At 34.0% G+C, this 239,840-nt stretch overlaps 1 protein-coding gene across 2 annotated transcripts; it reads right to left on the reverse strand.

Annotated features, from left to right (window-relative positions):
• Positions 1–5,147: 5,147 nt before the first annotated feature.
• SOS1 (SOS Ras/Rac guanine nucleotide exchange factor 1) lies at positions 5,148–162,981 on the reverse strand. Of its 2 annotated transcripts, XM_003758337.4 has the most exons (23): positions 162,629–162,981; positions 96,166–96,291; positions 88,526–88,657; positions 86,580–86,744; positions 85,184–85,393; positions 77,337–77,480; positions 74,694–74,804; positions 74,509–74,607; positions 55,725–55,852; positions 54,352–55,007; positions 45,368–45,449; positions 44,598–44,720; positions 44,039–44,142; positions 42,941–43,163; positions 40,967–41,086; positions 30,220–30,382; positions 27,194–27,311; positions 22,596–22,768; positions 21,611–21,727; positions 17,737–18,001; positions 11,552–11,596; positions 8,956–9,074; positions 5,148–7,705 (listed from the first exon to the last, which is right to left on the reverse strand). In XM_003758337.4, exons 1-23 carry the CDS (start codon positions 162,713–162,715, stop codon positions 7,220–7,222), a joined length of 3,996 nt encoding a protein of 1,331 aa, XP_003758385.1. In that variant the 5' UTR covers positions 162,716–162,981; the 3' UTR covers positions 5,148–7,219. The 2 variants fall into 2 exon arrangements, with proteins under 2 accessions (XP_003758385.1, XP_003758384.1); XM_003758336.4 differs by lacking the exon at positions 11,552–11,596.
• Between the last annotated feature and the right edge of the window lie 76,859 nt (positions 162,982–239,840).

Raw genomic sequence — 239,840 nt, forward strand, 5'->3', positions numbered from 1 at the left:
TTTCTCTTACCTGTTTGTTTAAGCTCTCGCTTAGGAAAGAATCTCTTCTCCTTCCTTCTCCCCAGTAAACAAAGCACCTCTGGTCTGCATTAATGCATTTAAAACCTTACAGTAAAAATATTTGGTTTTTGGATGTTTGGATGTTGGGCATCCAATTAATGTAGTAAGTGGATGACTGGACCCTGATACCTCCCCCTCCCCCAAATCCCCTTTGCCCAAGTATCACAAATTCTCTGAGTAGATACACATGTAAAAATAAAGTATGGCATAGCCCTGTGAGAGTAGTTAGGATAGAACTGGAAATGTTTAGTTTGCAGAAGGGAAGTCTTGGGTGAGATAAGATCCTTTCTCTAAAAAGCAAGAGACTTGGCCTGCTTGGCTTGAGGGCAGTATATCAGACAGCTTGCTGCAAGGAAAAAATGTGAAATAATTGAGCTGGTGTGAGTTTTTGGAGGAAGATTAATACATTTATTTCTTCCACTCTATGTCTTCAAATAAAGACTGGGTAAAATCTAGGAGAAGATGTCATAGAGGGGAATTCTTGGAGACATAGGGATTAACTAGAGAAAATGAGGTTCTATCCCTGAGCCTCTGTGACACTTTTACTTGGAGTAGTTTGTGTGGAACCCTAGCTTACTTGGGGAGACTTGGGTACATGGAAATAATATAATTTTGTTGATGTAGGTATTCCTTCTATAGATGAATTCACACAGTAGCTCCAAATCAATTATCATTTATCAAGTCTTTCCTCCATGCTAGGCATTGGGGATACAAAAACAAACATGAGTCCCTGTCCCTGAGGAACTTACAATTTAGTGAAGGGAAACACTGTACACAAGGATACAGCAAAGCCTATACAAAATAATTTTGGAGGAAGACATTGTTATCTCAGGGGGGAGGTGGCCACCAAGAAAGGTTTCACATAGAAGGTGGTATTTGAGCTGAGCCTTGAAGGAAGCTGGGGATTTGGGGAATGGAAGAGCTAGAGAACTCTATGTGAAAGGGATAGGGCCTGCAAAGGAACAGAAATGCAAGATGGAAGACAGTGTGTAGAGAATAGTAAAAATTTGACAGGAGTAAAAGGGATTGTGTAATAAGGTTAAAAAGGTAAAGAGATGGCCTTCATAAGTTCTTGGGCCCCCCAAACTCATCAACCATGGCTGACCTTCTAGTGGATATGCCTTTCTGAATTTGGCTTGGTAATAGAACATGAGGGGAGCCAGGGAGGGAACACATAAACCATTGCTGGTCCCATATCTGAAGTTCAGAGCTTGGTAGGAAGGATCTACTTGAACTTGTGCCCTAGGTTTCAAGAATCTAAGGTTAATTCACTCCATGATGAAGCATTTGGGTAAGACTCCAGTGGAAGCATTTAAGAATAAGATCTATTATTTTCATGATATTCTTAGTTACAAGAATATTTAAAAGATAGTGATTTAATACAAGATAAAAATTGCTTGCTTTCCCCTTCAATACCTTCATGTAAGGTATTAATGTTGAGTAGGACCATGAAAAATTAACTTTAGTGCTACATCTTGATGACAAATAGAAACAGAATGACAACCACTAAAACAATGATTTTTAAGACTACTCACTGAAATTATATAGTACATCCAAATAATACACCTGTGGGCTACACAAGGCTTTTTTTAAAATTTTATTTTTAGAACATATCTTAATAATGCCAGAAAAATAACAGCCATTATTCCACCACTTTAAATGCAAACCCAATACAGCTGCAGACACAGAATACAAATATTACCTATAGGCATGATTAGGTACATAGGCCATATTAAGACATGCCAGCTGGAGATCATCACATTGTTCTTATATTAGATTAAGTCCGACAGCTTTTTTTTTTTTTGTCTTCTTTTCACTAGCATTGCTAATAACCATGCCATTAAAAAAAAAGGGAAAACACACATATCTACACAAATGCTTCTTAACTTTAATTTGCACAAGTCCCTTGAACAAAAAAAAAAAAGGCTTGTTTTCTGGTAGGCTTAACCAGATATTATTTGCACCCCAGGTATTCCCTGCCCCCAAATGCTGACTTGCTTTGAAAAAAAAAATTACAGATGTTCTTAATAAAAGGCACATTTGGCAGCTACGGAAAGTGGCATGCATCTTGCACAGGCTCTGTCTCCATGTAGTCATTCAAGCCTATGACATCCTGTCCGTCATTGTCCTGGTTTACTGAGGGACAGGCCAGGGGGCTGCCCTTAAAATTAAGTTCACCTTTGCAATTTCCCAGCAGTTGGCTACTTAATGCACTATTTTCATTAAAGGCAAAAGGGGAGTTTGCTCACAGTTGACAGAAAATGCACTTTAAGGTGTCAAAAATGGAAAATAAGGCATGAAACTTACAAAACAAGTTACAAGTGCTTTTGGAGATTACATTTTCTTTTGTATGAGCCACATAATTCTTTTTTAAAGACCTAAAATTACTTCTTCACAGCCCATGTTTCAAGCATTTTGAAATGATTCTAACAGTTCGAAATGTAATACTTAAAAAGCGAGAAATATTAAAGAAATACATTGACTTACACAAATCACCCCTCCCCTCGTTTTCTTTCTTTAAAAAAAAAAAAAAGACATAGCATAACTCTCCCTTTCTCCTGAAACCAATATTAAGAGAGAGATGAGAAAGGACATGAAGACTAAAAAGTTTAAGTGAACCATTCACAGCAGCAGAATATCTTAGAACAAATGTTTACTTTTGTTCCTGTGTGATTATTAAAGTACATGATTTCCCAAATAAGTACAGTTGGAATAAACCCAATACTTATTATAGAGCCACTGGTATGAATTATAATTGCATCGATGAGAAATACATATTTATGTAGGATCAGCTTCCCAAGTGCAGCAAGATGCCAGTGATCATACATCCTAATTGTTTTTTTTTGGTGGCATAAGACCATTTTCCATTTATGAAAACAACAACAACAACAACAACAACAAACCACAACTGGAAGTTATAAATATGGGACCATTCTGGGAGAGCATATTTTTCCAAGAAATTCAGTAAAACACTCAGGTTACTAAATGCACACTAAGTTACCCACAAAAATAATGTATTGTTGACAACCCCAAATTATGTATATTTTTGTTTCTTTATGTTTCCTAGAAGTGTAATCTTGAGAAAAAAATGTGGAATTTATCTCAAATCTGTCACTATATCCAGAAACCTATGATTTTCATATATTTGTATTTTCAAAAGCATATAGTTTTAAAAATAAATGTGATCTTATTATGTTAAATGAATATCAGCCTATCAAAGATAAAATGAAATTTAAAGATTTGGCATCACTGTTTCACCATTTATTTTTTTTTCCCTCGATGGAAAAAAGTGTATTCCTTATTTTGAAATAAGGTTGGAAGATTGATGATGCTCTCCCAGAAGGCATATGATGGAGTTGTAATTCTGGATTTGCAATCTATAGTCTGTGGTGCTATGTAAATCTATTCAAAGATAGTTTTTTACCCACCTAAAACTTTTCTAGGTCACTCATTATTTATAAGTTATTAAAAGTAATTCCATTAGCTGAGTTTTCCTCACCTAAGGAGATCCAATTTGAATTTTCATATAAAATGGAAAAAGCACTAAACCACTATTAGGGTATTGCCCTTTTGACATCTGGTTTAACCTTCCAATCACACTTTTGTTTTTCAAAAGGTGGGTGTTGGGGGGTGTAAGGGATTATATATCTTTTCAAAATGAATCCCCACTATTCATCATTGATGTGTATGGGGCCCCTAAATAGTTCTTAATATCCAATGGGAAAAAGGGTACTTGGGGGAAGAGTTAACCTAGAAGGAAGGAAAAAAGATGAAGTCAGGAGAAAGAGAGCTAGAGGAAGGGGGAGAGAGAGAGAAAAAAAAAAGGGGGGAGAGGAAAAAGAAAGAGAGAGAGAGAGAGAAGAGACAGAGGACAAACAGAGAGACAAAGACAGAGAACAATGAGGGCATGGTTTAAAATGATCAGAACTTCTGGATGTGTACTCCTTACCTGAATTGGTTTGAATATAGGTATCCTAACCTCTTTTCCCCCAACGAAAGAGAGATCTTTCTGAAAGGGAAAAAAAATATATATTGTAAAAAATTAATACTGATTGTTTTAAAAACCAGATTTTTTTGGGGGGGAAGTACAGTCTATATTCAAACCAATGAATTACACATTTATTAATAAATAATGATTGAAGCCACAATAATCACTTTGTTGTGGGCTAGTGGATGATCTATAGCCAAGATGAATTTGTGACTCAATTTTTAAGGGGAATTTTTAAAAAGGAAAAGCAATTTCATTTAAAAAAGTGGAAAAAAAAAACAACTAGCCAAACAGGAATATTACATATATTAAACAAAAGGGATTCAACTCTAACAACTGGAGATGATCTACTGATGATAAGATGTGCTGCTTAATGATGACAGAATCAATTTTCTGGAATTTAAAGACAAAATTTTATGATCATGGTGTAATGAACACCACAGAAAATGATTAAAAGAGCATATTTCCACCATGATGTATATCACTGCTAAAAATGCCCCCAATAGCATAGTCAACAGTGTTGTTGAAATGTTGCTTCTTTTAGGTACAGATGAAACATGCAGATACTAATGAATTCATGACTCACTAAATAAGGATGAAATAATGCACATTTCATAGACATATTGGAGATTAATTAAGCTGCTTCTTTTTAAAAAATCAATATCTGACATGCATTACTGTCACAGTATTTGTTAGAATCAGAAAAGCAGTCCACAGGTTTAATGGATAAGCCATAGTATGATAACTAATGATGAGGGTAGATGTTGTCTTATATAGTCTTGATATATCAAAAGACCTTAAGAAAGGTAGAATATTTAAGACAAACTTTAACAAACTGCATACATGGTGCCTGGAAAATGTTAAAACTTACAAAGTTCCCCTTAAAAGTTACAATCATCTTATTTCAACCAAACTTTTTCACATGCCAAACTAGCTTCTCTTTCAACAGCTTTTTTTTTAACCATTAAGAACAAAGACATCCTGAATTAGAAGCAAAGGTGTACCACATGTGCTTTTAGCTGCTTTTAGTGTTTTGCTTTTCAACAGAGAGAAATAAGAAGTAATTGTCAATATAATAATTTAATGTATGACAGCCAAATGAAATATCTGCATCTTTATTTCAATTAAATTAAAATGAACCTGCCAAGTATATTTATGCAACATTCATTATATACACATGATTGAAGCAACTGCAAGGTAATCTCGAGATGCCGATTACTCAGCTGTTAATCAAACATGACACTTGTCATTGATGCCCAGCAAGTATTCCTTTTCACATTGAGTGCCTGCATTTCCATGGCTTCATTAAAAGCAGTACAGCTATGAGCCATGAAATGGATTATCAGTAAACCTTGAGGGGGTTGGAGGGAGGTGACAAACTAGCGTAGGCTTAACAGTCTCCTAAAAGTGAGTAGCATATTTAATTGACAATAGCATTATTTTTTTCATTTCCACTGTCATTTAATGACATAAGACTTTCATTGTTCCTTGCGTGAAGAAGGCAATTAATACCCGATTATGCTTTCTGGCAAAATAAAACAACAAACAAAAAGCCCAACAAAAACAACACAACAAAAACCAAAACCAAAATAAAATAACAAAAAAGAAATCCTTTGTGGACTGGCACTATAATTATTCTTTAAAACAGAGAAAAAAAAGTACCTCTTTGGTGAAGCCCAGGTACCCACACTAATCACTGTATGAGGGAGAGTCAATAAATATGGTGATTTAGGTTTAGCATCCCAACAGTTGATTCTAGAAACACAAATACACCTTTTTGCAATGTAAATTATCCCCTATATATTCCAAAGACTGCCAAATTTCTTATTCTACCAGAAAAAGGTTATTGGTAAGGAGTCCGGCCAATGAGGAACTTCTGACCATCTGTAGCATCACTGAACATGTGTCCTCCCCAATTATTGCACTTACAAGTGGCCCTAAAGTGAAAAAGAACAATCAGAAGGTACAAAGTCAGGACTGCACATCAAATATAGCTCCTAATTCATGGTGAACTGTTGCATTCTAATATTGCTTTGGCAAGGTGGGGATTAGTTATCATCTTGTTGGAGAAAAATTCTTGTTGAAACACCAGGCTTTTGAGCCCAAACTGCTGACTTCATAGCACCATGAAGTTCACAGTAGGAAGTGCCTGCCCTGATATTCTATCTCTGTCCCCTCAGAAAATGTGTAGGCTTGAAACTTTTGTCAGTGGAGATTTGGTCGCTTCTGTAACTTCTTTTTTGCTCTTCTGTTCTTGGGGAGACAATCATATATTTACAGTTTGGAAAAGTTCTCGTTAATTGTACGGCTTTTTAAAAAGGGAAAAACTGCCCATGTGGTCTACAGTATATTTTACTTGGTTTCAAGTCTGTTGACAGGAAAAAAAAAAAAAATAGCAAAACTTTGATACTCAGCTGCAGTGCAATCGGACCTGGTTTTAAGTGCATATTGGGGTGGTGGTGGTGGTGTTGCTATTCTGAAGATGGTCAGCAAGAATACTGCCAGTACTAAGGAAAATCATGAGTACTCTTATGTTCAGATAAGCACCAATGAGTGCATAAAGGACACATGGGTGGAAAACATAAATCCACCGTCGTTACTGACTCTCCCTTAGAATCTGTAAACAGGACTGCAACACAGTGCTCTTGCCTTGTTCTACACAAGGTTAGGTACCACAGATCTTCCTCACAGTCCTCTTAATGGTTTTCAAGAACATATTCTAAAATAGGGAGAACAAAGCAAAGGAAAATGAAGAAGGATAAAAAGATCCCTGTTTAAGATTAAAAAAAAAAAGTGCATAATGTTTGAGTTACAAAAACTGTTACCATATGGGCCTGCTGGACACCAGACTACACTTTCTGTCCCTTTGTTGATAAAAACCAATACACAAACACAACTCCTGCCTGTTGGCTAGAAAAGTCCCTTTATCCCATCGCTAGGTGCAATCAATTGTCCAATTACTCAACATCTGTTTTTCTGCATTCCAAACAGGAATATCCAATTCTTTTTATACTACATATCAGGCTTACAATTCACTGGATACTGCATTTTAAAGTAGAGTATTTAGTGTTTGGAGTATATGTTTAACTCCTCAGTGCTGGCAGGTTCAGTGCATCCATTGCCAGCAATGGACTTTGAGCCAGGAAAACGTTTATCCCAGCACAAGAGTACTCAGGAGGAATGGGCATTCTCCAACAAAGGTGGTCCATCTCTATGCATGGAAGGGTGTGTGTGTTCCCTTTTATAAGTTTTTGGAGGAAGTTTTGGGATGTGTTGAGAAGTGCTTTGCCGTGGAGGAACAGGAGGCGCAGGGATGGAATGAAGGTCCACATCTTGTGTTAATGGTGGTGATGGTAGGTGCCTCCTTGTGCCGTGAGGAGAAGGTGTTTGAGGAGGTGGTGGGGTAAAGGGGGAGGGGCTGTTTGGGAAAAAAGTATTGCCATGTTCACTTTTTTTGCCCAAAGGGGGTGGCTGGAGATGTAGTGGTGAGCTGGAGAAAACATCAGGTGTCCTCACAGGTTCTCGTGGTGGTAAAAGGGGAGGGCTTTCTGGAGGATCAGAGATCGAGGTCCGGTCGGAGTAACGTGGTGAATAGACTTTTGATGTGGGTTGCCGAGGAGGAATTGCTGGAGGACTATCCAAATGTTTGGGCATAATCTAACATGCAAGAAATAAAACAGAAATTTATTAATAATGTATTTATATAATCACCAAAAATGCAATGCTATATACACTATGAATGTTACATGAAGAAAATATGATGATGCAACAAAACACTGAAAGAACATAAAAATATAGTCTAAAGTCAATTAAAAACATTGTTAATTCAAAGTCCATTTTATATTTACTACTTAGAGGTTCAGAGAAGTAACAGTATAATAAGATCTCACTATTATAATGATATTTTCTTTCCATCAGATATCAGTTTTTTGTTTTGTTTTTACAACTTAATAGGGCAAAAAGCTTTCTATTTAATGTAGTTAAGCTATGATATTCTCTTTAGTGGGTGGCCTAGAGTATAGGACTTATTGGAGGAATGAGTTAATATCAAAGAGCCATTGTCAAAAGAAAATGAATCACTCATCATTGTTTCTTGTTTTCATTAACTTATTTAAGCATTTATTCAGCTCCTATTGTGCACAATAGTAGCCAATGGTCCTTTCAGTGACCTGATATCATACTGGTTGGAAACAAATGAATGAACAAAGGAACAAACACGACAGGGTTGTATGGGGCGCAGGAGAGGGTCTGTCTCACAAGGAGCGTTAGGAAAGGTGTCGTGGCACATAAGCCAAATCTGAAAGGGAGAATAGCATTCACGTGGAGAGAGAATGTTGTGTTCAGGAAATAGCAAGTACAATAGTTTGGCTCTGGAACAGAGCTCATGTGAGAGCCAGGAAAGTGAAATCAGCCTGGAAAGACTGAAACTTGATTGGGAAGGAATTTAAATGCTAGATGATTTTATATTTTATCCTACAGAAAACAGGGAGCCATTAAAGCTTCTTGAGGTATTACAGTCAGATCTGAATTTTAGGAATATCAGCTTGGCAGCTGTGTGGAGGATGGACTGGAGAGGGGAGAGATCTAAGGTTACTGCATCCATCAATTAGGGTTATCAATGTGATTAAGCTTTAGCAAGTACACAGCAAGTGATACACTGCTAGTCTTGGAGTTAGAAAGACCTGGAGTCAAGACATGTTTCTGACGTGTGCCAGTTGTAGGCCATGGGTAAGGGACTTGGCCACTCCATGAGAACCAGCTCCACAGGTTTCAGTGAGCTACATCAGTGGAGGGAATTTTTGTCACACTAATGAAATCAGACCCTAAAACCTCCCTCCCCACAACCAAAGCACTTATTGCGATGGAAGCCACCCATTTCCCCCAGTAGCATGTGGCTGCATGTTTACCTTTGAGGGAGAAGATTCTGCTGGAGCGGATTCTGGTCGTCTTCTTGGGGGCACTGGTGGGGGGATGGGCATTTCATCAATGCTCTTAGTTAAATTTATTGAGGATACTGAAGCAGATCCTGTTGGGCATTTAAACACAATTGCTTTTAAAAGAAATTATTTATGCTCATGTTTATGAATGTAAATTCACAGAAGTCCCAAGATATGGATCTTTAGAAAGCAGCACAAAAAATCCATCACCCAATTTCACTTACTTTTTAGGCAAATTGCTATTAAACATGCAAAAATTTCTCAGCACAGCTTTAAGAAAAGCGCTTCCTAACAGATATCCTGTTCTATATCTGCCTCATGAACAAAGAGCATTTCCACAACCAGGCTCTTGATCATGATGTGAGACCCATTTGATTGAGTCTGGTTTCCAGCCTTTGGATCAGACAGGCTGGGAAAGCCTGCTAAAGCCCCAGCCAGGTAATGCTGATGGCCCTTGGGTTTCCTTTCCGTGCTCTAAGGCTGTGCTCTTATTGTGCTTATATGTGCTCTAATTGCTGTGCTCCTGGACCCTTTATGCTGACCTCAGGACATGATCCTGAATCCTTTCTACCAGTGTTTTCAAATAAATGTTATGGAATTTAAGAGCTAGTTTTAAAAGTGTTATAATTTTGGATATAAAGAAGACATCTTTTTTCTATATTCTGAAAAATGGTTCTTTCTCTCCAGATTAGGGGAAGAATTATACTCTAATCCTAATATTAAGATTAAGATTGCTGTGGAAATGACAGATGAATAAGGTCATGGCAAGTATGGATTTTGAAATAAAAAAGACCTGGGTTCAAATTCAGCTGTCATATTATTATCTATGACCACAGCAAATCATTTGACATCTCTTGGTTCCTGATGGTGAGATGTTTAGTTTTATCTTTGTACTGACAGATCTAGAGTTTAACAAATGCTTGCTGACTGACTGTATGCAAGATGGGGTAATGAATATCTGTTGGACCTATATCATAAAGTAGTTCTAGGCTTAAAAGGAGATGTATAAAGCATTTTACAAATATTCAAGTGCAATCTATCACTTTGTATGATTACTTTTAGTTTTAGAATAATCTCTGGGTCATTCTCAAACAACAAAAACATCAACTACACCAAAAAGTAGTTAATTTGGTAAAAAAAAAAAATTTTTTTTTGGTAAATTGAGATAAAAAACATAAAACTTTTAATAAGAACCAAATTGACTAAAATTATGAGTCAAGTAAATAGAGACTTGAGAAAAGCAGGGTGATAAAGGGAGAGGAACACTGGATTGTGTTCACTGGTTTCTTATTTGGGCACTTCCACAGGTTGTATGACCCAAAATAAACTGAGAGTCTTAGTTTATTTTCAGACTAAGAGGTTGGATTAGATAATTTTCATGGTCCTTTCTAACCATAAAAATTTCATGATTTTCCATAAGCAATCATATTTGTTAGTATTCTAGTATTCAAAGTTAAACATTTAATATTGACAGCTACATTTCATCACTTATGTTTTCTTAGAAACCATCAAATTTAATAATTTATTTAAAACTAAGACTTGACTCATTAAGCCATACGGCTTAATATAGGTGTCTGTGTTTATAATTTTGTCCACGTCACAATCTTTCTTGGGTATCAATTTTCCTAGCTGCAAAATTAAGATATGAGACTAGATGATCTTTAAACTCCTTTTCAGAGTCTGGAGAAAGTCTACATACATTTGATTATGTTAGTTGATTTATTGATGTGTCAGTTGTCTTAACATAAAAATTATAAGTGGCATAGAATTTTTGTAGTGATTATAATTTAGGATTTGCATTTTAAATGTTATTTAACTAAAACATGAAAAAAAAATTACAAATAAATACAGATTTAAGTTTTTCTTAAAATAAATTGGTTTTTTTTTAAAGCTAGATAGAATATTGGATTCTATAGAGAGTCTAGAAGTATACTGTGCTATATATTTTCTAAGGGACCTTTAAAAAGGTCTCAGGGACCTTAATTTCATCCCCTGTAAAATATGTCTTTTTAAAAGGCATTTTCATATTATCTTCTTTATCCTCATTATAATTTGGGGATGAAGTAAGGGTTGTTGTCAGTTTCACATTTTAATGAAGGGAAAATGAAAACATGCAAACATTAAAACCCAGGTATTTAAATGGTAGATTTGGAATTATAACCCAGTTCTAGGGCAGTGATCATATGACTAAACTTTGTTACCTTATCTTAGCACAATTTGGTTTAATTAGTGATGAATGACTTTTAGTCATTTTTTTTCCCTTTCAAAATAGAGTATACAAATTCATTGAAAAGTCTGTACTTTACAAATAAAAGTAATTACATATAATATGTCCCTTTAAGATTTTTCTTTTAAATGAAATTTTCATAGAAATGATAGTAATACTGAAGAAAATTATCTATGATCAAGGGTAAAAGAATAGGGGAAGGCCTCACTTAAAAGATGTTCTAAGTCAGGTACCACTGCTGCAGACTCAAGGAAAGTTTGAGCAGGAAAAGTTATATTTGGTTTGAGTTCTAAAGCCATAGCAAGTATTATAGGTGAGACTTAAACCAGATATACTAACTTGGGCCATGGGGCAGTGTAACTTGGATAAAGATGGTATCGCTGCCTGTAAAAGGAAACAAGAAAAACGAGATTTTTTTTTTTTTGCTGAAATTTGTCAAAAATTCTATTATTGCTCATCTTAAATAATGTAATATTAGACCAAAGTACAAACATATGTATCCAAAATATTAAACCTTGTTTTCTTGGATTAAAAAAAGGAGGGGCAGCTAGGTGGCACAGTGGATAGAGCACCAGCCCTGAAGTCAGGAGGACATGAGTTCAAATCTGGCCTCAGATACGTAATACTGCCCAGCTGTGTGACCCTGGGCAAGTCACTTAACCCCCAATTGCCTCAGCAAAAAAAAAAAAAAGAATTAAAAAAGGAACAAAACTGAACCAATATATTAACATTTTGGTATCATTGCCACTTTTATGAAATGTATCCAGGATTAAGGCAAAAAATCCTTTATCCTGCCAATGGACTAAAGGGAAATAAAACACTTAGTGTAATCTATTCACAGCTATTATAGGGATATAGTCATGAGGTCATGCTTCAGTCTTTGGAGGGAAAAAAAAAACAAATCTCCAAAGATACTCTCTATATTCTTATTTTTGTTCATAACCATTATCATGCAATTTGCAAAAATTGAATGTTTAGATTTACCCTTTAAATCATATGTGATTGTGATCCTACTGAACAATCTTTAAATTTGGCTTTAAAAGACACATGAACATGGGCTTTTGTTAATTTCTATAAAATTAGATAAAGACTTAATAGTTAAAACAGAGTTAATGATGTGTTAGTGACTTTTCCCTGACAATATGAAAAATCCATTGAAAATTCTATACTTTACAAATAAAAGTAATATATTTAATTTATTCCTTTAATATATTGCTTCTAAAATGAAATTTTCATATAAACGATAGTAATATTGAAGTAAATCATTTATGATCAAGGGTAAACAAACAGGGGAAGGCTTCACTTAAAGGCTTCACTTCTCTAAACCAGATACCACAGCTACCAAACTAAAGGAAAATTTGAGTAAGAAAATGAGAAATTCATTAGTACAAATCTCATGGCATCTTGATAGCACCATAATTAGAACCCTGAAAATTCTCAAGTCAATTTTTAAAGCTTTAACTGAATGGATCTTTAAAAGATGGTGAGATTTTTTTTTTTTGGTTTAAAACAATGAAGCAATTGACAATATATAGGATGATTTGAATTAATTGTTAAAAATTACTGAAACAATTGGACTGTTTTGTATTATTTTGATTTTAGTCATTTCATTATTTGAACCCCTGTATTGTATTAATTCCAATTTTTAAAAAAGTAATAACCTGAGTTTATAAAGATGAGTGTTTCCATAGGCTTTCTTTTTAAAATTCTTTTCAGCTCAACTGGATACTCTTAAATATATGCTGATGCATTTCTTCTCATTTCAATGATTTTTCCCTTCAAGATGCTCAAGAACTACAAATTTTAATTTTAAAAACTATTCTTCTTTTGAAGTAGGTACAAAGCTGATGCTGTTTTCTTAATCTAAGAACTCTGCCAGCACATGGAGCACTTTACTAGGCAGGAGGCACTGAAATGAAACCAAAATATTGCCCATGCCTACAAGGGACCTGCTGTTGTTCATAAAAAATACTATACAAACAAAATAAAATTTTAAATATAGCAAACTTATTCTGGAAAAATCTGGAGAAATAGCTGATTTTTTATTTAATTTTATTACCTGATAGCTGCTGTTAAAGTGGCCTTAGAATTATAAATGCTTTTAGGGAAGAGGTGTTAGAACTGTTATTATCATGCAATCATTAAATGAAATTGTTGGTAATGATTTGGGAGTTAAATCCACTTAAAATGATCACTATCTCTCTAAATTTATCAGAGACAACTTACATTGACCAGGAGTACCTGAAAAAAGCTTCTCCAGAAGTGTTCTACCTATAAATACCTGAAGTATGACTGCTTAGCAAGAAAGCTCTGATGAGTTTAGAACTCTTCTAATATCTTCTAATAGAATAAAAACCTTACTGACCCAGACTAAGCAGAGAAAAAAAAAACAGTTTAAATTAACTAAAGTTTCAAATTATAGAAGATTTAAAAAAAGAAATAACTCATTACTTTCATTTCTATTTACTTAAATTAGTAAATATCATGATTAATGAACAAATAAAATCTGTATATTACACAAATTATTCATCATGTAAACTAGAAGTTATTAAGCTGCTTGATGATGCTTAAAAAGTTAGTTCTCATATATTGAACTACTTGCCATTTAGGGGACGGGATGAGGGAAGGAGGGGGAAATTGGAATATAAGATTTTGCAAGGGGCTGATGTTGAAGAATTGTTCATGCATATGTTTTGAAAAATAAAAAGTTTTAATAAAGGAAAAAAAAGTTTGTTCTCAAGTATTTGAAAAAACCTGATTATCAAGTATTTAAACAAGATTGCAATGGAAATGTTTAAAAGTATTTGGACTTTCTTTGAAATGCTTTGCTAAACACAAGAATACAAGCTTACCTTATGTTCAGATAACAAATTAGGATGATTGTACCACAGAAAAATATTTTAAATGAACGCACACATATAATTGAGTCAACTATCAACTGATTTAAGTTCTTGACTATATTTGCTGTCCTGCGAATCAACCTGTCCAAAAATGGGAAGGGCTAGTTGTATCAGAAGGTTGGCCTACAGGAAATGATTCATATTAAACTGTTAGCATTGTAAATGTACGCTTTTTTTTTTCTTACTTTTATTATTATTTTTTTATTATAGCTTTTTATTTACAAGATATATGCATGGGTATTTTTTCAGCATTGACAATTGTAAAACCTTTTGTTCCAATTTTTCCCCTCCTTCCCCCTCTCCCCCAGATGGCAAGTTGACCAATACATGTTAAATATGTTAAAGAATAAGTTAAATACAATACATGTATACATGTCCATACAGTTATTTTCCTGTACAAAAAGAATCGGACTTTGAAACAGTGTACAATTAACCTGTGAAGGAAATAAAAAATGCAGGCCGACAAAAATAGAGGGATTGGGAATTCTATGTAATGTAAATGTACTCTTTATTTAACATCTATTAAGGAGAAAAACTACTGGGGAAGCTAAACTAGATTCATCCTTTTATGTTCACTATAAAAGAAACCAGAAGACATAAGAATGGTACAGCTAAATTGAATGATGGCTTGAAGACAAATGAAATAGTCAATTTAGAAAATAAGTAATACTAGATATCTTTTCTTGGGACATGTACTCATCTATTAACAATGAGCATGAAAATTACAGTACCAATGTTCATTGTAGAGAATTTAGAGAAATTCTAAAAAGGACAATAAAAATTTCCAAAATAAGTGAACTTATACCTTGATTCCTCATAATTTTCAATGTGAAAATAGGGAAAGAAGCCACATACTATGTTGAAATTATGAAAAATATCTTTAAGAAGGCATGGATATACTGAGCAACAAATGAAGTTATTTAAAAAAGAAACATGAAACTCAAGTCATCTTAATAGATAGAAATTGAGTGGTTAGTGATTCCAGAATCCTTTACTTGTAGCCAGGTCACTTATCTGATTTGGGCAAAGGTCAAGACAAAAACTAGATAAGAAATTATCAAGGGAGAAGGTTGTGGAATCACAAGAGTTTAACCTGACCTGTTTAATAAGATTCTACTGGGGGAAAACAAAGGCATTAATGTTATAGAGAGAATTTTTAATTGATGAAAACCGTAATCATAAAAAAGGAGCTGAAATTAGTCATAAACTGTCTCAGACTTACTGAAGTAGTGAGAGACAGGAACCAAAGTACCTTGGACTGACTACAGGCATTTTGTAGAGTGATGGAAGACTGTGTAAATGTAATTACATATAACAATAAAAACAAACTTCCTCATGACCCTTTGAAAGAATCAGGAAAATGTTTTATGATAATAGATTATACATGTAAGTAGGGTTTCCTCAAAGAAAATATAATAATGTAAGAGACAAGCTTATGTAGACAATTTTCAATATAGACCTCATCTTTATGATACCAAAATGGACATAAGAGGTATAGAAAATACAAGATCCTTTGTGTATGTATATATGTGTGTGTGTGTGTGTGTTTTATTTAAGGAAATATCTGATTCTTTGGGAAAAAATATATATCCTTGAATACTCTTCCTGGAGGGTGTCTTCTGAAAAATCCAAACAAAAGAATGAAAATGAGATTCTTTAAATAGGCTTTTCCCAGCCCAAGATGGCACTGTGCATGGCATTGTAATGTATACAGATTCTTGAAACACTAAAATCACAAAGAATCTGAGGGGGAATGAAAATGCATGATAGCTCTAGAAAATAAGAGAAAAAACCACCATGATGAGGAAGTACATGACCAACAATGGAGACAGGTTAAACATGCAGCCAAAAGAGCCATAAGAAAGACTCTGTGATAGAATGGCACTCACTCCCTCCTATGTTACAGGAACAAAAGCAAGACCTTTAGAACTTTGAGCTTCTTTGGAGGACTTAAGGGAAAATGGAGAAAAATCACATGAGAAAAAGGTTGTTCTTTGCATCAGTAAAGGAAACAGTCATACCAATGAAACTATTGATTGAACAAAATTCAAAATAAGTCTGTGTTATTTCCCTCCTCCTTTCTTCCTCCCCCTTCCCCCCAGGGTGAGGGAATTAAAAACATTCAAACCCTAGAGATAAAGGCAGAATGATGGTAGTTAGGCCAATATTTGTTTTCTCTATAAGAACAGATTTCTAAAATGATAATGAAGCAAGTGAAAAAATAATATTCATTATGCTATATTAGTTCATGTAAGTCTCTCCAGGCGTCTCTGAAATCATCCTGTTTATGATTTTATATATATATTTTGTAATATAAAGGCTTTATAATTATTGCAATAAAAATAAAGAGAGCTCACTTTTCTGAGTTTATTTAAACTACACTGAATGTTAAAAAAACAAAAGGAATCTTATGTTTTCCTTCTGGCTGTAAAGCAGTAGTTTTTCCAAAGGAACATTAAAAACAACCAAATTATGTAATGTAATTTAAAACTGCCAGGTTGCTGCACAATTTATCAGAAGAGGCCAAATCTCATTACAGTGATAATTTTTACAAAGCTCTTAGATGATTCTTTTGTTTTTATTAAACTGCAATTTCACTGTACTTAAGTTTGCTGGAGTTTGAAATGTCAGTCACATAGATCTTCACTATAACATCTATGCTACTATAATCTACTGATGGGAAAGTGACATTACTGGCGTATTCCATCTAATGTCATTAAGTGGTTCAGTGACATGAAGTGAAGTATGACTGAATCACTTTGGAATTGTAGGATGGATAAAAAAAATTAAATTTTGTTAATAGTTAAAAGGGGGAAGGATTAAATAAGAAATGAGTCACTATTCAGTTTCAACATATCTTAAGCTAGTCCAGTATAAAACTGGGATCTCATTTTCCTACAGAAACATAGATACATGGTCATTGAAGAATTTTAGAGAGAGGTTTGAAAACCTCTAGGAAATTACCATAGGAAATACTATATTCTAGGTAGGTAAAATGGTGTCTCCAAATATCTTCAGTTAGCAAACAGACATACATGGATGGATATTTTGTAAGTTTAAGTAATTAAGCTGAAGACCAGAAAGACAAGTTATATTTAACAAATACTGTAAGGGACTTGGTATTGGATTGACAAAAGGACTTTTTGTTCCAAAGGAATACTACTTAGGAACTATGCTTATTATAAAAATATTTTTATATATTATGTATATTTTCATATTATGTATACACACATTATATATAGCATTTAATATATTACATATTTATGTATATTTATATTAATAAATAACGTAGCAATGGTTTACATTATTTATGTAATGTAGGGGGTCCTATTGGGAACACTGGTATGATCATAGAATGTAGGCTACCACCTGAACTATATTATGGATGATATACAGACTATTACTGTAGGGTTTATTTAAGATTCATTAAGGATGTTGAATAAACTGTGAGACATGCTTATTTGACCATATTAAAAATAATAATTTATAAAACACTTTGAACATCTTAAAGGATTATATAAAAAACAGCTAGAGTTTCTCAAGCTTTTTTCATTACAAAAGAAAGTTTATCACTAATGAGTAATTTTTTAAGGACTTTAAAGAAATTGTCATTTTAGCACCTACTTGAGTGAAAAGGGCTTGAATGCTCAGAATCAAACACGCTGCCCACATCAGTGGTACTGGAAGCACCAGAAGCTGGAGGAGGTGTTAACGGGGTCCGTGGAGAATTAGGTGCTGATGCTGCACTTTCTGTTTCACTTTCAGGGATGCGGCTGTAACTGATCTTCCTTGGTTCCTGCTGCAGTGGTGTGGGGTGTCTCATGGTACCTGGTCTTGGGTTTGATGGACGAACACCAGGAGACTTGAGGGGATAACTATATTTTTTTGGCTGTAGACCCATCAAAAACAAACATGTTACTTTAATAAAGCACTACAAATATCTAAATAAACAACATGTAAAAACATCTTAATTCAATTGCAAAGCAGAATGAGAACTGGTCTGAAAGTCTCTGAAAGATTAATTACATATTTTGGATTGGTAATGAGAGACCAGGGATCTTCGAAGGATAGAAAGGTTAAGCCACAGAAATAATACCCTGGAGAAAATGGGACCACTTTATGCCAGTTTTGTTACAAGTGATGTCAGAAAATTAAAACAAAACAAAACAAAACAGGAGTTTTAAGTGTGTATGGACAAATTAAGGTCTACTTATATAGACAAATTCCAATATAGTAGAGTGAAAATACAGAACAAATTAGCAAAATCATATAAATTTGCTTAGGCAAATCTGAAAAATACTTTATTCCATTAGAATGAAGTCTTATACAACCTATGGGGAAAGGGATATTCTGGATAATCAAGTTTTTCAGATACCTTAAATAATAATTCCTTAATTATATGTATGTATGTGTGTTTGTGTGTGTGTATATATATAAAAAGCAACAAAATCTTTTGAATGTAATTTAACCTTTTTATTATGACTGAGGATTATCTAGATAGATATTATATACACATAGTACAAAACAAAATGATGCCCTAGATATTATGAAATGAATGGAAACTCTCTGTTGTTGTCTCTGTCTTCCGATCTCTCAAGTCAGGGCTGAGTGATCAATCATAAAGCACACCCACCCACATTTGTGAAGATGGAAACCAGGAATTGGGACAGGCGTTAAGGGTGTTCATTAAAGATTCTCTATTTCTTTCACTTTCCCTCTGATATGATTACAACTTTATCTTTCTTGATTTCAAGCTGTTAGTTGTCACTTCTGGCTTCTGTCAATATATTTGCCAGTTGTATCTCCTTCCTAACTTGATGTTTTTTAATCTATTTTAACTTTAAAAACCAGATAAGCCAGGCTGCCAGAACAGAATGGGGAATGAGAATAAATAAGTTTGAGTTTGAGACCTAATGGGTTTTTCTATGAGTAAAATAACATTCAGGGCAGTATTTTTTAAAGAGTTGTTGTTTCCAGTCATACAAAGCATGCTACAAATTGTATGGAACTTACACTTGTAATCTCAGGTGTGTGCAAGAGTGTGGTTCAATTGAATATAGTGTTCTATAATCTCACAAGCAAAGAAATTTTGAGAGCCATTAAATTAGTGATGACTTCATATCTCACTCAGAAGTCTTATATGCTTGCTTCCTTGTTGTTAACTGTATTTTGAAAATGTGAGGATGTTGAACATGAAATATGATTGTGTACAGACTTGAGTAGAGAATGGCAAGAAGTTTGAAAACAATGTGAACTATCTTCACAAAGAAAGTAAAATTTTTAGTCAAACATTTTCTGGGTTATTGTTTCATACTTTTATTCATTCTTTAATATAAAAATTTGATTCTTATACCTATTTTTTACTCTTTTTTTTTGTTGTAACTTAAGCAAAATAGTTTGTATTTGTTATTCTTTAAAAGATATAATCCAAATTCTGATTAAAGTTTTTGAACAAACAAAATCAATGGAGCCAAGATTAGAAGGGAAACAGAAAACTGGGGAAAAATTTTTTATATCCAAGATTTCTGATAAAGGCCCCATTTCTAAAATATATAGAGAATTGATTCAAATTTATAAGAATACAAGCCATTCCCCCAACTGATAAATGGCCAAAGGATATGAACAAATAATTTTCAGATGAAGAAATTAAAGTCATTTCTAATCATATAAAAATACTCTAAATAACTGTTGATTAGAAAAATGCAAATTAAGACAACTCTGAGATATCATTATATACCTTTCAGATTGGCTAGGATGACAGGAAAAGATGATGATAAATGTTGGAGAGGATGTGGGAAAAATTTGGACACTGATACATTGTTGATGGAGTTATGGACTGATTCAACCATTCTGGAGAGCAATTTGGAACTGTGCTCAAAGGCTGTGCATACTTTTTGATCCAGCAGTAATCTCTACTGGTCTGTATCCCAAAGATTTCATAAAAAAGGAAAAGGACCTATATGTACAAAAATGTTTGTAGAAGCCCTTTTTGTAGTGGCAAGGAAATGAAAACTGAGTGGATGCCAATCACTGGCTGAATAAGTTATGATATATGAATGTAAAGGAATTGTTCTATATTATAGAACATTATGTAGGATATTATATATTATAGAATTTATAAGAAATGATGGAGAGACTTCCATGAACTGATGCTAAGTGAAGTGAGTAGAACCCAGAGAACATTGTATAGAGCAACAATAAGATTATGTGATGATCAACTATGATGGACTTAGCTCTTTTCAACAATGAGGCGATTCAGGGCAATTCCAATAATGTTGTGATAGAGCCATCTGTATCCAGAGAGGACTCTGGAGACTGAATGTGGATCATAGCATAGTATTTTCACCTATGTTGTTGTTTGTTTGTGTTTTTTCCTTTCTAATTTTTTTTCCCTTTTGATCTTATTTTTCTTGAGTGGAATGATAAATGTGGAACTTTGTTCACAAAAATTGTACATGTTTAATCTATATTGGATTACTTGCTGTCTAGTGAAAATACTATGTTGTGATCCATATTCAGTCTCCATAGTCCTCTCTGAATGCAGCTGACTCTCTCCATCATAAGATTATTGAAACTGCCCTGAATCACCTCACAACTGAAAAGAGCTAAGTCCATCAGAATTAATCATCATATAATCTTGCTGTTGCTGTGTACAATATTCTCTTGATTCTACTCATTTCACTTAGCATCAATTCATGGAAGTCTCTCCAGGCCTTTCTGAAATCAGCCTGCTCAACATTTCTTATGGAACACTAATTTTCCATTACACTCACATATCAAAACTTCTTCAACCATTCTCCATCTGATGAGCATCCATTCAGTTTCCAGTTCCTTCCTCCTACAAAAAGGGCTTCTATAAACTTTTTTTTGCACATGTGGGTCCTTTTACCTTTTTAATGATCTCTTTGGGATAAAAATCAGTAGAGACACTGCTGGATCAAAGGGTGTGTATGTATGTGAAGAGTTTGATAGCTCTTTGGGCATATTTCCAAATTCTGCATGTATTTTGAAAAATAAAAGGCTATTACTTTTAAAAAAGATACAATTCAGTGAATCTGTTACTTTGATGATTTGTCTATCAAATTAATCTTTGTCCAGAACAATGGGAATAGTGCCACAAATGTGTGAAAAGACCTGCCTGTCACATTTTCAATAATAAAACCTGTTATTTCTGCCAACTTGATCTTTCTTACTATCTAATCTTCAGCTTCTTAAAATGTGGCTTGTGTTTCCATATGGGGTCTCGTAATTAAATGTAGGGGATTACAAAATTATGATTTATTATTAGTAAATGTTTGATTTGTACACCGATTTTATATAGTTATATACCTGGGGTCATGTAACAATTTTTGGGACGAAAAAAGGTTGTGAATGGAAAAAAAATTTAAGAAGCCCTGATCTAATCTATCTGTTTGAAAACACAGCCATTATATATGATACAGAGAAATATTATTTAAAATGTTTCGAATTCTGAGTAGATTTTTATCTGCATGCTTACAAATCTCGGTAGAGGCTTAGGGTTTCTTGGTTCAATTTCCAGTGACTTGTTGAAAAGATAATCTGTGAATTCTTTTTCCATGCTATTTCCCATTGGATTCAAATTTTCAAAGAATCTCTGGAATATAAAAAGATGAAAAAAGGGTACTACTAGGTTTTTCATGAACTAATGAAATTTGTGAAAATAATTTAAGAAAGTATTTTAAACTTAAGACTGAATATTGAATAATTGGAAGAAAAATTTTATTTTTCTAACATCCTCCATTCTCCTCTCCCCCAAAGAAAATACTCCCATAAAAAGCTGACAAATCAATTTTCATCATGGAATTACAAAATTTCAGAATTGCAAAGGATTTCAGTGGCAGTCTGATATAATGTGTACTTGAAAAAGAATTCTCATATCCAACAAATAATCAGTCAGGTTTTTCTTTAAGACCTCAAATGAGGGGGAAACCATTCCCTCTCTAGGGAGCCCATTATACTTTCAAATAACTCTGTTAGAAAGTTTTTCTTTACAAACCTAAATTCATATCCTTGAAGCTTCAACCCACTGTCTCTACCTTTGGCCTCCATGGCCAAGCAGAAAAAAAATCTAGTTCATCTTTCACATGGTAGCCCTTCAAATATTATTTGTAACAGACAATTATTAGTTCCTTCAATTGATCCTCAGAAAGCTGATGAACTCAAAGGCCTTCACTAATCTGTTGCCTTCCTCTGGATCTCTTTTACATTATCATCATGTCCTTTCTAAAGATATTATACTTAAAACTGAACATAACACTCCATATGTTACTCTGGAGTTGTGGCTATAAAAATAAATGTGATTTAGCTTCTTCCAATACAGTTAAGTAAAGCAACAACAAAGTAAAAAGCTTTGCTACACTGTCTGATATTTAAAACAATGCTTAAACATTATTCAGCAGTCATTCTCCTCCTCCCCCCCCCAACTTAACCAAAAATATTCATCTCCAAATAAATTAACTTACTTTGATATCAGATTCTACTCGCAAACAATATGGTTGATTTTGGTACTGCTGTATCTCTCCTGTTATTTCTGCAACTTTTCTTCTTTTGCTAAAGTTTATGAGTTCTTTTCCATGTCTTTTCAAAACCTCAGGATTGCCTTCTTCCGTTTTCAAGATATTTGTCAAATAAATCCCTAAAAGATATAATGAAATATTTCAGGAAAAAAATCAGATAAAATTATACTTTTTCTGGTACCATTCCACCATTACTAAACATATCATAAATAACAATGATATTAGTTACTAATAACAAAACACTGTACTAGATTGGGGGAAGACATAAAGCAATTCAGTAATAGTCCTTGCTTACACAAGGCTTATAATCTAGCAGGTCTACGCATGTGTAGGAACATATTTCATACATACTATAAAATATTTAGAGTATGGAATAGAATATAAAAGAAAATATGCCAGCTAAAAAGTGATGTGTACAGGTAAGAATACTGGAAAAGAACTCTGGAAGAGATAGCATTTGAACTGAGAACTAGTAGTACAACAAAAAGAGGAAAAAACATTCTAGGCCAAGGGAAAAATCACATGTTGAATTACCAAAAATTTCTTGCTAATCCAATTTGTGAAATCATGTCCTGAAAACATCTTAAACTCAACATATCCAAAACAGAACTCGGGCTGTTTACTCCTTTCCAAACTTCTCAATTTTCAATGCTTGTCATTTCATCTTTACACCATCTCTCGAATGGCCTCTTTTCCCCTCTGATACTGCCAGATCTCTAATGTGGGCCCTCGTCACCTCAAGTCAGGACCATTATAAGAGCCTGCTAATTAGGTATACCTGCCTGCAGTCTCTCTTCATTCCAACCTACCTTCCTTGAGCCACTAAAGCACAGGCCGATGCCATCTTCCTACTAAAAAAACTTCAATAGCTTCCTTTTAATTCTAGGATCCATCTGACCTTCAGAGTCCTTCATAATTGAATTCCCCCTCTCTGCCAATCTTCTTATACCTTAAGCATCCCTACACCATCCTCCATACTCTACAGTCGGTCATTCAGTGTCTTTAGCAAAACACTCCATTTGTTGACTACAGGCATTTTCATTAACCTTGACCTCCCTGCTCTACCCATTCCTGGAGTGTTCTCCTTCCTCATCTATCTCCCAGTTTCCTTAAAATTTGCTAAAATTCCACCTTCTATAGGAGAACATTCCAGATCCCTCTTTATTTTATCACCTTTGTTCTCTTGCATATCTCCTATTTATCCTGAACATATTTGCTTGTATATAGTTGTTTGCATGTTGTTTTCCCTATTCCCCACTGACTTCCTTTAAAAAAAAAACGGTCTATATTTTGACCTTCTTTATATCCCTAGCTTAGCATACTGCCTTGTACATAGCACACATTTAACAAATGCTTTTTGACTGGAGATTTTTTGGATAATCACTCCCCAAAAAAAGATTTAAAAAAGCTTCTTTGCAGACAGATCTAAATCTCATAAAATGAAGTAGAATAGCAAGTTCACATTTGTCAATATATCATCAGTTATGATAGAAAAGCCAAACAATTTTTTCACATCAAAAACTATTACTTTTTTAACCATAATAGTGATTTTGTCAAAAGAAACAAGAGTAATCCAAAGTCTAAGGCCTATTTTAAAAGGGAAGACAGATATATAGAAGCTTCCAAGAGGGTCGACTAGGATTGTGGCTTATTATATAGATCCTGAAGGGAAGGGGGACTTGATCTGTGCATGTAGAGCAGTCTCTTCCCCCATAACTGTTAGTCAAAGATATATAAGCACAGTCAAATGCTCAAATAAATCCAGATAGTCTATCCTATATGCTATCATCCTAGGTAAGAATATCTGAGAAGGGAACATTGATATCACTACCACAGTTTAATTATATGGTGATCAAAGTCTAGACCAACAGTAGGATTAAAAAAAAAAGGGGAATGAACTTGGAAGAATTATGAAAAAATAATGAAGAGGATTGGGGACTGTTGGATTGAGGGGGGGGGAATGGTAGTATCTTTCATAGATATTAAAGTCTAGATGGAGAATTGGTTTTTGAGATGTAATAAATTCAGTTTAAGACAAATGAGTTTGAGATATGGGAGGACATCCAGGTAGAGAATATGGGTGCTAGGCTGAAATGAAGGAGAAAGGAAAAGAACATCCAGAAATATAGGAAAAAAAAAACCCAGGACATCTTGGTGTCAGGGAAGTTAAGTGGGGAAAGACTTGAAGAAGGAGGAGGTATTCAAAACTGTCAAATACTAAGAAGGAGTCAAGAAGTACTAGAAAAGACTATTGTTACTTGATTATCAAATAGTCATTGATATAGCCATTAATAAAAAAAAAATCATTTGATACGAACAAATAATTAAAAAAAAATAATTGCAAAGTACTTATAATCAAGTTGAAAGAATGCTCTAAATCACTAATAAGAGAAATGGAAATCAAAACAACCCTGAGGTTTAACCTCATCATACCCTAGAAATTGGTTAGGATGACAAAAATGGCAGTCCTTAATATAGTAGAATAATAGGAAGACAAACATATTGTTGGAGGAGCTGTGAAATGGCAAAAGCATTTTAGAAAGAAATTTGGAATTATGCAAATAAAATAACTAAGATGTTCATATCTGTTGATCACAGTCCATTAATGGACTTATACTCCAAAGAAGCCATTGATAAGAATAGACTCTTACATATAACAAGTTATTTATAGCAGCACTTCTAAGGCAAACAATTAGAAATAAAGGAGATGGCTCATCAATTTAATAGCTAAACAAAATGTGGTAAATGAATCAAATGGATTATCACTTTGGTATAAGAAATAATGTGTGTGATAAATACAAAGAAGCATGGGAAAAGTGTATATCAGTGTAAATAAAAAGAACTATGCACCAAAAAATAAATAAATAAATAAATAAAAGTGAATGTGACAAAACACTCAAGATCAAGCATGATTTGAATGAAATAATATGAGAAATCACCCCTAACTTAATCCTTGGTAGAGGTTCACAAGCATTACACATATTTTTGGACTTTTTCAATGTATCAACCAATCAATTACTGACTTTTTTTTCCTCTGTGAAATAAAAGGATCCTGACATAACTATGATGATTTAAGGAAAAAGAAGACATCAATAGAAGCAGAGCTAAAAAGGCAGAGTAAATGTAGGGACTTGTTTGAGTTTTCCTCCAAATCCCTCCAAATTCTTTTAAATAGTGACTAAACAAATTCTGGAGCATCAGAACTCATAAAAAGTGGGAAGTGAAGCTATTTTCCAGCCCAAGAAAACTTAAGATAGTCAGCAGAAAAGATGTGTTGTACCAAGTGAGAATGGAGCACAGACCAGCACAGGCCATGCTATCACACCAGGAATAGGCTTTGGAAGCTAATGAATCAACAGTAGCTGCTTCCAGAGGTCTCACCCCATAGATGGTAAGGGTCAAACAACAGGAAGGAGCTTATGGGGTTCTCTTTGCTAGCATCGAGGCAGGACTCTGTTGCTTTGCTCATACTCTGAATCTGAATCGCAATCCCAGGGCAAGGAGGAGTACTAGCACACTGGAACTTGCAGACTCAGTGGGACAGGACAGAAAAGAATGCTTGTAGTCATTCACAGACCAGTGAACATATCTCTCATATTATAACACTTTGGAAGAACTAAAAACTTACAGGTCTCTAGAAGTATCTCTGAAAACAGCTGCACAAAATCCCTGAAGCTTGAGACAATACACCCTTCACCTGGAAACAGAGTCCAACTTTGACAGAGTTAAAAGTTAAGTAATAGGCTGAGAAAATGAGCAAACAGGAAAAAGGTTTTGACCATAGAAAGTTACTATAGTGACAAAGAAAATCAAAATACACACTCAGAAGATTAACAAAGTCAAAGCTCCTACATCCAAAACCTCCAAGAAAAAAAAAATTGTCCTGAGGCCATGGAAGAGATCAAAAAGGAATTTGAAAATGATGTAAGAGAGGTACAGAAGATATCAATAAAGGCCTTTAAAAAAAAAAAAAAAGGTAGTCGCTAGTGCTTGAGATAGGAGTTTTGAAAGTAAGAGTGATGTTTACTGTGGTAAAGTCAGATGATAGATTTTCAGTGCAAGGGGATCTTAGGAGGTCATCTGGTTTAAAACCCCTCATAATTCAGATGAAATAGGGACTCAGTGAGATTAACTGATTTACTCAAAGTCACAGAATTTATAATTGACAGAGCTGAGAGTTGAACTCAGGTTCTCTTAAACTAAATTCAAGTCAACTTCCATTGTACCAGATGGCCAGAACAAATTAGAGAAGTTGAGGTGAGAAAAAATAAGTAGTCAGCATAATTACTATTTTGGAAAGTTAGGAAGCAGGAGTATCATGGTTTTTAGATAGATCTACACATATTAATAAAAAGAGACCAGAAGAAGACTGTATAAGATAAAATAGAGAATAAATTTGTTTATACACACACACACAAACACTTTAACAAAATAAGGTCTTAAATACATTCTGCTATTTTCTACATGTCTATCACTTGTTTCAAAATAACTACTTTGTCCAAAAACATATTGACAATTCAATTAAAAATATAAATAGTACTTACCAAAGAAAGGCACACATGGTGGATTAATAGACCTGAGTTTTGCCAAATATTTTTTATAGTGATCTTCACTCAGTTCATGAGCTTCCTCTAGAATTTTCTTTTGGCGACTTGGAATTTGCTAAAAGAAAATAAATATTTATGAAGCTCATGTTCACACATGAATTTACAAATTTTGCAAAAAATACATAAAAGTAAATACATATTGTTATTGTAACCAAAGAGTGTGCAAAATGAAAACCAACACATTTAACTTCTCATGAAATTAGTGTTGTACTAATGTTACCCTGGGAATGTATATATACAACAATTTGATCCAAGGCATATAAGGCTAGTTTCATAGCCTTAGGTACCACTCTCTTCCCTGCCATACTAAATTGTAAACTGAATAAATTAATGGATGAAAAAGCATTTATTAGGCACCTAGCATATGCCAAAGACTTCTAAGAGCCATGACTACAAATAGAAAAACACAACATGCCTTCAAAGACCACACATAATAGAAGATAATAGAAGAAGATAATACATAAGTATTAAAGTTTAGCTGCAAGGTAAAGGTAACTACATGGTATTGACAATCCAAACTACTTGTATTCTAGTCCCTTTTCCATTGCTTACTGCATTGGAATTTCCCCATCAATAATCTTGAGATAATGCTTGCATAGTGCTTGGCATAGTATTGAGCATATAATAAATAGTTGTTCCTTTCCCTTCCCTTTTAAAAAAGAAAAATCAGGCAATCTCCTAAGTTTGTGATAAGTTTGTTTGGGATATTATTGAAATGGAAGATATTAAACACAACAATAAATCCATTATATTAAGTTTCAGTTCTCGTATACTCCAAAATACTAGGATAAATAATTTCATGTATATGATAGATTATATACATCATATATGTATATATACACATATATGTATATGCTTTTTCTTCAATTTTTGTTTAACTTTTCTATGTACTTCCTTTCCTTTTCAACATATAAGAAAAGGAAACATTAATATTTTTTTAAATAGATACTAAAATAGTGTTCTAAGAAAAGATGATAGTTTTAAAGATCCTCTCAGTAGGATGGAGAAAATGAAGTTCCATAGGATAGGGAACTAGGAAAGCATACAGGGAGCACTTCCAGCAGACTATAGTTGGAGTTGGAAGGCACTTGAGAGAGGTCAACTAATTCAATTAATCCCAGAATAACAATTTCCCCTAATAGTAACATAACCAACAAATGGTCATGTCATCTGGCTTTTGTCTAAAGATTTATCGCAAGAAGACATTACTGACTTTCATGGCAACATATTTTACTTTTGGATAACACTTTTTAGGAAGTTTTTCCTTTTATCAAACCACATAATGTCTTTTTGCCATTTCCACTAATAGATTTCCTTGTGGGTACTGTAGAGAGCAAGTTTCCTTTCTTTTCCATGTGACAGTGCTTGAAATTCTTAAAGGCAGTTATCATATCGTATGTTGAGTTTTTTTTTTTTCCTAAGCTAAACAACCCTAATTCCTTTATCTGATTCTTATATAACATGGACTTGAGATCCTTCACTATCCTGGTTACCCACCAGATATATCCTTTCTGAAATGTGGAGTTCACTACTGAATATTATTCTCCAGATGTGTTCTGACAAAATAAAGACTCTCACCACTAGATTCTGGGCAATATCCTTCCCTATTCTTTAATATGTCATTATTTTATAATCATTCAACTATATAGGAAAAGTGGGAGAAAATATATAAATGTGTGTGCACAAAAAAATGTATATATATTAAATAAAAATATATAAACATCAACTTTCTTTCCTCCTGCTACTATTAAATAATATATTCCAAATATGTTCTGTGTTCTCTCTTTAAAAAATAGTGATACCTTTTGTTCTTATCTAACAGTCATTTCCAAACATTTATCTCCTTACGTAGTTTACGTTCTTAGATATATAAAACTCTAGGCTATTGAGAGTTCAGTTATATCTGATTTTTGCTTCTATCTTTTGTTAGTCTAATTTATTTTTTCCTAGTACAAAATAAGTTTGATGTTTATTCCTTTGTAACCTAGGTCTAGAATTGGTATTTGTGGGATTGCTTTATATTCTGCTGGTTTTGAAAAATATTAATTATATTAAATAATTTTGTTATTGGTTTTGTCTGGTTTTGTAAGTAAATCATTCATGTCATTTGCAAATAGGAATAATTTTGACTTTTTTTTTTGGGGGGGGGGCTACTGTTTATCCTTTAATGTCATTTCTGCTGTCTTAGTGCTATGGTTAGCATTTCTTTTTTTTTTTCTTTTAAATAATGGTTTTAATTTTTCCTAATTACATGTTAAAGCTATTTTAAACATTTTTTTCCCCTAATTTTTGAGTTCCAAATGCTGTCCTTCCTTCCTCTCCAATCTCCTTGAGGAGGCAAACATTTTGATATAGATTGTACATATGCAGTTATACAAAATTAGCCATGTTGCAAAAGAGAACACAGACCCCCATCCCCGCCACCTCCCTCCCAAAAAATGAGAAAGAAAAAAAACAGGAAAAAAAAATAACATAGGTTTTAGAGGCAGTATACAAGGACATTCTAGATCTTTCTGAAGAACAGTGACATCAATTGTGTAACACAGGAGACACTGGAAAAGGACTACCCAGCATGGTGTGCCTGCATCAAAGATGGTGGTGTACTCTTTAAGTGAAGTAGAAGTGAAGTAGTAGTTTAAAGTAGTAAAGAAATGTGAGATGCACAAATATAGACACATTTCTAATCCAGATGTTCAAGTGGACTATTTGTGCCTGATTTATGGTAGAGTCCTTCCAGATTGTTATTGGTCTGATCAGCCTGTTAGGCACACTGTACATTGACTCCAACACAGTGATATTACTTTGGTCCTCTCTGAGAATGAAGGACAACCAACCAAACAACTAACCAGATTAAGATATTTAAGATTATATATTGAATCCACCAGTGAAAGTTAGATAAGTGCATTTTAAAAATAAAAATATAGGTAAAATATATCAATCAAAAATATTTTCTAAAAATGTACCTCAAACGTGTGGTCCAGTCTATAAACAGGTGATGAATTCATGGCACTGACAACCTCAAGTACACCATTAAAGTTGTTCAGTTCTTGAAAGACTTGAAGAATCTCAATTATTCGGCTCACCACAGCTACTCTTTCCTCTAGGTTTTCTGCTTCTACAATACACCTGAGTATGGAAAGAAGAATTAAAAAAAAAATTTTTTTTACCTCATAAATTTGAGTTTTTAGTAGTAGAAAATTAAGTTACAGCCTTAAGAATTATAGCTTAATTGTGGAAGTATAGATTCTTAAGTGACAGAATAATAATAATTAGATGTTATATTAATACTAATTACTATACAATATAATAAATGGAATTATTAAATTTAATACTTCAAATATTTCAGTGGATCTAGGACTTCATTAATAAGACTACTCTCTCCAATCATCCATAACAAAATTCACTCCATACATTCCTTTGCAGGTTTTACCACTTCAAAAAGAGGTATTTAACACTTTATTGGTATCAATAGATGCCTTGCTTATGCCTTGCTCTGGGTACAATTCCCTTTTTGCTCACACAATTCTTTTTTTTTTTTTTTTTTTTGCTGTTGTTGAGGCAATTGGGATTAAGTGACTTGCCCAAGGTCACACAGCTAGGAAGTGTTAAGTGTCTGAGGCCACATTTGAACTCAGGCCCTCCTGACTTCAGGGCTGGTGCTCTATCTAATACACCAACTAGCTACCCTTGTTCACACAATTGTTAAAAGATGCTGTTTGTTACTTCTTACATGCACAGTTCATCTCTAGTACCATTCTGTAGCTCAGTTAAGTCCACTAGACACCTCCTCATGGTCCTTTGGTTATAATTTTGATTCTTGGAAGATCATGGTGTTCTATAATTTGTTATCAAATAGCATTACCAGAAGAAGACAGTTAAAACATGGATTAAGGAAGCGGCTAGATAGCACAGTGGATAAAAGCTCTGACCCTGCAGTCAGGAGGACCTGAGTTCAAATTCAGTCATAGATACTTAATACTTGATAGCTGTGTGACCCTGGACAAGCCACTTAATCCCAATTGCCTTAACAACCTCTCCCCACCCCCAAACAAACAAACAAAGGCCTGAAAACAGATGATGTGGGGAATGGGTGGATCAGGAATAGCTTAACCTCACTGAAAATGGTACACAATTTAAAAAAACACAATCTAGACTATTTTCTTCATTTTGCTCAGTCTACTTGTAGTGCTTCATCAAGATAAATACACTAATAAACAAGCTCAATTGACTTCTCCAACCATTTACATGTCATAATTTGAGTAATTGACCTTTTTCATCTACGTTCTCCCCTAAATAGACATATAAAGCAATTTCTTTTGAGTACTCATGAATTTTCTCAAGAAGATTCTATAGTAATCTGAGGCTTGATACATTCTGGACAATATAATTCATCTCATCATTTACAGGCAATCTTTTCTTTTGGATTCTGCACTGGACAGCCTCCATGTCAGAGCTGAACATTTTTGGTAAACATTAGTTTGCTTGATTACTTTGGATATAAGACTAATGAAAAAAGTTCTTTTTTGACATAGTGGCTAAGGAATATCATACAATTTTTACATATGTATAAGACATAATTTAATGGAAGGTCAATGAAGACCAATTTTTTTAAATATCAAAAAAATTAAGAATGACTAGGATCTTGTATTTTCTATACCATTCCACTTAATTTGGAAACTACAAAGATATAGCTTACTATAGAAAATAGTGCATTAAAGCATTGCCTCTTTTTCTCATACAACTCCTGTTCTTTGTCCACAATATAACCTCTAATTCTTCAGTTTCTCAGTTCTCTCCCAGGCAATCACTCCTGGACTAGCTATATTCTTTTTCTTTCTAACCTGATCCTTTGATGAACCAGTTCAACGCTATAGCATCTTCTTGAGTTCCTTAACCCCTTATCATATTGCTAATCTTTCCTTGCAAAGTTAGCTCAGCTTTGAATCTCTCAGTATCAATCGTCTTTGCTCTCATACATGTGCTGCTGAAGATGAAAAAAAAATCATTAAATTGAACTGATAAAAATTGGTAATAATAATAATACATATTATATTATCCAGAATTGTAACCTGCAAATTGATGTCTTTTACATTTCCCCAACTAATTAACTAACACAACTGTCCTCTTCCTTTACTCTTCTGTCACTTAGATGCTTTCTGCCACTATCTCGTCCTTGACCCTCACCTCACAAGAAAAGGTAAACCTTTTTCCTTACTACTAAGCCTTCAAAGTGAACACATTCAATCCCATCTTTTTTAGCAGATTGCCCACTCTATTAACATTACTCTCATATATCTTGTCTATTGGTTGCTTCTCTACTGCCTCTAAACATGCTTATGTTGCCCCTTTACTTAAAAAGCACTCACTTGAATCTATTCCTGTTAAATATTATCCCATTGCTCTTCTGCCTTTTGTGGCTAAAAATCTTGAAAAGGACAATTAGAAAAGGTACTTCCATGTCTTCTCCTCTTACTCTTTTCTTAACTCTCTACAGTCTGACTTCCAAATTCATTATTCAATAGAAACTGCTTTCTCCAAAGTTATCAATGATTTTTTAATTGACAAATCTAGTAGCCATTCCTCAAACCTCATCCTTGACAGTGTTGATAATTCTGTTCTTATTACTCTTTCTCTGTTTTTTTTTTTTTAATTATAACTTTTTATTGACAGAACCCATGCCTGGGTAATTTTTTACAACATTATCCCTTGCACTCACTTCTGTTCCAACTTTTCCCCTCCTTCTCTCCCTCCCCTCCCCCAGAAGGCAAGCAGTCCTATACATGTTAAATATGTCACAGCATATCCTAGATACAATATATGTGTGCAGAACTGAATAGTTCCCTTGTTGTACAGGACGAAATGGATTCAGAAGGTAAAAATAACCCGGGGAGAAAAACAAAAATGCAAACAGTTTACATTCATTTCCCAGTGTTCTTTCTTTGGGTGTAGCTGCTTCTGTTCATCATTGATTAATTGAAACTGTCTTTCTCTAAGTTTTAAGGACACTACTCTCGATTTTCCTCTTCCTATTTCTTCTCAGTTTCTACCTGTTTCTTTTCAGTCTCCTTTGTTGGATATGAACTATGAATGGACTTTCTTTTCTATACTATTACAGTTAAGAATCTTATCAGCTTGATTTGAATTATCTTGATGTTGATGACTCTCAAATCTATTTGCCTAGCCCAAATTTTGCTGGTGAACTCCCATCTCTAATTGCTTTTCTGACATCTTAAACTATATTTCATCAACGTCTTAAACTAAATTTGTTCAAAATCGAATTCATTATCTTTCCTTTCAGATTCTTCCCTTTTCCATGCTTTCTTATCACAAACTGTGGGGCAGCACTATTTTCCAAGTTCTTTAGGCCTGAAATTAAGGTGTCATTCTTGACTCCTTACTCTTACCCCCTTCCGTCTTTCATCCAATCTGTTGCCTTCATAGCATCACCTGTATGGACCCCCTTCTCTCCTATGATATTGTCACCACTCTGGTGCAGATTGGTATTACCTCATGTTTGGACCATTTTAATAGCCTACCTGTTGGTCTCTCTGCTACAGGTCTCTCCCTATTCTAATTTATCCTTCTCTTAGCTGTCAAAGTGACCTCCCTAAATGCAGGTCTGACCACATCATTTCCCCTCTTGCCCCCTGAATCAATAAACTCCAGCAGCTCTTTATTATCTCCAGGCCAAATATAAAATCTTTTGTCTGGTATTCATGGCTTTTCTTCCCACTTTTCAGTTACTTGCCTCCTCAAAGTATTTTTTAATCCAAGGGCACACAATAGGTGCTTAAAAAGTATATGGTAAACTGAGTTGAATTAAGATTATACATATTATCTATTTTAATTGTTCTTATGTTGCTTGGCTTATATTCCATTTTCATGGAATATACCTTGGTGCTTTGTTTAGGTTTGTCTACTCTGTTAAAACAAAATTTATCAATGAAAGGATTGCCCAATGGGGCACCTTCAATGTGCTATAAGGATTCACATGGGAGCAGTGGAATGGTTCACCTCTTTTTCCTTCAACCTCACCACATGAAGACTTTTGGAATACTTTGGCAACTGTGTAAAGAAGAATCAGGGGAGACACTGAAAGCAGAGAAACCAGCTTGGAAGGCATTGCAAGTCGTCCACAAGAGACAGCAAGGTGCTAAAGTAGGGTGGTAGCCATGTGAGCAGAACAAAGCAAAATATTTTAGACAAAACACCAAGACTGGGCAAATGATACCCATAAGATATCTCTGTGGGGATAGGGTAAAGAAAAGGAATGAATTGAGGATACTTTCAAGATTTCAAACCTGAGTGATAGAAGGATAATGAGAGTCCTTCACATGAACAGGAAACAGTGAGGTTAGGTTATTGGTGACTTCAAAATGTGGTCTTATTGTTCTAGAGATCTTAAATATGTTTCACCTGACCTGTCTCTGCATTTTAATTCTTAGCCCTCTTGTGCAGATGGAATTTGCTAAATGCGCTTTTTCTAGACTGTGGATTCAAGTGGAGTTCACAAAGGAGAGCTGTTGCCAACATTCTAGGTGACCAGCCCTCATCCTTTCCAGCCACTTAAGTTTTTCTGAAGATCATAGCATCACACAGATAAGGCTGGAAGGAAAACGTGATGTTGGCTGGTTGAAAAGCTCATTTTTCAAGTGAGAACACCAAAGCATAGATGTTAGGGAACAACAGAAGCCCAAAGCTTAAGCTAAGACTTAAACACAGGCAACTGACACTAACCCTAGGGTTATTGCACTACAACAGGATGATATTTTTGTGGCTTCTCCAGTATAATTCTTCATTTGCACTAAGCTATTCCTTCTCTCTCTTCCCATACTCTGTATTTCTTCTAAAATTCTGGCATTTCATGAGCTGCAGCTGTACAGAATGACCAGAGGAATACTGATACTAAAAAGATTGTTTTAGGGAAAATCTAGGGGTATTAGTTTGTGTAATTTCTCAAATGAAATCCAGTCCACTCTCTTCCTACTGTTGAAATCTTGGGCTCAGTTCTGTGTCTATCTGTATTGTTTGCAGATGTACAGATAGGCTGACTCTACAAAGTGTTTAGCCAAATGAATATCATGGTCCAGACAATAACCACTCTGCATCTATTTGGTTTTCCCGTGTTAGGTAAAACTCTTGCATCATCCTATACTTTTAATTAGGAGGTTCTGTTATAATCCAGAATTTAATGCAATCAAGAACAATACTATTAAAAAATAGGTGATTCTGGAACTGTCACTGCGTATAGGGACTTTCTCTTCAATTTGTATTCAATGTTGCTGGGCATCTTTCACAACAAAATCAAACATCTTTAGTGTTTCACTTTCTTTTATGTCTCATTTCAAATCCTCAGTTACCTCTATTATTACATTTTTAAAGAAAATTTACATGCTTAGGCATAGGAGAGTGTAATGTCTGGGTTAGCTTTCTGGAGGTCTTCAGAACCAGCTTTAATCTTAGTGCAGGAGGCAGGAGAGCTACCAGGAAGCTGGTCAAGGATAGAATGTCTCATTTCTAGTCCTTCTTATTCCTTATATACATTAGTACAATAACATCATTACAGCATACTGAACATGTGTGAAATAGAGAACCATTACATCACCATACTAAGTACTAAGTATATATGTGAACTAGAGAATCATCATCTCATCAATTCCACTGAGTTAACACCTTGTTTCAAGTATATTTCTCCAGAGTTCTGGCCCTCTACAGGAGTGATATTGTTGGAGAAGAGTTTTTAAAATTAAGATGGCTTTTCTGAATTGAAAGCCTTTTTTTAAAAAAATGGGATCTTAAATTCCCCAAAAGCTTTCAATCAAGGATGTGATTGTATAGATATGTTCTATTGTAGAATGTGATTTGTGAAAACCTGGCTGTTATTTTCTGATACCTTCATCTAGATGTCCTCAATAAATGTATAATTATTTTTCAAATAGTTGATTTTTTCAATAGTTGATCAATCAATCAAATCAACTTTTAAAAACAAATGTAGTTGTGGAATGGATATCAGACCCCAGAGCATTTAAGGGAGAGAGAAATCTTACAATTTCATTTCAGAAACTCATTGTGACATGCAGGTAACCTAGGGTTCTCAAAAGCTATGCCTGTGCGGACCAGGAGATCATTATATACTTCAACAACAATACTATATGATGATCAATTCTGATGGACGTGGCCATCCTCAGCAATGAGATCAACCAAATCAGCTCCAATAGAGCAGTAATGAACTGAACCAGCCACACCCAGGGAAAGAACTCTGGGAGATGACTATGAACCATTACATAGAATTCCCAATCCCTCTATTTTTGTCCACCTGCATTTTTGATTTCCTTCGCAAGTTAATAGTACACTATTTCAAAGTCCGATTCTTTTTGTACAGCAAAGTAACTGTCTGAACATGTATACATATATTGTATTTAATTTATACTTTAACATATTTAACATGTATTGGTCAACCTGCCATCTGGGGGAGGGGATGGGGGGAAGGAGGGGAAAAATTGGAACAAAAGGTTTGGCAATTGTCAATGCTGTAAAATTACCCATGCATATAACCTGTAAATAAAAAGCTAATTTTTTTTTTTTTTTTAAAAAGCTATGCCCGTGGGATGTAAACTCTGTAAAGTTGGATTTTGCTGGAAAGGTGTAGACTATGGCTCTAACAGCAAGCAGTTTTCTAAGGACCAATCTTCTAATAGTTCCCCATCTACTTGGGAGTGACTTGTATGGCAATGGAAACACACAAAGCAGACATATAAGTCTATGTACACATACACAATACACAGAACTTTATATATAAAGTCTTTAACGCCACGGGGCTTCTTCTCAGTTTTGTAGTGATAATACCCAAGTGGCAGAAGGGACCAAGAACCAGTTTTAAGATAGCTTGTAAATATTAATATAGTTGATGTTTCTTTAAACATGATCTTATATAGTGATAATGTATCTGCAGCATATGGGAAAAATCCATATGGTTCTTTAAATTTCCCAAATTTTGTCTATATTATCTCACTTGACCCTAATAGCAATCTCAAGAGGAAATTAATTCTATCAATCATATCTTGAAATTTATTCATTAATTCAATATTTATTAAGTATGTACTATATGAAAGGTGGGCAGCTGGATGTTGCAGTGGATAGCATGTTGGGCCTGGAGTCAGGAAAACTTGTCTTCCTAAATTCAAATCTGGCCTCAGACACTATGGGATCCTGGGCAAGTCACTTAACCCTGTTTGCCTCAGTTTCCTCATCTGTAAAATGAGCTGGAAAAGAAAATGGCAAACCACTTCATCATTTCTACCAAGAAAACTCCATATAGGATCACAAAGAGTCAGACATGACTGAAATGTGAAAGACATATCCTAGATACTGGGAGGAAAATGAAACAATACAAAGATACTCAAATAGTACTTGCTGCCTGGGAGCATATATATTTGCTACCAAAAAATCCATGAGAAAGAAGGAAATGGCTATGAATAAGAAACAAAAGAAAAAGATTTAGAGGAAATGGGGAAGCTTCACACATAAAAGTCTATAGGTTTTGAATTGGAAAAAATCTTAGAAATCAGAGTATCACATCTGTATAACCATCTAGAAGTGATATTGCTGTTTGCTTTCCTCACTGTGAGAACCACGCTGTGGGGGGAAAATAACAGCAAAAAATAAAAACTGGGGAATTGTTAAGGGACAGGTCAATTCTCCGAGAGCCCCCACAGCTGTGGAAATATAAGGCAGCCTTTGCTGATACAGGTGTTGCAAACTGGGAATGAGATAAATTGAAGAGAGAAGAGGAGAGAGGTCAGACATTGCAACAGCCTCTCACAGTCAGAGAGTAGCAACTGACTCTCAGTCTCCTTGTATCATCCTCTCACAAGAGGAGATCCATTCTGCAGGTCTGAGTTGGATCTCCAGCAGCCACTGTTAGGTGGCTTCCATATATTCCAACACATCTGTACTCTTTAAAAAACTTATTTCCAATTATATGTAAAAAACTCTTTAATATTAGTTTTTTTAAATTATGAGGTCCAAATTCTTTATCTTTCTCATCATTGAGAAGGCAAATAATTTAATATAGGCTATACATCTGTGCAGTCATGTAAAACATATATCCATATTAGTTATCACATCTATTTTCTTTGGCGGTTTGAAAAGGAAGAGGGAAGAGGAAGCTGCAAGACATGGAAAGGTCCATATGATATCAACAAAAAAAATTAAATAGATTATATTATAATGGACAGAAAATGACCATTTACTAAAGAGGGAGTCATTTCCAAATCATATATATGATATCTATCAGTTTGTTAAAGCAAAGATAAAAATCAGTACCCAATTAGAAGGATAAAAATGGGATGATGCAATTTGCACAAGGTGCAACTTTTTATCTGATCTATTTAAATAAGTAGTTGTCAAAAAAAAAAAAAAAAAAAAAAAGGGAAATAGATACTGTCGCCATTTCCTGCTGAAATTTAAACAATTTTAGTCAATTGCCACAGTGAAGAGATTAACAAAAGCCACTCCATCCAGCAAACACTTAATCTGTTTTACTATTGGAGGGCAACAGAAAGAAGGCAACATCAATTTAGAATATAAACTTGTTAGTGAAATATTATAGAAGATTCAGCAATTCAACCAGTGTTCATTAAGTGCCTATTACATGAAAAGCATTGTATCCAAAGCGTTGAGGGGGTATAAAGATACAAATAAAAAGTTCCTGCCTTCAATAGGCAATAATCCCTACTAGGGATAACAAAGAGTAATATTATTACATAAAAAATGCAAGAAGCTCCAGAGGGGAAAAATGTGTAAAGAAATTTGGTGAGCAACCCATCTAATTCAGATCATGTCACATTTAATAATTGGTAATAGAACAAAGAAAAGATGAAAAATGGAACAAGATTACCAAGATTTCAGCAACAAAATTTTTCCTCTCCAGAGGTATCACATTTGGATTCTAACATCATGTTATGGATAATTTTACAAAAACAAAAAGAAAATGAAAATTGGAAAAACAGCTAGACTACATTAAGTACATTCAGAGGAGATCCATGCTGGAAGCCAAAGGCATAACTAGGACACTGAGAACTTATACTACTTCATTAACTGCATATTATTAGCAAGAATGATTAGTTAAAATAGGAAGCCATCATAGAGCACACTTTATCAGAGGTCTTCCTTCTAATCCCAACTGCCTATCTCTTTCTCTGAGTTCTGAATGGACAAATGCCAAGACTGATATGATTTCATATCTACATGTTGTATTCCTGGACAAATGTGTCTAAGAGCAATAGCAACTAAGTTAATGTTCGTGAACTGTCTAAAAATTCTGTGATCCTTAGTAGAAGAAGGATGTATAGGACTGAATGTCATCTATATATCTATGGATGTGACTGGGGCCATTTCCCTGGCAAATGAGTCATAAACTCTGTGAAGTCATAGAGCATTTTTTAAAAAGAAAAAAAAAAGGCCTCTGGCTTAAGTTTAATGAGTCAGTTCTAATATTTTTTTTTTCTACATTTATTTTACTCAAGCTCTGTTGCCATTGAAATTCAGCTTCACATACATAGCTTCAGTAGAACTCTTTTGGTCTTATGTCTCTTCCTTCTTTGTTATTTCATATCAAGTATTCCCAAGATTTTCAAGATTACTGTTTTTTAGAGTGAGATGACATTCATATAAAATTGTTTATTTTTCTCCAACTGTTGGACAGTTTTTTTCCCTACTTTTTGTTATTTAAATATAGTGCTATATTTAAAGTAGTGTAATAAATTGGAAAAAAAAAATCACTTGAAATGTTATCTGCAACATTAAAGAATGATAAAGCATCTCAGAAACTATTAAAGTAAATCCCTTTGAATTTGAAGCAACCCAAATATATCTGCTTTAGATGATCAAACTAAAGATACAAGAAATTTAACCACTAAATTCAACTACATAATACTCTGAATAGAAATACAGTAAAGTGGAAAAAGCAATGAACCTGGAGTCAGAAGTTCTGAGTTATTTTAACACTTTCTAGTTATGGTAATGGTCAAAGCACAAAGTGCATGGATATCTATTTCATGTTCTGTAAAATAATGATAATACTATTTATTCTTACAAGGTTGTAATGAGGAAAATGTTTTGTAAACATTTGGAGTGCTATATACATCTAAGCTAATATTCAGTGGTCTGGCAATCATAGGTGAATAATAATTATCACATATTTATATCCTATACCTACTTCTACTTGATGATGGCCCCTCAAACCTAAATTACAACTGAACCAATCTCTTCCCATCCAATAAGTTAAATCCTTTTGAGAGCAAAGAAGTTTTTACAATTAACTAGTAAGCCTTTATCGTAAAAATGTTCTCTATAAGCCATCTGAACTTTGTTATTATTTTGCTTTATAGACAAGAAACCAGGAGCAAGCACTTAAAAAATTAGTAAATTATATTATGCTAGGAATTAAAAAGGATTAATGCACAAGTAAGAGGAAACCCAATTACTCCTTAAGTTATAGAAGCCTGTTCACCATGTATCTTATTACTTTGGTTATTACAGAATACCCAAAGTTCCAGTCTCTGAAAATAAAATTATTTTGATGGACAATTAAAATAAAGAAAGCTTCAAATAACTTACTGGCTATTACAGAATACCCAAAGTTCCAGTCTCTGAAAATAAAATTATTTTGATGGACAATTAAAATAAAGAAAGCTTCAAATAACTTACTTTTCAAACCACAAAGTAAGATTAGTTGTGTGGCGAATCATTTTCAGAAGGTTAGGAGAATTAATTTCTTTGTCTTCTTTTGTCCACACACTTCCAACTAATTCTGATGGCTGTACAGCTCTGAAAACAAAAGCGATGTGTTCTAATTATATAAATATCCTTTTAAAAACGTAGTTAAGACACACTTATTAAGTACCTGGCAACTGCCTAGAAAGGCATCTTTACAAGTTAGTCAGGCATTTATTAAGTGCCTATTACATACCAAACACTACCAAGGCATTGGTGATAACAACCATCTAATGTAGTACAAACAACTATGCATTAGGAAGATAAAGACAGAATAAATTGGAAATCACCTCAAAGTGGAATCCCTAATATCTGGAACAAATGGTATATTTGCCCTTTTATTGTAACATGTAGAAAAGCTTTCCAACAGAATAAAGATTATGAATTTATTTCTATAGATTTTGTGACTTTTTAATACAGGCATGTCTCAGAATTCCAACTCTGAATTGGGGCTTGAATTAGCGAATGAAGCCTCTTCAATGTACTATAAAATGTTATTTAATCCTTTAAGATAACAGACCAATTTGAAGATATCTATTTTATAATGAAATAAGTAGACAGAGAGGGTTGGCCAACATTTTGATATTATCAGATTTAAAATTGCAATTTATAAGTTGTCAAACTTAATTACAAAAAGTGGATAGAAAATGAATATTGCAAAATTTTAAGGTATTTTATTTTAAAATACTATGCCTATTTTTGATGGATAAATGCCCTTATGTCCCTAGTTTTCTCATGCAGTCATTCAAATAAATAAGATTGAAATTTTAAATACAAACAGGTTTTTAATTCACTAGGAAAGGCATTTTTTAGGGATACTATATACACCAAATGGATCAAATAGTATGGAAGGCTGAAAAAGCATAATTTGGCCATGGTTTTAAAGAGAGATGTACAAAGGTTATTTATATTATATTATTATAATATTATGTTATTATAAAATGATATATAATATATTATAGTAATTATTATATAATATATATTATAGTAATTATAATAATAATTTTATAATAATATATAAAGGTTATTTTAATAATTAATATAATATTAATATAATATAATATTATGTGCGCTAACCCAATAAAATGCCTTCAATAATTATAAAATATTTAGCATCTTGACACAAAAATGGTTCCAAAATGAATCTGGAATCCTGGTTGTATGATTTCTCATACAGTAGACTATTACTAAGATCACTTTTTAGTACTATTTCTTATGACGTTATAAGATGACCTGATATAGATAACAAAACTTGAAATTTTCTATATGTTAATGTACAAGCTTCTAAACGCCCCTAACATTTTAGATGACTCATGATTTCACTGGGAAAAATAATCCTTGTTCTGAAGTTTTTATGTCATGCCAAAAAAGTGTACTGCCCAGCGGCCAACTTTCTGATGATCAGGCTCCCTAAACTTAAGTGGGACAGTCCATTGTCCAGCTCATATTCAAAGTGAAGAAAATCCTGTTATTATTACATTTAAAATGCTTTCATCTAATAATCTGCCAGAAAAAGCTGTTGAAGTAGAACATTGTTGGCTTACTTGTTGGCATACCTGGAAAACTTAAAAAAAAAAAAGAAAAAAGAAAAAAAAGAGATCGATTTACCTCACAATAGAGTGACCTCAGAAATACAAACACTTTGATAAAGACCCCTCTATATATATGCTAAATTGTAACGCTTAAAATTTCGGATGGCTTTTTAAAAAAGCATCTGTAATTTTGTCTTAGTATAATCTTATAACAAAAGATGATTTTATGATTAATTTAAATTTTTTGCAGACAATAATTTCTGTCACAACAGAAAAAAAAACTGATATAGGATGAATTGGTGCTTTAAAATATTTTAATATGGAATTATTTTGCATAAAAATCATCGTTCTTTCTTCCGTTTGTCAAATTGCATACCTGTAGAGATCTGACTCAAGTAAAGTGAGCTGTCGAGCAATTTCTATTGGGTGCAAGGTGAGCAGATCAAAAGTTTCTGTGTGTCCAGGTCTGCTTATATGCCATTCAACTGCAGGTGGTGAACTTTCAAATGTAATATTATGTCCTGGTCCATTGTCTCTTGCCATTTTTTTCCGTTGAATGATTTTAGTGATAGATTCAACCCATTTCTTCATTGCTTTGCCTAAAATGGGTTAGATGAAAATTTATGTGTATTTTTTTAAAATTAAAAGTTACATTTGAATTCTATTCAATTTTTCTTATTAAGATAATATAGAAGGGAATGTACCCTTGTATATTATAGGCGAAAGCTTAGAATCACTAACAAAGTGAAAAGTCTTTATAAGTAAATCAGCCTCTTAATCAAGGTTAAATTATTAAATTAATTTCCTGGTTTCATCACAAGCAAGTGAATAGCACACTTATTACTGATGTCTATTTTAGACTGATCTTATATTGTAAGGGATATACACTATAAATGACAACCAGAAAGTGGACTGTTAAATAATATTAGTGTACATTTTTCAAAGTGATCTACAGCAAAATGTGATATGAGAAAACTCAAATTTATGGAACATTACTTTAATTATATCAATGATGAATATTATATGCATGTACTATCTATCATTTGCTATATCAATCAATAAATTATTATATTATTTCCTGTATGAGAAAACCAGGAAATGTTAGTGTGTCCGGTGGTGATTATAACTACAGGACTTCTTAATTTCTCCTAGAGAACATTATTATCTATTAAATGACTTACACCGCTGATTTTACTTGTCTTAAGAATACATCTATTTAGTGTTAAAACAACCAATTGAATCATAGTAAATTTAAATAAACAGCTGATCAATAGGGTAAAAAAAATTAAATTTATTTTTGGATGTTTGTAGACTAATAAATTATTTAATGAATTTATCCATTTTAAAAACCAGTTGTGGTGGCTCATGTTAGCACATTTATGATTATATTAACCAGTGGTTAACATCAAATACGACTTACTATAAAATATATTTACCACATGTATTAAAAAGACAAAACACATAATAAACATACCCCTTACTGTTCCAATAAATTCTTCCAGTCGTTGCAAAAGATCTGTATCCCTTTCAAAATCATAGAAGTGATGTTCTACCCAATGCCGACATACATTTAGTACTCTATGGTACAAAAAGAGAAATAGATGAATGAATTAAATAAGAATTTAAATTTGTCCTCATATATTGGTCAATGAGAACTAAATGAAAAAAATAACTCAAGTCTGTTGAGTCAATTTTCTATAGTAATTTTGATTGGAGGCTGCTCAAAGACTTATGTTATAATTCTCATATGGAGGTAATTGAGAGGCATTGTGGTATAGAGATAATGTGCTAGATCTCAATTAGGAAGATTTGGATATGAATTCTGTGTCCAATACTATGTGGACAAGTCAACTTAATTTCTTTGGACCTCAGTTCTCTTACTATAAAATGATAATAACAGCACCTACATCACGGAATTATAAGGAGAATTAAATGAAATTTATATATACACACCACATATGTACAATATAAAGTGTTTTGCAACTCTTAAAGCTCTATTTATATGCAGACTATAATTTTCCCTTAAGACTCACCGAAGTTGTACGGGTTGTATATATTCTTTTCTAAATCGTTTTAGTTCCACACTCAGGGGTTGATCTCCATTCTCCATAGCTATCTTATCAGCTTCTGTTGGCTCTGGCTCTGGAATTTCAAACCTGGTACAGAATGAGACAAATAGCTAATTAGTAGCTACAACATTTTTGCTATTTCTTAAAAGAATCTACAGAAAATCAACATTTTAACAATCTGAATTTAATAATTGCTTAGAGTTACTAAGTTATGAAGAAGTAAAGCATCATGAAAAGGCTTTCCTTTAAATAATGTTACAATAGCATACTATTACTGAATAAATTAATATTAATGAAACAATCTGGAATATTTCTAAGAAATATGAACTTGGCAGCACAATTTTTTGGGGGGGGGGTGTGTGTGTGAGGCAATTGGGGTTAAGTGTCTTGCTCAAAGTCACACAGCTAGTAAATGTCAAGTGTTTGAGGCCCTTTTCATCTGAACGCAGGTCCTGACTTCAGGACTGGTACTCTCTCCACAGGGTTATCTAGCTGTCCCTTGGGTACCTCAATCTTAACTTATGTTTAAGTTTTTTTGTTTTCTTTGAAAATTTTCCCTTCGTTTGTTGTTAATCAAAATACCTGCATAATTTACATTTGTTTCAGAATAACAGGTTTTAAAAAAGAATCATAATATTTTCACTTCTGCCTGTGCCTTGTTGCTGTGGGTGAGTCTAAAACTCCGGCAATATTAACTTATGTTTTAAAAACAATTAAATCTTAAACTTACAGACCTCTCTATTAGAAGACTCAGTAGCTCTTGAGGCTTGCAGAAAGATCTATATGTTGTAAGAAATGTCCGAACAAAATTGGGATCTAAAAGAATAAAAACAATTGTTTAGTTTTATCACACTTTTTAATTATTTTAAGTCAAAACAGCTTACAGAAAACCCCAACATTTAAACCTGCTAAAAAAAAAATCTCCAAATAGTACTTTAATCTTTATTAAACAACTGGGTTTTAAAATACATTGTTAGTTTAGATAAATGTATTGCTCCATATTTTAATACTAAAACACGATATTAAAGAACTGAGCAATTATTCATAGCATATATCCTTTCACCAGTTATCATGCCTTTAAGGATATCAGTGAGAATAAAGGATGTTGATTAATAAACAGAGGTGGAAAATGAAGTAGTGTGAGCTCTTGTTGGTTCCTCAACTTTTCACTTACTATCAGGATGCCATCTCTTTATTCTTCTCTCCAAATTCTTCCCATGGTGAGAATGGAAGCACCAAAATTCTTGAAAGAATTTCCCCAATTTCTAAACCACTTCTGACATCTTTTATATCAAGGCAATAACAACAGTGCATCTTGCAGAAGGCAAGGTCAAGCTATATAATCTCTAATAGTACATTTGGCAAACAGTTTGAGGAAGTTTTTTGGAAATTATCCTCAGTGAACATTCACAAGACTTCATTAAAGTTGCAAAAGTATAACAATAATAAATATGGTAAATATAGTAATAAAATAGAATCATTGAAGCTGGACTAAATTTGTTAGAACATTGTTTTGAGGGGATACATTAATGCTGATTTTACCATAAAGACCTGTTTTGATAGTTAACATTTATATAGCTTTATGATTTTAAAAGAACTTTGCATATGTTATCTTATTGAATCCTCACAATAAACTATGAAGTTTGCAATGTGATAATATTCAGTTTGAAGAGGAAGAAACTGAAGCAATGAGAAGTTTGTTGACTTGTTTAAGGTCACACAACTATTATGTGGCAGAGTCAGGACTTCAGATTTTTCCTCCAAACTTAAAAAAAAAATCAAATTTCAAGTGCTGTATCACTAGTTTTCTAAATCTTTCTATTCTGCTTAGAACTACTTTCTGGATGTGCGGCAGCATGTCTATGTTGTTTTTCCTAAAAACAATGTGTTGTCCAAAGCCAGACAGATCCAGGAAGAGTATGACAGAACTAATGCATTTCTTTTTCTAGACCATGTCTTTCCTATAATTTTGTTTTACTGCTGTATTACACTGTTAACTCATACTGAGTTTTTAGTCTACTAAGATATCTTTGTTATTTTCCTCCACAGACTTTGAAAGTCTAGCCACATTTCACTCACTCTGTATTTAGGGAAGTGATTTTATTTTTGAATCTAAATGCAGAAATTTACTTTTTTCCTCTGCTATTCTAGTCTATAGAGATCTTGTTTGATCCTGAATGCCTATCAAATAATATTACAACTTCCATTCAAGGTCCTCTGGCACTATATCAAATTTTCCTAGCATTTCTCTCAGTATTCCTCCTTTTGTTCCGTTCAGCCTACCCTATGCTGTTTCTCCTTGAACATGACCCTCACTTACTGCCTCTGGACCTTTACTTAAACTGCCCTCTGCTCCTGGAATAGCTTCCCTTACATTCTTACCTCTTGAATACCATCTCTAAATACCATCTCAAAAAAAAAAAAAATAAAACTAAAAATCCTTTGCTCCAGAAAACATTCCCTGATTCTTCCAATCCTGACCTCCCCTTTTTTCAACCTCTAATGTATTTTGCCTTTATATTATGGTACTTGTCACATTTTGCTTTGTTTTTATTATTGCTCAAACTTGCATTTTCATTGGTATAGGGAATTGCTTGTGAGTAATTCTCTTCTCCCATATCTTTAATGCAGATGGGCAATTGCTTTGCTTCTTATAGTTTTAAGAGTATTGCCCTGGATATTGAAAGGTTATATTACATGTCCAGGGGCACATAACCAGTACCTATCAGAAGCAGGACTTGAAAATCAGTTTACCTGACCCTGACAACTGAGATCAGCTACTTACTTTCAATGCAGGTTTCCTCTATGCATTTTACTGAATACCCTTCTCCTTTGCAAGACCAACTTGCTTACTTGCATCCTTTATCTTGTCCCCTTTAAGGAGATTGCTCCTTCTATCATATAACCCCTCCTATCTCCAAGGTTCCATTTCTCCTTATCTATGTCATATTTCTTTCTGCTGCCTACACACATGCCCTGATATCCTTCAGCTTTAAAAGACTTCTCACTTTGCCCTTAAAAGGCTTCAATCTACAATTTTGTCTTTCCTTTTTATAATCAAACTCCTAGGGAAAAAAACCAGTATCTTCAAATGTTGCTTCATACTTCCCCCTCTTTTTAACTTCTTACAGTTTGACTTCTGACCATACTGCTTTATTGGAACTGTAAGGTTATAAACAATTTTTTAACTGATCAAAAAGAATTTATTAAGGGCTAAATATGTGCCAGGCACTTGTGCTGTGTCCTGGGTATGCAAAAAACAAAAACAAACAAATCAAACCAGTCTTAGCTCTCAGAAGTTTATCTTCTCAAGAATGGAATTCAATGGCTAAGTCCTCAATTTCTTGATCTCTTTCCTGATTTTGACTCTTCCCCTCTTTTGATTTTCATGACATTCCTTTTCCTTGGTTCTTTTTCTGTCTTGTCTGACCCTCTGATGAATCACTGTCCAGGAGCCATGAATATCCTCCAATGATCGACTGTGACACTTTCTTGATTTCCTGATCAGAATTCAGTTTCCTAGATCTTGCTGGAAGAGGTTTAATAGGAAAATAGATGGTATTTTTTCCTGATACTCTGTCACTGTGACTCTTCTTCCTTCCTAACCTATTTTAAAATAGCTTCCTAATTAATTTTTTCAGTTTTAAGACTCTCTCTTCTCCAGTCTATATTCCACACAGATAGTAAAGTGATAGTCCTGAGGTACAGGTATGACTCTATCAATTTCCTACTCTAAAAGTCCTACTGATTTCCTATTGTGTCAAGGATGTACAATTTTTTTATTTTAATAACAAAGTCCTTCACAATATGATTCCAGCTTCCCCTTCCAGATATTTCATTTAATTCTTTTTTACATACCTGATATTCCAGTTGAACTGGCCTAGCCTCTATCTCTGGAATTTCATCTTAATCTTCTATATCTTATGAATCTTAAAGCTATTGATAGAAAAATTCTAAATCGTTAACTCCATAGCAATCTCCTGGTTTTTTTATCCATCTCTCTCTTTCTCTCCCTCTTCCCTCCTTGTCCTCCTTCTCCCTTCCAAACCCACTACTCATCTGCATAGGACCTTAGATGTGCTCCATTTGTGACCTGAGTTGATTCATTGCTTTTTATATTATCTGTGTATTCACCAAAGTCATACAGAAATTTGTGCATATCCCTACTCTTTACTGTCCCCTGAAGCTCAGAGCTCCCAAGCTCTGGAAATCTGCTCATTGCAGTTTGCTGGCCAGATATTACAGATGTATAACTCCATGCCAGGTTTTAGGAACTTATTTTCTCTGATAAAGCTCTTCAGAATTTCTCATGTAGGCCAAAACATCTTTTAAACTGTTTTAATGCCACATAAAAATTCCCTGCATACTTTTCCATTTCCAAAGAGGACCACTGTTGAGATGACAGATGTCACCGAAGGAAAGTGAGCCTGCACTCTAGGTAGAGAACTCTGGGAATCTTCCATTTAGAGCCTAACAGAGTAAATATTAGCTTCTAAGAAATACTCTCAAACTGGAGATTTATAACAAATTTGAGGAAGCTATTAGCTTTTCTAGGCCTTAGCTGCCTAGTAAATGAATAAGAATATTTTACTGATCAAGCGGCTGGATATAACCAGCTTATTATAGAGTCCATTCAAATATATTAATTTATTTAAATATCACAATAACTATATGTGGTTAGCAAAAATATCACCCCAATTTTACAGAAAAGGAAACAGTATCTTAGAAGTTAAATGACTTATTCAATGTTCAATTACTGGCATCAAGTAGTCAAGTAGAATTCTTTCAGTAAATTCTCAGCTTTTCAACAACATAAAGACATTTATCTTATAAAGTAGCAATATGCATTGAGAAAGGATATCAGTTTTATATATAAATAGGAGTGTTTTCAGGGAGATTGTTAGCCTTTTATGCTACTTCTCTGAATCTGATGGTTTATCTATAGTACCTTCCAGCTCTAAGATCACCCCCCAACAAACACCTAAATTACCAAAGATCTATGTAAGATAAGTACATAATTTTAAATCATTAAGTTATATTAACTAAAAAAAACCTTTTGAATTGAATTTTGCTTCTTAAGAAGACTTCTTTAAAAGTATTAGATAATAACTGCCATAGACATTCCTTCAAAGCAGACACACAGTAGGAGTTTCTGAAGTTGGAAGTGAAGGAACCACTCCCACTACCAACACTGTTGTCACCGGATGTAAAAGGCTAAAGTTTAAGCTGTTTTTAGCTAGAGTGGAAGTGAGTGGGAGCAAAGTCCTGCCACCAAAGTAAAAAAAAAAAAGTAGAAGTAAAAAATAAGCCTAAGAAATTTGGCAAAAGTTTTTTTTTTAATCATTTCCAAAAAGCAAATATTTTAATGGCTGAACATTTGTTTTGTTTTGATATTTTTACATATATAGTTTAAATCTCAAGCATTAGAAGAGATTAAAGGAGAATATTTCAAAACATGTCAAGAAAAAGTAATGTGGATATCTTCATTTACCATCAAAAAAAAGGGAAAAGCTCTAACCTTTTTTTTCCTATTATAGTGTTTCCCAAGGATCAAACATATTTGATCCACAAATTGGTCAAAATTATAACTGGAAACCTTTGACCTGTTAGTAAAGGCAATAGATTGATTTCTATTATTATAATTTTTAAAAATCTAATGTGGAAAGACAAGATAATTTTTTTTTTTTTTTTGGTATGAACTGTTAAATACGTAGTTTTATAGAAACTCTGCTGGTCTGGCAGCAGCAGTTACTTAAAAACATGAGTAATGAGGCAAATGAAGCCTAACAAGTCAAAAGACTTCCAAAAATGCTAAATTATGGCCTATTCAAACCAGAAACTCAACTCCTTTTTCTTCTTTTTATATGGACAACTCCACATCTTTTCTGTACTTTGTGCTATCTTTTCTAATGGTTTTTATTAAAACAGTATCAGAAATTTACCTGGATATTGATTATGAGTTTGATAAAGTGGATGCAGTATAAGGAATGTATATTATAGAATATATGTTATATTATATTACATTGTTTAGATCAAGTACAACCTTCTCTCCACCCTTTCACAACCAAACTTTGTTAATCAGGATGTCTGTTCATGTGATAATTCTCCCTTTAACACAACCATTTAAAAAAGTTAACAAGAAACAATAAGCTACTCAAGAAAGATTTATAAACAATCACTTTTGAAATCCTTAAGAAAGGAAACAGCAGCAAAGCTGACGCACAAACACTTTTTAACATATCAGAGAGTTTTAAAAATAGAACTGCCTTATAGATCAAAAATTACCCAAAGATTAAAAATTTAGACACTTTAGTCACTCACGTGCAACACATAAAAGTCCAAGTTGTTTTACTGTATGTGGATATGTAGGACTAAAAAATATTTTATATAAAAATGCTGTTTTTTAAATTCCCCTAGATTCTCCTATACTACTATTTCTATTCTTGATCAGGAGAAAAAAAATGTTTCCTATGCACAGGAAACACCTTTTTTCCTACTTCAGCTTAAAATTTTTTATTTTCGATATAACAGTTCTGTGTTATTAGCCTTACCTCAAGGTCATCACCTTTTGCCAAAAATAGATGAAAAAATCAGGCACAGCATCATATGAATGTATTTATTTTTCACTATTTATTAATAGGGTTTTTTCTGACCTTCTACTTTCCTTAATCCTGAATCATATTTTCTTATATAATTTTCATAGTTTTTGCCCCAGTTCCACTTTTAAAGTGAAGTTATTAAGGATAAAATAAATATTAATTTGGAGGATCTTTCTGAGTTCTATATATATATATATATTATGTTTTTAACTCTTCAACTTTTATAACATGCTACTATATAAGTTACAAACATTTTCATGATTTTTTTTGGTAAATACTTATCACTGCACTGAAATGATATCCTTCTGTTTTACTATAATTTCCTTTTGGTCTTCTAATTTTGTTTACAGTAAGAATGTCAAGATTGACACAATTCAGTTCTTCTAGCAGTTTGTCCATGAATTGGACAAGATCTCATATTTAGAATACAATAGCTAAGTTCCTCACTGTCTACCTGAATATAACATTCAAGATACTCTATAGTCTGGTGGCTTCCTACCTTTCTAATTTTACTTGATAACACCTCCTTTAATACACTATGTAACAATCGAACTGGACTACTTTTTGCTCCTCCTTCAAATTCTGCCTCTCTGCTCACACCCTTTTATCTCTGGCTATTGAAATCCTTCTCCTTGAAAGATCAGTGAAGTTGATACCTCCTCTATGAAACTAAAGCTGATTCCTTCAGCTAAAGGTGACCTCTGTTCTCCTTAAGCATCTTATGCTACTCTTTATGAGTGTGAAAATGAGCCCTGTATATAGTGAGAAAAGTGTCAGATTTGGAATCTGACCCTGAAACACGGGGCAAAAAGCTTCACTACCAGGACCTCAAATCTCTCATCTGTAAAATGGAATCATTAATAGTTACAATATCTAGCTCATCAAGTTGTCAGAAAAACACTTTAAAAATACTAAGGAGCTACATAAACAAGAGGTAATAGTATCGTATCTTATTTTTAAATATTGATGAAATCTTAAGACAAGATTTTTCAATGTCTCCCTATTGCCTCTAGGAAAAAAAAGGAGAAAAAAATGTTTGTCATTTATAAAGTCATAATCTGGCTCTAGCCTCTTTCCAAGCTAAATATGCCTTACTCGACTTCATATAACAAATGGAACTATCTGCTGCTTCTTAGATGAAGGGTTTCTATCTCCTATCTTTATTTTTTTATTTATCCCATTCTACTTTATTCCTATGTTCCAATTGATCAAGAAACATTTAAAATGGACTGATCATATGCCAAATGCTAGATGCTATAGATACAAAGATACAATGAAAGAATCCCTGTCCTCAAGGGGCTTATATTCCAAAGAAAAGACTATATATAAACACACACACACAAAATAAAAGTAAGTTAATTTTGTTTTCTTACTTAAAATGCACTCTATTTTTCTGTGTGTCTATCTTTCTCCCTCTCCTTTGAAGACATCAATACTCTCTTTATTAAGTTCAGGTGCTACCTCCCTTCCCCCAATTCTCTCAAATTACTGTGTATTTATTTTTGTATATAGTGTACATTTACTTATCAGTGAAAATGTAGCAGAATGTAGTAAACTCACTGAAGGTACAGACTTTCTTATTTTAGTACATGGCATAAAATTATTTGTTGACTGCTTGCTTGAAATAAGAAATATTTCTCAAAAGTCAAGAAAGAGATTTGTTTACACATCAATATAGTTAAATTATTAGTAAATTTTTTTATGTATGGTTTGTAATATATAAATAATGAAAATCACTTTGTTTAGGCACATTATGGATAATCTGTAGCAAAATCTGCACACTAGTGAATTCCCTATTAAATATACTTTTGACATCTTTAAATATAGAATTATAGATTGAGTTAGAAGTGACAGCAGAAAAAAAGAAATCTATTAGTCCAACCAGCTCATATTAGACAAATGAAGAAACTCAATTCCAAAGAGATTAAGTAATTTATCCAAAGTCATAAAACCAGTAATTGGAAAAAACAGTTATCTGATTCCAGGTCATCTGACTCCATATACAACACTTGGGAACTCAAATTGATCTTAAAATTGTTAGTTTACATGGAGCATAATTAGTATAACAAATCTGAGGGGAAAACAAGTTGAGACAATATATAAAAGCTAATTTAAAACTATATTTAAAAATTACTCACTTTTAAAATTACTTAGGTCATTGCTTTATTATTCATCTTACTTAAATACAGATCAAATTGTTTAATTAAGTAAAAAAGTACTTTATGGTCCTTGGTAACCATGAAAAAATATGACCTCAAAGGTCTCTTTCCAGTTCTAAAATCCAGATTCCATTGTTTTAGTCTATTTATATACTTTCAGAGAAGACACCTACAAGTATTTATATATAGATGGGCTAATTAAAAAAAATGCAAATGTATGAAATAGAAATAGAAATCCAATTTTACATAATTTTTATAATGTTAACTCAAATAAATTTTGTTGAGGAAACTGAGAGAGCCTAAAAACTTAGATTTTGGGGAAATTTTGTTTAAAGATACACTCTATACCTCTATCAACCTAAGAAACAAGCACATTTACAAGAAGTAACAGCAGTTGTGGAGGGGGATATAGGAAATAGCCTCAAAATCTTTATAAGTGCATTTAGGGATCTTTTGCTTTAAGGAAAATGTAACATGTTTAAATAATAATCCCATAAAGCTTCTCTCCCACTTAATTTAGCTGAGATTTTAAACACTTTAAATTTAGTAAATTTTCAGTTTCTCTATTGAATTCATCAATTATTTTAATTTGGGTTAGCAATAATTATAGAAAACACTATTAAATGTAATATTATTTGTTGTATCTGTAAAATATCAGACTTCATATTGAAGTGTTCAGAAAGCTTAAGTCTTAGCTTCCTAATCTTTAATATATGGATATTTTCTATCTACAGGTTTTTATGAAGATTGAATGAAAGATAAAAACATTCTGAGAATTGTGAAACATGACCCTTCTGAAAGGGACTGTTATTAAACAAAGTATTGGTGTTATAGAAGGATATCACAGATAAATTGGAACAACAAAAATTTCTAAAAACATGAGGCCATGCATTTTCTAATTTTAGGGATGGTGTTCCTGAAAAGAAAGATCAAGACAATTAGACGCTCTGCATTACTTACCAGCATACATATGGTAGGTGAGTCGCTCTATAAGTTTGATAACGGTTCCTGCTTTGATGATTGGAATTCCAGATTTGGGTTGCATGTTTTCTTCAAATACTATGTTTTCTTCAGAATCTGGTTCTGCAAATCTATAAAGATCTGAACTTGGAAGCCTCATCTGCTCTTCCTTCTCCTCTTGTAACATTGTTACATCCAGCATCCTTTCCAGAGTACTACGATATTGTAATGATATCAGTGCTGCCATCCAGTTGTTTTTCTCCTCAGCTGACTTGGCAGAAAATATAACACTATTTTCATCTTTTAAGATTATTTCAAAGGCATGTTTGTATTCATTAGTGTCATCCTTATCATTGATTTGTACCTTGCGCATAAAAAACTTCTCTTTGAGACGATACTCAGCATTGCTAGCACCAGGAAGTCTTGGCTGACCATGATTTGATTTACAGCAAATCATCAGACCATCAAAGAGAAATATGTGTCTCTCATGTTTGGCACCTACACGTGTGAGAGTTCCTTCCATGATAAACTCATTGCAACACTGTCCAATGTCTTTTCCCTCCCACCCATCAATGTTCTTCTGAATCTCATTCATTTTCTTTATTGCTAGTTGTTTTCCCTTCATCTGTTGGCTATAAAATCGACATGCAGATTCGCTGGGAAAAAGGAAAGCATCATTAGTATACAAAGAAGCATAATTCATAGTACACATATAAAAAAAAGGGGGTCCAGTAAGTGAATTTTAAAATACACTTTAAAATGCTATATCCCCATGAATTAAGCTTACAGATATTTATCTATTCTCAAGTAGGCTAGCATTACAGAATTATTAAGGTTTATAATTGACAGCACAACAAAGAAAATTACTAATTTCTTTCAATACAGTAATCTATTTCAGAACATATTTTAATCTTAGATGCTAAATAAGTAACTGTAATAATTCTTTAATTAGTATCTGACAAGACACAGTACAAGTTTTTGCTGAAATATATCTTTAAGAAATGGGAAAAATAGTAAATTGATTCTGGATTTTGAGTGCTAAAATTTATTTTTAAAAAGATGCTATGAGTGTTATTTTGACTAAACAATGAAGGATTGAAGAAATTCTACCTATAAAGAGAGCTCTGCCTGTCCCTGTGCTCACCAGTTAGCTCTCAGGAGTCCTGACTGGGAGTACACAGGGAAAACACACAAATATGAAAGCTTTTTTCAAACAATAACATATTCTCTTGGCTTTGATGTCACTTCCTTTCAAAGACCAAGCTTGTCACTAAAACTATTTTCCTCATTGTTTACTTGAGGAGGAAACTTGGAACCCTGAATTTATAGCACAACATTCAGAGTGGAAACCAGAAAAAAATTGAAACGTTTACCTCAATCTCCGTTTTGCAAGACTTTTGGAACATATTCTTTCCATACTGCTCTGAAGGTTAAGCAAAGCCGTTATTGCTTGTTTCAAACATTCTTTGTCTTCTTGGTCTTCACTCTTCTCTTCTAACTGCTACAAAGTTAAAAACAAAAAACAAAAACACAAATCTAAGCCTGGAGAACAATTATAGACAAAACAATAATTTATTATTTTCAAGGATGAAGATGACATGCATTTTCTTTTTTTCCCCATAAGAAATACCAAAAAGTTAAAAAAAAAAAATTAACCATATGAGCTAAAGATGAATCATTTTAAAAAGTAGTTTTTGTCAGAAAAAAGAAGGGGAAGTAGATGAGAGATTTTATAGACATGGAAATGACAGAACTCGGCAACTGACTGGATAAAGAGGGTGAGAAGGAGTGAAACAACTTTTAAAATGATTCCACAATTGTTCTCCTACCTTACTCCCTTTCTATGATCATTCTATGATCCAATGATACCTGCCTTTTGGCTACCCCTCTTACATGACTCCCTGGCTGTTCCCTGTGCCTGAGATGCTTTCCCTACTTATCTCTGCTTCCTAGCCTCTTTCAAGTCTCAAAGTCTTCTGCAAGAAGTCTTCCTTCTGAGACCACCTTTATTTTATGCAATTTATATGTTATTTTGCTTGTATATGTTTATGTGCATTATTTATTCCTTATTAGACTGTAAGCTTCTTCAAAGAAGGTATTACTTTTTGCCTTTTTTTGTAGCCTCAGGGTTTAGCATAATATCTGACACACTAGGCATTTAACAAATATTAGCTGACAATTCATCACAATTATCTGCAAAGGTAAAATTCTTTCTTACTAGACTATATAAAACACTGAAACTCCCCACATGGTATCTATAAAATTAATGGCCAAATAGAAAAAAAAAACAAAAAACAAAGAAAAATATTAGTTGTATTTCAATAGTCTAAACTTTCAGTTACATAAATGTGTATGCATATTTTCTCTGTTCATGGATAAAAATCAGCATTCTCCAAATAAGACTATATATTTCCAAGTCCTGCTAAGATGTCTGATCATGATTTTAACAGATTGTTTGTTTTGATAAGATAGAAATTGTTTTCATGTATGTTACCTAGTATTCATGGGGGACACTCTATCATGCATGACACTGTCAGCATATAGCCAAGCTACTTTTCAATATACAACTTTCTGCCCCCCCAAAAAAATTGAAGAAGAAAAATCATAGTACATGCATTATGGAAAAGTCAATTAAATACTTTTTTACTCATAAATGTTTTTCACTACTGCCCCTCAAAGTTAAGGAAATCCTGATATCAAAGGATATTCAAGATGTCTCTTGATTTTATCAACATTTTAGGAGAACTGATTGAAGAGGTGGCATTTAAAATAGACTAATTTCTAATTCTATCAATTTGTACTCTTTATCTCTTTCATGATGGGATATTAAGAATTTTGGGAGATGAAAAAAGCTTTACTTTACAATCTCATCAAATTTTCTAAGGCAACATAAAAACCAACAATGAAATAAATCTAAGACAAAAAGCAAAGTTCTGAATGTTACAATGCATCAATAGAAAAAAAAATAATCATTCTAAAATTTAATTGTTCAGAAACAAAGTAGAACAATAGCCAACCATAAGAAATTGAACAGGTGTTCAATTTCAAAGTGAGAATGACAATGAAGAACAAAATGAGAAAATATTGCATTCTTTGTTTTAATTCTACTTATTAAAAAATAAAACTGCTAAGTATTGTAAGATTCATAGAAAAATAATCAAAATCATAATATCCTATATCACAATAAAAAAGGAGAACAATCAAGAACATTCAAACAATTCAATCAACTAGTCTTAAAAAAAGAACTGAAAGTATCTGAAAAATATAGGTACCTTTTCACATATATGTTTCATTAAATTATGTAAAGCAATCAACATTTCTTAAAATGTTACAATCTTTTTCAAAACCCATTAATATGAAAATTCAATAAAAATCCACAAAAGTAGCAATTACATGTTTTTTTTAATGTCATTTTTACCTTTATAGCATTAGGCAAGTATCTAAAAATCAATTTCAAAATAACAAGCAATCACTTCTAGTAACAATAAGGTGTTTTTGAAAATCACTTTTTTCTCTTCATTCTTTTACGTAGCAGAGATGGCCTAACCTGGGTATGGGAGCAGGTTAATGATTCAGAATAACAATCACCAAAAGGTAGTAGTTCTTGGTAAGGAAACAACCTGTGACAGCTAATATATAAATGAGAACTCAACGAGTATGCATCCTCTCCACAGTGATATTTAGTACCCTATTTTCATTAATTACCATTTAAGCAGCTTGGTATTTCTATATGAGATATTAGATCGAAACTGCCAATGTAATTCCAAAACTCAATGGAAATCCAAGTGCTTTATGCATTTTTCAACAGTTAAGGAAGCCACTTTTAACCCACCTTTGCAACTAAAAAGTAGTAAAAGTATGTAAAGAAATGGTGCTCTGCTTGATAAAAGTAAGTAATCAGAAATGGCCACTGAGACCATATTTAAATAATTCTTTTAAAAAAAAAAATAAAGAAAAGAATACTTGGAATTATTTGAGAAGAGTTGCTGAATTATTCATACCCACTAATAATGTCATTATAAATAAATATATCAAGGAGGTGTCAAGAAGGAAGCAATGTTTGACATAAACATATAAACACTAAATTAAATAAAACAACTGATTGGATTTCCATCTGTAGCGTACTGACTGAACAAACTATGATGTAGAAATATAATGGAATTTTATTTAGCTATATATGAGAAAAAAAAGTATTGATAGAACTTAGCAAAGTAGATACAAAGCTCTATGCAAGTAACAGACTCCCTAAAAATTTGAACAGAACAAACAAAAGTTAAATACTCTATAATATGAGAAGAAATATTAAAACAGAAGAATATAAGGCATCTCACCCTCCCCCCCCCAAAAAAAACAATCCAACCCAACTGACCTAGAAAATAAAAGAAAGTTAATTTAAGAATCACTGAACAATCTGAAAACCACAATCAGAAAATGGATAGCATATTTCAACACATTATGCAAGAAAATAACATCATTTTCCACAAAATAATGAAAGAATCATGTCATCAGAGAACATATTAGAACAAGAGAGCAAAAATCACCTCCTGAAACAAAGTCCCTCAAATGAAAACCCTCAGGAAAAGAATAACTAAAACCCAGAGTTTCAAGGTCAAATACAAAAATACTATAAGCATTTAGATAAAAAGGAGCTCAAGTATCAAGGAATTAGTTGGGCTCATGCAAATTACAGCAACTACTGCTTTAAAAAAGTAAAATATGCTATCCCAGAAGACAAAATACAAAGGTTTAGAAGCAATCATAATTTACTTCCCCAAATTAAGTATAATCCTATGTGGGAAAAAATGGACCTTTAATGAAATAGAGAATTTTTAATAAAAAGACTATTAACTGGGGAAAAACTCTGAAATACTTAGGAGTAAAGAAAAACAATAAAAAGCTTATACAGGTTAACAATCAAAACATATTTCATAAGGATGATGTGTTTATATTCTAATGGGAAGGATGGGGAAGTATGATGTAAGTATTCCCCAAGAACCATGTTATCAGGGATCATAGAGACAGAAGGGCAGAGAATGATTTTTGTTATTTTTGATGAAATTCAAAGAAAAAAATAAAGTGTATATGTGGGGTGGCGGGGGGGGGGGGGCGGGCAAGAAGATATATAGGAATAAAAGTGGAGAAATAGTGTGAGAGGAAACATATTTGACAGAACTGGGGAGTGCAAGTAGAAGTCACGACAAAAGAAAAAGATATGAGGATAACAGACATTACTTGAACTTCATTTATATCTGATTTTGCTAAAGAAGAACAAAATACATACACACGTAACACATGTATACATGCATTCTTGCATGGAGAATAATCAATTCAATTGGAAAACAGCAACAAACAGTGACAAGGAATGGGGAAAGTAACAAGGAGAGTAGATATAGGGCAGAATTAATCATAAGCAAAATAAACTGCAAATTCAGAGGAGAGATAATAAAGAGGAGTTTAAAAGGAAAGAAACAATAAGCTGTGAATGAGATTGTTATGAGAGGAAGAGAAAAAGAAGTGAGCAGAAACTTAATATCAAGCATAGAAATATTGGTGTTGAGATTCTCTTTTATTTTATAAAAAGGGGGCTAGAAACAAAGAAAGGAAAAAAGTATAAGAGAATACTATAAAGGGAAATAAATACATATTAACAGTTATGAATGGTATGAATTTACCCAAAAAGGGGGAGAAGAGAGTAGAATGGACCAAAAAGAAGAATTCAACAGTTTGTTTATAAGAAACAAACTTGAAACAAAGATTTACAAGAGTTAAAAGTAAAAACTGGAAAATAATCTTTTATATGTTAGCTGAATTTACCAAACCAGGGGTAGCCATCATGATCTCAAATAAGGTAAAAGCAATATTGATTTGTTTTAAAAATAGATAAACAGAGAAATCAAATAAAAGGTAGCAAAGACAATGAATTAATCTCAATACCATAATCCACAAAATGGAGAGCATTTAAATACTTAACAGAAAAGATAATTAAAGGGAGAAATAGTGTAAAACTATATTAGCAAAAAAAAAAAAAAAAAAATAGAAAAAAAGTTAGGTCATGGACAGAATTTTAGAAAAGTTAGATATGAAATATCTCTGGTGATTATTAATGGAAACAGAAGTACACATATTTTTCAGTTGTTTATTGCAACTTTACAAAAATTGTGTATTAGTACATAATCAAATGCAGAAAAAAATATTGAAAACATTCTTTATTGTTATATATTTACTGGTTACATATATATATATATATATATATATATATATATATACACATGTATATATGTGAAGAAGAGGGGAAAGAATAGGAGAAATTTGACAATGTAAAAAATTCAAGAGATCAATAAAAATTACATCCTTTCCTGACCATTATGAAATAATAAAAAAAATTATATTCAATAAAGACCCATTAGGTTACAATTCTAAAGAGAGACTACAGTAACAAAAGAGAAGAATGAGAAATAATTTAATAAAAGATAAAAACAACATACCAAAACATTTCTATTTATCCAAAGCAATTCTTAAAGGAAAATTTATCTCACTCTAGACACTTTCATCAACAAAAGAGAGAAAAGAATAAACAAACAAAAAAAAAGTAGATTAAAAAACACAAAATACAATATCAATTTGTGCCCCTAACTCTTAAAAATAAGAATGAATGGAGTAAGAGCTGGCATTATATGTAACAAGGATAAACTAGAGTCCAATACAGAAGTAAAACAAAGATGTCCAATGTCAGTAATACTATGTTTCTTTAATCACCGGTTTTGCTAATAATATCAACTCTTGTACTAATGCTAGAAATGCTGTTATATTAATAAAACAAAGAAATTGAGGGAGTAAAATAGGTAAAGAAGGGGGAAAATTTACTTTTTGCAGATGAAAATGGTGGTAAAAATTTAAAACTCTAGATTCAAATAAAATTAATTGAATACATAATAACAGACTCTAAAATAAATGTATGCAAATCACCAATATTTCTGCATAATACCAACCAAACACAGCAGGAAAAGACAGAAAAATCTCATTTAAAATAACTTCAGAATATATAAAATACCAGGGACTCTACCTACAAGATACATAGAGGAATTTTTTGAATACTAATATAAAACACTGCTTTAGAAATACAAAGATAATAATGTAATAATAATCGCAATCATAACAACAATAATTATGTGCATGCAGCCATACATACATATATTAGCATATTGTTCATAGGTAAGACAAACCAATATAATAAAATGATGATACTATTTAAATTAAATAATTTATTAGTGCCATGCCAATCAAACTATATAAGGATTATTTAACATTACTAGACAAATAATAATGAAATTAATCTGAAGTACCAAAAGGTACAAAATCCCAAATCAAATTAAAAAAAAAAATAGAATGGCTAAAAGTTTTGCAGATCTAATCTTCAAAATGACATGGAATAGATTTTTTTTTTTTAAGAGAGAGAGATCAATCAGAAGAACAGAATAGAAGAAGCAAACAAACCTAGAAACTCAAAGACCTAAGGAATAAGGAATACTAAGGAATCATTACTTGACAAAACCTGCTGAGGAAACTGGACAACTAACAGGCAAAAATTATGTTCAGACCAACGCTTCATACCACTTATCAAGATAAACTCCAAATGAATACATGAGGTGGACATAAAAGATCATATCCAATTCAAACAAATTAGAGGATCAAGGATGGAATTATTTTTCAGGCATATCAGTAGAAGAACAGTTCATGAGCTTGGCAAGATATATAGAAGATCTTAAAGAAAAAAAACCCACACCAATCTTACTTAAATAAAAATTTACAAGTTTTTGAATAGATAAATCCAATGGAGCTAAAAATAACAAGGAAACAGTTAATTGGGGGAAAAAAAATCTTTGTAGCAATTTTCTCTGACAAAAGTAACATTTCCAAAGCAAATAGGGAAATGGATTCAAATTTGTAAAAATAAGAGATATTACCATCCAATTGATAAAAGGTCAAAGGAAATAACAGTTAATTCTTAATGAAAAAAAAAAATCTAGAGGGTCTATAGTCATATTTTCAAAGCTCCAAATCACTAATATGTAAAGAAATATATCTCACATTAATCAGATTGGCAAACTGACAAAAATAAATGACATGTTGGAGGGGTTATGGGAACACCAGACTTTGATCAATTGTTAGCAGAATTTGAATTGGGTCCAGTTATTCTGGAAGGCAATTTGGCACTATGCCCTCAAAGTTACTAAACTGTGTATACTCTGACCCAGTGATACAACTATTAGCCTTATATTTTGAAGAAATTAAAGAAAGTAGAATAGGACCTATATATACAAACATATTTACAGTATTTTTTTTTAGTGGTAAAGAAGTAGAAACTCTGGGTGTCTCTTCAATTGGGAAATGGTTGCTCAAAATATGGTAAATTAATTTAATGGAACATAACTATGCTGTAAAAAATTAAGAGACAGTTTTTTAAAAACCTGGGAAGATTTGTATGGCTCAATGCAGAGTAAAGTGAGCAGAACTAGAACAACTCATAAAATCAGCATTGTATAAACAATTATGAAAGGCTTAAAAACTATCATTAATATAGTAATCAATCATGATCTGAAGGACTGGTGATAAAGAATGCTATCCACCTCCTGACAGAAGTGATGAACTAATATGCAATTCCATGGACAATAGTAGAAGGACAACAAATAGAAAGAAAAAAAAATCATAAGATTTGCAACAAAAGGTTTTACAGAACCCTGTTTTTATAATAAAGGGCAGCTCAACCACCACACGGGGACCCTAATATCATAGTTCCCAACATTCTCACAGGACAGGTAGAAATGGTGCTGAAGAGATCAAAGCCAGGAAGAGCAAATGACTAGAACAACCATATATGGAAGAGACACATATTGGAATTAAAAAACATTTCTCAGAGAATTGAGGGATTGATATGCAATTGTATCAGAAAGAGGAGAAATACCAAAGATGTAAGGGGGTAATGTCAAAGATCTATCCAACAACCCCAAGCAACTAAGAAAATATCAACTATGAACCTGTTTTACCATTTCAAGTGGGAAATGCTTATCTGAGTCATCTAGATATCTATCATTGATCATTTTGAAATTGTAAAAAACATAAGATTAAGAGTCAAGATGGTAGAGTGAGAAAGCAATTAGCTGAGCTCTCCCAATATTCTCCTCCAAACCAAATTTAAAGTAATACCTTAGAATGAATTCTGAAATAATAACAAAGCTAACAGAATGTCAGAATGAGACATTTTTTCCAGCTCAAGACAATTTAGATCAGAAAGAGAGATCTATGACATGGAAGCAGAGGCTGACTTGAAACTCATATGGATGAAAAACACCAGTAGTGGTACCAGGTGGTAGTGACAGAAGCAGTGGGAGCTCTCAAGCTAGAGATGGTAAGGAGACCTGGCAAACTATCAGAAAAAAATTACAGGGGACTCCAGACACAGTTTGGCAATTGCATTGCCTATCTCCACTTCTGGGTCATAGTTCAAAGGCACTTGGTCAAGAAGGAGTAGAAGACCTGAAGAGCAGCATTACTGTCACAAGAGATCAAGGACCCTATATCACTTCTGGCCAAGAGATCAGGGACCTTGAGGGACAATATTACTTTGAGTTCCAAGGGAGCAGGGGCTCTGAGGAACAACATCATTTCTGGTCCTAAGGAAACAGTGGTCCTTCCTAGGTTTAGACCTAAGTACAATAACCACCTCTCCCAAAATTGGGAAAATTTTGGAAAAAAAACCTATCTGGGAAGCATTGAAAAATTCCACACTCCCAGTTCTTTTTAGAACAGTGCAGAAAAAGCCTGAAGCTTGAGACAATATCACCTCCATACCCTGGGAAAAGAGCCAAATTTTAACAATAAAGTTCAAAATTAAGACATATCACAGAAAATGAGCAAACCAAAAAGAACATGACTACAAAAAGTTTCTATGGTGATAGAGAAGATCAAGGCACAAACTCAGAAGAAGACAATGAAGTCAAAATAGCTTACAAACAAACCTCAAAGGAAAAAAAAAAAGTGAATTTGATACAGGCACAGCAAGAATTCCTGAAAGAAGTACAAAATGATTTTCAAAATCAAATAAGAGAAGTACAGGCGGAAAAAATAGGTTAAAAACGAGAAAGGAAAAAAATTATGAAAAGACAATACTTCAGTAAAAAGAGGCAAAAAAATAATGAAAAAAAATAACACTTTAAAACAGAATTGGTTATATGAATAAAGAGCTAACAAAGCTCATTGAAAAATATAATTCCTTAAAAATTAGAATTAGGTAAGTGCAAGCTAATGGCTCCATGAGGCAAAACATAGTTAAAGAATTAAAACAATGAAGAAAATATGAACTATTTTATCAGAAAAACAGCCATCTTGGAAAATAGATCAAGGCAAAATAATTAAAGAATAATATGTACTGACTTCTACAGAGCTATGATCAAAGAAAGAGTCTAGAAATTGTATTTCAAGAAATCATGAAAACTGTCTCAATATCCTAGAACCAGAGGGTAAAATAAAAATGGAAAGAATCTACCAATCACTACTCAAAAGACTCTCAGAAGTCTAGCAATTCCAGGTTAAAGAGAAAATACTTCAAGCAACTAGAGAAACCATTCAAATCCTATAAACTCATAGTTAGTATAACACACAATTTAGCAGCTACCATATATTTAAGGAGTGGAGGGCTTGAGATATGGAAGACAAAAGAATGGGGATAATGCCAAAGAATGAGTTCCTCAGCAAAACTGAGTATAAATCCTTCAAGGGAAAAAATAGACATTTAATAAAATAGAAGACTTTCAAGCATTCCTGATGAAAAACTAGAACTGAATAGAAAAATCTTCCTTCAATTTTAAAACTGAAGAGAAACATCAGTAAATGTGAAAGAGAGATCATAAGGGACACAATAAAGTTAAATTGTTTATCTTTCTCTATGAGAAGATAATACACATAACTTCCAAGATCTTTATCAGCATAGGGGCGATTAGAAGGATTCTACACACAAAGAAGGGGTGGAAGTGAATTGATTATGCTTGGATGATGTAAAAAAAAAAAAAAAGTGGATAGGTGAGAAAGTGGGATGCCCTGAGAGAAAGTAGAAAGGAAAGGAAGAATGGGGAAAATTATCCTACTTATAAGAGGAACACACAAAAAAAGATTTTATAATGGAAAGGAAAATGATGTGTGGGTGGGGGAGGGGGAGCACAATTCTTGGATTACATCTAGATTGGTTCCAAAAGGGAAAACATATATACTTTGTTAAAAAAAAAATCTCAGAAAAGAAAATTTTCTTTTGTGTAGCAATGTGTAAAAATATTTCTAACTCCATGTAATAAACATGAAAAAATTACTGGCAAAATTTTTTACTAGACCATAGCAATACATTAATTACAAAATGAAATTTTAAAATTGTATATGTATTAATTTCTACTCCCTATATGAAGTAGTAAGCAAATAATTTTTAAGGTTGAGACCCTACATGTACCATTCCAAAAAGAATGTCATGAGGAAATATACTGTCATTCAATAAATGGTAATTCTAAATTATGTGACAGTATATAGAATATTATAGTTAAATATCAATCTTACACTATATTATTAACAAAATTTATTCAATGGAGTTAGAAATATTTTTACACATTGCTACACAAAAGAAAATTTTCTTTTCTGAGATTTTTTTTTTAACAAAGTATATATGTGGGGATATTTGTACTGTCTACTTGGCCACTGTAGTGGGACAAGTGTTTTGTAACTTCTCTCTATATGTTATATTGAAATATTTACATACGTAGTCAAATAAATGCAATATAATTAAACATGCATTATATACATATGAATTATTAAAAGGGAGAAAATCCTATATTAAAGATTATTTAGTAAGTCTGGCTATCAGGACATTTATAAAAGCTAAAAATCCTGTTAAAAACAGATGCCTTCTCAAGTAATATAATTTACCCATAAGAGGAAAGAGGTACTCTGGATTTTACAGAATTGGTGTTTTATATAGTCCTTTTTTGAAATACTATTAAATAAGACATTTAAAATTCTTAAATCCTTTTCAAAGTCACTAGAGACTCTGAATTTAAAAAAGTTACCAAATATAGCACCAGCAAAATGCTAAGAAATAATGTTAATTAAGTCTGTAGATATATAAACAAACATTGCTTCCCCACATTGAGATAATTGTTTAGACTTGAATACCAAAACTTAGTACTATTTTTGGCTATATAAGTAGAATAGCAAAGTGGATTTCATTATTTTTTCTTTTACAAGAGGAATTAGTAGAATTTACACCTTTGATTAAAGAAATAATAAGATCATAAGAAGGTAAGTAAGAAAAAAAAAAACCCAACTATGTTTCTAACCCTTTGGCTTTTCCACAATGTAAATAAGCATAAGTAGTACTTGACTCTCCTCTTTGAGTAAAGAATAATATGAGTTGCTTTTTTTGTTTGTTTGGAAATATTTTAAAGTCAGTTGCATTGCTGAGAACAGACAAAAGATAAAAGGTCTACAAAAAAAAAAAAAAAAAAAAAAAAAAAAAAAAAAAAAAAAAAAAAAAACTTTAAAAAACAAAATGCAAAGAATCCAAAAATAAAATAGTTCAAAAACAAACCCAAGTTTTCCAAATTTGGACTCCTCATAGGGATCCAACTATTCCTAGCTTTTTAGTTATTGAAACATTTTCTGAATATTAGCAGCTCTCTCGCCTACCTGACGAGTCTGAGTTGCAGCCCTTCACTGTTTCCCCTCCTACTGTTGTAGACATCACAGCCATAACAAACATTGAAGAAGAGCTACAAAATGCAAGAATAATGGAAAAGCAAGTTAAAAAACTGAAGGGTGGAAAGGATCCTGGTAATCTGAACAGGAACCCACCAATGAAAAAAAGCTACGAGAAAAAGGAAATTGAAAATACAAAAGCAGAAGAAGAAGAAAAACAAGAACAAGAACAAGAAGAAGAAAAAGAAAAAGAACAATCAACCACAACTGCTCGATATTGCAGTTTAGTTGACTTGGGGATGATAAATGGAAAATCTGGAATGAAAGAATTTCATCTTTCTACAATAGTCCTTGCATTATGTTGTACTATAGTTAGATATTTACATCTATGGCCACGGTTTAAACAGACGCCATTTCTTTCAAGGCTTTCAATTTTTTTCCCTTGAAAAGCTATGGGAAAGAAAACAGATAATAGACAGAACTTCTGCTCTGCTTGAGAGAGAGAAGCCATATTTTATAATACACTTCTCTATCTTTAACTTGTGATAATATGACATCAATTGTTGCAAATCTTCTCAGGCTATGTATAAAATCTACTGCTGCACACCACCTTTAAAATTATAAAGAGACATAGCAGTGGGTTTTTTTTTTTTTAATTGCTTTCAAATATCAGCAATTGTGGTGTGTTTCTACCAATTCTAGTGACTTAACACCTTGTTTCAAGTTCTGGCTCATAACAAGCAATGAGTTTCATTCATTTTACCTACTAAATAACAAAAGCAGCACACCAAAGTTTTTTTAAAACTGGTCATCTGCAGTCAAGGGTCTTGCAAAGCGACTGTCATACATTGAAGAAAAGCCTTTCATCAGTAAAAAAAATATATATTTATAAACACACACACATATGTATAGCAGGTACATTTATTTCTTTTCCTTTAAAGTGGGAAAAAAAATCTAGCTGCACCTTTACAGGTAGAATGAAGAGGGATGAGTTTTTGTCCCTGAGTCAACTTTCTAAGATTTTAAGTTGGAAAGCAAGGGCTGAACTGTATTGGTAAAGGGGATTCTCCCCAAGACCTCCTCAGATCAATAAAATCAGTTATGGTTTTAGAAGAAAAAACTCTCAAACAAAATCTACTTTGAGGGAAAACAGATCTGTTTTTACACATTTTGAGATCTACTGTAGTTTTGAACTTCTCTGTCTTAAGCCTTTTCCATTAAAATTCCCATGTTTGATATTCTGGCTTGAAATTTTTGTAGTAGCTGTGATGTTAGCAAAAACAACAAACAAACAAACAAACAAAAAACTAGGTAGAAAATTAGGTCTATATTCCAAGTAAGTCAAGTCATTAAAATACCTGGTAATATTTTTAAATTTAGTACAAATCAATAGTCTAAGAATTTAAGGCATTCTGAAGAGTCTTCAACAAGAACCTTTATTTTCACAAAATTGATGAAATATTAAAACACCATTTTGACAACTATAATGCTTCTAAATTTAATTTCATGTCAAATTACAATTTAGTTGTATTGCCACTGTAATTATATCTAAACATTTTTTTTCTTTTCTACCTAAAAAATTATTCTACATAAAAGTACCTTTTAAAAAAATGCTAAAGAGAATACTGAAGCAGTGATCCTGAGCAACATTCCTTCCATTTCTCTTATTTTCTTCATTGTTATTTTGGGTACTTAATCTAGGAATATTTATATTACTGTTAGATTTTTGTTTGAATTTTTAAATGGTTTTTTAAAAAAAATTAGGACTTTAGAATTTCTAGACTAGAATCATGTTTCTAGGTGATAGACTGAGAGGGCCCCTATGGTTATTGAGTCCAAACTCCTCATTTTACAGATAAGGAAACTGAGGCTGAGAAGTCAAATGACTTGTCCAAGGTTGATCAAAGTTATTCTGAAATTGTAAAGCTGAGATCTTGATTTCATGCATAAACTTAAACCAGTGTAATGAAAACAGAACATATATTTAAAAATTCAACCACTCAGAATAAGGAAGCATCATATATTAAGACTAAAATGTATTATTTTCAAGTACTACTACCAAATTAACAAGAAAACATTTATGTGTATGAATAAATAGATGCCTTCCAAATGTTTTGTAAAGGAGCAAGAATCACTTTTCCCAGGACACGTAATAGTGTCTACTGCATTCAAATAAAAAGTATAATTTGCTTAGAAATTAAATAATTACATATAGTTCTGAATGACTTTCTCATTTGTTTGAGTACACACTGGAGACTCAAAATAACTACAGAACAGAAAATAATGCTAATTAAATATATAAATATATTTCTATTATATATATATTTAAATTTTAAAAAATACTAACTACAATAGTCATCTTTCTTTTTCTTTTCTTTTTTTTCTTTTTTTGGCTGAGACAACTGGAATTAAATGACTTGCCCAGGGTCACACAGCTAGGAGGTATTATGTGTCCAAGGTCACATTTGAACTCAGGTCCTCCTGACTTCAAGACTGGTGCTCTATCCACTATACTAGCTGCCCCATAGTCATACTTTCTTAAGGAAGAACTCCAAAAGGAAAATATTTATTAAAAATACCTTTATTTGAAGGAAAAAAACCCAATGCTTAATAGAAATGTTGTTTAAAATAAAACCTCTGTTCTAGTCAAAGAAAATTTACTGATTAAATGTGGATTTACTAAGCAATTGGTTTCCAGGCACCACTTGAATGAAAAGGGGGATGATTACTCTCAAAACCTCCTGCCCATCGCCACAAGTGGCAGCAATTTAAAGTAATTTTAAATTCTTGTATCTCTCCATCTCTTCATGGAATTAGAAGCTAACTCAAATAATTCTTCAACACTCAGAATGACAGACAAGAGGAAAAGTGGAGTTAAGAAAGCAAAATTTGAGAATTACCATACATCTGAATATTTATACATACAGTACAGAAAGGAAACTACTTTAAAATCTGAGCTATGAACACAAACTTTTTTTTGTAGGAAATGACCTTCTATTTGGACTAAGCTTTTCTTGAGAACAATGTTTAAGTTATGATTTTTGGTTATTGCTGAAAGCTGCCAAATATGAGCTCTCTCTCTTCCTTTAGGCTCCTTAATATTCTGAGAAGAAAAGGAGTTGTAAGGATGTCTTCTAGACACAGCTAGCTCTGGTTTCATGATCAAGGAATTGGGGATGCCAGTAATGGGCTCTGTTAGAAGGCACTTTTCCAAATCTGAAAAATATCAGAATGCTCAAGAGACATAATTTTAAGTTACTGCCCAAGAAATACACCTAACCAAGCAAGGCAGATAAAAGTTAACGGACATCAAAGATTCACAGATCAAGTGCCATAAGAGAATTCAGAGACACTTAGTCCAGCACTCTCACTTGGTGGATGCAGACACTAGGAGATGAACAGGCTTGTCCACAAAGGTACAGTGAGCAGGCATCAGCTGCAGATTTGAACCAAAGCCTCTGTTCCAGAGTCATTGTTCTTTTGTTACGGGCACTTTGTGTTTTTCAGTTAATACCAATGAGCCACAGATTAAAATGGGGCTAAAAAGTTTGTTTTTAGTCTGTAAGTAATTATGCACCTAATAGCAATGTCAGCTGCATAAGCAGTCTTGATTCTTCATTTCTACCCATGGTTTTATATGCTATATATGCCAAATTTTTGGTGATGTCTGTGCAATGAAAAAATTTTGTAGAACAATGTAGTCTGATTTATAAATTTAGGAGTAAGGTGAGAACTCAAAGCTAGAATAATAATTTGTACGTGGAACTTGTTTCATTTTGTTTTGTAAAGAATGAAACAGATTGTGATTAAGATATAACAAAAAACTAGATAAAATGGGTACTGGAATTAGAGTGAAAATGAAAAAAAAAAAAAAAAAAGGACAAAACCCTCAGGTTACTGGATCACATGTACTTAAAAAGAGTTAAAAGCAATTACAGAGGTCATCTAGCTAAAGCACTTTGTTGCACACATAAAGAAACAGGTCTAGAAGTTAAGGGACATAACAAAGGTCACCGCCATAGTAAATTGTTAAGTGGGATTGGAACTCAAGCTCACTAGTTCCAAATTTAGCATTTTTTCCACTAAACAGAATTCACTCAAACTCAGTAAGTTAATTCCTCCCTCCTCTTCTTTCTCCTTACCTCCCTCTTCTTCCTTCCTCCTTCTCTCCCAATCTCTCTCCCTCAGTATTGAAGTTAGGGGAGAAGTAAAGACAATAGTAATATTCATTATATTCACTACTCACATTAATAGAAATAGTTGTTACTATTCCCTACCTTTTCCATTATTTTGTATTTAACTTATCAATTTACTTGTTACATTGCCTCATAGAAAGTAAGGAAAGATCCCGCTTTTTATTTTTATTTTTCTGTCTCTATTCCTAGTGTTCGACTCTCAGAGACTAAGTGATTATTAAATATTCAATGAACTGGAGTCATGATCTTAGTCCTTAGGAAGATGACAATAGTTAATTGAGGAGGTAATATGTCAGCACTTTGTAACTTTAATATAATAAAATAGCTACTATTGTTATGTACAGAGAGAAATTTAACATGGAGGCAATCAGATAAAAAGAGAAAAGTGAAAGCATTTGAACTAGATATTTAAGGTGGAATATCAATTTGAAGAGACAGGGAATATTCAAATGTACAAAACATGAGCAAAAGAGACAGGAAAATGTCTGATATTTCAGAAGAGATGGCAAATGGTTTAATTGGCCAAAGTACATGAAATGTAATGTGTATAGCACAGGATGAGACATGTGAAGTAGGTTAAAAAGGCAAATCATGCAAACTCTTGAATATGAAATTAAGGAATCTGAAAGTTAAACAATAGTCAGAAAAAAAATCATTAAAAATTTCTGAACAGAAAAGTTGGAAAGGCATAAACTGATGCTGAGTGAAGTAAGCAGAACCAGGAAAACAAAGTACAAAGTAACAACGAGATTATGTAATAATCAACTATTATAGACTTAGCTCCTCTCAGCAATGCAGTGATCCAGGACAATTACAAGAGACTTGGGATGGAAAATGGCATCCACAACCAAAGAGAGAATGATGGAGCCTGAATGTGGATTGGAACACAATATTTTCGCCTTTTTTTTTTAATGTTGTTTTTTTCCCCTTTTGGTCTGATTTTTCTTGCATAACATGACAAATATGAAATATGTTTAAAAGGATTGTACATGTACAACCTGCATTGGATTGCTTGCTGAATTGGGGAGTAGGGAGAAGAAACTTGGATCATAAAATCTTACATAAATGAATATTGAAAAGCATCTTTAATATGTATTTGAGGTAAACAAAATACTATAGAAGGAAAAAAATTTCTGAACAGTGGAATGATGTGGTCAAAGGTATTCACGATGAAGATTAATCTGGAAAAAAAATGTTGGATAGACTAGAAGAGGGAAAAATTGTAGATTTGGGAGGTCTGTACCACTGTTGAAGTCCAAGTGAGAGACTAAGAGAGGGTGACCTAGGCTGCTAGTAGGAGTGGCAAGACAGGAATAAATAAACAAACTATCTCTGTTGGTAAAACTAAGATGAGATGATATACCAAAAAATTACAATAATATAATGAAAAAGAAAACTCAGGAAAAATAAAATTGAAGACAATATGATGATAATGACTAGTGCCAGCCCTGGAAAAGAATGAATATGGAAGGGCATGAAATGCTGTGTATTTTATCAGATTCAGTTTGTTGCTTTGGTTGATTTTGTTGAGAATTATTTTTAAAAGAATCTTTCCAAGGAAAGGATATCTAGATAGGAAGAAGAGTGGAATATATGGCAATGAATATAATATGAAAGCAAAAAGAAGAGCTCATAAATTATCTACTGTCTTGTCTTTTAACTTCCTTAATATGACTCCCAACTCAAATACCCTAAACATCAGCTTACTGAAAGAGCCACTCTAAACAACCAAGTAGCCAACACAATAAAATAAAATCCACAAAGTACAGAAGAAGAATGGAGGGGAGGGGAGAGGCTTGAAGTTGGGTGACTTGTCACTTTCCCCTTCCTGAAGTCAAAAAACTTATTTTCATTGTTTATTTACTCTAAAAAGATCATCTCGCCAACTATTACCAGAGAAAATAATTACTAATAATAAACAAAACCATATTTTGTTACATCAACAACTAAAAAGTTTTGCTTTAAAAAAAAATTAAAACAATAGTGCCATATCTTCTGTAGGGTTTTTTTTTCCTAAGCCAAGTGGGTCATTGGAGAAATTTTTACATGGAAAATCGAATTAAGATATTATATTTAGTTTTCCTATGTGCTAGTTTTGAGTTACTTGAGAAAAGTAGCAACCAGAGCATAGTGAGTAGGAATTCTACTTCACAGAAAATAATCTAGGTTCAATCTTGTTTCTGACACATCTAAGCTGTTTGCCTTTTGACAAGTCAGGATAACTGCTGATCTTCATTAGAAGGAGGGTTTTGTTGTTGTTGTTTTCACTAGAGAGACCTTTACCCTAATGAATTCACATATTTAGACTAAGAAAAATGTGAAAAGAATTCAATAATCACTTCAGTAACAGCTATAACTTTAAAAATTGTGAAGATATTTACCTGTGCTATTTTTACCTATAAAAGTAGTCTGTATCACTAAATGAAGAATATTACATTTTAAAAAGCATTAACACCTTTTACTTGTATTGTTGTACTTCAATTTATATGGATTAAAACTCAGCTTTCCTTTTCCTTGCTTCTTGAGGATGACTATTGTTGTGTTTGTATATCTAATAGCTAGCAAAATGCTTTTAATATACTAAATACTTTTAAAATACATTTGTTGAATGTATATTCTTCACCACTGTTTTTTAAAAGATTGTTTTTAAGATGCCATTTGATTTAAGAAAGTAGAATTATATCATATACTTGGAAAAATAAATTTTCTCTTTAGTTAATTTTTAAATTAAGTGTCTAGAATAATACTTTACCTACAAGAAGGAATTTTACAGGAATGACAAATTAGGAGTTTCAAACCACTAACAGCTAGCTTAATGAGTTAGGAAACAGCAAAATTGGCCTATATAAATGAGATGAACTGAGACCTTTCTTTATTCTTGTTCCTTCCCAAACTTCTGTTGTGATGCTAGAGGAGAAAATGGAGATATAAAAATCCAAACTGATGAAAAGGTTATTTTCACCTAATAGATATAATAGAGAGAACAAAATATATGAAATCCCCAAAAAGGAGTTAAAAGATAAAAAGATTTAAGAAACACTTTGTCACCTACTTTTCAAACTGCACTAAAAATGCTCCCCTCTCTTCAGTTATATTTAATTTATAGTTACTGTGAGAGTATGAACATTATAGTACAGTTGTTAAAATGATTCATCATTAAACAAGAAAATTATTATTATTAAAGAAATTAGCTGAATTATTTTGTCATTGAACAGTACTGGTTTCTTACCTTTAAAAGTTCAAAGTAATGTAGACAGTGGTACACAGGAGCTAGAAGTAGCCTGGGTAAAACATACTGAACAGCTTCTTTGAAACCTTCACCTATTGACTAGAAAAGAAAGCCGTTTATACAGTTATAGTTCTTGTGTGTTTGTTAATATTACAATGGACAATTTCATGTCAAAATCACAATACCTGCAAGTAGAGGGCTGCCCCAGGCTTGGATAACTGACTAAGAAAGTGATCATGAAAACCAGGTCGCAATATGTCTTGAGCATATGATTCATATGGATCAAATGCCAATTCCTTTGAAAACAAAAAGCATACAGAATAAATACATTATAATAAAAAAGCAATACAACTGAAATATCTTATTGGAAATAAATAGGCCAAGATTTCATATTCTCTTTGAAAATCAAGTCATATCTTGGTGCTATTATTTTATGGTATTTTTGTAAACAAAATTATTGCATAAATTTTAATAAACTGTTACAGCTTGAGCCTTGTATTTTCACATAAAGAAGGAATGTGTCATTTCTTGCAAATATGGTATTAGACTTATGTATTTGATAACCTCTGCTTCCACAGGATCTATCTATAACTACAGGTAAACAGCTGAACTAACAATAAGCTTTTTAAAAATTATGATTGTATAAGAAAATACCTTTCTTGCTATGTAACATAGCAACTAAATTGACAAAAGTTATAGATTAAAATATTTCTTGATTTAACTTTAAAGGGACTACATCTTATAAAACTCTCTCCGTCTGTCTCTCTCTCTATGTGTGTGTGTGTGTGTGTGTGTGTGTGTGCGTATATATATATATATATATATATATATATATACTTAAAGCCCTTGTCTTTATAAGAAAGTTTTTGAATATGTTATTCAGAGTAATACTGTAAGATCCTAAATGTAGAACTGGAAGGGAACCTTGAGACCATCTGCTCCATCCCTTTCTTTTACCCACTAGAAAGCAGAGTCCCAGAACAGACAGTTCAGTGATTTGCCTAGGATCACACACAATATTAAGTATAAGAAAGGAGTAAGGAGCCATTGCTTTTGCATTGTACTACATGGACCCCCAAGGGTATTTTGTGATCACCAGAGCTTTTATCTTCAGTGTTATAAATTTGTCTTCCATTTACAGCATGGAAAAGTTAATCTTGCTATCAGGGAATAGGCCTGAGAAAATATTTGTTTTATCACAATCTTATGCATATAAAAAAGAAACTCCCTTTTCTGTTAACCATAAAATGTCCCAAATCCAACATACACCAACACAGCTGAATAGCAGGCAATAGCTTAAACAATGTGATGAATATATTATTGATTACACATTTAAAATTCAGTCTTGAAGTTTTACACAGCCAGCTTTAATTTAATTTTCTTTGCGATCTCTCTGTTTTCTCTTATAACATAGAATAAGGCTAAAATGAATGGCCAAATGAGGCAACATGGCTTAGTGGAAAGAACTTTTAATGTTAAGTAATGGTATAAAATATTATTCAAAAGAATGAGTTGGATCTTCTGCATAAATTGGCTATTAATTAGAGAATTAAAAAAAAAACAATCTAAATTTCCCCTAAATCCAGACTTTTAGTTTGGGAATGTGAGCTACAAAGAAAGCAAAGTCTTAGAAGACAGAGAAGAATGAATAGGCAAATAAAAAACTAGTCCATTATTTCTCAGCACCTCATACTTTCCCTAAATATTTCAAAGAAGACAGAGCCACCAGCCTTTCTCTGGGGGGCCTGAGTACCTCAGAACCTGTTATTCAATTTTTAAGTTTGTTACCCTCAATTTGCTAAAGAGCTATCTTACTCCATTGGTCTCTCACATTGACTAACACAGAATAGATACTTTATAAATATCTGCTGATGGATGCACTGAAAGATGAAGTCTAGGTACTTCAACCTGACTTTGGCCTTGTTGTATGGGAAAAGTTATAGAAAAGATCAACTTGCCAATATCTCTGACTAACAGGAGCAAGCTTTCTCCTACTACTTTTATGTTTCAGGAGAAATAGATTTTCTAAGGCTTAGAAATATAACAGGATTTTTAGTGGTAAAGAATATGAAACCAAGTAGATGTCCTTTGAGCAGAGAATAGTTAAATAAATAAATAAATAACATATATAAATATAACGGAATATTGTTATGCAATGATATATTAACAACAATGAATATAAAGGCTACAGGGAGGCATTGGGAAAACTTGGCATGAACTAATGCAGAGAGGAGAAAGCAGAAAACAAATTTACAGTAATTACAACAGTGTGAAATGGAGAGGACAATAAACCACAATATCGAAACTGAATGCTATGCTTATGATTATTTGCTTATGATCAAACTTGACTTTTAAGGAGAGATGTAAGAATGCACCTTCCTCTTTCTACAAATGTTGGGGACTCTGGATATGAAGCACTGCATACAGTCAGATTTGACTATTGATTAGCTTTGCTGAAATACTGCTTTGTTTTCTCTTTTTCATTTCTCATTCTAAGAAACAGATAACTTTGTGGGAAAGGGAGGGAAATGAAACATAACGGGAAATCAAGGTGATATACAAACAAAATATCTCAAACTTTAAAATATAGATCATATGTATTATATATGAGATAGGAAAGTGAGATTGAGAGAATAGCTGGTATGTGTTTGTATGTGTGCGGGGGATGTATGTCAGGGCAAGATAGCTGGCCAATTAATAGCTATGAGAGTATATGAATAACAAACCCAAGTTGGATTCTACTTGTGTATATATGTATGTGTATATGTGTACGTACACATACACGATTTTATGCAAAAACAAATTCTTGGTATAAGCATGGCACTTACCTCTGCTAAGTCTTCAAAGCAGCTACCAACTAATGGATGGGGACTGCCTTCATCTGTCATTTCTACAGTGTCTTCTATATGGCCCAATAATTTTACACTGAGTTCATGAACATCTGCTATACGACTAAATATATTTTCTACATCCTGTAAAGAGGAAAAACCTATTAAAAGTTAAAAAAAAAACACCTTGGGATGTTAAATACATGAGTACATGAAGTTACTACAGTGAGATAAGTTCTTCAATAATAGCAATATTAGGCAAGATGTAAAAATTGGCAGTTTGGAATTTACAGATGAAAAATAATGAAAAGAAAATAGATGCATACATACACAAATTTGCTTTATATTATGAGACATATTTCCCTCCCTAAGAAATGACTAGTATTATGTACTAATAGAAACCTTAAAATCACAAATATGCTAATATAAAGCTTTGAAATCACAGCAGCCTTTTTGATTCAGTTTAAAAAATTAAATAATTACTATAGTCATTGTTCAGTAGTAATAGTATTCTACTATTAGTAATATCTAGAATTCATATATGGCTTTATGATTTGCAAAAAACTGTATATGTTAACTCATCTAGTCCTTATAACAGAAGTAGGTAGTATTATTTTCTCTTTTACAGATGAGCAAACTGAGGCAAAGAAGTCAAGTATCATGTTCAACTTATGTACTATGTAGTAACTATTGATAAGGCAAGATTCAATCTTAAAACTTCCTGATTCCAAGTCTACACTGTATCCATTATGCTCTCCTACTATAGGAAGGTACTATTTATTTGAGGAAGCGTTATAAAAAAGTACAGAAAAGAACCACAAAACATAAAAAAGAATGAATGGCTTGGTACTTCCTATAATGGGCCAGAACTCTGTACTTGAAAAAAGAATCTTTACAAGGTGTTAACTCAGTGGAATTGATAATACAATGGTTATCTAGTTTAGCATGGTGATTAATAGTTCTCTACTTTAGTATGATTGAATTAATCTTATAATAAATAATGGTTCTCCTAGTAATATAATGATTGACTTATATTCAGTATGATGAATGGATTTAATTGTAATAGAGTATTTAAGAGGTCAGAGTCAGACCTCTGGGGGATGGGACAGACTCAGAGAACTCAGAGGATTGGGGGCTGGAGCTGGCTGTCTGGTCCTCCTGCTTCCCTAACTGAGACCAAGGTCCCTCTGAAGGGGCTCCAGAAAGCTAGCTGAGCCTCAGGCAAGGAGACAGACAGTAAAGGAAACAATAAAGACTTTTGGACTTTAACACCTGGCTATTGTGGTGGTAATTACTCTGCAGAAAGGAAGGCTGGTCCCAAGACCTTCAGAAAGCTAAACCAGAACATTACAACTTCCAACTGTGAAAGGAATACTCACATTGATGAAAGCAGATATTCATGTAAGCATGGAAGTAGTATTTCATTTGCTCTGTGTTAACATATTTCAGAAGCTAGAGATTCCTGGGACTAGAAAGGCAATTCTCTCTCTCTTTTTTTTTTTTTATATTTATTTATTTTTTAAATTTAATAGCCTTTTATTTACAGGTTATATGCATGGGTAACTTTACAGCATTAACAATTGCCAAACCTCTTGTTCCAATTTTTCACCTCTCACCCCCGACCCCCTCCCCCAGATGGCAGGATGACCAGTAGATGTTAAATATATTAAAATATAAATTAGATACACAATAAGTATGCATGACCAAACCGTTATTTTACTGTACAAAAAGAAATGGACTCTGAAATATTGTACAATTAGCTTGTGAAGGAAATCAAAAATGCAGGTGGGCATAAATATAGGGATTGGGAATTCAATGTAATGGTTTTTAGTCATCACCCAGAGTTCTTTCTCTGGGCGTAGCTGATTCAGTTCATTACTGCTCCATTTGAAATGATTTGGTTGATCTCGTTGGTGAGGATGGCCAGGTCCATCAGAACTGGTCATCATATAGTATTGTTGTTGAAGTATATAATGATCTCCTGGTCCTGCTCGTTTCACTCAGCATCAGTTCGTGTAAGTCTCTCCAGGCCTTTCTGAAATCATCCTGTTGGTCATTTCTTACATAACAATAATATTCCATAATATTCATATACCACAATTTATTCAGCCATTCTCCAACTGATGGGCATCCACTCAGTTTCCAGTTTCTGGCCACTACAAAAAGGGCTGCCACAAACATTCATGCACATACAGGTCCCTTTCCCTTCTTTATAATCTCTTTGGGATATAAGCCCAGTAGTAACACTGCTGGATCAAAGGGTATGCACAGTAGAAAGGCAATTCTCAAACATTCTTATCTTAGAGCAAGGGTCTTTAAGTACCTACTACTATAATAGGTACCTTATGAACAGATCCTCCATGAAAACTTATTAAATGAGTAAAACCTGAATTCTAAATGATGACAGTGCTAAATTCCTGATTATACTAGAAGGGCATCACAAATGTCTATCTCTCAAAATGATTTTCCTAAAGGATAGGTATAATCAGGGGTCGGTTACTCCCTACCTCAATAAACTCCAGTGGCTCCTTATCACTTCCAGGTGGACCAAACATGAATTTCTCTGCCTGGCATTTAAAGATCCTAATGCTTGGACCACCAGCTCTTGCTACCTACCTTCCCTGTAAATCTTTCACTCTGTATCTATTCAGCCACACTGGTGTTCTGCGTGTTCTTCACACAGCCGACTCTGTGACTTTTTACTGGTTATTTTCATGCCCAAAATGTTCTCCTTTCTTACATCTGTCTCTTAGCTTTATTTACTAGCTTCCTTCAAGATTTAGTGCAAATCTCACCTTCAGCTTTTCCTCATCTGCCAGCTAATGGCTTCACTGTGAGATCACCTATCAACTCTTTATATATTTTATATACAAATAGTCTTGGGGTAGGATTAGAGACATCATGTATAATAGCTATTTTCTATCAGTATATAAGATACCTTAGATTTCATTCAAAAGCTGATGATTTCTGAAAAAATGTTCTAAACCACTACTGATTATATGGAATGCAAATTAAGACAAGTCTGAAGTACCACTTCACACCTCTCAGATTGGTTAAGATGACAAAAAAAAATGATAAATGTTGGAGAGGATGTGAGAAAACTGGGACACTAATATATTGTTGGTGGAGCTGTGAACTGATCCAATCATTCTGCAGATCAATTTGGCTATTCTCAAAGAGCTATCAGGCTGTGCATACTCTTTGATTCAGCAGTGTCTTTACTGGACCTGTGTACCAAAGAGATCATAAAAAAGGGGAAAAAAGACCCATATGTGTAAATATTTATAGTAGCCCTTTTTGTAGCAGCAAGGAATTGGAAACTGAGTGGATGCCTCAGTTTCCCTCAGTTGGAGATTGGCTGAATAAGTTATAGTATATGAACGGTGAATATTATTGTTCTTTAAGAAAAGATCAGAAGAATGATTACAAAGAGGCTTGGAGAGACTTACATGAACTGATGCTAAGTGAAGTGACCAGAACGAAGAGAACATTGTACATGGCAACTACAAGATTATATGAGGATCAACTGTAATAGACGTGGCTCTTTTCAACAAAGAAGTGTTTCAGGCCAGTTCCAATAGTCTTGTAATGGAGAGAGCCATCTGCATCTAGAGCGAGGACTATGGGGATTGAATGTGGATCACAATAGTATTTTCACCTTTGTTGTTATTAATTGCTTGCTTGTTTTTTTCCTTTCTCATTTTTTTCCCTCTTTTGATCAGATTTTTTTTGTGTGTGCAGCATGATAAATGTGGAAATATGTTTAGAAGAATTGTACATGTTTAACCTATATTTTATTACTTGCTCTTTAGGGGAGGGAGGAATTGGGGAGAGAGAAAAAAAAATTGGAACACAAGGTTTTGCAAGGATGAATGTTGAAAATTATCTCTGCATGTATTTTGAAAAAGAAAAAGCTATTTTTTTAAAAAGCTGATGACTATATGCATAACACAGAACAGTTTTCATTGAAACAACAACTCTACTTCAGTTAATTATTCATCTCTGGCTATTTTTCTACTCATCCTAATTTCTTATTTGACTCCTTTGCTTCTGTTTTAAACTTAACTAACCATAATTGCATACTCCATGTTGAAGAATTTTATCAACTTCTTTTTACTCGGCTATATCTTTAAATTCTATTAAATGTATGTATGTATGTAGGGTTTTAGCCAGATGTCCACCTACCTATTCCAATGATACTCTTCCTTCCCTGTCTTATGTGACTGTAATTCCTAGAACAGTTTATTCCCAACTCCTTAAGACAGTCACTTAAGTTCCCCACTGATTGCCTCATTAATTTTCCAGCACCTGACAGGCTTACTCTGATCGTTTATACATTGATCCAAATAAGAGAAAGTAGATGTAGTAAATGTTCCTTTTTTCCTCCATTTCAATATAAAACTCTGCTTACTAGAGAACTATCAAACATTACACAATGTTATCATGAGCTATCTTTGAGTAGCTGATAAATCTTTCAAACTGGATCTGCTACAATTCTGCTATCATTGATATAATTATAATGAATCTGATTCAATTCAGCCCAAAATGTAATGAGTCTGCATGTAATTCAATTCACCATGTACTGAGAGGAAGCCAGGTAGTCCAGGGCATAGCATGTTAGGCCTGGGAGTAAGAAGACCTCAGAAGCTTCCTATTAATCTGGGTGACCCTGGGCAAGTCACTTTCATCTATTTCAGTTTCCTAATCAGTATAATAACCCAAATTTGGTGAAAGAATAAAATGAAACAATATTGGCAAAGCTTGAAGCTGTATATAAATGTTCACGACCACTATGCCTGTGACTGTGACTGTAACTGCTACAACAACAATGTTCTATGATGGGTAGTAGAGCTAGAAAACAATAGCTATTCCCTAGACCTCTCAAAGAGCTTACATTTAAATGGGTAATAAAATATGTACACAAATAATTAAGACTGAAGGAAAATGTGGTAAGAATAAAGAACAGGCTAAGAAAAATTGCTAAAAGAAATAAATAATTTTTAGCCTTGAAAAAGTGCATAACGATTCTGAATGGTGTCTACTACAAATTAATATCTTCTAATCTGAGTATCTATCATGGTTTTCTCAGTCCTTATAATCTCCTTCTCTGGTCCCCCAAGTAGAAAGAAAGCTTCTTAGCAGTAGATAGGATGTTGTTTGCATCTTTTCATGCTCAGGGCCTTTAGCAGAATCTTGACACAGCAGGCAGTGTAGCTAAGTGTAAAACTAGGCTGACTTTCTTTCTCTCAAGTTTGGAGATCCCAGATCCTTGTCCTTGGATGTCTTTCTTTTGTTGGCTTCTCAGTTTTCCCTCTTCCTTGTCAGTGTCCCTCCCCAGGTGCCCTCTGTCCTGTCTTCTCGTGAGAGCTTCTCTTGGTAATCTCGTTTGCTCTCCAGTTTTCAATTATTCTTTCAATACAAATGACTATGAAACCTATATTCAAACATTCTCCCAAGCTCCAGTCCCAAATTGTCAATGCTGTGTAGGCATTTCCACTTAAACATTCCAGTCTAGAAGACAATGTGTCACCTCTTCTCCAGGCCTTAACCTTTTACAAGTTTCTTAATCATTCTGATTTGAAACAAGGGAGTATTTCAGATGCTTTGATTTTCTTCACTTCTTATGTCCAGTTATTTGCCAAATCTTGTCAATTTTATACTTCTCTAATCTATTCACTTCCTTCTATCCACAGAGCCTAGTTCAGGCTCTTATTATCTCTCATACAGACCACTATAATAATATCCTGACTCCAGGGTCATTACTCACCAAATTAAGGCATTCTCCCTTCAAAAGTTTCCTTTATGTTGATCCATACACATTTAGCATTTGGAGCACAAAATGTGAGCTCCTTTATAGCAAGGAGTATGATGCGACCCACTTCCCCCTCCATATTCCTAGTGTTTAATCCTGAGTATTATGTACAAATGACTCTCAATAAATGGTAGCTGAATTAAATTGAAGAGAAGATCTTGAATGTCAAGATCATTCAGGTTTTCTATTTTATTTGATGGGCAACAGGGAGATGAAATTTTTTAGTGAAAGAAACATTGCATCAGGGAGATGAATTAGGAAGATCACTTTGGGTGTTACTGGCAGCAGGAAAGGCAGTCAAATGGTCATCATAATAACCAACAAGCATTTAGTAAGTGTCTAATGTGGCAGGTGCTGGACTCTGAGAGCACAAATACAAAGAACAAAATAATCCCTGTCTCAGAAAGCTTATAGCATGTAAAGGAAGCACCCAATATAATACACAAAGAGAATAGAGTAAGAGGAAAGGGGCTAGATGACAGAGGGGAGAGAGCATGGAACTTGGAGGCTGGAAGACTTGACTTCAAATTCTCCCTCAGATATTTATTGTGTAACACTGAGCTAGTCACTTAAGTCTCTGTCTGCTTCAGTTTTCTTATCTGCGAATAACAGTACCTATCTCATAGGTTTGTTGAGAAGATCAAATGAGTCCACATATGCTAATTGCTTTGCATATCTTATAATGCTATATGAATGTTGGCTATTATTATTATCATCATCATTAATGTTAATGCTCCTATTATTAGTAGTGGCAGAATATTTTATAAAACGTCATGAGAACATGGTACTTGAGTCATATTGTAAAGGGAGAGAAAGATTCCACAAGGCAATTGAGATGAGATGTTCATGCAAAGGTATAGAGAGAGATCAAGAGTGTGAGACACAAGGAAATGGTCAAGGTAGAGAGGGAGATTGATGGGTAATGGAGGCTGGAAAGAAATATTAGCTTTTGGTGATGAAGAACTTTAAAAGAGAAATGGGGGCTTAGATTCTATCCCAGAAGCAAAAATAGCTCCTGAGTTCACTGAGTAGGGAAGTAACCTGATTAGATCTGTGTGAAGTGAAAGAGTTGTATGTGTGTGTGAGAGAGAGAAACACAATTATTAGTATAATTACAAAGGAGGGGCCAGAACTGAGAGGAACAACACAGGAATAACCAATAGGCCTTGACAAGTGATTTGAGGTAAAGTGGGTTTTGGTGGTTTGATTTTTGGGTGGTCATGTGATAAGGAATTTCTAGAGGAGAAACCCTCTCTCTCAATGTTGATGGGCACCCCTGAGATGTTAAATGACCTGCCTAGGGTCAAAAAGCCAGTATACTTCAGAGTCAGGCCTCTAGTCAGGTCTTCTTGACTTGAAAGCTGTCTTTTCATCAACAAACCTTGAAACCTCGACAGGAGGAAAAGGTATAGAAAAGAGGTCAAATATAACTGATAATATGAGCATGGGTGAAGAAGATGGTAGTGGAACTATCAAAGTAAAGAGAAGTTCAGAAAGGGTGGATTTTTACTGGAAGATAAGTTCGTTTTCAGAAATATTGGTTTTAAGATTGTAGTAAGCTACTCAAATGAAGAAATGTATGAAGCAACTGGAATTTCAGTATTAGATCTTTAGGAGAGAGGACCTGAAAGTGCAGAGAAAAGAAATGGAGTCAGATTTTAGAATCATCTGTACAAAGTTGATAGTAGAAGTCATGGAAAGAGATGAAATTACCAACACAGAGATAATAGAGAACAAAGGGCCAAAGGCAGAACCTTAGGAACCACTCCTGCTTACGAAGTAAAAAGAAGAAAAACTAATAAGGCTAAGAGAGAAAGTGAGATAGAATCATAACATAAAAACCAAAGTAGGAGAGGATATAAAAGTCCACAGCCTCAAAACCAGGAATTAGAGTCATTTGCTAAAAGTCAGTCTCATATCCAAAATAATAAAAATAAAATAATTATTTCTGAATATTCTAAATTCAAATGGCTTATATAAATATAAACCCTAAATTATGTTGCTTATATTATGCTATATTTGTAATAATACTTACGTGAGAAGAAAATAATTTTGAATTGGAGACAAATGGTTCTCTAAAAACTTTAATAATGAGATTAAGTTCCCTTATATATTGTCGAACTTCAGCCATGAATCCTTTTACCAAGTCATAGTACGTTTGTTCCCCTGAAGTGGAAGGTTCTTCATCAGTTAAAGATAATATATTTATATCTTCTACATCTTGATGAAACATATCCATCAATACCTATAATAAACAAAAATATGGAAAAGCACATGAATTTAGGGATCACAATCAAGTTTGAAATTAAAGTTAATAACACATCTACCTGAACAGATTTTAAAAGATAAAAAGGTGTTACCATTAAAGTGGAAAGATGAAACTGGAGTCAGGAAAGTTGAGTCCAGATCCTTTCTTTCACTTTATTAGTTATATGACTGTTTAATCTCTATGACCCTCAGTTTCCCTACTGATGAAATGAATAATAATTTTGTTCAGTTATTTTCAATCACATCTTGATTCTTTGTGACCCTATTTGGGTTATTCTTGGGAGAGATATTGGAGTGATTTTCCATTTCTTTCTCCATATGAGAAGGCTGAGGCTAAACGACTTTGCCCAAGGTAAATATCTGAGCTGATTTGGACTCAGGAAGATGAGTCTTCTTGACTCCAGGACTGACAATCTACCACAATCTATCTACAGTGGATGCAAAAGTGTGGACTCAGGAAGATGAGTCTTCTTGACTCCAAGACTGACAATCTACCATAATCTATCTACAGTGGATGCAAAAAGTATGCAAAAGCACCTAAATGTAGGACTGGCATTTAACTGTTGTAATGTAGAATGCAATAAACAGAATTTTTATTATAATTAAAATTAATGTCAAAAGTATTATGATTTTTAAAGTAGTCTCTACATTTCCCTACTAAATTACATTTTAGAGAACATCACTGAAAAGAGAATATGAATCATTCTCATAATAATATAATCATTAACATGATGATATTAGTCAGTCAAGAAGCATTTATTAAGTACATACTCTGTGCTACACATTGTGCTAATCCGTGAGGATACAAAAAATAGGGTAAGAACAGGCCCCTACCCCCAAGAGCTCACATTCTAAAGGGGTAAACAATCCACAATAATATTACATACAAAATACATACAATGCAAATAGAATGTTATCTCAAAGGCAAAGTGCTAACAGTGGGAAAGAGAATAAGGAATAGGAAAAGGTCTCTAACAGAAGGTGGGATCTGATCTAAGTAAGATTAACCCCAAATATAGCTTCACAAAAGAGAGAATATAAAATAAAAATTTAAACACAAACTACATGTAGATACACTACAGTATAGTTCTGAATATTTTTTTAGTAACCAATATTTTAAGAATCTAAGATTATTAGTTTAAAAAAAAATGGATGTTTCCTACCTTATCAGCACACATTGCTACTTTGATGTCCTGTTTTGTAATTTCATAATGTCGTATATTCCGTACATAATTTCCAACCAGCTTTAAAATATCTGCAGAAATGTATTCTAATACTGCCACTATGTAAACAGAAACCTGGTGGTCAATTTTATATCCTAGAACTTCCTGTGAAATAAGAAGAGAAATATTTATAGGGAGTAAAATTAACACAATGTAGAAGAAAAAGTAAGTTGCATCTTCTTTGAAGAAGCCTCTATGCACTATGACTTTAACTGAAACCTATTTGAATATAACATTCAGTTTTTTAAAAAACAAAAATTTAACTATGATCTGTTCATCAAGAAGATGTTAACAAAACATGGAATAAAGAGCATCTCTAATAATCAGAAGAGACATTTTAAGTAAATTATGACCAAGGCAGATCCCCAATTGAGAAACTTACCTTAAGTGACCTGTATATTCAAAAAGCAGAAAAATACCCATAAAAGCACCTGCCCCAGTGCTCCCCAAATCAAAACATTCCACAAGTAACTGACCTGGATATGTGGTTTCTCTCCAACTGATACACAGAATTTAAATACTATGGATGTCCAGCATTAAATCCCACACCCCCCACATCCTATCCTTGGACTACACAATTGCTAAGATAGGGAAAGTCATTCTTCTCCAGCTTAGGTCTAGAATATATATTTTTTCCATTGAAATGTTATAAGTGGTGGTTAAATAAAAATATAATCATATTAATAGTACTGTATTTCAGGTATGGTGTAGAAGAAATATTTTTGATGGGCTGGATTGGGAACTCAACCACCATTTATTATGAGGTGTGTGTGTATATGTGTATTCTTTTAGGGTTCACCTGTATTGGTGGTTATTTAGGGCAGTCAGTAAATATTAAGTGTCTGCTATGTACCAGGCACTATTCTTAGCACTGAGAATACAAAGAAAGGGAAGAAAAAAAAAGGCAAAGAAAAATAAAAGCCTATTCTCAAGGAATCACTCACACTTTAGTGAGGGAAATGACATGCAAACAGGTATGGACAAACAAGCTATCTATAAGATAACTAGGAAATAATTAACAGGGAAGGCACTAGGAAAAAAATGCCTAGAACATGTCTTATTTGGAAATTAGCCAGACAACCACTTCACTTGATTAAAGAGTGTGTGTGTAGAACTGTACAGTATAAGAATAATGAAAGGCAGTGGGAAGGAAAGTTATAAAGGGCTTAGAATATCAAACAAGATTTTGACATATTCAAGAGATGCTGCAAAGATGAAATCGATAGGCTTTGGTATCAGGTTGGATATGTGGATAAGAGACAGTTAAGAATCCAGGATGCTACTTAGGCTGTGAGCCTGAGAGCCTGGTAAGATGATGGTGCTAGACAGTACAACCACTTATTCCCAATCTTTCTAAAGAGCTGTTAAATGTTCTACATATTGCTAGTTTAGGAATTTATCATGGTTTATTTCATCAGAGAAGTATAGTAAGGATTTATTTCATCAGAGAAGTATAGTAAGGAGCAAATATGATTTTCTATACAATTTGATTGGATTTTGTGTCATGAATTTCAATTTGGTGAAGTTTATATCTTGCCATGTTTCTAAAAAATTCTGGGCAACAGGTCTAGCACACAACAATGAGAAAAAAGCTTTATAGCCTCTACCTCTTTGAGAAGACTATGTTGGTGATGTGATATGGAAAGTCTATACAGATATTTATAAAATCTGAGGGTTTTCAATCTATTTCATTATTAGTGTTGCTATTAAAGTATTAAAAGCAACGATGATCAACTGACACATTCCTCTGTAGCTTAGGCAATTCTAAAAGGAGTTTGATTCATCACATTACTATAATATGCAATAAAATATCCTTAAGTGCCTTAGTAGTAATGTTTTTTTGTTTGTTTGTTTGTTTGAGAAATAAAGGAAAAATCCAACTTTACCTTTAATAAAGGGTGAATTTTTTCTACTGGGAGAGATAATGGATTTCTTCGCTTCCTCTTTTCATTAGCGGATTGAGCATCAGCTATCGCCCACTTATCAATTGGATGAGGAAAACTTTTTTGTACACGATCCTTGGAAATAGAAAAATAGAAATTAAATATCAAATATACGAAATCAATTATTAATTGCAGGCAATTTATTTGAATGCTAGAAATAATGGAATCATATGTGAATAAATAATGGTCTACTAGACAGTTTTCTCAATGAGATTTAAATGTATACATAAGATATATTTCAGTTCATAAAAAACTCCACCTCCAAACTCACTTCAATAGCCTATCAGAGGAACTGAAAATTTTAAATGTCATCATAATTGCTTAATCATACAATCAAAAGATACAATATCCATTACATGGGGAAAAAAAGACAAAAAAACTTCAAATACACTACCATTGTGATCAAGGTACAGATTGAATAGAATGTTAATATAATCAAACTGAACACTGTGATTATTTTATAATGAACATTCCCTTTAAAATCAAAGAAACTAGTTATTGGTCAAAGAGTTAAATTATTTCTACTAGGTAAACTATGATGAAACTTGATTTCTACACATTCAGCCCAAAGGTACCAGAATAATTTCAACAATTTTTTGTATAGCACAATGAAGACCACTAGAGGTCGCTATTATAAAACAATTTCATCATAAAATTAAGTATTCCTTTTATGATGTAACTAGTCAATATTACTTCTGATTACTAATCTAAATAATGATTCCTTTTCTGCTTTATCAGAATATTAATATGTATCTGATATTGTGCAGAAAAGGGAAAAGATTGCAACAAAAAGATTGTTCTAAAAAAAATTAAATCTATAGTTGAAAGCTGTTTGTTGAAACTGATAAAAATTGCTGAATCTAAGAAGACATTTTAGTACTATTTTAAGGAAACAAAAAAATTAGAATGCAGGAACAAAGCACTAAAATAAAACAACTTGAAAATGTCAATTTTTGATTTAGGTATTAGAACTATATTGTCTCAACAGGAATTTGATGGTGTGGTTCCTGACAGATTCACAGGATCAGGACTTTTTTTTCTTTAGTATAAGTTCCTTTCCAGCTTGTTTGATTTCCCTCTGACATTACCTCCAGTTTGTTGTTTATATTGTTTGCACATTATCTCTCCCATTATATTGTGAGCTCTTTGAAAATAGGAATTATTTTTTAAAACTTTCTTTGTATTCCCACAGTAGTGCCCAGAACACTTGTCATTTAGTCATTTCAGTTGTATAGACTCTTTGTGATCTCATTTGTTGTTTTCTTGACAAAGATACTGGAGTGGCTTGTCCTTTCCTTCTTCCTCTTGTTTTACAGATGAAGAAATGGAGACAGAGTTAAATGCCTTGCGCCCAGGGTCACAAAGCCCAGTAAGTAACTGAAGCTGCATTTTAACTCATGAAGATGAATTTTCCTGACTTGAGACTTGGCACTCTTATCTATGGCCATCTAGCATGCTTAATGATGTCATCCTTAGACTCAGAAATACTGAATGTATACCTCCAAATGGATCAGAAAAAGAAAAAGGAAAATAGCCATATGTGCAAAAATATTTGTGGGAGCTTTTTTTGTTGTAGTAAAATCTGAAAACTAAGGGGATACCCATCAATAGGCAATGGCTGAATAAATTATGGTATATGAGTATAATAGGATATAATTATTCTATAGCAATTAAAAGAATGGTTTTGGAGACTTCTAGAAAGTTTTTGTAAACTGATTTAGAGTAAAGTAACACTAATAAAACAACTCATATTACAATATTATTAAAGAAAAACTTATGAATGCTCATCATTGGGGGCGGGGGAACAACCATAATTTCAGAGAGCTGGTGATAAAGTACACTACACAACTCTTGAGAGAGGAGATATTTTTGGACATGCTATATTGACTACGTTTATTTGTTACAAAGATTGTAGGTTTTTTTTTTTTTTTAAATTTATGAGAGGTTAACTATTAGGGGCAGAAGGAAGCTAGTAGTAGCACTGAGAAAAAAGAAACAAAAGAGTCATTGAGGCATTATTAAAAATGCACTCAAGGAAACAGAAGGACACTCAGAGAGAAACAGACAAGCAAGACAGTTTTAGAAGCAGCATATTGACTTTTAAAAAAAAGAAGCCATATATAGAAATTCCTGATTTCATACACAATCTTTTTCTGTCTTCTCTAGCTGTCTACCTTCTGCCCTTTCCTTCCTCTTTTCCATCTCTCCTGCCTTTCCTTTCTCTTTCTCCTTCCCTTCTCCCCTTCTCCCCCAAAGCATTTGTGTAGTTTTGGGCACAGGGGAAAAAAACACATGGAATTAAAAATCTTAAGCGTAGAAGATATCTGACTATACATCTAGCCCAATTCCCTCATTTTTCAGATTAGAAAACTGGGGTCATAAGGATTAAATGGCTTGATTAAGTCAAATAGGTAAGGTAAAGCAAGATTTGAATCCAGATTCTCTCTCCAGAAACAGTGAAGCTTTGCAACTATTCTATAGTAGGTCTGGAAGAAAGAAGCTCAGTGCAATGTCTGATATACAAATAAAAAGACACTTAATAGAGGCTGGTTGAATTTGAATTTTAAATTGAAGAAATGGTGGTATGGGGGTATTGCATAAAAATGACTTTAGGAAAGAAGTACTTAGTAAACTCCTAGAAGAATCAAATGGAAAAGCAGAAATCAGTTTAGACTGGTAAAGAAAAGAAATAAATGCTACAATTATAACTGGAGATCTGATAGACTAATAAAAGAAAGGAGAAATTAGAGACAAAATGTAACTTCATTATATAATATGAAAAAGGAGGAGCAAAGAAAATTTTGTACATACACCAATTTCTATCCATCAAAAAGGAATTGTCAAAGTGTTGCAGCAAGATGTTTTTTTTAAAATTCTTTTATGTGTTTTAAATTCATTTTAATAAAAAAGATTAACCAGAAAATTCTACTTATGGAAATTTACCAAATCAATCATATGATGAAATAGTTTAAAAATATATAATTAAAAAATGGAAGGGCCCAGATCATTTGCATTTGAGCTACAAGATATAATAATAGACACTAAGTAAAACAGAATGCCAAATTAATAAACTGATTGAACATTTTCCGTTGACAATAACAAAATACTGCTAATTTGGAACCTGTGATATCTCTACAGGAATATTATTGTTCTTTGTTTATCCAGCCTTTTCTTCATAGCTCAAATAATGTACATAAGTTTATAGGAAGAGTGTTTACAATTCTTAAAGTGTTTTTGAGCACAGAGATTTAATTCAAGTCAATTTTACAAACAATTTATTAGTTGTGCTGGGGCTAGTCCTAGAAAGAAGCACCAATTTACATGGGAGGTCAAGAGGTGTTAGAGAAAGAGTCCTATGCTTGCTGACACAGGATCTGAGCCCAAATCCTGGCTTAGGTCTGTGTGATCTTGAACAAGCCAATTGACTTTTCCAGCTCTTATCTGATCATAAAAATTAGGGATTAAATCTGGAAGATCCTTTTCTATTCTAAATCTATGAACCTATGATATATAATTATACACTAATCAGAACACAAAATTACTAGTGAGCAATATTTTGTTAATCTAAATGACTATATTTATATTAGTAAAAAGTGCTTTTTAAAAAAAATTAAACAGCAACCTAATAATTTATAGGTTTCCCCCCAGATTTCTTCGAATTAGGTGAACTTTTTCCTGCATCATGTTTATTTTCACTTGTAGCTTTCTAAAATTTATAGAATCCAATCCCACAAACACTTTTAAAACCTCCTATGTAATAGACACTGTGCTAAGTACTGGTGATACAATTAATAAAAAGAAAGATAGTCCCTGTCCCCAAGGAACTTATAATCTAATGAGGGAGAGGGGAGAAACCAACACACAAAAAGGAACACTTAAGAGCTTACCTAGAATGGGGGCATCTTGTTCTGAGGAGCTAAAACTAAGCAAAACAGCAGATGCAAAAGTGGATTGAGCTGAGAATCCAGTTTCTGCCCTCTATAAAAGAAGGTACTGGGGAAGTTTGGTATTCTATTGTTCAGCCCCCTATTCCAAGAGGAGAGGAGGCTGCAGGAGGTGGTGTCGATCAAGGTTTGAGTTAGCAGAACAGTGATGAGCCTATACTTGAGAAGGGAATCTTGGTCTATCAAGTTGAAACTAGGCAAAATAGCAGATGCAAAATGGAATGAGAATGCCAATTTGATGATTTCTCTTTCCTAAAATACATATGAAGTATTTGCTATCCTCACAAGACACAATAGTAGTTTGTGTTTTCCAAACTTTTTTCCTAAAAAAGAACTATAACTATTTGACAATGGAAATGACAAAACTCGAATTGCCAACTATTAACAATCATATGAAAGACTTCTCCTAGTCATTATTAAGAGAAATGCAAATCAAAATTTGAAGTTTCATCTCACACTAAGCAAACTGTCAAGATAACCAAAGACAGAATTGTCAATGTTGGATGGGATATTTTGGAAAGACAATCAATCCCTACGTATTTACTAAGCACTTAGTATTTTTGAAGGGGCAACTAGGTGGTTCAGTGGATAGAGTGTCAGACCCTGAATCAGGAAGACTCCTCTTCCAAAGTTCAAATCCAACCTCAAACACTGAGCAAATCACTTAACTTTGTTTGCCTAAGTTTCCCCATCTGTAAAATGAAGTGAGGAAGGAAATAACAAACTTCTCCAGTATCCCTGCCAAGAAAATCCCAAATAAAGTCATAAAGCATTGGACAAGACTAAAAGGACTGAATGAATTTTGGAGGAACTGTTCTGGTCACTAAGGAGGCAAAGGTATCCCTTACTTTTAAGGGGTTTATAGTTTTATTGGCAAGAAAATAAACAAAGAAATAAATGAAACATGCAAAAAACTACATATTTTCTATTTGGTCCTGCAAGTGATAGGGAGCCACTGGAGTTTACTGTATAAGGGTTGGAGAGGAAAGGAAAATGACACAGTATGTGCCTGGTGCTTTAGGAAAACCATTTTGATAAGTCAGTGGAGGATAGACTGGGACAGAGAGACTTAAGACAGAGAGATCATTCAGCAGGCTTTTACATTAGTCCAGATATGAGGTTGTAAGAGCCTGAACCAGAATGACTGAAGTGTCAGAGGAAAAAAAGGGCAATATATGAGATGCAGCAAAGGTAAAATTATTGACAGGACTTGACAACTGATTGGCTATGAGGATGTAGAAAGAATGAGGAATTGAGGATGACTCCTCAGGACCTAGAAGGATGGTGAGACCCTTGAGAGGAATACAGGAGTTAAGATATGAAGGTTTTTTGAGGGAAGATAAGGAAAATATAAAAGAATTTCTTTGCTTAAGTGAGGGATATGATGTAATATACATGTGACCAATTTGTAGTGGATCCATTCAGCTCAGCACAAAAACATAGTTGGGAAGGCAATGGATGGCGAGAATAAAGCTTAACAGGACAAGACTGGGTACAAGATAAGGGGACAAGATTAAAGGTTTGACCAAAATTGGTAATTAAGAGGTCATATGCTTCTTTGAAGAAAGAAACTTCAGTTAATTAAAAGGGTTAGTTGATTAGGCAGTCAACAAATATTTATTAAGTACCTAGTAGGTGTTAAACACTGTACTAAGCACTAAGGATATGAAGACATTCATCTTCCCTGACCTCGAGGAACTCACATTCTAATAATGGAAAAAACTTGCAAATAACTATATACATATGAAATATATATAGCATAAATGGAAGGCAAAAAAAAGAATCCTGCATGGATTCGTGTTGAGTATTGAAAGAATCCGGAAGAAAACCCCAAAGCAGGTGTGAGCATTTCAAAGATGGAAGACAGTGGCCTCAGATGCATGGACTTGGATCTAGAGTTGATTGAGGAATGGGGAGAGTTTAAGAAAATCACTTTGGCAGTTGAGTAGATTGCCCAGCTTCTGAAACTGAATATGGAGATTGCGAGATTACGATTTATTATTGGTAATGTTGATCTGTATATCTATTTTATATTCCTATATATCCAAGATCACATAAAAATTTCTCAGACGAAAAAGGGTCACAAGTAGAAAAAATTTAAGAAGCCCTGGAGTAGAGGATAGAATGGAAATGAGGGAGTTAGGGAGACTAAATAGCAGATTTTGCAATAATTCAGATGAGAGATGGTAGGTCCTATGTGTGAGTAGAGAGAAGAGAATGTTTATAGGAGATGTTTGGAATGAACAATTAAAATCTGTAAAAGCCTGGAAATGGGGTAAATTCAAGTTAAGACTAGGGGGATGATGCTAAGGTTGCAAGTCTGGGAAATCAAAAAGATATGACATGCCAACAATAATAGGCAGTTCGGAGGAGTTGGAATTTTTGAGAGAAAGAAGTCAAGTTCTGATTAGTTTCCTCACATGTAGAAAATGAAGAGGTCAGACTAGATGATTGCAAAAGTTCCTTCAAGTTCTAAAATTCTATGATTAAAATTTTTGAATTGGATGAGGAAAATTGAAGACATTGCTGAAGGTTAAATTATCCAAGTTATCTTTTGGTTCCAATTAGGCTCATGTAAGAAATAAAGGAATTAAATTTGAAGAGTTCAGTTGCAAATGAAAAAGAACTTCTTGAATATAGTGAAAATTCGAGTTATTAACATTTCAGTTCTAATCCTAAATGTCTGAGATATATTCCAAATATCTTTCAACTGAAATAACCAACAAAATAATAAAAGTGAAATTTGTTGGAAAGATGGAAACATAAAAGCAGAAAATCACTTTGAAATTAAAATTCAGCTAATCCTAAAGGCTACATTTTGTTTTGTGTCATTTTGCTTTTCAAAAACAAATCTGTAACATTGCAAATAGGATATTCACAAATCTAGAAAGGTAGTTCTAGTAGTCATTTGCATAGAAACGATTATTAAACCCATGAAATCTAATGAGATCATTAGGAAAACTGGAAGATATAGAGTCTAGGACAGAATAAGGAGGAACATGCAGTTGTAGGACATAATATAAATGATACTTGAGCCTAGAAATCAGAACAATCTATTAGATTATGAGGAAAACCAGGAGAGAACCCAATAAAGATGCTTTTGTTGTTGTTTTTTAGTACTAGAAAAGGTTAGAAAAAATATTTTGTAGTGCTAGAGATCAATAGGAGTTAAGACATTATGCCATTAGCACAAAGCTACTATATAGGTAGCCAATTTATTTAAAAATAAAATATAGAAACAGAAAAGTAAAAGCTTAATCCAACCAGCATTTTAAAAAAATAAAATCTTTTTTTTTCTGTGAATAAGCATCAGTTTTAATCTCCTTCCTCCCATGAAAAAATAAAAACAAAACCCTCCTAGCAATTATACATAGTCAAATAAAACAAATTCCTGTATTGATCATGTCCAAAGAATATATGCTTCATTTGGACTCTGAGTCTATCACCTTCCTACCAGAAGGTGGGTAGTATACTTCCTTGGTCTTCTAGATTAAGAACCAATCTAATTTAAAAATTAAATAGATCCATTCTTTTATTTTATAATATTGTACATTTTTATGAAGAGCCAGTTTAATTCCCCAATGGCATTACAACACCACACACACAGAGATTATATATACACATGAAAAATTATCATACCTCAACATCTAAAACGCTTCGGGGTTGAGCTTGGCACAGCATACTTAACAACTGTAAAATTAACTCTTCAACATACTGGAGAGCATCCTCATTTGAAGCAAGTGTAGGATGGACTTGCATCTGGACCTACAACCACAAAGAAATAGAATCAAATTTAATGTCATAGAAAAATAAATTTCAATAAAAAATATATAATTGCATAAAGATATCAGCTGATTAGTTTTTATTATTAGGTTTTAAAAGTTGAAAATAATTTAAAGAAAATAGATGCTTTCTCAAGTACATGCTTGTTGACTTTAATTTATTTTGTGTTCATGATAATACATAGACCTGTATGTGTGTGTTTACTTGTCTGTTAGAATAGAAAGCTCTGGAGATCAGGAATTATTTCTATGTTCATCTTTATATCCCTAGTATCCAGAACAATTCCTTAAAATTACTAATACTTAATAAATATTTACTGATTGTCCAAATCAACCCTTTCAACACTATTTCATCTTTTGTAATCTTGCTAATGTACTAAGTGTGAGGTGAAACCGTAGCTTTAGTTTGCTTTGCATTTCTTTTTATTAACAATGATTTAATATGGTGGTCAATAGTTTGTTATTCCTTTTGTTTACCTATTAAAGTTCTTTATAACCTTGCTCTTTCCTACATTTCCAATATTCTCACACTTTTGTTCTTTCCAATGACACTGACTCCTTTACAACAAGCATTGTACCTCTGGACTCCAGGCATTTTCACTATCTGTCTCCCACATCTAGAATGAACTCTTTCTCCCATTTCTGCCTTCTAGCTAAAAATATCATTTTCAAGTCTTTCTCTAGAGCATTCCCTCTGCTGATCATCTCTGGTTTATTTTATTTGTTTAGAATTCTTTGCATGTTGTCTGCCCATTAGATTGTAAGTTCTCTGAAAGCAGGAATTGTCTTGTCTTTCTTTATATCTCCAGTGCTTAGTACACTGCCTGACACAGTAACATATTTATGGACTTAATGTTTGAGTGGAATCACATCACAGCTTGGCTATATTTTAGCTCTAAGGTCCCAGATAATTCCCCACGAGTTTTTTTTATGGTAATGAAATTACAGGTTCTAATAATTCTTTTCCTTCTCTCCCCATTTATATCTAAAGAGTTTCAGGTCATTTCAGAACTCCACAAGTAATACACTAGTGACCACAAATCTTCCTGCCTCAGTTTTCTCATCTCTAAAACATGGATAAGAAAAACCTTTACCTCCTAAGGCTGTTATGAGAATAAAAAGAAATAATATTTGTAAGATACTTTACCAGCTTTAAAAGGCTTTGTAACTGTCAGCTATTAATACATTATTGTTGTTGCTAATGCTGTTAGACACTGGTAGTGGAGTGAAGTTTTCCATAAAATTGATATTCAAATTTGGTTCCTAATAGAGCAATAATTCATACAATTTCTGAAATGAGTCAAATAAATTATGTCTGATTTGTAATGTTTTTTCCTCACAAACTAAATTGAGAGATGTATTTTATTACTTCCATTTTACAAATAAGGGAACTGAAACTCTAGTTAATGATTTGTTGATAATAAAATAGTTAACTAGTGTCTGAGGAAGGGAATAAGCATTTTCATACTGACTACCATGTGCTAGGCACTTTACAAATACTATCTCACTTGATTCTCAAAACAACCCTTTAAGGTAGATACTTTTATCCCCATTTTAGAATTGAGATAAATGAAGCAGAGATTAAGTGCCTTGCCCAACTTTACACATCTAATCAATGTCAGAAGGTTAGCTTTGAACCAAATTTTTCTGGAAAGTATTTACTCTTTGTACTGCCTTGCTCTGGAGGGATTTGAATAGAAAAATATAATATAATGAGTACCAAAATAAGTTTGGTATTTTGGTATGAAATAAAATCATGTTATCTTTTCCATATTTCCTCAAAATTTCTTTTGTACTCAACACGCCAATTGGCCCAGGAGGTCCAAATCCCCCCTCCTAAGGTAACTGGTCCTTTCAAGCACCAAATCTCTAGAAAACATCCACCAGAGCAAGTTCTCTATTTCCCTTTACTCACAGGAAAATTGATCAATAGTAGAATGAGCCCTCTTCCCATCACCAAAACAAGGTCTCCTTCTTTCTCTTTTCTTCCTTTTTAATTCTTTCCCCATTCTTTTCACCCACACTTCTAAACAGAGTAGATCATATACCTCTCATGGTTAAAGGTAGTTAATATATATTTAACTCAAGAGATAGAGATACTTACAAAAGATAAATGACTGTGATTACATGGAACTAAAAAAGCTTTTGCACGGAGAAAAATAATATACCTGAGATAAAAAGGAATGAATAGGAAAAAACCTTTACACCATATTTCTCTGATAAGAGTATGGTATCTAAGATACATAAGTAAAACACAAACACACACATACACACACGTGCACACGCCATTCTCCAATAGATAAATGGTCAAAGGATATATACCAACAACTCTTAAAAAAATAGTATTCTCATTCACATGAAATAATGTTCCAAATTACTAATAAGAAGAATGCAAAAGAAAATTACTCTAAAGTTTTATCTCATACTTTGCAAATTGGCAAAGACCAAAAAATTAGCAATAGTCAATTCTGGAGAGGTTATAGAATGAGGAATACTAATACATTTGATAGAACTATAAGAAATGGTGCAATTATTTTAAAAAGCAATTTGTATTATGCAAATAAAATGACCAAAATGTCCATCATTACCTTTTGAACCAGACTCCATAACTGGGCTTATATCCAAAAGAAGGCACAGATAAGAATAAGACCGCTCCATAAATAAAAAAATATTTATAGTAGCACTTTTTGTGATAGCAAAGAATTTGAAACAAAACAATGACCAGTGATTGGCAAGTGGCTAAACAAGTGGTACACAAATGTAATGGAATATACTGCAAACAATGTATGCAATAAATACAGAAACAGAAAATCAATATGAATTGATTCAGAGTAAAATGAGTAGAACTAACAATAACAATAAAAATAACTGCAACAGCTAACATATATAAAGCATTTATTATGTAGCCCTATGTTATGTGCTTTATAGTTATTATCTCATTTGATCCTCACAACAATGTTGGGGAGAAGGTATTCTAATTATCCCCATTTTTCATATGAGGAAACTGTAGCAACAGAGGTTGTGACTTGCCCATGATCACACTTGTAGGAAATGTCTGAAGCCAGATCAGATTTTTCTGACCCCAGATCCAGTGCCCTCACCCCTGTAAAAGCACACAGTCCCAACAGTATACACATTATTACAATAATTTAAAATTATGCACCAGAAAAAAAATAAAAAATTAATGCAACAAAATCAAAGATTAAGCAAAACTCAAATGAAGAGATATGAGAGGAAATATAAATTATACCTCTGTGAAGGCAGGAGGTGAACTGGGGGTATATATTGAACGTGCTCTCTGACTTTTTCAATGTACTGATCAGTACATTCCCCCTTTCAAAAAAATGCTATTTTTTATGAAATGATTCTCTGGGAATGGAGGGAAAGGGATATTTGGTATAACTCTAATTATTCAAGAAACCAAAGATATGAATTAAAAACTTATTCCTGAAAAACAGATATAAAGTCATATTATCAAAACTTTAGATTTTTAAGAGAACTAAGGGATCAGCTAGTCCTACTCCATCATTTCACAGATGGAGAAACTGAAAACCAAGCAGATCAAGTGAATTGCTCCAAATTAACAAGAAGATAAATTATCATGGGTGGCATCTGAACTTACATCTGAACACTGTATGTAAAGCCAGTATTCTTTCCAAATAAAATGAAATAAAAACCTTTGATAACGTAACCTGATGACAATTCTTTTGCAAAAACAATCATACTATAGATGACTTGGTTGGTTCAGTAGATAAATCTTCGAATTCTCAACTTTCTGTAACCTACTGCTTCTATCACAATAACCTATACAATAGAGCAGGGGGTTCTTAATCTGTAGTCTATTAATTTAATTTTTTTTTTTTGATAATTGGTAGTGGTTTTTGTTGTAAACTTATCTGTTTTAGTTTATTAATTTAAAAACATTACTCTGAGAAGGGTTCTAAAGGCTTCACCAGATTGTTAAAGGAGTCCATGACACAAAAATGTTATATTTATGCTATAGAAATATTTCTAATAGGGGTTGTGAAATACAGTGCAGGGTAATTTGGCTAGACTTTTGTACATTATTTGAAAATCAAAAGAATTACTAAATGTGAATGTGTCAACTCCTAGCTGTTGGAGACATATAAATCCTTTAAGTGTACTTAGGAATCCCTTGTGTAAACAGGATAAGAAATCACTATGTTGAATTCTAATGAAACTTTAATAGTCTTTTCTATCTAATGGCTCTCTCAAGAATGATTTGGAAGGCTTCTAGATTCAACTTTGCTTGGGTGGGCTCCAGATTAGTAATGATTAAGTCACAAATATAAAAAGGAGGATCTGTAATTGAATTGTTAGGATTAAGACCTATATACTTTAATAATAATAATAATAATAATATTTAAATGTTCCATTTTGCTCTCAGGATGATTCTTTAGTGAACAGTTCAATGTTCTAGAAACTTATTTCTCTGTCATTGAAAACTAAGCAGAAACAAATTAGTTCTTTTTAAATAAACAAAATTCGCTTTTCTAAACTATCAAAAATAGTAAAAATTTTCTGTTTCTCCCCTATTTTGGTATTTTGGGAATGTCTGTTGACTTGACATTTGGTCTGGGGAAAAAAGTAACTATTTTTATTGTATTTCCTGAATTTAAAAGTGTTTCCTCCATTAGACAGAAACTACTTCACTTTCCTATTTTGATCCTTAGGTGACAGCACAGAATAATACCTGGCACAAAGTAATCATTAAAATGTGAGTTCTTCTGGGAGATGATTATGAACCATTACATTGAATTCCCAGTCCCTCTATTTTTGTCTGCCTGCATTTTTGGTTTCTTTCACTAAGGCTAATAGCACACTATTTCAAACTCTTTTTGTACAGCAAAATAACTTTTGGGACATTTATGCTTATATTGTATTTAATTTATACTTTAACATACTTAACATGTATTGGTTAACCTGCCATCGGGGGGAGAAAATGGGGGGAAAGAGGGGAAAAGTTGGAACAGAAGGTTTGGCAATTGTCAATTCTGTAAAATTACCCATGCATATAACTTGTAAATAAAAAGCTATAATAAAAAAAAAAAGTGAGTTCTCTGAAGACAGGACTTGTCTTTTGAATTTCTTTGCATTCTCAATCCTTAACTAGCAAAGTGTCTGTCATTTATGTTATTTAAAACTTAATATTAAAATATAAAAAATAGGTTCATAAAAATAACACAAATACCACTATAAAAATTTTGAAATTAATTCCCTTCCTTCAATTCTATTGAACTTTTAAATGACAAATAGTATACATTCTCCCAGCTTCAATGCTACAGTTTACTCCCTAGGACTTTTTCTACCATGTCACAGAAATTTCTAAATCCTGGAATCTCAATTCCGTTCTGGAATACTCCCACTGGAAATACCTCTGCCCAACAGACTCACTCTCTGATTGGCTGGTTCCTTCTAGAATCTTTAATTTAAGGGGGAGGACCAAGGAATCCAGATCTTTAATGCTCTCCAGCCTGCACTATTAACCCATCTCCACAAAACTGCTTTAACCATGCCCAGAGCCAGGATACATCCAATGAATTCATTGAGCTTACCTAACCTTTTCAGCTCCTTCCCCCATTAGAACTTAAAATCCTTGAGGAGAAAGACTGGATTTCTTTCTGCTTGTATTTGTATTCCTAACCTTCAGAATAAATTAGTCACATGTAATAAAGGCTTGTTGATATTATAAAAATTATTCTCAAAAAGTGAGAAAGTATCCCACTATATTTCTTTTATGAGACAAATATAGTCCTGATACTTAACCAGGTATAGATAAAGCATAGGAGAACAATAGACCAATGCCATCAATATCATTAATGAGTATCAATTCAAAAATTTTATGTAAAATCCTGTCAAATAGACTATAGTAATTCACTGAAAAACAAAAAAGTACCGAAGGACTCCCTATTTAATAAAAATGACAGCGGAAACTGAAAGGCTTGGACCCACAAATTATATCATATTACACAACTACATTCTAAATGTACCACATTATTAAAATATAACAATATTAATAATCTAAATAATTGTTGTTGTTTGTCCTTTATTTTTGAAGGGGACCATAACTTCAGGAAAATGATACCATCACATACAAGTAAATTGGATTTAAGGGAGGACTGTACCAAGTCACCTGCCTCACTTTCTCCTCCAAAGCCATCTGGGTCCATTAATAACATATAGATCAGTTATGACTAGAGACGGCACTGGAAGAATAAAAATGATAGAAGAGAAGCAGATGACATGTCTCTCAGAACTATGAATACTAAGATGTAGTTTTAACCAAATAAGGGAGAGAAAGAATTATAAAAGATGAAATTGATAACTGTGATTACACGAAACTAAAAAGTCATGTCAAAGGCAAAAATTAATGCAAATAGGATAAGAAGGGCAGTAGTCAAGTGAGAAAGAAAAGCTTTATATCCATTTTCTCAGATAAGGGTTTGATATCAAAGGTATGTAAACAATTAACAAAAGAGCAAAAAGCCATTTGCCCATAGATAAGTGATCAAAGGAGATGAACAAAGAGTTCTCAAAAGAAGAATTCCAAACATGAAAGAATGTTCCAAATAGCTAACAATAGTAAATGCAAATTAAAACAATCCTAGGGTTTAACTTTACACTCTGCAAATTGGTAAAGACGATATGGCAAATATGGTGAATACAAAGCAGCATGGGAGAAAGTTCTCAGAGAACCAATTTAAAGTGAAGTAAACAGAGCCAGGAAACAATATACACAAAAACATTAATGTAAATGGAAAGAAAAATCACAACTACACACTTGTACACATAAACAGAAATCAAAAGCAAATGCTGCCAAATTAGAAAGAACAAGCAGGCTTGAAAGAAGAGATGTGAAAATATACTTCAAAGCCTCCCCTTTCCAGAGGAGAGAGAGGTATACAAGTGTTATATATTGTATATATTTTCAAACTTTTTTTTGCTATATTGATCAGCTTTATTGATTTTTCTCTTTTATTTTTGTTAATCAATAAAATTTACTAAGCACCTGCTATATTCTAGGCACCGTGTTGAGGGATGCAAAACATAAAACTTGTCTAAAGCAGCTTACAATCTAATAGGAAAGACAAATGCCCCACTGCTGTGGAAACTGCTTAGCTGCTAAAACCTCTACCCAATCCCCAAGATATAAAAGTTTGATTTTATTATAACTGGAACTGTTATGCTATTATAATTTATACCAAACTTTTCTGGACTGTTAGTGTGAAACTTAGCTAGTTTAGTACTTAAAATGGTTCAAGATAGCTATTAGCAGTTCAGTTCAATTATACTTTGCATAGATTTTTGTGGGAATCCAATCATCATTTATGGCACTGTTACTATAAGAAAACACATTCCAAAAAAAACTGATTCACCAACTTTTTTGGGAATAAAATTCATCAAATAACTCATAAACTACATTTGCTCTGACCATAATCTTAAGTATCTTTAACTGTGTTGTGTAGTTCCCTATATTGTAATGTTAGAAATGAATTTAAGATAGTACTTTACCAAGTATTATATAGAGTGTGAGAGGTAAGGGATTTGTGTCAGATTAAAAACAAGGCTGAACTCACAATAAAGCTGATATAAGAATATCAGACTTCTACATAACACCTTAAAAAACTACAAATCTAGATAACTAAAGATATAAATTGTTGACTGAATACAATAGGAACCAAGGCACACTATAATTATTCAGTAATCGAGAAAATTACTCAATAGCTTAAAGGGGAAGAGGAAGAAAGACTTATCATATCATAAAATCACACAATCCCAGAATTGGAATGGACCTCAGGGACAAAGGACTTCAGTTTATTTAGTATAGCTTATACTTGGATAATAATTCCCTCTTATAACGTCCACAAGGAATTCTCAGACTTTTCATGGAAAGAAATAACTTTAACTTCTTTGCATTACTGAGACCAATAGAGGGCAGTGGGGGAGATTCCTAGAGTTAAAAAGGAGCTACGGTAGGGAAATAGTGGACTAAGTGGACATGCTTACTGATGAGGCAAAGTTGGTTTGCATGCTTTTAATGTACAGAAATGAAGACTAGGAAAGTATCTTGTAAAAGACATTTAATAAATGTTATATTTGAACTAAAGCAAAACCAATACTAAAAGACTTAAATCTAATGCCAAGAAAGGCAGAAGGTTAGGTTTTGACTTACCTATGTTATTAAAAGCTTATACAAATGTCAAACACAGAACTGATAAAGTGGATAATGAATTCACCTCCAGAGACCTTAAAGTTAAAGATTTTATACAGTATGTAGTGTAAGTAATAGGGCAGCTAGGTGTTGCAATAGGCAGAGAGAGAGTTCTAGGCTTGGTGTCAGAAAAAAACTCCTCTTCCTGAGTTCAAATCTGGCCTCAGACATTTAACTGTTTGACTCTGAGCAAGCCACTTAACCCTGCTTGTCTCAATTCCTCATCTGCAAAATGAGCTGGAGAAGGAAAGGGCCAACTACTCCAGTGCTTTGCTAAGAAAATCCCAAATGGTGTCACGAAGAGTTGTACATAACTGAAATGACTGAACATCAACAATAATGTTTAAGTAATGTTTCCATAGATTCGTTTATATCTATGCCAATGACTCCTGGATTTGTATAACCAGCCAGACTTTCTCCTGAATCCAATTCCACATTGCCAACTGTCTATTAATTATATCTCTAATTGCATAAACTTCAGATATCTCAAACTCAGCATATCTAAAAACAAAGCAAATTTCTTCCCCTACCTTCAGTTCTCCCCTCTTCTAAATTTTCCTATTTCAATCAAAGGCATTAGTCATTATTTTAGTTATTCAGGTTTTTATTCTAATGGTTGCCAAATCTGAGTTGATTTCCACAACACTTCTTGAATATGTTCCCTTTTCTTGACTTATACAAATACCTTTTTCATCACCTATTACATGAACAATATTGTATTAGTCTTCTAATTCATTTTTCCATCTCTTGCCTTTATCCTCTCTAACCCATCTTCTCACATAGCTAACAAAATGATAATTCTAAAGCACAACTCTAACCATACCATACCACTGCTCAAAAAAATAAAAAATACAACTATCAAGAGTTTTTTTATTACCTTTAGGAACAATAAAAACTCTTGTCTAGCATCTAATGTCCTTCAAATCTGGAAACAGCCTAGATTTAATTCCAGATTCATTAAACATTACTTTTCTCCTGCGCTTTATAGTCTAGACAAGTTATATTCTTGCTATGCTCAGATACAACATTCTATCTCTCATCTTTTGTGCTTTTGCATTGGCTATATTCCCATATCTCCTTGACGTCCTGCAGCCTCTGACACTGTCACTCCTCCTTGATACCTTCTTCTCTCTAAGTTTCTGGGATATCCCTCTCACTCTTCTGATTCTCTTTCTACCATCTGAACACCCCCTCAGTTTCTTTTGTTGGATCCTCATTCAGCTCATGTTCTCTAACGATAGATAAAATTCTGTCCTAGGCCATCTTTTCTTCTTCCTCTCTAATATTTCATTTAATGATCTCATCAGCTTCCATGGATTTAATTATCATCTCTATGCTGTCCCAACTTCTCTGTTGACTTGTCCAATCTTGCATCTCCAGCTGGCTTTCAAATATCTTAAACTGAATGTCCAGTTGATATTTTAAACTAACATGTCCAAAACAGAATTTATCTCTCCTCTTATACCAAATTCCCTTACTGCCATAGAGAGCAACACCTTTCTTTTAGTCCCTCAGGCTTACAACCCAGGAATTATACTTGATCCCTTATTATTTCTCTATCTCCCCTCCACCTCTCCAATCCCTCATCATATCCAATCTGTTGCTAGAGTCTGTGAGTTTCTTTGCAACATCTCTTAAATATGCTCCCTTCTCTCCTTTGATACTTCCATCAGTCCAGTGTAGGCTCTCATAGCATTCACTCTACTCCTCCATTCCCATTCCACTGCTTAATAATTTCCATGGTTTCCTATTGCTTCTAGGGACAAATACAAAATTAAAATCTTCTGCTTGGCATTTAAAGCCCTTCATAACCTAAATCCTTTCTATCTTACCAGGCTTCTTACATCTTACTCCCTGAGAAGTACTCTTCAATTTAGAAACACCGACTTCCTGGCTTTGCCACAAACCAATCCATTTCAATGTCAGGTATTTTCTCTAACTATTCTATATACCAGAATAATCTCTCCCCTCATAGCTTTCTTGATTTCCTTTAAGGTCCAACTAAAATTTCAACTTTTATAGAAAGATCTACCAACCCATCTTAATTCTAGTGTCTTCCATCTATTACTTCCTGCTTATTCTGTAAATAGCTTGGTTTTCAAACTAGTTGAGACCTGGAAACATCTTTTACCTCTTTTCATAACCCAAGTACTTAATATAATGCCTGACACATAGTAGGTGCCTAATAAATGTTTCCTGATTGATTGACTTCTCACCTCAAGTCTACTTCTTAAATCTCTAGTTTCCTTCAAAGCTCAACGCCAACAGCACATTTACGAGCCCTTCTCCTAACCACATCCCCCAACAGCTGTCTCCCTCCCCTGCATTTTAATGTACAGAAATGAAGACTAGGAAAGTATCTTGTAAAAGACATTTAATAAATGTTATATTTGAACTAAAGCAAAACCAATACTAAAAGACTTAAATCTAATGCCAAGAAAGGCAGAAGGATTTATTTTATCTGCATTTATTTTATAAATATTTTTAATATTCTTTTGGGACTAAGTCTTATCTCCCTTGATAAAAAGTGTTTTAAAGGTTAAGGACTCTTACATTTTTGTCTTTGCATTTCAGGTATCTGTACAATTCCTGACTTCTTGTAGGAGCTTAATAAATGCTTTTGACTGATTAATTGCATGGCACTGTGTAACACCAATTCAAACATTTATTATAATAGCTGATAGTCATAGAAAAAAAAAGGTCAATAAAACAAGTCTCTGACCTCAAGAAGTTTATACTATAAGGAGATAGAGTTATGTTTCATCCCCTGTTCTCTTGAGTCAAGACAAATCATTATAGTTCATGTGATTTCAGATGCTTTTTAAAGGTGTTGTTTTATTTATATTATTTTAGTCATTTCCATGTTGCTCTCCTGGATCATTATTCTTCAGTCTTGTATTAGGTCATTAAAGTCTTTGTATGTTTCTCTGTACTTTTTAATATTATTTTCCCCCCTGAGGCAATTGGGGTTAAGTGACTTGCCCAGGGTCACACATCTAGGAAGTGTTAAGTGTTTAAGGCAAGATTTGAACTCAGGTCCTCCTGACTTCAGGGCTGGTGCTCTATCCACTGTGCCACCTAGCTGCCTCCATAGTTTTTTATATTCAAAGGCTCTTGTGACATAATAATATTCAACTACATTCATATAACAATTTATTCAACCTCAATGGACACTAATTTTGTTTCTAGTTTTTTGTTTTAAAAAAAATAGTGTTAATAATATTTTAGCACATAAAGTGTACATGAGATTTTTTATTTTATTTTTGAGATTCTTGGGGATAGTAATCTGAAGACATAAACATTCTCAAATGATCCTGAATTATTTTCCAGATTGGTTGGACAAAATTAAAGTTTTAAAAACAGTGTATTAGTATGCTTGCCTTCTAATATTGACTATTCTTGGAAGAGAAGCATTTCAAGGGGAAGAGATGTATGAAGAATGCATTCTGATTCTGGGGCAGACTAAAAATGCAATGATGCAGAAGGCTTGGGAGAAGAGCAGGGAACAACTAGTTCCAATTTAACTGGACTGAAGAACACTCAAAGGGAAACAAAGAGAAAGTTCTTTTGGCTAGCCACAAAAAGGTACTTAACTTAAAATGAACCTGAATTATAGTGTTATAGATCCTAACCACCACCAGTATAAAAATATATTCCCCAAACCTTAGGAATCTCAAAAGTAACAGAGGAAAAAAAAGGGAAAAGGGGTGTAGAAGGGGAAGGTCACAATTTACCAGCCCTAGACATAAAATTGTGCCATAAAGCAGTAATCTCTAAAATGGATTGATTAGAAATAGATTAATCAATAGTATAGATTGTATATATATATATGTGTGTGTGTGTGTGTGTGTGTGAAGGCAAATGCACATATCAAGATAGTGTCCAATAAGCAGAAAGAACTAAACTACTGGGGAAAGGTGTCACACAATTAGACAAAAAATGCTGGGAAAACTGGAAAGCTGTTAGGCAAAAATTAGATACAGATTAACACTTCACAATATACCAAGACAAACCCAAATTGATACAAGACTTAGACACAAAAGATGGCATGATGAACAAATCAAAGGTGGCAAGAAATTGCCTTTCAGATCTATAATGGCTAAGTTCTTTAGGAATTTAGCCTACCTTATGACCTTGTGGGTTCATTAGGAACTGCCCACTTTATGGCAGCAAGTTCTTTAGGAATCTTGCCTGCCTGATGATGTCTTTCCCCTTGTTGTAGCTAGTTTATTAGGAACCTGCCTTGCCTTATGGTGTCCTCCCCCTTATTATGGCATCCATCCCTTCATTAATCACAAAACTCTCTTTTGGAAATTAGCTTGTTGCCAGCAGCATAATAAAATCTTTGTCTTTCAATATGGAGATGGTACAAGCCTATAAATTCTTTTGAGACATCTTGCAACACTAACACTAAATCCCAATATATTTTTTTGGGCCCAATCCTTATACTTCAATAGTCCCAAGGAAAACTGGCTCTTAACTGCTGGTTTTGAATTAGAGAACCAAGGAACAAAGGGAATGGGACAGGTCACCAGAACAGGAGAGTGTATTTATGGAAGACTATGTAATACTTTTATAAAACCTGAGGGAAGAACACAATATTCATCTGGGACAAGTTCTCATGACCCCAAAGTCAGGTGGGGTAGAAACTGAAACTTGGTGTGAGAAGCTGGGATGCTTTAAGATCCAGTCCCCAAGGAAATGACAATCAGAGGGGAGAAGTCAGGAAGTGAGTAAAAAAGAAATAAGGGGAGAAGACTGAAAGTACCAAAGATTTCAGGAAGAAGAAATCTCAAAAACCTTGAACATAAACAAACCTATAGGAAAACCAGTAACAGCAGAAGGAAATATGATCAACAAATATAGAAAACAAGTTGAGGTATCTGAATAAAAACTTCAAAATGAAGGGAAAATGATCCAACCTTGGATGAAATAGAGTACTGTAGAATTTGAAGGGAAAACAAAACCAAAACACACTGTTCCTAAATAGTTTTAAATGAGAATTGAGAGTAGAATTTATGTCCTGCACAACAAAAATAATGAATAGAATGGAAAAAAATGGAATCCTCAATCGGATTTTTTCCACTAAAAAGAGAGAATAGACTGGGAGTATAAATATATGGAAGTAAAGGACACCCTAGAAGAAGAGAAATTTAAAAAACAACATTAAAAGAAAATAAGTTCCCTATAGTAAAACATATTGATTTTGAAGACAGAATGTACAAAGACAACTTAAAGATCATAGATTTCCCAAAAGAACATAATAGGACAAAAATAACCCTTAACACCATAAAGAAGGCAGTAACAGAAGAGAACTGTCCAGAATTTCTGAACATAGAAAATGAAATTTCAATTGAAAGACTTCACAGATGGCCTTCAGAAAAAAGCCCAAGGCTACAAATTCCAAAACCCATAATAGCTAAATTTTATAATTCAGAACAGAAAACAGCAATTTCTTTAAGTCATCATGAGAAAGACCTTCAAATGCATAGAAAAGAATACTCAAATAAAGCAAAACTATTCCACACCCACTAGAAAAATAAAGTAATGGAACAGGTTTTCTAAAGAGCAATGGTGCTCAAGATGAAGACCAGAGTGAACTATTCTGTAAATCTGAACTTAACATATAGAACAATATAAATTTGAAGCTTTTTAAAGAAAGAAAACCAGAAATGAAGAAATTATTTTCTTCTCTAATAGCCCAAACAACAGAAGTGAAGGAGTCAATAAAAGGAGTCTGGCAAGGACGGCAACAGAAAGAGAAACAAATAAGAGATTTCTTTTGAAATGTACAGGAGGTAGGGGCAGCTAGGGGGTGTAGTAGATAAAGAGCACCAGCCCTGAAGTTTGGAGGACCTGAGTTCAAATCTAGTCTCAAACGTAATACTTCCTAGCTGTGTGACCCTGGGCAAGTCACTTAACCCCAATTGCCTCAGGGAAAAAAATGTACAGGAGGACATGGGATGGCAAGTACTCCAATGTATGTTAAACATGGTAAAAATATATGTAAATTGAATATAGGCAAACATATTTATACAATTTTCTTGCTACACAAGAAAAATCTGATCAAAAAGAAGAAAAATGGGGAAAAAAATTCAAGCAAATAACAACAAAAGAAGTGAAAATGCTATGTTGTGATCCACATTCAGTTCCCACAGTTCTCTGGGTGTAGATGGCTCTCATCATCACAAGATCATTGGAACTGATCTGAATCATCTTATTGTTGAAGAGAGCCACGTCCGTCAGAATTGATCATCATATAATCTTGCTGTTTGCCATGTATAATGATCTCCTAGTTCTGCTCATTTCACTCAGCATCAGTTCATGTATGTCTCTCCAGGCCTCTCTGAAATCCTCCTGCTGATCGTTTCTTACAGAACAATAACATTCCATAACATTCATGTACCATAATTTAGTCAGCCATTCTCCAACTGATTGTTGTTTCAGTTCCCAGTTTCTTGTCACTACAAAAAGGGCTACCACAAACATTTTTCACACGTGGGTTCCTTTCCCTCCTTTAAGGTCTCTTTGGGATATAAGCCTAGTAGGAACACTTCTGGATCAAAGGGTATGCACAGTTTGATAACTTTTTGAGTATAGTTCCAAATTGCTCTCCAGAATGGTTGGATCCATTCACAGTTCCACCAACAATGTATTAGTGTCCCAATTTTCTCACATTCCCTCCAACATTCAGCATTATCTTTTCCTGTCATCTTAGCCAATCTGAGAGATGTGTGATGGTACTTCAGAGTTGTTTTAATTTGCATTTCTCTAATCAATAGTGATTTAGAGCACCTTTTCATATGACTAGAGAGTTTCAATTTCTTCATCCGAAAATTGTATGTTCATATCCGTTGACTATCAATTAGCTCCCTCAATTTTCTTATGGACATTCTGATACCAAGTACTAAAATCTACAATATTAAGAAAAGGAATTCATTTATATGGACAAAGAAAAAGCTTAAAAATAGATTATAGCATGTAGCAAAAAGAAATCAATACTTATCTTATAAACAAAATATTTAAGCAACTGGGATTCAGAGATGCTTAGAATAACAATCCTGCATTAGGCACAAAACTGCTTAATGCTGCGCAAGTATAAAAAGCTATGTCTATATACTTTTGATTCATTTATAGGATCAAAGATTAAAAGTTTGAAGGGACCTTTACAGATGAGGAAGCTGAGGCCTAAAGTTGAAGTGGATTACTCATGGTCACACAGCTAATAAGTATCTCAGGTGGGTTTTGAATCAAGTTCTTCCTGACTCCAATCTTTCATCCTTTTAGCTTGTAATGCCTCTTTTTATTGTGAAATCATTTGAAAATAATAAAGAAAATCAATTTTTTTTCTACTCTACAAGTAGGATGGTGAATTTTAAGCTTCACATTAGCCTGATAGACATCTCTCACTTTATTATGGAAGCATATTTTAAAAAATATGCATATTAAAATGATTATGCATTTGTTATTAAAAGAAAAATGTTCATATCAAAGGACTATCAAACTGTGCAGACACTTTTATCCAGCAATATCTCTACTGGGCCTGTATACCAAAAAGATCATGAGAAAGGGAAAAAGACTTACATATGCAAAAATGTTTATAGCAGCCTTTTTTTTTAGTGGAAAGGAATTGGAAACTGAGTGGATGTCCATTCATTGGGGAATGGCTGAATAGGTTATGTTATATGAATATTATGGAATATTATTATGCTATAGGAAACAATCAGCAGGATGATTTCAGAAAGGCCTTACAAGAACTGATACTAAGTGAAGTGAGAAGGACCAAGAGAACATTGTACACAACAACAGCAAGATTATACAATGATCAATTTCTGATGGACTTGGCTCTTCCAATGGACTTATGATAGAGAGTCATTTGTACACAGAGAGAGGACTGTGGGGACTCAATGTGGATCACAATATAGTATTTTCACTTGCTTTTTGATTTCTCTCATTTTTTTCCCCTTTTAATCTGATTTTTCTTGTGTAGTATGATAATTATGGGAATATGTATAAAAGAATTGTACATGTTTAACACATTGGATGATTTGCCATGTAAAGGAGGGGGTAAGGGGAAGAGAGGGAGAAAAAATTTTGGAACACAAGGTTTTCCAAGGATGAATGTTAAAAACTATTCATGCATATGTTTTGAAAATAAAAATCTTTAAAATTAAAAAAAAATGTTCAGAGGAAAAAAAACGAACAGGGAAGGGAAAAAAATCCATTCTATCTTTAATTTTTCCACATAGAAACAGGTTTCAGTATAGAAAGGTAAAGGCAGATATGTTAAATATGAATAGCAAAGGATTTAAGATTCATTAATATTTCTGAGGACCAACACTAAGAGGTTCTAGAATTTGAGCAGAAAGAGGAATTAGCAGAGAGCTAAAGAGTTATATGAGGCTGGAGACAGAAGTGTGGGAAGCAATTAGCATTGAGGAGGTGAAATGAGGGCTAAGAATATATAGAGGTAAAATCCTAGGGCTAGAAATTAGTAGGAGTAGGGTTTGCATTCTTCACTTTTGTCATTACCTTTTCTACTGGGGAGGACACCTCTCTAGACAGGAAGTGATGGGAAAACAGTTATTTCAAGTGACTACTCCTTTGTTGAACAGTAAGAAGGAGACAAATTGTTCTTAATACATTTCAATAAACAGTTCACATCTACATGAATTTTATAGTTTGTCATGTTGTCTGCCTCATGATGCCATAAATTGGATCACTGAATCACATATTTAGAGCTAGAATATAACTCAGAGATAATCTAATTTTGCAAATAAGGCAACTAAGGCCCAGAAAGGTTAAGGGGCTTGTGTAAGGCAGACAATACTAATGAGTTCTTAATTTCTCTATTTTTTCAAGCTTACCACCATCCTTCCCAATCACTTGGCTTTTTTATCTTGGAGTTATCTTCAACTCTTCATTCCCCTTCAAAATAAACACACACACACACACACACACACACACACACACCCAGTCAGTTGAGAAATATTGCTGATTCTACACAATTTGCAATAACTTTTGTATCAGTTCTCTTCATTCATGCTATCATAGTTCAGGTCCTTATCACCTTTTGCCAGGTATACTTGAATCAACATCCTAGCTTTCAGTCCATCTCCTCTCTAACCCATATGTACTTCACACAGCTGACAAATTCACATTAGTAACACATGTATCTGACCACTTCATTTCCCTACTCAAAAGCTTCAATGGTTCCCCACTTCCTCTAGGATAAAAAACAAATTCCTTTCTTTGACATTTAAAGCCTCTTCATAATATGGAACTAACCTATTTTTCTTTTTAGATTGATTTCATATCACTCCCCCTCACATATGCCATGTTTTCTATATACCTCCTTTACTGTGCTCTGGGTAAATTTCAATTTAAATTCTTTATTTGTAAATTGAGATGCTAGATTCCTAAAGTTCCTTTCAGTTGAACTCTCTAAAATTCTCTTTTTCACATACTTGAGGGAAAATCAAATTGTTCTTGTCCTCAAGTTAAAATATATCCTTTTAAAACTGCTCAAAGGGACTTATTTGTATAGGCCCTATACTATTAAGACAAATTTCATAGATTCAGTGGATGAAAAGGAAATTTTTCCTTGTGAGGGTATGTGGAGAATATAGATTATGGTGGGTAGCATGAAGGAAAGCACATGAGCTTCAAGAGGAAGGACTCAAAAGTTATATTTAAATTATATCTGAAAAAAAGTTTTTCTTCCCACTGAGTCCATAATTTTACTTAGATTATTTATAAATTTACTGCAAAGGAAATATGATTTGGATATAACAAATGAATGAGATCAAAGGCTTGTTGCTCATATAAGAGTCACCCACATATATATGAACATTATGGAATATTATTGTTCTGTAAGAAATGACCAGCAGGATGATTTCAGAAAGGCCTGGAGAGACTTACATGAACTGATGCTGAGTGAAATGAGCAGGACCAGGAGATCATTATATACTTCAACAACAATACTATATGATGATCAATTCTGATGGATGTGGCCCTCTTCAGCAATGAAATTAACCAAATCAATTTTAATAGAGCAGTAATGAACTGAACCAGCTACACTCAGGGAAAGAACTCTGGGAGATGACTATGAACCACTACATAGAATTCCCAATCCCTCTATTTCTGTCTGCCCACATTTTTTATTTCCTTCACAGGCTAATTGTACACTATTTCAAAGTCCGACTCTTTTTATACAGCAAAATAACTGAACATGTATACATATATTGTACTTAACTTATATTTTAACATATTTAACATGTATTGATCAACCTGCCATCTGGGGGAAGGGGTAGGGGGAAGGAGGGAAAAAGTTGGAACAGAAGGATTTGCAACTGTCAATGCTGAAAAACTACCTATGCCTATATCTTGTAAATAAAAAGCTATAAAAAAAAGAGTCACCCACATAGATGTCATGAGTTATTTCTTATTAAAAGGGCTGGGAAGTATTGAACATAGTAAAAATCAAACATCACTCCCAAAGAGAAAAAATTATTGTAGAATATGAGTCATTTCTAGACCAGCTGTCTGTGTATTAATTGTTTAAAACAGGAATCAATAAAAATTAGGTCAACTTCAACCTGACCTAAAACATTCCCTTAAACGAGAAATATATTAAAAAAGAAAGAAAGAAAGAAAGAAAATCAGACATCTATACATGCTTTTATCATTTCTGAAGAAAGTTTAAGCAACATATATCAATAATAGTATTTTTAAGCATAAGACAGTAATACTTATCATTCAGTACATTTTACTGTCTTATAGCAATAACTGAGTTAAATTTTTTCATTGTCACTTTAATGGAATTGGCTGGTAAAGTAAAAATACTTTTAAAAATATAGGAAAAAGCTAAAAGTAGAAGATTTAAATGAACTTAAAAAGGCACTTATAACTCTCAGTAAGGAATTATTTCCTGTAATATAATTTTAGTTTGGAATTAAATAAAATTTTCCTCTAGTGAAATTTTAGCCTCAATTCTTTGATAGTATTTTGACATTGCCTTAAAAAGTCACTTCACAAATTTAGTGCTCAACAGTTACTTATGTTAACATGCTGAACTCTCCTGCTTACCTTCTCCATTTCTTTCTCCAAACTAGGAATTATAGGGATGACAAGAGATCTGATAAATATTAAAATATAATTTACTCCAAATGAACAATTTTAATTATAATAAAGTATTTATTACATGCAGAACATTTTACTAGACTCAGGTAAGATACAAAATTTAGGTAAAACATGGCTTCTGTCATTGTACAGCTTTTAGTCTAATAGAAGTATAAGGAATCCCCATTCCAAATCCCTAGTCAATTTCATGTGAAAGTAATGCTATTATTAAGACTACTGCACAGACTTCTTTATAGGCTGTTACAGTAGCAACACTAACATGATACCTTTACTATAAATAAGATGGAATGATGCAAAATGAATGATTTAATGTGCTTCATGTTAGGAGCTCAATAAATACTTTTAGTTATTTGTTAAATGATTGCCAATTTGAAATCCTTTAATTCTTATTCTTTAATGTGTTAAAAGATTTTGAAGACTAGAAGATTTTAATATTTTCTAATGAAATGTACATATGAATTTAGTAAAAAAAAAATGTGGGAAATGACTATTATTCAATTAAGGCAAAACAACAATAACAAAAAAAAAGCCCTGTTCTATCTCAGTCCATTTTAACTTTTTTTTTTTTTTTTTTAGTGTATAGACACTTCCACATAAACAATGGATTGGATTGGTCAACAAATGGTGAAACCAACAAGTGTTTAGCAGGTATATTTAAATTTACATGAAGAAAGTCATTTAACTAGAAACACAAAGGAACATGAGTGGAGTCAAGACGCATGTAAATCACAGTCATTGGAGAAATAAGATTATATAGATTGATATCTGATGAGGCAGGATACTGTCCAAAAAATTAGCCAATAGTTATGGAAGTAGGAGTATATTTGGGTCAGATAATCCTCAGGTTATGGAAGAAGAACTAAGATCAATGATCCAGTGAGAGACAACCTGTTAGAATTCCAGGGTGCTTAACAGTTCTTTGGATGCACTTAGTACTTATTAGCGTTCACACCTTTAGGAGAGCATATATAAGCTAGGCGCCTTGACGAGGATGCACTTCGGGATTTTCAGAGCTAGGATTCAATCAAGGAGATTCACAAGTCAGAGCCGGCATTCTGGCAGCACAAAGGAAGACAGAGAAGTTGTGGCAGGCTGTCCTGTGGAGAATACTGAAACCAAGATCCGGACGACCTCCAGAAAACTAGCCGAACCTCAAGTGAAGGAGATAAGATTTTGGAAGAGACAATAAAGGATTTGGACCTTTAACTCCTGGCTGCATTTGGGGTAATTATTGAACTGAACTGAAACGAAGGCTGCCTCCAAAAGCCCCCCCAAGAAATCTGCTCCCAGAGAACATTATATTTTAGAGAAATGAATATTACAGCAATCATTGTGATGCAGTGGACAAGTTAAGCAAAAGTCTAGTTAACTGCTTACTTTAGGGTAGCATCAGCTAAGGTCCCACCCAACAGGACTATTTTGGATTTAAGACAGGACCAGTAGAGTCTTTACTCAGGTACATCTGATCAATTTCTCACTTCTTTTGTTGTCAGTGAAATCTTAGCCTCAATTCTTTGGGTTGTTGTTAATTATTGAGGCTACGTGGAATTCATTCCTTCTTCTGCTTCTTGGAATTCATTTTCCCTGGAAGCAGCTCAAGTGCTACATTTACATGAGGTTTCCCCAGCTGCTAGTGCACCCTCTTACCCCTTATGGTGTATGTATGTATGTATGTATATTTTCAATTTTTCCTGGATTTGTTATGTATCTAGTAATGTGTGGGTTGTCCCTTCAGTTAGAATGTAAACTCCTTGAAGAAAGTCACTACTTCACTTTTGCTTATCTTCCCAGTACCTAGCACTGGAATTGACATTTGCATATAAGGGCTTAACAAATGCTACTTGATGGATTAATGGATATTTCAAGAAATGGAAGTGCTCCTGCCAGAAAAATGGCAGAATAAAGATACCAAGCAGAAGGTAGGGACATTTAGAGAAGAAATTAGTATTGGTTCATTACGGATATTTAAAGGAATAGACAAGAGTACCTCCAAGTTTACGAGTTAGGAGATCAGACTTGAAGCAGATTTCCAAAGTAGCATGCTGCTTGGATAAATTCAAGAATCAATGCCACTGTAGTAGCAGCCCACAAGGAAACCAGGGAGATAAGAAATATGAACATTGTCATCACCTTGTGTTCAATATTAATTTCAAAGAGTTCTGTGATTTTGTCCAAACATTTATTTGTCCAAACTACTTTATCAAATATAACTTCAAGCAAGGGGATATCCTGTGCTAGAGCTAGGAGAGTCTTAAAATGATAGATTCATTTTTGTAGATTTAAATATTTATAAGCAGGAGGCAATGAGTGGTAAATTAGTGGTAAATACTAAAAATACGTATCTCAGAAATAGAAGGAAAATCTGGTCTAATTTTATTTCTTATTCTGGTGTGTGTGTGTGTGTGTGTGTGTGTGTGTGTGTGTGTGTTTTGCACTTGCCCTTACTATCAACATCAAAGAACAATACTGCCTTCCCTTGTCTAAATTTAAACTGGGCCTTTAGTTACTTTCTTACTTTTCTAAAGTCACTTAACCTGTCTGTCTCAGTTTCCTTAATAGCAAAATGGTGATAATAGGACCTACCCTCCAAGGTTGTTGTGAAATATTTGTAAAGCTTTCAAGATATCACCTGGCACATGTATATGCTTAATAAATGTTTATTAACTCCTCTCTATTTATGAATCTTTTCTACTTACAAAATGAATGCGTTTCCAGGCCTCTAAATCCCTTTTGCCAAGAAAGATATAAGCTTTGTCTAAACCTTCCACTTTTAAGGTCAGAATCTTTCCCAGCTCCTCCCGCCCCCACCAAAACCCATGGTCAAAGACCTAATTTCTTCTACTTACTCAGTAAGCTTAGTAGTTTGTTTACATTTGTATAGTTCTTTAAAGTTATCATCTACATTATGCCACTTTAGATGGTCTAGTGGTTCCCAGCATGTAGATATAGACTTTTATGAACTAAAAGGGAGTGGACCTAATTTATTTCTAAGAGTCTAGGAATTGATAGGAATTGGTAAGGAAGTTCACAAGTCTAGATGTTGGTAAGGGAAGAAGTGTCCATGGATAATAAATTAGAACTCAAAATCCATATTACCATTGTACAGTGTCACAAAAAGTGGTCAGAAATTCTTTGACCCATTCTGAGTGAAGTATCTTTTAGAATTGAACTAATCATTTTCACAACACTATTTCTATAGATTATGGAAAGATCCCAGAAGGTCAGTCAGAAAGGGAACATAAAGGCTGTGAATTCTGGTCTATAGTATATAATACTGATCTGGGGCAAATATTAAGATTTCCCAATTAACATTTTATTGCAAGTTAATAAACAAGTTGATATCCTGTGCTGGAGCTAGGAGAAGGGAAGTAAAACTCCCTCCACTTAGAAAAGAATCAATCTGGCTAATCCTAATCACAACTGCACAGTGTACTCTTTAATTGCAGGATAATAAGCCTGGTTAATGAGAGAATGATTGTTGGCAGTATCCTCCATGCCAAAGTGACCAGTTTCATTAGTACCTAAGGGATCCAGCTAAGGATAGAACAAGGGCAGGCAGGAAGGGCTACAATATTTTATTTTATTTTATTTTAGTTATCTTTTCATGGAAGAATTAATTAGGCAAGTTATGCTTGTGCTTATTAAGAAACAAAACAAAAAACTTCTTAACAGCTCATTTGTAACTTGGGAATGTCTTATACTGTGATAATTTAATCAGGTTTGTATTTCAAAAATTAAGAAAGTCCTTTTCAACCACTGCATAATTCAAATCTTTCCTTGGTACAAACTTGCTTTTTTCCTACACGTAATTTATCCATGGGAAAGACAATATTGAAAGTTCTTTCCCACAGAAAACCACTACACACATCAGATTCCAAGCATGTTTTAAGTGCCAAGTTCATATCATCTTTCATTTGTTTTGCTTTAAAAGCAAAGATAAGTATACTGCCTTCCCTACCAAAAAAACACAAAACCCTCTTTTTAATTACAATTTTTGTGTGATTATTTAGTTCTCACTGAAACATAAGAGCCTCATTAATTCAAGAATCCTTGATGATTATTTTCCTTCAAGCAACCCCTCAATGTTTATAGTTCAGAAAACCTTCAAAGGTGATAAAAATCATCCATCTGTGATGAGCTGGCATAGATAGCTGACCATTTATAAAATTTCCAACATATTTTCCCCCCATGTTTCCTCTTTGAAATCTCAAGCCTTCTGTGGAAGGCAGCTGTGAGTGCATAGTAGACAATCCTCAGATGTAGGTTTCTATTATTGCTTAGAAGGGCTGAAAGAGTCATCAGAATTACCAACTCTGGTACTTTTTGTTATGTTTTCACAATAAAAACAATGTAAGTATATCAACTCATCTATTATAACCAAGGATTATTTAACAGGTTTTGAGCAGTTTAAGTCATCTCTTATCTGGGGAAGGGGGAGAGAGGGAAGGAAGGAGAGAAAGGAAAGAAAAATGAAGGGAAAAGAAAAGAAAAAAGAGAAAGAGGAGTGAGAGAGGAGAGGGGAGAAGAGAGAGAGAGAGAGGAAAAAAAGGAGGGAGGAGGGACAGGGAAGAGGGAGAAGAAAGGAAAGGGGGAGAGAAGAGGGAAAGGGAAGAGTGTGAGAGAAAGATCAGAGGACATTAAGTAAATTTAGCATATGTTGTTTTATCTCAATCTCAGTTTCCTCATTTGTAAAATAAATTAGATAACTTCTTATATTCCTTCTCAGTTACATCAATTACTTTACAATCCTATGATTAATCCTTACAGGTGAATCAATGTTTTCTATAGGAGGAAATAGCAGATATACAGTTGCACAAATGAAAGAGATGTATAGGACTACAGAGGGTGATATGGGTGATCTTAGCCCTATAGAATCTATGTATGAACAGTGAAAGAATGGTGTCCGTAATTTCTCAAGACAAGAGGTTGAAGGATAATAGGATGAAGGCAGTAGAGGAAAAGGCCTGAAAAAAAAGGGGGATCCTCTCAGATACTGAGGAGAAAAGATGATTTAAAAAGCATTCTTACAGGGGAGGAAATAGAGATCTCATGGTATACTTGGTACGAGGCATATTTGCATGGTTTTTTGAGAGAATATTATTATGCCTCCCTGATCCAAACATTGTCTGAGGAAAGGGGAAGTATGATTTAGTAAGGGAGCTGGCATCCAGAGTGATGATGGGTTACAGAGAGCCAGAAAAAGGATACTTTCTCTTTGAGATGAAGAATGAACATGGTAGAAAAAGTGGGTAGGACTAAGCTCCACCATTTGGCACAAGAGGTATTTCTTATGACTATTACTGCTGCCTCCCAACTTTTGAATTATTTTTATATGTGAAAGGAAGATGGAGTAAGATCTATGAAGGTAGAAATGTAGAAATAGAAAGAATAGGGAAAAAAAAAACTTGTATATCAGAACTCAAGCCTATGAGGGACACAAAGAGTGTAATAAAGGAACAGGTATAGCCCATAAGTTAAAAAAAAAAATTAATTTCCTTATACCTGGGAAAGAAAATAAATAGTGAGGATAAGATTAAGAAAACCTTCCTAGAAAGGGGAACCATAAAAGAAAGTTCCTAAAACAGAGGAGAAATAGAGCAACTATATGAGTTAAAGGGTGGGAAAAGGAGAAAATAGGGAGAAAATTAAAAAATAAATAAATAAAAAGGAAAATAAACTAAAAATTAAAGTAAATCCAAAGAACTTGTGAAGGTATAAACAAAAAAAGGAGGGAAACTCAAAGTAAAATCACATAAAAAAATTAATCACAGAGATAAAGTACTGACCTAAGAGAAGAAAAGTTTTTTTTTTTTTAAAGCAAAACAAAGGAAATAAATGAAGAAATATATAACCTCAAAATCATAGCCTGCAATGTGAATGGATTAAACAAGAAAATAAAACAAAATGATGAAATAAAGAATATCACCATTCCTGTATATGAGAATCTAAAAAATATGAAATGAACATAAGAGGCTGGAATGAGATTACTGTATTTCAGGTAAATCATGAAAAAAACAGGAGTCATAGCAAAAAAAAAATTTTTTTAATGGTATTGAAGTAAACAGACAATTAAACTATGCTTATTATCAATACTGAACAATAACTAGTAATAGCATCTTGTTGTTCATCCTTTGTTTTCTAAGAGAACCAATGACATCAGGAAGGTGATATACACGAATTGGATTTACGTAAGACAGAGTTTTGCAAAGAATTCAATATGGAAAAGTTAACCAAATTACAAAAAGACAGATAGCAACAAGCTTATTGGAACTTCCATATTCCTCATTCAGAGCTCCACTTATCCAATAGGAATATGAACAAAGTGAAAAATATAAAGCTGACCAAACTTTTGGAAAATTTAGAGCTAATTTTTCATGGGAATTTTTTTTATCAAGATTGTGAAAACATAAAAGAATACATATTTTGATATTAGAGTTTATATATTTATCATTTATAGAAATAAATTATGTTCTAGGGGCTAGTTTCTTTTTTTCCCCAAAAGCATTTTATTTTTCCAAATACATATAAAGATAATTTTCAACATTCATTTTTGTAAAAGTTTGTGTTCTAAATTTTTCTCCCTCCCTCCTTTTATCTTTACCCTCTCCAAGACAGCAAGCAATGTGATATAAGTTAAATATGTACAATCCTTTTTTGTTTGTTTGTTTGTTTTGTTTTGTTTTTGCTGAGGCAAATGGGGTTAAGTGACTTGCCCAGGGTTACACAGCTAGGAAGTATTAAGTGTGTGAGGCCAGATTTGAACTCAGGTCCTCCTGATTTCAGAGCTGATGCTCTATCCACTGTACCACCTAACTGCCCCCAGTACAATCCTTTTAAATATATTTCCATATTTGTTACATTGTATAAAAAAAAATCAGACCAAAAGGAAAATAAACCCACAAGAAAGAAAGAAAAAAAATAAAAAGGTGAAAATATTATGCTGCAATTCATATTGTCTCCATAGTTCTCTCCCTGAATGTGATTGGCATTTTCCATCCCATATTTATTGAAATTGCCTTGAATCACCTCATTGTTGAGAAGAGGCAAGTTCATCACAGTTGTGATCATTACATAATCTTGTTATTGCTATGTGTGTACAATGTTCTCCTGGTTCTGATGACTTCACTCAGCATCAGTTCATGTAGGTCTTTCAGGCTTTTCCGAAATCAGCATGCTCGTCATTTCTCATAGAACAATAATATTCCATTATATTCATATACCACAACTCATTCAGTCATTCCCCAACTGATGAGCATAAATTTAATTTCCAGTTCCTTGCCACTACAAAAAGAGCTGCTATAAACATTTTTGAGTTATTTTCCTCTTTTTATTATCTCTTTGGGATATAAACCCAGTAGAGACATTGCTGGATCATAGGGTATACACAGTTGTATAGTCCTTTGAACATACTTTGAAATTGGTTTTCAGAATGATTGGATCACTTCCTAACTCCATCAACAATGTATTTAGTGTTCCAGTTTTCCCACATCTTCTCTAATATTTATCATTATTTTTTCTTGTCATTTTAGCCAATCTGGGAAGTGTGAGGCGATACCTCAAAGTTGTCTTCATTTGCATTTCTCTAAAAGTTGTAATTCAGAGATTTTTTTATATAATTAGAAATGGTTTTAATGTCTTCATCAGAAAATTTTTTTGTTTATATCCTTAGACCATTTATCAATTGAGGAATGGATTGTATTCTTATAAATTTGTGTCAGTTCTCTACATATTTTAGAAATAGGCTTTATCAGAAACACTAGCTGTAAAAATTTTCCTTAAGCTTTCTGCTTACCTTCTAATCTTGGCAGCATTGGCTTTATTTGTGCAAAATCTTTTTAATTTAATATAATCAAAATTATCCATTTTACATTTCATAATGTTTTCTAGTTCTTCTTTGATCATAAATTCCTCCCTTCTCCACAGATTTGACAAATAGATTATCCTTTGCTCTACTAATTTGTATCACCCTTTATATCTAATAACCCATTTTGTCCTTATATTGGTATAGGGTGTTAAAATGCTGGTCAATGCCTAGTTTCTGCCATATTATTTTACAATTTTCTCAGCAATTTTTGTCAAATAGTGAGTTCTTATCTCAGAAGCTGGAGTCTTTTGGTTTATTAAACACTAGATAACTATAGTCATTGACTATTGTTATTTTGTATACCTAACCTATTCCACTAATCCATTACTCTATTTCTTAGCTAGTACCAAAAAGTTTTTGATGACCATTGCTTTATAGTTTTAGGTATATTGCTAGATTACCTTCTTTTGCATGTTTTTTTCATTAATTCCTTTGACATTCTTGACCTTTTATTCTGTGATGAATTTTCTAACTATATTTCCCAGCTCTATAAAGAATTTTTTTTTTTTTTTTTGGCAATTTGATTGTTATGGAAGAATAAGTAGATTAACTTAGGTAGAATTGTCATTGTTATTATTTTTATTATTGGCCTAGCTTCTTATAATTGGTGACCCCAAATGGAGTCTTATAATTAAATGAGGGGGTTATAAAATTATGGCTGTCAGGAAATATTTGACTTGTGTACCTATTTTATATACCTAAATACCTGGGATCCTGTAAAAATTTCACAGGCAAAAATGGGTCATAAATGGTAAATGTTTTAGAAACCCTTTTCTAAGGCAGAGAGAAATTATAGATCAATATAAAAAACAGAAATATTAACTTTATAGACCTTAATGCAATAAATATAATAATTAGTAAAGGAAGCAGAAAAGACAGAGACCTGAATGGAAACTTAATAATGACTTCCTGAATAACAAATAAATGAGTCAAACATCAAATTACAGAAATGCTATATGAAAAAGAATGATAATGATGAGGCAACATAATAAAATTTCAAGATATAGCCACAGCAGGTCCTCATAGGAAAAAGTATAGAAAAATAACTCAATGAATTGAATATACAACTTAAAAAACTAGAAAAATTGACAAAAAAAAAAAAAAGAGGAGACAAAAGACCAATGGGGGGGGGGGGGAGGGAAGATATAGACTACTAAAACTGAAAGCTATGAAAGACTAATGAAACTGACAAACCTTTAGCTAACCTAATTAAAAATGAGAGAAAAAATTAAGTTAACAAAATTAACAAGATGAAATCACAATAATCAGGAAGGAATGCAAAGAATTATCAGTTTAAGCAACATGACAACAAAACTGAGAATATAAAAGAAATAGGATTGCCTAAATTTAAAAAGTAAACTATTCTACTGGCAGAAAATGATACAGCAACCTTGATAATGTCAGAAAAAGAAATTAACAGTAAAAGAATTACTTCTAGTCCAGATAAACTCATAGGCGAATTCTACCGGTTAAAGAATAATATTAATTGTACAAATTGTTGAAAATTGAAAAAGCAAAAATTCTACCAAATTCCCCAAATATTCCAGTCTAAAATAGTGAAAAGAAAAATAAAGAATCATAGGAATTTAAAATAAAATTCAACTAACATTGCATTAATATAAGAAAATAATTGCTAACTATGATCAAATTACTAGGGATTCAAAGATGGTTCAACTTTTGGAAAATATAATTATAGTTAATCAAATGAAAAATAAAAACAAATAAAACTACGTAATTATATATTAACAGATACAATTCTTCTACCCCCTTTTAAAAAAAGGATTGAGTCTCCCTATCTCACTTACACTGGAAGTACAGTGACTACTCATGAGATCAATTCTATTCATTTCAAATAAGCATAGAAAAAGAAGGCCCAGGGCATAATCCTTCCCATTTTACAACTGGGAAACTGTGTGAAAACCAAGGTTAAGTGACTTGCCCAGGCTCAAGGGGATCCAGCAAAGAAGACTTTGAGAAGGAGCAGTCAGACAACAATGTCATGACTAAAGACTGCAGCTTTACCATACCAATTCTTTTAGAATCAGAAAATATTGTTTACCTCGGTCAACTGATTTGAATCAACAAAGTACACCTAAATGCATTCATGATAATGTTTCTTCTCTTGGATATCAAGAACATGTTAGCCATTTTGCTCTCCTTTTCAATTCAAAGATAATTTTCCTTGACAGAAAAAAATGAAATAAAAGTAAGAATTCAGTTGCTCTTCCTTTTTTCTATCAGTGATCATCCAATACAACCCAAACAGCAGTTCTGCTTTGTTCTTTTCCCCAATAATTAAAAATGTAAGCTTTTTGGGTATAAGGATTGTTTCACTTTTATCTTTCTTACTCTAATATCATAAATACAGGAAGTGTTTTCATAAATGCTGGATATAACTGGATATAACATGTTTTAAAATTCTTTTTGTTATCCTTATGTTTCTTCACTTTTCATCAAAGGCTTCAACTCATTCTAAAGTACAGCTCTCCTGTTATTTTTCTGTTAGTCATATCATGCTTCTATCTTCTGTACAAAACTTGATAAATGCCAAAAATAAGGCAGTTTCTGCCCAAAGGTGCTGGGGGTAATTAACATGAACACTGACCAATAAATTTGAAAAAATATTCTTTGTTGTTGATGTTGTTCTGAAACTGTGTTTTATTTGGTATGGAGAATGTCCAAGAAACCCCCTCTAATAATCACAGTTCGGCTACTCTTTGGGAATTTAGAATAATTCACTAAGAAGTTAAGGAACTTGCCCAAGAATCACAGAGACAGTGTGTCAGAGGATAAACTTGAATCTAGGGCTTCCTGGCTCTGTGGTAGCCACCCTATGCATTACTCCATGCTGCTGCAACAGAAGCTATATAAAATAAATACAATGACAATTTTGGGATGTTATGTATGGAATAGTAATAATTGGAGATACCTAGAAAGGACTTTTATAAGAAGGGAGTTTGAATTAAGACTAAAACAAATTAAGAAATTCTAAAATGTAAAACTGAGGAGGGAAAGAATTGCAGGCAATGGGTCCACCTGCTTAAGGATCCAAGAAAGGAAAAGGGAATATTTAATTAAGGGAGCATCAAGGTTAATATGGTGGCAATAAAGACTTTCACGAGAAGGCTAATATGAAACATGCTGCAAAGACACACTGAAGGGAGACCATGAAGAATTTTAAATGCCAAGTGTTTTTTATTCTAGAGGTAAACCATGGGAGTTTCTTAAACAACAGTGATATGATCTCTATATTTTATAAATGTCATTTGGAAGCTGTGGGGAGGAAGGGAAAGATTAGAGGCAATGTGAATAGTCTATGTAAATAGTAATGAATCAGAGTAAGAGTCATGTGAGTGGAGGAGCATGAGATGCTATGGAAGTGGAATCAAAAAAATTTGGCAAGGAATAAAATGTGTGAGAATGAAGAAATGAGGATAAGGTTATGAAACCACATTACTGGAAGTATGGTAGTGATCTTCCCAGAAAGAGAAATCAAAAAGGGAATCAATCAATCAACTTTTATTAAGGGTCTCCTATATGCCAGATACTCTTTAATAGCTGCAACAAATGGACAAGTTAAGAGATTGGTTAGTTGGTTATCTTATGCATTCCCAGTCATTCCCATTCCCAGTCATTCCCTTACTTAACTCCTCATTTTCTTATTATTATTCAAATGTCCCATGTTTTAAGAATTGTATTCTTCACATCTTCCCAGATTCTCCCTGGCTGACTTTCCTAGAAAAATATCCCATCCCATATTGAACCCACCTATCTTTTCACTAAATCCTTTGAAAATTATTTCTGTCAAATAAATTTTACCATAAACATTTTCATCAAAGGGAACATAAAAGAGACTGGGTTTTTAGAATGAATCTGTTAGAATTTATTACTCAACAAAATTCATTGTATGCCCATCAAAACAGCAAAGCTGGGATGAACCATTGATGAAAACATGAAAAAAGTTTTATTAAATTGATGCAGATATCATGATTATTCAGAGAGGGATCTGAGTTCTTATTTGTGTGGATAAGATTGCCTTTTTCCATGAAGACATATTGCAGCCTAACTATACCTTATCATGCTTTAACATTCTAGCTTGTGTATCAAAGAGGACCATGTCAACATATTGGTTTTTAATGACATCTATTCCACAGAGTTATTGTCAGGACCAATTGAAATAATCTATAGTAGTAAAAGACTTTGAAAACTTTAAAACATTATATAAATATCATCTATTATTATGCTATTTTAGCACTTGAGCTATCCATTGCTTATTACTCATATTCATATGACCATAAACAAAAAATGTTTCCTGATGATTTTTCAGAGTACTTTTCAGTGCCTAAGTGAAGTGTATTTATATTGTGCATTTGTCTTTCTATTGCTTTTTGGGTTAGATGTAATTTTGATTATCCTGGACCATAATACCATGATTTATAAAGAATCAACAATGATTTAGTTATAAAGAATTTCTTAATAAAGTTAGAGACCGTCTTCTCCTCTTTTAATAGTTTCTTTTTGTTTTACAAAAGTCATTTTGCTTTTCTGTCACATTCATTTCCAAACATTTTCCCCCTCAGTCTAGAGTCTTTCCCACTAGTAAAGATATACATGTACACACACACGCACACTCACACGCACACATATAATTTAAAAGCAATAAAGATCACATCTGACAGCATATAAAGCAGTCCACAAGTGCATGCTCCCTACCTCTAAAACCAAATGAAAGATATGTAATTTCTTATCTTCTCTCTAGGACCAAACCTAGCCATTATTCTTTTCATTTATGTTGTTGTAGCCATAGTTTATATTATTTTCCTGGTTCAATTAATAAATCTAAAAACTGTGGAGGTTTTCTTGGGGGCCAGCCTTAGTCTTAGTTGAAATAAATAATTACTTTAAAATCTCAGCCAGCTGGTAAAAGTTGCAAACGTTTATTTCTCCTTACAAAATTATCCCGGTTAGTTGAGGCCTATCTCACTGCCTGGCTCCAAGAGATCTTGTAGTTTTGTCCTTGGCTCTTGGCTCTGCTTTCTTCTGTCTCCAGTCAGCTCCGACTCGTGGCTTCTCAATCTCCAGTCTGTGGCAAGTAGTCTTTTCTTCCAGAGTGTTCTGTCTCCGAGCCCTGTTGATGTTCCAGAGAAATTCTTCTTTAGCTCCAAGCGCTTCCTTCATTTATGTGATCTCCCAAAGGTTAACTCCGCCTTCTCGAGGCAGGGATTATAGGTTATCTCCCAGAGTGCTCTCTGGTCCTGAGGGAGATGTGAATTCAGCTCTCATACTAGCCCTGAACTCTCATGTGAACTCCATTGAGTACTTAGATACTTGAGCTCTCTAAAGGTGTGAACACAAGTATTGTTCAATCAGTTCCACCTAATACCTTGTTTCAAGTTCTGGCCCAAAATCAGATCAAATCAACTCCAATGTCTTCACACTTTGTAAAAGATTCCAACAAAAAACATTTATTAAGCACCTATTATGTGCTAGACTCTGTGTTAAGTGCTGATTCCACACTTCATTCTGCATAGATTCATATAAATCTCTTTGTATTTTTGAATCCTAATGTTTCTTATTGTATAAAAATATTTTATATTTATACCCTCCAATTTATTCACCCACTTCTTAAAAGATGGGCACCCAGTTGGTTTTTCTAGTTCTTTGTACACATCTACATCTACACACACACACACACACACACACACACACACACACACTCACTTTTTTTTGGGGGGGGGGGGGAATGGATTGGTATGTGTGTATCTCTCTTGCAGTATATCAACTGATAGACTAAACTGATTAACTATCTGTCTAGCTACCATACATACACATGTCATAATCTAGCCAACATGCATTCTCTCTCTCTCTCTCATTTTTTCCAGAAAGAAAAGTGAAATATCTTTTGAATAATTGTGGTCTAGGGTTCCATTGAACTTTATGCAATATTCCTTACTAATAAAGTATGGCTAACCTTGCTATGTACCAATAATTCTTCTTTTGAGACATTGCACAGACTTTTCTCTATGAAAGTGGAAAGCACATCTCAGATGAAACTTTGTCTTATACCTTGTTTAATGTTAATACTTTGTGACTCACTAAGAAGTTTTATCTGTAATTGCAATTGTCATACCATCTTAACTAACTCAATGGATACATAGATATATTTGAAGACAGCTTATAATGCTGCATTTGTTCTGTCAAATCAAATGCTTAAAAGAAAATCAAAATAACTCTTAGCAAAAGGCTTTACACCTTTCAGACTGAAATGATACAATAGGCTGCTGAAAATCATCTACTTGTTCTCTTCTTTTATTAGAGATACCTTGGATGCATACATAAACCATTATCATGACTGTATATATCAAACAAGTACTTACTTGAAACTTTCTATGTGCCTGGTATTAGGGATAGAATTATAACAAATAAGACAATCCCTATTCTCAAGGAGCTAGAGATATAAGGAGATGTACATATGAGTCAACAGTCACTTGTGTCTTATTTTACTTTTTCTTTTGAAGTATAACACCATATGTGATCTTTTCAATTTGGGGAGAATCTTGTCTTCTTTGAAGTACTTATCAATCTCAGTATTAATACTAAACACTACTCAACACTTTCAGCACATATTTCCTCTGTAGGTATATGAGCCAAGTCAACAATTTCCTTGACAAATTATACACAGGTGTGAATATTCAGAAGAATTATAAGTCTCTTTCATTTCATTATGCTGAACTACATATTACCACAGAGTTTTTGCCATTCTTTTATCCATCTTTACTATTAAGGCCTATGCTAACTTAGCTGAAAATATCTTGTCAATTCTTCAAGGAATAAATAGATTTTTTCATCCTCTTCAATCTGTATTGGTCCAGAAGCCAAAATTATCTTCAAGATGGTTTATTTATGCTCATCAGCCATTCTCCAATTGATAAATGGTCAAAGGATATGAACAGACAATTGTCAGGTGAAGAAATTGAAACTATATCTAGCCATATGAAAAGATGCTCCAAGTCATTATTAATCAGAGAAATGCAAATTAAGACAACTCTGAGATACCTGTCAGATTGGCTAGAATGACAGGGAAAGATAATGTGGAATGTTGGAAGGGATGTGGGAAAACAGGGACACTAATACATTGTTGGTGGAACTGTGAATACATCCAACCATTCTGGAGAGCAATTTGGAACTATGCTCAAAAAATTATCAAACTGTGCATACCCTTTGATCCAGCAGTGTTACTACTGGGCTTATATCCCAAAGAGATCATAAAGAACGGAAAGGGATCTGTATGTGTACGAATGTTTGTGGTAGTCCTCTTTGTAGTGGCCAGAAACTGGAAACTGAGTGGATGCCCATCAGTTGGAGAATGGCTGAATAAATTGTGGTATATGAATGTTATGGAATATTATTGTTCTGTAAAAAATGATCAACAGGATGATTTCTGAAAGGCCTGGAGAGACTTATACGAACTGATGCTGAGTAAAACAAGCAGGGCCAAGAGATCATTATATACTTCAACAACAATATTATATGATGACCAGTTCTGATGGACCTGGCCATCCTCAGCAATGAGATCAACCAAATCATTTCCAATGGAGCAGTAATGAACTGAACCAGCTACGCCCAGTGAAAGAACTCTGGGAGATGATTAAAAACCATTACATTGAATTCCCAACCTCTATATTTTTGCCCACCTGCATTTTTGATTTTCTTCACAGACTAATTGTACAATATTTCAGAGTCTGATTCTTTTTGTACAGCAAAATAATGGTTTGTTCATGTATACTTATTGTGTATCTAATTTATATTTTAATATATTTAACATCTACTGGTCATCCTGCCATCTGGGGGAGGGGGTAGGGGGAAAGAGGGGAAAAACTGGAACAAGAGGTTTGGCAAATTGTCAATGCTGTAAAGTTACCCATACATATAACCTGTAAATAAAAGGCTATTAAATAAAAAAAATAAATAAAGTTTGCATTCTGTTTATTATTCTTCACCCATTACATTATCCAATGACCTTCCTTTTAGTGAAAAACTGCTCAGTCTACACAGCAAGAAGGGTCCTAAGATAGTGGATAGACATAGTAATTTGCTGAGTTCATAATTAAAGTCCACAAAAGTCCTCAACACAAATCCTTATTGGATATATTATTGTGATATAGAACTAAGACTGGGCTCTCAAAAATTAGTAGATTCCACTAAGGTAGGAAAGCACTTAATATAGTTATTAATGACATTCTGACAACTAAACTAGAATTATTTCTAAATATAAAACTAAATTGAAATCATCAAGAAACAGCTTGGTAGACAGAAAAGAACAAAATATCATGAGTAAGCAGACAGGGCTTCTAGTTTCAATTTTATTTGACTTTTGGCACAACCTGAGATACAAAGGAATGCCATAGAAGGTTTATGGTACTTAGTTTTAAATGTCCACCTCAATTAATAAGAACTTAAACGTCTCAATTCAATTAATATAATTAAAGATATAAAGTAATTGTAATCAACATTTAATCAATTTGATAATTAAAAAAATACTCTAATCATTAGATGAAAGCAGATGATACTAAGAAGACTGAAAAAAAAATCAAGACGTACCTCTGGCTCTCTATAAAGTAAGCCAGTTTGAAATGTACATTCCAAGAATGGGCTAGTTGAGAAAGATTTGAGGGGTGATGATTAATATTCTCTCCTCTCCTCTCTTCCTCCCTTCTTTCTTCCCCTTCTCCCCCAAGTGACCAGGGGACAACCTTGTGAACTTCAAAAAACCTGAGAATCTAAAGCGTCAATCAGAACTGACAGCAATGTCTTAGGACCAACAGTGCTAAAAGCAACATCTTCAGAACTCTACAATGTCATCAACTCTTAGAGCCCAGTAAGGGTGCTATGGAGAATTTTTTGAAAATTCCATGAAGGGAATACAGAAATTCTAATTATTCAGAGTTATTAATTTAACCTTTGGCAGAATATGCCCTCTTTTCCTAGGAAATTGTATGTGCAAAGTGAGAGTATGGCCCCGGTTTTAACTTCTTCCAAGATTCAACTGAAAAACTATATATATTCTGTGCAAAAGGCATTTCCCAGCAACCCACATCCCTTTTCAATAACCTTTCAATTATTTACTTTTATATATCTATTTTGTATGTATTTATTTACATGCTTTTTGAAAACAAGAATTTGGGTTTTTTTCCCTTCCTTTTTTTATCCACAGTGTTTAGCACAGAATCTGATATATAGTGGGTGCTTAATAAATGCTTCTTGCTCTATTGACATATTCCTGACACTACCTCCTAAAGTAGTTGCAGAGTTGAAGTTTTAACCCAGGTTTCCTCCTAATACTGGATTTTGGATTTGAGGATAGCACAATGGTTTCAAGAAGGTTGAGTTTTTAAAATTTATTGCAGAAAGTCAGAAAGAAATCTTTTATTAATACTTTTAAAAGTCCATCCTATTTAAATCAAGTCTTAAAAAAACCTTTTAATCAAATAAGTTTCTTAAAATGATTGATTCTATTTTTCTAATGATTCTGAAAAAACCTTTTAAATAATTTTTAAGGTTAGATGCAAAACTTGCTACTGAATACCACAAACATTAATATTTATTTTAATAATTTATTTTATTAAGTTATGTTTTAGTTTATTTTTTAATAATAATAGAAAACTTTTATTTTTTCTAATTTATATATATATATAATTTAACTATTTACAAAGTACTTTCACAATAATGCTATTGATAATTGTATTTAAAATTTTCAAAATATTTTACAACATGTGACATTTAAAAAAATAAAAATATGCAGATTGTGCCTCAGATACTACTACACTGTCCAACAAAACTTCCATAAAATAAGCCTGTGGGTCTTCCTCATTTCTGTCTATAGCATTACTTACCTTCTGCTTTTGTAAGCTTTAGAGCATTATATAAATGCTCTGTAAGTTACAATTATTATTGTTCCAAATATTGTAGTCATCTTTAACTCTTTTTGCTTCCTCTCTTTTTATGTCCAATTGATTATCTCTCCTTAATGCTCGGTTCCAACAGTTGCCAGACCAGCATTTTTTTTTTTAAAAGACAACTGGTCATGGTACTCAAGTACTCAAAAATCTTTAGTGGTTCCCAAATGTTTATCTGTTACCTGACACTGAAGGAACTCCACAATCTGGTTTCAAAATACTTTTCCAGAATTAACAGATATTGTTTCCCTCTATTCTGCACTCACATAAAACTTTTGGGGGGAGTCACCTAAAGAAGCTTTATATTTCTTGGAAATTTCTCTTCTCTCTTTTCTGTATTTTAACATATTCAAAGTCCAAATCAAATGCCATCTCTTCTACAAAACCTTTATACACATACCTTTTGAGGTTTTGTGAAGATAAAATAAATTTTTGTAAAGTACTCAACACATTGCTTAACACATAGTAGGTTCTTAATAAATGCTTGTTTCCTTCCTTTTCAATCCTTATCTCATTTGATCTTCAAACAATCCTGAAAGGCAGGTACTTAAGCTAATGGGACCAAAGATATATCCAACTCCCTAATTTTGCAAGTGAGGAAGCAGAAATATAAAATGACAGCAGTTGAAATATGAATCCAAGTCTTCAAATTCCAAATCTCACATTCTTTTTATTATAGCAAAACAGATTTTTAAAGAATTACAGATTATATAAATTGTCCAAGGTCACATAGCTAATAAGTATTTAAAGAATAATTTTAAGGCAAATCTTTCCTCTCCTTCTTCCCTCTCTTCTAAATCTTATTAAATGACAAAATAATAATGGGAGGAGGTTAGAAATTATTCCTTTATGTTATGGAATATTATTGTTCTGCAAGAAATGACCAGCAGGATGAATACAGAGAGGCTTGGAGAGACTTACATGAACTGATGCTAAGTGAAATGAGCAGAACCAGGAGATCATTATATACTTCAACATGAGGATGTATGAGGATGTATTCTGATGGAAGTGGATTTCTTCGACAAAGAGAAGATCTAACTCAGTTTCAATTGATCAAGGATGGACAGAAGCAGCTACACCCAAAGAAAGAACACTGGGAAATGAATGTAAATTGTTTGCATTTTTGTTTTTCTTCCTCGGTTATTTATACCTTTTGAATCCAATTCTCCCTGTGCAACAAGAGAACTGTTCGGTTCTGCACACATATATTGTATCGAGGATATACTGTAACCTATTTAACATGTATAGGACTGCTTGCCATCTGGGGTAGGGGGTGGAGGGAGGAAGGGGAAAAATTGGAACAGAAGTGAGTGCAAGGGATAATGTTGTAAAAAATTACACTGGCATGTTTTTTTTTTTTTTTAAGACAAAAAAAGAAAACAAATAAAATTTAAAAAATTTTTTAAAAAGAAATTATTCCTTTAGAATCAGATTTTTAAAAACTTAAAAGACAAGATTACAATTTCAGGAAAATGTGGGAAAATTTGCATGATTTTATGCAAAGTGATATAAGCAAAACCAAAAGATTCCATAGACACTCCCCACATGTGATTGCACAATTGTAACAAATTCAACAAAATAAATTAGGATTATAGCCCCCACTTTTTAAGAGTCAAGCACGGTTATTATAATTGTACAGAGTAGAATCTCAGTTTTATTTTGTTGCTCTTATTCTTTCTACTATGTTACTGTAATCATTAAGCAAGCTGTTGTCCTAGTTCTGCTTTCTTTACTCTGCATCAATTACTAAGTCTTCCCATGCTTCCCTCTATTCTTCATATTCATCATTTCTCATGATATAATAACATATTGTCATGTACTATAATTTGGTCATACCTCAATCAAAGGGCATTTATTTCTTTACTACTACAAAAAGTCTTGCTAGGAATAAATCTCAGGTCAAAGGCTATAGACATATTAATCATCCTTAGTATAATTCTAAACAGTTTTCGACAATGGTTGGAACAATTTACAGGTTTCACCAGAGTATTAGTATTTTTCCACAGCTTCCAGGAATTATTATTCCCATCTTTTGACATCTTTTGCCAGTTTGCTTGGTGTGAGGTTAAACCTCAAAGTTGTTTCACAGCAATTATTTGGTTATTTACAGCAATTTTTATTTGGTTAATAAGTCACAGTTCTTTTTGAGAATGATTTAAAAACAACTTTTTAATTTTCTGAAAGCAAGATAAAATTTTAAATCCACTTTAAAATGCTTATAGTGATACCAAAAATAGTCTTCTCACACAAGATATTTCAGAAAAAAGTACACACCCAAGCAAATTCTTAAACCTTAGAGGAAAACATCAGAAATAAACTATTTAGATTAAAACAAAAATATTTAAAATAGTTAACATTAGCAGAACTTTTTGATTAAATTTCTTCTTCAATGTCCTATACTTGATTTTTATTTCATAATTCAAAAAATTCTAACAGGCAAAAAAGTGTTAATAAAATCAGTCTTTTGTTTTGAATGGTATTTTACTACTTAAATTAGTTTTTTTTTTTTTTTAAATCAAAATGCTTTCTTTAAAAGTATTATAAAGAGAGCACCATTCCAGCAATAGACTTCACTAAGGACAAGCTTAAGTGTGAAGAAGTATGTTAAGACATTTGGTACAAATCCAACCATTCTGGAGAACAAGTTGGAACTGTACCCAAAGTGCTACAAAACTGTGTATACCCTTTGACTTAGCAGTACTACTACTAGGTTGGTATCCCGAAGAGATCAAAGAAAAAGGAAAAAGGACTTCTATATACAAAAATATGTATAGCAGCTCTTTTTGTAGTGTCAAAGAATTGAAAACTGAGGATACTCATCAATTGGGGAATGGCTGAACAAATTGTGGTATATGGACTAAGCTACAAAATATGACTACAGAGAATGGTTTCTGAAAAACCTGGGAAGATCTATATAAACTGTTATGTTAAGTGAATAGAATCAGGAGTTCATTGTACAAAGTATCAAAAATATTGTAATGATGATCAACTGTGAAAGACTTATCTACTCTGATGAATAAAATATTCATGACAATTCCAAGAACTCGGGATAAAAATTCTATCCACTTCCAGAATGAGAACTGATGAATTCTGAGTAAAAAGTGAAATAAACTTTTTTCACTTTTTTTTGGCAATACAAATAATGTGGAAATATGATTTGAATGATTTCACATGTGTAATTGATATCATATTGCTTGCCTTCTCAATAAGTGGGAAAGGAATGGGATGGAGGAAGGGAATTTTGAACTTTAAAAAATATACATAATAATATAAAGACAAACATAGGGAAGGATGGTAAAAATTATTTTAAAATATGATTTTAGGTCAACAAGCATTATTAAGCAACCTCTATGTTTTACTCACTGTGCTAAAGACTGGGATATAAAGAAAGGCAACAATCGTATCTACCTTCAAAAAGCTCACAATCTAATGCAAGAGAAGAAATGAATAGCATTCTGTACATGCAAGATATATGCAGCCAATATGAGATAGAAGTTATTAATACTGTGGAAGCCTGAAAAAAATTTCTTGCATAAAATAAAACTTTAGCTGAGATTTAAAGGAAGCCAGGAAATGGAGATGAAGAAGAAAATTCCAGGTGTAGGAGTCAGTGAATGAAAAAGGAGTAAAATAAGGAAAAGGAGTGTCTTGTTTAAAAAATAACAAGGAGGTCATTGGATCATAGAGGACGTGGAGGGGAATAAACTATAGCAATAGAAAAGACAAACAGAAAATTTTCTATTTGATCCTAGAAGTGATAAAGTTTACTGAGAAAAGGAGTAAGACAGACTTGCACCATAGGAAGATCATTGAAATAGCTGACTGAAGAATGGACTGGAATAAGAAAAAGTTTGAGGCAAAGTGATAAAGTTTATTGAGAAGAGGAGTAAGATAGACTTGCACCATAGGAAGATCATTGAAATAGCTGACTGAAGAATGGGCTGGAATAAGAAAAAGGTTGAGGCAAAAAGATCAACTAGAGGGCTATTGCAATGTCCAAACTGAAGGTCCAAAACTAGGATGGTGAAAGTGTCAGAAGAATGGAGTACATATAAGTGATGTAAAACCTAGGACTTGAAATGGAAGCACTTAGAACCTATAGTTTGAGAGTGAGAGATTGTAATCCTGAGTAACTGCTAAGATGGTGATATACTCAACAATATAATAGGGAAAGAAGAACCAAAACATAGGATGTAGGCATTAGATGCGACTTATTAGAGATAACAGCCAAATTGGTATAGTGGTTCAGATTTTTAAAATGTACCAGGATCAAATCCTCATGGAAAAATTCAGAAAAAAAAATCGGTGAGATGTTTGTCTAACCTAGTTTGGCATAAAGAGATGTCAGAGAGAACACTGGGAACCAGCTTATGCCAAGACATGAGCATTCTTGTACCCATGAAGAGACTGTGTACCAGAAAAAGGAGGTTGTAGGGCACCAATAGAGGAAAGTATGAACCAGCAGGTCCCCAACCTGTCCCAGAGTTCTAGAATAATACAACACTCAAAATCCCAAGAAAGCAGCAACAGGAACAGTTCAGTATCTCTCTGCAGAAGAATCAGAGTCCAGCTGATATAGGCTGGATGAATGAGTAAACAAACAAAGGAAAGAATACTATCAAGAAGTGTTATTGGAAAGGGAAAGAAGAGAAAGGAGTACCATTTATTAAGCATCTATTATGTGCCAAGAACTATGCTAAGCACTTGACAGATACTATCATGTTATAGTAACTCTATTAAAAAGATGCTAAATTGTTGTTTTGCTAAACCTCATACTTTTTTTCAGTAAATAAATGGCAAATGTAATGGAGATCACCATAAAAACTGCATTCTATAATACTATTAACTTGTAGGCATGCCAGCACATGAAAATTTACATGGAGCATCATAATAGTATAGTGGGCGTCTAAAGATGAAAGAGGTATAGGCTACTTCACTCATTGTAGAATCCGCAGGGATGTGGTTCAATTGTTAATATCTTTTTACTGTGATTATCTCTCTACCACATAGTGATTAGAAGCAAAAAAGAGAATGTAGTATGTGTTAAGAATCTAAGTGCAAGGTAAATATTGAAGTTTTAAATGTTGATGTTATCCCAAGAAGAAAAGTAGCTTAATTCCTTGTTTGCCTAAACTATGAGATCTTATTTCCCTGTTGCAAAACTAGATGGGTGCATTGTTGATGTTTATAACTAACAACAAACATAGATCAAAGACAAGTTTCCCCAAAGACATGCTATTATGACCTTTTATATGGAAAAAAGTAATTTCCAGCAGCAGTCAATTATAGCTCCATGAAGGATAAAACCTAGAAAAAAGTTGGGTATCTTTATATAACTCTTCAGTGTTTAATCAATCAATAAAGTTTGTAAGATTTCTGCCATAAAAAAAGAAGTTGCTATTTTTAGTTGAGGATACTGAGGCAGATAATGGCTAAATTATTGTGGCAGGAAAGGCTAAAACACAAACCCAGAAGATAATGACTCTAAAACATCTATAAACAAAGTCTTAGAGAAAAATCCAACTTAGGTAAAACAAACAAACAAACAAACAAAAAAACAATCCAACTAAAAGTTCTGCAATTAGACAAAGTAAAAGTTTCTCAAAAGTTAAAAAATTATTAGAAGGTAATGAAAAATGGAAAAGAAATGACCAAATTATAGAAGAAAGAATTGGAAAGGGAATTAACAACTTAGCACAAAAAGTATAACTCCCTAAAAATTAAAATGGACTAAAGAGAAACCAATGATTCCATATGGCAATGAGAAATATTAAAATGAAGTTAAAAGACTGGGGACGGTGGGGCGCAGGTTGGGGCAGCTAGGTGGCACAGTGGATAGAGGAACAGCCCTAAAGTCAGGAGGACCCGAGTTCAAATTTGGCCTCAGACACTTAACACTTCTAGCTGTGTAACCCTGGGCAAGTTACTTAACCCCAATTGCCTTAACCCCCCCCCCCCAAAAAAAAAAAAGACTGGAGGTGGCAGTGATGAATATGTAAAGTATATATTATATAGTGCATTTTTGAGCTTCAAAACTTTCAGTATCATCTGCTGGCCTTCATGTGTCATATGTGACTTTCACAGAACTCCCAGAATATTCCTTTTACTTTCTTATGTTGACATGCAATTTATTGAAACCAGCATGGATAAAGTCACAATGTAAAGGGATAATTATATCAAAGAAATAAATTCAGGATTATACATGATTTAGCAGCCAACACTATAAAGTAGCAGAGAACTTGGAATACAATTTTCAAAGGATTTGGATTTAAGACTTATTGCCAGGAATAATTTACTTAGCAAAAAGTGTAATACTAAAGGAGGAAAATGGACCATGAATGAAATAGAGAACCTCCAGGCATTCCTGATGAAAAGATCAAAGCTTTGTATATAGAAACTCTTAAGTTCAAAAACAAGTAGAAATTAAAAAAAAAAAAAAAAAGTTAACTATGTGTGAACCATGATAAAGGACTGAACAAGGAAAAATTGCTTATGTTTAAATAAGGAGAAATGATACATGTGGACTCTCAAAACTGTACCATCACCAAAAGTCATATAGGGAGTCTATAAGACATAATCTGGGAGTACTTCTGTTATATTTTGATGATCTTAAGGGGAAAAAAAATGAAAAGAGAAAGGAAGAGGAATACACTGGGGAAAAAAAAGAAAGGAAGATTAGGGAAAATTTATCACACATAATTAAAGTGTACAAGTAGACATCTATATAAACAAGGAAGAAGAAGTGGGAGGAGGGATTTACACTTGAACCTCCCTCTCATATGAATTAGTCAAAAAAAGAAAGAATACACAAAGAGAACTGAGTACAAAAATACATTTCACTCAATATGGGGGTTGGGGGAACGGGAGAAGGGGAAATAAAAGGAAGGATATATTAAGTGAGGGATTAGTCTTAAAATAAATTGTAAAGATATAAAATAAAGTATTTATAGTTCTTTTTGCTGTGTCAAGGAATGGGAATCTGAGCAGGTACACATAAACTAAATAGATAAACAAATTATGATATATAAATGTGACAGAATACTATGAAAATGAACTCTTATTACTGTAATGACCAAGCAGGAATTCAGAGGACTAATGATGAGGTACACTATTCACTTCCTGATAGAACTCAGAATGCAGAATAAAAAGGTTTTTTAGCCATGGTCAATGTTGAAATGTATTTTGATTAACTATATTTATTTGCAATGCCTTTTGCTTTTTGTGCATGTATGAGTGTTCTCAACTGGGAGAGAGGAAGGTTGGGATGGGAGCATAAAAATAGATTTTGAGTAATTACTCAAATTTCTATATTTTAATATTTAAAGGGCTAAGAGAAAATACAGAAAGTGTTGGGGAGAAGATAATGAATTTGATTATTGATATATGGAATTTAAGATATTTATAGGAATATAGTTTGAGGCAATAGGAGACATAAGACTTTTAGAGGGACTTAGAAAGACTTATATTGCCTGGGCAGAGTAAAATGAACAAAGCCAGGAGAATAATAACATTGTAAAGACAAGTTGCTTTGAAAAACTTGGGAATTCAAAGTGATATTAAAGAAGGGAAAGGGACCTGCATGTGCAAAAATATTTGTGGCAGCCCTTTTTGTTAGTGGTTAGAAACTGGAAATTGAATGGATGCCCATCAATTGGAGAATGGCTGAGTAAATTGTGGTATATGAATGTTATGGAATATTAATGTTCTGTAAGAAATGACCAGCCGGATGAACACAGAGAAGCTTGGAGAGACTTACATGGACTGACACTAAGTGAAATGAGCAGAACCAGGAGATCATTATACACTTCAAAAACAATACTATATGAGAATCAATTCTGATGGAAGTGGCTATCTTCAACAATGAGAGGATCCAAATCAGTTCCAATGGATCATTAATGAACAGAACCAGCTACACCCAGCGAAACACTGGGAAACGAGTGTGGACCACAATATAGCATTTACACTCTGTTGTTTGCTTGCATTTTTGTTTTTCTTACAGGTTATTTTTACTTTCTTTCTAAATCCGATTTTTCTTGTGTAGCAAGACAACTATATAATTTAACACATATTTTAACATATATGGCCCTACCGGCCATCTAGGGAAGTGGAGGGAAGGAGGGGAAAAGTTGGAACAGAAGTTTTTGCAAGGGTCAATGTTGAAAAATTACCCATGTGTTGGAATCTTTACAAAGTGTGAAGACATTGGAGTTGATTTGATCTGATTTTGGGCCAGAACTTGAAACAAGGTATTAGGTGGAACTGATTGAACAATGCTTGTGTTCACACCTTTAGAGACCTCAAGTATCTAAGTACTCAATGGAGTTCACACGAGAATTCAGGGCTGGCTTAGTCTGAATTCACACCTCTCTCAGGACCAAAGAGTACTCTGGGAGATAACCCAGAATCCCTCTACCTCCAGAAGGTGGAGTTAACCTTTGGAAGATCACATAAATATAGGGAGCTTTTGAAGCTTGAAGGACTTCTTCAGGTGGGACAGACTGGAGGTTGAGAAGCCCCGAGTCGGAGCTGACTGGAGGCTGAAGAAAGCAAAAGCAAGAGCCAAGGACAAAGCGGCAAGATCTCTTGGAGCCAGGCAGAGAGATAGACCTCAACTAACCGGGCTAAATTTTGTAAGGAGAAATAAACATTTGCATTTTTAGCAGCTGGCTGTGATTTTGGATCCATTATTGATTGCAACTGATACTAAGACTGACTCCAAGAAAACCCCTCAACATTTTGGCACCCGGAACAGAGACCACTCCAGAGAAAAACCACAACACCCATACATATGTTTTGTCAATAAAAAGCTATTAAAAAAACAAACAGAAAAACTTGGGAATTTAAGTTACTTATAATTTAAGAAAGCCATCATTACAAAGAAGGGTAAAAGTAATCTCTGCCCTCAAAGAGATCATATTCTACCAGGGAGACAATAAAATAGGCACGTGTAACATACACACACACACACACACACACACACACACACACACAATCTCATCTACAAATACACAAAGTAGATTCATGATAAAATGAGGTTGAAGTAGAGGATCTCAAAGCTATAAATTCTATCATGCTGTGACCTACTATATTATACTAATGTACTATACCATAAACGAATAAATTTATATCTTTTGTGCATTGATACTAAAAATATTGTTGAGGAGGAACCTTATCACCAAAGTTATATATTTTCTCATAACTTAAATCTGTCCCAGATTTTTAAACTAAAGCATAGAAGTTTTAGACATTTAACTTCTGAAAAATTTTTAAGAAACTATACAACACTTCATAATTAAGACCTATTCTAATATCACTAAATATGCCTTAATTTTAAAGAAGCCAAGTGCAATGTGCCTACAATTCAGGGCCTTTGCTTCTCTCAACCTGAGGATCACTTTATTGTTCTTAACCCTTCATATCCCTGGAAATGGGAAAAGGTAATCTCAAATCAGTTGATCTTATTTAGAAGCCATGAGGAAAAATTTCAGAGGAGAAAAATGTTGAAAACAAATGGATAAATTGGAAGCTATTGCATTTAACAATAGCACTGTCTGCTAATATGCAGAAGATGAAAAACATTTCTATAAAATTTCATACAACTATTATTTATTAAGACAAAATTAAGATCAATGATATTTTGTGAGTTGGTCTATAATTGGATTTACTCAAACTAGAACAACAATCTATGCTGCTGCTGACCTTAAAGCGCGCTCTCTCATACACACAAATTCCAAAGCAGTTTAAATTATACCTATTGCTACAAATGTGTCACAATCTGTTATATAGAATAGACTTTGAACTTGCCAAATAGACAACTGCAACGTTACCCAATGCATTCTTAATAGACATTTTATCTGTCTAAGAAAACCTCCAAATATCTATATCTCCCTCCTTCTCTCCAAGATTAACAGAAATAATATCAAGATACTGAAAAAAAAATCACCATCCATCGCAACAACCCAAGTTCCTTATAATAACAGAATTATAGCACAAAACTCATATACTGAAAAAGAACATCTTCATTAACTATATTCTAGTATAAAGCTATTTAGGTAGAAAACTTTTCTCTTCCATTAGTTTACACTGAAATTCTAAAATGATCTCTTAATTCCATCTGAGATTTTTTTCTACAATATATCTAAAAGACAGCTATATAATCACATATACTCTAGCTGATATTTTTAGCATTGTATGCCCATAAGAAAGTGTCAACTTGAAATTCTCATTCTAGAAAATGCGAATGGAGGAAGGGAACTGTCTATCTTCTTTCTCAAGAGAAAGGTGTTAAGACAAACTCAATGATACTTTAGTGATCTGTGATTTCATTAATGTTGATAGTAGATTACAACTCTTCTACCATTTATTAGATGGTTTTCAAGAATTTCTGTGACCAAAAAAATCGTCACCCTCTAGCCAATCAAGTGATGAGGTTTTCTCAATTTAGGAATGCCCTTAGAAAGCATTCCATTAGGAAAACCTTCAAGAAATCCATGTCATGAAACAAAGAGATATCAAAATAGCACTACAGTGAGAAAAATTAAATATGATATTATTTAAATTTGCATAGTAACAAAAGGAAGACCACTTCTCTAGTGTCTTAAAAACTCAAATTCTACCTTAGATTTACTCACTGAAAATTTAGTCAAATCATTAAATTCATAAGTAGAATAGCTCATCCCTCTCTCAGACAATTCAACTGTATATTTTAACACAGTTGTTAATTGAGGCCCTGACCTATCTAATATACTATACATTGTAAGAATACTTGTTAAAGACAGTTATGCTAATGGAATTAAAAGTATAAAATACAAGTATAATATAGAGAATTTTAGTGCTAGAAATAACAATCCAATAAAATCATTTTTATACATAAGGAAACCAGTGCTGAGGGTTTAATGACTTCCACAAATCATTTTGTTAGTAATAGAAACAAAACTAGATAAATTAGGCAGCAAGGAGTTTTTAACCTCAGATCATTGCCAAGTTATTTTGTATATGCTATGTGTTTGTTACAAACATGTTCCAGGAGGATACAGAATTTCTGAAGTCAGGAACTGGCTTTCCCATCTTCATCCCCCCAGCACTTAACACAGTGCCTTGCATTTACTATGTAGATAAAAAATGTATGTCTAATTAGAAAAACAATTTTAATCAATTAAAGCACAGACATATCTCATAATTGTCCTGCATGCATGAAGAGTTGACGACATATAGCCTCCTCACAACTTGAAACAATTTCCTGAAGAGAACAATAAAGACTCTTAACATTAACTGGTGGCTATAATTGAGAACTGTCTTACCTAAAGTCTTGCCCACTATCTACCAGATTCTTGCCTTTTCAGGGAAATCATGCACATGCCCCTGCATCTCTTCCAACTATAGGCCATGGAGGTAGCAGCAACAGCTATATCAATAGAATAAAGGGACTGAATATCAGTCAGAAGGTACAAGGGACCTCTGTGCTGGCATTAAGCATAGGACCAGGCACCATTTGATAACTCCATTGCCATTACGCAATTCCAGGGCAGAAAGAAGTGCTTGGGTAGCAAGGGAATAGAGGCCCTAGTTCTAGGGTTCCAGTTTCACAGTGGAGAGAAGAACTTGGGAGTAAGGGAGTATGGGACCTACTTGGGTAGAAGTTGCAGTTCCAGGGAGGAGAAGAGTTATAGCTGAGAGAGAATAGTGACCCTACCTGTATAAGGGCCAGAATACAGATCAGGAAGAAAGTGACCACTCTTCCCTCCAGATCACATCACCTTGGAAGCACTGAAAACCTATAGACTCCAGAATTACCTGACAAAAAAACAAAGTGAAAAAGCCTGAAGCTTGGCACAATGACACTCTCCTTCCCCAGAGAGATAAGCATAACATTCTAATATAAAGTTCAAAGTCAAGAAATAGGCTGGAAAATTGAGCAAACAACCTCCTCCAAAAAAATTGACCACAAAAAAAAACCTATTATAATGACATGGAAAAAATCAAGACACAAACTCAAAAGACAATGATGTGAAAATATTTACAAGCAAAGTCACAAAGAAAAATACAGATTGAACATAAACCCAACAAAAATATCTTTTTTAGAAGAGCTAAAGAATGATTTTTTTAAAAAAGGAACAAAAAATGATTGTAAAAATCAGATAGAGGTGGTAGGGGAAAAAATTGGTAAAGAAAAATAAGAACAATTCAAAAATTATAAAAAGAGAATCAACAGCTAGATAAAAGAGGCACAAAAAATACTGGAGAAAATAATTCCTTAAAAAACCAAAATTGATCAAATGATAAAAGTACAAAACCTCACCAAAGAAAATAACTCCTTGAAAATTATATTTGGTTAGATGGAAGATGATATCTCCATAACACATCCAGAAATAATCAAAGAAAAGAGTAACTAATAAAAATATATTTATATAAAGAAGGAAAGGACAAGATATATTTCTTATTCTACTTACAGACCAAGGGAATGCTATACTAAATGTTACAAAATAATTAAAATGTTTAAACCCAAACTCAAAAATTCTACCAGTTTTAATCATTTCAAAAACATTTAATATTTAAATATATACTTAAATCAAAAAGCATTTATTAAGTGCTTCACTAACTGCTAGCAATATAAAGAAGAGTAAAAACAATCCCTGCTTTCAAGATGCTCAAAGTTTAACAGGGAAAGACTACATCCAACAACAACAAAAACTCAACCAACAAAAAAATCCCAAGCCCAAACAACTAATTATATATTAACAAGCTTTATTCCAGGATCTGGTAATACCTTAGAGGGAAGGCACTAAGACTGAGAAGAATTGGGAAAGGTTTTTTTTTTGTTTTTGTTTTTTTTTTTTTTACAGAAGGTGGTCTTTAGCTGAGACTTGAAGAAAACCTGGAAGCAGACTTGAGGGAATCTGAAAGTTCCAGACAAGAATGGGGAACAGCCAGTGAAAATGCAGAAAGTCAAGGGGTAGAGTATCACACGTAAAGAACAGAATAGTGTCACTGGATTGTTGTGTACATAGAAAGGAGTAAGATATGAGAATCCTGGAATCCAGCTTATGGATGGACAAATGGGATTATATATTTGATGCTAGAGGTAATAAGTAGTCAGTCACTGGAATGAAATTTTTACTGAATGGTGGGGTGAAATGGTCAGACCTGCACCATTTCAATTTGGTGAAGATCAATTTGACAGTTGAATGGAAGATGGAAAGAGAGAGGGAGCCTTGAGGAAGGGAAAACAATCTGAAATCTATTATTATAATTCAGGAGTGAGATGATGAGGCTTTCACTAGGGAGGTAGCAGTGTCAGAGAAAAGGCTGGTGTATATGAGAAATGTTATGACTGTAAAATCTACATCACTGGGCAACTGATTGGATATAAGAAGTAAGAAAGTGAGAAGTCAAGAATGATGATGATGATGATAGCTAGTATATGTGTAGTGCCAGGACTATAATGAGATTTTATTTAACCCTCACAACAGTTTTGGGAGATAGGTGCTATCATTATCTCCATTTTTACAATTGAGAATACTAAAGCAAACAGAAATTATCCAAGTTTATATAGCTTGTATTTGATAACACTAACAATATTCTAAACCTTTCCAACTTGGTAAAAACCTACAGATGCTTATGTCATAGACTTTGAGAATCCAAAGTTATCAGCAGATAATATTCAATAATTGGGATAGGATTTTTGTAAGGGCATAGAAACTTTTAAAAATGGCTGTCAAACAGAATAGGTTTAAATGCTCAGTGTAAATTGAAAAATTTCCAAACCCAGACCCAAACAAAATCTTGCCCTTAGACCAACCTTCCAATTGGAAACAAACATAGCAATTAAAGTGCTAATGTTTTTCAACCAGAAACAAACACCATCCCTAGCACTTAGCAGAGTGCCTGGTACACACTAGGCACTTAATGTTTACTGACTATAGGCAATCAATATTAACTGGATCATCATCCTTGCACACTAATATGCATAGGTGGAATCTGGGATCTGTTCTGGGAATTCTCTTAACAAATATTGGTTATCTTGGTCTCTTGGTAATCGATCAACTCTTATATTTTCAATCAATCATCTCTGTTCAAATGATTCTCAGGAGCTATACAAGGTGTTCTAAAAATCTTAGTGCAACCAATGAGCCTGACAAACAAAAAAAAATTTAAGAATGGAGAAAGTGGAGATGGTAGATATATTATCATTATACCTACTAACAGTACTATGCCATCAATGAAGAGGAAAAGATGACAAAGGAATATCAAGGTGCTGGTAAATAATTTAAAAAGTCTTCTGGAGACAGTATCTAGAGATGGATGCCTAGCAAATAAATAAATAAATTAGTGTTAAGTATTTGGACTTCCTAAAAAAACATACACAACTAATTTCATTTAAATATATTAACAATAATTACCTCTAGATTATTAGAAAAGATGTAAAGCAATTTTATTATGAAGTTATTTTCAAACCTTAGAAAAATGATAAGCTGAGACCACTCATAGATTCTCCATCTATAAAATAAAGGAATTAGATTAGATTTCTAAAGTCCCTTCCAATTTTTTAACATCATCCAGGTCTTAATGGAGTTTGTCTATCCATGTTTTTTTCAATTTATTTTCCTGGTTAAAAAGAAAAAAATTATCTTAAATACTAATACTTTTAAATGAAGCAAATACAACTTAGCAACTAAACAGTGGCAGGAGCAATATACATAATTTAATATTTACATAGCTGAAAATTTGCCAAGTTTTACACACACATACACAGCCCTTGATTTTCACAGCAACCTTGTAAAGGTACTTTTAATTCTTAGATGTTTAACCCATTATAAAAAAAAATGCGAACTGATGATTTCTTTGTACACAGAGTAGAGTTGTTATATGAACCCAAATTTTGGAAATTTCTCTTGTAAACTATTAGGTGCTCTTAGGTGACACAGTAGATAGAGAATTAGGCCTGATAACAGGAGTACTTTAAATATGGCTCCAGCTACACAGTAGTGTGACTCTGGGCAAGTCACTTAACCTTTCTGCCTCAGTTTCCTCATCTATTAAGGGATTATAGTAAGTACCTCATAGGTACTACTATGGACTAGCTTAACTGGAAACAATGGATAAAATGAAGATGACAGCTAACATTCACATAACCATTTGCCACATTCTAGGTAGGCACTGTACTAAATACAAATATAATTTCATTTGACCCTCACAACAATTCTGGAAGGTAAGTACTATTATTATCCCCATTTTACAGCTGAAGACGCTAAAACATACAAAAATTAAGTGATTTATCCAAGTTCATACAGCTAGTATCTGTCACTACTGACTATATTCTCAACCTTTCCAACTTGATAAAAATCCACAGCAATAATAAGATAAGACGAGATATCTTTAAGGAACCGTATGAATGCTAGCAATTATTATTATTATCATCAAATGGAAAACATTTTCTTCTAAGAGCTTTTCCAGCAAATATTAAATCTGAGAATTTATTTATGAAACCAGTTTCTTCCCCTAGTAACTTTAGTACTTAGCACAGTGCCTGGTATAGAGTTGGTTGTTGTCCTTCATTCTTGAACCTGACATTACTATGTTAAGGTCAAGGCATGGTGTGTCTGACTATAGCTAATCAAACCGTCTCTACCAAGACGGGCACAAATAGTTCATATGAACATGTGGAATGGAACAGTCTCTAAATATTCATATTTTAAGTTTCTCTGGAGCTACTGGAATTCTGCTTTGCTTATAGAGCACAACACCTTCTTTGATGAGAGCACCCAATGCCGGGCAGTCCTGTGTCAGTATCTTCTGTCTCACAAATTATTCCAAAGTTCTTTAGAGAGATTTTTGAGAGCTTCCTTGTATTCTGAACCGCCCTGTGAGCACTTACCTGTTGTCAGTTCTCTACCAGCATAGAGTAGGTGCTTAATAAATGCTTGTTGGTTTGACTGTCAATATGTTAAATAGCATGAATCAGCACTAAAGACCCAAGTTATTAGCTATACTCCCCCAAATCGTCAAAACATAAAAAAGCCACAAAACATATGCACAATAGCACACACTCGTGTGAACTATTGTTATATCGGTCAGCTCAGCACTATGCTAAGCACTGAAGATACAAAGAAAGTTTCTCAAGAAACTTATGGTCTAACTGGGGAGATACCATGAAAATAACATTGAGTCAGAAAGGCTTAATGAAATTTTGAAAGTCAGACTCAGAAAACTCCTTTGCAAGGCTGTTTTATTACTAACTATTCAATCAACTATATAGTACATTATTTTGTACTATGTAGTATGCCTTCCTTGAGGGAGAAAGAATCATTAGCGTTTTCTAACCATAAAATCACTATTAATCTTCATTTACATTTGCCAAATTCAGATAATATGAATCATTCATCCATCTCAGTTCCATCCTTTACAAAGATCTGTTAAATCCAGCTAAGTCTGTAACCAGTTTTCCCCCCAAACTCGCATGTAAAAACTTAGCAGGCATAAAGCAAATAAATAAATGAAAAAAGCTTAATAAACTTAAGTTTGCTTAACAAGACAAACATTGTATTTATTGAAGATTTTTCCCTCATGATATTTTAATTCTAAAATACAGCCATTGGCATAGTGAGTAGCAGAGGGGCATAATGAATAGAAAACTACTTCAAAACCAAGAAAACCTGGCTTCATATCCTTCCTCTGACACTATCACTATGTGACTCTGGGAAAAATCACTTAACCTCTCCGTACTCTAGGCCAGAGATATCAAATAGGCAACACTCCTGAGAGCCCTGAAGCAGATTAAAATGTAATTGGGAAATATCAACAAAATAAATACAAACAGAATAGATTATAGATAATATCAATATGTGGTTCTGAGTTAATGGGTAACCTGGAGGGATTCATAAAATAGTTAAGTGGCCTTTGCTTCTACTGAAGCCAGACATCACTGCTCTAAGACTCAGAGAAAGTATCACTTGGCCTTAGTAGATTAAATGGCAACTGGAGACCCTATCCTCTTAGCTCCATCATAAAATCATAGAACTCCCAGATGAGGGAACTTTCTCTGCCAACCAGGTGATAGAGATACCTAGAGCACTGAAGAATTAAATAACTTGGCTAGGATCACACAGCCAGGATATTAAAGGTGGAATTTGAATCCAAGTGTTCTTGGCTCTGTCGCTAGCTATACCTATTATGCCAATGTGCCTAGTGTTCCCAGTTTCTCTCTTCTCTCTCCAATCTATCCTCCACAAAGCTGCTACATGAGCACAAATCTGACCATATCACAACTCAAAAACCTTCACTAACTTCCTACTGCCTCTAGATCTGACATCAGGCTCCTAACACTCTGATGGCTTTCTAGCACTATTTCACTGTACTACAATCTAGCCAAACTAGACCACAAAATGTTTGCAAAACCTCACTTTTTTTTTCCTTTAAAAACATTTTTATTTTAATAGTATATTATTTTTCCAATTACAGGTAAAGATGGTTTTTAAATTTTCATTTTCATAAGATTTTGAGTTCCAGATTTAATTCTCCCTTCCTTTTTTTTTTTGCCTCTCCCCTCCCCACACTTAACAAGCAATTGGATATAGGTTATACATGTACATTCATTTTTTAACATATTTCCATACGAGTCATGAAGGGAAAGAAAAAATCAGAACAAAAGGCAAAAACAAAGAGAAAAAATATATAAAAATAGGTGAAAATAGTATCCTTCAAGCCTCTTTTATTATCCATAATTCTCTGTATGGGGATGGCATTTTCCAAAGTTTATTGGAAATGCTTTTGATCACTGAATTGCTGAGAAGTGCTAAGTCTATCAAAGTTCATCATCACATTATCTTGCTGTTGCTATTCTCTTAGTTCTGCTCACTTCAGTCCGCATCAGTTCATGTAAGCCTTTACTATAACATAACTTGCTTGGCCATTCCCCAACTGATGGGCATCTACTCAATTTCCAATTCCTTTTCACTACAAAAAGAACTGCTTCAAACATACAAACATGTGGGTCCTTTTTCCTCTTTTATGATCTCTTTGGGATACAGAACCATTGGTGACACTGCTGGATCAAAAGGTATGCAGTTTTTGAGCCATTTGGGCATAAAAATCTTACACTTATTTTCTCTTTCATTGCACTTGCTCAGACCATGCTCCATGCCTGGAACGTACTTCTCTCTTCATCCTGGCCTCTTGGAATTTTTATTTTCCTACAAGATGTAGTTAGTTCAAATGTGTCTTCCTAGAACTGATGCTTTCTTCCTAACTAGTGCTGGGAAAATTACTTAATATCCTACCTGTGTATTGCCATATCTCCCCATTGTCAGTAAAATTTAAGCTCCTCAAAAACAGGGATCATTTTAGGTTTTATCTTGATATTTCTAGTACCCACAAAGTGCTTTACACATAATGGGCACTTAATAAAGGGCTGTTGAATTTGACTATATATTTTTGCACCTCCAGTGTTAATATATGCTGGCTTCCAATAAATAAATTGTTAACAGGTGGTATCAAAATAATTGTTTATTATTTAGGGAATAATATAAAGGAATAGGACAATCAAGGACTCATTGCCCAATATGTGCATAATTTGCCCAATACTGTATTCATCTTAGCCCAATTTTTATGGAATTGTTAAAATTCTAAAGTGCAAATTGTTCATAGTGCAAAAATCCCTTAATATTTTTTGAAAATTTAATTCAAATGCCTGACATATAAGTAATGAAGAAAGAATGAAGCTGAGGGCAGTAAACTGGTTACATAAAAGTGATAATAGGACCATCTATTTAGCACTGATTGTTCAATCTTATACATGCCTCACATCCTACAGCCTAGGTTGTTTTTTTTTTTTTTTTTTTAATTAAGTATGCTGAATCAGGCCATATGTTAAGCAAATTTTATGATATAGATTTGTAGCTAACTCTTGAACTAAATTCCCAAGATCATAATTTAATAAAATTTCAAAAGACAATTAGTACCTTAATTTTCAAATTTTTGAAAGATTTATAATAAACTGATTTGAATAGCAGAGAATTCAAACTTAATTGATTCAAACTAAGATTCAGACTTAAATATAATATGATCAAGGTATAAGGAGCTAAAAATGTTACCTGGAAAAATAATTTTCCTGAAATTGGAGGAAGTAAACATTATCTCTAGACTCTGAGTATTTTCAATGGCTGTCACTTATGCCTAGAATCCTGTTTTCTAGGAAAAGCTTTTTCTAATTCCCTTTAATACTTGGAACTTCCCTCTGATGATTATCTCTAACTTATCTAAAAAATATCTTGTTTGTATATCATTGTTTTCACTCCCATTAGATTGTAAGCTCTTTGAAAGCACTATTTTTTACCTTTGTATCTCCAGGGCTTAGTATAGGCATATATAGTATAGTAAAGACATAGCAAATGCTTAATAAATACTTATTAACTTTGACCATAAGAATAAACCGTCAATTACATATCAAAATATAGATGACTGGACTTACATGAATTAATGCTACGTGAAGTGAGCAGAATCAAGAGAATATTGTACACAGCAACAACAAGATTATGTGATGATCAACTACGCTGGACTTGGCTCTTTTCAACAATGAAGTGATTCAAGGCAATATCAATAGACTTGTAATGAAAAGAATGATTTGCATCCAGAGAGAGAACTATGGAGAGGGAATGTGGATCAAAGCACAGTGTTTTCATCTTTGTTGCTATTGTTGTTGTTTGTTCCCTTGTTCTTTTTTTCTCTCATGTCTTTTTTCTTTTGATTTGATTTTTCTTGCACAGTGTGATGAATATGGGAATATGTTTAGAAGAACTGCATATGTTTAACCTAAATATGATTGCCTGCTGTCTAGGAAAGGGGACAGGAAAAGAGAGAGGAAGAAAAATTTGGAATACAAGGTTTTGCAGAGGTAATTGTTGAAAACTATCTGTGCATATATTTGAAAAAATAAAATACTATTAATTCAAAGTATAGACTACTGGCATCAAATGTTTATCTATCTACCTTAATAGAAAATTGCTAGTTTATACCAAATTAATTTAGAAATTAACTTCTAATATTATTTCAAAATGTTATGGAAATTCTAGGCAAAAATCCATTTCAATTTTGAGAACAATGACATTTTAAATTTAATTCTAATTATGTGTAATATCTTAGGCATTTCAAAATGATTTGCAGGTTTTTTTAAAAAATGACTAAGCAGTATATCCCATTTACCAAAGTTCCAAATTGATATTTCAATATGCTTCTTTTATCCATTTCTTGCTCCTGAATCAGCACTTTATTGATAATATAAACATATTTCAGTCTTATTTTTCAGTTAAGTTAAAGATTATTATGAAGAAGTCTATTAATTCCATTAAAATTTAGGACCATTACAAGCATGACCAGAGAATACAAATTTACTGAATAATAAACTTGGGCTACCATAACAAAGACATTAAGAAATAAGCTCAGTTATTTGCTAAAAAGCACTATACAATGAAAATATTAAAAGTCATAAATAGGAGTTTGGGGATTATTTAGGATTTTTTGTGTGTGTGTGTATGATGGTGTTTATACAACAAATCAGGAGAAATTATTTGTGAGTATAACAAATACATTAAAAAAACATTATAAACCATTTACATATTAAAATAAGATGCTTTGAAATGGTTTTTTATTAATATAGATTTATCAAACAGGAACATTTCACATATAAAAACAGAATAAAATGATTATATATGAAATTATACAGTTTTTTAAAAGTACATAATAAATTTAATACTGTGGTTCTAGCACTGCTCTGACTAATTATGCCTCCTGAAATTCTTTCTGCTCTCTTCTGTTTGGTTTTTTTAATGCCTCATTGATGCTCTTTTCTTCTTTCTCTCCCATGGCATTATTATTACTGCTCTAACTTTCCTTCTTTTATAATTTCCAACCTCTAGACTACAAACACTCCCTTAAGCATAGTCAAACATAACAAATCCCATAATGTGGTCATATCTTTAAATGTGTGTGTATATCATTCTTCATCTCTCTGCATAAAAGATCATTTGCTTTCTTTCTAATAACAATACATTTTTACGAGTTCTAAAACTGTTTAATCAACAGAATAGGAGAAATTTAAATAAAAAATATGAAATCCTATTATCATGGAGTAAATAGCTAAAGGAAATTGTTAATATTATTTGGTGAAATGATTCCCCAAAAGTCCAAAGTTACATGAAATAAAATGTTTAAAATTCTCAAACAACTTGTCTATATTATAGGTATTGGAGTTGCATCACATGATAACAACACAGCTCTTGATAAAAAAAAGTCAGGGAGTTTAAATACTTTTTAAATTGTGGTTTTACAATATACATATTCTAGATTAAGATGTTTATTTGCAAATCCCAAAGGCTTATTAACACATTCAAAAATTGCTTTTGTATTGCTATTGCTCATGGAATATTTATTTGATGTAAAATGTCTGGCCTAAACTGGACAACTGGATGGCACAGTGAATAGAATGCTAGGCCTAGAGCCAGGAAGATCTAAGTTCAAATGTGGCGTCTGATACTTACTAGCTGTGTGACCCTGGATCTATCATTTAACCTCTGTCTCAATTTCTTCACCTGAAAAACAGATAGCAATAGCACTTGTCTCTCAGGGTTATTTTGAGGATCAAATGAGAGAATTGTAAAGTGCCAGTATATAGTAAAAACTATGTGTTTGTTGTTGTTGTTGCTAATTATTGACTGGTAGTAAGAAAATTATTCTATTTCTCTAGAATCTATTAAAGATTCTTTTGTACATCTAAGTATCCATGGTGTTTTAAAATGATTACACTGGCAACCAAATGTGAAACTTTCTTAAAAAGTTACTTTTGGATCAAGACCAAATTAATTAAACCTTAGCTAAAAAAAAAAAAAAAAAAAAAAAAAAAACTTTCATAGAAATTACAAGCAAATGATAATAGAACTTTCAAAGTTGTCTAAGTCATATTACTAGTCTACTTTTTAAAAGTCAGCAAAACATTTATACTACGCTTGTAAAGAGGGGTTAATTATAGTATTTGATCATTTAATCAAGTATTTAAATTTAAATTTTAAGTTTAATAGAATTATCTACTAAGGACTTGCCATAAACCAAATTTCAACTTCTGCTCTGGATTAATCATTAAAAAATTTTAAATCTGTAAAGTTAAAAAGTATTGGTTCCTCTTCACAAAATACAAAAGTAAACTAGAGTATAAATCTTTTAAAAAGCTAAATATAATGGATTTTTTTTTTAAATTTCAAAACAGGACAAAAGTAATAGAAAACTAATTATCGTCCAAGTCTTATTGCTACAAATATTTAATGAGAATCTGATTTAAATTTGAAAATGAATGGTGTGATAATTCATTTTCATACATATTTGGGTATATAACAGTAAAAAGGATTTAGGAATACTTGCAATTTAAAAATGAAAAATTGTGCATACCCTTTTATCCAGCAGTATCTCTATTGCATCTGTATCATAAAAGAGGGAAAAGGACCCACATGTACAAAAATGTTTGTAGCAGCCCTTTTTGTAGTAGAAAGAAACTAGAAATGGAGTGGATGCCCATCAGGTGGGGAATGGCTGAATAAGTTATGTCATGTGAATGTAATGGAATATTACTATTCTATAAGAAATGATCAGGAGGATGATTTCAGACAGTTCTGGAGAGATTTAACATGAATTGATGCTGGCTGAAGTAAACAGAACCAAGAGAATATTGTACACAGCAACAAGAACATTATGGGACAATCAATTCTGATGGACATGGCTCTTTTCAACAATGAGGTGATTCAGGCCAATTCCAAGAGATTTGTGACAGGGAAAACTATCTGCATGCAGAAAGAAGAATGTGGATCATAACCTAGTATTTTCAGTTTTGGATTTTTTTTTTTTGGCTTGCTTTTTTTTTTTTCCTTTTGAACAGATTTTTCTTGTGCAGCATGATAATTGTGGAAATATGTATAGGAAAATTGCATAAGTTTAACATATATTGGATTATTTGCTATCTAGGGGAGAGGGTAAGGAGAAGGAAAGTAAAAAAAATTGTGGGACACAAGGTTTTGCAAAGGTCATTGTTGAAAACTATGCATGTTTTGAAGATAAAAAGCTTTATTTAAAAAAAAATCAATTGCTTAGATTTCAGGATGTATTGCCCATAATGATGGTATTATAAATGGAATTAATAATAAAAACCTATTTTACTCATGATATAGATAAAATCCCTTGCAATTCTAAATTGATGACCTTGTGAACTAGAGTCTTAGGAGTCTAGGATGAAGGTCTAGAGGGGGAGGAGAGGCTCAGAGTCTTTTTTTGGATATAAAGCCATCTTTGGCTAAGCTTAATTTTGGTATCTTCCTTTCTATACCAATTGTCTAAATGGTTCATATGCCCTTCCATTCAGTGACACTAGGCTCCTTGATGTTCCACAAACAAGACACTCGTATTTCTTTTACCTTGTGCCATTATTTGTGGCTGATCCTAACATCTAGAATGCCTCCCCTTCTTCATCTCAGCCTACTCTTCCTCCATGAAATCATTTAAGTTCTAAAATTTCAACTTCTACAAAAAACCTTTCTCAATCTTTCTTAATTTAAGCTACTACCTTCCTTTTCATTTCCTACTTTCCCTAGATAATAGCTTGCTTGTACAAAGTTGTTTGCTTTTTGTCTCCCCCCTTAGATTGTGAGCTCCTGAGGTCAAGGATCATTTTTTGCCTCTTTTTATATTTCCAGAGCTTAGCACAGTGCCAAGCACAGAGTATGCACTTAATAAATGTTTATTGACTGAATAGTTCACAAGAATTTCATGTTATATTAAGCCCCTCCTATAGTACTCCACTTAGACACTGAGAATGCTACAAAATTACTGACCTCTGCTTCCAAATTTATGTATTTTTATAAGCAAACAGACAAATGAAACTTTGCTAAATTCTTCCTTTTCACAATTTCTTTCTCTACTTTTAAACCTTCCCCTTCCATCAAAAGCTCCAGATTCCCCCCCTCCCCCCACACAACTTTATTTCCTATCTCTTAACATCACCAAATCTTCCTTAATACCAAAGGCCTTATCCTCATTTTTTGAAGTTTTCTTGTTCTTGAGGTCAGGGAAAACAGAATATAAAAATTCCAGAGGAGGTATAGTAACAGGAATTTGATGACTGCCCATACTCTCTAAAACTCAAGTATTCATACTCCAAATTTCAAAATTAATATAATTACAAAATCTAAATCAATGTAAGAGATAGTGTATTGTTTGTGGAACATCAAGGAGGGCAGTTCACTAGATTGAACAGTAAGGTATATAGGAAGTTCACATTCAAATTCATGTCATTTTATTAATACAAATATGCTTTAAAAACTTTTCCAACTTATTTCTGCACCTCAGTTTTCTGACTCCTTTTCCTCTTTTATAATAGTAATGCTTACTATACAACTCCCTAATTAATAACCTTTAATGATTATAGAAAACTAATACCATGAGATGTGTCACAATATGACACTATGTCAATCTAGCTATCAAACATATTGATAGACATAATTTCTACAAAGAGTTATAAAGTGTCAAATACCAATGCAATAAACTCTTAATTCTAATACTTTTTTACACATGGCTGAGAATTTAATCATTATACAGAATACTGATTCATTAAAAACAAACAAAAAAACAACAACAACCATACAACTCATTATAAATGGAAGAATCAACCTCTTAGTCACCTAATATAGTAACCCATCCTTCCATTAGCTGGTAAGGTGATTTTTTTTTGTCCTGAGGCAGTCTGACCATGTCACTCTTCTGCTCAATGAGCTCCAGGAGATGTAGGATCAAACAGATTCTTTTGTGTGGCATTTAAAGCTCTCCACAACTTTGCCCTTTCCTACTTTTCCAATCTTCTTATATTGCATTCTCCTCAATGAACTCTATGATCCAACCATACTGCCATATTTGCTGTTCCTCACCCATGGCATCACTTCCCTGTATCTTTTTACTGGATGAGCCCCATTCCTGGGATGCTCTGCCCTCTTGCTTCCAACTCAGGTTTTCTTTGGCTTCCTTACAGATTCAGCTAAATCTTCTTCAAGAGTCCTTTCCTATTCTCCCCAAGTTGCCAATCTTCATCTCTCAGATTACCTTTTAGCTATTTTGTATATTTACCCAGTTATTTATATGTTGTCTCTCTACTTACAATATACTGTTTGAGAGGGACTGTTTTTTGCCTTTTTTTAATATCCCCAAATCCTTAGCACAATGTCACACAAAGTAAATATTTAATAAAAAAATTCAGGAAAAATATATTTATTTTAAAAGCACCAAAGTTAAAAAAAAAAGTATTATAAGGCACTTTAGTTATAATTAGATTTTTAAAAAGTATTATCAAGTCTAAAATTTATTACTTTTGCCTAAAAAAGAGTTATTTTTGTTTTGTTTTAACCCTAAATCAAGCTTTTCTCTATACTCTTTCTACCAGTTTACAAAAAGGTTAACCAATTTCTGGGCATATATTAACTACATTATTGAAAAACTTGTATTCTTATGATAAATATATAATCTTAGTATTAAAGATCATACTATTTTTTAAAAAACTGAAGAGAAACAGATATTATACCTCTCACATTTATGGGTAGGCAGATAGATAGCACAATGCAAAGAGTGCCCAGCCTGGAGTCAGCAAGCCCTGAGTTCAAACCCAGCCTCACTTACTAGTCATATGATTATGAGCAAATCACTTAACCACTGTCTATCTCAGTTTCTTTACCTGTAAAAGGAGTATATTAATAGCTCCAATCTCACAGGATTATTGTATGGATCAAATGAGATAATATTTGTAAAGCACCTAACATATAGTAAGCTCTAAATAAATGTTAGCTAAACCATTACTATTTGAAGATTCATTTTTAACCCAATAAGAGAAGTGGAAATTACAAAAGATCAATAGATAACTCTGGCTGCATGAAAACTGAAAAGCTATGAAGACAAAATTAATGCACCTAAGATAAAAATAGTGTTTTAATGCAAAATATTTACAAGCACATGAAACAATACTCCAAAACACTAATAAAGAAAGAAATAAAAATCAAAACAACCTTTAAGTTTCACTTTCCATCTTGCAAATTAGCACAAAAAATTTTTTTAATTGCAATAATTAATGTTGAAGAGATTGTGAAATGATAATAATTCTAAAATGTTGGTGAGGCTATAAAATTGTACAATCATCTTGGAAAGGAGTTTTGAATTATGCAAATAAAATTGGCTTATACCTAAAGGAAGTCATGAATAATAATGAAATTCCCAGATACACCAAAATATTTATAGCAGTATTTTTTGTGATAACAAGGAATTGAAAATAAAGCAGATGCCCAGTAATTAGGGAATGGCTAAACAAATTGTGGTGAATGAATGTAATGGAATATTATTGTGATGTAAGAAATGTATGTCATCAATAGAGAAAAATATGGGAAGATAGATAATATATGAACCAATGCAGAGTGAAGTAAGCAGAGCTAAAAAAACCAGCATACACAGTAACTATAACAATATAAATGTAAAGAACTACGCACCAAAAAAGAAAAAAAAAAAGTGAATTTAACAAAATAAAGATCAAGGACTTGAAAGAAGAGATATGAAGGGACATTCCCAACCCATTCCTTGATGAAGGTAGTAATTACACAGGCATTATGTATTGTATATGTTTTGGACTTTTATTATTTGTACTGATTCTTATTTAATGCATGCACACACTCACACACATACATACATACACACACACACACAATTTGTTGTATGTCCCCTCTAAGGGTAGTGAGAGAGATACTTGGGATATTATAATGATGTAAAAAACAGAAGACATCAATAAAAATTTATTTTTTAAATGCGTAGTTAGGTAGAACATTTACATTTCTCTAACAAACTTATGATTTGTGCTAGATGGCAGATTCTTAAAATTGACAGGAATAAAAGCAGAAAAGCAACATTCAAAAGGCATTTCCTAAATTCTCTTCCCTTGAGGTAGTATCAATTTCAAGATAATAAGTTTATTTTTTAAATAACATCTGAACTAGTCAGGTCAACAGGTCACAAATTGTGACCTACTTGATCTCTTCTCTCTGATACAAATATAATAAAGTAACACTTCATTTATCAGGAAATGAACTGTTCCACACAAGTAAATCTTCCAAGATAAATGAAACATATCCCCTTTGAGAGTCAAATATTTCTTAGTCACAACATACCTTATAACATTGCTTCCTTAAATTAAATCTATTGAAGAATGGAGGCTTGAACAAGCCACTAAATCGTAAGACCTAAAGCAAAGAAGCAGGAAAGGGGAAGAGGACTCTTATTCCTATTCTGGGACTACAATCAAGGGGATGCACTCTAGTCTCCCCAAGGTAAGATACTAAACATAATTGAACCTTTTCTTGGTGAGTCAGTATCATCATTACTTTAATGATGGGTCGATGTGGTAATACAGTAATGCCCTTGGGGGTTGTTGAGGTGTGTAAGGCTATTTGCTCCTAATGGCTCCAGACAGCTAAGCTAGAGTTTTGTTTATTTTTTTTAATAGTTTTTCTCCCTTTTCCCTCACAATCAAGCTATCAACTCCCTCTTTGTGGCTTCACAGATGCCTTAGTGACACAAATTACTTCCATGTTTAAATGTAGAATCATGCATGAAATAAGTGTAAAGTGAAAACTAAATGAGGATCTAATGCATTATCTTGATTGAAAAGTTTATGGCTTTGTGACATCTTTTAGGATGCTCAGAAACTTTTGCTTGCTTTCCTGGATTCTATATACTTTATGTTGATAAGAAACTGACTTCCATATAACTAAGGTGTTTCTGCAATTTGATTTTCCATGTGCTTCTAAAATTTAGGCCTTAAAAAAAAATCCCCTTAAGTCTGAACTTAAGAATATTATAAAGAAAAAAAAGTGAAAGTTTCTGATGCAAAAATGAGAAAAAAGTAAGGAGTGAAAATCTTTGTATCTTTCAAGACAAATTAAGAAGACATTATTGGTTACAAAGTTATAAGAATACAAAGAGTAACTGTTTTCCAAACTTAATCCTATAATCTAGAGTAACAAAAAGTAAACTATAACTTAAGAAGAACATAATTACTAAACACAGTTATTTTGTTAAATTTAAGTGTTGAACTCAATTCCTGGTAACAGGAATTTTAAAACATGTTTTTAAAAGTTGTTAATAAAAAAAATAGGAAAACACAAAGTATCTTCTAAACGTGGTACAATAGAGATGAAACAACAAATTATTTTTTCAAAAATTACACACACAGCCATTAAAGAATTCCAATTTCAAAAGCCTTAATGTCCTTTTGGTGCACAATATGGCTTTTAAAAGTTTGGAGATACAAATCACAAAGAGATATACAAAGGCTAAAAATTCTGAATATCAAGCCAAAGTTTCAAAAATCTTAGCCTTCCAAAACAAGTCAAAACTAATATACAAACAAAATAGTACCACTTTCATATACCATTTTTAAATGGAGGATGGGGGCAATTCTGGACTATGGCAAAGTGTCAATAAAAACAAGACGAAGAGATTTATCTAATTCTCTAGCTAACCAAAGGGAAGTAACAATTTCTTAGGGCAAGCATGACGGTCAAAAATCCAATCAAACATTTTTTAAGCTCCTACTTGGTGTCACACTAGGCTGGGCACTGGGATAAAAAGAAAAGCAAAACCAGTCCCTTCCCCGAGGAAGCTTGCAATTGAATGTGAGAAGTTTTCGATAGTCGGATCATCGAGGTACTCTGGGCACCCAGGATAATAAACCACCTTAGTTCAAAGTGTACAAAGGAAAGAAAAATGCAAGCTCCTTGAGGACAAGGCTGTCTTTCGTTTTGCCTCAGTGATTCCTGAATTGCACGGAGAGAATGAAAAGGCAGCAATGGTTCATTCTGAGATACTCTTCAGAATACCCATACATACTAAGAAGAAAAAAAGAGGCAGGGGAGGCAGTAAGCTTCCCGCGGGTGGCCGCTACAAACGCCCTCCCGCAGCCACCGAGCGGTCAGGGATCGCACCAACACCGCCGCGAGAGCCCGGGAAAGGAGTCCCCGGGATGCCATTCCCCTTCCCGCCCCACCCCCAGCGCGGGCCCCCGACTCACCTTTTTCAGGGCCGTCACCAGCAGCCCCCTCCACTTGGGCGCGTTTTCCTCGCTGAAGAACTCGTACTGGAGCTGCAGCGCCTGCATGGTGCCCCGGGGGCTCCTCTGGGGGGCGGCGGCGGCCGAGCGGGGCGCCAGGGGGCGGAGAGGACGAGGACAAGGAAGAGGAGGAGGAGGAGGAGGAGGAGGAGGAGGAGGAGGAGGCCGTGCTCTCACGCCCGGCCCCAGCGGAGGGCAAGGCGAGCGGGGGCCCGGCGCGGCCACTTACACAGGACTAAGGACCAAGCCGAGCCCGGACCAGGAGGCGGCGGCGGCGGCGGCATCCCGCACCGCCTCCCCCGGGCCGGGGCCGGGGCCGGGGCAGGCGCTCTCTCCCCCACCCCCGCTGCCGCTGCCGCTGCTGGGCCTGCCTCGGCACGGCGCCGCCCCCAGGGTCCCCTTCGGCGTCTGCCCGGGGCCCGGCCCGCCCGGCCCGCCCGGCCCGGCCTGGCCCTGCAGCGCAGCCCCGGGGAGGGGGGGGCGTGCGGCGAGCGACGTCTCCGGCACCCTTTCCCTCCGCTACTGCAGCTAGGCTGCCAGAGGGGTCCCGAGAGAGCAGGGCCCCCAAGAGACGCGAAGAACAGAGCAGGAGAGGAAAGATGGAAACAACCCGATCTTGTTGTTCTATAAGAATTCGGCCACCCTGAGGTGCTGCCGCTGCCGCTGCCGCCGCCGCCGCCGCCGCCGCCGCCGCCGGTGGTGGTGTAAAGCTCAAGCTTCCTACTTCTGAGTGGAACCTGCCTCGCTACTGAGCATGCTCAGCTGCGGCGACGGCTGCTCGCCGCCTCTAGCCCGGGAGGCTGCCACCTCCCCCCCTTCTCCGCCCCCTACCTTCTCCGACTCCAGGTTTTCCCTTCAACCACGAAGGGCCGGAGGAGGGGGAGCGGGCGGGGAAGAAGGGGGAAATGCAAGAAATCCGGAGATTGGCTGTGTTCGGTGTTCAGCCCTGGCATTGGGAGGAAGGGGAGTGGCGGAGTGGTGGCAAACGGCTACAAGGGGGCGGGGGGAGAGAGAATGGGGATGCAGCTAAAGGATTCTCTCCCAGTTTGGGGAAATCTCTCTAAGTTGAACCTGCATGGCAGGTCATATGAAAGAACCTGCTTCACCTTTGGACGTCTGAGGTTCTTTTTGTTTCCGAAGCCCCGGGTGGGAAGTGTGACGCAGACTTAGTTTACAGCACTGGGAAATGTCGGGTGAAAGCCTAGGATGGAGTAGGCAACAGCCTAGAAAAAAGATGGGTCTCTAAACTGTTCCGAGAGGAATAGGGCAGATATGTGTGTGACGCGCCCTTTCTTCCCCCCAAGGACGCCGACATGTGCAGTCTCAAATGTCATTTTCGGACACAGGGACACACAGACGAAGTCAGAAGAGACCTTAGAGGGTATCTGTTCCAATCTGGATTGCATCTGCCGGTTCCCTCCGAGATTACCTTCTCTTTACACTGTGCGCATCTTGCGTGCACAAATTTTGCATCTTGTCTCCTTGTGCTCCTTGAGAGCACAATCCGCACCGTGTTGACTTTCTTTTTATTCCCAGCTTTTAGCACAGTGCTTGGCAAATAGCTGGAGCTCCACAAATGACTGTTGATTACCTAGAGACTTAGAAAAGGGTGATATATTTATGATGATTACAAGTTTCTTTTAGGAAGAACACAGGGACCCAAAATAATAAAACAAAACAAAAACCTAAGGAAAAGAGGAATAGGTAGTAGATGGATCGGGCTTCTTTCTTAACCTGTGAATATGCTCCAGCAGGTGATAGTTGAGTAATGTAGATGATTGGTTTCAAAAGCGAAAATGTTGTAAGAGGGAAAGAAATGAGAGGCCTCAAGTAAGGAGAGGAGAGGAGAACACGGAAATGTTAATCAGCTGTCCAGTGTTTTCTTTTATCTGCATAATCAAAAAAAGTTACCTTCGAAAACAAATTATCGGATGTGAATTCCAGGTAAAGTGGTATAGTCAAAATCTGTGGTTTAGATTCTACGGTGTAATTATTACAAAGTGCCTTAAAATTATCTCACTTGATCCTCAAAACAATCTAAGTAAGTAGGTGCTATTACCCTGTTTACAAATGAAGAAATTGAGATTAAATGCTTTACTCAGAGTTTTGCATAAAGTTGCGTTTGAACTTTTCTTAAATCCCGTACCAGAGGTCAATCCAATGCACCGGAGTGAATAGCATATGTGTGTAAACATAATACATACATATTCAGTACACACATGTAAACAATGTAGCTTTAAAGTTTGCAAAGCGCTGAACGTTTCTCATTTGGTACTCACAATAACTTTGGGATGTTTATTCCTATTTTACAGATAAGGAAACCAAGGCAGAAAGGTTATGATTCGTTCAAAGTCACACAGCTAGTAAGCCTTACGATGTAATTAGCAATCAAAATCTGTCAGCAAGCCCTAGTGATCTGAATTAAGTTTCTTACTGCGGGGTACCTTCCCCAATCTAACCCTGCACTCCACCCTTAACCCCCAGGGTCTGCCTGCATAGCCAGGGAAGAATCCTGCCCGATGCGGCTTAGGCAGCAAATAAAGAGCTCTAGGATTATGGGTAGAAAGGAGGAGTCTCACTAAGGTGAGGGAAACTTGACACTCCGCCCCTCCCCCTTTCTTTTCCTGGGCTGGTAGCGCAGGTACTGCTCTGCTCTTGGGCCGTGGAGTAAAACCCGGATAATTGGATTATTAGACTGGACTGGGAATGCTCAATAACCTAGCACTGGGGAGGGGATGGTGGTAGTGGTTGTTCTCGAGTAAGGATAAATTCACGATCTTCAAATCACAGCCCGAGGATTGGGATGAGCCGGGCTGCTGGTTGAATAGAGGTGGTCAAGAGGGGAGGGGCTCCAGCTGAGGCCTTAAGAGGGAAGAACCTGTGGGACTGAACAGTCCGTGCATTTTGTGGGAGACAAAAGAATATTCATCCTCAAAATAGTCAATGACTATAGTAATCTAGTGTTTGACAAACTCAAAGACCCCAGCTTTTGGGATGAGAACTCACTATTTGACAAAAACTTCTGGGAAAATTGGAAACTAATATGGCAGAAACTAGGCATTGACCCACACCTAACACCTTATACCAAGAGAGGGTTGAAATGGATTCATGATCTAGACATAAAGAATGATATAAACAAATTAGAAAAACATAAGATAGTTTGCCTCTCAGATCTGTGGAGGAGGAAGAAATATGTGACCAAAGGAGAATTAGAAATCATTATTAATCACAAAATAGAGCATTTTGATTATATTAAGTTAAAAAGTTTTTGTACAAACAAAACTAATGCAGACAAGATTAGAAGGGAAGCAATAAACTGGGAAACCATTTTTACATTCAAGGGTTCTGATAAAGTCCTCATTTCTTCATCTGAAAATTGTCTCAAATTTATAAGAATTCAAGGCATTCTCCAATTGATAAATGGTCAAAGGATATGAACAGACAATTTTCAGATGAAGAAACTGAAACTCTAGTCATATGAAAAGGTGCTCCAAATCACTATTGATTAAAGAAATGCAAATTAAGACAAATCTGAGATACCATTACATACCTGTCAGATTGGTTAAGATGACAGTAAAAGGATGTTGGAGGGAATGTGTGGGAAAGCTGGGACACTGATACATTGTTGGTGGAACTGTGAATGGATCCAACCATTCTGGACAGCGATTTGGAATTATGCTTAAGAAGTTATCAAACTCTGTATACCCTTTGACCCAACAGTGTTTCCACTGGGTTTATATCCCAAAAGATACTAAAGAAGGGAAAGGGACTTGTATGTGCCAAAATGTTTGTGGCAGCCCTGTTTGTAGTGGCTAGAAACTGGAAAATGAATGGATGCCCATCAATTGGAAAATGGTTGGGTAAATTGTGGTATATGAATGTTATGGAATATTATTGTTATGTAAGAAACGACCAACAGGATGATTTCTGAGAGGCCTGGAGAGACTTACATGAACTGAGGCTGAGTGAAATGAACAGAACCAGGAGTCCTCAAACTTTTTAAATAGGGGGCCAGTTCACTGTCCCTCAGGCTGTTGGAGGGCCAGACTATAGTAAAAACAAAAACTTTGTTTTGTGGGCCTTTACATAAAGAAACTTCATAGCCCTGGGTGAGGGGGATAAACGTCCTCAGCTGCTGCATCTGGCCCGAGGGCCCTAGTTTGAGGACCCCTGAGTCACCGGCAACAAGATTATAGAATGATCAATTCTGATGGACGTGGCTCTCTTCAACAATGAGATGATTCAGATCAGTTCCAATTGCTCCCCGATGGAGACATCTACACCCAGAGAGAGAACGGTGTGGTTCACAACATGGCATTTTCACATTTTCTGTTGTTTGCTTGTATTTCGTTTTCCGATTTTTTTTTTTCTTGTGCAGCAAGATAACTGTATAGATATGTTTACATATATTGGATTTAACATTTACTTTAACATATTTAGCAAGTATGGGACTTCCTGCCATCTAGGGGACGGGGTGGAGGGAAGGAGGGGGAAATTTGGAACAGAGAGTTTTGCAAGAGTTGAAAAATTGCCCATGTATGTTTTGAAAATAAAAAGCTTTAATTAAATTAATTAAAAAATTAATATTAAAAAATACTTTCTAGCTGTGATCTTTGTGTGTGTGTGTGTGTGTGTGTTCATCCTCGCCCGAAGAGGAAGAGAAACGGCCCAGCACGGGCCCGGTGAGCCGGGGCAGTGACTGGCAAGCCCGGAACCTCCCTCCATTGCCTCAGCCCAAACTGTTAGAATCGGGCGGCGCCTGGGCGGCTTCTTCCCCTTACGCTTCTCTTTCCTGGACCAAACTAAAGGGGGCCTGCGCCAGGCCGGAAGTGACGCTCAGAGGAGGCGTCCAGAGCAGTTAGTCGAGCTCCGAGCTTATCGGCCGCGCTTCGGCGATTCAGGGAGCGGAAGGAGGAATCATCTCCTCCCCACTCAACCTCGGCGACACGCCCCCTGCCGGCGAGAGCGCCGCGCATGCGCGCGCAGCCCCAGCGGCCACGTCCGCTGGCATCCTTCATGCCGCATCCTCACGTCGTCGGGAATAACTGCATCCCTCGCGCGTCATTGATGTAAAAGGCAATGAGCCAATCTAGGAGTCCTTAGACCTTTAAAAAAAATGTATTTCAAAATTGTTCGTTTTCTTGGTAGTCCTATGACAAACACTGAGGAGGGGTCCCGGGCTTCATCCAAAGGAGTCCGTGAGACAACAAAAGGCGTAAGACCGCCCTCTTCCCTGCCGAGACCAAGAACTAGAGTCTAGTCCAACTTCCCTTATTCTAAAGGTGAGGAAGAGCTGTGACTTTCCCCGAGGTCACGTAGGCAGGACTCGAACTCCATCCTGAGCACTTCTCACCAGCTCCAGTTTGGGGCAGATTTTGAGAGCCCCCCGTCTCCTTGCTCTCCACAACGAGGCTCCAACAGATCTGGAGCCAAGGTCTCTGAGGCCGAGGTACAGTTAGACAGACCCCAGAGAACTCGGACCATGGGACACCCTCTCCAAGGCTCTTTACAATGAACTGTGAGACCAGGGACCGTTATCCCCATCTTCCGGTTCCGCCCGGAAATGGACCGAAGCTGAGAAAAAGTGAATCACCCTTTTCCCACAACGTCAACAATATCCTTTTCCCTCTTAACATCAGAACCGTGAGGATGAGGGATATGAAACTTGATACGTGCAGAAGGGTTCTGTAAGCCAAAATGCCAGTAGAAGTTTGAGAAAACAAAGATCCTGTCTTTTTCTATTATCGATTTTCCACTATTTTGAGCTCCAAAGCAGCTTCCTCGCTTTAGCCCCTGTCTTTTGCAAAATGATGGGGAAAAGAAAAACAAGCTAGAAAAAGTGGCCTCTGAGTCACCAACAGATGGGTTTCTTTAGAGGATAGATTTGAAGCAACATTTGCATGGCTTTTCCATGACTCCATGTGTGTGGTACCTCTAAATACTGGGTTTTTAGAAAAAAGGTTTTGAAAAGCTGGACAAAGCTGTAATAGCTACAGCTGAACAGTATGGGGCAGAGTAGATTTGAAAAATGTCAAGCCCTTTTGGCCAATTAATAGACCAAAGAAGTAATTTCCGTGAAATTCATTCCAAAACCATCTCCATAATAATAATAATAATGTCTGTCAAGGAGGGAAGTAGATGTAAAAAGCAAATGGATAACACTAAATGAATGAAAAGGAGAGCATTGTATCAAAAAAAAAAAAAAGATTTTGTTGTTGTTGTTGTTGTTGTTTTTCTGCTCCAGTAGCAACGATTTCAGTGGGCAGATGTGGTGTTCTTTTTCCAAAACACAGCCAGGTGATAAAAGTTCAGATCTTTTATTGTGTCCTTCAATATAGCCCACTTAGCTCAGAAGCCTATCTCTCTGCTTGGTTCCAAGACTCTTGCAGCTTTGTCCTTGAAAAGCCTCTGCTTTCTTCAGCCTCCAGCCAGCACCAAGGTAGAAGATGCAATGAATCTCTCTTGCCTCGAAGATAGGGCTTGTGGGCTTCTTCCCAGAGTGCTCCTCTCCGACCCCAGTCAATGTTCTGGAGAAATTCTTTCCAGAGTGCTCCTCTCCAACCCCAGTCAATGTTCCCAAGAAAACTCTCTCAAGCTCTAAGAGCTTCCTGTATATATATATATATGATCTCCCAAAGGTTAACTCCTCCTTCTGGAGAGAGAGGGATTCTGGGTTATCTCCCAGAGTGCTCTCTGGCCCTAAGGGAGGTGTGAATTCGGATATCTTATACTAAACACTGAAATCTCCCAAATGTGTGAACTCCATTGAGTACTTAGATACTTATGAGCTCTCTACAGGTGTGAACACAAGCATCGTTTCTATCAGTTGTACTTAGTACCTTGTTTCAAGTTCTGGCCCAAAATATCTCCTTGTAAGATCAAATCAATCATATTGAACCATGCCAAATTAGATAATTATTGTCTCTATCAACTCCAATGGCTTAACAATTTGTAAAGATTCCAACAGGCAGAGACTAAAATCAGAAACTGGGAGATTGTTGGCAATAGTATAGGCACAAGTCATGTGAAACATTAATTCTGATGGCTTTCCCTTTCTTCTTTCCCATTACCATTTTATGAATCTCTAAGCTTTTAACCCAACTATCTTTGGGAGAGGGTGTAATAAATCAGGGTGGGTAGGGTGGAGTAAAGAAATACCAGGGGTAGCTAGATGGTACAGTGGATAGAGCATCTTTCTGTCCTGGAGTCAGAACTAAATTCAAATCTAAGTTCAAATACTAGCTGTGGACAAGTCACTTAACCCTATTTATCTTAATTTCCTCATCTGTCAAATAAGCTGGAGAAAGAAATGGCAAACCACTCTGGAATCTTTGCCAAGCAACCCTAATTAGGTTCATGGGGAATCAGACATGACTGAACAATAAAAGGACAATGTTGCAGGTTATAACTGAGATGCAGTTTTAGTCTAAACAGTGGTCATCCAGACTCAAGAAAGTCTGTTTTATGGCTAAAACAAATTGCTTAATGTTATAAATTATCTAATTTGTACCCATGGAAAATAGCAGCACAACAGTCAATAATATTCATATGGCCACTGTTTTTTACAAGGTTTGTGACCAAATGTGTGTGACAGTCCATGATACATTTACCTCACAGAAAAGTTTGAAGGTTAATTATTTAATGTTCATAATATGCTTTGAGATGCTAATTATTATTACCATTATAGTAACAAGCCAAGATATAAGAACTTAATTACTGGTTAGTGACTTCATAGTATTTATAGGGGATGTAAAATAAGACATGATTCTTGAATTTCTTTTTTTGTGATTGTTTTTATTAAAGCTTTTTATTTCCAAAACATATGCATGAATAATTCTTCAACATTAATCCTTGCAAAACCTTGTGTTCCAATATTTCCCTCCCTTTCCCCACCCTCTCCTCTAGATGGCAAGTAGTCCAATATATGTTAAGTATGATAGAATATGTAAAATCCAATATATGCATACATATTTATACGGTTATATTGTTGTACAAGAAAAATTAAATCAAACCAGGAAAAAAATGAGAGAAAATAAAATGCAAGCAAATAATAACAAAAAGAGTGAAAATGCTATGTTGTGAGCCACACTCAGTATGTATAGATGTGTAGACGGCTCTCTTCATTACAAAATCATTGGAACTGGTCTGAATCATGTCATTGTTGAAGAGAGCCACATCTATTAGAATTGATCATCATATAATCTTCTTGTTGCCATGTATAATGATCTCCTGGTAACAGAAACTGATGTTAAGTCCCTCCAAGCCTCTCTGAAATTTTCCTGCTGATCACTTCTTACAGAATAATAGTATTCCATAGCATTCATAGACCATAATTTATTAAGCGATTCTCCAATTGATGAGCATCCATTCAGTTTTGAATTTCTTGCCACTATAAAAAGGACTGCCACAAACAGTTTTGCACATATGGGTCCCTTTCCCTCCTTTAAGATCTCTTTGGTATATAAGCCCAGTAGAAACACTGTTGGGTCAAAGCGTATGCACAGTTTGATAATTCTTTGGGCATAGTAACACATTGTTCTCCTGAATGGCTGGATCCATTTACAATTCCACCAAGATTGCATTGATGTCCCAATTTTCCCACATTCCCTCCAACATTTGTCATTATCTTTTCCTGTCATCTTAACCAATTTGAAAGTGTGTAATGATATCTCAGACTTGTCTTAATTTGAATTTCTTTGATCAATAGTGATTTGGAGCACCTTTTCATATGACTAGAGTTTCAATTTCTTCATCTGAAAATTGTCTGTTTATATCCTTTGACCATTTATCAATTGGAGAATGCTTTGAATTCTTATAAATTTGAATCAATCTCTATATGTTTTAGAAATGAGGACTTTATAAAAACCCTTGAATGTAAAAATGGTTTCCCAGTTTATTTCTTCCCTTCTAATCTTGTCTGCATTAGTTTTGTTTGTACAAAAACTTTTTAACTTAATATAATCAAAATGATCTATTTTGTGATTAATAATGATCTCTAATTCTTCTTTGGTCACAAATTCCTTCCTCCTCCACAGATCTTAGAGATAAACTAGCTTATGTTTTTCTAATTTGTTTATATCATTCTTTATGTCTAGATCATGAACCCATTTCAATCTTATCTTGGTATAAGGTGTTAGGTGTGGGTCAATGCCTAGTTTCTGCCATATTAGTTTCCAATTTTCCCAGGAATTTTTGTCAAATAGTGAGTTCTTATTCTAAAAGCTGGGGTCTTTGGGTTTGTCAAACACTAGATTATTATAGTTATTGACAATTTTGTCCTGTGAACCTAACCTATTTTACTGATCAACTACTCTATTTCTTAGCTAGTACCAAACAGTTTTGATGACTGCTCCTTTATAATATACTTTTAGATCTGGCACAACTAGGCCACCTTCATTTGCATTTTTTCATTAATTCACTTGAAATTCTTGACTTTTTGTTCTTCCAGATGATATTTTTTATTTTTTCTAGATCTGTAAAATAATTTCTTGGGAGTTTGATTGGCCTAGCAATAAATAAGTAGATTAATTTAGATAGTATTATCATTTTTATTATATTCACTTGGTCTACCCAAGAGCACTTGATATTTTTCCAATTGTTTAGATCTGACTTTATTTGTGTAGAAAGTGTTTTGTAGTTGTGTTCATATAGTTTCTGACTTTGCCTTGGGAGGTAGACTCCTAAATATTTTATATTATCAACAGTTATCTTAAATGGAATTTTTCTTTATATTTCTTGCTGCTAGACTTTGTTGGTAATATATAAAAATGCTGATGATTTCTGTGGATTTATTTTTTATCCTGCAACTTTGCTAGCAGTTTTTTAATTGATTCCCTAGGGTTCTCTAAGTATACCATCACATCGTCTACAAAGAGTGATAATTTGGTTTCCTCCTTACTTACGCTAATTCCTTTAATCTCTTTTTCTTCTCCTACTGCCAAAGCTAACATTTCTAATACAATATTGAATAGTAATGGTGATAGTGGGTAACCTTGTTTCATTCCTGATCTTACTGGGAATGGTTCTAGTTTGTTCCTATTACATATGATGCTTGCTGGTGGTTTTAAATAGATGCTTCTGATCATTTTAAGGAAAAGTCCAATTATTCCTATACTCTCTCGTGCTTTTAATAGGCATGGGTGTTGGGTTTTATAAAATGCTTTTTCTGCATCTCTTGAGATAATGATATGGTTTTTGTTACTTTGCTTATTGATATAGTCAATTATGGTAATAATTTTCCTAACATTGAACCAGCCCTGTATGCCTGGTATATTGGTCATAGTATATTATCCTGGGCATGACTTTCTGTAATCTTTTTGCTAATATTTTATTTAAGATTTTTGCATCAATATTCATTAGAGAAATTGGCCTATAATTTTCTTTCTCTGTTTTCATCTTACCTGGTTTAGGTATCAGTACCATGTCTGTGTTATAAAAGGAATTTGGTAGAAGTCCTTCTTTCCCTATTTTTTAAATTAGTTTGTACAGTATTGGAGTTAATTGTTCATTAAATGTTTGGTAGAATTTGTAGGCACTTTCCTTCTGAGAATTGTCATGTATGCCATGTAAGCTGGTAGGCTGGACCCAGGAAGTAAAAAGGGGCTTGGCCTCAGAGGCAGGAGGTTGTATCTGGCAGGTGTTAAAGGTTCCTTGAGATGGTGAGGGGTGTGTTCTCTTGCTAGATCTTTTCTTAGGACACAGCACTAACTCCAAGTGTCTCCCTTCTGCAGATCCACCTACCCGGTGCTGAGTAGCCTAGGCATGGGGTAATCCCAGAGGAGAGTAACTATAAATAACCAACTTTGAGTCCATAGGCAAGGATATAGAGCAAAGTAGAAAGAGGCAGAGATGTAGAGAGATTCAGAGATGCAGAAAGAGAGATGCAGAGACATATGTACACTTGCTCTTGCTTCCTACTAACCCCTGCTGAGATTACCAATAAAGAAAGGCTGTTTGGCACTTTAACATCGGTTTGTCTTCATATGTATCCAGGGAAGATTGGCATTTATGGACCTGGCAATCAGTATTCTTGGTGGGAGGTTATAAGAATTCACATGTGAATCCATCTGACCCTGGAGATTTTTTCTTAAGGAGTTGATTAATAGCTTCTTCTATTTCTTTTTCTAAAATGCAACTATTTAAGTAATTTATTTCCTCTTCTGGTTAATCTGGGCAATCTATATTTTTGTAAGTATTCCTCCATTTCACTTAGATTATCAAATTTATTGACATAAGGTTGGGCAAAATTACTCCTAAATATTGCTTTAATTTCCTCTTCATTGGTGGAAAATGATTCTTGAATTTCTAAGATGTGATAGCCTAAGCATCTTTTAAAAATAAAAGCTACAAGTTAGCATTTTTATAAACTATATGGGAAAAAGTGATCAAGTTCATATTGCAACCTCTCCTTCCATCCTGATTTTCTTAAGTAATTTAATTAGCTATCTCAGTTTCCTTATAGGAAAATATTTCATTAAATCTGTTTTTCCATTTTATTAGATAATTATATCGTTCACCTATCCATTTTCTTTGATGGGGGTGCTCTCTCTGTTAAGGCAGATCATAAGCCTTGTCCAACTCAGCAGATGGTCTTTTTTCCCCCCTGAGACAATTGGGGTTAAGTGACTTGTCCAGGGTCACATAGCTAGGAAATGCTAAGTATCTGAGGTCAAATTTGAACTCAGGTCCTCCTGATTCAGGGCTGGTGCTCTATCCAATGTGCCACCTACCTGCTCCAGCAGATGGTCTTTCAAAGTTACTGAGGACCAAAAATGCATTATCCTGAAACTCTCAATTAAGAAAGAATTTAAGTAGGCTAGTCTTTGGGTGAAAACTGGACTGACCAAATCTGAACCTTTACTTTGAGCTTTTCTAGCACAGAAACTATCAGAGTTTGTAACTTTTGAAATACCAAGATCATTCCCATTTCATGAATAGGTGTAGGAAAAGGATTTTGGTGGAGATGATTGCATGTAATACGCTAAATATCTTGTTTCCTAAGCATATATGAAACATTGCAGTTTTAATTTTCAAAGTTTTCAAAATCTTCCTAAATAAGAAATTTGACATGCTGTTTGTTAATTCAGTTCTTTTCTATTTTATTAGCTTTTTATTACTCTTTATATATTTTTCAGGATATCTAAATATTGAGTTATGAAACCAATTTATCTTGAAAATATAAAACAAAGGAGTGACATAAAATACTCTAAAATTCCCCAATAATTTTTTTAACCTTACAATGTGCAGGAATTGGGGTAGATTTAAATTTACTATCAAAGGGTAAGTTACTACAAATTATTTTTGTCAAATTTCTTAAATAGAGTTTGATATACACCACTTGCGTATTGAAAACTTCTGAGCCTTAACTAGGATTGAACCATAGTTTTGCCTCAAGGCACAAAGTTTAGCAAGTAATGAATTTAGAAGGTATTGACAGTACTTTCCTTCTTTCAGCAGAATAGAAACATCAATTAATACCTAGTTACTAATTTCAAAAATTAGTTAAAATAGGAACTATCATCAGAGAGTAGATTACTAAATTATTTCCCTTATCTTCCCCCCTTTTCCACTTAGCTGAAAGGACATTTCTTTTGACTTTTCCCAGGTACAATTTGTATTACCTTCCAGGCTAGAAAAAATACCTTGTTACAGTTCAATCAAATTTCATCTAACCCACTAATTTTCTTTTATTTTTACTGACTTAAAAACTCACCAATTATGAAGAGAAGACTTCATCAAACTAGGAAAAGAAAGAGAAGACAAAATTGAAACTGCTGCAAGTCCACAGACAAATTAACTATATAAATATTTTTATATAAATTTATATATGCATGATTTATGATCTGAAATTTTAAAAATCAGCTTTTAAAAGAATTTGTTTAGAAAAATTATTTCTAGAAAAGAAGTTTGGTTTCTATATGACCACTTTTGTCATTCCCCCCCCCCCAAATGGTTATACATGAGCAATTATTTGGGGAGTTTAAGCTTTTTTGCTTCTTATCTTAATTGGAAGCAAAAAATTGAAGGAGTGAGAAACAATAATAGTAATCAAATACTATTGTAAGTTGAATCTCATTTATTCTGCAACAATAGCAAAAAATAGATTTTTCTATGGTTTGGACTTTAATAGGAGAAATGTATTTGCTATAGTAACTATAGTAATTGACCAAGTTTCAAAATGGGAGTATTATTCACTCTAATATGATTGAAGACAGGACAAGACACTGAAATACCAGATAGTACCTTATATATAGTATTCATGACAAAATATTTTTATGCCTATGTTTTATGTTATATGTTACTGATGATGTGTTAGGGAAAAACATGGTCATGTAGGTAAAACATATTTTTGAAGAAATAAAGGAACAATCTGGATGAGCCTTCCACTTTGGTTACTTATATAAGCTCATTAGTAAATAAAGTAAAGTGCTAATAAAATTTGATGCCCAGTTGGATCAATTAGGTTTTGTTCTATTGTTGGCCACTGACTGCATAACTAATCCTAATTTACCTGATAATTGCATATTTTCTAGGTCTGCAGTATCAGAATCAAATAGAAATGGGCTGCTAAATTATAAATAAGCATTCTGAAAAGTCACATATTGACTTAGTTTTAAAATGTAATGTCATCTATGTTTTATTTTATTTTTATTCATTTTGTTAAATATTTCCCAAATACATTTAAATCTGTCTTGGGCTAAGTATTTGATACCTTTGTTCTAGATCATAAAGTGGGTAAGGTCATTGATGGAATGGCAAAAATAAATACATCACCACTCCTGAAAAACAATTAGAAATTAATTTGATATGATAGTAGGTAAGTAACGTAATCTCTTTTAAAGATAACTATTTACTACCTTCAGCATCTTAAAAGAAAAGAATGCTCTCCTGCAAACCATTACTTGTGGCCACTTTCAGAGACCAAATACATTAGTCTGACTTAGTCTGGTAGTTCTTACTTGAATCTAGTATTTCTAAAATGATTTTATCTACAACAAATGTCCTAACTTGAAACACAATCCTTTATTTCTTTACCTAGTGGAAAAGCTATAAAGTTCATCCAGAAGAATCTAATCCAGAATAATACTAATATTTATTAGTATATATGAACAATTAATTGACAAAGTAATGCTCAAAAAACTTTCTTGGTTATTTCTTCTACATTCTGATAAAGCCCTGGAAAGTACAAAGGATTCATTTTTTTCCTTATTTGTCCTGCATGATCATTCCCATCTTTAAAACTTGTGTTATTCATCTGTGCATAGCCACCTTCCTTTCTCTTATCCATTTTTTAAGGCATATGAAAATAGAATTTTAAGCCTAAATCCCCCTTTCTTGTACTTAAAAAGTTTGATTTTACTGGAAAGAGCCTATAAGCAGGGAAGATTTTGCTACATTTTTGCTTTGACATTTTCTTTCCCTTGGGAAACTGCATTTTGCAGCTCAATTTGTTGAAACTATATCCTGTTAATATGTTACCTATTGTGCTCCTTGTCTTTTCTCTTCTCAGTCCAATCGAAAAGATTATAAAATGTTCAAATTTAGTCCAGGTTGGTGAAGAACTAGGTTATACCTCTTATTTATTATATGTTTTAGAGTTTGTCTCTCCCTTAGAAGCTGCAAATAATAAAGAATGCCTTGATGAAGCAAGAAAATGGAGAGTGCTGAGTTAATCCTTCAAAAGGCCTAATCTAATTCTTAGCTCCTCTATAAAGTTTTTTCTGACTATTTCACATTACACTAACCTCTCCTTATTAGAATTTTCATGTTATATACTATTTAGTACTTTGTTTATAATTCCACCTTATATATAATCTAATTTTTAGTATATGTAGGCCTTATCTCAATCTTAATTATAAGTTATTTGATAACAGAACCTACCCTTACATTTCTCTTAAAGTCTCCACAGCCTGGGAAGGTTTGGTCAATGCTTCAGTGTTTATTGATTGATATAAGGAAAGAAGATTCAAAGACTTAAGCATCTTTCATTATCTTTTTTTTCTCTTATTTTTTAATAACACACCTTCTTAGTAACATATGACAGGTATATAGAGAAATATGTGATTCTGGAAATGTATTTCCAATCACCATTAAACAAAAGTCTATATGAATCAATGAATAAAAAACATTTACGAAGAGCCTGCTATTTGCCAGGTACTGTGCTAGGTGCTAAGGACATTCAAGGTATGGACTGGATCAGATCTATTGAAGAATTAATTTAGTACTCTGTATTTTCTTGCTACTAAAGATAATCTTTACAAATGCAAATATGAGATAATACCTCTCATCAAGGAGATTATAATCTAATAAAAGCAGACTATACTTATCTGGGAATGATAACTAGACAAGAGAATTTTGTTCTGAGAAGTCACGGGAATGGCAAATGCAACCCACAGCACAGTCAATCATCATGACCTTTCCAGGCAATAATATTATTGATTTGATTACTGTTCCTTGTGTGAGGAATAGTGGGAGGATAAAGTTCTATTTCCAGACTCTATATCTTGACTACAAAATAAGGAACTGGGGGGAGTCAACCCAGTGGTCTATACTATCTTGACCAGCAGTAATTTAAAAAAAAAATCACAAGACATGACAGACATTCGAACCTCCCAGGTTCAAGCTTTGGTCACAGGGAAGCTAAGTGGTACAGCGGATAGAGTACTAGCTCTGAAGTCAGGAGGACTTGAATTCAAATCTGGTCTCAGACACTTAATACTTCCTAGCTGTGTGACCCTGGCAAGTCACTTAACCCCACTGTCTCAGGGGAAAAAAAACCCAAAAAACATTGGTCACAGTGCAATATATGCTTAATTATCCTCATTAATATTAGTTTTTCCTTCCTAGGAGGAGCTTAGGCTTCATTAACATAATATGCAACACACCATCAGGGAGATAGGATTATGTTAAGAACCTTATGTAATGTATACAAGGAAGAGTTGTAACCCAGAAGAGCCCTGATAAACCAGGACTGAAGGGAGAAGCCTAACCTTAGGGTATAAGAGATTGCTCTGCTTCTACTTTCATGTGTGAGCTCTTTAGAGAGTTGCACACCACTTTTTTCAAGAATGAATAAAAATCTTCCTCTATAATACAGCTCTGAGTCAAGTAATTTCTAATACTAGTACAAAAGGCAAAAAGCATAATAGAATACAGGGATACTAAAAGAGAAGATGACCAGATAACTGACAAGGATGGCATATGGTAAGTGGTCTGGGACCCACTATATAGCATGGTTTAGATGAATTTTTACATATTCACAAATCAGGACAGCTCAATCTGGAGATAAATTAATTTTCCTAAGCATGATGCTTTTTCAGGTGGAAATACCAGTGGCAGGGCAAATGGCAAAATGACAGGGTAGATGAACATGGAAGCATGGTCTGGGGCTAGCTAAATATGATTTAGATGAGTTCTCACTAAATTGTTCACTCACGTGATTATTATGCCTTTTGAATCATAGAGTAATTGAAGGTTCTACTACACAAATTTGTGATCTTAAACTACAAGTTGGGCAAGAAATCACCATATATGACTAAAATGCATTTTTCTATCACTGACAATTATCTAGACCAAATGCCTAGCTGCTAAGAGTTCATAAATGCAAAGTTCAATTTTTTTGTTTCTTCTCTGGTTATTCATGTTCTTTAAGTGGTATCATTCTGGCTCCTTTCATAGGTCTATCCTTAACAGACATGAACTCAAACTTTCAGAGAAATATGCCAAGAGCACCTTATCTTCCATCCAAAGAACTACTGGAAATCCTAGGTGAGAAGTTACTTAAATTATATATACTTTCCTTTCAAGGCTTTTGCCTTTTGGAGTGGGGAAGGAAAGAAAATGAATAAACATTTATTAAGCACCCACTGTGTCCCAGGAATTGGTGCTGAGATCTTAAAAAGAATTCTCCCTTGTTATAAAATAAAATATTGGAGTGAAAAAAATTTAAACAAATCACAAAATCCTTAATAAAGCCAATTACATTTGAGCATAACAATTGAAGAATAATGAATTCAGCTTAGATTTTCGCCTGTCATCTTCAGTCTTTCATTCTCCCTTATTCCATTTTCAAATCAGTTAAGAGTTAATTCTACTTCCACAGAATCTCAACAACTCATTCTTTCTCTACAATTATGTCTCTACCCTCCTAATTCAGGCTGTTATTATCTTTTACATGAACTATTAAATAGCCTTCAATCTTTCTCTTCTCCAATCAGTCTTCCACATGACTGCCAAACTGTTATTTCTAAAACACTTCCATTATATTATTCCCATGCTCAAGAATATTCAGTTGCTCCCTCTTGCCCATCTCCTTTTCTTATCACATATCTGACTGATAAGGAACTGTGCCCCTCAGATCTTTGTTGATAACATGTTACAGTTGAGCAATATCCACTATAAGCTTCTCCATTGCCCTATTAAGTGACAACAATTGCAAAGAAGTTAAAAATAAGGACCTTTGTTTCAGGGAGGAACTTGGGAATGACAAAAAATACTATGCAACTTTTTATGATAGTAAAGAACTGAGACAAAGCAGATACTCATCAATCAATGAATGGCTAAACAAACTGTGGTACATGAAAATAATAGACATATTACATTCCCTTCCCTGGTCACAACTCCCATTTATGTGCTATAAGAAATGATAAATATGGTGAATACAGTGGACCATGGAAGAATTATGTGAATTTATATAGAGTAAGATAAGCAGAGTTGAACAACCAATATATTTAATGACTACAACAATGTGAAAGATATCTATGTGGATAGTCAGGCTAACTCTTTTGAAAAATTTTTTTGACCAGATAAGATTTCATCAAGATAAAGAGCTCCTGGTCTAGAACTCCTTCTACCAATGTAGATCAGCATTTGCTCAGCAACTTAGATAGTTACCTGGATATACTGAAAGGTTAACAACTTGCTAGAATCACAAAGTCAATATGTAGCTGAACCCATGTCATATCTCCAAGGCCATTCTTCTATTCACCGTACCACATCACTTCTCTTTTAAGTGATTATGAATTTTATTTAGGAGGTTCTGCAATGATCTGAGGTTTGACATAATCAATGCAATATCTTCCATGAGGAGAAGCATCCATAGGGAATCTCAATCTGATATGATCTTTGCTCTGAATGTCAGGGTTGTTGAGCAAAGTTATTTCTGTTATATTTACTTTCAAAGAATCTTGTGTGATTTTGAGATATGCATTTGGATATACTCTACTGAAGACAAGACTAAGGCAGAGTTATGCTTTACTGAATGAATTATTTTTTTCAAGTCAAGAAACAATGACAATGGGCTCATTCATAATATTCTCTAGTCTATTGTAATACTGTACAACCCATATGATCAGCTATAGATCATCACTTTCTGAAAGTCTGCCTTTCCTTTCATTATACATTCATCAAGGATTCCTCCAATATATGTCTGGGATTATTCTTATAAAATTTTTAGAAAAAAAGGAAAACAGGCACAGAGGTCAATAGTTATAAGTATTTACATTTTTAGGAATTAACTATTTTTTTTCAGTAATAATGAAGCCCAAGATTTTTCTGAAGGATATAATATCCTTCTCTCTTTCAGATATCCTGAGAACTTATTTCTCAAAGTCCACAAATTGTTAACTCTGGTGAGGATCTCTTTGTTTAATACTTGGTTTATTTTGGCTAGTGATTCTAGCCATCATCTTTGTTTTGGTTATTCATTCATTTGTTTGTTTTTGTTTCCTTTCTATTTTTCATTTAACACATTGGAGACTGGGAATTCAATATTGACCTCCTTGTCATTATTAGAAAAGAGTTTATTTCAGAATTCTTGGCAGATCTTTTCCACTTTTGTCTATTTTCCCTTCCGGTATTATCTTTAAGTAAATTTAGAGAAATTTGACATACTTGGGTCTTTCTTCAAATTACCTATAACTTTGGTATTTCCCTTTACTTTTCTTGTTGTCTTAGTTAATATAACTCATAATCCTTGATGTTCTTCATCCAGAAGATTTTTACAAACAATTTTATATTTTAAACAGATATTATCATTCAGCATCATATCTTTCCTCTTGGCATAAGTAGAACAAGGTAATTTGTGTGTGTGTATTTTTGATTAAGAAATGTGATAGATACACTGTTAGTTCAAAGTACTTAGATTCTGCAAAATAAGGTGGAGCCTTATTTTTGATAATTCAGCTTAGAGATTTTTTTTGTTGTTGTTCTGTATCTATAAATGAAACAACTGCTTTTCTTGGAAGAATATTCAGATAGTTAAATACTTTCTGAGTGGCCTAATAGATAATGTGCTGGCTCTGGAGTCTGGAAGATCTGAGTTCAAACCTACTGTGTGATTCTGAGCAAATTACTTAGACTTCTGTTTACCTCAGTTTTCTCATCATAAAACGATACTTAGCCAGTGCCTGGAATAAGTAAGCGCTATGCAAATATAGCTATTATTATTATTAGCTATTTTAAGATGAAGCATATTTTGCACATCTACACATATTATACTTTTGATATGTATTTCTGGCATATATTTGAAATTTTTATTTTGTTTAATTTGTGAATTATTTGATCAGTTTACTATATTGCATAACATTATTTCCAAATGACAAGACTATTATGCTAATAAATAAATAAATGTTTTTTGGTAGGATGTGCATATCCTTTGATCCAGCGATGTTTCTATTGGGCTTATATCTCTTTTTATTTATTTATTTATTTTTATTTAATAGCCTTTTATTTACAGGTTATATGCATGGGTAACTTTACAGCATTAACAATTGCCAAATCTCTTGTTCCAATTTTTCACCTCTTACCTCCCACCCCCTTCCCCAGATGGCAGGATGACCAGTAGATGTTAAATATATTAAAATATAAATTAGATACACAATAAGTATACATGACCAAACCGTTATTTTGCTGTACAAAAAGAATCAGACTCTGAAATATTGTACAATTAGCTTGTGAAGGAAATCAAAAATGCAGGTGGGCATAAACATAGGGATTGGGAATTCAATGTAATAGTTTTTAGTCATCTCCCAAAGTTCTTTCTCTGGGCGTAGCTGGTTCAGTTCATTACTGCTCCATTGGAAATGATTTGGTTGATCTCATTACTGAGAATGGCCAGGTCCATCAGAACTGGTCATCATATAGTATTGTTGTTGAAGTATATAATGATCTCTTGGTCCTGCTCATTTCACTCAGCATCAGTTCGTGTAAGTCTCTCCAGGCCTTTCTGAAATCATCCTGTTGGTAATTTCTTACAGAACAATAATATTCCATAATATTCATATACCACAATTTATTCAGCCATTCTCCAACTGATGGGCATCCATTCAGTTTCCAGTTTCTAGCCACTACAAAAAGGGTTGCCACAAACATTCGTGCACATACAGGTCCCTTTCCCTTCTTTATAATCTCTTTGGGATATAAGTTGGGCTTATATCTCAAAGAGATCTTAAAGGAAGGAAAGGGATCCACATGTGAAAAAATGCTTGTGGCAGCCCTTTTTGTAGTGGCAAGAAACTGGAAACTATGTGAATGCCCATCAGTTGGGGAATGGCTGAATAAGTTATGGTATATGAATGTAATGGAATATTATTGTTCTATAAGAAATGATCAATAGGATGATTTCAGAGAGACCTGGAGAGATTTAAACAGGAATTGATGCTAAGTGAAATGAGCAGAACCAGGAGATTATTGTACAGGGCAAAAGCAAGATTATACGATGATCAATCCTGATGGACGTGGCTCTTTTCAACAATAAGATGATTCAGACCAGTTCCAATGGTCTTGTGATGAAGAGAGTCATCTACACCCAGAGAGAGGACTGTGGGAACTGAGTGTATATCACAACATAGCATTTTCACTTCTTTTGATGTTGTTTGTTTGAATTTTATTTTCTTTTTTCATTTTTCTTCCTTTTTGATCAGATTTTTTTTTGTGCAGCAAGATAATTGTATAAATATGTATGCCTATATTTGATTTACATATACATATATATATATATATATATTTTTTTTTTACCATGTTTAACATATATTGGATTACTTGCCATCTAGGGTAGGGGCTAGGAGGAGGAAGGGAAATTGAAACTCAAGATTTTTCAAGGGTCAATGTTGAAAAATTATTCTTGCATATGTTTTGAAAATAAAAGGCTTTAATTTTTTAAAAAAAGGAAAAAAAGTTTTTATAGGGGATGACATAAAATTTCCCCTTATCTAACACAGTCTCTCTATAAAGTTACATTGCAAATGGGAAAATCTATGTGACTAAGAAGTAGAGGACTTGACAATTTTAAGCTTGATCTCTGCAAGCTATAGATTTCTGATAGCACAGATCATAGATTCTTCGAGTTTAAATGAGCCTTCTGTATTCGAGCTGGCAGGAATCGATCCTTTTTTTGATTTGGGGCACAGAGGAATCTGTGCTTAACTTATGGGGTCAGGGCTCTAAAACCTTCAGTGACTCTCTAGAACCTATTGGATAAAATCCAAACTCCTTAGCTTGACATTAAATCTGATATCATCTTACCTTACTAGCCTAATGTTATAATATTTCTCCTCTTCAAGTTTGTCTCCAGTACAAACTGAGCAATTGCTGTTCCTCCAAATACAATCTGTACTACCCTGCTCCTATGCCTATTTCAGCCTCTTTCCTATCCATTCTTTATGACTCATCTCAAAGGTTGCTTTCTTCATGGAACCTTTTCTGCTTCCCACATGCCCTCACTGTGGACATTATGCCATTTTTATACACTTATGATCTATTTTATATTATATGTGTATGTATCCTTTTTGTGAGTAGATTGTGAGTGGATTGAGAAGAAGTGCAATTATCCTATTTGGCTTTGTAACTTTGTATTTTATTTTATGTACAGCCTTTGTAGTCTATGCATTTTTCCCATATATTCATTCTAAATATTACTTTCAGAAGGGTCCATAAGCTTCACCAGACTTTCAAGAGGTCCATGTTACAAAAAAAAAAAAAAAAAAAAAAAAAAAGATTAACTCAATTCAATTGAATAAATATTCATTAGGGACCTACTATATGGGTAGGACACCTAGGTGGTACATTGGATAAAGTGCCTGAACTGAAGCCAGGAAGACATCTTCCTGAGTTCAAATCTTGCCTCAGACACTAGCTGTGTGACCCCGAGTAAGTCACTTAACTCTATTTGCCCCAATTTCCTCATTTGTGAAAAATGAGCTGAAGAGGGTAATGGCAAAGAACTCCAATACCTTTGCCAAGAAAATCCTCAATTTTTTTTTGGTCAAATGACTAAATTACAACAATATGTGTGGGGCATTGTGTTAAATGCTAGGGATACAAAAAGAGGCAAAAGATAGTTGCCACCCTCAAGGAATTTACAATCAAACAACTGGAAGATTGAATTGTTTCTCCTTCATTTTTCAAAGAGGACCAGTAATATCATGGGGTGATATTTTGATGTGGCCCTGAATTGGATTGTATAAAATCATCAGTCTCATTCTCTCTTCTAGAATCATCTAAGTAAAATGGTAAGACAAAAAAAGATGACTAGCAATGGCTGGGGATGCAATGGATGACCTTGGCATCTTTGCTGTCTGACGAAACTCTAAGTACTCCACAGCACCTGCTTTAGCCATCTTAATGATTGTTGGAACAAATTGTTCTCCTTTGACATTTTTCAGGAGGAAGTTTTCACATGCTTGGGAATAAACATCCTCTCAACTCACTGATGGGTTTGTGGCCTGTTGGTTACTCATTTGACAAGAGGGTTTTACTGGGAGAGTTGATTAAGAAGTGAACACCAAAGGTAGGTTAGCAACCCTGAAAAAAGGTTCAACAAGCTCTTCCATCAGAGATGATAATATTCCCACATCAACTCATATATCCTTAAAATTAAACAACTTTGTAGGGAATGGCTTCAAATATTGAGAAGTTATAAGACTTCCCTAAAGTTTTGTGATGTGTATTTGCGGGCATACATTTGAAATTTCATTTTATTTAATTTTTGAATTATTTAATCAATTTACTATGTTACCTAACATTATTTCCAAATTACAAGATTATTATGCTAGTAAATATTTAAAAGTTTTTGTGAGGGACATAAAATTTCTCTTCCAGGTTTACCTCTACCTCCCCTGTGAGAGATCAGAATAGCTCCAAAATCACTTCTGTAATTATTCTGCCACACTATCTATAGCAGAGTTTTAATAAATATTTGTTGAATTAGGGGCAGCTAGGTGGTGCAGTGAATAGAGCAACCGCCCTGTAGTCAGGAGGACCTGACTTGAATTCAGGTTCAAATTTGGTCTCAGACACTTAACACTTCCTAGCTGTGTCACTTTGGACAAGTCACTTAACCCCAATTGCCTGAGCAAAAAAAAAAAAAAAAAAAAAAATATATATATATATATATATATATTGAATTAAAATGAATAGCAGATAAGCAATGACTCTGGTGGATGTATTGGTATACAATACATTTGAATTCCTTTGAAGAAAGACTAAAACTTATAGTCTGCTTGTTAAAAAAAATAGTCCTATGGTTCCTTGATTAACCTTTTCTTAGGGTACCAGTATATAATGATGTTAAATCCAGTTGAGCCCCAAACAGGCCACAACTTGCAAGTGTCCCCTTGCTTAATTTCCTTCTTGTTCTTCAGCATTTTATTTTGAAGAGGTAAGTCTGGTGGAGTCACTATTTAAATTCCACCTTCAAAAGTGCAGTCCTAGAAAATTGATCCTTGGTGAAGGGCCAATTTCTAAAAACATCCCTATAGTGTATATCCTGCTACATTTAAATACTTCTTATATCTGTTGAAAATGTGGGCAGCTCTGGGTCATAATACACTCCAGAAAAGAAAGAAAATGACTTCATAAATTCAAATCTTCTCCTTATTACTGAGTGCAATCACAATGAAGCACAGCCAAAAAGAAAATGCTTTTCCAGGATATTTTTTTTTTGAAAAGTGATATAAAACAAAGAAAAAAGAGTATTGTATGTGTACGGATTTTTTGTGTGCACATGTGTATGCATCCATTCATCTGTATATATAATGGCCAACTAAAATCACCTAGGTAGCTGGCTTGTAAGATTATTTGTTATGCTCTATCAGGTGCAATTATCCTGGAATGTGGTAGAACAGTTTTACTTTGCAAACTTTCCATAGAGCTAGTCAAGTGTTTTCTCCCTGATTAAAAATAGGATGAGCTCTCTTACTCCTGAGGTTCTTAACACAGTAAAATTTGGTTTAGAACTTACAACATTTCCTCACAAAGGGGCCTGCTAAGAACAAAGCTAGGTAGTCCAATGCTGCATTTTGGTAATAAGAGCATCACAATAGAGAGCATGAGCTGGACTCTTTCACCCAGAGCTTGCTTTCTGCTTTTCCTCCTTCCCAGTCTTCAAAAGCTGTTGCTATGCCTAGAGGGTGACAGATGCTAAATTTTTTAAAAAATTCTAACTGAGAAGTTGTGGCCAGGGCAAGGGGGAGGGGGGGGGGGAACTAAGTGTGTTATGAGATAAAAAATATGTGAAATTGGCTGAAGAGAAATTGCAACCACATTAGTGGATTTCTACCTGTTACTAGGTTGGATGTTTTAATTAACCCTACAAAACACATGAAATTGGACTCAGAACAGACATGAGTCTGAATTCTAATTCTTACACAAGTTGCCTGATTCTAGGCAAGTCCTGTAACCTCTCTCAGTTTCAATTCCTTCATTTGCCAAATAAGGATAATAATGTCTATATCTCCTAGCGGTTCTAGGGGCAGCTAGGGTGGCTCATGGATAGATCACTAGAAGATCACTTCAGAAGACCTGAGTTTAATTCAGTTTCTGCCTCAGCAAGTCACTTAAGTCTCTCTGTATCTCACTTTACTCATTTGTAAAATGGGGATAATAATGACACCTTTCTGAGATCATTGTGAAAATCAAATGAAATAATATTTGTAAAATGTTTTTCCAACCTTAAAGTTCTATATAAATATTAATATTATAATTTCTACTTCATAGGGTTATTTATGGAAAGCCTTAAAGAGATATATAATGTGTTTTTAAATCAGTTTTTCTGACATGCACTTAAGGGCCATCTGTAAAATAAATGAAAATTTCAAATTTCAAAACTAAATAGATCAGGTCTCAGGAAAAGTATAAAATCTGTAAGATTTGTTTTTATTGACTCCTCAAACCCTCATTCCCCAATGGGCAATAAATAAGTTTCATTTTGCTAACTATGTCACCGCACCCTATGTTCATGATTCAAAACTGCCTCGCCCCAGCCAATCCCCTTCTAACACCATTTAGGAGTCCCAAACTAGTAGCAACTGCTAGTTGTAAGTCAAACAAAGTCAGTACCAGTTCTACCCCACAAATATACCTGGACTTTTCTTTGGTTAATTTTTTTTCCCTATCTCTCTTAACTGTCCTGATGCATATAGGGAATAGATAGGATTCCTATAATCATATATATGTATGTATGTGTATAGATCTACACATCTATACAGATCTATACACATACTATCCCTATCTCATTGTTTTTTGGACCTTCTCTCTCTGCCCCAATACCTTGCTAAGGAGGAAAATGTCTCCTGTCTCTTTAAGAGAAAAAAAATACACATCCCTACTGCTATCATTAACCATTAAGGTTGGTAGCCACAGGCTTTTTATATCAACAGAATCAATGTATAGGCAAGAAAACAGAAATCAATCAGTGAGCAAGGCCCTTGGAATATTATATACCCCTTTTACTAATTCCCTCTTAAAGAAGAAAGAGAAACAGAAAAGGAGTGCTTGAACACTTAAAGGGGGGGCTCACCTATCAGAGGCAAAGTAGAGAAAATGATGGTTCCAAGTACTCAGTTGGAGTGGGGGGAAGAGAGAGGGCAGGGAGAATTCATTAGTCTACTCTAAAATCTGTTTCCACTGGTACCCCATTTGTCCAATCTCCACTGTTTGCAACTATGCTCTTATCATACCTTGTGACTTCTTAAATCTCTCAACAAGGCATTAATCCCAACATCCAGTTTTCAGCTCAAAAAATAGAGGATTCAGCCTCACAATGGCTGCCACACCTTTTTCTTTATTCTATTGCCCCATGTGGGCAGGTAAGTGCTCATATCTGTCCTGACATCTTTTTCTAAGTTCATCATTGTAGAAATCTTGGAAGTATGAATAAAAAGTTTACTTAGATGTTATAGCTATTTCCTACATCTCTCATGGACCCTTTGAAACACTTGTGAGAGTGGTAAGCATGGGGGAGAAAACCCTAGAATCAGAAATATTGTAATTCCTTGCAAAAATCAGCTGAGACATCTTTGAAATCTGTAAAAAATACACCACATACCCAATCAACTAGCATGAAATGCTACCTAACATATGAAGCACTGTGCTAGACTCTGCAGGTGCAGGTATAAAGAATAAACAAATTTCCACTCACAACAATCTTCAACACAAAATAACAATTATCTCATGGTACCCTTCATAGCAAATTCACATTAACAGTACATACAATAGACATGGTACAATACAAAGTATCTTTTGACAGTCTGCCTTAGCAAATATTTATAACACATGCATATCCATAAAACATAAGCAAATAATCACAAAGAATAAACCATTCCAAACTAGGAAAAACAATTTCAATAGACATGAGTGAATTTAAAAGCATTTATGAAGTATTTACTATGTAGCAAACACTGTGCCAGATATTAGGGAGATAAACTGAAAAGACAGAGACAATACATAATGGCAAAGTAGATGGCAAAAGAAGGGTACAGTTGCGAAGCAACTCTTATACAACAGTTTGACTAAGGCCACAGACCAAGATCTCTCATTGCATACAGGATCATCCCTAGTGGTCCTGATCTATATCTAGCCATTGGACCCAGATGGCTCTGGAGGGGAAAGTGAGCCAGGTGACCTTGCACAGCTCTCACTCACTTTAAATCCAATTCACCAGCATGTCATGATATCACCTCCTTGATGTCATGGTCCTCTTCGAGAATGAAGGACATATAACAGCAACAACAATACAACAGCAATTATAAAACAACAATAAATTGAGATAACAAATGTGCATGATCATTAACATATATGCAAAAAACAAATTAAAAAGTGTAGAATTAATTATATGCACAACTCTAGGATGTAATCAAGGAAACATAACAGCAAAATAACAAAACAGAAGCCCAATTCAAAACTTGCAATACTTAATATTAACACAAATATGAAATTACTTGAAATGTACACATTACATGTACAAACATTAATCTTGTCATCTGATTGCATGTAAAACCATAGGTTCACCTATTATATCATGTTATTCTGGGCACAGATTAGACTTGGATCTCTTGTGATCTACTGGCCACTCTGCCTTTATATCTGAGCTGATTGATAGTACGGGCCTATCATCATTGTCAGAAGTTATAGCTTTATAGCTGACACTTCTAAAACTGAAGTTGTGAAAGACTCAGGCTCACTTTCATACTCTGTTAACTTTTTTTGTCTTTCTAGCTGAAATTCTGAAAGGTGTTCCTTCTGGGTTGAGCCTCTAAAAGAATTCTCCTTATTTCAAGGACAGGTTGTTGAATCAATTATCAATTAACATTTTTTGACAGCTTATAAGTGCTGGGGATATAAGAAAAAAGTAAATAGTAATCCCTTCTCTCAATCAATTTATAATCTAATGGAAGAGATAAGATACAAGCAAATATATACAAAGCAAGCTCTATATTGGATAAACAGGAAATAATTAATAGAAAGGTATCAAAGTTAAGACAGGTTGGGAAACATTTATATAAAATATAGAATTTTACTAACCTTTTTGGATCCCTTTAAGTTCTGGAATTTAAAAGGATCCAGGGAGGTTAATAAGTTGAGTGGGAGAGGGAGAATGGGGAATAGCTAGAGAATATGCTTGGAATCAAAAGAAGAATAAGAGTATCTTGTTCATAGCACACAGTGTCACTGTACTGAAGAGTATGTGTCAGTGAGTACGATGTAAGAAGACTGAGAAGGTAGGAAGGGGCTAAGTTATAAAAGGCATTGAATCTCAAGTAGAGCATTTTGTTTTTGATCCTGGAAGCATTAGGGTGTCACTGGAGTTTATCTAGTAAGAGGGTTGACAGGATCAGATCTGCACTTAAAGAAAAGTACCTTAGAAGCTGAATGATGAATTGCAGTGGGGAGAGACATAAGGCAGGGTGACCCACTATTAGGCTATTACAGCAGTCCAGGTGCAAGGTGATGGGGTTCTGTAGTAGAATGGTAGAAGTGTCAAAGGAAAGGGGCATATTTAAGAGTATACAGATTCTCACTAGAAATGTCCCTTTCCAAACACTGGGAAATGAGTGGGACTGCTTGCATTTTTGTTTTTCTTCCCAGGTTATTTTTACCTTTCTAAATCTGATTTTTCTTGTGCAACAAGAAAACTGTATAAATATGTACACATATGTTATATTTAAGATACTTTAACATGTTTAACATGCATGAGACTGCCTACCATCTAGGGGAGGAGGTGGAGGGAAGGAAGGGAAAAGTTCTGGAACAGAAGTGTTTGCAAGGGTCATTGTTGAAAAATTACCCATGCATATGCTCTGTCAATAAAAAGCTATTTTAAAAAAATGTCCCTTTCCAAAATCAGTGCCTATTTCAGATGATCTTTATATAATTAATTGACAATGTCCTTTACTAAGAATCAGTAAGACAGGTATTCCTTACTTGTGTCCTCCTGCTTATCAGAGAATCCTACCAACTCTTCTGTGAACAATAAAAGTTTGAGGTAAATTTCGCCCCCACAACTCTTTAAAATTATTCTGTAAACAGGATAGTTGACAATCTCTCTACAATTTGATATAGTATATCTTACCATCAGTATGCCAACTTTTGTGCCCCCGGAACACCATGTTTTCTCAGTAAAACCTCCTTTTTGGAGATCTTGACAATGAACTCAGACATCATTGTCTCATTTGTTTTTGTTTGAGGTCTATGAGATGAAATACCTCAGATTTTCTCTTAGTCAAGAGATGTACTAGTTCTCAATATTTGCCTCCTCTCCATCTTCTGAGATTCCAAAGCACAAGTTGGTGTATAGGAAGGACTTTTGGCCAGAAATTATGGTGAAAAGGCTACGGCATCATTATTGATGGAGCTCTATATGTGTACTAGAAATACCTAATGTGACTTTACTAAGATTTTTATTCTGGTCTCAGTGTTCCTAACGTTCAACAGAGAGCAAGAAAAAAACTCAAGTCTAATTTTCTCCCTGTGGATGATGAGGTTTGGCTTTAGACTTCTTGAATACTTGCTAAAGCTGGCTTTTCCTTCAGTAGCCTAGTCTAACAGTCTCTGCCTTGGTCAGAATGGATCCTGGGAATCTCTACATTTTATATAACTAGTGAAATGGTGAATCACATATGGTTCATATTCTTACTATGTTTTGTCAGAAAAAAAAATGTCAGTGCACTCTCATCCTTCTTAGTGGCATCTGTTGTCATATTGGGCATTAAAGTCTATTTTTGACTAGGTTTAGGGTTCTTGACCTATGTACCCAAAGTCAGATTGTGGCCAATATGTGCTTGGTACGAGCCATGGGATCAATCACAATTCAGTACAGTAACTCATTAAACAGCTCCTACTTTTGCCATTGCCTCAACAGTAAGAGGCTTCAAGCAAATGAATCTTGAGTCCATTAGCATTTCTTCTTTGCTTTTTGGTTTATGCTGCTTCATTATCTAGTTTACTTAGTCATTTAAAGACAGCTGAGACAAAGAAGGTGGTTCAGGATGACAAAGTTCATTTTGAGTGCTAGGCCTGGAGTCAGGAACATCCATCTTCCTGAGTTCAAATCTGGCCTCCAACTCTTCCTAGTTGTGTGAACCTGGATTAATCACTTAACCTTGTTTGCCTCAGTTTTCTGTGCAGGAGAAGAAATGACAAACCACTTCAGTATCTTTGCAAAGAAAACCCCAAATGAGGTTACAAAGGTCAGTCATGACAACAATAATAATTAATGCTGCACTTACTTCATTGGGGATTATCTCCTTGAATATGACATATTCTTTCACTACTTCAGCGTCACATAGCTTTCAGAGGAGATCATCTGCATTCATAATAGTTTTCCCTAGCCAAAAGTGTGTGATGAATTCACCTTCTATGGCAAATAGCATCTAATTTGGCACTGGTCAAAGTATAGATTTGTTAGCCAGCCCTTAGAATTTTTCTCAACACACTCAATCTTTTAACTTTTTAGAGAGAGTCTACTTCAGAATTTATGTATAAAATAGGATGTCTCACTGTCACTAAGTCATGGTGAATGTAATTGGTTTCTGATAACCATTTATCTCTGAATACAGGATACTTCTCATTGTTAAAAATAGTCTGCAGTCTTCCAGGTCATTCCCAATGTTTTACATTGTTTTTATTTTGTAAAGATATTATATTATGTACTTTTTGTCTACTCTTAATATAAGAATGCTGTAGATGTCCCATACCTAATACAAAGCAATAGATTTCAACCAAGTCAGCCTCATTTTCAAGGCATTCCTTTATAATTATAATTTTTAAAAAAATTTATAGGAGCATGATAACTAAACATGCAATAATATATATATCAATAACACTAAAAAACATATACAATGAATATGTGGTGACTAAAACATCAAATGACATGCAGATACAATGCAACAGAAATGACAAATACAAGATTTGGACATGACTTCAATAATTGTAGTTAAGTACTAGCAATTAGCATACTCAAATAATCAAAGTCCTAATAATGGAGAGTGCAATCTATCCATATCTACCCATCATCCTAGGTCACTCTTGTCTATGTCTGTGTCCTCTTATAAGTACATAGGAGATCCATTTAACATTTTTTTTCCCTGACAAAATCAAGGTTCTAGTGAAACATAGACTATCAATTTGTCATTTTTGGCCAGTGACCAGCCCATCTTTTCTTTATAATCATAAAATGATGTTTTGTACTCCTCTTCTTCAGAGTTCCCTTTTGGTTATATAATATATTGTAACCTGTTCCCACCAATCATGTGCCTTTTCATTGCCCTCTGGATGATATTTATTTTTTTCATTACATAGAGACTGTTGTATTCTATATATCATTGTCCTACATCGATACTGTAGACATTTGAAATTTTAAAAAGAGAGGTGTTTGTTTCTATGGAAACAAAGAATTTCTTTAAGGAGCTTTGCCCTTCATAGATCTTTTTATTATAGCCCCCTCCACCATTCTAGTCATCTTACATCTCACTCCCCAATATGTATTCTTTAATTCAGTGACTCTGGCCTTGTTGCTGTTTCACAAACCAGATACTCTATCAGGTCTGGGCAGTTGCTCTGGCTGCCCCCATTCCTGGAATGTTCTTCCTCCTCAATTCTCCCTTCTGCTGTCCTTGGATTTCTTTAAATTCAACTAAAATCCCATCTTTTATAGGAAGCCATTCTCAATGCTTCTTAATTCCGACACTTTCCTTCTGTTAATTATTTCCTGTTTCTCCTAGGTATAGCATATTTGTACATATTTGTTTGTACGTTGTTTCCCACATTGGATTGGAAGCTACTTCAGATCAGGAACTGTTTTTTTAGTATGATCAGTGCTTAGCACAGTGTCTAGTATAAAGAATCATTTGGCTGAATTGTCTGAAAGCAATCTAGCCTATTATTTTTCTCTTGTTCAGATGGCCTAATTAATTGTCTATATGTACTACCTGTATTATATATACATATGAATGGAAAAGCTCTACTGGTTATCCATCTAAATGCATATTGAAAACTGGGCAATAGAACTTATTTATTTACTTGATTTTTCTCATATGAATAGTCAGGTCACACCTTTAAATAATTATAGATCCTCTCCCAGAAGCTGCAAATCAGGATGTGTCAAACGAAAATAAAAACCTCTATCTGAAATATCCTATCATCCCCATCGAATCTCTCTTTGATTTGAATTGTATGCCAGTCTCCTTCATGGATATGATGATTAAGCCATTATTGCTAATTTTGGAGAAAACAGTTTCAATTAAGTGATGGGGTTACAAGTCAGATTACAATGGGCTAAAAAAAAAGTGAAAGGAAATGGAGGAACCAGGGTAAAGGGCTTTTTCAAGGAGTATGACTGAGAAAGGTAGGAGAGAAATAGGATAATGGAAAGATCTAGAAAGAATTTTGTATATAATATATATATACATATATATATAAAATGATAGAGGAGATTTGAGCATGCTGTAAACATCATAAATAAAATCAATAAATAGGGGGAGATTTAACATTCAAAAATTAAAGGGGGATTAGAGTAGTAACAATCTGTTGAAAAATATGGGAAGTGATGGGACCAAAGACATATTCACATATACATTTTTATATATGTGTGTATATATACCTTTATACTTATATATTAAATACATATATGTTTATATGTAAATATATCTCTTTATAAATCAAATGTATTTTACTTATATATCATAATGCATATATATCTTTGATCCCATCACCTTCCATATTTTTACAGATATGTATGTATATGTGTATAATAACTTAAATGATTGGAAAAATATTAAGTGCTCATGAATAAATATATTTAGAATTAAAGGCATTGTAGGAACAAATAGTTTTTTTGGCAAGCATACACTTAGCATTTGAAAATGTGGCCAGCCCAACCAAGTTGCACTCTACAGTAGAATTTGAAAGCTTGGCAGTTTAGTTTGAGAAATGACCTCAGTGTCTGGTATCTTATTCTGCCAGGTAATTTTCAGAATATTCCTAAGACAATTCAAATGAAAGCAATTCAGTTTCCTGACATAGTACTAATATACTGTCCAGGTTTCATAGGCATACAACAGTGAAGTCAGCACAATGGCTTGGTAGACCTTCAGTTTGGTGGTCAGTCTAATATGTCTCCTCTCTTACACTTTCTTTCAGAGCCTTGCAAACACTGAGTCAGCTATGGCAATGCATGTATCAATCTCACCATAAAAGACATTTGGAAAATCTCTCTTAGGAATTTTAGGACTGGTTGCATGACATGGGAGACATTGGCACAGGACCACCCAGAATGCCCTCATCAGAGAAGATGTTATGTTCTATGAGCTAAGCAGAACTGAAGTAGCTCAAAAGAAATACAAGATATGCAGAGTTAGAGAATCCACCCCAAATGTTCACATGGACTATTTGTGCCCTGCCTGTGGTAGAGCATTCTGCGGTTATATTGGTCTCATCAGCATCACTTGTAACTAGACTCTTAACATCTTTTTGTCACTTTGGTCTTCTTTAAGAACAAATGACAACAACCAAACCAAAGTTATCCTAGAATTACCTGTATGAATTGTACTGGTTGAATTCATTTTTGATGTCAGTCCTCGAAAAGGAGACCTGGTGGTAGAAACTGGGGATATGGAACACAGAGCTTAGAGTTTCTATCTTCAAGATGCTGATAACTTGGGTGGAAAAACAAAAGAAAATAAAACAGGTGAGCACACAGTCAATTGATGAGTGTCCAAGATTTTAGAAATAAGCAACAAATAGCTTGTTCCCACTAAGGAGCAGATATACCTAATACAAGATACAGCAGCTGTCTGATCCCAGGCTTATCAGATCTTAGGAGGCCATTTATCAGCCCACATCTTCCCTGCCCTGTTAAGAAAGTACTCAAATACAAAATACAGGAGACTGAAAGGCAAGATACCTAGACTCCAGGTCAGTCCTGGATCCTATTTTCACTAGCCCTGTGATTTTAAAAATGATCAATAAATAATCCAAATAAAATGAGGAGTCAAATATAAATTTACACACACACACACACACACACACACAATAGAATAGAAACAGTAGAACAGAAAATGAGCATTGGACATGAAATGAAATTTCTATTCCATAAAGCTTATTTTTCAAGAATAAAATAAATGTGAAACCTTCAAAATTGTTTTTCCCAATTGTGTTTCCTTTAAAACTTCCTTCTGTTCACTTCTGTGCATTAAAAAAATTCTTTTTCTTCCTTCCTTCCTTCCTTCCTTCCTTCCTTCCTTCCTTCCTTCCTTCCTTCCTTCCTTTCTTTCTCTTTCTTTCTTTCTTTCTTTCTTTCTTTCTTTCTTTCTTTCTTTCTTTCTTTCTTTCTTTCTTTCTTTCTTTCTTTTTAATTTTTATTGCTGTCCCCCCTTTCCATTTCTCCATATTCATTAGAAAAACAACAAAATTTGGAAAAAATATGCATAGTCAAGCAAAAAAAACCCAGACCTATAGATTGACCATACCTGAAAGTATATATATTGTAAATCATCTCTTTTACATCAGAAGATAGGTACCATGCTTCATCATCAATCCTTTGGAATCTGTAAGTAATTTTGGAATCAAATTTCTAAGTCTTACAAAGTTATTTTTCTTTTTAATGTTGTTATTATATAAATAGTTCTGATTTTGCCTACTTCATTCTTCATCAGTTCATACAAGTCTTCCCAAGTTTCCTTGTACCATTTTTATGGTACAATAATATTCCATTGCATTCATAGGTCATATGTCTAGCCATTCTCCAAACTATGAACATCTCCATAGTTTCAACTTTTTTTGCTACAAGTATAATTACTATTAATATTTTTGCTTATATGGATCTTTTCCCTCTTTTTGGTAATTTTAGAGACATTTGCCTAGTTGCTTTAGAGATATTTGCAGGTACAATAATGATATTGCTAGAACAAAAGATACATTTTAGTGACTTTTGAGAAGTCCAGAAAGACTGAAACTAGATGCACTATGGTGCATAAAAATGTCTGTCTTCCCTTAGGTCTTTCAAGAATTGTTATTTACCTTAAAGAATAGTTTTGTTTCTTTATGAATTGGAATTTTTATTCATATCAATCAACCAATAAATATTCATCAGAGACCTGGTATGTGTCAAGTAGTGTGATAAGATTTCAGGAAACAAAAAGAGGCAAAAGGAAAAATCTTCAAGGAACTTTTATTCTCATATAGTTGTCGATAGGCTGAGTTTCTTCCTTTGAAAACTGCTGTTCTTATCTTTGTTCTTTTATCTATTGTGGAATGGGTCTTGTTCTATAACTTGTTCTAAAACTATATACTAATGCTTTTGGGACACCCTATAAATTTGAATCCTTATGTTTGATATTAAATTTGAATTTTTTATATATCTTGGACATCTTAGAAACTGAGCCCAGTCCAACAATAGCTAAGAAGGTTAGATACTGCCATGAAAAGTTCTCCATAAGCAATTTAAAGAATTTCTCCCTTCAGCCTTCCCAGAGGCACAGGTTGGAAGGTAAAGAGATGCCTGAACAGCTATTCCAGCAAAAATTCAAAGTATCCTTTCCTTTTTAGAATGTATTTTATTATTTTATGTGAATTATTTTTTACATATTTTCTTCTTTAAAAAATATATTGGGATTCCTGAAGGGCATATTTTAACTCTTTCATAGTTCAGCTTTATATAAAATTTTCAGGCTGCTGCTTTTGGCTCATTTGTTTGTGTTTTGCATATTTCATACACTAAAATGAAGGAAAAAGAGAAGCTTGCCAGATGAGATAATCTGCTTGGCAGAGGAGGAGGAGAAAATTTGCATGACTGACTGCTGCTTTGTACAAAAGATGCTTGTCTTCAAGAGTAGCAATTCATCACAGGGTGACAACCCATCTCCAAACTCCTAGGGCAGGCTGAAATTCAGTTTTGAAATAATTCTTGAGGTGCTGGCATTCTCACATTCATCTAATATCAGTAAAAAGCTAATAAAAGAATCTTACAGCAATAATTCCCATAACCAAAAACTAATAGTTTGACATGAATATGATATCATATAGAATCATACGATCACAATATGCTATAGAATTTCCGTCATTGGACGTTTGTCATTTTTCTAAAAACCACATTCACTTGCTTGCTCTGGGCTAGCAACTGGTTTTGGTCTCTGAATCTATGATAGCTATGGTCCTGAGAAGCTGATGTCTATTTTAAAGAAATGGAGGTAGACATAGACATACAATACACCTGCACTCCCAAGTCAACACTTCTAGGTTTAATCTTTGACTCATTCCTTTCCCCCATTTCCTGCCCTAATCTCTCATAATTACCTATGGCCATTGCTGCCTACTTATTCAACTTTTGTCTTCCTGGTAGAGAGATTAGTAATGAGTGAGTAGCATGGAATCTGAATATCTTTGACTTTATATTTATGATTATGTTGATGGTTTCACCTAGAGAGTTGGTTTTTCGTTTAGCTGGTCATCTAACAAAATAGTTCTTCAGCTTGAATTTGTTGTGCTCAAAAATAAAAAGCCCAGTGAGAAAAAATACATTAAGTAATAGAATGAAAATATTCTATAATTGTAAAATTAATAGAGTGAAGGGAAGAAAGCATATTTGAAAAATCTAAAACTCTTCAGGAAAACTATGAAGATATATTTGAGTTATACACTCATTGTACACATCATACATTATTACTAGATGTTTTCCTTAAAACTCTGGGAACCAGTATCCTAACTCTCATTAGCATAAGTTGGATCCCTAAAGAATTGTCTAGCTACATGTCCTCCTGAGACTTCTAGGGCTACTCTTGAGGAGAAGTTTCCTAATGCCATAGTCTAAAGCTTTCATTTAAGTGTGTTCTCCATTATATCAGTTATCAATAAATATCTGCTCAACCAGTGGATTGAACCAGTGATTAGTGGTCCAGCATCATGTTGACTAATTAACATCAATATATTTACTGAAAATTTTTAGCAAAGAGAAGAAGTTATAAAGCATTTCCCCAGCACCAGTGGGGCTCACTCTTCCTTCTATCATCCCAGTATCTGGGAAGAATGGAATCAAACTTAATGCTATAATGCATTTGGTACATCAAGATCACTTCTGAATGTAGCATAGCTGTGAATTGAATTGCTCCCTTGCTTTAATATGATATAGCATTTTTATATCAATCTGTTTGGGGTGAAGCAGATTTCTTTTCATGTCCATATAGGTAGAGCTCACCTGCTGGCAGCCCCAGTTCAGACCCTCATCACTGGATCTCTTTTCTTCTGAGTTCCTGAAGTCTCATGAGACCATCTTTCATTGGAAAGAAGACACAAACAGAAGGTACAGACTAGCTTAGGAGGCCATTTGCACACTTGTTTCATAACAATAGCTTTAGGATCCAAGAGACGACTCCAACCATTACTTTCTCCTGGAGGCCCATACCGTTTTTTTACCTCTCTCAGACATAGCCAGGGAGCGAAAAATTGATTTGGCAGGTGAGTGCCTTTTGTATGAAGAACTAGTGCCAGCTCAGTAGCCAATTAAAAGGTCCTTTTTAGTTACACAATCAGTGGACTGGAAACAGTCATAGAATAGCTACACTTTCTGTAGTGAATAGTAGTTCTCTCTTTATGCATTCCCCTGAAGCAGGCTCACCAAACATCCACATAAATCCCCTGCAATACTCCCAGAATTGGCTTCTTATTGGCCAGACTCCTGTTACATAATCATAGTAGTTTACATTTATATGATATTTTAAGGTTAAAAGAAAATGCCACTTTCTTTTATAAATTGTTTTCAGTTCACTTTCTTAGCTAATGTTTGAATGTTAATATCCCACAGTGACTCACACAATTCTTTTTTTAACCATTTGATCAAATTCTAACATTATTATTATATATAATTTTTCAATTATTTGAAGACTGGGACTTTGTTTTGCTTTGTCAATCAATCAGTTAATTAGTGGCCATTTATTAAGCATGTACTATGTGCCAGATACTATATTTGGCTTTGGAGATAAAAAGATAAAAATGAAACACTTCCTTGTCTCAAGGAGCTTATAGTACATTGAGGGATACTTGTAAGTATGCATGCATTTATACATATATACATATATACACACATATTAAATACAAGGTAACTAAAAAAGGAAGATATTAAAATCTGAGAGGATTAGTAAAAAGCCTCATGTGAAGATTGTGCTCAGTCTGATCTTTGAAGAAAGTAGGAATTCTAAGAGACAAAAATAAGAAGGAACAACATTACCCCCCCACCACCACCACCACCAAAGTTGAGCCTCTCTCCTCACCTATGCCTGTTGAAATTCCTAATTTCCTTAAAATTCAGGTAAAGGACAGCTTCCTACATGAAGTTTTTCTTCTCTCCCCTCCAGCCACCCCACAACAAGTTTATTATTTGTTTTTAGCATTTTTTTTCTTTTTAAATTTTGAGTTCCAAATTTTCTCCCTCCCACCCTTTCCCCACCCACTGAGATGAGGCAAAATTATGTTAATTATACATGTGAAATCATGAAAAACATATTACCATATTAGCCATATTTAAAAAAACAAAAGAAGGAAATTATACTTTGGTTTGCACTCAGACTTCATCAGTTTGTCTCTGTATCCCCAGCATCTAACACAGGGTCTGGTCCACAGTAGGTGCTTAATAAATGCTTGTTGATTACTTGATTAGCATTTTTAAAAAATCTTTCTTCAGTGTTTTGATCATTGAAAGCTCTTGATAGTTATCAAATTATATTAATGTTATGATTGCAAGCCACATAGATACAAAAAAGAACTTGTAAGTAGAAAAGTTGTTACCTTTTTCAACTTTTACTTATTTGATTCAACAAAATACAATATCAATTAAGGGAGTATATGCTGTCTTTTCTGAGATGTGAAATTGATGGTTTGGAGGAGAGTTTTCTTCTTTTCCTCTATTTTCAATAAACAATCATCTATTTTTAATTCATAGGTTTTTACATTTTCTTCAGCATGTCATTCTAGATGGCAATGTGATTAGGGCCTGTCAGGAAAGATGTAACTATTCAAACAGGGAAAAATCAACCTTCAATGCAATTTTCAACTATACACTTAAAATATGTGAATTTAGATGAATGTTTGCTGCATAGTGATAGAACCTGAATTTGAATTGAACAGTGTTTAATGATGCTGTTTCAGAAGCCAGAAGTGTTATTGGTCATGTAAGATCTGGCCTTGTTTCTAGAGTATACACAATGCTAATGGAGGGACCCTAGGCAGAAGGTGACATCCAGATTAAAAAGAGGGTCTTCACCAGAAATAAAAGGAAAGTTTGAAAAGAAAATAGAAATATAATGCTCGGATTGATCATGGGCATAATAGAGAGTGTGTAAGAGCCACATAATAGACACAATTTCTACAATTATTTTCTGCAGACACATTCGTGGTCTTTGTGAGCCAAACCTGCCTTCCTGCTTTCTCTAAATCAATTGTAGCTATAAGACCTTCATCTCACTGTTGGTGGCATTCTCCAAGGAAACAAGTGTTTCTAAATGGTGCAAGACATAGTTGTTTAGTTGTTTCAGTTGTGTTTAATTCTTCATGACCCCATATTGGGGTTCTCTTGGGAATGGTATGAGAAGGATTTGCCATTTCCTTCTGCAGCTCATTTTATAGGTGAGGAAATTGAGGCAAACAGGGTTAAATAACTTGTCCAGGGAAGCAGCTAATAAATATCGGAGGCCAGATTTGAACTCGTCTTCCTGACGAGTTACTTGATTCAAATATTCTCTATTTGCCCAGAAACAGAGTAGAGACTCTGTTCACCTTACAGTGGAGTTTGGCTATAATGTTTTAATAACATTGCAAAATACCACTGGTTCAGGCAAGTTGTACAGAAGGTTACTCTATTTATCACTGAACTTTCTGAGAATAATGGCAGGCAAGGAATCAGATATAGTCAGCATTTGGATTTTTAGAACCAAAGTTGTTAGATATCATTTCCCCCCTATAGACACAGTCTTCTTAGGATGAAAGAAATGTCAGACCAAGGAAATTCAGGATTGACCTTTCCTCAACATCTCTCAGTCAGATCTACCCTCCTTTTTTGCAGTAGTAAACAGAATGCAGTTGATCACATGAGAAAAGTGATCAATGTAATAATAATAAATAATAATAACAATGATAATAATGGCAATAATAGAGAGCATCACCATTGTTCCTAATGTGTGCCAGGAATAGTACTAAAAGCTTTACAGATACCATCTCATTTGACCCTCATCAATAGCTCTGGGAGGCAGATATTATTATCTCCATTTTACAGTTGAGGAAACTGAGGCAAGCAGAGTTAACTAACTTGTCCAAGGTCACAAAGCTAGTAAGTATCTGAAACTAGATTTGAACTTAGAATTTGACTCTGATTAGAAGACTGGTGTTTCTTTGGGCTCTTTATCATCTGTGTATTTGCTTTAATTTGTGTTTCATGAATTTTTACAATTTAAAAAAATTTCATACAGTATTTTTAGTTCTTTCAATTCCCTTACCTGATCTAATTGTGTTATAATTGTTGTTATTATCATTAATTTCCTGGCAACTTCTCTTTTCTAATCAAATTTGCCCACTTGCTATCCATGACATTCTAGCTTTAGTATCTATGACATTGCCCTGACTGTCATCTATATCCAGAATGCTTTCCTTACTCATCACCTTTTTTTCCCTAATCTTTTCAGGTATTTAGTGTTCCTAGTACAGATAGACCCCTATTAATTTGTCTTTACTTTTAGTATATTTTCTATATACTTATCTCTCTCCATGTTGTATGGACTTTCATTTTTACTGTTGTACTTAAAGTATCTAGCATTGTGCTGGCAACATTAGTAATTGGTTTTATTTTCTAGAGACATATCAGTTTATTGAAAATATTGGCATGATCTTGGGAATTTGGTCAATATCTGTGACATAGACAAGATCTATATTGTATATATATATATATATATATATATATATATAGTCTAATCCTCTAGCCAGGTAATTTATTATAAGTGTAATCTGGGTTTTAAGTCCATTTGCTCTTCTCATAAGTCAGGAACACTTATTTGATGTTCAGAATCCTTCTTTAGAGTTGGAGATGGCAAAAGCTTGGAGAGGAAAAATCTTTGTCCTGACTTCTGACTTTAAGAGAAGTCATTGTATGTGTATACTTTGATCCAACTATACATTGCTATGTGTTTATCCCAAAGAGGTCATAAAAAAGGGGAAAAGATCCACATGTACAAAAATATTTATAGCAGCTCTTTTTGTGTAGCAAAAAATTAGAAATAGAGGAGATGCCCATCAATTTGGAGAATGACTGAACAAGTTTTGGTATATGAATATAATTGAATACTATTGTGCAATAAGATATGATGAGCAGGCAGATTTCAGAAAAACCTGGAAAGACTTACATGAATTGATGCTAAGGGAAGTGAGCAGAACCAGGAGACCATGGGACACAATAACAGCAACATTGTATGATGATCAGCTATGACAGGCTTAACTCACCTTAGCAATACAGTGATCTAAGATTATTCCAAAAGACTTGTGATGATGTGATGATTCAAAACAATTATGGTAAACTTGGGATGAAAATGCTATCTGTATTCAGAGAGAGAACTATGAAGACTGAATGTTATGGAAGTATAGTATTTTCACCTTTGTTTGTTTCCTTGCTTTTTCCTATGTTTCTTTTCCCTTTTGGTCTGATTTTTCTTGCACAACACGATGAATATAGAAATATGCTTAAAAGAACTGTATATGTTAAACCTATATCAGATTGCATGCTGTCTTGGGGAGGGGGAAGGTAAAGGAGGGAAGGAGAAAAATTTGGAACATAAGAGTCTTACAAAAATGAATGTTGAAAACTATTGTTATGTGTATTTGGAAAAATAAAATACTATTGAGAGAAAAAAAAAAGACTGATGGAAAATTCCATCCATACCCATAGAAAGAACTGTGGAATTTGAATGCAGATCTGAACATATTATTTTCACTTTTTTGATTTTTTTATTTCTTTCTTATCATTTTCCCCTTTTGTCCTGATTCTTCTTTCACAACATGAGTAATATGGAAATATGTTTAATATGATTGCACATGAGAGATAGAGACAGACAGACACACAGAGAGAGAGAGACAGATGGATACAGAGAGAGAGAGACAAGAGAGGCAGAAATAGACACACACAGAGAGACAGAGACAGACAGACAGACATACACACACACACACACACACACACACACAGAGGAGAAAGGACATGTATATAATTCCAGGCTCTCTTCAGAGGAAGATGTATCTAGAGGGTGAGGAAAATTCCAGAAGAGGCCACTCTCTGGAGGAACTAACACCTTAGGCATGTCCCTGTTCCCTCTTTGCCCATCCTGGAGACTTGGAGGTTTTCCCTTGGGAGAATTTGAGTTTCTTTTCTGATTGAGTTGCAGTATTTCATTTCCAATGAAAAACTCATTCTCTCTTTGTGTTGGTTGGTATATTCTTTTCTGTATAACTTCTCTGATTTCTATTTGCTTTCAGCTTGAGAAAAATCAGTTTATTTGGTACTTGTTATATGTGATCATTTTTATGGTTTGGGCATTTTATGGGAAGGGAGACAAGCTTTTAGATAGAGCGTAGTATACTCCTTCCTGTTAAGAAATAGAGATCAGGAGAATGGCTTGAATTTAAAACCTAATTCCCCTAGACAAATAATATCTGGATATCAGAAAGGCATAATTCTACCCTTTTCAAAGAAGAATAGAGTGGCTAGCCTCATGGTTCCAGTCTTCTATTCCTTGCCTGACAGGAAACCTGCTCCAAAGCATTTTCACTGGTTATCCTCCTTGCTCAGAATGTTTTCCCTCCTTATCTCTGCCTTCTAAATTCCTTAGCTTCTTTCAAATCTCATTTAAAGCCCTACCTTCTATAAGGAATTTTCCTTAAATCCTGTAAGACTAGTGCCTTCCCTTTGTTGAATATATCTAATTTATATGGTATGTATTTTGTTTATATAGTTGTTTACATGTTGTCTCCCCCATTAGTATGAGCTCCTTGAAAAAGGGATTGTCTTTTTGCTTTTGTGTCCTCAGGACATAGTACAGAGCATGACATATAGTAGATATCACAGTGGATAGAGCACCAGCTCTGAAGTCAGGAGGACCTGAGTTCAAATCAGATTCAGACACTTAACACTTCCTAGCTGTGTGACCCTGGGCAAGTCACTTAACCCCAATTGTCTCAGGAAAAAAAAAGTTAGTTGACTGAATTAAAGCATCACTTGGAGAACATAGGTGAAGCTCCATTCTAGCTAAATGTGACAGATCTATATGTATACATATAACCTACATAGGCAACACACATGTCACATTAGAGATTTATTCCTTAGTGTAATAGTTTGTCACCTATTAAATGTTAGAACTTACTCTCCCTCTTCAGAAGTAGCATTTAGAATTTAGTCATTTACATCTCAATGAATATGTTGTTCAGATTAATTCCTAACTACTGAGGAAGTAGAATATCAAATTTATCTTTACTTACCTTAAAATTTGCCTGGGATTGATCCTGTTTAGAATTTGTCTCATGTGGTGAGTTCATAATTTTAGGTACTGGAAACAGAAAAGGCTTTTTTTCTTGTTTGTTTTAGGCTTCTTTTCTGCTTCTCCTTTAACTTTTTACTGTGAGTTCTAGATTGCTGGTTTTATATGTTCTTCCTTCTTCCTCTTATATCTCATTTACAGATAAAGGAAGTAATAGAGTTTAGCTATTTGAAAAAGGAAACTATGGTTAATGGTTTAAGTAGATTATTTCTCTAGTCCCTCCACTAAATAAATGAGTTTTGCAGAAAGAAGAATTCAAGGGGACCCAAGATGCTGCTGACAAATGTTTAGTACCTCTCTCCACAAAGTCCTATAGCCACAACTAATGGTAAAAGAAGAGTTTAATTACTGGAGAAAAATTCACATCCTCTCAATCCCCAGTTTCTGTTGACTGACTAAATATACTCTGTTGAATGACTAAATTCACTTCAGCATTGTTCACTTATAAGGGAGAAACAACCAGGGGCTAAGAAATTTTATTTTGGTTTGTATATCAGGTTCTATGGAATTTTTTAAAAAGATTTTTTAAAAGTTCTGGAGAATTAAAGAAAACTAAAATAATTCATTGTGCATAGATATTTTTTTTATTATTTCCAATTCAGACTTTTTGTTTTAAATTTTTATAGACATTTACTTGGAAGGATCCAGTATTGGTCAGTGTCAACTCTGTAATTTCTTATATCAGAGGCTATGATGGTGTTAACAAAGGGTCTGTTACTATAGGAATTTTATCCTTTTGTTAGCCTAAGATACTATTCAGTAAATGGAAAAATTCACCCTAATAGGTAGTTATTGGTATTCTTCATTTGTAAGCATATTTGCCCAAAGTAATAAGCAAAATGCCTTTTATTAAAAGTGTGTAGTGCAGAGTGTTTAATATATTTTTTCCTTCTATCCCATTCTATCCATTCATATGTGTCTGCATTACTAAAAAATATAGGCAATGGTATGTGACAGAAGCAAAAGCAATTTAATCTTAACTTCTGATGACTCCAGTAATTTAAGGATTCCTCATTTATTAAATAAAAATAATGTGGATTTTTTTTGTTATTTAGAGGAAAGCATTTTTACAATTTCAAAATATCATCATGAGTTATAATTAATATTAATAAAGTCACTTTTAGGTCTTGTTTGTGGTGCCTTCACTGAGATGAATTGAGTCTATATAATCAGTTCTGGACTTAACAATGTAAGCTAGTTGAATAGCTTTTATTTGAACCTTCCTGTAGCAGTCACTCCCACACATCTATTGGCTGCTGCTCTCTACAAGTGTTTTATAGCCAGTACAACTCTAGACTCTGCAGAATGGTGTGATCTTAGCTGCTTTAAAAATTACCAGAAAGAAGTCTCAGTATTTCCTTTATACTCCATGCCATAGCTAACTTGTAGTGGAGCATATAGCTTAGTATGTTATAATGGAGAGTCCTGTCCTTGAAGAGAGGAAAGACCTTTTTCAGTCTAAATGGCCTTAGTTTTTTCTTCAACTTATTCTCATATGATATGCATTCAAATTCCCTCACGATAACAAATATCCCTAGTGTCTTTAGACCCTCTTCATATGACATAATCATCAGGTCCTAATTGCCTTAGGTTCACCTCTAGTTTATCAATGTCCTTTTTCAAATGGGATTCTCAAAGAAAATTATAGGCCAATATCCCTAATGAATATTAATGCAAAAATCTTAAATAAAACATTAACAAAGAGATCATAGCAATTTATCACCATGATAATACACTATCAACAAATGGGATTTATACCAGGAATGCAAAGCTGGTTCAATATAAGGAAAACTATCATCATAATTGACCATATCAATAACAAAAGTAACAAATTATATGATTCAATAGATGAAGAAAAAAATTGACAAACTACAACCACCAGTTCCTAACAAAAACACAAGAGAGCATAAGAATAAATGGAATTTTCCTTAAAATGATAAGTAGCATCTATCTAAAACCAGTAGGAATCATTTTATGTAATATGGATAACCTAGAAGCATTCCCATTAATATCAGGGTGAAATAAGGGTGCCGATGATTTAATATTGCACTAAAAATGTTAGCTTTAGCAATAAGAGAAAAAAATGAAATTGAAGGAATTAGAGTAGGCAGTGAGGAAACAAAACTATCATTCTTTGAAGATAAAATAGAGAATCCTAGAGAATCAATTCTAGAGAATCAACTAAAAAACTACTTGAAACAATTAACGACTTTAGCAAAGTTGCAGGATATAAAATAAGCCCACATAAATCATCAGCATTTCTATATATTACCATTAAAACAAGAGATAGAATGAGAAATTCTTTTCCAATGGACTCCTCAGAACTAAACATAAAACTTGAGATATAGTTTGTTCAAGGCAAATTTATGGCAGGGAATATTATACATTTTCTTGTTTCTCTCTTTTTTGTGGGGGTGGGGTGGGGTAGATGGTAATGGGAAGAGGCAATCAGAGTTAAGTGACTTGCACAGAATCACATAGTGTATGTCTTGGATTTGAACTCGGGTCCTCTTGACTCCAGGGCTATTGCTCTATCCATTGCACAACCTAGCTGACCCAACTACTAACTCTTCATTCCAAAATTATTACCTTCTTTACACTAAAGTCTTGACTATCTTCTGCTTTTTAATCATATTTTATAAATTTGCATATAAACATCTGAGGCCATAGGCTTTATTTCTAGGTTCTTTTCCCCCAATGGTGAATTTCTCTATATTCTGAACTGCTATTCTTTCTATATAGTAGCTACTCTCTACAACAATTCTCAAAGTGTGATCATCCAGATCCCTTTGGATTTTGATTTTAATTATAACACTAATATTTAAAATTTTCTAATATGGGAAACATTGATAGAAATAAGTCAGATAAATAAAGTTTTGGGGGGAGTCCTCAATAATTTTTAAAAGTATAGAGTGGCTATGAGACTAAAATGTTTGAAAACAATTGTTCTACATCATATTGCTTAGTGAACATAGGAATATAGTTTATTCCCTCCCTCTTTCTAATTTAAAGCTCTTTTGATTAGATCAAAAATCTCCAGAAAAATACTCCCTTACTTGCTCTCCTTAAGTAGAATCCATCCCTAGGAAAGAGTCTTTTATTCTTAAATTTTAGCTGTGATGCATAAATTCTGTTCCTATGAGGTAGTACCTATGTTAAAAGGTCATGGGAGTAGGTAGAAGGTGTCAAATGAAGTAAGGCATGTTAAGTTCTTGGTGATGCTTAAAGCATTATACCAATGTTAACTACTTTCTTTTTTTTTATTTTTTTTAATTTTGTTTTTCAGTCAAGCTTCTGAGTGTACATCCTAACGTCCATGTTTGGGTGCCAAAATGTAATGTTCAGGCTAGCTTTTTGGGGAGGTCCTCAGGATCAGCCCAAGGCCCGCGGCCCTCCTCCAGAAAGCTAGTCCAAACATTACAGTGCTCCTTGAGCATGCATTGTTATAAGCTTATTTTTTTCTTTTTTTTTTTTATTTAATAGCCTTTATTTACAGGATATATGCATGGGTAACTTTACGGCATTAACAATTGCCAAACCTCTTGTTCCAATTTTTCACCTCTTACCCCCCCCACCCCCTCCCCTAGATGGCAGTATGACCAGTAGATGTTAAATATATTAAAATATAAATTAGATACACAATAAGTATACATGACCAAAACGTTATTTTGCTGTAAAAAGAATCAGACTCTGAAATATTGTACAATTAGCTTGTGAAGGAAATCAAAAATGCAGGTGTGCATAAATATAGGGATTGGGAATTCAATGTAATGGTTTTTAGTCATCTCCCAGAGTTCTTTTTCTGGGCATAGCTGGTTCAGTTCATTACTGCTCCATTGGAAATGATTTGGTTGATCTCGTTGCTGAGAATGGCCTGGTCCATCAGAACTGGTCATCATATAGTATTGTTGTTGAAGTATATAATGATCTCCTGGTCCTGCTCATTTCACTCAGCATCAGTTCATGTAAGTCTCTCCAGGCCTTTCTGAAATTATCCTGTTGGTCATTTCTTACAGAACAGTAATATTCCATAATATTCATATACCACAATTTATTCAGCCATTCTCCAACTGATGGACATCCATTCAGTTTCCAGTTTTTAGCCACTACAAAAAGGGCTGCCACAAACATTCGTGCACATACAGGTCCCTTTCCCTTCTTTATAATCTCTTTGGGATATAATCCCAGTATGTTAACCACTTTCTTCATGATCATCATCATGATTGCTGTAAAAGTAATAGACCAACAATCCTAGATATAATCTTTTTGATTATAGTTTCTTAGCTTCACAAGGGGAAATCAACTGCACCCATAGACTTGAAAATTACATGGAACACAACCTTTCATGCTTAAACTATTCTGAAGCTAATTTTTAATCCTAATTTGCTAAAAAGTGATTTATCCCATCCTTAGAAGTTCCCTTCTTTATCTTCCTCATGTCTCCTCCCAGCTTTTTAAAGAAAAGTATGGGGTAAATACATACCAAAATATTTATTGCAGAACTTTTTGTGGGAGTAGAAAGCTGGAAATAAACTAGATGTCCATTGACTGGGGAATGGATAAGCAAATTGTGATACCTGAAGTTAATGGACTATTACTGGGTCAAAAGAAACAATGAATGTGAAGAAATATGTGAAGAGTTCAATGAGCTGATTAGAATAAAGGAAGCAGAACCAGGAAAACCATACTCATGACTACAAAAATGTAATTAAAAAAAAAGAACAATGAAATGAAACTGAATGATGTAATTATAATGACTAAGCCGGTGCCAGAGAAGAGTTGAAAAAAATGCACCACCCTCCCTTTATTTAAAAGTGGGGAAGTAGGAGTATGGAAAATCACGTAAACCTTCATATATGGGTGATGTATTGTCTTTCTGAACTATTCCCCCCTCCCCTCCTTTGTCAATTTCTGTTGCAAGAAAAGGTTCAGAAGGGAAGGGATATATATACATACATATATATATATGTATATATATATGTATGTATTTGTATATGCATATGTATATGTAAAGCTATAAAAATAAAAGGCATGAGTTAAAAAGAAAAGGCTAATTTTTCTCAAATAGCCTTTATCTGGTACTCCAATATTTATTTTCTCCTGTGAAATATCATCCCATCATTTTAAAAAATGGAGCTCAGGAAAAACAAATCAGCAACTACAATATATTGGTGAAACATGTTTAAAGTAATTTCAGTTTCTCAAGGATAATTTAATGTTTATTAAAATGGGATGTGAAGATGGAGCTAGAATTCTTCAAAACTGATCTCTTTCCAGCAGGGACTCTTGAGATCTTGCCTTTTTGTTCTTCCTTATAAACATGCTTTCTAATCAGAAGCACTTGACCTTCCAAAGTGGCAATAAGTATTTTAATGTGTTGCAATACTTTAATAGTTAATAATATCAGATTCTGAATATCGTATGGCTCATTTACTTTTATTGCTACTTTGTAAATGTTTACCATGAGCAGAAGTATCAGAAATTGTATTTTGTTTTTGTTTTTGTAAAAGCCAGATTGCTCTGTATATTTCCTGTATTCAGATATTCCCATAGAGCTGGAGAGTCACCCCATTTTCTTGCACAATTTGTCTAAATATGAGGATCTAAACTGCATTAAATAAATGAAACTAAAATAGGTAGGTTTCTCTTCATCTGAAGTCTTTAAACAAGAGATGGATGACTATTTGAGTATGGTATAGAGAGAACTCTTTTCCAGATGCAGTTTGGACTAAAGGTGCCTTCCAGCTCTGATCTCCTGTAATATGTGCATCATTCATCACTTGCACTCAGATTGGATGTCCAATGCACGACTGCTATTCTCACAAGGATTTGGGGTCTCTGTGGACAGTTATTCCTAAAATTATAGTTCGTGAAACTCCAATGGTATGTTTTCCTTTATCAATCAGTCAGTTAACATAGTTAGAAAACTAAATAAGGTAAGATATTGGTGATATCTCTCTCACATCTTGGACTTCTCCTTCAGTGTTGAGTGGACAATCTTGGAAGAGAACACAATGGAAGTGAAGTACATCTTGACCAGGGACAAGGGTGGGGGAGAGGTCAAAGAAATAGGTAGAAGGCAAAAATAAGAATAGAGAAAAGCAAATAATTCTCTATCCTTGCCTAAACCCCAATAAGAACTGTCATTGGTTCTCAAGTTTCATCTCAAAAGTGCTGAGTTGAATATTTGACAATGTCATATTTCCTATACTCCTTTGGTCTCTGCAGGAAGAGTGACTGTGATGAATACAAAAACAGTTGAATTATGTTTTTCCTAAAACTCTAGAGTTCTGGGGGAATCTATATAGGGATTAGGGGCAGCCTGGGTCTAGAAGAAGCTTTAGAGTAGATGTTCTTTAATGTATTATTTTTATTGGTTCTATGCAAACAATAAGGCATTGTTTATAGTTAAATGTCTTTTTTTCTTTCCTGTTCTTTCTTTCTTTCTTTTTTTTTTTTTTTTTTTTTTTTGCTGAGGCAATTGGGGTTAGGTAACTTGCTCAGGGTCACACAGCTAGGAAGTGTTAAGTTCATATTTGAACTCAGGTCCTCCTGAATTCAGGGCTGGTACTCAATCTACTATGCCCTCTAGCTGCTCCAAATATGTCTATTTTTAAGGGATATCAATTTCATCCTGTCAATGTCACATCTAGGAGTAATCAAGAAATCTATCAGATCCATAGAGAAAATAAAATTTTAAATAGGTGCAGACTCTACAGTGATTTCACAGAATCACGGAATCTGAGAGTTTGGAAGGGACTTTAGTAGCTATCTAATTGAACTCACATGTGAAAGTAACCTCTTCTCCCCAACTATAATATGCTTAAAAAGTTGTAATTCAGTCTCAGCTTAAAATTCCAAGAAAGAAGAAACCATTACATCTTAAGGCAAGCCATTTCAGTTTTGGACAGTTTGAATTATTAGCAAGTTTTTCCTGACATCAAGTCTATTTTTCCTGCTTGCCACTTCCTATTCATTTTCTCTGGTTCTACTCTCTGGGATCAGAGATAGCACATCTTCCAGTATTTGAAGAAAGTCATCATGTTCTCCTTAGATTTTCTCTTATCTGATTTAAACAATTCTGATTGGCAAATCCACAATAACAATATACCTTACATAAATGGAATGAGAAAGCTATCCAGAGAGAGATGAGATTGGGAAATAGAAGATTGCTCATTCTTTGGGCATCATCAAAAACCTGGTACCATCTGCTAGAGCAAGATTGAATGCATAATTTGTAGGGTGAATGTGGGACTTTCCAAAGTATGGTCCTTTGGATGTTAATGATTAGCAATGATACCTGGAATTTAAATATGTAAAATACTTTGCAAACTTTAGAGCACTATAAAATGTAAATTATTGTTGCTATTATTGATGCTATTATTATTTATTAACATGATAATAGGTTTGTTCTGAGGAACATGCTTTGTAAAGGCAAATATAAAGGTGAATTACTAAACATTATTATTATGATTAGACATAATAGATAGTTTACAAAAGCCAAATTTGTGGAAGGTAGAGATTATTTTATACAAAGTGACTGAAAGAATCAGGTCAGGTCATATGATCCAAATTATAGGAGTTATAGGAATATATATATATTATATATATAATAATAATATAATATAATATATATATAATATATAGGAATTATAAGAAGTCTAGATGAAGTTAAAGATGAAATTCATCTGATATGTTCTGCTAGGAATGTATTTGCCTGATACCTTGTAAATTAAAAGGGACTTTAAATAGAAAAAGACAGGGGGAAGGAAAATATACTTAATAATAACCATCAAGCAAGAAAATATAAGAAATAATTACAATATAGAAAATATCTAGACTAATTGGACTAATTCACAATTCTACCAATTATGTTAATTTTTTAGTTCCCAAACCAATGCTATTTCTATCTTCAGTCATGCTTATCAATTCACTGATTGTGGGGTGAAACCTAAAAATAATTTTTATTTCTCTTGTTATTAGTGATTTAGAATAATCTTATATAGCTGTTAGCAGTTCACAATTCTTCTTTTAAAAATTACTTATTCATAGCCTTGACCACTAATACAATGGAGGATTACTCTTGATTTTGATATATTCAAGATGGATATATGTATCTGTATTATACATTAATATATATACATAAATATATATGTATATATACATGTGTATATGTGTGCATGTGTGCATGTGTACAGGTATATGTATATGTATCTTCACTTATGCATATACACACATTTGGATGCATGAAACGAAATAGATATAACTATGACCTGGTTTGACCTCAGAGAAGTATAGAGAAAATATGCCTCCTATTTTCGTATCTTGTTGATCACATGATCTACCCTAATTCTTTCTGTTGCAATGAATAAAATAATCCTTACCCTTCACAAACTTGACTTTTGCAAACTGTCTCATAATCATAATAATAGTATTAAATAGCTTATGTTTATATGAATCTTTACAGTTTACAAAGCACATAATTATGTCTACATGTGTGGATTTATGTATATATCTCTTAGATGTAAGATCTCATCATATGTATTTGATGCAAATTTACCCCCAAATAACAGCTTTTCTTCTTAGTTTCACTGATTTTATTTATGCAAAATCTTTTCAATTTCATGTAATTGAAATTATTTCATCTTTTGTCATTGTCTCCATCTTTCATTTGGTTAGGCTAAATGTGTCTTCTAAAAAACTATATTGATGAATTCTCTGTACATCCATATTAGTTCTTTAAATGACTCCTATTCTTGTAATCACCAGAATCGTTTCTCTTTGTGTCCTCAGAATTTCATTCTTGAGAAAGTTTCAAACCTTTTGGCTGATTTCCTTTGTAGAATTTCAATCTATAGAATCCCACATACTTTAAAAAACACTTTGAAATGTGTTCTTCAGAAATATAGGCTGTGTGTCACATTATTCCCAATTGTTGTATTGTCTATTAGAATTTTAAAGTGATATGATTCCTGGATTTCCTCACACCACTATAAATGCCAGTTTTCCTTAGTCCCTTTTTTTATTGAATAAAGCTTGCCCTTCCAGAGCATTATTCAAGTTATAGGTCTCATCTCTTCCAGTTTTAGTAATACATATGAAGCTCCAACACAGTCTTTTTGTATTGGGATCTCCATTTCTTGTTATTACTATATTTGGTGCATTTATTTTTAGATATTTGAGGTCATGGATTTTATTGATAATTCTGTTCTTATCTCTCATGCAAATCTGGCACAATTCTACAGCTATTTTTTCCCCTATATTTTAGTTATTTCCTATAATTTCTTGATAAGTGGCAATATGTATTTTCTCCTCCTTATCATGTTCTGTTTAAGTCCTTTTTGATTAGATTTAACCCAACACCAGGCAAATATATTCTTATCAGCCCTTGTTAGGTAAATTTCATCTCTAACTTCATCTAGATTTCTTTCATTTCCAAATTTTAAGCTGGGGTCCAGAAATGTTCATCCCATTCTTAATTCCATTTTCTTAACTGGCTGCTAACTTCTCAAATCTGTCTTTTTCTTCTCTGAAATCTTTCAATTTCCAGCAATCAAACAATCCACAAACATTTCCCCCCCTGAGGCAACTGGGTTTAAGTCACTTGCCCAGGGTCACATAGCTAGGAAGTGTTAAGTGTCTGAGATCAAATTTGAATTCAGGTCTTTCTGACTTCAGGGCTGGTGTTCTATCCACTGTACCACTTAGCTAGCCCCCACAAACATTTTTTAAACAATTGACCAACAAATACTAATTTTAATGTTTTACCCTCATCTCTGAGAATGTACAGATAAAAATTAAGTAGTCCTTACACACAAAGAATTTATATTCTATCAGGGGAGATAGCACATACATATATAATTACCTACTGCACACACACACATACACACACATACACACACAATTTATAAGGTAACATTGGGCTCTAGCATTGGGATAGATGTGGTAGAGGGAAGAAGTGTGTATTATGTATTATGTATTGCTCAAGACCTCATGTAGAAGATGACCTTTGAATTTAGTTTAAAAAAAAAACTGGAGATTTAAGTTTTAGTCTGTGTGCATGGATATGGGAGACAGAAGACAGAAGGCCTTGTAGGAGGAAGTGCTAGGAATTCTGGTCATACTGTCCAGTACATGAAACAGAGCAGTATACGATAAGTCTGGAATAGTGGACTGAAAGCAGAGTATAAAGTACTTCAAATGCCTAACAGGGAATTTTACACTGGACTCCAAAGTTAATACCCATTTGGGTTGATTGAGCAGTTTATTGCCATAATCAGACCTGTGCTTATGTAATATCATTTTGGCAATGGTATGTAAATTAGAAAGAGGAGACAATTGAGGCAGAGAGGCTAAATAGGAGATTATAGTACAGAGATGATGACAGTCTGAATTAGTATTGTGGCCATGTAAGTAGTGAGAGGGATATTGTGGAGGAGGAATCAACAAGATTTGTCAACTGACTAGATGAAGGTAGTAAAGGAAAGTGAGGAAATGATTATGACTCCAGGGTTGTGAATTCAAAAGACTGGAAGGATGGTGAGACCCTTGATAGAAATAGGGAATTTGGAAACAAGAGTGTGTCTAGAAGAAAATATGAGTCCTTTTTTTTTGACATATTCATATATTTGTGGAACATACAACTCAAACTAATAGGCCATTGATGATATAGAACTGAAGCCCAAGAAATTAGTAGTAGATATAGAACCCAATTCTCTTAGAAGAAACAATAGAGTTAGACAAAACTGAGAGAACTCTAAGTAGAAATGATAACTGAATCCATAGGTGCTGATGTCACCACTATATATACATATATTTATGTGCATATGCCCTTCTGTTAGACTTTATACAATGTGTCTGTATATATATACCTATGCAAATATAGCTCTAACAAAGGAGTGTGTATATATGTATACTCATGTATATTTTTATGTACATACTCCTCTTTTAGACTTTTATACACACACACGTGCACGCACATGCACACACAATGTACTCCTAACAAAGTGTGTACCTGTTTATCTGCTTTTACACATACCTCTGTTGGGCTTTTACACATACGCAAATATGTATTTTGTATATGCAAATATTTTATAGAAGAGAATGATAATTGAACATAGCATTGAGTTTAGGGTTGGAAAATGGAAAATGGGTCTATCAAAGGGATTTAGGAGGAACAGTCAGGTAGAAGAATAAATTGAGAGGTTAGAGAGGAGAGATTATACAATTATGGTCAACAATGTCAAAGACTGCAAAGAAGATTTTTAATAAAAGGAGGGGGCATGAAAAAAGACCTTGGATTTGTCTGAGAAGAGATCATTGATGAATTTGGAGAGAATCATTTTAATTAAATGATGATTCTGGAAGCTACATCCCAAGAGAGTGAGAAATGAATGAAAGGAGATAGGAACAATGTAATGAGCACAGTCAACTTTTCTAAAATTTTGCTTGTGAAAGAAAGGAACACTATAGAATGCCAACTTGAGAGGATGATAGAGATAAGGGAATAATTCTTATGTATAAGGGAGATCTACATGTTTTGTTAGGCAATTCAGCATGAGCCAAGAGATGGGAGAAGGGTGAAGAGTAAAGGGAATGGAAGTAATTGTGGGCACATTTTGTTGTAGGAGACAAGAGGTCTAGGGATTAAGGGTACAACTAGAGGGGCAGACCTCAAAGAGAAAGAGTATCTCTTAACCAGAAACTAGAATAAAAGAGGAGAGAATGGGCCATGATGTTAAATTGTTTCAAAATGTAGAACAGGGGAGAATAGTGAATTTCATGGAGAATGACAGATGAAATGACAAAAATGAAATCATGTTCCCTTATTCTTCCCCTTCCTTAACTAAGACTTTATGATTGTTAGCAAGATTTTTTAGATTTTATTTAAAAAAGATTTCTTTTGGTGGTATCCTTTTGTGCCAATCTGATTTGGGTAGTGGCTTATTCTTCCCCAGAAAAGAATAATATAATCTCTTTTTGCTGAAAATAAGCATTATTAGAGTCTGAATTTATGTTTTATATAAGTCAGATTTGAAAGAAATCTTAGCTGATATTCTGTTTAATACAGTTTTCAATGATGGTATAATGATAATATTATCATCCTTATATATATATTGTCCCTCTTCTCCACTGGTACTGGTTTTTCCAAACATTATTTGCCATGGATACAAGATCTGATGCAAGAATCAGGTCTGTGAAAAGCATTTTATTATTGTTTCTTTCTTTAATATTAAGCTTTGCAACAACAATTGGAGGGAAAGCATTTAAGTTCAATATGTTATATTGTGAAGTAATCTGAATCAATGGGTTAAAGCTTTCCAAATTGTTGTTATTTACTAGAATTTCTTTTATTTTTAAGCAAATGAGTTAAAAAATATCTAAATGCTAAGAAAAAAGTATTGCATGCATGATAGGATATATGGATTCTGCTAATTCAATTTGGATTATGGCATCACTGAGGAGTAATGATATTCAGTATAGACTGCACAGAGAGCTTATGGCATGGTCATTTATCTATGAATCATAATTTATAGCACTAAAGTGCTAAAGATATATCCCTAAAGAAAAATGAATTCTCAAATGTACTTGCAATTTCCATGAGGTAAATCCTTCACTTTTTGTATCAACAGAGTTTATATAAATAATGTGGAATCATTTTATTTGAAATGTTTGATCTCTCTTAAATTACAGAGTAATAGATTTAACTTTGTACATTTTATAGAAATGATTAAGGCTTGTGACTGTTAACTGCCTCAAGAGATGTCTGATGGAAAAAAATTCACTGTATTTAGAAACAAGTTTTAAGGAACTAGCTTTAAAAATAATCTTCTCTTAGAAGGTTGCCCCAAACTTGACCTAGAATGCCCTGGGTTTTGTCAATCAGTAGAATGAGATGATTATGGGCCAATGTTCATTGCTTGACAGGCTAACACAGAACAACCGTAATTCTACTTGTTCTATTTATATGACTGATTAAGCCCAAAAAATGACTGTTAGATTGGCCCTGAGTCTTGGAAGGTTTGAATAGCACACCTATAACTGAAACTCCCATTTGGTTTTCCTATAAATACTTATATAAAAACTTCATTATATCCTACAAGTTAAGAAATATCTCCTTGGTCAGGTAAGATAATAGAGACCTGAAGTCCTTGAAACTCCAGAGGCTGAGGCTGGTGGATCACTTAAACTCAGGCCCTCCTGAGAGCAGAAGGAAACTAGATTGACTAAGGAGGGGCAAATCAATCCAGATTGGAAATGGCGAGTAGATCAAAGTTCCCATGTGGATTAGCAGTGGGATCAAAGCCATTTCACTTTAACATGTGGGGGAGTGGGGGATGAGGGAGGGTGGGGGGTAGGAGGAGGTGAGGGAGTGGGTTGGGGGGAGAGAGGGGATAGAGGAGAGGGAGGGAGAGAGAGAGAGAGAGGAAGAGAAATGAATAAAAGAGGGAGGGAGGAAGGGAGAAAAAAAGTTGCTCTATTTGAGACAACTACAGTGGTAAACCCCAATTTGGGAATCATCTAGTCTTCTAGTTGGAAGAAATATCTGTGTTTCATGAGGGGAAATCATTTGTAAAAGCTGACAATATTTCTAAAAGGGATCTATCTTATATAATTAATCAACAAGCATTTATTAAGTGCCTACTATATGCCAAATATTGAGCTAGGTGCTGGGAATTCAGAGGCAAAAATTAAACATTCCCTCTCCCAAGAAGCTTACAGTGTTTGGGGGAAGACAGCAGGAAAACATATGAACATATAAAGAATAAAAATAAGGGAGTTGGGGGAGAGATGTCCTACCATTTGGGAAGATGAAGAAAGGCTTCATATAAAAAATGATGTTTGAACTGGGTCTTGAAGGAAATAAAGGATTCAAGGTGGAGATGCTCAGGATATTCAAGATGTAGAGGACAGTCAGTTTAGAGGCAGAGACCAGAGCCAATAGTGATGGGTGTGAAAGAAGCAACAAAGAAACCAATTTGATTAGATGATAGAAAAGAAATGTATAATGAAGGTAAAAAGTTAGGCAGGGGGTCAAATTGTGAAGAACTCTAAAGTCAAACAGAGAAGTATCTACATAGTATCTACATGTATATAGATGTGTATATGCATTTATATGTACATGTATATCTATATGTTCCTAAAAAAGGGCATGTATATTTGCATATGTATACATACATATATTTATGTGCATATATCCCCTCTGTTACGACTTTTACACAGTGTATATATGTGTATGCATATGTATATATACATATATGTGTATATGTGTGTGTGTATACTCCTTTCTTAGGCTTTTACTTTTCTTTATATACTCCAAACAAAAGAGAATGTGTGGATGTTTGTATATATCTATATATTTGAATAAAGGAACATATATATGTATATATGTATACATACATATATTTATGTGCATATGCCCCTCTTAGACTTTTGTACAATGTGTACATATGCAGATATACTTCTAACAAAGGAGTGTGTATATATGTATGTGTATGTATGTATACTCATATATATATTTTGGTGTATATACTCCTCTGTTAGACTTTTACACACACACACATAATATACTCCTAACAAAGTGTGTATTTAATTTATGTGAATATATGTCTACAGAAGACTCTGTTAGGCTTTTACACACATGCACATAGGTATTTTGCACACACACATATATGTTATAGATATTTCTATATACACATTTTTACTAAGGTCATATAGGTCTAAGCTATATGCTGAGGACACATCACACAAGCAAGGCCAACAATCAAAAGACTGAAAAATCTTAAAGTGGAGACCAGAAAGGGGGAAAGCAGAAATGGCAGTTTGTCTCCTTCTTCATTAAAATCTCAGGAAGCTCATAGCAGAGCTTAAGAAACAAAGAGAAGAAATAAAAGAAAGTATGAAAAGACAGTGGTGCACATCTCAGTCATCAGTAAGCATTTATTAAGTGCCTACTGTGTGTCAAACTCTGTGCTAAGTGCTGGGGATACAAAAAAAGGTAAAAAACAATTTCTGCTCTCAAGAATGGGGAAGACATCATACCAACAACTATGTGCAAACAAGATACATGGATAATCAACAGAGGGAAGGAAGGCACTGGAATTAAGAGGGGCTGGAACATGCTTCTTGTTGAAGGTGGGATTTTAACTGGGATTTGAAAGAAGCCAGGAAAGACAGGAGGTAGAGGTGTGGAGGGATTGTGTTACAGGCTTAGGGAACCAACAGAGAAAATGCTCAGGACAAAAAGATGGAGGGTCTTAAGTATTCAAGAAACAGACAAATTAATTAGATTCTTAAAGTGTAAATTATATTTTTTGATGTACAATAAACTTTACAATTTTTTTATATCTTTAAAAAAAACCCTATCTTAAAACAGGAACTTTAATCATCTTTTTGATGCATTCACTTTAAAAAAACAAACAAACAAAAACATATAATACTTTGACATATATGCTTTAGTTCATTACGAAACCACACTTTTGTCACATTAGGCCCATTTTTGATAAATAGTTTATTTTTCCAAGTGCAAACCTGATTATACTGCCCATTATTTTTCAGTGGGGCTTAAAATCAGGTAACTTCCCAGATCACTGAAGCATATTTATCTTCCTCTCGTGGATAAATTTCTGTTCTGTTGATTTTACTTTCTAGATTATATTTATGTTTTAAGACTAATTTTAATCTTAGAATCACATATCTATATACCTATTTCCTTTTTGTTTTTCATTTATGCCTAAATTCATGGTTTAACAGAATGAAGATAACAAGTATTTACTATGGATTTCATACATAATTCAGAAACTGCATTTTTGGAAGTTTTTCTTATCCTTTTAAAAAAAATTTTCCCCAATTATATATTAAAATAATTTGTAACATTTGTTTTTTAAGTTCTAAGTTCAATATTCTCTCCCTGTTTCTCTTTCTTTCTTCCCTTCCCTGAGATAGGAAGCTAACTGATATGTTATACATGTGCAATCATATAAAAATGTCCATATTAGTCATTTTGTATAAGAAATCTCTCAAAGACAGAAAGAAATAGTATGCTTCATTCTGTATTTAAACATCAGTTCTTTCTCTGGATACATTTAGCATTTAAAAAAAAAGCTTTTAAAATATTTTTATTTCATTAAATATTTTCGAATTACATATAACAGAGTTTTAAACAATCAATTTTAAAAGAAATTGAGTTCCAAATTCTCTCATTCCCTCTTGTCCCTATCCTACTCCTTGAGAAGGTAAGCAATTTGATATTGATTATACATACAAAGTAAAGAAAATGAGCAAAACTAAAATAAAAACAATGCAAGTTTAAATGTTTCACTTTGCACTCAGTTCATCAGTTCTGTTTCTGGAGGTGGATAGCCCTTTTCATCAGAAGTCCTTTGGGATTGTCTTGGGTTATTGTATACTGTGAATAGTTGTCATTCACAGTTCTTCATTTCATAGTATTGCTATTACTGTGTACAACATTCTCCTTGGTTCTATTCATTTCATTTTGAATCAGTTCCTATAAGTCTTTCCAAGTTTTTTGAAATCATCCTGCTCATCATTTCTTATAGCATAATAATATTCCATCACAATCATATACCACAATTTGTTCAACTATTCCCCAATTGATGGGCATCTCTGTAATTTCATATTCTTTGCCACCACCTTTTCCATTCTTTGGATGTCTTTGGGATATAGACCTAGCAGTGCTATTGCTGAAGCAAGGCTATAATTCCAAATTGCTCTGCAGAATGATTGTCAGTTCACAAAGGAGCTGCTTTAAGAAGAAATCTATTCCCTTTCTTCATTAACTCCCCCCCCCCCCTTTAATAAATATAGGTATTAAAGTAAAGCAAAATACTTTTGGAGGATACTACTAGTAGTCAGTGCTTATGCCTCTTTTTTTTTTTTAAGCAACAGTCTTTATTGTACCTGCTTTTTAAAACAATTTAAATTAAAGTTCTTTCACTAAGCAAGATGGATATAGCATACCATTTATATTTTCCTTCTGGAGAAATTAAATTTCTGAAACACAGATTATTCCACAGCAAACTAGCTCAAGCTTTTATCTTTTAAAAACTAAATTCCATTTGGGGTACTTACTTTAAGATTATGCTATTTTGATAAGAGAAAAAAATTATGCTACATTTTCTATTCAGTTGTGCCAGAAAACATAATGGTTGTGCATATATTAAATATATTCTTACAAATGCTTAGGTCAGATATACTAATTGGAATTATTTTGATGTGTGGGGTTTGCATCCTGAGATTTAGTGATGACATTAGCATGAGCATATTGTTGGTTTAGGATAACTTAGAGATATGCTTCAAAGAAATTGCTATATGTTTGTCCTGCTGAAGGTTGTAAAAGCTTCATATTTTCTGTGGACATCATTAGAAACTTTAGCTAATGAAGCTTGAGTACAACCTTAATGCTAAAAGAATTTTCCCATTCTTATGCTCTGTTGAAGCTACCATTTCATGATAATCACTTATCTCATTTATAAAATTTTTAGTTTTAAATCTTAGAGATGTTTTTGGGTATTTCAGTCCACATTCTAGTTTCAGACTATGGAGTCTTGTTTTCTTAGTTTTTGGAGACTGCTGTCTTCTCTTGCAGGCTGGACTCTTGCCTTTTTGATTTTCTTAACCTTTTGTAGCATATGGCATGGTGTGAGATTTTGCTGTAGAATTCCACCTCCATTTGGGAATTTCTTTTGTGACATGTATACTCTGGCCTTTTCTCCCAGTGTCAGGTTGCTACATCCTCCCCTCAGGGTTCCAGGATTCCCTGAGGGATATAGAATGTTTTTCTTCTCTACTGACATTGGCTTGAAACCCTTTCTTAGGGGCCCCTAACTCAATTCTTTTCATACCTTAAGACCTTATCCTTCCATTCACCATCATGCTCTCTGGGCAGTAGGTTCATAACCTAGCTTAGTTTTCACATTGCATTCATCCCACCAAGTTCATGTCCAAGGGGAAAACATAGATTTCTGTTAATTAAAAACAAAAACAATCCTCTGAAAAGGCAATAAACAAAAGACAAATTTTCAGCTTTCTTCTGGGCTGCTTCCAGAAGTTTCCTCTTTGCTCCTCAGCTTTTCAGTGATGAACTTGCTATAAAATGTAGCCCAGAATACCAGAATGAAAAAGCTCCCTCGGAACTCTTCAAGTTCACCTGGAATGGAAAGAACAAACGAACTCCCTAAGATCTGAAGGCTATTTCTCTACATCATTTGGCCTTAGATGGAAAAAGACCCTATTCCCTTCTTTCTTACTGAATGGTCTCTCACCAAATACCATGAGCAGAAAAGTCACACAGATCTTCCAAGACCATCACTGGGGAAAGCGGCAGTAGTTGAAGCTCATAGGTCATCGGACACTAAAGATATTTCTTAAGAACTTTAGAATCAACTGTATGACAATGGAAGACACTGGCACAGAACCACCTAGCATGGCAGGCCCTCATCAGAGAAGGTGCTGTGTTCTATGAGCAAAGCAGAATTCAATTAGCTTAAAAAATTGGGAAGCTACCTCAAATGTTCACGTGGTCTATTTGTGTACGACCTGAGGCAGAACATTCCAAACTCTTGTTGGTCTAATCAGCCAGTGGGACACACTGTAACTCGATTCTAACATAGTGATGTCATTTTGGTCCTCTTCAAAAATGAAGGACAACAATAGGAGTCATCCAGGTTCTGTATGAAATGTTTATATATTCTCTACAGTGTCTCCAAGACACACAGTTCTCCTAGAAACAAGCTCACTAGCATCCTCCAAATGGAGATGAATCTTGCATTAGTTTACTAAGTTGATGCAGTCTGCATATGTGCCAGAACACTGCATTACAATATAATTACAACGCTTTCTAATTACATTATAATTCCAGAACCAACCTTCTTATTTTATATCAGTATATTTATCTGAATTGATCATTATCTCAGTGAGAACAAGATTTCCCAGTCCACAGGAAGGTAATACAATTAATAACAACATCAATTTGTCGTTTAAAAACAATTAAATCTCAATGAATTTCTTACAGTAGATCTTTTATTGTCTGATAAAAATACTTAGCTCTTATAAGTTCACCTGGATGTCTTCTGTCTTCTTTGGCATAGCCCTTGAATGAAAAAGTGAGTTTCATTCGTAAAATTTATCTTTACATTGTCTTGCCCATGACATGCATTTCCTGACTTCCCACACTCCCTATCACAGTGGTTTACAAGTTTTTATTTATTAGTTTGTTTGTTTATTCTTTGGTCTGCAGCACATGGTGCTCTTTATTGAGATGCTCATAATAATTGCAGCCTATATTAAGGTACTTTTGTTATATCAAAAAAAAATGGGCAGGACTTTAATTAATTTCTTTATCTTAGCCATTGGGACTTAACTTCAGAGCTTTTAGGCATAATGTAGCTTTGTATATTTTGTGGTCTATGGGCTTGATGCTGCTTTTTTAAAATTTTAAAGTTTTTTTGCTCATAGATAGAAAAGTCTGTGTAATGCAACATATACAATACAGTTAAGAACAGGACCAACTGTTCTTAAATCCAGGAACCAATATATGGTGGAAAAACCAAGGACTACTCCCTAGAACCACAGTCCCAAGGGGCAGGCAGTGACAAAAGCCATTCTTTTATTTCTGAGAGAGACATGAAACTGTGCACACTAAGGACAGTTTTCCTGATGCTCTTCTCACTCAAGAAGGCTAACTGTCCTGAAGAGGAATCAACAGTAACTTTTTCCAGCATCTAGGTCTCTCTGATGTATATTGCTCATATTCTGAATATTAATAACTATTTTATTAATAAACATTTATTAAGCACCTATTATGTGCCAGGTACTATATTTTACAGTGATAACTTGTAAGCTTTTAATTTTTACTTGGTTTTATTTTTATTTTTAATCATGTTTTATGCTTTGTTGCAACTGATACTGTGTCAGTATGGGCTTGAATGATTTTTGAAACTTTTAACTTCCCTATTCCTTCAGTCATTGCAATGTTCCTAATATTGCTATATTCTCTTTAAGAGCTACAACTTTTGCAAGTTCCCTTGGAGTGACATTTATTCTTTTTTTTCTTGAATGATATTTTAATTTTCCCCATTATGTGTAAAAACAAATTTTATTATTCTTTTCCTTCTCTTTTCCTGAAACAGTAAATATTTTGATAATTTATATGTATATAATCATGTAAAACACTTTCATATCATCATCTTGTGAAGGAAAACACAGACCTCTTCCCCCAAAAAATCCATGAAAAAAATTTAAAAATGAAAAATAGTATGCTTCAATCTGCAAGCAAGCTCCATCAGTCCTTTCTCTTTCATCATGAGTCCTTTGGAATTGTCTTGGATAATTGTATTTTTTTTGATAATAACATTTTATTTTTGAAATACATGCAAAGATAGTTTTCAACACCCATCATTACAAAACGTTGTATTTCAAAAATTTCTCCCTCCACCCTTTTCCCCTAGAAAGTAATACAATATTTGTTAAACATGTGTAATTCTTCTAAATATGTTTCCACATTTATCATGCTGCACAAGAAAAATCAGATCAAAAAGATAAAAATGAGAAAGAAAAAAGGCAAGCAAACAATAACAAAAATGGTGAAAATACTATATTGTGATCCACCCATAGTCCTCTTTCTGAATGCAGATGGCTCTCTCCATCACAATTCCAATCACTATTGGAATTGGCCTGAATTACCTCATTGTTGCAAAGAGCCATGTCCATCAGAGTTGATCATCACATAATCTTGTTGTTGCTGTATACAATGTTCTCTTGGTTCTGCTCACTTCACTTAGCATCAATTCACGTAAATTTCTTGGATCACTGTTTTGCTGAGAATGGCTAAGTCATTCACAGATGATTATCATAAAATATTGCTGTTACTATATACAATGTTCTCATTCTACTCATTTTATCCTATAACAGTTCATATGTGTCTTTCCAGGTTTTTCTGAAATTATCCTCAACATTTCTTATATATTTCTTATGGCACAATAGTATTTCATTACAAATATCCATTCTTAAAAACCACAGAATCTAAAACAGCAGCAGGGAACAATGGAACACATGGTCAAGGCATGAGTTGACAAAGGACTATCTAAAAGTGGGAAAACCAATTCAATTCCATTTCATCTTTCAAGGTCAAATGAATTCCTCTAATATCAATAGAAGCATTACTATCACTGTCACAAAATGAAATAACATCAAAATTATTTTTTATTCCAAGTAATTTGTATACCACCATAATATCATACATAGCATGAAACTACTCATTCGCAGGAGATGAATTACCATTGGAACCAAACTGGAACCAAACTTCCTATAAAGACAAATAATTAGAAATTAAGAAAGGGAGGGATACCCATAAGTTGAGGACTGACTGAACAAATTATCTTATAGAAATGTGATAGAATACTATATTGATCAATAAGCTATGAGAGAGATGGTTTCAAAGACACCTGGGAAGACTTATATGAACTGATGCAGAGTGAAATGCATGCTACCTACCTCCTGGTATAAGTGATGGAATCAAGATGCAGAATGAGACATCCATTTTGAATTTGACCAGTCCAGGAATTTGTTCTGCTTGATTCTGTGTATTTGCTAAAAGAATTATATTTTTCTTTCTTTCTTTATTCCAATGGGAGGAGAGAGGAAAAAAAATAAATGCTTGTTAATTGAGGAAAATGGGAGGAAAGTTTTATTTTTTTCAAATTTAGATGTCAAAGGTCTTTATTGCTAGTAGCTAACTGTGTAATAAGTATTCTTGTGTGTTCCACTGAATAAAAGCACAATAAAGGATATGTAAGTATATCCATGTATACATTGTATATGATCTTCATGCTAAAGGCAAGTGAGGGGGTGATATACTGTTATATCACCAAGCAGTTCTTAAAAGCAGAAGGAAGTGATTGTCTTGTTTACCTTAGCAGAATTTGACATACTTGCTTGTCACTCACATGCTATGAGTTAGACTTACTTTTTCTTTTTTTTTTTTTTTAATTTAATAGCCTTTTATTTACAGGTTATATGCATGGGTAACTTTACAGCATTAACAATTGCCAAACCTCTTGTTCCAATTTTTCACCTCTTACCCCCCCACCCCCTCCCCTAGATGGCAGGGTGACCAGTAGATGTTAAATACATTAAAATATAAATTAGATACACAATAAGTATACATGACCAAAACGTTATTTTGCTGTACAAAAAGAATCAGACTTTGAAATATTGTACAATTAGCTTGTGAAGGAAATCAAAAATGCAGGTGGGCATAGATATAGGGATTGGGAATTCAATGTAATGGTTTTTATAGACTTACTTTTTCAAAACAGAAATGGTGATGTCAATAGGCTCTGTATGATAGCAGCTTATGCCATTACCTAGAGATAATCAGGAGCTTCTCATCAGATAGAAAACAGAGGGAAAGTATCATAACTCTGACTTCTTGGGATAGGATCTACTGATATTTTAGGGAACAAGTTGAATAATGTGTATATATATCCATTCTACCTGACAGGTTCTAGTAATTATAGCAAGGATTGGGACAAATCAGGTATCCAGAATTCCAGGCTACTTGTGATATATTAATTAATTAGAAACTTCAGGGGCTAATTCTTGGCAATGGCCTCAGTCATTCAAGCCACAAGGACAAGGGATCTGGAAATTATAAATAGAAAATTCCTATTTTGACTATAGGAACACTAATAGGTTCTGGCTAAAATTGTGTGTGTGTGTGTGGTGTGTGTGTGTGTGTGTGTGTGTGTGTATGTATGTGTAATAACCTGAAGTACTAACAACAATTAGAACCAAGGGTTAGGGCCAGCATGATCTTTATCCATTCCACTTACCCCAGATTGTTCTACCCCTTGGATGCCTGAGAAGAGATCTTGTGAGGCACAATTAGACCAACTAGGGGTCAAGAGACAATGAACTTCACACCTTCCTCAAGTAAAGGCTTAATCCTGGGGATGGGGTACAAACTGCACACTTACTCCAAAGGCATGACTGAGTACGGGTTAGGTGTCCCAGAACATCCTGGCAAAGAATTTCCATTGTTTTTATGAATAGTCTATACATGCCTTTGCTCAGAGAAATTAGCAAATACTCTCTATAGAGTAAAGAAGAAAACAGTTGGGATGTATCTGAGCCCTATTTCAAGATGGAAAGTCAGTGGATAGGAATTGCAAACTATTTGCTTAGAATATCTTGATTTTAGGATAAAGCTTAGGAAACTTTAAATAAATAAAATGACCAAGATTACTCTCAGCACATATAGCAAATTCAAAAGTTGGGAAAAGATGTTTTGGTTCAATGGTAAATCAAGTTTTGTCTGTTGTGTCTATGTATGTATTACATTCTGACATAACAGGGCATATTTTACTGTAATATATAAGTTGGGGCTCAAGCTCATTTGCATAAATTTCTCCTTATTAGTGAACTCTCTCTCCCAAGCTTTCCCCAACTCTGCCTCTCACTTAGGCAGGGAACATCAAATAATCATTCTCTACTGATAAGGAAAGTCTTAACATTCAAATGTTTTGCAGTGATTTAGGAAATTATTTTATTCTCTCTTTTTAAAGTTAAATTTCCAAATATATTTAAAAAAACCTTGATTAAAAAAATTATCATGATTCTGACTGAGTGTGTGGGGAGAGCTGACAGTTTTAGTGAGCAAAAGTTTGAAAAAGTCTAAATAATTGAAATTTTAATTAGAATTTCTTTAAAATTAGCACTCGAAACAAAATCCAAGTTTCTCAGTTTTTAATCTTGGCCAGCATTAGATATTTTAGTAAAAGATTAATTATGAAGGACTATGAATTGTTGTAAATATGCATATCGGTATATGTTTGTAAGTGTGAAGAAGTTTTCGTCCACAGATGGAATCAAGGAATATATTAAACTATCAAACTTTCTAGGTTATTTTCTCTATGAATGTGCTAGATAACTTGTAGCAGAGGGAATATGATTCTGGAGTCACTAATTTAGTGCTAGAATTAGAATTGGTGCTAGAAAGTATTTTTGATGAAGTGGGTATTTTCATGAAACAAAACCATCAAAAAGAGCAGATTATAAGTTTATCACTTACTGGACTGCTCAACAATGACATCCTGAAGTCATAATAATATTACTACATAGTATCACTGAATTTTAACAAATTTCAGGAGTGGTATGAAGAATTTAAAATATGTCCTCAAAAACACAGTGGCAGAACTATCTTGAATGTTTCATTATTTCCCTCTTTAAAAGGGGTAGCCTCTACCTAGTTGCCCACAGGATCTATTAGATTCCCTGTTTCATGTGGAATCATATTAAATAAATTGAAAATTCTGAACCTAATCTTTACTGGAGTAAAATAGTATTTAAAAATCAGGCCAAGAAAAATATGAAGGTAAATTTGTAATTCTTAGGCCCACACTTGGAAGGACAAAAATAATTTTGAATATTAGAATGTCCTCCTCAAAGCTAGGTTCTTTCCCCTCACCTTAGGCAATTGGGGTTAAGTGACTTGCCCAGCATCACACAGCTAGGAAGTATTAAGTATCTGAGGCTAGATTTGAACTCAGGTCAGACAGGGCCTGTACTCTATCTACTGTGCCATCTAGCTGCCCCATGTATAGCCAAATTCTATTAGCCTTTAAAAAAGGTATTCAGTATCTCTGAAGAAATGCACATGTTTAACCTATATCAGATTGCTTGCCGTTGGGGGGGAGGAGGGAGAAGAGGGAGAAAAATTTAGAGCACAAGGTTTTGTGAAGGTGAAGGTTGAAAAGTATTCTATTAAAAATAAATAAAATGTAAAAAAGGTATTCAATTACTCCATCATTTTATTTCACTTATCTCTCCAATTTATTTTTGGAGAGGTGTTAAATATATGGATAAAATCAATCAGGAAAAAGAGGTACTAAAACCAGAAATGCATACCCATTCTACTCTCTTTGGCAATTCAAGAAAGTTATATGCTTTCTAATGTAACCACAAAGGTAAATCTCCTTTTGGGAGATAGCCCATTTTCCAGGAAAAGAAATATTTGCATTTTATATGAGGGAAATACAAGATAAAGCTTTCACTTCCTTAACAATATTCCTGATAAAGGACAGCTAGATGGTGTAGTCAATTTGGAATTGGAAAGAACTACATTCAAATTCAGCCTCAGATTGTTACTAGTTGTGTGTCCTATAATGGAAGTTTTGACCTCAGTTTGCATCTATAAAATGGGAAGTTTTACTTGATGGCTTCTAAGATTTTTTCCTAGCTCCAAATCTGCAATCATCTTTTGTGACATTATGAGTCTCAGGAGCTCTATCTTGCATAAGGCAAAGTTATGCTAAGACCACCTTGAATAACAGAACAAAAGCGTCATCCTATGAGCAAGGCCACAATGAATCAGAAGACAAGAAATCTTAAAGGAAATATCAAGGAGGATGGATCAGATATAGTGCCAAGTCTCCTCACCCATTATTATGCCAAAAAGCCCAAAACAGTGATGGAGAAGTAGAACCCAGAAATAGTAGAAGGAAGCATGAGAAGGAGAGCTTAGATTGAGACGCTTATCCCCATATGTTGGTGCTGGACTACACAATCTTAGGAGTCACGCTAGACTGGCTGACAGTGAAGAATCCTGCCAGATATCATTGAGTAAAAGTGGAAATAAAACTAGGACCTATGAGTTCACACAGTCTTATACCTATGCTGATGGGAATTCATCAGCTCCTTACTGAGCAGCTCCAGAAGGCAGGAAAGGCCCATCATCTATTTGTATGGGTAGAGTTCAACTGAGTATTTGTCTGTTACCCACATGATGAACTAAACTCTTGCTACCCCAAACTAGTTTATGAAATCATATATAGAACTCAAGAAGAATAATATAATAGATTATTGATAGCTCATGTCCCATTACAGAGACATAGGGAAAGCAACTTCTACAAGAGTTTTCATCTAATAATTGTATAAATATGTATGTATATATTGAACAAAATGTGTATTTTTACCATGTTTAACATATATTGGATTACTTGCTATCAAGGGGAGAAGGTGAGGAGAAAGGGGGAAAAACTGGAACACAGGGTTTTGCAAGAGTTAATGCTGAAAAATTATCCATGCATATTTTTTGAAAATTAAAAAGCTTTAATTAAAAAAAAAAGTTTTCATATACAGAGGATTCTTCTCTCAGTCAGGGGGTTAGACTAGTTAATCCCTGAACTCCCTTTTAGCTTTAGAGCTACAATATTACTGTTGTTATTTAGTTATTTTCACAGTTGTGTCTGAGATTTTGTAACCCCATTTTGGGTTTTCTTGGCAAAGATACTGTAGTGATTTGCCATTTCCTTCTCCATCTCATTTTACAGATGGGGAAACTGAGGCAAACCGGGTTAAGGAATACCCTATCCACCGTGAAATCTAATTTCCTTATACTATTACTAATAGTAATAATGATAACTTAGATTTGTATAAGACATTATAGTTTATAAAGTACTCTACCATGACTTTATGACATAACAATCTATTTCAACAGGTCACAATCTCTCAGGGTTTAATTGTTCTTTAGTGAAATAAAAGTTGGGCTAGGTTACCTTTAAGAGTCTCTTTCATCTATCGAATTCTATGGTTTTTCATATAGCTCGCTAACGAATATGAACTTTAAATCACACTTTAATTTGGTTACATTTAGTACCTCCATGATTAAAAAGAGTACAATGTAAATATCCTCATTCTAGTTTAGTAAGTTGTCAATACTAGACAACTAAAGATGACTTTGAGACAGAGTAGCCATTAACCATTTGAATGAGAATACAGTATATACAATGAATCTTCCTTGAAAGTAGGTGAAATCTAAATAAATTCCTCATCATTTTATGTGGTGATTTAAATTATATGTTTGAGTTATTTATAAGCTCTAATTAGCTGAGGTAGAAAGGCCTACAAGGAATTAAGCTTAGCTTCAGAAAAATTCAAGTGAAAAAAAGTGAGGGTTTAAGGAAAATTAGAAAATATGTCTCAAGGAACTGGAACTTTTTCAGCTTACTAATGTTTATGACTATTAGATTTAGAATTGTAGATATTTATAGGAGTGGCAAGGGTAGGGAAAGTCCTTATATTTTTTCAAGTTATCTAGAATCATAGGAAAATGTTATTTAAATGAAAACTTCATTAAACTTTTTAATATTCCTCTGAGATACTAATTAAATTAGTAAAACCTCAGACATTACTAATCTATGTAATATAACATTTCTTCTAAATTAGCATTCAAGAATCTTGCCCCTCCAATGGTAGAAGGTACAATTCCATGAGAAGGAATCACTTGAACGTATATAGATGAAGAGAATCTCTATCTCCCTTGATTACTGGAAGTCTTTTTGTCCTTTCATAAAGTCCTTATGAAATTCTTAGATATGATATAACTTTCTTCTGGATTCCTTGTAGAATCCTGAAGTTACTTTTTCTCAGTGTGTCTAGGTTGTCCTGTCCTGAATTCATCTATTCCAAGGATACTGACTAGACTTTGGGGCATTTAGCAAGTCTTGCTCTTGTAAGATATGATGGCAATTAATGGAATATAGTTTCAGAAATATACCCCCAATCCTAGAACTTTGAAGTAAGATAGTGTCCATCACTCTTTGGGCATTCAACCTTCTAGTGTGAGTGAGGAGTGGGGCACTAAATCCAAATTGCATCTCACTTTCTAAAATAACATTTAATTGATTAATTTTGCTTTGAACTCATGTTTTCTGGCCCACTAATAAAAGTAAATTCATTGATAGGAAATCACAGACTATATTTCTTGAGATAGCATGAATGTTTAGGGTACCTTGAACCTGGAATAGGTTTTTTTGGGGGGGACGACCCATGTCTAAGGTCTGTGTGTGGTGTGGGAATGTCTTTAGGTGATATATGAATAAATATGCAATACATGCATCACAATCTTTATAAACTGGTGAAATAAAAAGTATATCAGAGCAAAGACTGGAGAAATATCAAGGAACCATAATGATAATTTCTGCATCAGCCATAATTTGCCTCCATAATGCATAATTCCTTGATTTATATTCCTACATATGGTCTGTACTTTATATTTAGAATATTGACTTTAATATATCTCTTCCTTTCATTTATAAAAGATACAAAATGTATAGACATCATGTTATGATTATTTAATGCTGGTAGACTTTTAACAACTGCCAAATTTTAAAACTGTATTGTTTATTAATTATTCTTCATTAAAACATAGAAGGACTTGGGGAAATGATTCAACTCCACAACATTTATTAAGTATCTGCTACAGTACATGAAAGATACTGTTCTGGATCCAGTGGGTACAAAATTTAAAAAAAAACAGTCCCTTCTCTCAAGGAACCTATATTCTACTGAAAGGACACAGCATGAATACAAATAAATAAATGCAACAAAACTATAGAAAAAGTAATTTTAATGTGAGAGTACTAAAATTGGGGATAGTAATAAAGACCTTTTATAGGAGATAGTGTCTGAGTCAAGGCTTGTAGGGAGCAAGGAAGTCCAAAGAGTAAAGGTGAAGAGTAAGAACACTCTGGACATGAGAGATAAACCGAGTAAAAGCAGGGAGATTGGAGATGGGATATTCTATATAGATAACAGCAAATAGACCACTTTCATTAGAATGGATAAAGGGAAATCTGATGTAGAGTCTAGAAAGACAGACTGGATCCATACTGATAAGGATTTTGAAAGCTCAACAGAGGAATTGTATTTTCATGTTGTTTTTGTTGTTTGTCCTTTGTTGTCAAATAGGATCATGATGTCAGAGAGGTGATGCCATGACATGCAATTAAATTAGATTTAAGGGAAGGAGGGCTGCTCACTTTTCTCTCCAGAGTCATCTGGGAGGCAATAGGGAGTCCCAGAAGCTTCTTGAGCATAGGAATGACATGGTCAGACCTGTGTTATGAACATCAATTTTGGTAGTTAAATGTAGGATAAGTTAGAAAAAGAAGAAAATGGAAGCAGAGGGCCCCCAATGGGGGAAGAGCGCATACCCATTGATCCAGCAGTGTTTCTACTGAGCTTGTATCCCAAAGGGATCTTAAAGGAGGGAAAGGGACCCAAATGTGCAAAAATGTTTGTGGCAGCCCTCTTTGTAGTAGCTAGAAACCAACTGAGTGGATGCCCCAGTTGGAGAATGGCTGAATAAGTTATCATATATGAATGTGATGGAATATTATTGTTCTATAAGAAGTGATCAGCAGGATGCTTTCAGAGAGGCTTGGAGAGACTTCTGATGCTAAGTGAAATGAGCAGAACCAGGAGATCATTATACACAGCAACAACAAGACTATATGATGATCAGTTCTGATGGACGTGGCTCTTTCCAACAATGACATGATTGAGGCTAGTTCCAATGATCTTGTGATGAAGAGAGCCATCTATACCCAGGAAGAGGACTGTGAGAACTGAGTGTGGATCACAACATGGCATTTTCACTCTTGTTGTTATTGTTCACTTGCATTTTGTTTTCTTATTTTCTTTTTGATTTGATTTTTTCTTATGCAGCAAGATAATTGTATAAATGTTTATATATTGGATATAAATATATTTAACATGTATAACATATACTTAATTGCTTGCCATCTAGGGGAGGGGATGGAGGGAAGAAGAGGAGAATTTGGAATACAAGACTATGCAAGGGTCAATGTTGAAAAATTATCCGTGCATATGTTTTGAAAATAAAAAAAGTTTTAATAAAAAAAGGGGGAAAAAGGGCAAAGATGTGAAATATTATGGAGGTAGAATAAATAATTTGGAAACTGATTGGACATGAGTCGTGAGGGAGATGGAAGAGTTAAGAATAACTATTAAATTATCCATCTGGAGGATAAGATGGATGGAACACCAAAAGGGAGGAGGATGAACTTTAAAGGGAAAAGTAGTAAATTCCATGTTGACATGTTAATTGATGTGAGAAAGATGAAGGCTGGAAAAGGGCTTACTTTGGAGTTAGAGGATTTGGATTCAAATTCTCCCTTTGATGGTATTGGGCCAGTCACAGTGTTACTTGGTTAAGTTAGATGATCTCTGCATAGAGATAATCATTGAACTAATGGGACTTAGTGAGGTTACTTAGAATAAAGAGAGAAAAGAGGTCCCTGAGCAGAAGGGGTGAGATATGGAAATGTTCACCAGCTAAGAGGAAGAACCAGAAGTGGGAATTCAAGAAAAGGGACTGATTAAGTGCCAAAAATTGACAGAAATTGTAGGAATGATGAGAATTGAGAAAAGGCTGTTGGATTTGGCGATTATAAGGTCCTTGGTAACCACTGAAAAAGCTGTTTTGGTTGAATGGCAGGAATGTGAAGAAGAGGAAACAATGATTCTCTTTCTTTCTTTCTTTTTTTTTTTTTTTTTTGCACGCTTTATATTACAATATTGCCCAAGCTTTCCCCCCATGACCACACTTTGTTCTTTGCTCAATTTTACAATCATACACAAGTCTTTCCTTAAAACATCTCTAATGGTTTTGTCTTCTTCTTTCTATTTTTAAGTGAATTCTTTGGAAAAGCATGTGGTTTTTTAAATACTGCAGAGTTTTTTAACATTCAGATAGCAGAGAATTTAAGGGCAAAAATCTGACAATTATATGCCATATGGCATTTATAGTTGTTCTTGCCAAGTATTTAATTCTTCTGTGTTTTAAAATTTAAAATCTTAATCTCATTTAAACTTAAAAACTATCATTTAGGTCATATCCATACAAGCCCTTTAGCTCTTTTATTGATTGAAATATCAATTTCACTGAAGATGGAATCATAATTTTCTCTAGGTAAGCACAAAGGAACTTGTATACTGTAGAAGATGGGAAGATAAATCTTGTAGCCTTAAACAACCAAACTTGGGTCTGTTCCTGTGGATCATCTTCTACCCCAATTTCTATATTTGCCCCCACAGAACATATCCACTTTGACTTGAGAGAGAAGGAAACTAGGGAAGGGGATTCTTTCACAAGTAGGGATGTGGGAGGGTCGAGGGAAGGGAATCTGTTTCTCTACTTGGGAGGGCAGAAGGAAGACTATTTATTATTCAAGGCAGAATAGAATAATGAGGAGAGGTGGGTACCTCAGTGCTCATATAACATGGAAGGGACTCTTTTGATCTGTTCTCTGAAGAGAAAAGGTTGACTCTAAGTAAACTGAAGTAGGATCAAAAACCAGAGGTGGAATGAATCTCAGAGGTCACAGTCCAATCCCCTGATTTTACAGATAGAGGCACATCTAGATTAAAGAACTTGCCAAGAGTTATATAGGTAAGAAATGACAAGCAGAATTCGAACCCACATCCTTTTGATTATGGCAAAAGTTAGTCTTTTGACTCCCTTCCACCTCTCTGGTTGTATCTTCTTTTACCTATTGGTGTTCTCGCTTCTTCTTCCCAAAGGTAATAAGGCCTTAGGTTGTTCAAGGTCTCCATTCCTGCTCCATTATCACCTTATCCTGCCATGTCCCCCAGGGTTGCCTAATGCTCCAAAATTACTTCTTTTCCCTTCTTTTCCTAATTCTTCATCAAAAATTCTTAAGCAATGAAGAGGAAATCAGTAGCTTTGGTCATCCAGAGTCTTCTCTGATGAGGAAATATTTCCTCTCTGAGGAAATATGAGTAAGGACTAAGGTAAATTCTTTAAATTCAGGTAGCTGACCAGGTATAGGGTGAATGAGTTGGACTAAACTGATGCGTTGGCATCTGTTATTATTGTTCAGTCATGTCTGACTTTTTGTGACTCCATGGGCTTTTCTTGCCAAAGATATTGAAGTGGTTTGCCATTTCTTTTTCCAGCTCCATTTTACAGATGAGGGAATTGAGGCAAATAGGGGAAATGACTTGCCCCCAAAACCAGATTTGCTTCCTAACTCCAGAGAGCCACCTAGCTACCCTCCTGTAAAGGGCTGAAACTCTTGAGTTGATGTACTGAGGACAGACAACTAAGCACTTAAGGCTAATTGCCGATTGGACAATACTCTATTAGCATATGCTTGGAAAATGGCACTTCCCACTATTCTGTGGTGTACACAGAGAATTGTAGGAAGGACTAGGGGGTGGAGTAAGACTAGCCAGAGTCACTTTTGGGCAGGAGATGAAAAGGGGAGGTCATGGAGATTCTGTGCCCATCCAATTCACTTCTACCCTTAAAGACCAAGAAGACCAAGGATTTTTGCTTATCCTGACTCCGGCTGGTTCTAAGGCTAACTCAGTCTTCACACCTCCATTGGAATCTGTTAGAGAAACTAAAGTCATAGACTTTCTGCAGTCATTCTACAATGAGTTCTGCTTTATTAATCCCTAAAACTAATTAATGCTAATCCTTGAAGCTAAAGACTCTGATAGGGCAACTAAGTGGTGTCATAGTGCACAGAGCGCTGGACCTGAATCTAGACTCTTTTCTTTCTGAGTTTAAATACAGCCGCAGATACTTACTAGCTGTATGATCCTGGGCAAGATACCTAATCCTGTTTGCCTCAGTTTCCTTATCTGGAAAATGATCTGGAAAAGAAAAAATGTAAACCACTGCAGTATCTTTGCCAAAACCCAAATGGGGTCATAGAGAGTTGAACACAATTGAAATATGACAAAGACCTGATGCTATCAATCAATCAGTCCATCAATACACATTATTATAGGCTCATAGAATCATAGATCTAGTATTAGAAAGGATGTAGAAAGTCATTGACTCCAACTTCCTCATTTTATAGATAAGGAAACTGAGGCAAACAGAGGTTAAGTTATTTTTCAGATACTTTAGGATTCAGTTAGATCTTCCTAACTACAAGTCCAGCATTATACATAATACAACATTTTGCTTCCCATATGTGTCCAAACAGTGGGTAGACAAAAATCCCTGCCCCATTCAAAGACTGTGCATTTTATTTGGAAGAACATGTATAGAAAAAAGTAAATATTGTGCATGCATATGCAAAGAATATAAAATAATTTCTAGGAGATAGTAGTAATTTAGAGGATTAAGAGTTGGCAGTTAAACTGGATTTTGAAGGAAAATGGTAAGGAAACCATTGGAGATAGATATGGTAAAGAAGTACATTCCAGGTATAAGGGATAGGGGAGAGAGAAAGGAATAAATATAGATCTATAGATATCCACATACCTATATATAAGCTTCACCTGTGTCTAGCTTATTCCTTTTATATATATATGTATATGTGTGCACGTAAATATATGTATACACACATATGTATGTGTGTTAGCTACTCTATGCTAAGTGCTGTGCCAAGTACATTTACAAATATTATCTCATTTGATCCTCATAACAATCCTTATCTCTATATATAACTTATCTCTATAAGTGCTTTTATTCCCATTTTTACATTTGAGAAAATTGAAACAGAGCTAAATATCTTGGTGTCTAAGATCAGATCTGACCTCAATTCCTCTCGATTCCAGCATTCTATCCTCTGTATCACCTAGCTGCCTGGATGAAGGTGCAAAAGTGGGAGATGGAATATCTTGTACAGAGGCTAGTTTGGCTAGGACAGAGAATGCATAAAGGGGTCTAATGTGCAACAAAATGAGAAATAGAGAGAGGCTAATGAAAGGCTTTAAAGGCCAGAGGACTTAGTATTTGATTCCAGAGACAACAAGGAACCACTGCAACTTTTTGAATGGGGAAGTGACATGATTAAATCTATGACAAGAATACAAATTTGGCAGCTGTGTGGAAGAATAATTGGAAAGGAACTATTGTAATATTCCAGACAAGAGGTGACAATGACTTGAATTAGGGTGTTAGCTGCTTGAGGATGGTTAAGGAAATAAATGCAAGAAATGTTGTATAGATAGAATCAATATTACTACCTGATCAG

Source organism: Sarcophilus harrisii, chromosome 2 (assembly GCF_902635505.1).
Source record: "Sarcophilus harrisii chromosome 2, mSarHar1.11, whole genome shotgun sequence".
Lineage (NCBI taxonomy): Eukaryota > Metazoa > Chordata > Mammalia > Dasyuromorphia > Dasyuridae > Sarcophilus > Sarcophilus harrisii.

What these genes read in the sequence shown, in the direction of transcription:
- SOS1 (XM_003758337.4), bottom strand. Translation starts at nt 162,715, where the DNA reads ATGCAGGCGCTGCAGCTCCAGTACGAGTTCTTCAGCGAGGAAAACGCG. An exon ending in CAAAATTATTTTCTTCTCAC is followed by an intron (nt 77,481 to 85,183) that starts GTAAGTATTATT and finishes TCCTCTTTACAG; the next exon opens with GATGTAGAAAATATATTTAG. An exon ending in CACCTACCATATGTATGCTG is followed by an intron (nt 45,450 to 54,351) that starts GTAAGTAATGCA and finishes TTATTCTTTTAG; the next exon opens with ATCCCAATTTTGTTCGGACA.